A 270,088-nucleotide genomic window follows, 5' to 3' on the forward strand; every position below is an offset into this window, starting at 1 on the left:
GATATAGGCTATATGTGTATTTCCACATTTAGTCATGTTGTAAAAGAAGAATCAGAACAAAAGGGAAAAACCACAAGAAAGGGAAAAAAAAGAGAAAATGCTACTACAACTTTTGTTAACCTCATTTTACAAATGAGGAAACTGAGGCATAGAGAAGTTAAGTTGCTTGACCCCATGATCATATGGTCAGTAAGCACCAGAGTTAGGTTTCAAGTGCAGGTCTCCGAATTCTGAATCCAATACTCTGTTAGAGCCAGATGCCTGTCACAATAAAGTAAGATGTGGTTTTGCTTAGCAGATAGAGAAGACACAGATAACTGTAATACTAAAGATTTACTGTGGAGGATGAAGTCCTCCAGAAGCTCTGGTTTCCAGATGATGTTGCATAAAGCTACAAAACATTGAAATTTCCCAAAAAAGGTGTATAATCCATCATACTTCACCCTTTCCTCATTCCAGTGATTCTGAATCCCCCAGCTGTCGTCATTTAAACCCTGTTTCCCATCTACCTACTACCTGTTTCCTAGTCCCCTTCCCCTTTAACTCATTCTTCCTTAGCCTCCCAGTCTAAAGCTATCCACCCCTTCCACTGTGCTCTCTGTAATGCCTGCTACATAGATTTAAAAAAGAAAAAAAAAACTCGCTTTCATCTTAAACCTGTTTCTTTTTTCACTTCTTCCATTTCTTGTATCTGACTTTTTCCTAATGACTCAGTTTCTCTGCCCATTCTTTTCAACATTGGTGGCACTTTCATTCATGCCCCCAACTCATTGGTTGTGGTGAAGGAATTGCAATTCTCTATGCTTATTACTACTTCCAACCTCTCGTTCTACCTCCATTACTCAGTATTTCTCTTCCTCCTCCTTTGATGTTCATTAATCCCATATTTATCACTCAATCAAGATTCTGGTAGCTGTTCCCTACAGACCTCCAGGATATGCTCCTTCCTTCCTCTGTTAGGTCAGTGTCTGGCTCATAGCCACTCCCCAGCTAATGCCCTCTTACTAGGAGGCTTCATTATACATCTTGATACACCCTCAAACACTCTAACCTCCCAGTTCCTCAACTTATTCATTTCCCATGACTTGTACTTCTTTATCCCACCTCATCCACACATAGAGATAGTCATACTTTTCAACTTACTGTCATCCACAAATGCTCCATTTCCATGTTCATGAACTCTAAAATTCCTTTATCTGATCATAACCTGTGGTCCTTCCTCTTTTGTCTCTGCCTGGCAACTCCAAACCCTATTCTTTGTGTGTACTTCGGGACAAAGACACCTCATTTCTACACTTTCTATACTTAACACTCTTCTCCCTTTCCCATCTTGAACCAAGTCAACTCCATACTGTCCTTCTCTCAAGACCCTTGCCCCCTATTCTTTCACCCATCTTTCTTGCTATGCTTCAGTCTTGGATTACTCCTACAATGTACTCCCTTTGCTCCTACTTATGTGCTATAGAATAAAGATGGGAAAAAATCATGAAACTGGATCTACAACAGATTTATATTTTGTAATCTCCACTGGGCCCTAACCATGATGAGACAATCCTAATCAATTCACATTCTCACTTAACACAATAGTTTTTCCAAAACTTTTCATTCCCCCCTAAACTTCCCATGGCTTCCCCTCGCTTCATCCTCTCAGTTAAGAACTTTGATTCATATTTAATTGAAAAAATTGAGGCCATTCTCAGAGGGCCTCTTCTTCTCCTCTGTTCCTTATCGCACATTACTTAGATGTCTTCTACCACTGTCTCCTTTACTCTTGTCTCATATGAATAGGTGACGCTTCTCCTTTCCAAGACAAATCTACGTGCACATGATCCCATCCTACCTCTGTCTTCTCCAGCAGACTATATCCTTTGACATCTCCACTTTCTCAATAATCTTCATTCTCTACTGCTTACAAACATGCCCACTTCTACCCCATGCTCTCTTGATCCATACATCCCCATTAAGTATCATCCCAATATCTCTCGTCCCTTTTGTGGTTAAATTCCTTAGGAAGGCCACCTACAATAATTGCTTCCTCTTCCTTTCTTCTTACCTTAACTCCTTAACAGTTTGGCTCCTAACTCATCATTCAGTTGAAACTGCTCTGTCCAAAATTACCAATTATCTCCTATTTGTCAAATCTAATGAACTTTTTCTCAGTTCTTATATTTCTTGATCCCTCTGAAGATTTTGATGCTCTCTCTTCCTTGATGCTCTCTTCTCTCTATGTTTTCATGACCCTACTGTCTCCTGGTCCTCCTCCTCTCTACATGACCTCTCTTCTCAGTCTCCCGCCTCTTCATCCTGATTGCATCCTCTTACTCTCTTAGTCTCCCAAGACTCTGTCCTGGGTCTTCTTCTTTTCTGCCTCTGTATTATTCCTCTTGATGAGGTCATCAGCTCCCATGGATTCCATTTTTATCCATGATTATGGAGGTAGTTTTGCAGACCTATTTATCAGCACTAATCTTTTCCTGACCTCTAGTCTCATATTTCCAACTACTTACAGGACGTGAATTTAATGTCTTGTGGACACCTTGAACTCAGCATGTACAAAACTGAACTCAATATTGTTCCTCCCCACACACCTCCGCTCTTCCTAACTTCTCTGTTGCTGTCAAGGGCACTGTCAACCTCCCAGTCACCAAGGTTCACAACCTAGGTAGCATCCTCTCTCTCACCTCCCCAACCCCATCCCCACCCAATCAGTTGTAAAGTTATATCATTCCTATTTTCAAAGCATTTCTCATGTGTTCCTGATTTTCTTCTCTGACACTGCTACCCCTTTGGTGAGGTTCCTTATCCCCTCACACCTAGAATATTGCTATAGCCTTTTGATTGGTATTCCTACCTCAAGTTCCTCCCAACTCCAGTCCATCCTCTACTCAGTTAAATTTATTTTCCTAAAGCACAGGTCTGATCAGGCTATCCCCATATTCAATAAAACTCAATTGTTACCTAGAGTCATTGAATGGGTGTTTCCTCAGACAAACTGACACCTGGGAAAGGCCTTAATTTAGAAAAGGCCAAGGTCACCGACTGCATCCTGGGCCATTGCTGGTTGACTTTTGTCTTGCCTCGGGACTTCATTGACTCTGGAGGGGAGAGTGAAGCTGAGCACTTTTTGAAGCTCTGCCTCACTTAAATCCAATTCATACAGGAGTTAAGACTTTACCTCTTGGAGAGAGAAGGACCAGTGACAACACTAACAAACTCTAAGGGCTCCCAATATACTCCAGGATCAAATATAAAATACTCTCTCTGACTTTTAGAGCCTTTCGTGACCTGGCCCCTTGCCACCGAATTTCCAGTCTTCTTACACTTTTCTCCCTTCCACGTTATCTGTGATACAATGCCACTGCTTTCCTTGCTGTTCCTCGCATAGGATGCTTCATCTCCTGACTCTGGACATTCTCACTGGCTTTCTCCTATGCTTTGGAGTTCTCTCTTTCCTCATTTCCATCTCCGTGCTTCTCTGGCTTCCTTTCCCTGGTAGTTAAAATCCCGCCTTCTACTAGAAGTCTTCTGACCCTTCATCTTAGTGCTATTCTTCTGACAGTACCGACAATTTATCCAGTGTATATCTTCTTTCTACTATTGAAGAATTCTCTCAGCCTCTAGAGACAGGAGTAATCAGCAGTGCAGAAAGGTCTGATGACTGTGGGTCAAAGATAGGAGGCCAAACTGGAAACAAAAGGTTTCATTAGCATGCTAAGGAATCTGTTGCTACTGATAACAGATTCAGATTGGGGGGGGGGCAGAGATCTTGCTTTTTTTTTTTTAAAGCCTTTCAGGTCCTAATGAAGCAGCATTCTGCAGTATTTAGGATAGAAAAGTAAAGCATTTTACTGGAAAGAGTAGAGAATGAGAGGGAATAGGTCAAGGGAAAAGGGAATGAGTATTTGGAATGCAAGTAGCAGGCTTTGTTATTGGAATGTAGCATGGGGTATCCTATGTCCCCTGCTAAGAGGCAAAAGGATAGACATCTCTGGTGTCTCTTCCCCCTACCCTTCTCCAAAGTACACTTTCATTCAGGCTGGGGCCTGTGGCAGTCATGTTGGTCTCCTGGGAGAGAGAGATTACTGTGTTAGAATGATATCTGTCCACTCCCTTAAATATTGTTAGTCTAGGGGATATAACTTAGATTCAAGTTAAACTCCTGACTGCTATTTCTTAATGGAGAAAGGAGAGCCTTAAGCTTTATATTCAAGACTTGACTTCCTTTCTTGCCAAATACCGCAATGAACACACACAGCCAGCAGCAAAGAAACCCATTTATCCAAGTTGATGGCAAAATATGTATCTGCCAGACGTTATATACCAGACAATACAGAGTAAAGGAGTTCTTTCACTGGGGATGAGTTAACAGCTCAACTGAAAACCCCAGACTTCACTCACCCAAAGGGAAATTCCGCAAAGTCTCTAGTGTAGCAGGCTCGGGATAAGGATATGATAGATATTTCCAGCTCTTCTCGTATAATTTCTTTCCAGAGTCTTTTTTTCTCCTTTCATCTGCCTAAAGAAAAGTTGGCATTGTGTAGCTTCTCTTTTGAAGCTGGAATCCAAAAGGCATGAGGAGACTGAAAAGCCAGAAGAGATTAAAGAGACCCATCTCTCCTCTCTCCTGCCTTCACCAGTTCTACTCTGGCCTCTCACACAGGCAAGAGGGATTGACCTCCACCAATGAGGAGAGAGTCCTATGCCAATGAACTTTGGGGCTTCGTTTATAGCAATAAAAAAATACTCCCCATTCAAGGGCAAGGAGACAAGATGAAGAGAGCAAGTACTTTTACAACTGTGAAAGAAATTCCTTTAGACCAAACTGCGGAGTGTCACCTAAGGGCAGCAAGTGATGTTATAGCAGTGGATGAGGCGATGCCCTTCACTGCATCCGTATCTAGGAGTTGGGGACATTTTAAAATTAAGATGCCAGGTGGTTGAAGGATTTCTACAATTTCTACAAGATATCAAATAATTGTGGTTCCTAGTTTTGCCCCATATTGCGTAATCATTTACCTTGTCTCCCCTATTAGATTGTGTGTATGAGTGTTATGTGCATTATATGTAGGAGTATTATGAGATTATTCGTATTCTCAATGCTTAGCACACGTACTGCTGGCACATAGTGCCAGCATATAGAAGGCACAATAAATATTTGTCGATTCAGCTAGAATTGGCTGGAACAAATTTGAGAGAACAAGTTCAGTTTTCAGTGTAAGGATTTGTACCTTGGAAATCAGCAAACTCTACAAATCAGGGTTTAACTTATTATTTTGTTGGTTATTTAGACTTTAGTGAAGGAGAAAGTGTTAATATTGTAGGTTAAACTTTAAAGTGTGTTATGCATACTTTTTTTTTTTGAGAGGTTATTTACCAGCACACCCCTGCTTGACTCAAAGGAATTTGGTCCGTTCATACACACTGGAAAGACCCCTGGAAGTATATTAAAACCTTCCTTTAAATTCACCTGAAAATAGTAATAAATAAATAAATATTTCTAAAATCCTTGCCTGAAGGAAAAGAAATCTTACACTAGTTAATCAAACTTCTTAGGAAACAAAAAGCCTGCCATTAAAATCCTTTCTCTTAAGCTAGTATGTAATGAGTCAAGAATGAAAGATACCTAGAAAATGAATTAAGGCTGAGAACTAGACTTAAAGTAGAAATATCTCCAGTCTGATCACAATGGTTGCCTTTCTCTCTCCCTGAAGGAAGCAGAGTTATGGCTCACTCAAAGACAATGCACTCTTTCCCCATGTATCCAAAGAGATCCTTTTGATTGCTTCAGGTCACCTGAAACCAGCTAAGGGAGAGTTCCTGAGGGGAATGATCAAAATGAAATTGAGTGGTTGTAGGAGAATGCTACTCTAAGAGAGCTCTGGAAAGACTGGTTATTGTTCCTTCAGAAGAAATAAAAAGGAAACCATGAGCTGTGTTTTATCATACTGCAACTTTTTCATTTTCAAGGTTCCTTCTTCAGTTATTTTTCAGCCATGTCTGACTCTTTGTGACCCCATTTGGGGTTTTCTCAGCACAGATACTGGAGTGATTTTCAATTTCCTTCTCTAGCTCTTTTTACAGATGAGGAGACTGAGGCAAACAGGGTTCGGTGACTTGCCTAGGGTCACACAGCTAGGAAGTGTCTGAGGTCAGATTTGGACCAGGGAAGTTGAATATTCCTGACTCCCAGCCTGCCACTCTATCTGCTGAGCCACCTTGATGCCCCTTAAAGATTCCGATGTTTTTTCAAAATGGCTTTTGTTGGGGGCAGCTAGATGGTGCAGTGTATAGAGCAACGGCCCTGGATTCAGGAGGACCTGAGTTCAAATACGGGCTCAGATACATAACACTGGCTAGCTGTGTGACCCTGGGTAAGTCACTTAACCCCCATTGCCCAACCAAAAAAAAAAAAAAGAAAAGAAAAAGTAAAATGGCTTGTATTAGATAGACATATGTGAATCCATGAGAGGACTCTACCTGTTTGGATATTTCCTCTCTACGCTAGAAATACTTGGATTTAGAATAATGATAAGTTAATGAAAATTGTTTCTGGAAGACTTATGCCTAAATTCAAATACAGCGTTAATATTTGCTTTTTCTTTTGGCAGACCATTTAAATGAAGAATATCTATGGCCCAGATTTCAACATGTATCTCTATGGACACCCTCTAGAGCTTGTCCTGCAGTATGCGTATCTGGGACACGAGTACTGAAGGAAAAAGAGCTGAGCCCAGGCTTGACAAGGAGGAGAGTGGGCTGGGTTGTTTTGGGGAAATTGCAAAGCACTTTTCCTGGCCCCAAACTTCCCATAGCAACAAGGGGCCATCTTTACGAAACACGTGATTTACTGGAATTGCCATATGGCCGAAGAATAACAGGAATACGACTCTCTGAAGAACTAAAGGTGAATCACTCAGAAGCAACTGAAGGTTCGTGGTGGTTGAAAGGTAAGTGGGAGCAAGCAGCAACCTGTAACCAATGAGGAATTCTTAAGAACAGGAATAAAGGATGTCATGGAGGAACTATATGAGAGAGAATATAACAGGTGAATGGCCCCAGTACTCCTCTGATACCTCACAAGGTCCAGAAAAGGTCAGGAAGACCTCTAGTCTACACATTGCATGGCCACCAGAGATAAGCCTTTGGGAAGACATGGGTAGAAATCTCACAGAATGGATAGGTAGGAATGAGTTACAATCTGCTTTGTTGGGAGGAAATTCTGAAATGATGATGGCACATGAGAGTATCACATGATCAATGCATGTCAATAGAGAGCTGGCCTTGGTGTCAATCAAGGAGCCTGGGATCCTGTCTCTGACGCATCTAAGCTATATGACCTGGTACTTCTCAGTGCCCCAGGCATCACTCCAGTTGTTACTTTTCCATACCCAGAGTGCCCTCTACCAAACAAATCATAGACCCAGACCAAATACCAGAGTGCTTTAGAAAGGAGCAGAAAAGATGACTATGGACAAAATCAATAAATAGAGCAGTGTAGTGCAATGGAAAGCATACTGGGTTTAGACTCAGAGGGCTTGGGTTCAAATCCTAGCTCTGCTATTCATTACTTGTATAAACATAGGCTTATACTTGAACTTGTATAAACATTTAACCTCTTTGAGCTTCTGTTCATCTGTGAAATGAGGGGCTTGGACTTAAATCTATGCTCCTAGTTTTGTTGTTGCTTTAGTTGTGTTCAGCTCTCAGTGATCCCATTTGGGGTTTTCTTGGCAGAGATCCTGGAGTGATTTGCCATTTCCTTCTCCAGCTCATTTTACAAATGAGGAAACTGAGGCAAAACTTGCCCAGGGTCACACAGCTAGTAAGAGTCTGAGGCCAGATTTTAACTTAGGAGTCTTTCTGACTCCAGTCTGGCACTCTGTCCACCGAACCACCTAGCTGCCCTTCCAATGCTCATATACTTAACCCCAAATCCAAACTAGCAGTTTGACCTTGGGGAAATCACTTAACCACTCTGAGTCTCAGTTTTCTTATCTCCAAAATGGGTGTTAGTTGAGAGCTTGGAATCATTGGCTACAAGGGTTCTAAGAGCAATTAACCTCTTCTTGGTCATATGTAATCCAGTGGTCTCCCAATTTTTTGACCATACACTCCATTGGTAAACAAATTTTGATTGTGTAAAAAAAGGGCATATATTTATTTATAAATTATATGCTCATACTACCATACTAAAAATTATGCACATTATGAAACATGCAAAACAGGTATTCAGAACTATAAAGATGAAATAGTATTTGATCCTAGGATCAATAGGAAGGCATTGGAATTTACTGAGTAGGGGAGTTACATGGTCAAACTTACACTTCAGGAAAATCACTTTGGCAGGGAGCAGAAAATGAATCAGAGTGCAGAGACTTGAGGCAGGGAAACCAGCTAGTACCGGGGCAGGGAATCTTTGGCCTCGAGGCCACATGTGACCCTCTAGGTCCTCAAGTGCTGCCCTTTGACTGAATCCAAACTTTTGTTTTACAGAACAAATTCTTTTATTAAGGGTATTTGTTCTGTGAAGTTTGGACGATACTGCAATAGTCCAGAAAAGAGGTGATGGAGGGTCTGAACTAAAGCATTGGTGACAGGAATGGGGAGAAGGTCTTAGATGAAAGAAATGTAGACACAGAACCAAGATCTGGCAACTGATTAGGTATGTGGATACGGGGTGTGGGGCAGGGGTATGCTCAAACCAGCTTGTACTGGTGAGAACTGCTCATTTATTTTTTCAGTGGTAGCATTTATACCTCAGAAATGGGCAAAAACTACAAATCAGGGCTTGATTTATTGTTTTGTTAACTGTATAGACTTAAGTAAATGATGGAGGAAATGTCAACTATGCAGGTTAAACTGTGTTAAAAATTTGTACAGTTGTTGATTGTGTGTGTTGGGTTTTCCCCCCCCAGAGAGCCAGTTGTTAAACATTTACCATCCAGGTGAGAGAAGTGAATTGAAGATAAGGTTTCCAACTTGGGTGATTACAAGTGTGGTGGTGTCCTAAGCAGTAATAGGGAAGTTTGGAAGATGAATGGCTTTGTGGACAAAATAATGAACTGACTTCTGCCATGCAGATCACACCCACCCATGCTTGCTCACCATGTCTGACTCAATCTGTTCCACCCAAAATAAAAAGTGGGGAGGTGGGGTTCTTACCCAGCATTCCCTGGCCCCAAGCTCAGATCCCAACCTCTGAGAGGTGCCAAGGGAGGTAGGGAAGGGAGCAATTTTCCCAGTAGCTCCTGTTCAGCTGCTGTGGGTGGTGGTAGTTTAGGTTATAATCTCCCTAATGGGCCAACACTCAGCTCCCTGGGGTGGGGGAGGAAGGTTCAGTGAGTTCAAACAGTAAAAGGAGTGTCTGAATGCTGGGGACATAAAGGCAGTTGTGATTTTGTTGGAGACAACTGCATGATTGTCTGTCAGCAGAGAGGGAGGGAATGTGACCTGTTTTCCCAAGTTCTGACTGGTAGTTCAAATTATCTATGATATCAGGCCACAAATCACATGGGGTTAGCTGCAACCACAGTGAGGCCCCAGCTCCTACCTGGAGGCCATTGATCTAATCAATCAATTAATCAGTCAGTAAGGATTTTTTAAGCACCATGTGCCAGGCACACCTATGCACTAGGATACAAAGACAAAAATGAAACAATTCCTACCTTAAAAGGATCTTACCTTCTCTCAGGGAAGGCCACAGGGATGAATATGAAAATTTACAGAATATAGTTTGAGGAGTAGGGGCACTAACATCTGGAAGGATCAGGAAAGATTTAGTGTAGAAAGTAGGACTTGACCTGAGTCTCCAAAGAAACGAAGGATTCTAAGAGGTAGAAGTGAAGATGGAGTGCATTCCAGGTGTGGGGTAATGATCAAAGCACTCACATCTTCTAGTAGTAAATCTAGTGGTAAAAGTTGTTTACTCATACCTAATAGTAAAATCTAGTAAAACTTCCTAGGAAACAGCCCCAGGAAATGGAAATAATTTGCCCATGGTCACACGAGGAATAAATTGGAAAAGTCCATATATCTAAAGTTCCTTCCAGCTCTAAGCTTTTTAAATTCTGTGGTTCTACCTAACATTTTAGAAAATAGAGGTTCCTGGGATACCCAGTAGAATGACCAGTCACTAGAGTTCCTTGTCTTTGCATGACTGCCTAGAATTCAGGGGTGGAGACCTAGAGGGCCACATGTGGCCTTGAGGCCAAAGGTTCCCCACTCCTGGCCTAGCTGTTAGTGAATTAAGGTAAGTGCTCACATGGCAGTCACAAGAAGCGGTATAAAGACACTTTCACGGTATCTCTGGAGCACTGTGATGTTGACCATGAGACATGGGGAAACCCTGGCACTAGAACGCCCATTGTGGCTTGCCCACAGCAAAGAAGGCACGGTACTCCATGAGCAAAGCAGCATTGTAGAAGCACAAAGGAAGTGTGAGCCACTTCCACTCTAATTCTGACTTCTAACAGAGCTCACGTGCCTGATCTGCGGCAGCAGCCTCTGACCTTGAACTGGACTGATTGGCCACACACCACACCACACTCCAATATTGTGATGTCACACATCGGTCTTGGAAAATGAAGGACAACCAGCAACAAAAACAAAAACTGGGTATTTCAGTGCAATATCCTGTAGTGGAAATAAGGCTGGAATTGGAGTTAAGACCTGCTGTTCATCCCCTGACTCTGACAGTGGAGAGTTGTATGAGTCACCTTTTGAGCCTTCGTTTCTTTACCTTTAAAGTGGGGATAACGATACCTGCAGCGTTACAACCCTAGAGGTATTGTTGTAAGGTTCAAATGAGATAGTATTTATGTCATAGACTCTGTGTCTTTAATTCATTTTAAGACTGGTGGTGGTAATATCCAGAGAAAGAACTATGAAGTCTGAATGCAGATCGAAGCAAACTAGTTACTCTTTTTTTTCCTCTTTCTCATGGTTTTCCCCTTTTGTTCTGATTCTTCTTTTACAACATGACTAATGTGCAAATATGTTTAGCACGATTGTATATGTATAGCCTGTGTCAGATTGCTTGCTGTCTTAGAGAGGTTGGAGGGGAGAAAAATTTGGAACTCAAAATCTTATAAAAGTGAATGTTGAAAACTATTTTTATGTGTATTTGGAAAAAAAATAAAATACTATTAAGTGGAGGGAGAAAGACTGGTGGCATTGGAGGGAGTATAATAGCTTCTAAAATCTTTTTGGTTCCATCTTCTTTGGATTTAAATATTTTATTTTACATGAAAAGTTCTAAATTCAAACAAAATCACTCTGAGTCCCCAGTTAGAAAAATTCCAAACATTTAGGCAGATCTCTGCCTGATCTTACATTTATATTTATCTCTAGTTTGATGCCTAGCCTCTTTGTGATTGATGTTAAATTCAGTTTATTGGGAACATTTGGGTAATGAATCCCAGATTACATTATAGTGTCACTGGAGAAGCAGGCATTGGGAGGGGAAGTTGTGAAAAGAACTGACCTTTTCTTGGATTGTCCCGGTGCCTGTAGAACCAATGTTTCTCTATATCTTCCTTCTCTTTGACAGCTCAGTTCTCTCTTTGCTCTTGAAAGACATACAAGAATTGCCTTACTCCTTTTGTGAATCCAGATTTCTCACAAAAATGGCTTTAATTCACTGAGATATGTAGGCCCAGTTCTGATTTATTCATTTAAAAAGTGTTCTTAGTTAAAATATCAGCGTTCCAATGGAGTTGTTTCTAGTGCTATATCTGGTGTCAGAGAATCTGGGTTCAAATCCTGAGTCTCTGCCTGTGTGACCTAGGGTAAGTAATTTAACTTCTCTGGGTCTTGGTTTTTTCCACTGTAAAATGAAGGAGTTGTGATAGATGACCTGGAAGTTCCTTTCCAGCTATACATCTATGATTCTAAATATCAATTATTATTGACACTATTTAGATGTCTCAAATACAGGGTCTTGGAGAAACTTCTACCCGTGCAGGTTAGGTATAAAGGTATTGAAACCTCTTATATCCAGCAAACTAGAAATGATGAGAAAAGATGGGAAGATGGAAATACTCGAGGGTTGTAGAAAGAGAGGCACACTAATGCATTGCTGGTGGAGCTGTGAATCAGTACAGCCTTTCTGGAAAACAATTTGGAATAACACAGATAAAGTAACTATAGTATCTCATACCCTTTTGCCCAGAGATGGCACTGCTAAGCATATAGTTACCCCAAGAAGATTACTGATAAAGATAAAGGCCCAGGCACATCAAAATATTTGTATCTCTTTTTTTGCAGTACCAAAGAATTGGAAACAAAGTGGATGCCCATAGAATGGGGAATGGAAACAGATTGTGGTAGATGTATGTAACAGAATATTACTATGCTATAAGAAGTGACAAATGTGATGAATATAGGGAATCATAGCAAGACTTGTGTGAACTGATTGATGCATAGTTGGGAAGAATATACACAACAGATGCAATAATGTAAGTCAGAAGAACAATGGCAAGACAATCAAAAATGAGTGTTGCAAGATTACGAAGTACAAGCACAGCCCCGGAGAAATGACACAGATCCCTTCTCCCCACCCCCGGAACTTTGCAGAGCTGGGAAAGCAGCAGGGGGGTGTCCAGAGCTATGGAACATTGCATATGATGTCAGGTTTTTCCTATATATGTTGATTGATTTTGCCGATTTTCTTTCCTTCTTTCTTTTTAAATTATTTGTTATAAGTATAAGGAATACAATAGTTTTTAGACATATAAATGCTTATTCCCTTCCCATATCCCCCCCCCCCACTAAATGAAGAGGCCCCCAGGAAGTTCAAAACAACCGAGTCATCCCGTCGATTAAGACCAGAAGTAATGGCCCCAAATCCCTGTTCTGCCGGATGGGGAGTTTGCACATCAACCAGTCTTTCCAGTAGCCTTTCCTGGCGGCCACTAACACAAATCAAGTTCCCAAGTCTAGGCTCTTTGTTCTCAAGGGTGAGCCCCATCAAAGCCCCGTGGACTTGAGTGGTAGAGGACAAAATGCCCCATTCCATCCTCCACTCCCTAGACCCCAGTGAAATGCTCACTTATACACGGGATAAAAAGGAAGCAATTAACTGAGGGAAGGCCCTGGAATTGAGAGGGGTTGGGGAACCCTGTAGAAGATGGGATTTTAGCTGGGACTTAGAGGAAGGCAGGGAGGTCAGTAGGTGGAGGAGGGGAGAGAGAGAGTGTACAGTCAGAGGGAATGCCCAGAGCCTAGAGATGGAGTGTCTCATTCCTGGGGCAGCCAGTGTTATTGGATCTAAGAGTATGTATTCGGGAGTAGGGGGATGATGTGATCAGACCTGTGCTTTAGCAACATCACTTTAGTGGCTAGATGGAGGGTGGATTGGAGTGGGGAGAGGTCTGAGGCAGGGAGACCCACCAGCAGCTAGTGAAATAGTCCAGGTATGAGGTGATGAGCCTCCGCATGAGGGTGGGGGCAGCATCAGAGGAGAAAAGGGGCATATTGGAGAGATGAAATTGACAGGCCTTGGCAACAGATTGGCTATAAGGGGAGGGAGGGGGAGAGGTAGTGAGAATCCAGGCTGACTCCTAGGCTGCAGGCCTGAGGGACTCAGGTTCCAAAGAGCCAGACATGATTGAACAGCAGCAGTAACACATATACAGGGTGTCCTCTCCGTCCCTCGGGCTTGCATCCTAGGAGTCAGCCTGGTTATTTTGTACTTTGGAATTTAGCTCTAGCCGTGTGACTTTCAGACCTAACTTCCTCAAGTTTGGCACTTGAGATTTTCCCCACATTCCCATCATTCCATTAATCTTCCTTTGGCGATGAAGAGTAGCACAGTTTCCTGTTATGAAATTTTGCCGCTTCAGTCATACCTATAATTATTACAAATCAATGGAGAGCTGGACATTATGGCAATTGTCTGCAATCTCAGCTGCTGGGGAGGATGAGGCTGGCAGATCTGTGGAGCCTGGGAGTTCTGAGCTGTAATGGGCCAGAGAGACCCTTGGAATTGTGAGGTGTTGGGGAAGGCTTCCTGTAGAAGGTGAGATTTTAGTTGGGATTTCAAAGAAGGCAGGGAGGTCAGTAGTCATTGCAGAGGAGAGTGTTCCACACATGGGGGACAGTCAGAGAGAATGCCCAGAGCCAAGAGATGGAGCGAATTGTTCTTGGCACTAAGCCTGGCACCAATATAATGAGTCACAAAATCTCAGACCTGAAAGAGACCTCAGATGCCATCTAGTCTAACCAGTCATTGGATAAGGATCTTTTGTACCCCCAAGTAGTCACCAGACTTAATGAGGGGGACCCCACTACCTGCCAAGGCAGCCCATTCCTCTTTAGGATGACTCATTGTTAGGAAATTTTCCCCATACCAAACCTAGACTTGTCTCTTTGCAGCTTTGGGCCTTAGACCTGGAAGGGACATGAGAGGTCATTTAGTCCATTTGCCTACTGATAAGGAACTTGAAGATCACAGGAAGTGGCTGTTTTATCCAGTGCCACAGAGGTTATAAGTGGCAGAGCCAGGATTTGAACCCAAGTCCTCTGACTCCAAATCTAGCTCTCTTTCCTGTGCCACACACCTGTTGCTCCTAGGTTTGCTGTCTGTGGCCAAACAGGAAAAAGCTAATCCCTCTTCCACAGCCCTTTAGACAGCTATCATTTCCCCCTTCTCCCCTTTATATTTTCTCTTCTCTGCTAAACAGTCTCACTTTCTTCAGTTGATCCTCCTGAGGTATGATCACAAGGGCTTCCACTAGCCAGACTGTACTTGTCTAGATGCCCTACAAGTTGATCCATTTCCAATATGGGACCCAGAACTGAAATCCAAGGCTTCAGTCTGACCAGGGCAGAATAGTGTAGGCATCCTTTCCTTTCAACTTTCTTCCTTTGGTTCCTATGACATGACTCTTTTCTGTCTCTCCTGGTTCCTCTGTGTCTCTGGCCTCCTCCTTCCCTATTTCTTGTCACGCATTCTCTTTCTCCATCTACTTCCTGTGCAGACCTGTTTGCTCCTGAAAGTTTAGTCCTTGTCCCTTTGTTCAGGGGCCCAGCTCTTCACTTATTCCATGCCAATGACTTAAAAATCTGTAGTGATAATCATCAGATTTCAATTTGGGAAGGGCTTTAAAGAGTTAGTTCAAATCACTATTGTTTTACTGTAAAGGTGGATTAATGGATTTACTTATTCAGTCACCTCATCCCACTTAAAGTGAATGAGAAAAAAAATAAAGAAAATGAGAAAATGTCCTGGTCCCTTAAGCAGGTGAAAAAAAAAAAAAGAAAAGCTCACTCAATCTCAATCATAGGCTTTAGTAGAAATCAAGACCAGAGATTCTTAATCTGATATCTCTGAACTTTAAAAAAAAAGTGATAATTTTATTTCTATATCATTTATTTCTTTTGTAATTCTCTGTACTTTATTTTAGGCATTTAAAAACAGTCTTCTGAAGAAGGGTCCATAAGCTTCCCCAGACTTCCAAAGGAGTTTGTGACACAGAAAAGGTTTTGATCCCATGCTTTAGGCCACGTGTGACAAGCCCTTGGAACAGGAATGAAGTAGCTTGGGAATGTTGCTCTGATAGGAGAAGGAAACACGATCACTCTCCAGGGGTTCTCTATAAATTATCAAGTTTGTTTAGAACTGGAGTTACTCAAGAGATGCAAGGGTGACCTTCGGGTAAAGCCCCTGAGTCAGAATTCCCTGGGGTGGGGAGGAAGGGGAGGGAAGAGAGGCCTTGTTCCGGGTCTTGTTCCCCTACTTGACTGGATAGAGGAAGACCTGGTGAGCTCTGCACTGTCCAGAGCATGATGCACTTTCCGTCTTCCTGTCAGTCAGTCCCCTGAGGCGTTTCCAGATCAAATCGAAGTTGGTGTTTTCATTGGACACTAAGGACAAACCGGACCTGGATTTGTGGCCCCCAAAGGGGCCCAGCACATCGACTAGATCGTGCATAAGCAGAGCTCCTCCAGACTTGAACTCACTCTCCTTGGCACTCTGTATGTACTTGTTGGAGAGTGAGGCACCAACTTTTAGGTGCGGTGCTCTGTATTCTTAGAGTACCACCTTCATGATGATCCCTTTCCAAAAGCTCCTTAAGGCTGGATTCTAACCAAGGAATCATCCCTGAGTCCTTGGGGGAACCAGAGATGTGCCGGTTCAAGCTGACTGTTAAATTTTCAATGTGAACATTTACACCTTAGAAATTGGCGAATGCTAGAAATCTGGACTTGGTTTATTCTTTTGTTGATTGTCTGCTCTCAAGAAGTTAGTATATCTATTAAGCACCTACTGTGTTCTAAGCACTGTGCTAAGCACAAGGGATAGAAAGAGAGGCAAAAGACAGGCCCTGTCCTCAAGGAGCTTACAATCTAAATACTTTAGACTCTGGAAAGTGATAAAGAAAATGTTAATAATGTAGATTAAGCTTTTTTTTCTTTCTTTCTTTCAAGGCAATTACGGTTAAATGACTTGCCCAGGGTCACACAGCTACTAAGTGTCTGAGGCCAGATTTGAATTCAAGGCCCCCTAACTCTGGGACCGGTGCCCTATTCACTGTGCCACTAGCTGCCCCCAAACTAAACTTAAAAGTATGTCATGAGTACTTTTTTCCCCCCAGAGAGCTAGTTGCTAAACATATATTAGCTCAAACATATATTAGCTCACGGCTAGAGGTACCACTACGATCCTGAGGGGGAGATGTAGCCTTCTTCTAAGACCTTAGACTGATCTGTGAACACAGGAGTTAGGGTAAGGATCTTCAGAACTTACTGTTAGGTAGAATGTGGCCCAAGGCAAAGCCACAAAGATAGAAAGTTGAGGCAGCTAGGGTGGTGCAGTGGACAGAATGCCATCTCTGAAGTCAGGAGGATCTGAGTTGAAATCTGGCCTCAGACACTAGCTGTGTGATCCTGGGCAACTCACCTAACCCTGATTGCTTCAAACACACACACACACACACAATGAAAGTCTTAGAGCCTGGGGCTCTAAGGTCTCCTGGTCTCAAGTCCAACAAGTGGTCCACCATGTCACAATCCAGTACCTCCCACTGACTGCTAGACTTTTCCACTTGGATGTGCTACCATCAACTCAACAAAATACTCAAATGGATCTGTGATCACATCAATATGGGAGCTCCCTCCAAAAATGCAGATTGCAACCCGTGACTCTTGTCCATGGTCTCTTAAAAGTCTACCCAACATGCTGGAGTTACAAGGGAATATTATAATTGAGAGGTAGGGAGGTATATTGGAAAATGAGTATACAATAAAAAGAAAAGTTATCATTAAAACATGTATATATATGCATATGGCTTTTCTTATGTGATATTATCAAGATATTATTGAGGTCTTGTCTGGGCACAAAAAGAGCTGGGCTGGTAACAATGAGAAATGGAGGTTTTAACAACTGGACAGTCTGAGTGGTGATGTAAGAAAGAATTGTCCAGTAAATTAGTGCCATCCCACACCGGACACTGCTTAGGGAGGTAGTAGGTTCCACTCACTGGAGGTCTTCAAAGAAAGGTTGGATGACCACAAAGTCAGGAAGACCAGGGTTTAAGTCCTGCTTTTGACACATGTTAACTCTGTGACACTGGACAAATCACTTAACCCCTCTGTGACCCAGGAAACTCTACAAGACTAGAAGTTGCATCATCATCATCACAACTAGCATTTATATAGCTCTTTAAAGTTTGCAAAATGCTTTGTGAATATTATCTCATTTTATCCTCCTAACAACCCTAGGAGGTAGGTGTTATTATCATCCCCATTTTACAGATGAGGAAACTGAGGCAAGAGAGAGGTGAAGGGACTTACCCAGGATCACACAGCAAAGTAAATATCTGAGGCAGGATTAGAACTCGGCTTTTTCTGACTTCATACGTAGTGCTCTATCCACTGAGCCACCTAGCTACTTATATAATGCTTTAAAGTTTATATAGTGCTCTAGATACTCAAACACATTGTGACCTCCCAACAGCCATTAGGTTCTACAGGGATTGGTATCCCCATTTAATAGCTGAGGCAACTGAGACTCAGATAGGTTAAGGGGTTTGTCTGTGATGACATAACAAGGAAATGGTAAAGGTGGGAGATAAACTCAGGTCTTCCAGACACCAAGTCAAGCACTCTCTCCACTCTACCAAACTGCAGTGGTGTAAAAACCCAAACCATCCAGAACACCCCATCTTTAGTGACATTTACCGTGAAGTAGATGGTAGTGGTCTGAAGGAAATTTAAGAAAATCTGCTATTTCTCTCTGTTTAAAAAAGAAGACGAGAAATGAAGGATGGATGGATAATCCATTACATGGAGGAAATGAACAGAACATGATGGCTGCCCAACTGGATGTGAGGGATGAAGAAAAAGATTGAGTAAGAGATGACTCCGAGGTTTTAAAGCTGGTTAAATGGAAGACTGGAGGTACCTTTGACAGTGATATTGGGAAGGGAAGGGAAGGGGAATTTGTGAACAGATGGTAATTTGGTTTTCAATGTATTTCATTTGATATGGGGTGACACTTCACCTACCATCAAGGAATTAATTGTACATGAGGAAGAGAAGATGGGCTGGTCATGGGGTGAGAGTGAGGGATGATAATTGGACAGCCAGAGTGCTAGATTAGCGGATATCCTTGTGGATGTTAGAAGAAAGCTAACAAGTATGACTTGTTTGACTTTGGGGGAGTCCCTTATCTTCTCTGATCCCCAGTTTCCTCATGAAGGAGATTGCATTTGATGGCCAAGATCCTTTCTGTGACTAGATCCATGGCCTCTCTCTACTTTGCTAGCCAGCCTCACATTGCCCTCTTCCCTGCAGATGGATGGGTGGATGGATAGATGGATGGATGGATGGGTGGATGGATGACCACTTGCCACCTGGTATCCTTTGACTTCCTACAAAGAATGTGTACGCTCTCTTTTTTGCCTCTTCAAATCCTACTGGCCCTTCAAGGTCCACTTACTTCATTAAACCTTCCCAAAGTGCTCCAGCCTTCATTCAACACATATCTCCTTTGAACTTCTATTTAGCAACTTGTGGGCCATACCATATAATTGTGTGGTTAATTATAGCCTATTCTTGTATTAACTGATGCTGAGTGAAGGAAGCAGAAACGAGAGCACAATATTGATAATGACTACAGCAATGAAAATGAAAACAATGCTGAAAGGCAGCTGAACTTCGATCAAAGGCAGTACCCAGCCTTGGTCCCAGAGGACGCACACTTCCTTCCTTTCAGTAGAGGTGTGGGAGTGTGGACCAAGGGGATGGAATGGTGCATATATATACCGTCACATTTGGTAGCTCTATTGGTCAGTGTTGCTCGACTGTTTTTCCTTATTATAAGGGAATATTATAGTTAGGGGGAGGGAGGGGAAATGAGTGTACAATAAAAAACAGAAGTTATCATTAAAACATATATGTATGTATGTCTGTGTAATTATATACACGTTGATGTAGATAGTTTTATCTTGTGTAATATAAAGACATTATTGTGGTTTTGTCTGGCCACAGAAAGAGTCAAAGGAGTCAGGCTGGGCACAACAGGAAGTAGAGATTAGAACAACTGGATAGCCTGGGGGTGATGTGAGGAAGAGCTGTCCAGTAATTAGTGCCATCCCAGCGTGGAATGGGCCGCTCAGGGAGTTAGTGAGCTCCCTGTTGCTGGAGGTCTTTTGGGAAAGGCTGGATGTTCGTTTGTCAGAGAGGGAGCTTCTCGTTCAGATAGGAGTTTGACTAGATGGTTGCTGAGAACTCTTCAGTCCATGTGATTTTTGAAGTCTTCCATTGTTGAGGTCCTTTTGGTGTCTCCATTTTGGGGGGGCCCCCAGGCTGGCCCCTCCTGGCCCTGCTTCTGACTCTCTGTACTTCCACTCAAGACTTTTATACCTATTCCTCCTAGCTCCCTTTTATGTGATGGAGGGCTTGGTAAATATTTGTTGCTTTGCCTGCCTGCCTAATATATCCATATCCCTGAGATATTTTAAAAAATGACAGAATGGTGTTGCGTGGTTCTTTGGAAGATTTTTGAGAGGACTTAAACTTGAAAATTATTGTATAGGATGAGGAGGTATCAAAGAGTTGCCATCTGTACTGGTAGAGGGTGTTTCATCCCTGATCATTCTCATCATTATTGCCATGATCATGATCGCGATAATCATCACCATCATCCATTTCATCTTCATCATCATCATCATCATCATCGTCATCATCCTTATCAATATAAGTTCCTGGAAGGAAAGGATTGTTTCACTTTGGGGATTGTTACACTTTTGATTTTGTATCCCTAGGAACTAGCAAATAGTAGGAGTTTAATAAATACTTATTGACTGATTGACAATTGTGAATAAATGAATGAATGGTAAGGCATTTATTAAATGATTACCATATGCCATATGTTATACTAAGTTCTGGTGACACAAATGTTGGCTCTAAACTCAATGTTTATAATTTCTCCCTGCCAAGTATTTAATCAGTCTTTGCTTGAAGCTTTCTAGTGAGGGGGAGCCCACCCCTCCTGTGACAATCTGTTCCATTTTTGGATGGCTCTGATTCTTGGGAAATTTTTGTTTACATTATATTCAAATTTGTTAGTTTGTAATTTCTACCCACTGTTCCTAGTTTTGGATAGGCAGCAAAGTGGTGCCTTGTATAGATTCCTGGACCTGAACTCAGGAAGACCCGAGTTCAAATCCTGCCTCAGATACTTATTAGTTCTGTGATCTGGGCATACAGTTTGCTTCAGTTTCCTCGACTATAAAATGAGGATAATAATAGCATCTACCTCCCAGAGTTACTGTGAAAATTAAATAAGATAATGTTAGTGAAGTTATTTTTTAAGCTTTTATTTAGTATTTTATTTTCCCCCAGTTATGTGTAAAAACAATTTTTAACATATTTTTGAAACTTTGAATTCCAAATTCTCTCCCTTCCTCCTTTTCCCACCCCCCACCCCAGCAATGCCATATAGGTTATACATGTGTAGTCATGCAAAACATATTCATAATAGTCACATTGTGAAAGAAAACATAGACCAGAAAAAAAAAAACTCAAGAAAAATAAAGGAAAAAAAAATATATGCTTCAATCTGTATTCAGACACCAACAGTTCTTCCTCAGGGGATGGATAGCATTTATCATCATAAGTCCTTCAGAGTTGTCTTGGATCATTGTGTTGCTGAGAATAGCTAAGTCATTCACAGCTGATCACTTTACAATATTGCTATTGCTTTGTACCCAGTATGTTTCGCTTTGCATCAGCTCATGCAAGTCTTTCCAGATTTTTCTGAGAGCATACTGCTCATCATTTCTCATACTGCAATAGTATTCCATCATAATCACATACTATAACTTGTTCAGCCATTCCCCAATTGATGGGCATCCCCTCAATTTCTAATTCTTTACCCTTAGAAAAGAGCTGTTATAAATATTTTTGCACATATAGGTCCTTTTCCTTTTTGTTTTTGATCTCTTTTGGGATACAGACCTAGTAGTGGTGTTGCCAGGTCAAAAGGTATGCGTGGTTTTATAGCCCTTTGGGCATAGCTCCAAATTGCTTTACAGAATGGTTGAATCAAGTCACAATTCTACCAACAGTGCATTAATGTCTCATTTTCCCTACATCCCCCCCCAACATTTGTCATTTACCTTTTCTGTCCTATTAGCCAATCTAACAGGTAGTACTTCAGAATTATTTTAATTTACACTTCTTCAATCAGTAGTGAGTTAGAGTATTTTTTCATATGGCTATAGATAGCTTTGATTACTTCATCTGAAAACTGATTATATCTTTTAATCAATTATCAATTGGGGAATGGCTCTTATTTTTATAAATCTGACTCAGTTCTTTATTTGCTTGAGAAATGAGGCCTTTAGTAAAGTTCTTAACACATTGCCTGGCACCTATATGTTGGTTGTTGTCAAAATGACATCACTATGTTGGGATCAAGGTACAGTCTGTTCAGCTGTGGCTGATCAAACTGATACAAGCTCAGAAGGCTCTATCATAAGTTTGGCATAAATTGTCCATACTAACATTTGGGGTGGAGATGCCTCTAAATTTCGCGTTTCTTTTGAGCAACTGCAATTCTGCTTTGCTTATAGAGCACCTTGTCTTCTCTGATGTGGGCATGCCATGTTGAGTGGTTCTGTGCCAGTGTCTCCCACGTCTCATAATCAATTCCGAAGTTCTTCACAGAGACTTTGAGAGTGTCCTTGTATCGCTTCTTCTGTCCTCCATGTGAGAGCTTGCCTTGTGTGAATTGTCTGTAAAACAGTCTTTTCAGCGAAAGTATGTTTGGCATTTGAACAGTGTGGCCAGCTCATCAGAGTTGCATTCTCTCCAATAGAGTGTGAATGCTTGGCAGTTCAGCTTGAGAAAGGACCTCAGTGTCTAGTACCTTATCCCATCAGGTGATCTTCAGAATCTTCCTGAGACAATTCAAATGGCAGTGATTCAGTTTCCTGGATCATTTGCCAGCCTCGTTTCACTCAGGGTCAGGGCTGCTATTTGGATGTGATACCTATTGAGTTCTCTCACAACAAGAGCTGTTTGTCTTTCAGGTCTATGGGATTTTGTCTTATCCATAAACATGTGAGTGTTCCATGTACTGATGGTGAGTGGAATCATTTTCGTAAAAGTTTTCATACTTTTTTGGGGGGGGGGTTGACCGCTGAGTGGGATCCCCACCTGCTGCAGCAAGCAGGCTAAGGTTGAGTGAAGCAGACAATTTTTAGGGCACATTTTCTAGCCCCTTCCTCATGCCAGGAGGGAGTAGGGCGCTCCTTGGAAAAGGTTGCTTAGATGTCCAAGGGGTTGTTAATCCCACTGCTGCTTCAGTCCAGTGAGAAGATGACTGTATGGCCTTGGCCGCCTGTGTGCAGGCTTGTGACTGCAGCTCCCAGCGTATCCACATCTGCTGCTCTGTCACTTGCCTGTTGCCACAGGACTTTGAGGTAGGTAAAAATGGTAAAATGGCATGGGTGATGTCTTTTGACTTGCACATAAATTGGATTTAAGTGAGGCAGAGTTGTATGTAATTATTGGCTTCATTCTGTCTTTCAGAATCATTGAAGTCCGGTGTCAAGACAAAAGTCAAGAAGCCTGGCTATAGCTCAGGATACAGTGGATGACCTTGGCGTCTTCGATGTCTGATCAAGCTCTAAGTGCTCCACAGTGCTTGCTTCAGCTGCCTTCATGGCCATTGGAACAAATTGTTCTCATCTGCCCATTCTGCCAGGGGAAGTCTTCCCATGCCTGGAGCAGACATTCCCCTAATTCACCTACAGGTTTTAGACCTCTTGGTTACCCTCAGCCTCATTTAGCCCGTCTGCCAAAACAGTTTACCGGGGGTAGCCACTGCACATGCTAAAGCTTGTTGGAGCCACAGGTGAGAGGTGAGTGAAGCAGGTGGACACCAAAGGTGGATGAGTACTCCTGAAAAGGGCTCGGTAGCCCTCACACTGCAGTCTTTCCTGAACATCCTGCACCCCAGTACATAGCAGGTACTCAATAAATAGGCATCTAGGTGGTGCCGTGGATAGATCACTGGGCTCAGAATCAGAAAGACTCATCTTCTTGAGTTCAAATCTGGCCTCAGACACTTACTAGCTGTGTAACCCTGAGCAAGTCATTTAAGGCTGTTTGCTTCAGTTTCCACATCTATAAAATGGGCTGGAGAAGGAAATGGCAAACCACTATGGTGTTTTTGCCAAGAAAATCCCAGATGGGGTCGAGAAGAGTAGGACAAGATTGAAATGGCACAACGTGAACAATGCATGCTTGCTTCCTCCCTTCCCTCCGGAGCCAGTCAGAGCACATCTCATCTCTTTCCCCCATGAGAACCTATGAAATATTTGAAGACAAATCTCATCCCCCCCTCCCCCTACACACACTCAATCTCATCTTCTCCGGCAAAGCCCCCAGCTAATCCTTATATGACATGGACTCAAGGATATTTGTCATCCTAGCTGCCCTTTTAAGGACATTTGCCAGCTTATCAAGCCTTCCTAAAATGTGGCAGCTAGAAGAAGAAAACCATTCTATCTTTCTCCAAAATTTTTCTCCCATGAACAAGGTGCATCTAATCCCACAAACCAGCGAAAACATTCCTATACTTTTCTCTGATACCTTTCTCCACTTAACTATAAACTCAGATTTTATAATCACTTGATTACTTCTCTAGACCTTTAAAAAGGTAACTTTTTTTTTTTTGGCTAGGCAATGGGGTTAAGTGACTTGTCCAGGGTCACAGCTAGTAAGTCTCAAGTATTTGGTCTGAGGCCATATTTGAACTCAGGTCCTGAATCCAGGGCCAGTGCTCTATCCATTGTACCATCTAGCTGCCCCATAAAAAGGTAACTTCTTGGACCTTGGAAAGGTAATCTCTGAAAAATAACTGAAACGCTCCTTTGGAAGTTGGGTTTCAGGAACTCTTACTGCGTGGTTCCTCTCCCCCTGGCTACCACAAAACAGAATATATATACCCTGACGTGGTCTATCCAGGGCTAGGTCTGGATGCCACCAATAGTCACGAATGCCCAGACTGCTGCCGTAACATAGGCTTTCCAAAGGGCACTTATGGTGGCCACATGGTTGAAGACAAGCCATTCCCGTGCAATTGTTAGAGAAGGAGGAGTTTCAGCTCTAGGTCCCAGAATCTAGCTTTCCAGAAAGAAAAGGGTGAGTTTTTTTTTCTGGCTAAGGCCTGCCTCTGGAGTTGTTTCTCTAGAAACCTAAAGGTCAGGAGTCCTGGAATGTGGTCTTCCATTGAGAGAAGAGGAGTTCCTGGGAAGAGACTTCTTGGAGAGATAAAAGGATTATGTATTTTGCCCTGGGATTGGGGTGGACCAAGTCCAAGATAAGAAGAAAAAAAGGACCTGGACTTTATACACATATGTGTATGTGTGTGTGTGTATAAATTATATATAATTATGTATATGTGCGTTATATAAATTATATATACATTATATATGTGTGTGTTATATAAAATTATATATACATATATATATAATTATATATAATATATATTATTCAGTTAATGGGGGTCAGATAAGGAAGAGGGGGTCTGTCTAGTAGCCCCAAGATCACTTCCTATTGGGGGGGGAAGAAGAACCAAATACCTTAAGGTCAGATATCTCTAGACATCTCTGAATTAAAACTAGATTGGTTGCTGTGTTAACTACCTTACCTTTGTTTCCCTTCCAGAGGTGGTCTAATACACAAAATTATACTATGAGCATGGATGGCTTTAGGACCCTTGGAAAGTGAGATTTGTGAAGAGAAGCATGTCGATTATTAATGGGCTGCATGAGTCCTTCGTGTGTTTTGCTGTATTGTTTATGGACTTTTGTGAGCCCTTGTATGTGTTTTTGTATTTTATGTGGGGTGGAGTAAAGACTTGGTATCCTGTTTATCCATGAGTTCAAATCTGGCCTCAGACCAAATACTTGAGACTTACTAGCTGTGACCCTGGACAAGTCACTTAACCCCATTGCCTAGCCAAAAAAAAAAAAAAAAGAAATTACCTTTTTAAAGGTCTAGAGAAGTAATCAAGTGATTACTGGTTTTGCTGAATCTTGACCACCTTCATGAAGTTCTTATCTATGACCAGTAGAGGGAGATATGCTTCTTTTTAAATTAATTTTTAGTTTTCAACATTGCTTTTGTAAGATTTTGAGTTCTAAATTTTTCCCCCACTCCAAGACGGCATGCAATCTGATATAGGCTATACACCTATGCTCATATTAAACATATTTCCACATTAGTGATGTTGTAAAGAAGAATCAGAACGAAAGAGAAAAACCATGAGAAACAAAACACAAAAAACAACAGAAAAGAGCAAATAGTATGCTTTGATCTGCATTCAGACTCCATAGTTCTTTCTCTGGATGTGAATAACATTTTCCATCATGAGTCTTTTGGAATTGTCTTAGAGCATTGCATTGCTGAGAAGAATTAAGTCTAACAAAATTGGTCATTGCACAATGTGGCTGTTACCGTGTACAACGTTCTCTTGGTTCTGCTCACTTTACTCAGCTTCGGTTCATGTAAGGCTTTCCAGGTTTTTCTGAAGTCCTCCTGATCATGATTTCTTTTTTTTTTTTTAATTAATTTGTTTTTAGTTTTCAACATTCACTTCCATAAGCTTTTGAGTTTTAAATTTTCTCCCCCTTCCTCCCCACCTCTCTCCAAGACAGTGTGCAGTCTGATATAGGCTCTACATATACATTCCTATTAAACATATTTTCACTTTAGTCATGTTGTAAAGAAGAATTAGACCCAATAGGAGGAACCACAGGAAGGAATAATTAATAATAATAATAAACAGATAATAATGATGGTGATGATGATGATGATGATGTGGCCTTGCTTTATAAAACAAAACATAAGAAAAAGAAAATAGTCTGCTTTGATCTGCATTCAAACTCTATAGTTCTTTCTCTGGATGTGGAGAGCATTTCCTATCGTGAGACTTTTGGAGATGTCTTAGATCCTTACATTGCTCAGAAGAATTAAATCTAACAAAGTTGGTCATTGCACAATGTGGCTGTTACTGTGTACAATGTTCTCCTGGTTCTGCTCACTTCAGTCGGCATCAGACCATACAAGTCTTTCCAGGTTTTTCTGAAGTCTGCTTGCTCATCATTTCTTATAGCACAATAAATAGTATTCCATTACATTCATATACCACAGCTTGTTCAGCCATTCCCCAATTGATGGGCATCCCCTCAATTTCCAATTCTTTGCCACCACAAAAAGACCTTGCACAAATATTTTTGTACATGTAGGTCCTTTTCCCTTTTTTATGATCTCTCTGGGATACAGACCTAGTAGTGGTGTTGCTAGCTAAAAGGGTATGCACAATTTTATAGTCCTTTGGGTATAGTTCCAAATTGCTTTACAGAATGGTTGAATCAAGTCACAACTCCACCAACAACGCATTAGTGTTCCAATTTTCCTACGTCTGGGAGATGCGTTTCTTATAACGGGGTTAGATTTAGGCTGTAGAACTTTGAGCCCTCATGTCCAATGACTCTGTAATCTCATCAATGTGGGTATTCCTTCCAAATGTACAGATTGTAACGCGTCCATGCCTGCCTATCTCGTACCCCTCTTCTCTGTGATTTCTTGGAAATCCTAGAATCATACATTTGGAGCTAGAATGGACCTTGCTTAGAAGACATTTGGTCTAATCCCCTTATTTTGCAAATAAGAAAACTGAGGTTCACAGAGTTGAAGGGACTTGACCAAGGTCATTCAGCTAGTAAGCATCAGAGAAAGGATTTGACTCCAGGGATAATGTTCTTTTCACTGTATCATACTGTACCCACATTGCCTTCTTAATCCACCCAACGTGCTTGGATAAAACCCATAATTCTCTTGATTTTATATAGATAGACTATATGGACTATGCCTTTGTAGCTCTCAACAAATGATAAGGCCCCTTTTTTTGGTAGTCATCTCTGTTTCTGATGCTTTTCTTTACTCCCATTTTACTGAAGAATTTCTTATACTCACCCTGTGCCTTTTCATTGTCCTTTAGGTGACCCTCAACTTTAATTCTTTGGTAGCTTATATTCCATGGCTCATAGCCAAATAGCACCGCCAGAAGAACATTATTGCTCAATGTACCAATCTCTAGAACTTAGCTCTGTACCATATCAGATGGGTTTTGAGGGTTTCCGTGCCTGGAAATTTCATTTCCCTGCAGCCAAATTGGTGATTAATCAGTCAACCAACATGCAATCATTAAACACCTACTATGTACCAGGCATTTTGCTGTATGATGTCAATTCAAAGACAAGAATGAGTCTCTGCCTATAAAGAGTTACAGTGTCTGGGTCTAGGAGCTTATATTCTAGAACTAACAGTGTCACTGGCAGCTAGGTGGTGCAGTGGATACAATGCCAGGCCTGGAGTCAGGAGTTCTTGAGCTCAAATCCCTTCTCAGATGCTAGCTGTGTGACTCTGGGCAAGTCACTTAACTCTGTTGGCCTCAGTTTCCTCATGTATAAAATGAGGTGGAGAAAGAAATGGCAAACTCCTCCAGTATCTTTGCTTCCTTTAAAGACTATTGAATGTAAGAAATGGAAAACAGGACTTCAACAGAGGGGGGAAAACTTGTGGCTATGAGCATTTCTGGTAGATCCCAAACTTTTGGACAGTGCCAATGGTAAGGAAATTTTCCTTGACACCAAAACTTAAATCTATTTCTCCTTAAATCTGAAATCCCTTCTATTGTTTCATGGCTCCCAGTTTTGCCTTCTGGGGGTAAGTAGAACCAATGCAATCTCCCTTTCATGGGACAGCCGGTAGAATACTAGAAGACAGATGATGATGATGATGATGCCTTGCATTTATAGAGAGCTTTAAAGTTTGCAAAGTACTTTACATTTGTTAATATATTTGATCCTTCCCAACAACCCTAGGAAGTAAGTGCTATTACTAGCCCCATTTTACAGATGAGGAAACTGAGGAACAGAGTGACTTACTTAGGGTCACACAGCTAGTGTGTGTCAGAGACAGGATCTGAATTCAGATTTTTCTGATTCCAAGGCCAGGATAAAGATCCACTTCACTCTCGCTCTGCTCTACATAGTGTATCACCCTATCTTCTCTTAGCCAGGCTTAATATCCTCCGTCTCTGCAATGGGTTTTGTATGGCATAGCCCTCAAGCCCTCTCTGTCCTTAACTGCCTTTGTCTGAACACTCTCCAACTTAACCGTGTCCTCTCTAAACAGCGGCTCCTAGAGCTGAACGCAGTTCAGAGGAAGACAGTCCGGTGAAGATGACAGAATACTGGCTTTACAGGGATTCCAGTCTTGGCTCAGAAGTATCCATCCATCCATCCATCCATTCATTCAACAGTTATTAGATGACTACTTTATGAACGGCCTTGTGCTGGGGAAGATGCAGACTTCAGTTGGACGTGGTCTTTGTTTCAGAGGATCTACAGTCTTGGAGCTGATTTGGAGAAGATGCGAAGAGCTTTAATACACCAAGTCACATACTAAAGTCTAATAAGAGGCTTTGGAGGGAAGGCTTTAGATAGAAGCATGGTGCCATGGAAAGACTCCTGGATTTGGAGGCCTGTATTCAAATGCCAGCTCTATTATTTACTACTTGCATGACCTTGGACCAGTCACTTCTTGTGTCTGGTCCTTGGTTTCCTGCTCTGTAAAATGAAAGGACTGGACAAGGAGATTTCCAAAGTCCCTCCCAGTTTTAAATCTATGAACCTTTAAGGGGTGACATTTATGTTTTTTAAAATTTTCATTTAATTTTATAGTTATTCTGATCTTAATGAACACCAAATACAATAAGCATTTCTATATACAGAGTAGAACAGAGAGGATTATATATGAAACCTAATCTCTTAAATAGAACTTTCTTTTAAAAAGTATATGATATTATAATATTATGTTGTATATGTTATATAGGTATATAATAGATTAAATATAAAACTTTCAAAGTATTCTGAGAGGAGAGAGATTCAGTGTTTGATCCTGTAACAACCTTGTGAAGGGTTGTAAAGCCCATTTTATAGAGGAGGTAAACTGAGGTTGACAGAGGTCTAGTTCCTTGCCCAGGGTCACATAGCTAGTTAGTATTTGAAACAGGGTTTGAATATAATCAGTTAACCTATTAAGCATTTATTAAGCTCCTGCTACTTGTCAGGCACTATTCCAGGCACTAGGGATTCAAAGATGAAAAAGAAAGTTTCTGCCAAGGGGCTTACATTCTAAAGAAAGAAATAACACACATACACTTACACATATACATACATGTGTGAATATACAAATATACTTTTTTAGTGGAGAGCATTAGAAAGAGATGAGGAAAGGTTTCACACAGAAGGCTGCACAAGGGATTGTGAGAGGTGGAGGGAAAGGCCTTCCAGGCATGGGGGACAGCCAGGACAAAGGTACAAAGATGGGAAATGGAGGGTCTCGTGTGAGGGGTATTACTGAGCCAAGACTAGAGTCCCTATAAAACCAGCATTCTCTTCTCTTCACCAGACTGTGTTCCTTTGAATTGTGTTCAGCTCTTCTTGTGTGAAGGCCAGTCTGGCTAGGCTGTAAAGTGCAGGAAGGGGAGTAACGTATAATGATGCTGAACATGTAGGTTTGAGAAGGTTTGTGGAAGGCTTTAGATGTCAAAGATCCTTGAGGTAATAGGGAGCCATTGGAATTTATTAAGTAGAAGAAGAGGGACATGATAAGACCCAGGTTTTCCAGATTCTCAGGTCAGCATTCTTTCTACTATGCCATGCTAAGCTTGGAGTCAGTAGTTCTGAGTTCATGTCTTGGTTCAAGCACTTACTACCTTTGTGTTCTTTTGTAAGTCACTGGACTTTTCAATCTGTAAAATGGGACTAACAATACTTACACGACTTCCCTTATGAGATTGCTGTGAAGAAGGTGGTTAGCAGGCAGCTAGGTGGTATGGTGGATAGAACATTGGACTTGCAGTCAGGAGGACCTGAGTTCAAATGTGACCTCAGACACTTACTAGCTGTGTGACCCTGCATAAGTCAAGATGTCTGCCTCAGTTTGCTCTTCTGTAAAATGATGGGTTTGGACTCCCAATTATAAAGCCACCATCCTATGTTGTTTAATCATTCAATCAATAAGCATTTATTAAGTATCCCCATTGTACCTGGAACCCAGCTAAGTGCTGGGGACAAGCACAAAAAATGAAACAATTTCCACTCCTAAGGAGTTTACATCCTAATGTGGGGGGGGGAACGACAGGGGGGACCACAAGTACTCCTATAAGTAAATAGGTATAGACAGTGTAAATATAAGGTGAATAAATTAAAATAGATACAAAATAGTAACATGCAAAACCGTTTGGGAGGGAAGGCACCAGCAGTTGGGGAGGATCAGAAAAGGCTTTATTCAGAAGCTCAAACTGGGCCTTGAAAGGCAAATTGTTGGTAGGTAGCTTGGTGGTGAAATGGATAGAGCACAGAGCTTGCAGTCATGTTGAGGGCCGGCTCTAAAGAGTCCGATCTGGGTTCAAGATCCAGGACAGAGTTTGACTCTTGCCCAGGCTTAACCCACAGGGCTCAATCATTTAGGAAGCAGGGCTCTCCAAATCTCCCCCTGCAAGGGAGGTTTTCTGAGACATTCCTTCTCACCCTTTGAACCTTGGATTTACACATTCAGTCCTCCATGCAGGTGGCACCAAAGCGTCTGGGAAAACCTTGGCAAATACAACCCAATCTAGGAACCCTGATAACGAGGAAATGTATGTTGTCCCGTCCTCAGCAGATGTTTTGGGGAGTACCTCACGGGGAGGACTCTTTGAAGTTAAGCTCGATTTTCTCCATATATCCTGTACTCTCAGATGAATAAACTGAGTCAGTCTTTACTGCTCTGCCTGGCCCACATCTCACATTTATTTCGCACCTTCCCGTTTGGAGTGCTATCTGATTGCTGGCAATACAGTCACAAATACAGGACACTTATTAGCTGTGTGACCCTGGACAAATCACTTTACTGCTGCTTGCCTCAGTTTCCTCATCTGTAAAACAGGGATAACAATATCTCCCTAACAGGGTTGTTGTAAGGATCAAATGAGACAATAATTACAAAGCACCTGGTATATAGTAAGTGCTATACAAATGTTAGCTATTATTATTGTTAACTGAGGTAACAATTGTAAAGCTCTCAGCATGGTGCCTGGCACATAGGTGCTGTATAAATGTCAGCTATTATTAACTGAGATAGTAATTGTAAAATGCTTAGCATAGCACCTGGCTATTATGATTACTATTACTTATAATTGCTATCATTCTTAATGGAGAGGCAGGCACTGTTGTTTGTGTATGCTTTTATTATCATGGGTGAAGGTCAACGCGTCCGTCTATCAGGTAGGTCAGTGGGACACACCCACAGCTCAGCTCATTTCATAGGATCTTAAAAATAGAACAGCTGCACGGGGCCTTAAGGTCATCTCCTGAAGTCCAGCCCCTTTCTTTTGCAGCTGAGGAAACTGAACCCCAAACGAGTTAGGGATTCAGATTTCCCAGGCTGGCTCTCCTCTCCATTTCTCCAGGACAGTCTCTCTCCTTCCTAAATAAAGAACGATAACAAAGGCAAGGGACGACGGGAAGAAGGTCTGAGGCCCAGCTTCCCCTCCTCCTGACCTGCCCTTCCCTCCCTTTTCCCTTCTCCGCATGACGTCTCCCTCGGAGCTCCGCCTCCCCACGCGAGGCGGGCTCGCCTGGCCCTCGTGCCTTCGTACGTGCGTGCGTGCGCGCGCGCGCCGCGCCGTGCCCGCCCGGCCTTCCCCGGGCGGCTCTTGACGCATGCGCGGTTTCGCTGTCTTCCCCGGGCCGGAGCGGCGGCGGCGGTGGCGGCGGCGGCGGCGGCGGCGGCGGCGGCGCTGGCGTTAGCGGTGGCGGCATTGGCGACGTTGAGTGGAGAAGATGGCGGCTCCGGGGAGTTCGGGGACTCGGCAGCCGTGAAGAGGAGGCAGCGAGAGAGGCCCGGCCCGAGGTCCAGCGCAGCGCGGCGCCCTCCTCCCCCTTTCCCTCCTCCGGTCCGTCAGCCCGTCCGTCCGTCCGTCCGTCCGTCCGCGCGGCAGCAGCCGCGGAGCGAAGGCGAGAGCGGGCGGTGGCCAGGCCAGGTGAGGCGGCTCCCCGCGCCGGGGACCCGCCGGCTTCCTGGGGCCTGGCTGGCGAGAGCAGAGCGAACCTCGGGCCATGGACCCTCCCCCCCCCCCCAGTGGGGGAGACCCTCCCCAACCCCCAGGGATGCGGGGCCCCTGGGCCAGCCCGTCCCCAGACCCTACCGGCCGCCCCTGCTGGGATGCGGCCCGCCTCCCGGGGTGAGAGCCCCCCTGTTCCCCCTCCCCAGACTCTCTTCGGAGGGTGCAAACCCCCTCCCCAGCTCACCTCAGAGACCTCCTGCTGAAGGTGTAGCCCCCTCACTTCACCTCGTTTCCCTTTTGTGGGTGCAAAACCCCTTTTCCTTCCCCAGTCCCCCTTTTGAGGCTGTAGACCCCCTTCTGTCTTCTTTCTGAGGGTGCAGTCCCCCTTCCCTCTCCTCCCTAGTCTTTTTGAGGGTTCAAACCCACCTTCCCTGCCTTCGCTCTGAGGGTCTTAACCTTCCCCCCCAGCCCAGTCTCTCCAGCCTCCCCTCTGAAGGCGGTAGCCTCTTGGCATTCTCCTACTAGTGTCCTCCCCTCCGAAGGTGCTAAGGCTGTCTAAGCCCAGCCCCTCCCTTTCCTCTTTGAAGATGTGTCCGCCCCTACCTTGCGGGTAGCCCCCTCCTCGGGCTTCCCCCTCTAAAGGTGTAAGTGCCCCTCAATATTGGGAGTGACTTTCCGGTATCAGGAGTCATTCCTCCCCCCTTCCCAATCCCTGGAACAAAATGAAGAAAGGGGGAAATGCATCCACACACACACACACACACACAAAATGGCTAGCCAGCACCAGGACACGGCATCACCTGCTAAACTCGAGAGGATGAAGGCACCCCCTGATTTTAGTGCCCCTGATCCAACCCGCATTGGCTCTGGGACGGAAGGCTGGCACTCCAAGTTAGTAGCACCAAGAAAAGGGTTCGAAAGGTTTTGAAAGCCTCATGAAAGGTTTTTGACCTCTGAGGTCCCTCTGAGCTCTAAACCTGTGATCCCAGGAACCTTTTTTGGATAGCCCCTTCAGAGTGTTTTTCTTTGTCATTGGAAAGAGATGGGACCGTGAGCTCTCCTTGGTTAAAGAAAGACCGAGGGTTCGGGATGGTGGAAAGCTTGTTTCTGTGAGGTGGTGCTGAAGGGTGGAAACCAATTAGGAAAATGCAGAAATAACAGTTGAAGGGTCCTGTTTGTCTTGTCTCTAGGAATGTTGAGATCTTCTGTTTCAACTGAAGTTCACGTTTGTGAGTGTCCTTTGATGATGTTCAGGATTAACCCCTTTCTTTGTCTGCTGTCTTTAGATTTGCCTGACGTTAGGGAAATATCCTTCTATTTTCTTTAATTGGGGTGGTGTTTGGATTTAACTTTTCCCTGGTGAAATAGTGACTGCTTCAGATGGAGATAAACTTTCAGTGTGTCAGGATCTTTTCTCCCTTCTTTGTAGTAATATTGTATTATGTTTAATATTGCTTTTGAGGAACAGCCTTTTCTCCCTCCAGTGCCAGTGGGGTCTAGTTGTGTTTCTGTAGCTGTGTAGTGAAATTGACTCTAGATTCATACTTGTAATTTCTCTTAGAAGTGATGCTTTGAGCTGGAATTATCCTGTGGCAAAATATTAAAACATGATATCAGTACATATTGAGCCCACTCTAAATTATTTCCTTAAGTAGAGGTACTTGTAGTTCTCCAGGAATGAAAAAATCGTGTGTCCAAATGAGCAAAAGATTTTTTGAAAAATATAGATTATTTAGAATTAATGTTTAAAAAATCTAACAGTGCAGGTTTTATGGTTAGCAGTGGTGGCTGTTCTGTCTGTCAAATTCTTAACTTTGAGTGTAGTCATTTGTACAGACTGATTCAACTTCTGGATCTTCTTGTCATATGTTGTATCATTTTATATCCTGGCACTTTATTTTCTGTTTGAAGTATAAATTAATTATGAGACAGTTATGTAATTTACTTTATTCATATTAATGGGTGGGTATGTTGCTTACTTCAACATATTTTTGATTGTCAAAATGACAGTTGTTTGGGTTGAATGCCAGTTGACAACTTGATTATTTCTTTTCTTCTTTCAAAAACTGAAGTCTTTCCCATAGAGATTTGGGTCTTCTTAGGGGTTTATTGTTGCTTGCTGTAACTAAGAGAATACCTGAATGCAGCAAAACAGACCAATGTGGTTGTTTTAACATTATGCTGACTTGCTGAGAATATTGCATTGCTGTGCTGAAACATCAGGTTCTGGTGCAACTTTATGTCACCCATAGCTTCATTCTTTCTCTAGCATTCTGGCTTTTGGGAAGAAATGTTTTGTCTTCTGGGTCTTCCCCAGACTCCAGACCCCAAGTCAGGAAAGGAAAATAAGCAGGAAAATTTATTTTAAGGGAGTCATATCCATTTATTACTTCTAAAAGAAGGTAAAAAAAAGTGCCTCATTGTTTCTTTACAACTCAGAGTGTGATCCATAACCCTGGGTAAAAGCAAGGAGAATGCCAACAAAGCCTGTGGATTTTATGAGCTTTTTGAGGAAGAATGGTGTAGCGGAGAGTGACGTTAGGTGGTGCAGTGGATACAGCACTGGGCCTGGAGTCAAGAAGACTCATCTTTCTGAGTTCAAATCCAGCCTCAGACACTTACTAGCTGGGTGACCCTGGGCAAGCCACTTTACCCTGTTGGCCTCAGTTTTCTTTTCTGTAAAATGATCTGGAGAAGGAAATGGCAAACCACTCCGGTATCTTGGCCAAGAAAACTCCAAATGTGGTGATGAAGAGTTGGATGTGACTGAAACGACTGAACAAAAACAGTGGTATTGGAGACTGCTCTGACCTTGGGAGCTGGGAGCCTGGGGTTCAAGTCCTGCTTCTAATACATTCTAATTGTATGACCAAAGGTTGGACTTCTTACTTAGAAGCATCCAAGGCAACTTTCTGAGACTCTTAAATTACAAATGAGTAATTTTCATTCGTTCATCTCTTCATTCATTCTGTTCATTCATTAAGCACCTACTATATGCCCAGCACTGTACTAAGCTTTTGGGATATAAAAAGAGGCAAAAGACAGTTCCTACCCTCAATGAGCTTACAACCTAATGGGCGAGACAACATGTAAACAAATATATACAATGCAAGCTATATACAGGATAAATAGGAAATAATTAAAAGAAGGAAAGCATTGGAATTACAAGGGTTTGGGGAAAGCTTCCTGTAGAAGGTGGGATTTTAGTTGGGACTTAGAGGAAGCCAGGGAGGTCAGTAGTCACAGCAAAGCCAGGAGAGCATTCCAGACATGGGCAGTACTCTGAGAAAATACCTGGAGCTGAGAGATGGAGTGGAATGGCCCAGAAGCCCCATATACCGGCAGTTATTCACAGGGATAAGCACATAGAGCTGTATGAAAAATGTTTAAAGTTCCAAAGATATTACGCTCAGAGCTAGAAGAGACTGTAGAGACCATGTGACAATGGACAAGAACATTTATCTGTGTTCTGACAGCTGAAGTGATTTGACCCAGGTCATTACAGGCAGAACTGGGAGTAGAACTCATGTCTTCAGACTTTAAGCCCAGTGCTTGTACCACTAGACTGTGCTATGTTGATTTGTGTAATTTTGTGCTTATTTTAAATCAGTCAACAATAATGAAATGCTGTAGAAATGTGAGTTATTTTGTAATCTTGCCCTAAATGCACATAGAGAGGGGTCTGTTTACAGCCAGCAAATACGTACCCAAGTTCATCACAGAAATGTCTACTTTTCAGTGGGAAGTAACTTCTTTGAAAAATAGAAGGGTTTAAAAAAATTGTTGTACCTTTTGGACTTGTATCACATGATTTCTTTTCTCTTTTATTCATTCATTGTTGTGACCTTTCCCTCAAGACTTTTGAAGTCTCAAAATGCAAGGGAGCTGTAGACTGTTTCTTAGAGTGAGTCTTAGAGTGAGTCTTATACCAAGCCAGCAAACACAAGCATTACCATTGCCATAGTTAACATGGCATGGATGGGGTAGCTAGGTGGCATGGTGGATACAGCATTGGTCCTGCAGTCAGAAGGACCTGAGTTCAAATCCTGCCTCAGACACATAACGCTCATTAGTTGTGTGACTCTGGGCAAGTTACTTAACCCCAGTTGCCTCACCAAAACAAACAAAAAAACCCATGGCTTGGATGACTGGACTGAGGTAATCCAGTACAAGAAGCCCACTGTGTGTATTATTTGGCCATGTTTATTAAAGAGCAGGGGTGTAATTCTTCTTTAATTAGAAATATTAAGTATGTTTCTATCTAATGTCTCTTTTCTTTGTGTAATGGAGAGTAGAAATCCACTCCTATATTATTTTGTGTAGAAAATGAACTTTTAAAAAAAATGAACTTTTGAACTTATGAAGTGTAGCTCAGTGACTTCAGCTTAAGGGGCCTTTCTTTATGTGTGATATCAATTGCAGAACAAATATTTACTTGCAAAGATACTTTATGCATTTTAGGGTTAAGAATAGTAATATGTTCATTAAGCACTCAGAATTTATAGCACTATACCAAAAAATTTGAGATTCCAAAGATATTATGTTCAGAGCTGGAAGAGTCTATAGAGATCATCTGACTCAATCCTTCCTCTGACAGTGAATGATTTTTTAAGGTTTGGTGAGGTGCTGTTTGTGATAAAGGAAAATTTTCATTTTTTAAAATGATGTAACCGTTTACTACACATACAGGGAAGTGAGTTGCAGATGATTAAGTCATACTTTAAAAATTGTTCGGTATTAGCTCACATTTCAGCCTATTTTAAAAATAGTCTCTTGTGACATTCCTCCATGTCTTGTAAAATTCATAAGTTATTGGTGCCCTTGTAGCCTTGTTTTTGCATTTTCTGACTCATATAATTAATGGAAAGCTATTGAATTTGATTTGTATTAAAATTTTTCCTAAATTAAATTTGTCTAGAGCTTCACTTGTGAAATTTTTTTTCTCCTACATTTGTTTTGGAAATGGTGCCACTCTGTTCTGCACTAGAGGTGGGTGATTGTCTTTATCATCTAGTTTAAGAAGCTTTAGAGGTGGTTTTTTTTTTTACGAGACCTTAATCATTATTTCTGCAAAGCATAAACCATTTATAAGACTTTTTTTTTGTTATTCTGGAGTTTAAATGAGACAGTAATTCATCTGTCTTTTTCTAGTCACATATAAAATTGAGATAATTCCAGTTTCTATAATGATATGAAATTTCTTAGATTTAGATAATAATGTATTCTTAGGGTGTTTAATATTTTACATGTTTTTATTTCAGAATGTCTTAAGAAACTCAGCAGTATGGCATTATAGACTAGACTTTTGTATTTCTTTCTGAATCTTAATCAACTCTTATAAGCTTAGTCACCTTTTGAATATTTGATTTTTTTCATGCCATATGCAGAGCAATTTTTCCAGTGAAATAAATATCTGGAACACTGCCTGGAGAAAGATTAATGCTGAGATGTTCTTATCAATAACATTTATTTAATTTTGATTTTAAAAAATAATCTGCTAGGTTTGCAAGAAAATAATAATTTATCTGTTTGAATATTATTTTTTAAGTTTTGTAAGTAATCTTTCTGTTTCTTTCCAAGAAACAGAGTACTGTGATTATAGTGTTTTCTGCAGAGTTGCCTCTTTGATTTTCTCTTGAAGATAATGAATGGCATCTTTCTATATAGATCTTTTCTGTATCTGTGCTTAAGAGAACAAGTATTTGGCCTATTGTGATGTCTTCTACTTTTTGCTTTTTCTTTGGACTCTGCTTTACCAACTTGATCATCTTCCATACCATGCCCTCTAATTGTGGGGTATCTGTCTTGGGTCCTTTTCTCTTTTTTCTGTACAGTCACTCACTTGGTACTCTCATCAGTTTTCTGGGATTCCTTTTTATCTCTGTGCAGATGCCTTCCAGAACTATACATCTCTCCACAGCTCCAGGCCCAGATCGCCAACAAGCTATTGGACATTTCAAGCTGGCTGTCCTGTCCACATGTCTTAACTTGTATTCGAAACAGAACTCGTTCTTTTTCATGCCTATTCCTCTTCAGAGCTTCCCCATTTCTGAAGTGATGGGCATCCTGTCCTTTCAGGCACCTACATTCACAGCTTTGGTATTGTGAACCCTCACTCCTCCCTCTCACCTCACATAGCCAATCAATTACCAAATCTTGTCTCCACGGCCTTGCTTTCATTGCTCCCTTGTCTCCATTCACAGTGCTATAACTCCCACCTAAACTACTGCAGTGGCTTCCTAATTGGTTTCTCCCTTCATTCCAATTCATCTCCCATCCATCTGCCAAATGCATCTCCTAAAGTGTAGGTGTGACCATGTCATCTCCTTCCAGCTCAGTAGGACTCCAGTGGCTCCTTTTCACTTCTAAGATCAAATGTAAGCTCCTCTGGCATTTACACCTCTTGAAAACCTGGCCCCTCCCTAACTTTCCAGTCTTCTCCCATGTTCTCTACCATGTACTCGATGGTCTAGTGATACTGGCCTTTTTGCAGTTCTTCACGTAGCATCTTCTATCCCTGTGCCCTTGTACTGGCTGTTAGCCATGCCTGACACACTCTCCCTCCTCACCTCCACCTCTTGGAATCCCTGGTTTTCTGGTAGATTCAGCTGTACTCTGCATGAAGTGTTCCCCCCTTTTTTCCACACTTTCCTGCCCTCAGTGTTACATCGCATCTACTTTGTATTTTTGTTTGGTCTATATCAGACTGTGTGACTCGGCAGCAAGTAGGGGCCAAAATTAAAAGAGGCTGAACTTTGGGCCACAGATAGGTTTTTAGCAGCTCACTTTCCAAGTAAAAGTATAATTAATAACCAAATCATATTTAAAAAAGGGAAATTTCAGTTAATATAAATTAATTACACTTATTACTTAAGATTTTTATTTATCCTGAAATCCCTCTTCTCTGACTAGGGACAGACTGAGTGATGATGGTTGGTTGCTTCGGGTCACGAGACAAACAGGAGAGAGTAAGCCATGGCAGCCCACCTGCCGAGTTACACGAGGGGCACACTAATGACTAGTGGAAGGTGGGTGAAGCGGGGCATGACAAAGCACTCATTACATCTTTACTTTCTTTTACGTCCTCTACGTTTTCTGTAGGCCACCCAAAATCCTTTGGCCGATTATATGTTGTGCAGGCCTGGTCTATACCTGTAGATGTGTATCTTGTCTCCTCTGTTAGAATGTAATAAACTGCTTTTGGGCAGAAACTGTTATTGCCATTTTATTTTTTATTTTCTCATTGCCTCGTACTTAGTAAATGGTTGTTGATTGATTGGCTGGATGTCCCTGCTGAGTCTTCTGTTCTCTAGACCAGATGCCCCTGCGCCTTTGACTGTTTGTCACATGGTGTGATTTTGCAGTCCTGTGCTCTCCTGGTTGCCTTGCCTGGATGATTTTCAGATTCAGTATCTTTCCTAAAATGTAGTGCTCAGTTTCCTTATCTATAAAATGGAAGAGGTTAATAGTAGCATTACCTCATACTTGTTGTGAAGAAAGTGTTCTGTAAACTAAATAGCTTAATATAAATGAGTACTTTAGATGAGTGATATATAACTCAAATAGAAACACATCCCTGCTATCCACAAAATGACTTACAAAACCAAGAATTAACATTGTGTATGCATTATTTTTCTTTATTTTGTTAAACATGTCCCAGTTATATTTTGATCTGGTTCAGGCCAGAGGCCCCTTGAATTTGGTACCGCTGGGTTAGAGGGAGCTATGTGATGCAGTTAAGTGCTCAGCCTGGAGTCAGGAAGACTTGACCTCAAATCGGGTCTTAGACACTTAGTAGACCCTGGGTAAGTTTCTTAACCTTTTTGCTTCAGTTTGCTCAACTATAAAATAGGGATAATAATAGCACCTTCCAGGATTGTTATGATGATAAAATATTTGTGAAGTGCTTTACAAACCTTAAAGTGCTATGTATGTGTTAGTTATGATTAGAGCTGTAGTAATACAAGTTGTACATAATATATCATACAGTAGAGGAGTGACTTGCTTACGAGTTCCATTGCCAGAGACAAAGCTGGGAATACCAGGTCTTTTGATGAGAACCTGAACTAAGTGGTTGGTGTATGAATAGAAAGAGACACGTTTGAAGGAATTAGTGACTGGTCTTAATTAATTGGGATGTAAGGGTCTGTAAGACCTAGACCTTATGGTACCCTGTTTCATGGATGTGTGAGAGTAAAGTCGTATTGTATGTGTGCAAGGTGGATGGCAGGAAGATGATGGCCAGGGTAGGATGTGAAATATGGCTGGGACTAGCTGAATATAAAGGGCCATTCATCAGTCAGGGAAGCACAGGGTTTTTGGGGCAGGAGTTCTAAAGCTAAAAGGGTTAAATTCCCCCTAGGGTATGGTATGGTCTCTATAAGTCCTGTGGTCTTGAGGTTTGTAAAGAAGCTGGCCAGGGTGCAACGTGAGGAATGGCTGAAGCTGGGTAGATATCTCAGTTTATGTGAGTCACTCTTCAATGATATAAAACAATTAGCTTGATGTTTATCTTTTCAGATTAACTACTATGTGAGTTAGTGTCTAGAATAAGCATTATTTCATTTGCAAGTACAGAAACATAATAACAGAAAGTATCATCAATTCCTGGGTAATGAATTTTTTTCCCTTGACTCCTTAAGGACATACATTAGTGCACAAAAGGGTTGTGATGTGTGCCATGGGAGTGTCTTACCTATAACAATGACATTCCATAGATTTCAGTTCTTAAAGTAATTGTTACTAACTGATAATTCTGTATAAATGCAGAGATACCTTGTTTATTAAGGAATGTGAACTTTTAAGAGCCAGGGTTAAATATATTTTCTTTCTATGATAGCTATGTACCAAAAGCCTTTTGAGTTTTGGAAAATTCAGGTAGTGATGACATTAAACCCAGAGTTCTGAATTCTCCTTCCTCTGGAGACACTCATTTATTCAGAACTTCTCTATAAAAGATATCATGCCTATAGTGTCTAAACCATACAAAGTTTGATTCTTTAGTGCCGTGTCCCAAGACCACTAGATTCACAGCATTTTTCATTAAGAATATTGCTAATTCCTAGGAGATTCTTTTTTTTTTTTTAATTAGACCCTAAAACATTCTTGTCCTAAAGCTCTGTGTGTTTATTGGGAAAAAAGAAAGTGGAAATAAAAGGCTGGATTTAGTGAGATTTTTAGCAGTTAGTAAGCAAATTGCCTTGCCAGACTTAGGCCTTGACCTGGAATTTGCACTGTCTTAGAACAACAGTCTGTAAATTGTTTTGATTATGTACCTGTATCAGTAATAAAATTTTTAAGTACGCATTTACTATATATTTATAAATTATATGTGTACTATTATACTAATATGTATGCCATAAAACATACATACAGAATAGAAATTAAGAAAGGATGCGATAACGATGACAAACAATATTTTTAAATTTTTATTTACAAACAATACATAAATCCTATTTGTAGAGTAATATGATTGAATATACATCACTATTAAAAAGAAATTCTTGTGCCTGGCTTGGAGGGATAGAGTAAACTTAAATCACAACTGTTAGTAATTTAGTTGATTTGATCAAGCAGGAACATTTCTTTTTTTGAGTACTTTTAGACTGAAAGATACACAATATAACAATCACATAATAGTGATAGCTTTTTAGCAAGTAATGTATCTCTAGATATTCACCATATGCAATGTAAAAACAGGCAAAAAGTGAATTATTCGTGATTTCAACAGAGCAGAAGGCTTTTAATATAACTCCATTCTTTTTTCTTTATGTGCTGCCGTCTAACATCTGTGATGGATGAAATCTGAAATAACTGAGGAAACAAAGGTTCGAGCTTATGAGTATATCAGTTTATTAAGCAGTGCAATACCAATTGCATAACAGATTGGGATCAGGCCTCCTCAGCTTGGTATTGGACCCAAAATACAAAAGGGAGAGACAAATTTTTATGCATTAAAAGAAAAAAATTAACAGAACATAAACCAGGATACAAGACTGGTAATCAGATTTCTAATTGAAAGAAAAGTTAGGGACCTTCCAAGTTGGAGAGGAAGAGTGAAAAGGTGTAATTCCTAACAGAAAAAGAAGTGTCCCACTCCTATTTAAATATCTGTATTCAGTCAAAGGAACAAGGAAACAGTAATTTATTGACGTGTGTGGGGACAGTTTTCAGATAAGACATATGAGTTGCTTGAGGTGTATAATTATAAGAAAATTCCTCATATCAGCCTTTGGATCTGACTGGGTTTGTGGTCAGCATAACCTAGGTCCTTGATGAAGGGTCTCTAAGCAATAGCTTCCCAGCCATGAAGGGGCTGGGTTCAAACAGTGCAATAAAGTTTTCTTACAATTCCATCATTGAATAAAGTTTTCTCACAAGATAGAAACTAGACTAGACCCATGATTGAATAGAAAGGGAACTGAGCTAGAATCAGAATTGAGTGACCGGATGGAGTCTGTGGTTCACTCAGTCCGCACAGTTCCCACACATCTTACCTTAATGTCTTATTCATATTGGGATATTTTAGTTGTTTTTGTATGAGAAACAGCAATATGATCAATTTATCTGGACAGTAGAGTGCAAGAAAGGGAATAATGCCTAATGAGCCTGGAAAAGAAGGTTGGGGCCGGTCATGAAGAGCTTTAAGTGCTGAAGGAGTACTAGAGAGCCACTAGAAGGACGTGATCAGCCCTGGGCTTGCAGAAGATCACCTTGGCAGGATGTGTTGGAGTAGGGAGAGCTTCAAGGCAGGGAGATAAATTAGGAGACTGTGGCCATGGTCCAGGTGACAAGGGTGCTGGCTATGTGACTGGAGACAAGGGGGCATATGGAGAGAGGTTGAGATTTGGCAACTGCTGTCATATGTATTACTAAGTGAAAGTGAGCAGTCTGTCATGACCTTCCTGTTGTGAAGCTGGGTGACTGGAAGGATGATAATGTCGCCCACAGAAGTAGAGCAGTTCAGGAGATGGGTGGGTTTTTGTTGTTGTCGTTGTTGCCATTGTTTTTTTTTTTTTGCAGGAAGATAATGTAATGAGAGCTGTAATGTAGGTCACAACACATTCATGCCTGTACTTCTTGCATGTTCAGTCAGTCACATTTATTAAGTGCCTACTATGTGCCAGACGCTATGATAAGTGCATAGTGTTTACTGTCCTCCAAAATTACTAAGGAACTGTTAATCACTTGTCACTACCCCTGAGCACAGAGCCCAAGGAGCCTCTGCTGACAGGTGATCTGGGGAGTGTGGTGGGAAACAAGGTCTGTATGTTGTGTAGGGGCGGAATTTTCCTAATGTCATCTGGGCAAAAGTGGGATAGGAATGAGGTTATAAACTGCCTTGGATGGACAGATGGGCCAAGTGTCAATAGTACTGGCCCCAAGGAGCTTCCATTCTAATAGGGGAGACAACATGCACATTTTTGTGTGTGTGTGTGTGTGTGTGTATGTGTGTGTGTATGTACATACATACACACCAAACAAATACATAGTAGATAAAATGTGACATTGGAAGGGAAAAAGGTGGAGAGACAACCAGGAACAGGGAAGATTGGAAGTTTTCTGAAGAGGTGTGTGTGGAGTTGGGGGGGAGGCTATTATTAGGCTACACTTGTGTGAATTTATTATCTATTGAGAAGGTGGATTGCAGCCCTTCTTACCCTCCCATTGGTGATCATGTCCTGACCTTGGAGATCACTGAAGATAGACAATTTTAAGAAATTAAATCTTGTTAAAAATTTAAAAAAAAAGCTAAGAATTGCTGCTCATTTGCCACAAGAATATTATGACTGCAACAGCAGTGGTGAGAGTCATTTTATTAGTGTTGTTTTGGGTTATAGTGCAAACAGCAATGAACTGCTAGTTTTCCCCTTCCAAGGGTACCTTGTATTTTATTTGTATGTCTTCTGTGTTTCAATATGGTGTGTATTGCTTCCCTCATTATAATGCAAACTCTTTGAGGGCAGGACTGTTTTTCTTTTCTGTTTGCATTTTCAGTACTTAGCACAGTGCCTGGCATGTAGTAAATGATTAATAAATGCTTGTTGACTGATTGAGTTCGGCATCTAGAGACCTGAGTTCAAATGTTAGCTGTGAAGCTGTATGATCTTGGGCTAATTACTTAATACCTTCGAGGTTGGCTTTTCTCATCATTAAAATATGCACTGCCTGCCTCACAGAATTGTTCTAAGAATGCACTTTGCAGGCCTTAAAGAATTGTAGAAATGTGACAGATTCACTTGGAGAGTTGTGACTTGTGGAGATCAAAGAATCAGGAAGGGTTGGCCCATCTCCAAGAGTCCAGTAGGGAATAGTTGTCCTCTGGGCATCTGGAGAATGGTGAAGCATGGTACCATGGTCAGTGCCTGAAGGAAGTGTGCTTTTAGCTTTATGTTAGCATCTTGAGGCAAAAACCAGTTTTCTTCTTGCTAGCTATGTCTGTCTGGAATGACTTCCTTAATTTATCTTTGCGACTCCAGTATTTTGTACATATACAGTAGGTGTTTTATAAATATTTTTTGAATTGCCATCATATTATATACTGATTTGCTAAGATTTAACTTAGAATTTTGCTGTAGTCTTGAGTTGAAGACTTGTTGCTCAGAATTTTTGTTTGTGTTTTTGACTTAGAGTTAAAAAATTGCCCTTCCTCTGATTGTATTGGCATGTTTTTTATTTTTCATTTCGTGATTACTTCATTGCTTTTTAAACTTGGCTTCCTTATTGGGAATTGCCTTGACCCTTGTTTTCCTTCCTTTTAACTTCCCAAATAGATCTGTCTGTTTGCTTGATCCAGTTGTAATATTTGGCACTTCTCCTTCTTCCTTGATATGAGTAATAGCAATTTCAGTGTGGTGCATATTTTGCTGGACCATAAAGCTTAAAACAATTTTACTATTCTTCTCTATTTCTCAGCAAATATTTGAATGGTGGGCAACAAAGCTCATGCCTTTAAAAAATGTCTCCAATTCTATGTTTATTTTTTATTAAAAGGGAAGGCAGAACATACTATGAACTTGCAACATTTGTTTTTTAAACTTAAAATTATTGATACTTTTTTCTTTTAGGCAATTGGGGTTAAGTGACTTGCCCTGGGTCACACAGCTAGTAAGTGTCAGGTGTTTGTTCTGAGGATGGATTTGAATTCAGGTCTTCCTGACTTCAGGGCAAGGGCTCTATCTACTGCGCCACCTAGTTGCCCCTTCCATAGTTCTTTCTTTGGATGTGGATAGCATTTTCCATCACAAGGCCTTTGGAGATGTCTTAGATCCTTGTATTGCCGGGAAGGGTTACGGTTATCAATATAAGTCATTGCACAACGTGACTGTTATTGTTTTGTTTTGGCTAGGCAATGGGGTTAAGTGACTTGCCCAAGGTCACACAGCTAGTAAGTGTTGTGTGTCTGATGCCGGATTTGAACTCAGGTCGTCCTGAATCCAGGGCCGGTGCTCTATCCACTGCGCCACCTAGCTGCCCCATGTGACTGTTATTGTTTACAACATTCTCTTGGTTCTGCCTACTTCACTCAACATCAGACCATACAAGTCTTTCCGAAGTCAGCCTGTTCATCATTTCTTATAGCGCAATAGTATTCTATTACATTCATATACCACAGCTTGTTCAGCCATTCTCCAGTTCATGAGCATCTTCTCAATTTCCAATTCTTTGCCACCACAAAAAGAGCTGCTGTGTATATTTTTGTACATGTGGGTCCTTTTCCCATTTGTATGATCTCTTTGGGATACAGCCCTAGAAATACTATTGCTGGATCAAAGGGTGTGAACATTTTTGTAGCCCTTTGGGCATAGTTCCAAATTGCTCTCCAAAATGATTGGATCATTTCACAACTCCACCAACAAGGCATGAGTGTTCCAATTTTCCCACATCCTCTCCAACATCTATCGTTTTCTTGTTTTGTTGTCTTGGCCAATCTGATAGGTGTGATGTGGTACCTCAGAGTTGTTTTGATTTGCATTTTTCTAATCAATAGTGATTTAGAGCATTTTTTCATATGACTATAGATGGCTTTAATTTCTTCATCTGAGAACTGCCTGTTCATATCCTCTGACCATTTATCAATTGGGGAATGACTTGTATTGTTATAAATTTGACTTAATTCTCTATATATTTTAGAAATGAGGCCTTTATCAGAAAGACTGGTTGTAAAAATTCTTTCCCAGTTTTCTGCCTTCCTTCTAATCTTAGTTGCATTGGCTTTGTTCAGAAATTTTTAATTTAATGGCTAAATTGTTTTTAAAGGAAAATTGTTAGTACCCCAGGGACAAATGTTAAGTAAGTCTTTATAAAGAGATAGACAATTAAAGAATTCTGTGTCTGCCCAATTCTTGAAATTCAGCTACTAGAATCAAAAACAAAGGAGAGCTGGTCTTATCTTCCTGTGAGTTCCCTGTTTCTGGAGTTACTTGAAATAGAAACTTCTTTGATGGTCTTACTTCTAATTTTGATGTTTGTTTCTGTTGGAGACAAATCTGGAGACAGATTTTAAAACATTTTATTTTGGTTTTTACTATTTGTTGAATCTTATATTCTGTTTTTTTTTAAAGAAGGTATGAAGCTCATTGGTCAATGTTTTACATGTAAAAGTGTGCATATTTTAATATTATTCATCATTTTTGTAGCTAACTTAGCTCTCTAGTTAGTTTTGGAGTCATTATAACTGCAAAACCAGCAGAGGGGGCTCAGGAATTCCTCAGACTCAGTGATAGTACTGGCTGTAGTACTATTTTAAAAAATTGGTCCAAAGATTTGTAAGTTTAGTGATTGAATTTTCAGTGGTGTTTTCTCAGCATATGTGAGATTGTGCATATCAGAAGCCTGTTAGATTAATTCTCTATCTTAATATGTACAATACTAACTTTTGTTTTTTAAATCATTCTAGTTCACAGGGAACATCTGGAGGTATTTCATTCTGTGTTTTTAGTTTACTGAAAGCCTTATGTTTGGTAAGGAATAGTTTTCTTTATTTCCAGAAGTATTTAGGCATGTGTTAAGTAAGACCATATCCTTATTTCCAGAAGTATTTAGGCATGTGTTAAGTAAGACCATATGATTCTTTGAGGTAGGAAGTAGTAATTTGTTAAGCTAAGCAGCAAATATTTTGTGAGGATGGTTTCCATTTACTCCTAAAAAAAAAAAGGCCACTCAGAAATAGAACTCCAAGCATCCTGAATTACTACATAAGGTATTGCGGACATTGTGAAAGTCAGAGTATTGAGGAAAATTGACATGTTATCTTTATCCTTTTATTGTGAATATTGGGAAAAAATAAGAGGAAAAAGTTACTCTCCAGTGAAACAAGAGTGGATGAGAAATTAAGTGTTCAGTTTCAAAGCTTACTTTCACGTCCTTTATTTTGATGACTTTATGAGTACTTCTGTTTGATGTGGGCAATTCCTCCTCCACTGACATAGATTGCAACTTGTTTATACCTTCGTATGCTGTACGATTCTTGTATTTTTCTTATATCTTCCACTGAGCAACCGGTCAGTGTGCTTGAGGCCTTCTATTGGTCTTTTAATACTTTGTGGGTAGCAGTGTGTAGTATTGTCAGGCTGTTAACCCTTTTCCTCCTCGTGATCAGCCCACCTGCTTTTGGCATCGTGGAAAGAGCACTGGATCCTGAGTTGGAGAATCTGGGTTCAGATGTCACCTCTGATGTTTACTTACTACTTCTGTGACCCTGGGCCTCATTTCCTCATCTGGTAAACGAGGGAGTTGTATTAGATGGTGTCTGAGCTCTCTTCCAGCTCTAAATCTATGATCCTTGTTCTTGATATCCTTTATAAAACTTTGCACATTTAAGTCCATTATTGGTAAATAGCAGTTTACTTATTGCCAATGTGCGTGTTCCCTGGGATCTTCGGTCTCTTGCAATTTTGATTCTTCTGGGGTTGCAGTGTGCCATTTGTGTCTAGATAGCATTAGCATTCTGGAGATAGTATTATGTTAAAAACTTGAAATTTTGCAGCATAGAGATGGCTTAAGATCAGCAGAAGCACTGTACAGTTTCCCAAATGTGATCCAGCTGATGCGTTCCAATTCTGGGCACAGTTCGCTGTGTGTAGTGCTTTTCTGTGTGATATGCACTGATGGGCGTGTCACAATCTGAGGGTTATATGTTTGGTTTTTTCCTCTACATATTGCTAAGCTTATCTATTTTGTTTGGCTGTTTTTTCCATTAAGGCCCAGTAGTATTCTAGAATTTATGAAATCATCATTATGTCACCTGCAAATAGGAACATAAGGAGAATTTCTTTGTTCTTTGTTCTGCTTGAACTTTATGTAGGATGTTGATAGCTATATATCTCCTCATTTTATGCCTTGCTTGATAATCATATACAGAGGATTGTTGAGCAAAGTTATCTGTGTGATTGCATCGTGGACTAGATATGCAGCCTGATATGAGGTCACAACCCACAGTTTAAGAAGCACTGAAGGGGTCCCAAATTCCTCATCTATAAGGAGATGACGAGTTCATCCTACAAACAGAACACATTTCCACCAGAGGAATGAGAGAGTAGTGATGGGGGATTTAATTATTCAGACTTTTGCTGGAGTTCTTTTTCTCTGCAAAAGGCAAAGTAACCTGTAACTTCTTGACTTGCCTGAAAGAACATTTCATCCTTCAAAAGGTAGAGGAACCAATAAGGAGAAGTCCTGTTTTGGATCTGATTCTTCTTAACAGATATAAACTGGTTGTGGAATTTACATTAGATATGGACCCTTATTATCCTACTTGCATCAGTGTGGATGAAATGCCTACAGTGTGCAAAGCACTGCTAGCACATTGTTGTATCTTGCTGACTTGTTCAAAGTAACAGATTCTTCTCATTTAATTTAATTTAAATGATTCTTATTTAATTTTTCAGACTTTTATTATTTTTTAATAAATAAAAGGGTTTAATGAACCTGACTTCTTGCTGTGAAATTGATAGTCAAACACAAACACATTTTCATTTACTACTGGCTATATCAAAAGGGTTTTACCTTAACAATGATGGGAATAGAAGGGAAAGCAAAATCTGTTCTGTCTTTAGCATAACCTTTGATTTTTTCATAAAGGTAGCAACAGTTGAATACTTTCATAATGAAGTAATCTCAGAAAAATATAACTTGAAATCCTAATTTTTATGTTAATTAAATTATTTTTCATTTTTAAACAACTCTTTTATATAGTTTATTGGAAGAGGTGAAAATTAATTGTTTTTAGCCTTTGTAAACTGCAGCACCTTTTGATTTTCCCTCAGAACTACATTTCCCAGATTAAGTTCAATTTAGATTTTTGTTAAGGACCCTAGTCTAGGTGCTAGGGGAACAAGAATTAGAAACTGATATGTTGGCTACTCTTGGAGCTTCATAATGTTGAGAATTCTTTTTTTTTTTATTAATTTATTTTTAGTTTTCAACATTTACTTTCATAATATGCTTTTGGACTTTAAATTTTCTCTACCTCCCTTCTCACCTCCCTCCCCAAGATGGCATGCAATCTGATATAGACTCTACATATACACTCCTATTAAACATATTTTCACATTAGACATGTTGTAAAAAAGAATTAGAAGCAATAGGAGGAACCACAAGAAAGAAGAAACAAAACAAACAGAAGAGAAGAGGAAAAAAAAGAGCAAATAGCATGCTTCCATCTGCATTCAAACTCCATAGTTCTTTCTATGGTTGTGGATAACATTTCCCATCATGAGACTTGTGGAGATGTCTTAGATCCTTGCATTGCTAAGAAAAGTTAAGTCTATCAAAGTCAGTCATCGCACAACATGGCTATTACTGTGTACAGTGTTCTGGTTCTCCTCACTTCACTCAGTATCAGTCCGTGTAAGTCTTTCCAGGTTTTTCTGAAGTCTGCCTGCTCAACATTTCTTATAGCACAATAGTATTCCATTACATTCATATACCACAATTTGTTCAGCCATTCCCCAGTTGATGGGCATCCCGTCAGTTTCCAATTCTTTGCCACCACAGAAAGAGCTACTATAAATATTTTTTGTACATATAGGTCCTTTTCCCATTTTTATGATCTCCATGGGATACAGCCCTAGAAGAGCTGGGTCAAAGGGTATGCACATTTTTATAGCCCTTCATGTTGAGAATTCTTGCAGCAGCAGTTTTCTTTAGGTATTTATTAAAGTCTTGTCCTTGATAAATGTAATACAATGGGACAGACATTTTCTTTTGTCATTACAACATCTGTAGAAACAGGATTTAATTAATTTTTTGGGAGCAAGGTGCTTATGAATGTTTATTCAGAGGTGGAATGAGAGTGAACCGGAAAGGCAGACACACAGTTTGACTGACTCCAGCATCCCGCAGGACCTATTAGAGTATGTTTAAAATGTTTCTTTTTTTTCAGTGGCCGAAGGATCTGATTTGCCCCAGATGAACCCCGTATGACTGCTTTTGTCCAGAGAGGCATCATGTGCTTTCTTGGTCCTGTCTTCTGTATGTAGTATTCTTGAGTAGTACTTAATACACTTCTGTCTAGTGGATTTCTTATTTCTACTGTTTGAAGTCGTAGTTCACCCCTCCTCATTGCAGCTTGATATCAATTACAAGGGAAAAAAATAGCTGCTTAAAACCTAGGGATAGCCTTCATTATATATTTACCGTGTCCAGGTTGGTGAGGAATTTTGTGACTGTATCAGTTTAGGTTAATTTTAGAGTTCATTAAGTTGTAACCTAGAATAGCAATGTGGAACAGTGGTTTGGTGGGGGAGGGGAACTTATTTTTATCTGGTGCTGTTCTTATATATAATATAACCTTGTTATAAAGGTTATATCAAAATAGGTTGTTTAGAATAGACTATACTAATGGCCTTTCCCTCCAAATTACCAGCAATTCCTGGGAAGGATATTAGTCATAACTTTAGAATCATTTTAAAAGGGATGTTGGTTTTGTTCTCTTCCTGATTCCATCTTTCAACTTAGTAGCAGCAGCTAATTAGATCCACTCTCTTTTACTGCCTTTTTAGTCTTTCTCAGGCTTGAGGTTAGTTTTTACTAATTGATAAAGATGAACAAAATTACAGTTTGCTGAAATTGTGGTGTATTTTCGTACCACACGGTTGAGTTTATCATGTTTTCCACTGAAATCTGGTAATTTTGATGGAGATCAGAATTTGAGTTTATGATTCTTGACAGGCTTCTTTAAATACTAGTTTGTGTATTGGAGCTGAAGTATTGATAAGTATCAGAACTTCTGAACCACCTTGTGGGGCAATAGAGAGAATTCTGGATCAGGAATTCAGTCCATCTCTTGTCATTTACTCCTTGTTGTGACCTTGGGCAAATCAGTCCCCATGTGGTTGGGGTTAAACTGGATGACTTTTTCTACTCTCAACCTAGGCCTATATATGAATTGACCCCCCACCCCCACCCCCCAACCAGAGCATAACATAACACTTGCATAATGTGTTTCTTATGAATGAATTTATGTAGGTTATTCTCAAGTCTGTCAAGTTAATGTGCATAAAAATGTGTATATGTATTGTGTATAAAATACCATGTACAGAAATACACTTCAGCAGGGCGGACTGGAGTAGTGAGGCAAGATACAACAGCAAGCAACCAGTTATATACCCTTAGACAAACCACTCCAAGAAACCCCCTTCCCCACTTGATTACCTCAATCTATTTATCCTCATTGTTTGAGGCAAGAGACCTTACAATCTATATTTAGAACCCAAGAGATACATTTTACCGAAACCAAGCTTAGAAGCTGGAAGATTGCCTTATTTGGTAAGGATAAGGCTGGGGTGATGGTAACAAAACAAGGGAGGGGGTGGGCAGCTGGTGTATGACCCTGTTATATGATTTACAGGAAAACTAAACTTAGGCCCAGCCAATGCTGAAGCCTTAACTAAATTTTTGGGGCATAGCTTCCATTTCATATGAGAAACTTTCACTTGTCCCACACAGAGGTGACACCTGAGATATACTTAAGGTTTTTGTGATGTGGATTTAAGGAGAGAATATGGTCTGGATAGTGGGGACAACTTAAGCAAAGGGAGGGAACTGATATTCAATATCATATAGTGGTAATGACCAGTAGGCCAGATTGACTAGAGCAAGAAATTGTGGGAAATGGAATAATATGAATGAAACAAGACCAGAAAGATAGATGGGATCCAGATTGTGGAAGTCTTTAAATATTTGGTTGAGGATTTTGTATTTTGTCCTGGATGCAATAGTTATTAAAGATTTTTTAATAAATGAGTGGGGCGACATGATCAGATCTGTGTTTTAGGAATATCAATTTGGCTACTGTGTTGAGGATGTATTGGGGAGGAAATTCATTCAGAGGCTTTGTAATAGTCCAGGTGAAGAAGTAATGAGGGCCTGAACAAGAGTGGATAGAAAACTATTCATGGGGAGAAGTGACAGATGTGAAAGATGTTGCAGTGGTAGAATTAACAAGATTTGGAAATGGATTAAGATATGGGAGACAAGAGAAAGGGAATAGTTAAGGATGATGTCAGGATTGTGAAGCAAGGTGATTAAAAGGTTGGTACCATCAAAAGAAAAATTGGAGGTTTTGGACATGATTATGCATTGGAGATGCTAGCAGTGACATTTAGGTGGCAACTAGTAATGCTGTCTAGAGTTCAGGACAGAGACGGCATATTTGTTTGTCACCTGCATAGAAATAAATTAAATTCATGGCAGCTGTGAGAAATAACTCATTTAGACTCAGGAAGGATGAAGTTAAAAGCCCAGTTAATTATGCAGTTTCAAAAGCAGATATCCACACACACCCCCACACACCCACACCCACACCTACACCCTCGCCATACACCCCCAGCAAGAGTTTACTATTTGTAATCCCGGCCACAGCTTTCCAGCACACCTATTGCGCATCTGCTCCTTGACATGTCCTCCCTCCTCCTGTATACATCACATGTTCAGAAAATGGTGTCTTAATGCCGCCTGCAGGTGGAGAAGTTAGTATTTATGAACCTATTGAGGATGAGCACTCCAAGTAAAGCTTAACCTTTGCCCTCCTTACTGACTTCTACCAGCCAAATGGCTCTCAATTTCTCTCTCTTTTAATGTGGGTTTTGTTTCTGTAATTTCTTATTTTCCTTATTAACTCTTTTCTCAAAATTTTCAAGAAGTTTTAAACATTCTTTCTCCTCTTTTCCTTCTCTAGGACTGGGTTTTCTTTTTACTACCATAATTGAGACATCTTGCTCTGTCTTTTTAGGTAACATGACAACTTGCATCCCCCTCTACTACATGTGAAATAAGGCTTATCAGGCAAGGAATCAAGCAAAGTATGAATAATCCCCCTAATCCTAACAGAATTTCATTCCAAGTTGCTTTCTCCATGACCCTGTCAGCTAATTAAACCAGTTTGAGTCAAACCGTCCTTTCCACTTTTGAACTGGCACATGTACCACTTGACGAATTTTTGTAGCCAAATTTTTAACTATCTGTCTGTTATTGTCAGTTTTTAGACAGCCAGTTACTTGAGTTTTAAACTCTTTGTTAAGGTAGGGGTCTGCTTCCAGTGTAGAGAGTGTACTGTCCCAAGCTTCAGGGAGTTTGTGTAGCTGTTTTCAGAGCTACTTGTAGGGACCTGTAAATTTTCAGTTCTTCCAAGGTGGAACAATCAAGGGTGAGGTGTTTACTCCTTTTCTGGCCTGTGCTCCGGTCTGTGAGTTACCACAAGCACTCTTTTCTGCCTTGAACCTGTAAGGAGGAGTCCCTCTCCACAGTCAGCACAAGCTCGCCACCATGCCAGTGCTCCTCTTCTCCCCAGGACCGCCCCCCAGAACTGTGACCCAGATCCAAGCACGGGCAAAGCAAGAGATTCCTGCCTCAGCACCAGCAAAGAGATCCCTGCAGTCCCCCTCGGAGCAGCCACTCAATTTCCCCTCTGTCCAGGGGCCAAGAGCTCCGGAAGCAGTCACCCGGGGGCTGCGCCAGAACTGGGGCTGGAACCAAGCTTCTCTCTCACCGCAGTCACAGACCTTTCCTGCTGACCCTCTAAGTTATCTTTAGCATTTGTGGGTTGAGAAGTCTGGAAACTGCCACAGCTGCCCCTGATTCAGTCCCCTGAGGCCTGCTTCAGGTTCCCTGAGACCTTGTTTTTGCCTGTGTGCCCATGCTAAACTGCCCTTCTCTCCCAGCCTGATGCAGTAGACCTTTCCAATCAACCATCCAGGTTGTCTTGGGCTGGAAATCTGTTTCACTCTGTCTTTTTGTGGGTTCTGCTGCTCTAGAATTTGTTTAGAGCCATTTTTTATGGAGGGGTTTGGAAGAGAGCTCAAGCAAGTCACTGCTTTTACTCTGCCATCTTGGCTCCCCCAACTATGTTTTTCTGCTTGGTCCCAGAAACCAGTGCCGTTCCTTACCTCTGACTGGTTGCTGAGTATCCAGGCCAGACTCAAAGGTACTAGGTACCATGGCCACAATTCCACTGTTTCAGGGCCTCCATAGACCCAACAACCACTCAGGTTGAAAGTGTTAGCCACTATTTAGGCTAGCTGTAAAAAGGCATTAGGGAGCAATGGGAGGAGGCACAGGATGGGCTGTACCAGGGAGGATTAGGACTGCTATTACTAAATATGACAACGGAAGCATTTGCTGTGGTTCTATCATGTAGGTACCTTTTGATTAAGTCAAAGATACTTTCTCACTGTTTGTTTGGTTATTTTTTGGTAGGTCACCCAATAATTTTCTCAGGGAATATAGCTATTCTTATAATTCCTTATACTACATACAGGAGCCCCACACTTATCATCCCTAACTAGCTCCTTCAATAAAAGGGATCCCTTTCCTAATCTCTTCTCTAAGTTTCTTACCAGTAGCCAGCAAGAATATTACTACAAGTATATGAAACAATAATATAAGCACAAGGATGATCAGTCTAAAGTCTTTTGACATCCCTTCCCTTCCCAGCGCAAAGTAACCTTTAATGGATCAGGGCAACTTTTAACAGTCCATTCCCGGGGTTCGTCCACTGGTCCTTTGACTCTGGTATAATATGCCCACCCCTTCTTGGTTGTCCAGATTGCTGTTTCTATAGTTAGCAACCCTTGGTAGGGTCTTTCCTAGTCAGGGTGAAGTTTGATTTCCTTCCAGGATTTGAGCAGCACCCAATCCCCTGGTTTGTACTTATGCACTGAGAATTCCAGTGGTGGAGTCTGAGTCCTTTCTTCCTCAAATCTGAAAATATATACATAGTTCCTCAAAAATCTATCTTTTGTCTCAAAAGTAGGGATGTCTTCCTGCCCTCCTAGATAAGGTTACCCAAATGTCATTTCATAAGGCGATAAACTTCAACCCATTCAGTTAAATGGTCTGCTAAAACCAATGAATATTTAAGTCTCCCTACTTTTGCATTTTGGTAAAATCTGCTTGTATACTTTGAGACCATCTAAAGCCAAGCTCTCCCTCCTTGCTTAGTTTTGGGGAGAGGGAATGCCACAATTCCCTTAATTCTTTCAGCACCTGTTTTCCTCTTCCCTTCTGAAATTAGGTGTCCTAAGTACCTAACCTCCTTTTCTACACATTTTAATTTCTTTTTGGACACACTAATACCTTCTTTCCCAAGGAAATTTAGTAAAGCGTTTGTTGCTTCCATTACTTTATTTTTCTTTTCTCCTGAAATACTGTCAAACTTCCTCATACCCTGTCAACACAAACTGGCACAAAGGTACCCAGAGTAACTATCCAAGGATAGGAGGGGCTTGGATTTCCCCCATTTGTCCCCAGACCTTCTTATCTGCCTTCCATATTTTCAGACGAACCTTTGTCTTACTAAATCTTTTGAACTCATTACTCAGACTACTCAACTTTCTTTTATATTTCAACCATAAGGTAAGATAGCTCGTAAGTTATTACTCTTCACTAACATAATTGTACTGCTTTAAACAAATGAGGTTCCTAACTTTAACCTTACAACTGAATAGATATACAGCCTTGTTTCACAACCTTGTTTATCTTTCTCTAATTATATTCACTCTGGAAGAAAAAGATGCTTCAGAAATGGAATCTTTTACATATGATAAATTCAGACACTGATTTTACTCTTACTTAGGCCATGGGATGACTACGAATTCAGATCAGAACAGCAAGATCTCACATACTTACATTGTGCTCATGTCTTTTACTGACCATTGCTCTGATCAGAGAAATCTGCTCTAAAAGGAAAAGGCAGGGACATGTGACATACCAAATATGACAGGATAGGACATTGTTAGCTCCGTTTGAATTCAGATGAGAGTGACGGTTCTCCAGTCATGCAGTATCAATTCCACCTCATAGAATAGTTAAGTGGGAAACATTGCTTCCCAGAAGAACACAGTGGGGAAAATGAGCCAGGAGGATCCCATCCTACATGGAGACTAAGATTGTCTTCCCGGCACTTTCCCAGATGCAGACCTCCACTGGTTAATAGTACAGGACCACATTCCCTAAGTATCTTGGGACATTTCTCTTAGATACTGATTTAATGCAGACTACTATATCCAAATTCAAACTCAAAACAAAATTAGTTATAGTCCCAAGAGCCTTATACCACAGACAGTTAAGTTTCACTAATCACAGCTTAAAGCTTGATAAAGTTATTTGCTCTCATGTAGTTGCAATAAGCAATAAAAATTTACCAGGACTCATGTAAAGGATTCCATTTAACATCTTTTCTTCTCAGATTTAAACTTGTGCTGGTGTAAAAGCCAATCATTAGAAATCACTTACATACACTTGCAAATTCTCAGCAAGCTAAGTTTTCACAATTTGCCTTAGTGCCAAACAGTATAATAAATTCTGACTTATCTTAAGCATCAAATTAAGAGTGACACATTTCATTTAAAATACTACCAGAATGAATTAAATTACGTTTTGGTTGTGTTCCGATACACAAAAACTTTTCTCTTGTGTGAGATAGAAAAGATTAATTATGCTAGTCAGCCTGCCTCTTTTTTGATCTGAGGGGAAAAGGTTCCCCTTTTCTTTCTTGTCTTTCCCTCCACATTCAAAACTTGGCCAGAGTTAGAATGTAGAGAGAGAATTTTTTTTTACCAACAATTCTCCAAAAGTTTCCAAACCTTTTATTCTCAAACCCCCTGTTCACACTGTTCATACAAATCGATTATGCCTTTCTTTCTACCCACATTCCTCTAATTCCTGCATGGTTAAACTTTCTTGCCTTTACTTCTACCTATCATATAACCTAAATAAATGAGTATTTTTCTCTCTCTTTCTCTTGCTCATCCACCCACTCGTCTGTGGCTGCTTGCAATCAGGGAGGCAGAGAAAGAAAGCAGCATTCTGAAGTCCAGCTGCAGCTCTTAGATACTACTCTCGCTGGCTGGCTACCTAGACATGAAACATTTACAAACACACACAGAAACAGAAACATCTTGACAAGACAAAGTGTGTACAAATCTAATTTTCTTGTTGGCTTTTTAAAGTAACCCTTGAATGGTCAAAAGAACCCAATTGTAGCTGATGTAATTTGGGGCTATTCTTAGTTCACTGATACCGGCATTGATCCTTTTTCTTATACTTCTGTTTCCCATCTTCCCTAGGGACGATTTGGTGGGGTGTTCCCCTAAGAATCCCCCTTTCTCCTGTTCTGGTGCCTGACTTCCTATCCCCATCCTATGTCCTTCCCTAGGATTTCTTGTAACTATCTAACTTGGTACTTGTCTCTCTCTGACAAGACCCCCTGTGTGGATCTTCTCCATACTCCCATAATCCCAGACTACCCCGATATCTACTCAACCCTATACCTGTAGGATGTCCCCCCACTGGCAAGATAATACTTAATAGTTCAGTTTTCTTATCTTGCTCTGTATAGTGTAGTGGCTGTGGTTTCCGTGCCTTTTTTCCACTTTTCCATTCACCTCACCTTTTCAGTCAGTCTCGGGTCCCTGCAGTCGGATGGAAGGGAAGCTCACCCTCAATCCATGGGGCTGTTAAAAAAAATTTAACAGGGTGCCTTCCCTGCCTTTTGGTGATGATCACCTCTCTGCCTTGATGCTTGGATCCCAGAGGAGCCCCTAAGGAATTGGGAGAAATAACTCATTCAGACTCAGGAAGGATGAAGCCCAGTTTATTACACAGTTGCAAAAGCAGATGTTCTAACACACACACACACACACCCCACAACACCCAGAGTTCACTATTTGTAATCCTGGCCACAGAGTCCCTCCTCTGTTTCCTCATTGACTGAGTACTCCAGAGGGTACAACTTTCTGGCACACCTGTTACACATCTACTCCTTGACATGTTCTTCTTCCTTCTACATACATCACATGTTCGGAAAATGGCGTCTTCACCCCATCTGGAGGTGGAGAAGTTAGTATTTATGAGCCTACGATCATGAATACTCGTAGGTAGAGCTTAACCTTTGTCCTAGTTACTGACTTCTACCAGCAAAATAAGATAAGACTGCCTGTATCCAGTTTTACTTAGTTGCTTTTCTAGTGGTTGTTTCAATTTTATGGAAACAAACATTTTTGTTATATCTCTCAGTAGCTGATGAGCTCACCAGTGGAAAGAGAGTGTAAGAAAGAAGAGGGCCTGGGAGAGAATTTTCAGTGGAGGTGACATTCGCAGTTATTGGGCAAGAGGAGAATGATAATGTAGCAGAGCAGCCTGACTCAGGGCAGAGAGGTGGGAGGAGGGCATGGTAGAGAAAAAGGACTGGAAAAGATCAAGGGCTTTAGCAGTAAGATCATTGGTAACCTCGGGGAGAGCAGTTTAAGAAGACTGGTGGGTTTGTAAGATGGATCGAATAAGATGAAGAAATGAATGGGAGGTGAGAAAATGAGAGCAGTGAAGTGGAGACCACCCTTTCTGATAGTTTGGCTGTAAAAAGGAGAGGACATAACAGTATGATAGCTTCAGGGAATGATGGGGTAGGGAAGAGGGAAGACCTGGTCATATTTATAGACTCAGAGAAGAACATTTTAGTCCTCTTGAAAGAAATAGATTTCTTAGCACGCTTTGATTTAAGATTAAGATAGCTGGCATAATAGATCATCTTATTACTCTCTCCTTACCATCCGAAGTAAAGTAGTGCATCCAAGCCAGTGAGGCCCTGGGAGGTGGTGAGTTGCCTAAGATTCCACATCTGGGAAGAGACAGAATCAGGATTTGAATCCAAGCCTTCTGAGTCCAAATTCAGTCTTCTTTCCTCCTTGCCACAGCTAGCTCTCAGGAGAAAACAAAGAATGTAACTTCTGCTGATGTGAAGGAGGACCTTTTCAAAATTAACTTCAGTATCATTTAAGACCAAGCAAAACTGGACATGTGGCTTGCCTTACTGCAGTATGCCAAAAGGCTATTCTGTCACCTCACTCTCTTTTTTCTTTATTATTGCTCAGTTCAGTAATCCCAGAACAAATCAATTTTTGGGGTAATGTTTTTTGGAAATGAAGAAAAAAAGCCCAGTTTTAATGGATTTTTTTCAAAAGTGGAATGCTAAATCAACAGAGATCAAATTTTACATGTATCAAGAAGTCTCCAGTGATCAATATTCTATACTTTCTCCAAACCTTTTAAAATGATGGATGCATTTCTGTCCACTGCAGCCCTGTTGTAGCTAACTTCCCCCTAAGCCTCTTCTGTGTTTTATGGGACTGTTTTAGTTATTTTCATTAAGGGATGTTTTGGTATAAGGACTTAAGGAGTTCTTGATCAATATGTTGATTTGAGTTTTAGAAAATTGCTGCAGGAAATTCATAGTAAGCCATCTTAGCATTTGCTTGGTAATGTGCTCGTGAGTTGTGAGAACAAAGCAAGGGCTCCACGCTGGGGCTTAACTGAAGGCTTCCCTTCTTGGTTTTGATGTAGCCCTGTCACTCAGCTCCTTTACACGGTCTCTGTCTTGATATTTCAAGACCACTGAAGCTGTATAAATATTATAAGTATTTATAGTTGTACCCAACTAAGTGGAAGAACTATAAACAAGAGATTATAGCAACATATTTGCCAGTCTATACATGCAGAGCAAAAGAATACTCAGAAACTAATTTGAAGATTACATGAAAGTTCAGTCTTCAATAAACATTTATTAGGTGCTTACTGTGTGCCAGACAGAACCCATGTTAAGAGCTGGGGATACAGATGGGAGCGAAAGACAATCCCTGCCCTCAAAGAGCTCACGCTCTAATGGGAGAGACAACAAACAGATTCGTGCAAGCGGAGCCATATACAGGATAAGCAGGAAGTAATTAACAGAGAGAATATACCGAAATCCAGAGGGGTTGGGGAAGGCTTCTCATAGAAGGAGGGATTTGAGTTGGAACTTCAAGGAAGACAACAGGCAGAGATGAGAAGGAGGGAGAGCATTCTGGGCATAGGGACAGCCTGAGAAAAAGAGAAAATGCCTAGAACTGAGAGATGGAGGGTCACTGGATTGAAGGTATGTAGTGGAGGGGAGTAAGGTATAAGGAGACTGGAAAGGTAGGAATGCCTAACAGAGGATTTTGCATTTGATTGTTGAGGCAATAGGGAGCTACTGGAGTTTTTTGGGATTGGGGATGGAGGGTGACATGATCAGGTGTTCGATTTTAGGAGAACCACTTTGGTAGCTGAATAGGGAGAGACTTGAGGCAGGCAGACCCACCATTGCTCTGTCACAGTCACACCAGTGTGAAGTGATTTGGGCCTGCTCTAGAGAGGTGGCAGTTCAGCAGAGAGAAGAGGTTAAGATGGAGACAAGGTCTCCATTAAATGCCCTGATCAAATCTTTTGCAGGAGAAAGAAGAAATAAAACAACCAAAAAAAAGGAGAGCAAATAGTAAGTATGCTTCCATCTGCATTCAGACTCCATGGTTCTTTTTCTGGATGTGGATAGCATTTTCCATCATGAATCTTTTGGAGTTGTCTTAGATCCTTGCATTGCTGAGAAGAGCTAAGTCTGTCAAACTCAGTCATCCCACAGTGTGGCTGTTACTGTGTACAGTGTTCTCCTGGTTCTGCTCTCTTCACTCAGTATCAGTTCATATAAGTCTTTGCAGGTTTTTCTGAAGTTTGCCTGCTCATCATTTCTTATAGCACAATAGTATTTCATTACATTCATATACCACAACTTGTTCAGCCGTTCCCCAGTTGATGGGCATCCCCTCAATTTCCAATTCTTTGCCACACAGAAAGAGCTGCTATGAATATTTTTATTTAAAAACAAAAACAGCCAAATTCTTTAACTTATTCTCTTTCCTCATTCTGTCTGTCAAATAAAGGAAATGCATTGATCTTGTCACAAGGAATATACTACAATTACAATACTACAATATACTACAATTCTAAGAATCATGTAGAATTTTGGGGTTAGAAAGAAATTTAGAAATATCCCAGTTCAATATCTGTTTAAACAAGGAATGCTCTGACAAGTGACTATCAGGCCTCTGCTTTAGGTTCCACTGATGGTTCATGTAGCCATTTATAGCCATTGTGTATTTCCTTCCATCCTGTTGCCTTATACATTTTCCTCTCTCCCCTTTTCTCGCTGTCTATAAAGAAGAGAAGGAGGTTAAAGATGAGTGTGTTTAGCACCAGTGATCTGTATTTGAAACCATCTACTCCCACTCCACTTTCCCCCTAGTTTTTCCCTCTCTGAGATTCCAATCACAAGTTCTTACTCTTTCTTCTTTTCCTTTTAATTCCTCTTCAGAATCCATCCCAGCCATCCATCTTCATTCAGATATATTATCTTTATGATTATGCCTCACTGATCATCCTACCTTCCTTCTCAAATACCCTTGTCCCAGTTCTCTGTTGAGTTTAATAATTTCTAAACCAAGCATTGAAGTCATTGAGGAAGACAGTAGAATAGCCTAAGCTCAAGGGATGGGAAAGGCTAGGAGTGATTTAGTGGTATCTGGAGAGCCTGGAAGTGTATTCCAGTTCCCCCACTGTGCTTTGTGAATCTGGAAGTATCAGTGAAAATGTAAGCAGTCCTATAGAGAGTGTCAAGAGATACAGTGTCATGAGGAGGGAGCCAGTTCTCAGTGGGTGCCAGAAGATGGATAGAGTGAGAAATGAAAAGGTTTTGTTAATTTTGGAACAAGTACTCCAGCTAGCACACTGGAAGGGGCATGTAGATCTGGAGTTGGACATTGTGAAGGAAGGTAATGTGGAGGAGGATGAGAGGAAGAGAGTTGACAAATGGGGATGGAGACTGAGGAGAATATGAGGGGGCGAGAGTTTGTTAACCATTGGGGAATGAGGCTAGGCCTAGAGCATCAGTGATTGGAAGAGAGGTCAGGTGAGGTAGGCAAGATGATTAGATTGTTCAGGGTTTTTCTAAGAGAACCAATCTTGTGGCAAGTTTTCTGTGAGGCTCGAGTAGACTGTCTTACAGAAGAAGCAGGCAAAGCTATGGCCTCAGGTAGACTAGTTGGTAGGCATCAGTGGGAGGTAGATCTGGTCCATGTATGGCCTCTGGAGTCCTCAGTAAGGCAGGGTGAAGCTCATAGGGATTGCTCAGAAGGCCCTACAAAGAGAAAAGCCAGGAATGAGTAACTAGGATTAGTTTCTAAGATACACAGGTTAGCAGTCCTTTAGCATATTAGAGTAATAGTCAGTTTTGCTGTAACCATGTTTTAAAAATGTGAATTTGTTCTAATGTGATTGATGTATTAAGGAACATTTTGAGAAGAACACAAATTTTGAATTTGCTTCTGTGGAATTTCTTCCTTGAGAAATAGTGAAAGAACTCAGAAAACTGCTCCACTTCACAGTAACTTATAAGCTGCAACCCTTCAGACAGTCCATTTTTACAAGCAAACTTCAGGTCTTTGTCAAGGTAAGGGACCCTATTGAGTGGATGTTTTCTGGTGCAGCCAGAGGTGTGAGCAGAGAAGGGCAGCTCCTTCCACCATGTCCCAAGCCTGCCTGGCTTGTTCTTGTGTAGCCTGAGGCTGGGAAGACTGCCACTATTTATCGGAGGATTTATGTAGTTTTTAACCACTTTAAACTGTGCCTTTTAAAATTAGGTTCCTATCTTTTTTTTTTAGTGTGTCACTGATGAAACTTTAGCATTGTGTCTGTATCGCTATAAGTTCAGTGGTTTTTATTGCACGATTTTGCATAGTGTGATGCTTTTTAGGAGCACATTTCATTTTAACAGAATTGCTTGTAGTTACTTCTTGTGAATTTCTTTTTCATGTGAGAATGTTATCTTCTCTTCTTTTTGGGGTCGAGGAATGCTGGGTCAATTCAAGGTAAGAGTTAGAGATATTTGTGATTTTTTAAAATCTATTTGAAGACAAAGTTGCTGCTTCCATTAGTGTCATAAAGAGCCTATAAAGAAAGGGAGAAGTAGTTGGACAAAGGTGATTCTTGGTTGTAATCCTAGCACCTCTGCCTGCTGGAATATATTCTAAGCCCTCTACTCCTTTAATGGAAGCCACTAAATCTTCTGTAATCTTGACTGTGGCTTCATAATTTTTAAATTGTTTCTCTCTGGCTGCCTGACATATTTTCTCTTTGACCTGGTAGCTCTGGAATTTTGTTATAATATTCCTGGGGATTTTAGTTTTGGGATCTTTTTCAGGAGGTGATCTTTCAAGTGGATTCTTTCAGTTTCTATTTTACCCCCTGGATATAATATGTTGAGGTAGTTTTTTTCCTTGATAATTTCTTGAAATGTGATCTCTAGGCTCTTTCTTTGATCATGGCTTTCAGGTAGTCCAGTCATTCTTAAAATTATCTCTCCTTGATCTACTTTACAGGTCAATTGTTTTTCTGAAGAGATATTTCACATTTTATTCAATTTTTTTCATTCTTTTGACTTTATTTTATTGTTTCTTGATGTCTTTTTGGAGTCATTAGCTTTTACTTGCCCAATTCTAATTTTTAAGGAATTATTTTCTTCAGTGAATTTTTGTACTTCCTTTTCCATTTGACCTGCTCTTTAAGGAGTTTTTTTTTCACCCAGTGAATTTTTGTGGTTCTTTTACCATTTGGCCAATTCCAGTTTTTTTTTTTTTTGGTGAGGCAATTGGGGTTAAGTGACTTACCCACAGTCACATAGCTAGTAAGTGTCATGTGTCTGAGGCCAGATTTGAACTCGGGCTCCAAGACTCCAAGGCTGGAGCTTTATCTACTGAGCTGCCCCACCATTTCCAGTTTTTAAGGTGTTAGTTTCTTCAGTATTTTTTTGTGCTTCTTTTTACCAAGCTGTTAATTTTTTTTCTTTTCTTTTTTTTTGGGGGGGTTAGGCAGTGGAGTTAAGTGACTTGCCCAGGGTCACACAGCTAGTAAGTGTTATGTATCTGAGGCTGGATTTGAACTCAGGTCCTTCTGACTCCAGGGCTGGTGCTCTATACACTGCGCTACCTAGCTGCCCTGCTCTTTTCATTTCTTGCATGACTCTCATTTCTTTTCCCAATTTTTCCTCTACCACTCTTATCTCTTTCCTTAACTCTTTCAGGAATTCTTGTTGGGCTTGGGTCCAATTAACATTTTTCTTTTATGTTTTTTTAGATGGTTGTTTTGACATTGTTGTCTTCTGAGTGTATGTCTTCCTTGTCACTGTGGCAGCTTTTTAATGGTCAGATTCTTTTGTTGTTTTCTAATTTTTCCAGCCTATTTCTTGATTGAGGTAGACTCCAGAAGACCTCCACCCTGGTGTTACTAACTTGTTTTTACCTCTTAAGTTTTCTTTTTTTTGTGTGAGGCAGTTGGGGTTAAGTGACTTGCCCAGAGTCACACAGCTAGTGTTATGTGTCTGAGGTTAGTTTTGAACTCAGGTCCTCCTGACTCCAGGGCCGGTGCTGTATCCACTGCACCGCCTTGCTGCCCCTCCTCTTAAATTTCTTAGGCCAGAAAACCATTCCACCCTGATTTTTTTGGTTGGCTGTGCTGCTCCAAAATTTGATTTGAGGCACTATTTTAAAGTTGTTTGGAAGAAATGTTGAAGGAGTTCAGCTGCGTGGCTGACCCTAATCTGCCACCTTGGTTCCATCCTTGGAATGGAAGAATTTAAAAAATGGTATTCCAACATAATTCTTTTTCTTTGTAATTTTGTTTTATTTTATGCATTTAAAAACATAATTCTGAGAAAGAATTCCTAAGCTTCACTAGATTGCTAAAAGGATCCATGGCACAAAGGTTATAATTACCTTGTGTAGAAGAGAAGAGGCCTAAGACAGAACCCAAGGTTGTGATATAGATGATGAGGCAGCAAAAGAGATTGAAAAGGAGTGGTCATATAGGTAGGAGGTAAACCAGACAAGAATGAAAACCCGGAGAGGAGAAAGTATCTAGGAGGAGGGTGTACAGTAGTGTCAAAAGCAACAGATAGGTAAAGGATTAGGATTGAGAAGAAATGATCAGATCTGACCGCTAAAAGATGATTGCTAACTTCTGAGAGAGCTGTTTCATTTGAGGGATGAAGTAAAAAGCTGATTGCAGGAGATTGATTGGTTTTTTTGTTTTTTTGTTTTTTAGGCAATCAGGCTTAAGTGACTTGCCCAGGGTCACACAGCTAGTTAAGTGTCTAGTGTTTGGTCTGAGGCCAGATTTGAATTCAGGTTCTCCTGACTTCAGGGCTGGTGCTCTATCCACTGAGCCACCTAGCTGCCCCAAAATGATTTTTTTTTTTTTTGGTGAGGCAGTTGGGATTAAGTGACTTGCCCTGTCATACAGCTAGTGAGTGTTATGTATCTGAGGCTGGATTTGAACTCAGGTCCTCCTGACTCCAGGGCTGGTGCTCTATCCACTGTACCATATAGCTTCCCTGATTGCAAGGGATTGAGGAGAGAAAGTAGAGGATGAGTGGACACAACTTTTTTGAGTCTAGAGAGATATTAGATCTACATCGTGAGGGGTGGTAGGGTCTGATGAAAGTTTTAAAAGATGGAGTAGTCCCACAGTCAATAGAGCACTGACCCTGAAGTCAGGAGGACCTGAGTTCAAAGCCACCCTCAGACCAAACACTTGATGCTTAATAGCTGTGTGACCCCGGGCAAGTCACTTAACCTCAATTGCTGCCCCTCCCATAAAAAGGGGGAGAGTTGGTCATGTTTTAAAGAAGTAGAGAAGGAGGTAGTTGATGAGCGATTCAAGATTTGTGATGATTGAACTGCAGAAGGCCTTGGGAGGGGAGGGGAGGGGATCAAGTGTTGACTTTGGCAAAGAGAACAGTTACTTCCATCAAAGACCGGGGGAGGGGAAAAGAGGAGAGGGTGTCAAGGGGGTTTAATGTTCAAGGGAATGGGAGAAGAGGGAGCCCATGTCTAATAGTCTCATTTTTTTTCAGCAAAGTAAGAGGCAGAGTCCTCAGGTGAGGGTAGGTGGGGGTGGTGAAGATGAGGTGGAGGAGGCTTAGCTGTAGTGAGGGCTCAGTTGAGGTTGACGAGCATGGATTTGTAATGTGTCCAGTCAGTGAAATTGGGAAATTTCTTCTTGTTTCCTTCAATTTATGAGTAGAAGTGGAGGAGCTGGATAGTGGGAGTAATCAGGGCTGAGGTTTTTGAAGACGAGTGGTGATAGGACAAGGGGGCAAAGGATTCAAAAGCAGAGGGCAAAGTAGAGTTTGGATGGCTAGCTGTTAGGTTCAGGTTGGGTGCCATGTTGGCTGGGAGTACCAGTAACTTCTGTCCAAAAGTGCTCCTTACCTGGCACCAGCTGAGGCAAACACTCAGGATGGCAGTTCTGATCCGTAGCTGTGGGAAAACAATCACAACTCTGTGTAAAATGCTGTCTAGCTAGTAATAAACCAACAACTAGTATCGGGTAGTTTTTCATTTACAATTGGACTGCCTACCAGAGGCAGCAAATTGGAATTTTAGCCATTTATAAGTGCTCAGCTGCAGTTGATTTCTGTTATTAAAAACGAAAAGCTTATAGATACATCTCCGTGTCTACTAAGTAGCTAGCAGTTTGCTAATAATAACAGAAGTTATGCCAAATTGTTCTATTTCCAGACTTCCTTTGTCATAACATTGACTGCTAGGAGCTAAGCAGCTTCCAGATTTTGAGTGCTTCTGTTAAGTAGATGATGTATGAAGCAGTCTGTGCATTTGGTGAAACACCTGCTAAGTGAATGTGTCTCTTACCCTTTTATTCCATGAAGAACAGCTGTGCTGTAAGTGGCAGGGGTTTCATAGTGGTTTTCAATTTAAGATTCTTTGAAATGTCCCTCCTCAAAAAAAAAAAGTCTCTTCTTTTGGAGAATTTGCTTCTGTCTCCTCTTCTGTGAATGAAATCCTACCCCTTCTTCAAAATGCTGCTTAGATATCATCTTCATGGAGTATTTTCTTGATCCTTCCAACTGTAAGTGACCTCTCTTTCCTGTGAACCCCTCTAGCTTACAGAATTTCTTTGTTGAAATTCTTTTTTTCTTCCTTTAAGACACAGTTCAGATAACACCTCCTCTGTGAAGCTTCCCTGAGGCCCTTAGCTGAAAGTGATCTCTTCAGATTTTCTTAGACAATTTTTTCTGGATGTCACCTTTGTCTTCGTCACATGCTACTGTGAATCATACTCATTTGTGTACATGGTGCATCTGTCACCTCCCTCCCTTCAAAGGGGGCTTTTCTACAATTCTAATGTGTGTAGATATTCTAGAGGCAGCATTGTGTAGTGAAAAGAATTCTCTACTGGGAACCAAGAAATCCAGAATCTAAATTTAGGCTTGATATAAGGAAAAACTTTTTTTTAAAAAGCAATTTAAAACTATTCCAAAGTAGAATGGCCCTTCTTCAGAGGAAGTGAGGACTCTCTTCACTGGAGGTTTTAAGGAAAAGTCTGGGCAACTATTTGTTGAATGTGCCGTAAAAATAATTTTTTTGAATTATCTGTTGGACCAAATTGCTGTTCAGATTTTTTCCAAGTCTGTAATTCCATGATTCTGGAAGTCTAGAATCTGCTGCCATGAGGCCTTGGGCAAATAATTTTTTTACTGTTCTAGACAGAGTTGTAACTAGGGCAAGGTGAACTTGGGCTTTACTCGAGGGCACCAGAGTACAGAAGGTGCTGGTTATACATGCAAATCTTCTTCAGCAATGTATGAACAATTGAGCTGAGCACCTAATTAGCTGAAATAGTGACTTAAAATAGGAATCTATTCGATGGTGTGTATCTTCCCTCCACTGTGGTAGCTTCACCTGCTGTGAGCTCCTGCCTACTCAGCCATGTCCTTACGGTGTTGAAGGTAAATTTTGTGCAGCTTGCCTCAGGTGCCTGGTGGCATCAGCTAACTTTCTCTTCTACAAAATGTAAGGATTATACCAGATAATCTCTAAAACCCCTGTTGACTCTGACATCTGCTATGTAAGCAACAGCAGTCACCTACTTTGGAAGACACAGTTGTAAGCTTCATAGCAGTAGAAAGTTCAGAGACTTTTTTATGAGCTTTCTTCATGGCTTTCCTTGTTAGAACTCCAAATTTTATATCTTTTGAAGAGGTATCAAAGCAGATTTTTTTCCACTTAGTAGTATTTTATCTTTTTCCAATTACATGTAAAGATAATTTTCAACATTCACTTTTATAAGATTTTGAATTCCAGATTTTGTTTCTCCCTCCTTTCCCTCTCCCCTCCCCAAGACCACATGTAGTCTGATATAGGCTATACGTGTACAGTCCTAATAGACATATTTTCACATCAGTCATGTTGTGAAGGAAGAATCAGAATAAAAGGGGAAAACCATGAGAAAGAAAAAAAAAGAAAATAGTATGCTTCCATCCGCATTCAGACTCCATAGTTCTTTCTGTGAATGTAGATAGCATTTTCCATAATGAGTCTTTCGTAATTTTCTTAGATTTTATTGCTAAGAAGACCTAAGTCTGTCAGAGTGGGTCATTGCACAATGTTGCTGTTACTGTGTACAGTGTTCTGGTTCTACTAACTTCACTCAGCATCAGACCATGCAAATCTTTCCAGGTTTTTCTGAAATCTTCCTGCTCACCATTTCTTTCTTTCTTTTTTTAAAAAATTAATTAATTTATCTTTAGTTTTCAAGATTCACTTCCATAAGCTTTTAAGTTTTACATTTTCTTCCCCTCCCTCTCTGCCTCTCTCCAAGACGGTGTGCAGTCTGATATAGGCTCTACATATACATTCCTATTGAACATATTTTCACTTTAGTTATGTTGTAAAGAAGAATTAAACCAATGGGGGAACCACAAGAAAGAGGAAACAAAACAAAACAGAGGGAAAAAAAGAGCAAATAGTATGCTTTGATCTGCATTCAAACTCCATAGTTCTTTCTCTGGATGTGGATAGCATTTTTTCATCATGAGACTTTTGGAGATGTCTTAGATCTTTACATTGCTCAGAAGAATTAAGTCTAACAGAGTTGGTCATTGCACAATGTGGCTGTTAACTGTGTACAACATGCTCCTGGTTCTGCGCACTTCACTCAGCCTCAGTCCATACAAGTCTTTCCAGGTTTTTCTGAAGTCTTCTTGCTCATCATTTCTTATAGCACAATAAATAGTATTCCATTACATTCATATACCACAGCTTTGTTCAGCCATTCCCCAATTGATGGGCATCCCCTCAATTTCCAATTCTTTGCCACCAAAAAAAAGAGCTTAAAGCACATGTTTAGCAAGATGTGGGTAACAATAGAAGAAACTGACTTTTTTTGATATTTAAAAATTAGTATATTTTGTGTTTTCATCACTTACGCTTCCTTCCTATTCCCTTCCCCTAGGAGTCATTCCTTAAAACAAAGCATGAAAAAGCAGTTTAGCCAAGTTAGACAGTACGTGCTGTAGTCCACACCCACAAGCTCCCCCCTCTGCAAAGAAGAAAGAGAAGCCCATCCATTTTCTTAGTGCTTTTTCTGGGCTAAGCTTGGTCATTATAATTACAAGTGTTCATTTTTACGTGATTGTTATGGTTTATATTGATGTTTGGTTCTGCATATTTCAGGTAGTTTTTGTGCTTCTTTGTGGTCTTCATGTTCCTTACTTAGAATGATAGTTGCTCACATTTCTATATTTCTTTAAAGTTTGCAGTGTAGTACCTAGGTTATCTCATTTGATCCTCACAACAACCCTGAGAGAGTAGTGCTGTTATTGTCGCCATTTTACATATGGGGAAACTGAGGGTGAGAGAGATGATATGCCTAGGGTCACACAGGTAGGAAGGGTCTGAGACTGGATCTGAACCCAGGTCTTCCTCACTTCAAGCCCAACACTACTGTGACACCTTGCTACACAATAATGTACCATTACATGTATTTATCAGAATTTGTTTTGCCATTTCCCCAAATAGATAGGCAGCTATTTTGTTTCTAGTTCTTTGCTACTATAACAAATAGTGCCATAAATGTATTGTTGCATAAGAGACTTTTCTATCTTTGACTTCTCTGAGGTTTATGCTGTGTAGTAGGATCTCTAGGTCACAGAGTACAGACATTTTTGTCATTTTCTTGTCATAATTTTGAATTGCTTCCAGAATTATTGGATCAATTCTTAGAGGCCACCAGAAGCTTGTTACTTTTCACAATGAAGTGAACCCATTCCCATTCTGAATTTCTTTAAATCTAATAATTCCTTGAATTTGTCCATTCTCCTCCAAAGAATTCAAAACCTCTTCAATACGATAGGTATTTAATTTGTAGCCTAATCCTTATTAGATAGATAGGAAATTATTTTGCAGAGGGAAAGTGAAGTTGTGCAGCTGCCTGGTATGAGGTCATGGGGCAGGAGAGGCTGAACCCAGAATGTGGGGTTCTAGGCCAGGGCTTTGTCTGTTTCCCTTTGCCTCAGAAGGGAGAGGGCAAGAGGCCTAGACAAGGACACTGGTAAACTCGGCATGAAAATCACAAGATCACATGCATCAGGTTAATCAGTTAAAGATCCAAGATGCAATTATATTTTTTATTAGTTACTTTTTGTACAATTTGTAGGAAAACAAAAGAAATTCATAATTCAAAGCATCAAAATGTCTGTGTATCTTCTAGGAGTAAGAGAGGTAATTTCATGGTTGAATCAACGGAGTCAAAATGGAGCACTCTGTAAAACAGTGGTGAGCATATCATTTCAGAGTAATGCATTTGGGCCCATCTCAGTGTTCTTACTGTGTGTGTGGCTGTTACTTAAATACTTTTATGTAAATGGAGAAACAATTGCCCTTTTAGAACAGGGGTTTTATGGGACCCATGAACTTTTTAAAAAGAAAATTGGTTTCTGCTGTAATCCTTTTTATTTTATGTATTTAAAAACTTTATTCTGAAAAGGGGTCCACAGGCTTCAGCAGACTGCTAGAGTCCATGACACAAAAAAGGTTAAAAACCCCTGTTCTAGAGATGTGACTGGTGTCTTTGAGGTTTACTTAGAACTCCAGGTCTTACAGGATTGAGTTCTTTAAAGTTCACCAGTGATACATGGTAAAATTCCAAACAACTTTAAGGTCATGGAATCATGGATTTGGAGCTAGAAAGGACCTGAGACGTCATCTCTTTCAACTATCTCATTCAATAAATGAGAAAAGTGAGGCTTCATTTTTCAAATTTCAGATAATGAGTGGCAGCATCGGAAGTCAAACTCAAATTCTCTGACTTCAGATTCTGTGCCCTTTCTACCATCCTTTGGTATTCAGGGTAGCAATAAGGTGAACATCTCAGAGAACTTTTTTGTTACAAATCATTGACCTTATATGGATCATTCATGTAGCATAGTGACTTAGGACCTGTATTAAAACATGACAAGTGGTAAATCATGGGATCTAGACCTGAATGAGGCCTTCGCAATTACTTCTATTCCAAATCCCATCATTTTACAGATCAGGAAACTGAGAACCAGATTAAGGAACTGACTTGCTTAAGGTCACCCATGTAAATAGCAGAATCAAAGTTTCAAATATAGAGCCTTTGACTTTATATCCTGTGATTGGTGTAGCCTATCACATTGTTTCAGAAATTGCAAATGAAAAACCTCCATTCTCTTGTGTTGGAAGGGCATTTTATTTATTTTTAGTTTTCAACATTCATTTTTGCAAGATTTTGAGTTTTAAATTTTCTTCCCCTTCTTCCCCCCCAATGTCATACAATCCGATATAGGTCATACATGTGCAATCATATTAAACACATTAGAAGAGCATTTTAAAGGGTTTCCTTTGACTAGGAGCAGGTTTTCAGACAGGATGTACACATTGATTGGGGATTTCATTCCTGTATGTATCTACCTTGCGTACATCGTGATCCTTGTAGCTGTGTAATGCCTTTGAAATCTAGATACAGTAACAGGGTCCACAGTTAGTCAAATAGATGCTGCATTTAATTCAGCTACAGATGCATTCTTACACCCATGTTCTTAGAAAATAAAGTTGAATAGTATTAGTATCATATCTTCAAACTCAAGGAAGAAAGATTTCCTCGTTTGGTACAGTAGTTGGGAGTTATGAAACTGGGAAAAGTAGATAAGCAGCCAGCATTCTTAAAGGGACCATGTAGGTCTTGTCCGTGATCTTTCCTGTAGTTACATGCACTTTGTACATTACAAGAGCCTGTGAGCAATGTAGAAAAATTACCTGAAGTACTGTTGTCTTCAAGAGTCATGATCTGGTTTCAGTAAGTAAATATTGTTTAGGTTCAGTATGATGTAATGGAAAGAGAATTAGATTTGGAATTAAATCTCCCCTTGATAATTGAGATTGGGTTTGAATTTTAGCTCTGTAATTGATGTGATACCTGTTTAAATTTTTCTGGGCTTCCCAACAGGTACTAGATGGTCTCCAAGTTTTTTCTAGCTCTAGATCTTACGATCTTGTGATTGGAATATTTTGTAGTTGACATGTTCCACTTGTATTAGAGGCAGTAGCACATTCTGGCACATTTAGTGTGTTTGTGTAATGTGAGGAAGTGTGGCAGAAAGCAGAATGCTGGCTGTCATCTTCATCTCCTCTCCCCACAGAGGCTGAAGGTACTGTGTACGTGGGATACCTATTGATCTTTCTCAGTTTAAGACTCTGGATTGTTGCCTCTAGCCAAGGAAAGGTGGAGGATGATTCTTTTGCTGCCATCTTCTTAAGTCCTTTCCTTAGAAGTGTTACTGGAGAACTGTGTCAGGCCCAAATTTGACCCAAATTGGCTGATTTTTAGTAGAGAAAAATCCATTCAGGAGTCATCAGTGACTCTTTGATTCCTAGCATAGATTTCAAATTCCAGTTGCATATGGCAGACTGAAGCTGCCTATAAGCCAGGTGGGTAAAGACGTAAATAAAACTTTCTTTAAATAAAACTGGTTTCAAAGCTGTGGCTGTGCCCCACATCAGAGCCATGCCAGAATACATCTGTGTGTTCGAATGATTTTTCTCTCTCTCCTTCTGCAGCCGTCAAGGGGAATGCCATGGCCAGTTCCTCGGACAGTGAGGATGACAGCTTCATGGCCGTGGACCAAGAAGAAGCTGGAGTGGAGGGGACAATGGAGCAAGATGAGGAACCCCGCCCTGAACTGGAGATTGAGGAGACAAGACATAACAGGTCTATGTCTGAGCTGCCTGAAGAGGTTCTGGAATATATCCTGTCTTTTCTCTCACCGTATCAGGAGCACAAAACCTCAGCCCTTGTCTGCAAACAGTGGTACCGACTTATTAAAGGTAGGGCCTGTGCTACCAAAAACACGCTCATTAGACCTTTGGAAATCTGTCTTTTGCTTCAGAACTTTGCTTCAGGTGCTTGCTGTCCTTGACTCTTAATTTATTTGGCCTCTTGAGGTTCATCTTTGTTTATATTAGAAGATAAGCAAAGTCAGACACTTTCTTTCCGTCAATCAGCCAGACCTGTGAACAGTTCCTTCAGTGCATTTGTCTGGGTAGTGCTAGAGATCAGAAGCTCATAGATTTGGAGCAGGAAGAGAGGTCATTGAATACCAGTTGCTTTATTTTATAAATGAGAAAACAGACCCAGAAAGGGGAAGAGACTCGATCCGGTAAATTGCACAGTTCTTCAATAATAAAAGTTGGGGATAAATTTCACATTGTCCCATCAAACTTAGATTCTGTTCTCAACTGTCTTGTCACTGTAAAAGATAATTTCATCGACATGAAGAAAAGCCACTTAGTCTCTGTGTCATGATTGTTATAAATGATTGTTGTTCTTTTTATGCCCCCTTCCTGCCTCCCTCCCAGTTTTCCACTGGCTAACTTTTTTTGTATCATTGTTTAATAGTTAGCAATTACTGGGCTCCTTTTGTTCCATCTTGACCTGTCAAGTCAGGATACTGAGTATAGATCAGATGAATTAACATTGAAATCAAGTCAGCATCATCTATCAAAGCACTCCTTTCAGATGTGAACATGACAGCTAAAATTGTTACGGGGAATACTTTTAAAGGGGTATCAGACAGTCCTAAGGTGTATTCCTTAGGTCAGTGAGAAACGTAGAAAAATTACCTGCAGAACTGTGGTCTTTAAGAATCTTGATCTGGTTTCAGTAAGTAGATATTGTTTAGATGCATTATGATGTAATGGAAAGAAAATTAGATTTGGAGTTAAATCTCCACTTGATAACTGGGATTGAGTTTGAATTTTAGCTCTAATTGATACGACATCTATATGAATTTTTCTGGGCTTCATTTTCCTCATCTGTACTATAAGGAGCAGGTACTAGATGGTCTCCAAGTTTTCTTTTAGCTCTAAATCTTATGATCTTGTGATTGGAATATTTTGTAAGTCAGGGCTCACAAGAATTCTGTCACACTGGACAGCCAAGGTCTGTGTTGAAGCTTCCCAAGTGGGCCTAGAGTGAAACTGGCCTGGCCTACCTACTTCTGTCTGTGCTGCGAGGGTATGGGTTTGGCACACGGGAGAAAAACATGGGAAATAGTGAGAGAGATGAGATGGAAATGTGTGGACTCAACTGTGTGTCACGTTTGGCAGCCATGTCGTTTTGGTAGAGAGGGGCTGTAACTATACTTTAGGGCTGCAGCGCCTTCAGTTGTCACACTGTCGAACTCTCAGCCTCTCAGAATAATATGAAACTTTGAAATCCTGGCATTGATGGCAGCTGTTTTTCTACCCTCTTTGAAGTGGGAAAATTGTTTTGAGACTCTCATCATCTTAACAGTTATATGATCTAACTACTAAAGATCCAGCTCCTTTTGAGTCTAGGGGGGTGTCACAGTTTTTGACTTGGTCCCCTTCTTGTATACACAGAGTTATAGAATTTCAGAGTTGGAAAGGCCCTGAGAGGTCCCAGTCCCTAACCTGTGTCGTGAATGTCACGCTTTTGTTTTTGAAATCCTTCCCTCTTGAGCTGTCTTCGCTTCTAGATTCTCAGACTCAGGATCCTACTTTGCACTGAACATTTTGGAATCTGGTGTCTTAAAGTCTAGGGTTTACATTCTCACATCTAACAAATCTGATTTAAACACATTTTCTCCAGATTTGTCCTTAGTAGAGATGGAAAATGTAGACTGCCTAAAAAGGTAGAGTGTGAGTGTGTTCCCCTCACTAAGCTGCCACTCCTCAGCCTTAATGATAAAGAGGGTTAGGGCGTTGTGGACTTAGTCCCATCTCTCATTAATTAACTTTGAGATTGGGAAATCGTTCAAGCTTTCTGGGCCCAGATTCTTACCTGTAGAAAAGAGGAAGTTCAGCTAAATGATCGTTAGTCTTAGTCACTCTAAAATTCTGTTATTCATGATGATCTTTGATTTCTAAGTCATGTTATACATTCACTGACATGTTTCCCTTCATTTTTCTACAGGTGTGGCCCACCAGTGTTATCATGGCTTTATTAAGGCTGTCCAGGAAGGAAACATTCAGTGGGAGAGTCGAACTTATCCCTACCCTGGAACCCCGATCACTCAGCGGTTCTCACATAGTAAGTCTTTAACCAAAAAATGAGAGGTTAGTGCTTCCTTTCCTAGAATTTAGTGTAGCGTCGTCCCAGAGGGCTCCTTAGATTGTAGGTTGTGTTTATAGTCAGGAGCATATCAAAGGAGAATTTGTCATTTTTGTTGAGAGTGAAAAGAGAACACGTCTGAGTTTCTCTTCTTGTCCTTTGCTCCAGTGATATGCTCCATTTGCTCCTGGGGCTCCCCCAGTGCTTGTCTTCTGAAGAGTTTAAGGTTCTATTGTTTAAAATTTTAAACGTCTCCCATCATAAACATTGACCAAAGATAAAGAGCATATTTTTCATTTTCAACATTCACTTCCATAAGATTTTGAATTTTGAATTTTAATTTTTCTTCCCCTCTCTCTCTTCCTTCCTCCCCAAGACAGGGTGCAGTCTGATATAGGCTCTACTTATACATTCATATTAAACATATTTTCACATTAGTCATGATGTAAAGAAGAATTAGAACTAATGGGAAGAACCATGACAAAGAAGAAATAAAACAAAACAACCAAAAAAAAAGGAGAGCAAATAGTCTGCTTCCATCTGCATTCAGACTCCACAGTTCTTTCTCTGGATGTGGAAAGCATTTTCCATCGTGAGTCTTTTGGATTTGCTTAGATCCTTGCATTGCTGAGAAGAGCTAAGTCTATCAAAGTCAGTCATCTCATAGTGTGACTGTTACTGTGTTCAGTGTTCTCCTGTTTCTGCTCATTTCACTTTGCATCAGTTCATATAAATCTTTCCAGATTTTTCTGAAGTCTGCCTGCTCATCATTTTTTATAACATGATAGTATTCCATTACATTCATACAGCACAGCTTGTTCAGCCATTCCCCAATTGATGGTCATCCCCTCAATTTCTAATTCTTTGCACCACAAAAAGAGCTGCTATAAATATTTTTGGACATGTGGGTCCTTTTCCCATTTGTATGATCTCTTTGGGATACAGACCTGGAAGTGCTATTGCTGGGTCAGAGGGCATGCACATTTTTATACCCCTGTGGGCACAGTTCCAAATTGCTCTTCAGAATGGTTGGATCAGTGTATAACTCCACCAGCAATGCATTAGTGTTCCAGTTTTCCCACATCTTCTCCAATATTTATCATTTTCCTAGTTTGTCATGTTAGCCAATCTGATAGGTGTGATGTGGTATCTGGTATTTTTGTAAGAGTCATAGCTATGTTCTTCATTTTTAGAACTTCAGTGCTGCAGCATACCTTGCGGGAAAGACGTCATTGTGTGTGTTTAACAGATTTTGAATGAAATTATTATAGTTAAGGCTAATGAATCTTTGGATATCCACTTGGATGATTCTATATACAAATGATATTGTTTTTCTTCAGGGGAGATATATCTGTGTTACTCTTTTGGATAAATATTTAAATCTTTAATCTCTTGGTGAGGGAGGGAGCAAGCTTTGATTTTGAAATAAAGAATTGGTCGATTTTTTGTGGAATCACATAAGACAAAGTATCAAGAGATGTGTACCTGTTTTCCCTAGCACAGTGCTAGGTATGTTGTAAGTGCTTAATAAAAACTTTTGGATCACAGTTGATTGACTTTCTGATTGCTAGCAAGTAAGACTACTCTTGGTATCTCTTAAGCAAACCATGGGTTGTACAAAGAATATTGTTAGGAAGAGTGAGATTTAATTATTATTCTTATTATCCATACTTAGGAAATGAAATTGACAAACGAGGTGAAGCTGCTAGAAGAAGTGGAGTCAAGTGTTCCATGTTCTTTTCTCTGCCCTCTTCTGTTTTTGGCCCAGTCCGTTAGTGATTCTCCTGGGAACGATGTTTTGTCTTAAATATGTAAATAAACTGTTCGCGTGTGTTAGGATATGAGTCTTCTGGAATCCTAAGTGATTCATACACTTTAGTCATGATTTATTAAGTGAATATAGAATACATAAATGTTTGGCAGGGAAGGCTTGGGTGATGCTATATGACGTAAGTCTTTGAGTTCTAAATGGAAGTCTATATAAGCTTTACTCTATAGGTATAATTTTGCAGATGACCCATGAAGAAACACCATGTAGCTTTATAAGGGTAGGAATTTTTTATTCTTTCTTCTGAGGTCCCATTGTGAAACTTCTCATGCTCCCTTTTCCTTGAGGAGCCTTCTCTCCCTTCCCCCCAGCCCCTTTCTCCTGAAACCTTCCAAGGTGATGCGATAGAGTTTTGCTGGCCCTTGGGGAGAAGGCCTGCTAAATATTGAGTGAGGCAGAAGGGCTGGGTAGAGAGAGCGGCTAAATAAACAGCCCATGGTCCTTAATCTCAGAACTAGGAAGGACTTCAGAGGTCATTTAGTCCAATTTATATCTGAGCGGGAATAGCCTTTGCAACATTCCAGACTAGTGGTGAACATTCAGTGTATGCTAGAAAACATCCAGTAATGTGGTACTTACTACCTCCAGGAGCAGTCTGTTATGCTTTTGGACAGTTAGGATATTTTCCCTTATATCAGGCTGAAATTTGCCTCTCAGCAGATTCCCATTGTTCTGAATTCTTGCCCTCTGAGACAGATTCTCGCTTTGACATGACAGTCCTTCAGACGCATCAAGACGCCTGGCATGCTTCCTGTCACTTCTCTTCTTCAGCCTCAATAGCTGTAGTTCCTTCAGTTGTTCTCATGTGGCTTGGCTGCCAGTACCCTGAGTAACTTGGATGCACTCCTCTGTCAGTGCTTCAGACTGTGGTGTCTGTTGGTTAGAAAGGAAATAGAATGGCCTTAATTGAGAGGAGGGTCTTAGATTTACAGATGGAAAAAAGCCTAGAGGCCATTGAATCCAACCTTGCCCACTGTAAAATGGATCGTATTTGAAATGGGGATTTGACCCCAGATGTCCTGACTTCAAGGCCAGCATTTTCTTTACTAATAGAAGAAGTGGGTGCACCATGTCACCATGAACTAGCTTTCATAATGGGAGTTCAGTTTTATTGTGGGAGAGGGGAAAAGAACAACTACATAAGGCTGTTGCACAAATATTTTGAAAAGTAGTATTTTTTTGTAGTATGTAGGTATTAGTAATGAAACCTTGGAGGTGTACATTGCTATTTTCCATAATTCATAGCATACTTTTCAGTTTTTTCCTAAACAATGAGAAAACAAAGGTTAGGAAAAGATAGACATGAATATTTTGGAAAATTTTAGTTATAGGGGCAGCTAGGTGGCACAGTGGATACAGCACCGGCCCGGGATTCATTAGGACCTGAGTTCAAATCCGGCCTCAGACACATAACACTTGCTAGCTGTGTGACCCTGGGCAAGTCACTTAATCCCATTGCCTAGCCAAAAAAAAAAAAAAGAAAAAAGAAAATTTTATTTATAGTAAAAGAGACTGTTGGGAGAAGTACTGAGAGAGTGAGAGCAGGAAATAACAGACCCCACATTTCTGTGGTGTCCAGGGTTTACAAAGTGCTTTCCTTGCAATAATCCTATAAGGCAGGTAGTACAGATATTATTGATCCTAATTTACAGATGAGGAAGGCGAGGCTGGCAGGGATGAAATGTCCCAAATATGCTTATCCAGCAAGACTCTGGGTTTTCATTTGACCCCAAGAGACCTGTTCCCTTCTGGTGCCATTTCCCTTTTTAGCCTCCAGGGCAGCTGGTCGGGGCTGAGCCTGAAATGAGGTGGGCAAAAAGCAGATATGAAGAATGCTTTGCTAGGGTTCCTCTGAATCAGCACATAAGATATTCTTAGGGAAAGCAAAGGTGGAAATACAATTAGAGAACCAGAGGTGACTTATGCAAGATGTTTTGTAGGTGATGAAAAAGTCAGAGACAAAATCAGTGTCTTTTCCTCAGTCTTTAGTCACCTAGGTAGATTAATGGGTAGACGGTTGAACTTGAAATCAGGAAGGCAGGAGTTTAGATCCAGCCCCAGACACTCCCTAACTGTGTGACCCTGGGCAAATCACTTAAACCCTGTCTGCCTCATTTTCTTCATCTGTAAAATGGGGATAGTAACATTACCTATCTCCCAGGACTGTTAACAAGGATCAGGTAGGGTAATAGAAAGTGTTTATAAAGCTTAAAGAACTATATTTATATAGTTAAATAATAATAAATAAAAATTAAAAATTAAAATAATATAATAAAAAACTGATTTTAATTTTTGTTGTTACTGCTGCTGCTGTCGCTGAAGGGTCACATTTCCAAATTGTGCTTTGAGGTAAATCCATTAGAGTGGAGAAACAATAGTGAACAAACAGCATGTTTTAGACATGATAAATCAATTAGATGTAAATAAAACACCAGGATAGACTGGCTTCCATCTAAGAGTTTTGAAGGAACTCATACTTCAGGGAGTTATCATTTCATTGTTGTGGATACTTCTTCCACCAGTGTGCTTCAGAATCTCTCTCTGGCTTTGTAAACTCTTCCCAGATTGCTGTGGCTGAAGTAAGTGAGTAGCTACCTTCTGGTGATTAGCTAAGATGATCCCTAGGCTAGAGGTGGATGTCTCTTGTGGTACCCAGACTTCAGTCCCTCCAGCTTTGTAGGATCTGCCAGGACTTGCATTTCATTGGCATAATCTTTGAGAGCCCAGGGTCCCTCCCCTCCATACCACTGGGAGGCCTTAGAAAAGGACTTTAGTGGAAGTTGGGTTTTGTAAATTGTATAAATGACCACTGTGCCGGAGTAACTGATAGGAAGTGTGCCCCTCTTCTGAGAGAAGGCTTCAGGGGAGCCTAGGAACTTCACATTCATGGATCTCACTTTCATATTGGGCCAGCTACTAGAACCTGTAATTTTTTGTAATAGAAATCAGTGATTACTTAAGATAACCTGTTGAGGGAAAGGTAACAGTTTTTTGTAAGGTAAGTGCTGCATTACCCCTCTAGAATTCTAGGAGATGGTGAATAATTACATTACTAAAGAGGGAACCAGTGGAGTTTTAAAATCTTCAAAATGCCTTTGACAAGATTTCATATCAAAGGCTTCATTTAAAAAACAAAAAAAAAACTCTCCAGAGTTAAAGGCAAAGGCTTTTCCTATAGATAAAACAGGCAGTAAAACTCAGAGCACAGTCAACTGGGAAATAATCATAGAGACAGATAGGTACTTCTTTTTTTGTTCTTTTTTTTTGGCTTGGCAGTGGGGTTAAGTGACTTGCCCAGGGTCACACAGTTAGTAAGTGTTATGTGTCTGAGGCCAGATTTGAACTCAGGTCTTCCTGAATCCAGGGCCAGTGCTCTATCCACTGTGCCACCTAGCTGCCCCTTAGGTACTTCTTTAGATAAAGTAACTCTGAAATCATCTAGGTATTCCTGCTGGAACCAGTACCATTTAAAATCTTTGTATATGATTTGGAAGATGGAATGCACAGTGGAGTAGTCTGGCTTGTAAATGGCACCATTGAAATAAAATGCCAAGCCAGTGGAGAGAAATGGCAAGATGATGTCTAGAACCTATGTTGTGGCTGGCGTGTAAGCCCATGAGCTCAACTAGAAATGAGTATTGGAAAATGAAGCCATTTTAGAACAGAGAGAACCCTTAGAAATCCTAGGCCAACTCTCCCATTTTATAAATTTAAGAAACTGAGGCCTAGAGAGGGGAAGTGACTTAGCTGAGGTCAAATACATTTTTTAAAATGGTGGTTTGCTGGTACATTGTATTTGGATGTGACAAAACCACATCCCCACATCCAAGCCGCCCCCTCTCCCCCTTGCAAAAACAAAAACAAAACAAAACCCCAACATTTACAAAGTACATTCCCTGAGAAAAATTTGGTTCTTGATGACTAAAGAAAAGAAGAATATGTTCTTTCACTTTGGTAGTTTGTGTGCATAGCCTTTGTTCCAGCAATACCACTGCCAGGCCTGCATCCCCAAGAGATCATAAAAACAGGAAAAGGACCCAAATGTGCAAAAATATTTATAGCAGCTCCTTTTGTAGTGGCAAAGAAGTGGCCATTCCTATCAGTTGGGGAATGGCTGAACAAGCTGTGGTATATAAATGTAATGGAATACTGTTGTGTTATAAGAAATGATGAGCAGGTGGACTTCAGAGAAATCTGGAAAGACTTATATGAACTGATGCAGAGTGAAATGAGCAGAACCAGGAGAACATTGAACATAGTAATAGCCACATTGTGGGATGACTGACTTTGTTAGACTTAACTCTTCTCAGCAATACAGTGATCTAAGCAAATCCAGAAGACTCACGATGAAAAATCCTTTCCACATCCAGAGAAGGAACTGTGGAGTCAGATCAAAGCATACTGTTTTCTCTCTCTTTTTTCTTTCTCATAGTTTTCTCCCTTTTTGGAAAAAAAACCCAAGCTTTGGTAGTTTGATATTAGTGCTGGCACTTAATGTGCAACCAGAATTTTGTTGCTTCTTCATGTTGACTTTATTGACCTTACAGCAATCATTTTATAGCATATTCTTCTGGCCCTGCTTTGCCTGCTCATCATCACTTTATAAAATGTTTCTTTCTGAATTCTACATGCTTATCATTCCTTATGGCACAACAATATTCCATTATATTTGTATACTGTAATATGTTCAGCTATTCCCCACTTGTTTTTATTGTTACAAATAATGTGATATGAACATTTTTGTACATTAGCGGTATTTTCTTGTTGTCATTCACTTCCTTGTATTCTTCTTGTATAATGCCAGATTGTTTTTTAGAACAATTAGATCAATTCATAGCTTCTTGAGCAATCAGTTAAAAATGTCACATATATTTAGGGGGAAATAACTATGCTTTCAAAACTGTTCATTTTGGTCACTTAAAAACTAAGAAAGAAATTTAGGAGTTATATACTAGATGGAGACTGTGTGACCTTTATCACATCAGTTCCCATTCTCTGGGCCTCAGATTTGTCATCTGCAAAAGTGATTGGGTTGGACTAGATATTCTTTAAATCTTATACCTCTAAAGACAGCAATGTGCTGTGTTGCTTCAGTCAAACAGGCCGGTAGATTGCAGGGTCTCTTCAGCAAAGGGTTTAAAGTAACAAAATTTAACAAGTAGGTGGTGCAGTGGAAAAAGAGTTGGACCTGGAGTTAGGAAGACATGACTTTCAGTCCTGCCTCAGATACTTCTGAGCTGTGTGACCCTGGCCAAGTCACTTAATCTCTCTTAACCTCAGTTTCCTTATTTGTAAAATGGACTCAATAATAGCACCTGCTTCCTTATGTTTGTAAGGATAAGATGAGAAAATATTTGTAAAGCGCTTTGCAAACCTTAAAGTACTATATAAATGCTAGCTGCTATAATTGTACAGAGCCCTCTTGTATCTACTCTCCATTACTATGTGCAGGTCAAGTCCCTACAGATAGATGTGGAGCTGGAGAAAGTCTAGACTTTTGGGTAGGGATTCATAACCTTTTTTGTGTCACAGATGCCCTTTGGCAGTCTGATGAAGCCTAGTAACTCTTTCATGGAACTGTGTTTTTAAATTCATAAAATAAAATACGTAGGACTACAAAGGACACCTGTTGTGTTGATATACAGTTTGTGACATTTTTTAAAAGCCAAATTCATAGACCCCAGGTTAATAATCCCTGCCTTCAAGGAAGGCAGCTATAATGATCTAGGATTTGAGGGATTTTCCTTAGGAGAAAAGCCTACAACAAATAGCACTTTAACATTGGAAGGAGAAAAGTGGTGGAGCCGTGAAAAGCAGGTCAGACTCTGAAGGGCTTGGTTGTCATGGACAAGGACTTGTTTACAAACTTCTAGAATACTAGACCTGAAAGTCTGCCCTTGAAGCTTCAAAAAGACAGCTTTAGGACAAATAAGAGGAAGTTCTACTTACACATTGGGAAGTAAATATATGAAACTTAGAGAATTATGGAATACCATGGATGGAAGAACCCTTAGAAGTGCTCTAGTCCAACTTCCTAATTTAGCAGGAGGGGAAACTGAGTCCAGAGACTTCAGTAACTTGCCCAGCTGGGCGCTGGAGTCCTCTTCTTCTGGCTTCGAGTGCTGTGCTCTTTCCATGGTGCAGTCTCGCCCCCCAAAGTGGTACTGAAAACATATTTACAAGAAGGCTTTGATAAATTCAAGAATAAAAACGCTGTGCTAGGTTAAGAAAAACTAGCAGTGTTTAGGGGACACTGATAACTTCTTTATTGATATTGTCAATTGGAAATGTTTCCTGAGTGCTGTTGTCATAGACAGGATTCAGAGTTTTCTGGATTATTGGTTTCCTCTTGTGTGGCATTTGTTTTGTTCTTCTATGGCTCATGGCCCTGGAGATGCGATGAATTATCTTTTACTCAGCTTGTTTCACACTCCTAGTTGCAATGAGTGGTCATTGTAATGTGTGAAAGAGTGAATGATTAGTAGCTACATCCACCCAGCAATTTCAGGTCATTGTTCAGAAAAGAAGCTTCTTGCTCCTTTGACTCAGAGGGAAAAGGATCCTTTGACTTTGGAAAGACAGGCCCTTTTATTGCTTTTTTTTTGGGAGCAGCACAGGGCACAACTACTCATGATGCCCTTGAATAAAGCAATACCCACATAGGCTCAGAGACCTGTGAATCCTACAACTTCTCCTGTTTTGAAAGAAAACAGAGGGTTCAGCTTTTCCACGTTTGTTCATTCATTCATCAAGCATTGGACTCTTGCAGTAGCCGACAGGGCCACACTGGATGATTCACCTTGCTTCTTCCCTCTGTAAGTCCCAATTTGTAATCAGTGTGTCCTGACACATATGCCTGAGTGCAAGGCTCCTGAGGGCTTTGTATTCTTGGAGTGGGGAATGAATGCCAGAGGACATTTCTGTGCAGATACCAGGGAAAACAGAAGGGATCGAGCATCTTGCGTGGCAGAAGTCAGTGTGTGTAATTTGTTTATTCGTTCAGTGAACATTTATTAAGTACCATATAGAATACCAGAGTAGAAGATGGAGATTTTGTATTAGAGGAGAGTTAAATTTAGTTGATTATAAAGGCCCTAGACATGTATGAAATAACTCCAGAATACACTTTGCGGTGTGAGTAACCACATGAATCTTTGGATACATCCTTGAGGGGGGAATTGTTGACCATTGCCCTTTGTGGTTATCATGACACTTGAGGAAACCAGGGTCACTCTGAAAAGAATCTATTGGAAGCAAAATGTGGGCTTGCTTTAAAAAAAAGAAAGAAAGAAAGAAAAGGGTACGCTGAGTGGGTCTTTGCCCTTCTGGTTTATCCTTGGAAATTGTTCCCTAGTACAGTGTACAGCCTGTGTGGGTTATGTTGATTTTACACTAGATGGGACTTCAGAGAGTCATCTTGTCTAGCCCTTTTAGTTTGCGGATGAGGGAAGAGGTCTAAGGAAGTTAAATGACTTGCCCAAAATACCTCAAGCCCTCGGACGGCAAGGCCATCATTCTTTCTGTTGGCAGCATGCTGAATTATACACCTGTATTATATTATCGTGTGGCAATTCTTTATAACATGTGTCAGAGGTCTGGCCTTGGAATAGAATATGAAAGGAAAAATGTATTATTTAGGTGAGTGGCTTTGAACTTTCACAATTCATTTTTTATAAGTCAGTACATGGTGATTTTAGCACTGAGATTGTTAGGAAGACCCATTTAAATTTTACAGGCCTTTTTCCTCCTACAAGTAGGATGTTAGCTTTTTTTTTTAAAAGAAGTATAACGCTATTAATATTTATTTAATTCCTATAAATAGTTAAGCTTGTTATTGATGGCTATCAGATTCTCATTCTATTATATTTGAGGTCTAAACATAGTTGTTTTCAATGACTTTCTTCCTCTTTTAACTTTGTTGATGGGTGGCTGCTGGTCATTGAAAATGCGGTATGTGAAACTTGCTATTTCAATCCCATTAGTCCTCACATCCATTGGGCTGTGCCTTCCTTTTCCAGAAACCTTTGTTTGCTCAAAGAGAGTCAGGAAAATACTGGTTGCTTTATTTTTGTATAGGATTAAAAATACATGCTTCAAGGACGTCATGGGGCCTGGCTGGCTGGCTGAGTTTTCAATCCAAATAGAGAAGAATGTTTGCCACCCCTTGGAAAAATAAAGCTCTGGTTCTTTCTTGCTGTATGAAGGAAGAATCAAGCCAAGAGTTGATCTTTGAGGTGGGAAAGCAGGCAAAAGATGAACAGTTTTTTAATTTGAGAAATTGTGAGTTTGTGCAAAATGTTGTGATATTGGAGATAGTGATTAAAGTTTTACAGGCTGTGAAAAGACTGCCACGCCATTTGGGAGAGCTATATTCAAATTCCATAGGAAAAAGAGTGCCTTTCGTTCAAGGTACTAATTGGTCTGAGTTAAAATGATCTTATCTTGTTGTCAGGCTTAGTTACAGTTATGATGGTCTAGATTCAAGCCACTAGGATCCCAGTCCTGTTAGTAGAGATTGAAATGTATCTATCCAAGAAGCATCCTTTTAATTAGATGAATGCTTTCTGACTTGATTGCTACTAATAATTCTTAACAATTACATCATGAGTAGAGGAACTGCTAGGACTTTAATTCTTTACAGTCATTCTTGGCGGTTTCTATTCATTAAACATTTATTAAAGACCTACTGTAATCAGATTGTATTGGACCAGGTATTCAAGGACATAGAAAAGTAACCAGGGCCTAGCCCCATCTTTGTGGAGCTTACAGTCTACTTAGGTGGGGAGACTACAATATATGATGATGATGATGATGATGATGATAACTAACATTTATATAGCACCTACTCTGTGCCAGACATTATGCTAAACACTTTGACAGACATCTTATTTGATCCATACAATGGCCCTGGGATTATTATCCCCATTTTACAGATGAGGAAACTGAGGCTAATAGAGGCTAGTGACTTATCTAGAGTTGTATAGATAGCCAGAGGCTGGGTCTGAACTTGGGTCTTCCTGACTCCAGGCCCTGTACTATCCACTGTGCCCTTTGAGGTCAATATATAAAAAGTACATATAAATATTAGACATAATAAATGTAAATTATAGGTAAATACAGAATAAATAAGGTATGTATAAAAGTAATCCTATTTCATTTCATGTGTTTAACAGCATGATTCTGGCAAGGGGTTTATAGGCTTCACTAGACTGCCAAAGATGCCTCTCTGACACAGAAAAAGTTAAGATCTCCAGCTCTAGATAGGGGGAACAATGTGAACAGAGGCCCTGAGGACAGCACATAGTATATTCAGGGGACAGTTTGGTTGGTATTTGGGATAAGGCTAGAAATGTAGGGTAGCACCACCAGAAGGCAGAAGGCCCTGAATACTAGGCATAGGAGTATGAACTTTTCTTTTTTTATTTCTTTTTTTCATTAATTTCTTTTGATTTATCAACAATCACTTCCGCATGCTTTTGAGTTTAAAATTTTTCTCCTCCTTCCTCCCCACCACCCTCCCAAAGACAGCGCCCAATCTGATATATATATATTATACATTCTTATTAAACATATTTTCACATTAGTGATGTTGTAAGTAAAAATTAGAACCAATAGGAGGAACCACCAGAAAGAGGAAACAAAACTCAACAGAAGAGAAAAAAATATCAAATAGTATGCTTGATTGCATTCAAACTCCATAGTTCTTTCTTTGGATGTGGATAGCATTTTCCATCATGAGGCCTTTGGAGATGTCTTAGATCCTTATATTGCTGGGAAGTTTATCAGTATTAGTCATTGCACAACGTAACTATTATTGTGTACAATGTTCTCTTGGTTCTGCTCACTTCACTCAGCATCGGTCCATACAAGTCTTTCCAGTTTTTTTTGAAGTCCGCCTGTTCATCATTTCTTATAATAAGCACAATAGTATTCCATTACATTCATACACCACAGCTTGTTCAGCCATTCCCCAGTTGATGGGCATCCCTCAATTTCCAGTTCTTTGCCACCACAGAAAGAGCTGCTGTGAACATTTTTGTACGTGTGGGTAAGTATGAACTTTTCTCAGGAGGGAGCCACTGAAGAATTTTGAGCAGAAGAATGACATAAATATATCTATGCATAATCAAGATTTTTCTGTCAGCAGCTGTATGAGGTGAAGGGATTGGGCAGGGGGAGCAAGTGACCGCTTAACTGGAGATGAAAGAGCGGAGGTGGGAAAGACCTGGTCTTAGTAGTGTCTACACATGGTAATAAAGGTTGTATGTAGGTGGTGGCATTGGGAGTAGAGTAGAATGGAAGGATGCCCAACATGTTATGGAGCTCCCCACCTTTTTGTCTCCCCTTGTCTTGCTGCCTGGACCAGAATATGTATCTAGAGGATTTAACCTGAAAAGTCCTGGCATTCATGCACTGGGTTTCCCGAGGTCCTAGTTGATGAGTACCTTTTGTGTCTGTTGTATCAGGCTACTCCAGCCATTCTTCACTTCACTCTCTTACCACCCCCACTGCTACCACTCCCCCTTTCCACCTCTGGAACCATAATGAAATCAGTACTTTACTATATTGCCATTGCCTCTAGAAAAGGGTGTATCATTCTACTCCGTCCTGGGTGCATTAATCATCCTTGTAATGACCCCTAAGTTACTAAGTTGGAAAACTGAGCGAATGATGGTGCTACAGGGAGAAATAGGTCAGAAGGAGGAAGCAGGTCTGGGGAGGGGGACACAACTTGGGATTGTTGACCTGTTGAGCTTGGAGTATCTGTGAGACATCCAGATTGAAACGCCTTATAAGCAGTTGGGAGTCTAATGTTTGGAAGACAGATCAAGTCTGGAGCTGAAATAAAAGGAACCAAGAAACGGGACCTGTGGATGACCAGATAATGTTTCACACCTACAAATCCAAGGTTTCTTCTGCATGGTTTGTTGAAGAGCCTAATTAATCTACCTGACAAGCCACAGGCCAAACAATAGGGGCCTTCTCAAACGATAAAGGTTTTAACTACTTCCCCTACTGAGTGAGGTTATTGTGTATGTGACTAAACACACTGTTTTATTGCCTGTAATTTATCCTAGTGTGCTGGCTTGTCTTACTAGTTCAAGAATTACTGAAGGGATCTAGTGGATGGGTTGAGTTAGAAAGGGTCATTCATGTAAGTAAAGAATTATGGCACTGGCATTTGGTAAGCAAAAACCAATAGAATGCCTTTTCTTTTTTCTAAAGTTGAATAAATGGTGCTAGAGTTTCAAATAAGTCTTAGAAGCAGTGACTTGCTAAACACATTCTGTCCAAAAGAGTTTCTTTCTGGTCATTGAAGCCATAGTACTATCCCATTGAGTCTCCTGTTTTCTCCCCTTTCCCCCCTTCCTTTTATTTAACCCCTGACTGTTCTGACCTATTTACATCCCACAGTTTTTATTTCCCTGGTGCTGTGTGTGAGAGAACAAGGAAGGAAGAAAGAGGTTTCATGCCCTACGCTCTTCTTGAGAGCGAAGAGTTTGAATATAGCCCTGAAGTATACATTCCAAAGGATAATGAATAAATGATCCTTCTAGTGAGAAAACAGCTGTGAAGCTTTATTCCCATACTTATTAACTGAGAAGGGCCAAACTTCTTTCCTTCTGCTTAGTAGGAGTGTAATCTTTCCCTGACCTATTGCCTCTTTTTTGTTATGTGTAGTTTATAGTTATAGATGGGACCTTAACATCTGCCATAAAGACTTTTCTTTACTTTTCAGTAGTCATAAAAATAAGAGTTCTCATTTCTGTAGTACATTAATGTTTATGAAGTGCTTGTAGAAGGTAGTAGATTTTTTTAAAAATAGAAGTTTCTATTGATGTCATTTGCTTTTTATATCATCATAGCTATCCCTAATAATCCCTCTCCATCCTCTCTTCCAGAGAGCCATCTTGTATAACAAATAGTAATTTTTTAAAGACAAAAAATGGGAAAAAAATCTGCACAACCGATTAATACTTCGAAAAAGTATTAAATCATCTTTAATGTGTAACGCTTGTGGACCTTTCCCCTCCATGAAAGTATGGATTGGAAGCAGCTTCTCATAGCTTGTCTTTTAAGTCATGCTTACTTTTAATGATCTTGCATCATTCCCTTTTGATTTTTTTGGTATGTGTATGTGGTTGTTCTTTTCATTTACATTGTTGTGATCTTCCTGTGTGTTGTTTTCTGGACTCTGTTGACTTCATTTTTCATCAGTTCATGTAATCCTCTCGTGCTTCTCAATATCCATCACATTCAGCGTTTCATACTGCAGTCACAGTCCATTATATTCATGCACCATTTGCTATTTGATTATTATCTTTGTTTCCAATGTTTTGCTATCATAAAAAAAGTGCCCTTGAGTATGTTTTGACTAGAGATTTTCTTCTTATTGATGGCTTCCTTGGAGGGTGGGTTTTTGGTGCTTTTTTTGTTTTGTTTTTTTGAGGAGTTTGCAGGTGCGGGTCTGTGCATTTACTAGTTGAAGGTAGCTCCCATTGTGGAAAGTTATTCCAGTAATGCAGATTAGCAACTCTCTCTGTATGTTACAGTTTTAGAAAATGTCTGGGCCACTAAAAAATAAGTTAATTTGGCTGTGGTTACACAGACCATATATTTCAGAAACAGGACTCGAAGCCATGTATTCCTGACTTTGAAGGCTCATCCTCTCTCTCTGTTATACCATGCTGTCCTTATGCAGGTACTGTTAGCCTCATTTAATAGAGGAGGAAATAGGGTTAGAAAGTTTGTGATCATTCAGCTAGTTAGTGGGAAAGCTAAGACTCAGAGCCTGGTCTTTGGGGCTCCGTTGGTTTTCTAGTCAGTCCTAGTGGACAGGCCCAGGTGACTTAGAACTTTCCCAGGGCATTTGTGGCTTTCTGAACAACTCTTCCACCCTCTGCTCTTTATCCGTCAGTCACACTGCCCTGTGGTTTCCAGGCTCTTTCACCTGGCCCGAATGTGGGACAGCCTTGCAGGACTGATTTTAAAACAGTCTTATTCCTCTCCTTAATAGTTTGAGTAATCAGTGTATATATTTTTCAAAGGAAGATTTTCAAAAAGATGGTGCTGTCATCTTCATCTAGGATACTAGAGTTAGATTGGAAGGGATCTCAGAGGCTATCTAGTCTGTCTCTTTGATTTTGTAGAATAGTCACCTGCAGCACAGAGCCGTCGAGAAACTTGCACCAAAAGGTCACAAATGAAGGAGGTGGTAGAACCGGGATGGAAGTGAGGTCCGAGTTAAGTGCTCTTGCCACTTTCCCCTGGGCCTTACTTCCCAGATTTTATAGGTGATGACCATCCCCGGAAGGGGAAATGGCTTGTTGGAAGTCATAGAGTCAGGAGCCAGCCCAAGGGCTTTTGATATCAGATCCTACTTTTACCACCTTGTCTTGCCTTCCCTCTTGGCTCATGCCCCTCATTTTTGACATGAGGATATCGGACTGAATGATGTCCTTTCCAGTCTGACATTCGTGGACTCTCATCTTCTTGTGCTTTTTTCTTGGTAGCCAAAAGGTGCATCTAAGATGCTGTCTTTGGAAGTCATTACTCATGTGTAAGGTATTCTGAAAAATTAAATTGTTGCAGCCCTCAGCATTATTGGTTAATACTAATGCCTCTAAAGTTATGCTCTGATGCTTCCTCTGTGGTAGTGGTTATCTGTTTCAGGAATTACTATGCAGGTTTGCTTGCTGGTTAAACAAATCTGATGTGTTTGTGAAGCTCTTGAGTTTTCAGTAGTGGGGAGACATTAGAATTCATGTAGCCTGGATAACATGAGTCCCTGAACTGGAGGCCCTTTCTGATTTTTGATCCACTTCCCCCAAAAATTTGTGTGTAGATTTGTACCCTAGCTAAAGATAGAGTGGAGGGTGTCTGTTTTCTTTTTCTGGACGCAATTTCAAAATTAGATCTAGAATCCCAGTCCTGCCTTTGAACCACACGCTCCAGGGCTGACTACTTGGGGGCCTAAGAGAGAAGCTGCATTTTCTTATCTTTGTTCTCTCTTTCTAGGTGCGTGTTACTATGATGCTAATCAGTCCATGTATGTCTTTGGAGGCTGCACCCAAAGCAGCTGCAATGCTGCCTTCAATGACCTCTGGAGACTCGATCTCAATAGTAAAGAGTGGATCCGACCTCTGGCTTCAGGTGAGAGACGACACAGTGGCTTTGGTGTCACTCGTGGCCTCCTTCTGCACTGTGGTGTGTGCAAGTTTTTCCTCAGAAGCAGCTTTATCAAGGAAAGAATGCCTGCTGACTTCTTTGTATTGATAAATTCACAGTTTTATCCTTAACACTGGTGCTTTGCCAGTATTGCTAGACTGCTGTGTGAAGACAGTCTTGTTGTTTTCTCAAGGTCTCCTACAGGTATGTAATGCTGCTTTGTGCTAGGCTTAAAATAAAGACTGAGCCGTGAGAACCCTAGTTGGCTGACAGGTGTTATTGTCCTGGGGCTAAGATCTCTGAGTATCTTTCGTTGTTACTAGCCCAGATATTTGGGGAGTGTAGAGGGACTTGTCTCTGCTTGTCTCTCTATGAGAGCCTGAGTGTGGGAATATTTCGCAGCAGGTATATTCCTGCCTACAGAGCCCCTCTGTGCCAAGAGTTCTAGCAGAAAGACTTAGTCTTTTTTCCCTTCTTGGCTTGAAGATCAGTTAGTTTTAATGTTTTGTTCAGTTTGCTAACCATCTCTCCGATGACTCCTGTAAGTAAGGCACTGTGCTAGGCTCTGCGACAGCAAGGATGAAAAAGGCCCAGTCCCTTCCCTGAAGAAGTTAGAGGACTCACAGGAACACAGGGGCATCTGGTGCACCCTCCTCCTCTTTTAGATGAGGAAACTAAGGCACAGGGAGATTGGGTGACTTGCTCGAATCACTACACAAGTCGTCAGTGGCAGAGCTGGGGTTCAAATCCAGGTCCTCTATCCCTAAACCCAGCACTTTGTCCGTTATGTCCCACTCTGACTATTACAGAAAAAGAAACGTGAGAAAGTTTAGTATGAGGGAGCTTATGAAAGGTGAAAAGGGGAGTTCCAGGCAGAGTACTCTAGGAAATTTGAGGATACTATTAGGTAAGGAAGTCAGGGAAGAAGCTTGTAGACGATATGCATATACCTTTTGTTTGAAGTAACAGTATATTAGATGCCGTTTGCTTTTTGGCTGGGATGTGTCACGATCAGTTCTGGGCATTAGGAAAGTTATTATTTGGAAGACTATATGGCTCAAAGAAGAGAAACTGGAGGCAGGGATCCTAATATAGGACTGATGTGAGGTGACAGAAACTTGAACCAGAGTTATGGTAGTGTGAATGGAGATGGATTTGAACACTCTCGGGGAATGAGAATCAACAGAACTTGGTTGCTGAATGGATGGTTCTGTGGGAGGCGAATGAGAAGGAAAAATCAAAGAAAATCCTGGGGTTTTGAGTCTAGGAGACTGGGTGCCTGGATACTGTTGCCCTTAACAGAAATGTGAAGGATTCTTGAATTAGTGGGTTGAAGTGGGGGACGTGTGCTTCCTTGCCTATAGTTTAGACATTCAGGGAGTGATTAGATCAGGGTACAGAATCATCCCATTTACCCTCAACCCCTCCTCAGTTTGCAACCTTTAAAAGCACGCCATGGGGAGAGAGGTGTAGCAGTGACTTCTGCTTTCTTGACCATGGTCAGGTGATGCTTCAAAAGCAATCTGTTGGGACTCCCTTTCTAGACATTCATTGAGGAAGTAACTTAAAATCAGTATGGTGATTTTATCTATGTGGCCCTGGGCAAGTCATTTAATCCCCGGCTGTCTTAGTTTGCTCAACTATAAAGTGGGGATCATAATAGCACCTAACTCCCATGATTGTTGTGAGGTTCAAGTGAGGTGATACTTGCAAAGCCCCTTAGCTCAGTGCCTGGCTCATAGTAGGTGCTTATTTCCTTCCTCTTTTTCCTTTCTTCCTTCTTTCCCTTCCTTTTTCCCTCCTTCCTCCTCTTCCTTCTGTTCTTCCTCCCTGTAGCGCTTTGATTGCTGCCATCTCTTTATCTACTTTTAGACCCTCCATTCCCTAAATAAACCTTTGAAATTTCTTCTTCTTTATTAATCAGTAGCACTATTAGAAGATAGTCCTGTGAGAATATCATTTAGGCAGCAATCCCATGGGAAGATTCCCTGAGGGAAATGTTTCTGCATGCTGTCATGAGTGCTGACCAAAATCAGTTCTGACCTGAGACGTCAGTGACTCTGAACAAAACGTAGTTGTTGATCTGCTGGTGGGGAGGGTGACTCACTGGGTTTGGTGCTGAGGGTGGGGAGGGGACTCCCACAGGTCTTCTTGTGCGCCTTCTCCACGTTTGCCAGGAGACGTAGTAAGTACTTGGTCTTCAAAAGCAGAGTTTGTTTAGTGGAGTCGACACGCTAAACAAAGGGTGGGCTCCCTTTCGTGGGAACACGAAGTCTTAGTAGAGACATTAACATCACCAAGTTCTTACATGGCCTTGGTGGTATTTGCTTTATTAGCTCACAAATTCACAGAGTGTAAAAGCTGGAGAGGATCATAGTTTCATTATCTATCCAGTGAAAGAGTTGGACTAGGTAATCTTTGAAGCCCAGAGAAGGGGATTAACTTAGTATCAGGGTAGGTGAAAGAGCAAGAAGAATGATGAGATAATCACAATAATCTTAGCAGAATTCCATTGAAAAAGATGAGAATGAGGTAATAATAATGCACATTGTGCAATAAAATTCTGGAATTTATACAACATTTCATTGTAGGTTGCAAAAATTTAGCATTTATTGGATATCTAGAAAGACATGATCAAATAGCTAAAGTTATGTACCAGTAGCTCACTACCCTTGATAAATTCCCATATTACAAATAAAAGCCATGTTCTGTCTTTGAGAATTCATTAAGTAAACCTTATTGGCAATAGAAAATCAAAGTCTTGTCCAGGTACAAAAGGCAGTCATTTTTTCCAACTCTACAGTCATTCAGAGAACACTAAATATAAGGTTACTTGTCCTGAGATTCTTGTAATCTGAACTTCATCAAAAAACGTGTGAACGAGATCAGTGATGATAGTGCAGATTTAAAATGTAGTAACTTACAGTTGCATAACACTTTCACACAGGAAACATTTTCACATTATCACTTGATTCTCAGAGTTAGTCAGCAAGCGTTAAGAGCTTAATCTGGTTCAGGCACCGTGCTTAATTCTGGGGCAAAGAAAGGCAAAGACACAGTAGCGGCTATAGAGGATCTCACGTTCTGAATAGGGGGAGACAGCGTGCAAATAACTGTAACTTAAAATATGTAGACCATGTAAAATGGAAAGTAATCTTATAGGTAACAGACTAGTAATAAGGGGGTGCCAGGAATGGCCTCTTCCCAAGGCTTGAAGCTAGGAATTGGGAGTGAAGAGTTAGAGCATTTCAGCCATAGGATATATTGCCAGTTCAAATGTATGGAGTCCAGAGATGGAGTGTCACCTGTAAGGAACAACAGCGAGCAGACCTTCTTAGCTAGATCATAGTATGCATGGCAGGGTAAAGCATAAGAAGACTGGTAAGGTAGGAAGGTGCCAGGTTGTAAAGGGCTTTCAGTGACAGATAAAAGATTTTATATTTAATCTGGGAGCTCCTATTGGATAGGGATCTTTATTGAATAGGGAAAATTTGATAATAGTTTGGATATGTGGAGTGAGGATGAGTGGAGATGACCCCAAGGTTTTGAGCCTGGGTGACCAGAAGGATGGTAGTACCCTCAAGAATAATAGGGCAGTTGGGAAAAGGGCAAAGGTTGGGGGGAAGGGAAGAGAGATGAGTTCTGTTGTAGACATTGAATTTGAAATGTCCAAAGGGCAGTGGGTGATGGGTGATTGGAGCTCAGAAGAGAGATTAAGATTGTATAGATCTGGGAATCATCTGCATAGAGATGATGATTGAGTCCTTGGGAGTAGCTGAGATCACCAGTAGAGATAGTATAGAGGAAAAAGAGAAGAGGGAGCTCTTGGCAAATGGTTTCAATTTTTTAAGCATTTTTAAATGAAATCTGAGTGGAGGTCTTCAGCTAAGAAGAGGAGAGGAGGGAAGTATCACAGGAGGCTTGAGGTTTGCTGAAAAGGTTTGAAATCACCATTGAGATGAGTTTGCATTTCTACTCCTCCAGACAGATTGATTCAGTAGGTATAAAAGGATTGCCTCGTTGGAGGAAGGGCCCAATTCAAATTATATGGCATAAATTTGTAGTGGACCACATCAGCAGGATTTCGTGATTTTTCTCCATCTCTCTTCAGCGACGCATGAATGGGAGAGAAGGGAGTGATGGGAGTAATCCAAAGTATTTTAGGTGACAGGACAAAAGGCCAAAGGACTTGAGTGTAGGAGATGGTATAGGTTTGAAGTGATTTACCTAGAGATAGAGATAGGGAAGAGAGCAGAGTGTAGCCAGTGCAGGGCTGATGCCTGGGAAAGAACTGAGGGGTGGAGGGATTGGAGGTCATGGTGAGGTTGAAGAACAGGTTTAGGGGCTGTTGAGCAAAAGGCAAGATAGTATGTGATAGAAGGTTATGATCAGATAAAGGAATTTCATCGCTTACCACATAGAAGTTGTTGGTGATGGCAAGACTAAGGATATGACTGTCTTTGTGAATCTGAAGTGCAATATAATGGGATTTGAATAGATCAAGAAACTAGAGTGTTAGGGTAGTTGAGAGAGTATAAATATATAGGTGAAAATCTTCTATTAGGAGGGCAGGAATTGTGGTGGAGAGGACTGTGAGCCAGACATTTAACTTACTGAGTACTGAAGGGGAAGGTCCTGTGTGACAGTAGACGGTGGCCATGGCTGTGGCTGTGAGGATTTGGATTAGGTGGTAAACAAAAAAATTTAGATCGCTCATACCTCAAAGGATGATAATTTGCTGCTAGTGATGGTCATAGAGGGAGAACCTGGAAGTGGTCATGGAAAGCAAGGAGTGTTGTGATTTCCCACCATGCGTGACCTGTGAGTCAGGAGTGTGAGTGAAAGTATAGTCAGTACTACAAGCAGGCCAGGGACGCATTGTCATGAAGTGAGGGGCCCAAGTGTCACAGATGGCCAGAAAATAGAAGGAGTGAGAAAGGGAACGGGTTTAGATAAAAACAGATTTCTTAATTCAGATCTGCAATGCAGGGTTTGGTGACTTGCCCAGAGTCTTGTGGCTGATGTGTAAAATAGCTGAGACTTTCAGATGTTATTGGAAAAAAGTGCTGGGTTTGGAGTCTGAGCCATTTCGTACCCATGTGACTGTGGTCAAATCCCTGAACCTTTTTGAATCTTAGTTTTCCTTTTGTATGGTAATGGAGTTGAACTGAATTGGCCTCTGAGGTAATTTCTAGCACTAAACCTGTGATCTATCTGGTCATTCTTCAAATATAATGTTATGGTTCTTGCTAAGATCTAACTGTAATGGGTTTACCAGAAGAGTTTGTATTTTAGGTCTTGCTCTGGATCCAGTTTTTGCTTTTGTTTTATGTGGGGAATCACAGAATCATAGATCTCAGAGCAGGAATGTTCTAAGAAATCTTCTTATCTAGTTCTTGGGCTGCTTGATAGATTAGATAACTGAAATCTGTGGAGGTTCAGTAATTTGCTTGAGGTTAGACAGCTAGTAAGTGGTGCTGAAGGGGAAATGGGGCTGGAAGGCAGGTTTTCTGTACCAAGTATGGTGTGCTTCAAGACTGCATTGGACTCTAGTCCCCCATTTGACTGTGACTCGGGCAGGAATTGTGGGGATTGAGTGAATCATCCTGACTCCATCTTGTAATTCAGTTCTGGTTCTAGCTCAGTTACTTTTCTATTCAGTTATGAGTTTAGTCCAGTTTCTGTCTTGTGGGAAAATTTTATTGAATTATGGGAATTGTGAGAAAACTTTATTGCATTGTTTGAACCTAGCCCTGTGTGGCTGGGAATCTGGACCACCTCTGCCTGATGCCTAGAGACCAGATGCTGACCATGCACCCAGTCAAATCTGAGGCTCGATGCAGGGAGTTTTCTCACAATTATACATCTTAAGCAACTCATATATTTTATCTGCAAACCGGCCCCCTACTGGTCAATAAGTTACTGTTGTCTTGGTTTTCTTAATTCAATACAGACACTTGGTAGGAATAGGACATTTCTTTTTCTGATTTCAAGAATTGTATCTTTTCATTCCTTCCTTCCCAAATTGGAAAGTCCTTAATCTTTCTTCCAGTTAGAAAGCAGATTATTTAATCTTGTACTCTGGTTCATGTTCTGTTAATTGTTTTCTTTTTATGCATAAAAATTTGTTTGCCTCTATACTTGTGGTCCAGTGCCAAGTTGAGGAGGCCTGATCCCGATTTGTTATGCAGTCGACATGCTCTGCTTAATAAATTGATATGGTTGAAATCTGGAGCCTTTGTTTCTTCAGTTATTTGAGATTTCACCTGTCACAGGCCCATGGCCTTTGAGTCTGGAGGTTTCAAGGGATTGATCTGGCTTCCAAAGGGAGCACTGGAGTTTTCCATTCAGGGAGTACAATCAGCTCTCAGATCTCCTTGCTACAGTTGATATATTTAGAGTAGAGTGTGTTCCAGAAAACAGTAGTGACAGTCAAAATGATGCAAGTCAAATCTGATTTGTGAGTCCCTGAGCATTTATTAAGCACCTACTAATTAATCTGAATAGTCAGGCATTGTACTAATCACTGGGGATAAAAAGAAAGGCCAAAGACAGTCCCTGCACCAAAGAGCTCAGGGGGACATGGTGTACAAACATCCATATATGTATAGACAAGCTGTAAGGGACCAGAATTAAGAGGGATTGGGAAAGGCTTCCTGTAGAAGGTGGGATTTTAGCTGGGATTTGAAGGAAGTCAGGGAAGTCAGGAGTTGGAGATGAGAGAGAGAGAGAGAGAGAGAGAGAGAGAGAGAAGAGAGAGAGAGAGAGAGAGAGAGAGAGAGAGAATGAGAGAATGAATGAATATGAATGAATGAGAATTCCCAGCATGGGGAACAGCCAGACAAAATGCCCGGAGATGGAGGGTCTTGTTTTAGGAACAACCAAGAGGCCATTGTCTGAGAGGACTTGGGGGTGGGGGCTGGGGGAATGTAAGGTATAGGAAGACTGGAAAGATAGGGGGATAAGTTATGGAGTGCTTTGAAAGCCAAACAGAGGAATGTATATTTGATCCTAGAGATGATAGGAAGCCACTGGAGTTTATTTTTCCGTAGAAATTCTGACATAATTGGGATTAAGTTCATAATTTAGGGTCTGATACCCATCTTCCCAGATTATCAACCTCCATATCCATGATCTTCATCTTTACTTCATCCCAGCCACATACACAGGGACAAATGTTCTATCTCTGTGATCTGTAATGAAATTCCTCCATGTATGACCTCCTATCCTTCTTTGGTTTTCCATGTGCCTTTTATTTCTCCTAAAGTTATTCTCCATCCTCACTGTAACCTCTGGTCACTTTAGCCCCCTCCCTTTTCCTCAGGCCAGCAGCCTTCCTCTGGCCTTATTTTTTCCCCTAAAATTTTTAACCTTGTAGATAACCAGCTTTACACTGTCCTTGACTCTCGAGTCCTTTCTGCCCTTGGCCTATGGCTACTCATTGCATTTCCAAGCACCCAGCTTTGTGTAGGTGCATCCTGTGCAGTGTAGTTACTTAAATACTTGTTAAATGATCTGCTTGGTTATGAATGACAAGAGAAGGCAGGGGGCGCAGTAACTAGAACACTATGCTTAGAATCAGGGAGGCCTGATTTTAGATGCCTGTGAGAGTCTCAGTAGGTCTGTGGCCTTGGACAAGTTGCTTAAATTTAGCCTCAGTTTACTTACCTGTATGGCACCCACCTCACAGTTATGAGCATGAAATGAGATAATACAAAGCTTGCATTGAAGATTGGCAAACCTTAAAGTGTTATTTTAGTATCCGATGTTATCCTCAGTTGATTAGAGTTATGATTTGGTGTCTTATCCCTGAACTAGCCTGTAAGGTTCATGAGGGCAGGGTCTCTGTCACCTAAACATTAGGTCCCTCAGTTCCTCATATGGTGTTTGATGTATGCTAGGAATACAATACATCAGTAAATCAACAAGGATTTATTAAGTGCTTGTTATGAAGTATTAGGCATTGTGTTAATGCAAAAACATCTACCTTCAAAAAAAAGGGACTTGTATTTAAATATAAAGAGGTACAGATAAGATCTTTCTGTCTCTCTGTCTGCCTACAGAGAGAATATATGAAAGGCAACCTTAGAGGGGAAGGTCTAGCATCTGGAGACTTTGGGAACTGCCTGTTGCAAAAGATGATGCTTGATCTAAGTCTTAAAGGAAGCTAAGAATTCTAAGAGGCGAAGGTGAGGAGGCAGGGCATCCCTGGCATGGGGATAGACAGTGCAAAGGCCCAGAGGCAGGAGATAGAATGTTATGTGTGAGGAGTAGTCAGCAGTCCCTGCTGCATCATTAGAATATGTGGAGGGGAGTAAAATTTGAGAAGACTGGAAAGGTGGGAATGGCCTAGGTTGTGGAGAATCTTAAATGGTTTAAAAAAAAAATCTCTGTTTGAACCTGTTGGAAATAGGGAGCCTCTGGAGTTTGAGAGGAGACGAGGTAACATAGTCAGACCTACTCTTTAGTAAAAATCTTTGGCATCTGTGTGGAAGATGGCTGTTTATCGAATGAGGGAATTTATAAAGACTACTTACAAGAGTGTGGGCAGGAAACGCTTGTCCTTTTGGCTCTGGCACCTCAGCAACTTTTTCTGGATTTTTGCTTTCTTTCTGGATCTTATCCCTTAGAGGAGAAATAGAATCAAAGCCTCAGACTTGGCTACACTAGTTATAACTTAGAAAAGGTGCAATTTGAGCTAGATCCTTTATGAGGTCTGTTCCAGCTCAGAGATGTTGTGAGTCTTCTGTTATATAAAAGTTGATAAAGTTATAACTTTCAATTTTATAATCCAGGAAAATCGAGGAAGTTAAACAGATTATTAAAGCCTATCTGCAGATATTTGCATACTTTCATTTATGTGGTAGTTGTTTTTATTTTTATCTTTAAAAATAAATCTTAACATTTATTTTGCACTTTGAGTCCACAGTTATTCAGTCATTGCCATTGCCTGGCAGGACACATAACAGTTTATTTGAGGATATAAGTGAAGCCTTGGTTATTTGATTTGTCCAAAAGCAATTATTTTTGGGCCCAGACAAATCTCAGAGAAATTGATTCAGAATTACAGAAGTTCAAACCTCAGATCTGAGTCCTCAAATTTATGCTCATGTTTTGTATATCTTCCAGATGTTCATGCATTCAAAACCTAGGTATGTGGTATAATTCTTTCTACCTGGATGTGTAATACAAAAAAAAAACCCAATAGAATAATCACATGCAGTTTTTGAAGGGAAAACATTTCATGAACTAGGCAGTCATGATTGTCAAGTACTCGGGTATATTTTGAGAAGGGTAGATAATTTTATTAGCATTAATAACACTTGTAGCTATGCAAAGATAATCTAATTTCATGCTGCAAAATATTATTGCCTGTGAAGGTTTGGAATTTTTTCCATGCCCAACCTTGTGCGTTTCTCTGTCTGCTATTTGGTAAGCAGTTGTATCCCCTTTGTCATATCTTCTCTCTGCTTTTCTCTCTGATATAAATAAAGATTTTGTTTAGATTCAGCCTATTTAAAGGATTACAGAGAACAGAATGTGTGAAAGCCGTGTTGATGAAAGAGTAGCTATCAGCTGCTGCCAAGACCATTCATTCTTCTTTCTCCATACTGAGGCTAGATCTGTGTATTTGACAGATAGCCAGTAATTTTCTTTTATGCTAAACATTTCTTGTTATTGGAAATGATTAAGTTGCTATGTAAACATTTGACACCTACATTAGAAATGGAGCACTCAGGGTTTTCCAATCAAAAACATTTGGCCCTTAGTTTTTTTCTCAACTAATTTAGTTTTTAAAACTTTCCACAGAATGATCTGTAAATAATAAAATTTTCTATAATGTTAAGCAAAGACTCAAAGCTTAAGCCATCATCTGAGTTAACTAGTTCATCCTGGGAGAAGAGCCAGATCTCCTCCTATATTTTAACTTGTGAGCCTTCATTCTCAAGATTTGGTTCTTTTTTTCCTTTCTCTCTTTCCCTTCCCTTCCCAGTCCATGCAGTGTTTTTTTCTGGTTCAGCACCTTTCTTCTACAGCAGTTCACTCAAGAGAGGGAAAACTAATCCAGGTGAGATGCTGTGTGTCAACTTCTACTCCAAGCTCATTGTGTGACCTTGGGCTTTCCAATTTTCCTAATAAAAGAGTTAGATTAAGTATCTTTTAAGATGCCTTCAAACTCTAAAATTCTGTGATCTCAGAGTTAGCTATTTGATTTTAATTAACTGGTAGATTAAAAAAAATTGTGGCCCTGGAGAGTCTGGAGATACATAGACAAAAACAACAAAGTGTCTCTGCCCTAAGGGAGCTTGTATTTTATAACATATTTAACATATAATATTAAAATGTTAACATGTTTAATAATATAAAATATTAATAATAGTTTATTTGTAGTGCTCATTGGTTTTCTTATTACTTGTAGAGAGTAGTAGAAGTAGTAGTATTTTACAAATAGAGGAAACTGAGACTCAGGTGAGATAACTTAAAGGTCATATAAGGGGCAGGGTTGAAATGTACACTCCCTGTCTTTAAATTTCAGGGCTAGTATTCTTTCCACTACTCCCTCTTATCTTATTATCCCCATTCCTAAAAGCAATGAAATCTAACATCCTTTTAATACTTTTTCGTGAGTCTGATTTTCACATCTTTTTTGTTGCATTCCTGTAAAATGTTCCCATCTCTCAGATGAAAGTCTGGACCTGCACTGAGAATTAAGGAATGGCTTTCACTTAGACCCCTTTACTTTGGGACCCTAAAGTTGTGATAATTTTTTCCTACCACCTTATCAAGAAGACTCTGGTTCAGTGTTCCTCCTGGCTGCTGTAAAACCATCAAGCCATCTAACTCTGTTTGTTCCAGTTTGTCATAACTTCCCCTAAACAGCAGCCTCAAGCTTTATGACCACAGTAAACTTCATTTTATATGGTGTCTTATTCCAGTATATTTCCAAATGTTGCTCAGGCTTAATAGTTTAATTTTATGCCCTAAAATGTGCCCTATCCAACTGGGAAAGGAAGAAAAAATCTTTAAAGGTTGCTAGCTTTAGGGCTGACATGATCAATGTCTTCTGTTCATCACTTCCGACCCCTGTATTCCCCCACCAATGACCACAACAAGAATTCCAATGAGCAGTTCGGTAGCTTTGTGAATCACTCATGACCACTCTGTAGGGCGGTGGTATCTGGCTGTGATCCAGTCATACCTATATTTACATTCTCCAAACATTCGTGAGAAACTAGCTTCTCGGGATTGTCCTAGGTCTTATTCCTGATAGCCGTGAAGCCTAGTGGCTGTCTCTGTTTGATCAGGACTTTGTCAGCGATGAGGATTAATCACTTTATTGGTTATCAGATACCCGCTTTCCTTTGGGGGCAGATGATTTCATCTTTTCAAAACTTCTGATTTCTTGTTCTGGAGCAAAGTTCTGGGACCTTGTGCTTTTTGCCTGGTTCTCCTTTTATGCAAGCAATATTCCTGATACTTTGCACATTCAGATTGCTGCTTTGTTCTGTCTTCCTAAACTAGATGTGGGCATTGGCTTTTGTATGCAGGAGAAGCTAGTTTCCTTTACAGTGTGCTTTGCTTTTTCCTTTTGCTTTCTTTCCCTTTGTAGTAAGAGATGTCAGTCTCACCTCCCCAGCCTTTAAAACATGTCCTCTTATAGTCAGAGCCTGTTGGAGATGCTAACCTAGGCATCTGGGATGCTAACCTTAGGAATTTTAAAATTCCACCTCTACCATCTGTCAGTTCTGCCCTTTTCACTTGGGATAAATCCTTATAAGATAAGTTCATAAGTTCCCAACTTTTACAGATGAGGAAATGGCTGCACAGAGCAGCCATGTGTCACTTTCAGCAGGTAAGCAGTCAAGCTGGCTCTGGAGCCTGGGTCTTCTAACCTAGAACCAGGACTCTTTGCGATGCTATCATGAGGCTTCGGCCTGGAAGGACCTTAGGAAGCATCTAGTCCTGCTTCCTTGCTTTCCAGCTGATGTACCTCTCCTGGCCCATGCCCAAGCTCACACGCAGCCACACGAGGAGCTGAGACTCTTGTCCCGTGACTGAGAACAGAACCTTTGAAACTTTTTCATCTTTTTTCAGCTAGCACTTTATCATAGATTGTTTTGGGGATTATGTTACCAGTGGGCATCAGGGAGGAGGAAGTGACAAGTAAGTGTTACTTCAACTTTGTCATATTTAGAATCTGAGAGAATGCTCTTTTGCATGGATTTCTCCAGGGATTACCCAGGAATTTCTCCCACTGTTCACTAGTCTTTGGCACTTGAAAGAGAGTGGTAGAGGATTCATCCCATGTTTGTGGTGAAGAAGGCAAGTGTAGACAAGGGGAAGGTTTGAGGGTTAAATAATCACTGTCCAGAGCCATTCCTGTCATGCTGCTATTTCAAGACAGCCCTTGATTGCCCTGAGGCTCCAGAAAAAATGGTAATGTCCTGAACTTCGAAGCAGAAGCTTGGGCTGGCGGTCCTGTTTTTATTGTTTATTTCTTTAGATTCTTTTTCAGGGTATTTGTAACAGGTATCTTTCAAGAATGGAGTTTTAAAAGTACTTGGGACAGTTGTATGGACTGTATGCATACAGAAAACACAGTGCTGTGAAGTGAATACGCATCTGGTGCTAGCTTGGCCAGTGACCCTGATGTGCATCTAAGATTTGTCTTACTTACCCTCTTTTTGAATAGTGAATGCTAGCTCCTAATTTGATCTAGTGGACTCAAGGTAACCTCTTGGTCTTTGGGTATTGGAAGGTATTTAGAACTGTTACTGAGAACTGGACTAGCCAGGTGTCAAAGGTGTAAGGCCTGAACCCAGGCCTTCCTGATTCCAAAGCTGATCCCCCCCTTTTTTAATGAATTTCAAATGAGGTAAATGTGAACAGGACTCTCTCTCCAACTCTAACCCTGCAAAACAAATTACTACGGAATTTTTTTTTTAAAGCAAACACACCTTGGATCTCTTTCCTGGGGGAGGCTGACTCGTGGATCCCTTGAGTGGGAGCGTTCTGAACAGCAGTAAGGGTGAAGTCAGTCTGTTGTCTAAGCTGAGTCTGGTGCTAGTGCATTTAAGCTCTGGGAATAGAAGGCTGCTGGTTGCCTAAAGAGGGGCAAACGTGCCCAGATTGGAAAAAGAGAGCAGGTTAAAATTTCTGTGCCCGTTAGTATTGGGTTCAGTCCCATAAGTAGCTGCTGCACTTCTACCTTGAGAGAGACAGGAAGACTCAGTGTCAAAAAAAAAAGAATAATATTGCTGAGGCAGTCATGACCATTGAGTATTCTTTTAGTAATGACCGGTACATGTGGCAATACTCCATTGTTGGTGCAACATGATTCAGGACTTAAATGCTTTATTTTAGAATAATGTGCAAAATTTAGTCATAGTAAGAACGAATCCCTGAAGATTGGTAACAGCCTTCCCTCTCAGCAGTTCATACTTTCAGCAGATATGATTTTGCCTTTATGAGTGCTTTTTGTACTAATAAAAATAAAAACCCCTCTGTGTCTTTCAGTAAACTTTATGAATCTCTTTGACAGATAAATTCATTGCCCTTTGGTAAACATTTTGGTAGTGATCCTCTCTTAGCTTAGTTAGTGTGGAGGAAAAGGGACATAGTTCATTCCTGAGTCAGTTTTTGAAGTCTGTTCCACTGTATAGATGGGGCCTGGCAGCACTGGTACTCGTACTCCCTTGGCATAGCCCTGGAGAATCCAGGATAGTCAGCCCCATAACACCTATGGACTAAGCAGAGGATAGACTTCTCTTTCAGGTCATAGCTTCGATGTGAAAGGGGTCTTGAAGGTCATTTAGTTCAGTCTCTTCATTTTACAGATGAGAAAACAGACCCAGAGAGGTTAAGTGACTTACTCAAGGTCACACAGGAAGTGTCAGATATAAGGTTTGAACCCAGGTCCTTTGACTCCAGTGCCAGTATTTCTTGTATTGTACCAAGCTTCAGGCAGCCGTCAGCTGAGTGATTCACCCCCTTAACCGTTCACCTTGGGTCCCAGTGAGCCTGAGAATAGAAGGTGATCCCTCAGTTAAGTTACTCGGCTCGGGAATCTGTGGCATCCCTTTTGTCCATCTGGACTATGCTTAGAAGATCTATGAGGAGGAAAGAATGATGGACAAGAGAGTGCTTCCTACCCCTGAGAATCTGAAGGGTTTGGGAAAGAATGTAATACTTTGCTTGTTTAAGAGTTCTCAGCGGCTGTGTTCTAGTACAACTACAGTGTTAGAAAAAAATCCCCTTCCCTTTATATCATATTCATGGTGCCCCTTGGTGAATGTTCCCATGAACTGCTGCCCTCCGTGCTGGTAGGAGTGGAAGCTTACAGTACAGTGATTTGCAGACGCTCGACTTTTCAGCTCCTCTCCATAGCATTATCACTTCAGAGCTGTAATGGACTTCAGAGGCCGAGTCAGTGAATTGGCCCAGGACGTGCAGATAGCGGTTCTCCAGGGTGAGGATTGGTCAGTGTTCTTTCCAGTGTCAGTGATCTAGTGTGTAGTACCTCCTGGGTGCTGGGCTCTGTGCTTGTGTGCAGGTGCTACAGAGAAAGACAGAAGAGGCCCTGCCCTCCAGGAGCTCACAGCCTTCCAAACAGCTGTGTGCTGGCATTAAGGGGCATCAGGAAAGGCTTCCTGTAGAAGGTGGGATCTTAGCAATGGAGGCCAGGAGGCCAAGAGGTCCAAACATGGGGAACAGCCAGTGAAAATATCTGGAATCAGGAGGTGGAATGTCTTGTTCAAGGAACAGCGAGAAAGCCACCGTCACTGGATCAAAGAGGATAGGAAGGGGAATAAGGTATAAAAAGATTGGAAAGATAGCAAGAGGCCAGCTTATGAAGGGCTTTAGAGTCAGACGGAGGGTTTTCTATATGATCCTGGAGGCCAGTTTATTGATTGGGCCTGGGAGTGGCAGTATCAGAGCTGTGAGAGTGGGGAGAGACTTAAGGTTTACCAAGCTGTGTGAGCTAGGACACCATCATATATTTGACATCTGCAGGAAAGAAATTTCTCTCTTTCTTTCTTTCTTCCTTCCTTCCTTCCTTCCTTCCTTCCTTCCTTCCTTCCTTCCTTCCTTCCTTCCTTCCTTCCTTCCTTCCTTCCTTCCTTCCTTCCTTCCTTCCTTCCTTCCTTCCTTCCTTCCTTCCTTCCTTCCTTCCTTCCTTCCTTCCTTCCTTCCTTCCTTCCTTCCTTCCTTCCTTCCTTCCTTCCTTCCTTCCTTCCTTCCTTCCTTCCTGGCAATGGGATTAAGTGACTTGCCCAGGGTCACATAGCTAGTAAGTGCTAAGTATCTGAGGCTGGATTTGAACTCAGGTCCTCCTGACTCCAGGGCCAGTGTTCTATCCAATGTGCCACCTAGCTGCCCCTCGAAAGAAATTTCTTTTCAGTGTCCCTAGGACCTTAGGTCTCTAGGAGGAGCTTAGCTTATTGGTAGTAACAGCTTACATTTCTATAGCACTTAAAGTGTTTTTTTCACAATGCTCCCAGGAGGTAGTGAAGTAACAGCAGCAGTGTTTTCATTTTACTGTTGAGGTGATAGACTCAAAAGTGTTCATGGTCCCACAGCTACTGGCAATCAGAGGTGGGATTGGAACCCAGGCTGCAGGTCTAGGATTCTTAGGGGAGAGTCACCTGGGAACCTCATTGAAATGGAGGCCCCAGGGCCTGGGCATGAATCTGGAGAGAACAACTGGGAAGCCAGCAAGGTGTTGAGAGCAGTTGGAGGCCAGGGGCCTGAGTCTCAGGGCTACTGTACTATGACTGTGTGCATGTCCCTGTCTCTCTTGAGATCTTGTTTCTTCATCTGCAAATAGCAATAACAGATACTAGGAATTTTGTGAGGCTTCAAAGAGAATGTGAGTAAATGACAGTGTCATTGGAAGCAGAGCTCCCATTTCCTTAGCCTTCAGCCAGCACACCTTCCGGGCCCTGTTATGCTTGACACCATACTTTGCACAGAGTAAGAGCTTTATAAATATATATTGAATTGAATTGCAAGGCAGTTCTGCACAGGGACACAATAGAGGGAGGGGATTTGGTCTGTGTTATGTCATCATGGGCTCTAGACTGTGAGGTCTGGCGTCTCCACCTCCTCACCATGGGTGTGTATGGTGTCCTTGCTACTTCCTAGGACTACAGGAGAGGGCGTGTCTTGAGTGTGAAAATGTTTTTACTTGTACTTTGCTTGTTCTATAAGTGGAAGGACTACAAAATGCTTCTGCTGACAAAGGCTTGGGAACCCCCTCTGCAGACATTACCCCCCCCCCAGCCCCCTTGTAATTGTGTTCATAAATCAGAGCTGAGTGGCCCCTGGACTTTTAAAGGTAGTTTTAGTTCCTTGAGATCTCTGTAATTGGGATTTACTGTAAACATGCTTTATGGTTGTTACAGTTGCCCTGGGAACCATAACTTTAAATTTCCTGTATATTCTATAGCCAAACCTTTCCCTAGAATGTGGCTTAACACTTTTTTGGCATTTAATTTTTCTTTCTCCTGTGAGAAAATACACCTCTCAATACTATTGAATAAAACAGAGCAGTAAGTCCAATATTTCATCAGGCTGCTTGTGGGAGTATGTGTTGAATTGATTGATTCATGAGCATACAAAGTCCTTTGCCCACAAATCAGTTTTTATATTTGAATTTACTGTAGCCCAGCAGTTATTTCTATTTTCTGGGCTTGCACATCTTTAGGATAATGAGTAGCTGGAATGGATAAATCTGATAACTCCCTTCCCTTAATTCCAAAAACTCCTTAATTATCTGCAGCAGCATAGTTGTATGCAACATTTCCCTCTTATTCGCATCATTTAAATTCTTTAGGGAGCAGTTAGAGCAGGAAATAACCATGGTAATTAGTTAATATTGCAATTTGAGATGTTGGGACTCTTGGAAGGGGGTAGAAGGGAAAAAAAACCCAACCACACATTCCTGGTGGTAAGCAATTTAATTTCACTTTTGCTGCCAGAAAGGAAGAGGTATACAGATTCAGATAATCTTTTGCTTCCATGGAAGTTAGTATAAGTATTAGAAATGACATCTTCTGTCTTTAGAAAGCCTTAAGGGAACAGTAAGTTTATGAAGCTACACAACTGGAAATATCTGATCTATTTATTTTATACTGATCAATGGATCAGGATTTGAATAATGAAATTCTCTCTGATCCCTAAGAAGAAAGTTTTCAAATGTGTAGTGGTTCTGCTTTTAATTTTAAAGACAAATTATTTGTTTTCCTTAAGGTGATATGCCTTGAAATCCTATATTTCTTGATATTCAGTGAGGACCTTGGGCTTGTTAGCAAGCGCTTTTGTGTACTGACATTTGTAGCAAAGACAGTTTAAGCTAAAAAAAAAAGTTTAAGCTAAAAAAATAATGTTTGTGTTCTTTATTATATTAGCTCCCTTCTAGAACATGTATGTGTAGTACATTGCCTTGCGTTAGCTGTTGCTTCTCTTGGCTGATTTTCCCACATTTCCCCATTTACTGGGACTGGGAACAGTATGAATCTGTGAACCAAGGAGGTAGGTTGGGTCCTTTGTCCTGAGTGGAAACAGAGCCAAAAGAATTTCTGAATGATGGTGATGGTGATGGTGATGACTGATAGTATTTCTATAGCTCTTTAAGGTTTACAAAGCACTTGGCAAATATTTTCTCATTTGATCCTCATAAGGACTGTGGGAGTTGAGTGCTATTATTATCACCAGTTTAAAGATGAAAAAACTGAGACAGGCAGAGATTCAGTAGCTTGCCCAGCATCACATAGCTGGTTAAGTGTCTGAGGCTGGGTTTGAACGCAGGTTTCCCTGATGTTGGGCCCAGCCCTTTGTCAAGCATTGCAGACATTCTGCTCTGTAAATGGATGCTGGGACCTTTCCAGAATGTATAGATTTCTGTTGTTTAAAAAATAAGTTTTATTGATGTCTCCTGTTTTTCATACCACAGTTATTATCCAATATGTCTTCTGACCTCATATGACTCTCTTGTTACAAAAACAAAAACAAAAAACAATTAAGGAAAATCAAGTACCCTCATCGTGCCTGGTAGTTTACAGTATATGCTGTTCTGTGCCCTACCTTTTTCCTGAGAGCAAGCATGATTTTTCAGTGTGATGAGGGTTTGACAGCATGCTTTTACGTGGTAAGTCTCCGCTGAATAGTTTGGATAAACTGAGGAGAGCCAAATAGGCATGGTAAGGAGATTGAACTCCATAGTGGCTATCCCGGCTCTTTCTCCACTGAAGAGGACTGACTGACTTTTATTCAGCAAACATTTATTAAGTGCTTGTTGTGTGTAAGGCCCAGTGTTAGGGACTCGGGAAGGGAGATGGAAAAAACAACATAGCCCTGCCCCTGAGGAATTTACCACTCGGGGTGGGGGAAAGGTGGCATTTTTGCAAATAACTTTTATAAAGAGAGAGAAATGCACAAGTGATCATGGCAAAGGGCTGTGAGAAATGTGGGGAGAGAGGTCGCAGACAGGGCAGGATTTACAGAGGAGGTAGCAACTGAGATGAGCCTTTTAAGAAAGGAGGGAATTTTCTTTGAACTCTTGCTAGAAACCCAAGATCAGCACCATTGTTTTTACTTCCAAACAGTTCTCATTCAATTCTGCAAAATTTTTTAGCTCCTTCTTTGTGTATATATAAAAGCTCCCACAGCTACAGTTAATAAATTATCAGATTATACTGAGATAAATGAATGAATGAGAAAAACCATCTTATACAGAGCACTGTGCTAACCACTGGGAATACAAAGAGAAAAGCAGGCCCTCTGCTCTCTAGTAGGAGTCACATTCTAATAGGAGAAACAACATATGGAGGAGGTTTCACCTGCAAGTCACATAGAAGGGAGCCTGTCCTATGGTTTTTAGGGTACAGCAGTGAACCACATGTTCATTCATCTTCTTTGATGGTATTTCTACTGATAAAGCTGTATCCATTTCTAATGCTGCACCATATGACAGTGCCAAGGACTTTGGCGGCAGTAACTGTGTTCAGAAATTTTGGACAGTTCTCTTATTTATTAATTTTTTTTGTATTATAATGTTTAGGTTTTTTAACTTATCTTCTGGGAGACCTATGATCCTTAGGTTTTCCTTACACATCCTGTCTTTGAGATTAGTATATTTTACTAGGATAGAGAGCTTTTTTTTTTTTTGCTTTTTAGTGAGGCAGTTGGGGTTAAGTGACTTGCCTAGGGTCACACAGCTAGTAAGTGTCAAGTGTCTGAGGTCAGATTTGAACTCAGGTCTTCCTGACTCCAGATCTGGAGCTCTCTATCCACTGTGTTTTTGTTTTTCTTTTGGATCAACCTTCTTTTCTGTATATTCAAGTTTTTCAATTCTGCCCATTACTTTTGTTATTCAGGCCACAAATTCTGCTCCTGTTATTCTCATTTCTCTTTTAAACCACTTCTAGGTTGTGGTTTCATGTTCTCAGATTCCACAGGTCCTCTGTCTCATCAGATGTTGGGTTGTTTTCCTTTGTTTTGTAATATTTATTCATAGATGCCTGAACTCATTTTCTAGATCTGGAGCCCACATTTCCTCCTGCTATTAATGGCTTCCCTATTCATTTGTCTGCTTATGTTCAAGATCTTTGAGTTTTCTTCCTTGGTAATTTCATTCTTTTTGCTCCCCTTATTTTCCCCTTTTGCTTACTTTCTGACTTCCTCTCTTCTGCTCTTAGTTTCCCTGAGTGCTGGATCTCAAAATGATTCTGTCTCCTCTCATCCTGGGCAATTCATTGTTCACTAGACTAGGTCTGTGCCCCAGGTGACTTTTGGGCAGACAGAACTGACCCCAGCTGGGGGGTTGGGCTCTTTTCTTCAGGCTTAGTGTGGTGCTGCCCAGCCTCCCCACATAGTGTCCTGTCCTGTTCCCTCAGTTCTTTCACCCAATACTGGCAGGTCAGAGACCTGCCAGATTGATGTCTGTAGTTTGAATTTCCAATGCTCTGGGTAGGTGGGTGGGAGTGGGATATGGCATTGAGCTCAAGAGTGTGGGGTCGAGTTTTTTGTTTCAAGCTGGTGGTCGGGCCCTTCCTTGGGTCTGCTAGTGCAGTTTTGCTGCCAGTAACGTGGTATGTGGTGGGGGAAGGGGTGCTGAATGAGCTCAAGGTATGCATCCATTCATGGGGTTTTGTTGCTTTTACCTTCTTAGAGGTTCTCAGAGGTAGAGATGAGGAAGAAAAACATCCCAGGCATGTTGGACATTCGGTGCAAAGACACAACAGTGGAGTGTCATGTGTGAGGAACAGCACATGGGCCAGGAGGGCTGGACCATAGAGTAAGGGAAGGGAAGGAATGTATTGAAAGACTGAAAAGAAAGGAAGGGGCCAGGTTATGATGAGCTAGGAATGCCAAATGGAGGACTTTCTATCTGATTCTCTTAGTATTAGGGGGCCATGGGAGTTTAGGTATGGGGATTTGTGACATGACCAGATCTGCACTGCATCAGACACCACACAAAGAAAGTCACTTTTGGTAGCTAGGGTGAATTGGAATGAGAAGAGATTTGAGGTAGTGAGTCCTTTTAGTAATTATTGTGATGGTCCAGGTGAGGGTTGCTGAGGGCCTGGACTAAAGCATTGGTTGTGTGAATCAGAAGGAGAAGATATGTATGACAAATGGGGAGGCAAAGAATAACAAGATTTGGCCACTGATTCGGTGTGTGGAATGAGGAAGAGAGAAGAATCAGGGATGACATGAAAGTTGCCAAACCCAGGTGACAAAGGACGGTAACGCCCTTACCCGTAATAGGGGGGTTCAGAAGAGGGATGGGTTTTGAGGAGAAGGTAACGTGTTCATTTTTGGACATGTTAAGTTTGAGGTCCCTTTAGGGCTTCCATAGAGTTGGAACCTCTGACAAGCAGTTGGTGATGCAGGCCTGGAACTCAGGAGGGAGACTGTGGCTAGAAAAATAGATCTGAGAATCACATGCCTAGAGGTGGGGATTGAACCCATTGGTTGCTAATTGGTTGGTTGTTCTTCATTCTCTGAGAGGACCCAAATGAATGACATCACTGTTGGAGTCACGTGTGTCCGAAGGTGGGTGATCTGACCACTAGGAGGCTCTGCCACAGGTTGGGAGACAGTGAAGAGAGAAGAGGGCCCAGGACAGAGCCTTGGGGGCCACCCACACTTTTGACATGGCCCGGATGAAGAGTCAGAAGAGTATATGGAGAAAGAGGAGTGAAATAGGAAGAAGAACCCAAGAGGGCAAATTCACAAAATCCCAAAAGGAAAAAGTGGCCAGGGGTATCAGATGCTCCGAGTGGTTGAGAAGGACGAAGATTGAGAAAAAGCCACTATATTTGACAGTTGGGAGGTCATTGGTAGCTTTGGAGAGGAGGGCAGTGACAGTTGAATGATGAACTTGGGATTCACATTGAGGGGGGTTTAGAAGAGAATGCTAAGAGAAGAAGTGGGGGCAGCAACTAGAGATGTTTGTGTGTGTGTGTGTGTTTTTTAAGGAATTTAATTGAGAAGGAGAGGAGAGGGAGACAGGAAAATAGTGTTAATGGTCAGAATCTATTTGTTCTGAGCCAAATTTTATGCCTGTTGGATCATATGTATGTACATACACATGTGTATGTTTATGCCTGTATGTACACACTGTCAAAAGATTTTTCACATTTCCTAGTCCAAAGTTACTAAATTTTGAGGTACTATAGATAGCCTAGGAATTAAAAAAAAAAACAAAAAACATATGGCTGTGTTTATACAGTGTGTATGTGCATTTCAAAGTCTCTAATAGACCACTCATTGTGAATGAACTGTTGTAAATCCATAATTGTTGAGGTTTATTACTGCATTGTTTTAGATATTGAATTCCTTAAATCAGTTAAGAAAAACATGAAAGAGGAAAAAAACCTCCAGGTATTTCCCTGTGATAGACTTGGCATTTGAAGAACAGAATTCAAGTTAGGGTTGAACAGGATTTCTTTCCTTATTGACTGTGGACCAATCACATGACCTCTCAGAACCTATTTCTTCATCTGTAAAATGTGGGTAATACTTATATTTCCCAGGTATATTATGAGGAAAATGCTTTGTAAATTATAAAATATATAATTGTGAATTTTTGTTACTGCAACTATCAATTTAGTGTTGGTAGGAATACTGTGCCATGTATGATCATGGCCCTGGAAAATTGGTGCTTCTGAGCCAGTCGTAGCTCCTAAGTGATATAGTCACTAGAGAATGCTTATTTTTTTAAAAAAGAAATCCTTTTTTCTGTTCGAATTCTTAGTGGTCAGTTAAAGCCACATTTTAGACCAAATTAAATGAAGTTCTTCCTTAAACTAGGACTTGGAATTAAAAAAAAAATTAGAATTCTCCTTTGATTTGCTTTGGATTTCCTTTCTGCAAAATGAGACTAATAATGTTGTTAATAGTTCATATCTGTAGAACTTTGGAAGATCTTGTTGAGTTCTTAGAATTTCTCTATGTTTTCATCTTCAGCAACCAACGTTGGTGCATAAACTGAAGTTATTTCATGGTGGACTTTTTGCAAATACTTGTCATTACTATAATATGAGATGACTAATGATCCCATGACATAAGTGTTTCATGTTGCTTTTAGATGTATGGTAAAATCAACTCCACAGCTCCTTTGCCTCTCTAAGGAATGATGATGATCTGTCTAGAGGTTGTGCTGGTGAATGTTTAAGGCCAACTCTTGGGGGCAGGGGTGGGAGGGCATATGCACAACACACTTTAAGTTCAATATGCATTATTAATATTTTCCACTTTCTTAAGTCTAGACTCTAGACAATCAACAAAACAATAAACCAAGCCCTGATTTTGGAGATGTAAATGCTCACACTGAAAATTTAACATTTGGCTTTTGAGAGCAGACTCAAGCTGGCTCCAGCACAATCCTGGATGCATTCTACAACTTAACTGTTAACTGCCCTCTTTTTTCAAGGCCTCCACACATTTTGATACCTCATGATGTCAGTGCAAAAGTGGAAAAAGATGAAGATGAAGAAAAGCATATGGGAAAGCATGATTCAATAAAAAAAAAGAGTACTAGTAGCCAAACAATTGTAGACAACACAGAAAACTCATACTTTTATGTTATGAGTACTTGCTTTGAGAAAAGAATCAGGCAGGCACCAAATAACTTCAAAAAAAGTAAAACATTCTATTTTAAGACAAGAAAAGATTAGTTACTGATTTGGAAGTTATTCCTGATTCAGTTGTCTTTATATAGCAAGACCATAATTTGTCAGGGTAAAAATCAGAATTAGCAAAAAAGAAAGAATAATAATGAGAAAAATATATGGCATAGAATCGATTCTGAACTATTTTTAAAAAGTGACCAGAAATGAAAAAATTGGAAATGTATGCTGGAAATTAAATACACTGATTACAGTATTTTTATACAGAAATTGAATGCTGTAGATCTATGGCTATAAGACCAGAAGAGCTCAGAAAGTGTGTTAGTTTGGTAACCATTGGACTGACTAGCCAAGTAGAGAGAGATGATGGCCAAAGGCAAGGCCACTTTAGAAATGAATTCATTTGTACAGTCTTAAAATGAATGTTGGATTACTATGAGCGGTATTGTTTAATAAAGCAAAAAGAAATGATGGAGTATAAAAATCAGTTTAAAGAAAGCTTGAAAAGAGGTCCAGACACTGCCATCACCCTGGTGCAGGCCTTCATATCTTCATGCTTGAATACTACAGTAGCCTGCTGATTGTTCTGCCTGTCATAAGTCTCTCCTTACTATCCATCCTCTGCTCCATCATCAAAGTGACTTTCCTAAACTCCCCAATAAAAGCCCTTAATAATCTGCCCTCCCTTCCAGTGTTACATTCTCTGCTCGACCCCCTGGGCCCCATGATCCTTCCCCCGCCATTTGCCTCTTGTCTAGTGGCCCTGGCCTCCTTGCTGTTCCTTGAACATAACTCTCCATCTCCCAACTCCAGGCATTTTCACTGGCTTTTCCTCATGCCTGGGATGCTCTCCCTCTTCATTTCTGCCTTTTGCTGTCTCTGGCTTCCTTCAAGTCCCAGGTAAAAATCCTGCCTTCTACATGAAATCCTTTTCAGTTCCTTTTAATTCTGGGACATTCCCTCCGTTGACTATTTCCTCTTGTCATGTACACAGTTTGTTTGTACATACTTGTTTGCATGTTGTCTGTCCTCGAAGACACGTGCTTGCTTTTGCCTTTCTTTGTATCCCCAGTGCTTAGCACAGTACCTGGCACGTAGTAGGCACTTTTATTGATTGACTGACTAAATGTTCTTTCCAATATAGTCTTTTGACCTCAGTTTCCTCATCTGTAAAAGGAGCAGATTGAAATAGATGATTTTTTTATTCCCTTCCAGGAGATGATTCCATGTCTGACTAATAAGTGATTTCTGACTCTTGGGAAAGAATTATATGCACCCACATGTTAAATAGCTAAATCGTAAGTGTATTAGAATTTTCCCTGAAGAGCTCTGTTGTCTTCTGAGTTGTATCTTAACTAACACTTAATTCCCTAGGAACTAGAAGCCTTTTTCTTTTTTTCCCTCTGCTGTTGCCCTTTCTGCCACATTTTCAAATTCTGATACAAATGTATTCTGGGAAATACTTTCTCAGAATTATTTGACTTTCTTACTTCGAACTGTTGCTATCCCAGGTTAGCTAATTCAGACTATCTATCATTATTACATTTCACAGAACCTAATGCTTGGGGAAAAAAACTTCCTGAAACGCAGCCTATCATCGTTTCACCTCTGTCACTCAGCCTTATCTCTGTCATATTCCCAGTGAATTAGGAACCACACAAAAGAGACAGTGGATTATTTTAATTTTAAACTGATTTTTACCCTACAAAAGCTTTTAAATCTTGGTCGGTGTTCATTTCTCCTAAAATACAGACATTGACAAAGCCATGAAGAAAGTGGACTTTTTTTTTTAATGACTCATAGCTCTAGCCTCAAGAAGCTTTTAAATAAATGCTCATTGACACTATTCAAATCATTGATAGGAAATGAGTTAGCATAGAAAAAAGCAAGGACATTTTTGAAGCCTCTTAAGAATTTCATAGCTTTCAGGCTCAAAATCAACCTAGGCCTAGACTTTAATGCTTCCTCTAACTCCATCATATTGGTACCACCTCTCTATGTGTGTTTCCAGAATTATATCCCAATAATTTACCTCCTCAGCTTAAGTAAATGTGGCTTCACTACTTTAGGACATCTCTGACTTTGTTTGTTATAAGAAATGGTCACTCAGGCCATTAGAGAGTGGCCTGAAGAGAAAGTGACCAGACCAGTCTTGCTTATTGATTACCTGAAAAGTTGCAAATGGCAAGACTGTTTAATGTTTTTTATTCCTTTTTGCCATAAAAGCCCTATCTTCTTGGCACCTGTATTCATCTAGCTATTTCATAAGGTTACAAATTGTAAGCACCATGATCTCAGAAGAACCACAAATGCAGTTCAAATAAGACGATATATGATGTGTGTGTGTGTGAGTTAGCCACTGCACTCTGGCATTGAGTTATTCCTCGTCTAGGATGACACTAGACACATTTGTCCAGAAAAGGGGCTGGGCTCCTTATAGAGCAAGAGCCTATAGATGGGTGCCCTGAATGTTGCTTTTGTATACATAGAACACAAAAAGACTAAGAAGAAGGCTTCCAGAGAGCACTAAGAAGCAGTGGACAGGAATCATTCAGAAGTAGAAGATACAGATGATCTGCAGAATGAAGGGAGTGCTTATATCAGTGAGAGCCCAGTGACATCTATGGGCCATCTTTACTTGGCTTTAGAAATGAAAGGTGCTGCCTAGAAAAATCCAGAGAGCAGTCGTGCGTGAGTGACCCATAGGGTCTGAGAATTGGACAGTCACCGAGTCTATCTAGTCTAGCCTTAGTACACGAAGGAGGGATTCTAAAAGGTATGACTCATCCCTGGGTGTTCCACGAGGAAGCACTGAGCTGATATTTGCTGAATCCATACAGTTAAGACAGAAGCTGCTAGCCACTAAAGGCAGAGGATAGAAGGAGGCAAGCTTTGCTACGTGATCCTTTGGCTGTTGGCAGGAGAGAAAAGGACAGTGTTCCTTCTGACGATTTACCACTCTCAGTAATATCTATTAAAGGACTTTTTCAAACAATTTAAAGCTTGAAGGAAACTTAGAAATGCTCTAATTCAACTTCATCATTTTACAAATGGGGATAAAAGGCCTAGAGGGCTTAAATGATTTAGCCTAAGGTTGTACCTACTAGCAGAGCTAGAATTCAAACCTAAGTCTTTTCACCCCAAATCCAGTATTTTTTACACTAGATAGAGGTGTGGGCCTGTAACATTCTCACTGGACCAGATTAAAATGTAATTGGGAAATATTTAACAAAATAAATAAAAATGCAATAAAACATAGATAAGGTTAATTTGTAGTTTTCTAAGTCAGTATGAGAATGTTGGTTTGGAAAATGGAGCACATGTAGGTAATCTATTGGGAATATTCTCATGTGGCTTTTTTTTTTTTTACTATAAAACAGGTTATTTTTTTTAATTTTTGCATCCATGGCCTTGATAAAGATCGGCATGTTTATATTTGTATGTGTGTGTATATACTGTTCTTAAAAATTTTTTTTTGTTTTGTTTTGAATTGTGTATTACTTAGATTGCCCTCAGAAATCCAGGGGCTTTATCGTTTTGAAGATTAGCCAGTTCTATTTCCCTAATTAGTGCAAGACCTTTTTATAGGATTTCTTGGGCATGGGAGTTGAATTTTGTCATATTATTATCATGGTTATGCTGTGCTTTTTATTTGACTATACAGGGTCTGCTGTTGCCAGAGTATTTAATCTCCATCCAAAAGCTCTCATTAAATAACTCATTATGTGTAGGGCTGAGCTCATAAGGGAGTAAGTAATTAGAATTCTCCGGGTGGAAGTTGAATGACTGCTAGCCTGTAGGATAGCAGTGGGAATTCTTGCTCAGGAATGAGTTGATTTAGATGTCCTCTCAGGTTCTCAGGACCAGAAAGGAAAAAAAAAGTTACTTATCCAAGATCATATAGTACATAATATGGACAGCACTAGATTCCACATCATCTGTCTCCCTTATTTGTGATTTCATTCCTAACTTTGCTCCTCCTCCAAGGACCTTCTGGTCTATAATATGTCTATTTAAGTGTAGTCCTAAGACATTTCAGTTATTTCTTGTTTAGGTTCAGTTTAAATTAGAGGACCTAAAGCACAGGCCTGATCCTGTCACCTCTCTACTCAGTAAACTCCCAGTGCTCCCTGTTGCCCCCATGATCAAATACAAAATGCTCTGTTTGGCATTCAAAGCTCTTCCTGATCTAGCCCCCTCTTACCTTTCTAGTCTTCTTACACCTTACTCTCCAACATATACTCTTTGATCCAGTGATACTGGCCTCATAACTGTTCCGACATTCCATATCTTTTTTTTTTTTAGGCATTTGGGGTTAAGTGACTTGCCCAGGGTCACACAGCTAGTAAGTGTAAAATCCCATCTTTAACTGGAAGCCTTCCCTCAAGCCCTCTTAATTCCAGTGACTTCTAGTTAATTATTTCCTATTTATTCTGTGATATAGCTTGCTTTGTATATATTTATCTGCACTTTGTCTCCCCCATTAGATTGTAAGCTCTGTGAAGGGAGGGACTGTCTTTTGCCTCCTTTTGTATTGCCTGTGCTTGGCACGGTACCCAAGCACCGAATAAGTATTGATTGATTGATTGATGGCCATTGAGGTTCTTCCAGCTGTGATTCAGAGGTCGTTAAAAGAGTGCTAGATAAGGAGACCTGGGTTAAAATCTGACCTCAGATACTTATTTGCTGTGTGACCTTGGACAAATTATTTCATTTTTTCAGAGCTTGTTTCCTTGTCTGTAAAGTAGGGTTAATACTTGTGTTCTCTGTCTCACAGGATTGTTGTGAGGAAAACACTCTTAAAATCTTGAAGTGGTATATAAATTTGAATTGTTTCCTTGGTACAATAATAGGTGATCTCATAATTTTTAGGATATTTAAATATTTTAAATGGTCCCCCCTACACCAAAAAAAAAGATGGTTGCCCCTGCTGCCTCCCCACCACCTAGTTAATAACAGGAGCACTTTATCACCAGTCATTTCTTCAAAAGTTCCAACATTGGATTCCTACCACCATCTATTACTTTCACTACATTTCACATGCTGCTGAACAAAGGTGGAGCAAATCATGAAACTGTCCACTGATTCTACTACAAATTTATGTTACATAATCTTAATTGGGCCCTCATTGGACCAAGACAATCTTTTTTCCTTCTCCTTAATCCATTCACTATCCCATTCACCATAGCGATTATTCCAAACCCTTTCATCCCTCCTCAAGCTTTCTAATAGCATCCCTTTCTCCCCACACTTGTAGCTAAAGATGTTGCCTCATATTACAGAAAAAAAAAATGGGGCTGGGGGCAGCTAGGTGGCACAGTGAATAGAGCTCTGGCCTTGGAGTCAGGAGGACCTGAGTTCAAATCCAGCCTCAGACGCTTCACACTTACTAGCTGTGTGACCCTGGGCAAGTCACTTAACCCCATCGCCTCACCCCCCCCCCCAAAATGGCTGTTTACTGAGATCTGTTTTCTCCCCTCCTCATCTTACGGTCCTCTTCCCCCACTATCTTCACTTCTGTCTCACCTGAAGAGTTAGTTAGCCCTTCTCCCCAATGCAAACCCCTCTACAAGCACATGTGATAGAGTTCCATCTCATCTTCTCCAGCAGATTGTGCTCTCTTGTCATCACTATTCAATGCAGCCTCTGAAGCTGAGATGGAACAAGGTATGGATTGTTTCTCTGCTGCTTGTCCTCATTTTGGCCTAACAGGTAACACCAAGAAAACACAGGTGCTCCCATCAGCCAGCGCCGCCCCACCCACATGTGGAGCCATTTGTTGTGGCAAATGGAGAAGTTTGGATAAATTCACTTACCTTGGCAGTGCGCTTTCCAGGGGTGTATACATTGATCATGAGGTTAATGAACCCATTTCCAGAGCTAGCTCAGGGTTTGGGAGGCTCTGAAAGAAACTGGGAGAGAAGAGGGATTAGACTGACTACCAGACTGAAGGTCTACAGAGCCCTTGTGCTGACCTCATTGTTGTATGCCTGTGAAACCTGGGCAGTACACCAGTGCCATGCCAGGAACTGAATGCTTCCATTTGAATTGTCTTAGGAAGATTCTGAAGATCACCTGGCAGGATAAGCTACCAGACACTGAGGTCCTTTCTTGACCTAAACTGCCAGGCGTTCAAACTCTGCTGCAGAGAGCACAACTCCAGTGGTCTAGCCATGTTGTTCAGATGCCAAATGTATGCTTGCCTAAAAAACTGTTTTATGGAGAACTCACACAGGACAAGCACTGACGTGCTGGTCAGAAGTGATACAAGGATGCTTTCATGGTCTCTCTTAAGAACTTTGGAGTTGATTTTGTGACACGGGAGACACTGGCACAGAACCACCCAGCATGGTGTGCCCTCTTCAGAGAAGGGGCTGTGCTTTTAGCTCAAAAGAAACGCGAGATGCCACATGTAGAGAAACCATCCCAAACCTTCACATGGAGTATTTGTGCTCAATCTGTGTCAGAGCATTCTGAGCTCATATCGGTCTGATCAGCCACAGTCAGACGCATTGTCACTTGACTCTAATTTAATGATGTCATTCTGTCCTCTTCGAGAATGAAGGACAACAGCCATTCTCTCACTAACATTTAGTGTTGCCCTCCCACTGACTGCTTCCCTTTGGTCTACAAGCACTGTTTGTCTTCCCTCATCCTTAAAAAAAAGAAAGCCCTCACTCCAACCCTTCCTGCTAACTCTTGTTCTATACCTTTGCTCCCTTTTGTGGATGAACTCTTTTACAAAGATGTCTACTGTTGGTGCCTCCTCTTCCTCTCTTCTACATCCTTTGAGGTCTGGCTTCTGATCTCATCATTAAACTGAAAATGTTCTCTCCAGAGTTATGAATAATCTCTTAATTGCCAAATTAAGCCTCAGTCCTTATCTTTCTTGACCTGTCAAGAGAGGTCTGTCTCCTGGATACCGTTTCCTCTCTAGCTCGATCTGTGTGGCTCTGCTCTCTTCTGATTGTCTTCCTGCCTGTGTGATGACTCCTTCTTAGTCTCCTTTGCTATTTCTTCATTATAAAATCACCCATCCCTGATGGCCTCAGTTTCCTCATCTGCAGAATAAGCTGGAGACAGAAATGGCAAACCACTCCAGTATCTCTGCCAAGAAAACCTCAGTGGGGCTGTGAAGAGTTAGACGCAGCTGGAAATGACTGAACAGCAGACATCAGCCCGGTCACATTCACTGCCCATGGGTGTCCCCCCAGGGCTCTGCGAGGCTCTTGTTCCTTCTCCTTCTGTAGGGTCTCACTTGATGATCTTCTTAGTTGTCACGGACTCAGTTATCATCTCAAGAGGTAGGCAGTTAGATAGTCCTGGTGACAAGAAGACCCGCGTTCCAGTCTAGCCTCATACACTTAGTGGCGGTGTGACCCTCGGCAAGTCACTAGACCTCTGTGTGGCTGTTTCTTCTGTAAAATAGAGATTATTATAGCACCTACCTCACAGGATGACTGTGAAGATCAAAGGAATTAGTGTGTAAAACAGAGCCATATAAATACTAACTAGCATCAGATGAGTCTCAGGTCTGTTAATCCAGCCCCTAATCTCTCTCCTGACTTCCAAGCTTGAATCACCAGCTGGTTTTGACCATCTCAGACTGGATGTCCTGTAGACATTTCAAACTCAGCACCTTTGAAACAGAACTAAGTATCTTTTTCCTCAAACCCTCTTCTTCCAATTTTCCAGTTACTCTTGTCCCAGCCATCTAGGTTCACAACCTGAGCGCTGCCCTTGTCTCTCCTCGCACTCCCCATGTGTCCAGTCTGTTGCCTAGTCTTGTCATTTCTCCCTCCACAGCGTCTCACATCGTTGTCCCCTTTTCTCCACTCCCGCTATTGCCACCCCGGGCTAAGTCCTAGTCACCTGACATCTGAGACTTGCAGAAGCCTCCTCCATGGTTTCCAGCTTCAAGTCTCTTCCCACTCTAAGCTGTCTTCCATTCAGTTGCCAAAACAATCTGCCTAAACTGCCATTCTAACCACAGTCCCCTCACTTCCCCCAAATCAGTCAATTCCAGTGGCTCCCTGCAGTCTTCTGTCTGACTTTCAAGGCTCTTTAGGAGCCTTCTTAGACTTTGCCTACTCCCCTCCCCACTCTTTGTGGCCAGCGCTGTTGGCTTTCTTGCTGTTCTTGGCACGTGATGCTCCATCTCCCAACCCTGGGCTTCCCTAACTTCCTTCAAGACCAAAAATCCTACCTTTTACAATGGGGTTTTTCCCGGCCATCTGTTCCCCTTTCCCATCCCTCCCTACCAGTGCCTTTGCCCAGAAATCAGCTCACATTTATGTTATAAATGACTTGTATGCATATAGTTGTTTGTATGTTGTCTCCACCACTAGAATATGAACCTCTTGAAGGCAGAGGCCATGTCCCCCCTTTCTTTGCATCCCCAGTGCTTACCATAGTGCCTGGCATACAGTAAGTACTTAATAAATGCTTTGTTATGGTTGTTGTTGTTATGTAGTTGTAGATATTATTCTTTGCATTTCTCAAAACCCTAATTGAGAAGATTTTTGTTTCCTGACACAATTAGTGGGTCTCTTGATTTTAGGTACAATTTACTTGAATCCATGTGAATCCATCACATCATTGATAGTAGCACTACTCTGCTAGTGGAGATCCTAACTCAGTTACGCTGTGGGTTGTTGTCCCTCTGAAGACATTATTAAATTGTAGACATTGTAACAATGTGTAGAGCAACTAGGACATGGTCATCTTTGAGCTTCTACCTTGAAATCTATTACTCATGTCTGCTTTGCTTTAAACAAACACTGAGAAAAGTCACATTTTTACAAGTAATCCTTTAGGGGGCTAGTGATTCATAATTCATAATAAGATTCCTTTAACAAGCATTTAAAATGACAATTTAAAAAAACCCAACCCTCACTGTCATTTTTTATCTATTGTATGAAATAAGATGCATCTTCTATATTCTTATTGTCCTGTGGTTGCCAGATCAGTTGTGGGAAATGCTCCATATTATACATTTCCTTGGTCCTGAGTTCAGGGTGAGAGGCAGCTTTAGAATTGAGAAGAGCTGATTTGACATTGGTAGAGGGAATTTCTGCACTGAAAGTTACGTATGCCAACTGCTCTGATCTAAAAAATGTTGGGCCAGGCATTCTCTGCTAATGCAGATCACAGGCCCTTTATGATGTTCAGGCAGAAAACCTTTTTTAACAGTTGAGGTTGCCAATAGACTCATTCTGTGATCAACAAGGTGATAAGCCTCTCAAACCTAGGCTGGTGTTGAGATAACAGAAAATACGAGGACATTTTCTGGTTTTACACAGTCTGCCAGAGCTGGTGCTTGACCAGCATAGACTTAGACGATTTAAGAGAACTTTGATGCCCTGATGGCAGATCAGAGAAGGGCTCGGGATAAGGTGAAATAAGACTGTAAAGTCAGAGTTGCTGTGATTCTGCTCTTGCAGTACTAGAAGATGGAGATGCAACGTGTTTGAGATTATTGCTGTTTTGGGGTTGAGGTGACTAGGTAGAACAATCACCTACCTTACCTTCTTCAGAAAAAGGTTTTGTTTTGAGGAAAGCCTCATCCCAAAAGTGGATTATTGAGATTGCCACATGTTGGTTATTATATGACCAGCTTCAGTTTGCAAGTCACTTTAGCAGTCTTTGTACAGAGAGTCCAGAATGTAACTGGACAGTCCTAGTTTGAGGGAAAAAGTGTATTTAATCTCCAAATGTTACTAAGAAAAACAGATTGGAGCAAGGTCACCGAAAGCTGGGGAATGTCAGAACTACCCAGATTCTATCTAATTAAATTTAGTTCACATTGCTTTTGTACGTATTTCCTTTAATGTTTTAGAAATGAATCATCCCACGTCCTGTCACATTCACAGTTCCTGAGAAAGGTTGCTTCTCTTGGAATGTGTAGTGAGAAGGATGTCCCCTTCCTACCTCCCTTCTTCCCCATTTTCCACGGTCATCTGATTCTTTGGAGACAATTTAATTGAAGTATTGATTTAGAGGATTCTTGACAGTTATGGCAAATTAGGCACTTATATCATGAACAAACTAAGAAATGGTTTAGATCAGTGGTGTCAGACTCAAATAGGACTTGCAGGCTCCATAGTGACTTCAGAAACCACAAATTAGCATTATCTGTGTTGTGTTTTATGTTTATTTATTTTGTTAAATGTTTCCCAGTTATATTTTAATCTGTTTCTGACTTCTGGAGTTTGACACCTCTGGCTTAGAGAGTATTGCTTTCCTTGTTACTTCTTGCAAAGATCAAACCTAGGGGCAGCTAGGTGGCACAGTGGATAGAGCACCGGCCCTGAAGTCAGGAGGACCTGAGTTCAAATCGGCCTCAGACCAAACACTTGACACTTACTAGCTGTGTGACCCTGGGCAAGTCACTTAACCCCAATTGCCTAAACAAACAAACAAGCAAACAAACAAAAAAACAAAGATCAAACCTAGATAATTATTGCAAGGAGAAAAACCCAGCAAGATTTTGTTTTTAAGGAATAGTCATTATACCAAGAGTTTGGGGAAACTGTGTAGATTTCTAATCATTTTGGCACTTGTTGGGAATACCACAGTAAGAAATAGGTCAATTACAAATGAAGAGAACCTACTTCATCTCCGAGTCCTGAGACCAGGGAGTCATTAGGAATCCTTGAAGATTTGTCCTGAGCCCACAGCAGGTACCTCTGTTTACAGGTTATAACTAAAGGTTCATAGCTTGGTATTAACATTGATTTTTGAAGCAATTTGCACAAATTTCTCCCTTATTTTAGGTTGGGCAGTGGCCTTGAACCATGCAAGATATAAGTATCCCTGGTCTGCGTTCCATGCTCGATACCTATCACATTCCCTCTTATCATCATTATTCCATAACAGAACATGACAATATACTTAAATATTTTCTATTTCTTGAAAATAAAGTATGCAATATGTTTACTTTCTATGTTTCCAACTCATTTTGATGTGAACAAGGCTAGTCGTATTAGCATTTTAACTCTGACCTCGGTAGACAAAAAGTTACTAGATGTTTTGAGGTAATTACTGTTTTTTACTTAGTACCAAAGCAGTAATTTTGAGGGCTGTGTTAGAAAGCTGGTAATTTCCTATCACCGACTGACAGATGTTTTGCCCACAAATGAGATCTGCTTTCAAGCTTTGGGTAATTATGAAGATATGCAGTTTGATTATCTCTTGGCACTTCAAAACTCAGTTTCATCTTCCTGTTTTCTGGGCTTTTTGGTATAAGTTCTATTTTTCTCTCTCATGGGCAAGATGATCGGTGAAAAGCTTGCGCACTGATTATGAGAAGAGAGCATTCTCTAACCATGCTGTTTTTGACTCCTTCTAGGTTCTTATCCCTCCCCTAAAGCTGGAGCTACTCTAGTGGTATACAAGGACTTGCTTGTGTTGTTTGGGGGCTGGACACGGCCGAGCCCTTATCCTCTGCACCAACCTGAGAGGTTCTTTGATGAAATACACACTTACTCACCCTCTAAAAATTGGTAAGGATTACAGAGGGGAGAGCCTTTGATTGCAGGTCAGGAACCTGTTCCTCTGAAAGCTTTAGCAATGAGGAAGGGCTAAACAAATTTTGGCTCTTGAATTAATGGAATATTACTTTATCATAAGAAATTATGAATATGAAGAAATCAGAGGGGCTTGGGAATACTTACATGAACTGATGCAGTAAAACAGCCAGCATCAGGAAAACAGTAGACATAATGAGTGCAGCTGTGTGCATGTCCAGACTAAAAGCACAACTGATGCTTCCCCAAAGAAAGGATGAGATTCACCCCCTTCTTGGTACAGGTCGAAGGCTGTGGGTGGGGAACATTGCATTGAATTGTCAGCTGATAGGTTACTTAGTTTTGTGAACTTACCCCACCCCCTCTTTTTAAAATTCTGTGTTATAAAGATTAGCTTGCTGGGGAGGGAAAGAGGTATATTCATAAATGAAGATGATATAAAAACAAAACAGTAAAACTAAAAAAAAAAACGGCCCACATACTTGCCACATACTTGAGATTAATAGAAATTTCTCATAATGAAAAAGTAGGAGTGATTGCTACCTCTAGTACTGAAATAAGTGATGAGAGAACCCTGTTGGTGTCCTGAGACCTTGGCTGCTGTTATTCTTAGAATGCGCTTGTGCCTTGAGAATCCAGCAGTTTGCAAAACAAATGAGTCCTTATCCCCGCCTGTATTTTTCCAGACTCCTAACAGCTTGAAAATTTTTTACTTACCAGATGAAAGCAATCTCCTTTTTCCGTAATGAAACAAACACTGAGCACAGGAGTGCTTGTTAAGTGTGTGATTGCTCATCGAGGAGAAGTTGCTCTTTGTCCATTGTAAGACTCATTCAGCAAACTGTTTGGAAGGCATTGGTCGCTGTATGGACTACCTACAATAAGAATTTAGATTTAGTTTTAAGGAATGTGGCAGCGCAGAGTTGGGAAGCGGGTCGTCTGCTAGCAGGATGAAGGGCTTCTGGCATTTAAACTTAGACCTCCTGATTCCTTTCTGTCATCTTTCCATAGGTGGAATTGCATAGTAACAACGCATGGACCACCACCTATGGCAGGCCACTCCTCCTGTGTGATAGAGGACAAAATGATCGTCTTTGGTGGTTCCTTAGGATCCCGGCAAATGTGAGTGTGGACGGCTTGTTTTGTCAGTCAGAGTGATCCGTCCTGGGAGTCTTCTCTTGGCACTGTTCTGAAAGCACGTGGCCATCAGAAGCACATCTGATCTCAGCTTTGGGTGTTGAGGCAGTGAGGTGGTCCAGCGCACAGAGCGCTGCTCTTGGGATCAGGAAGAATGGACCCCAGTTCATTTAGTAGCTGTGCAGCTCTTGCCAGGGCATGTCCTTCTCTGAGGCCCAATATCCTCTGCTGTAAAAAGAGGAGGTTGACCTCAGTCATCTCCAAGGTCCCTCTGAGTTTGTGCCATAGGGCAGAGATTATGGACAGTTCAGTTCATTTACTAAGGGCATGTGGTGTTAGAGAGAGCACTGTGCTTAGCGCTGGGGGAGGAGCACAGTCTTGATAGGATAGGGTCTCCTGGGGGGCATAGGGGTACTAGGATAAGACACAGCCCTAGGTGTCATCTCCTCCTCTTATGTATTGTAATTAAATCCATGACTTTCTTTGTAAGGTTCAGTTTTGTCACCTAAGTGGAGCTGGGGAGGCTTCATGGAGATGGGTAGAGCTTGAATAGGACTTATAAGAATAGGTGGGCACATGGCTGATGATCCACATTGAAGAGGCTGATTGGAAAGGAGAAGATGGAAAAAGGGAGCAAGAGCAGTGTCAGTCATCTTTATCAAAGCTTCCTGTGTTTCCTCTTCCCTATTACTGTGTGTAGGACATAGTCTAGGACAGGGGTGGGGAACCTGCGGCCTGGAGGCCACTTTGGCTGCAGCCTCTTGACTGAGTACAGGTTTTACAGAATTTTTAAGGGGATTTGTTCTGTGAAGTTTGGATTCAGTCAGAGGGCTCACTTGACTACCTAGAGGGCCATATGTGGCCTTGAGGCTGCAGGTTCCTCAGCCCTGGTCTAGGACCAAGGGACAGTGAAATCCAGTTGCGTCATTATTTATGCCAGTGACTGTCAACTCCAGGAGCGCTTCAACAACTCTACTTGGTGTTCTGTTGTGACATTTCCAGGAGTGAAACCATTCTAGAAAGGGCTCTCCCTCCTCTTACTGTGACCCGGTGCCAGCTAGAAATGTCACCCAAGGCAGGCGCATTCCCATCTTTACATGTTGAGCCAACCTAGGGAGAAGTCATTCAGTTCATCCTTATATATGAAAGGAAGTCATTTTAATTTATTGCAAGTTATTTTACATTAAAATGAGGAAGATAGTATGATGCAATGGAGAGTTTGGAGTCAGAGGACTTGAGTTCAAATTTTAGCCCTGCTACTGGCTACTGGTGTGACCTTGGGCAAGTCACTTAAAGCATCTCTGGACCACAGTTTCCTCATCAGTAAAACAAGAGGGTTAGGATAGATGTCCCCTAAAATTCCTTCTAGCTCTAATTCTCTCATCCTCTGAATTCAAGAAGCAGGATACTCTAGAGGTGATTATTCATAGTAAAGTGGAAATTGCTGCTTGTAGTAAGCCAGTCTTTACTCCCTTGTTCGTGTGAAGGTTTGATGCCAGAGCATTCTGTTGAGGTATTCATCTGCCATGTACCCGTCTGGCCTTCCTTAGTCTTTGTGAAATTGTCCTTTTTTCCCCCTTAAGGAAGAAGTCATTGAGTCCTAAGAGCTCCTAGAAGGAGATGGGGCCTGGTGTTTGGCTGTTTTCATTTTCTTTCTTCTGGCCTTTACCTTGAAAAGAAATGGTTTGGGCTCTTTCAAAAGCTTCTTATGGAGAATCATCGTTTACCCTGCTCTTGGATAAGTTTCTTTGTGTATTAGTTAGTGAATAGATCTTGTCCCAGAAAGAGGCGGTTTCATGTCATGGAGAGAGTGCTGAATTGGAGGCCGACAGGCCAAGGGCCTGGTCTTGCCTCTGCTACTTACTGGCTGAGTGACTCCAGAAAGAATGCCATTCCTTGTAGCCTCCTTTTCCACCTCTGAAACACATGGGCATTGCACGTGTGTTCTCTAACCACTTTTTTAGCTCTAGCATTCTGTGCTCGGCAGAGATGCTCACTTGTGTAACAGGCTTGCTCAGGGATGTTGGTCCTGCTCATTCTTCTAGCTAGTGACGAAGGACTCTGCATGGCCTTGTATAATCAGCTTTGTGATTGTGTTCTTATCTTTTAGGAGCAATGATGTTTGGGTCCTCGACCTCGAGCAGTGGGCCTGGTCCAAGCCTAATGTCTCTGGCCCCAGCCCTCACCCTCGAGGTGGCCAGTCTCAGGTACCTAGTAGTTACAATTATTCTTCAGATTCCACAGCATATTTTAGTTGGGAGCAAGGGTGGAGGACGTCACAGGGAGGGGAAAGGGATCTCAAAGCAGCTACCACACAATTATAATATGCCCTCAGCTGAGGAGAGTTTACTGTTCCCTTTTGCTTGCATTAAATTTCTAGCTCCTAAAGGATATTGCTTATTTATAGTTGGTGTTGATTTTGCTTCTTCTAAAGCCTTGTGTTGGTTCACTTATTACTTTTGGCAAGAGATGGTTCTTTTTGTGTGACCTGCACTTCTATTTTAATATATGACCAACCAAAAAAAAAAAGGTTGTAAGGAGGCATATTTCACTTAAATTTCACTAATTTCCTAATTTCCCTTCCGTGGACTTTTTGAACAACGGTTGAGTGACCTTGTCAGGGACACGGTAGAGCAGATTCCTTTCTTTTAATTAACCTGGTAATTAAGAGGGCCTCTGAGGCCCTTCCAGTTTTGAGGTTCTGGAATTCTGTTATCAAGTGAATCACCAGTAATTTGTTTACATTAAGTAACTAGAGTTTTCATAATTATGGGGAACTTTAGGGGATATTAGCAACCAGAGTGGTACAATTTTCTGTTTTGGGAGTGGTTTGGGTGTTAAGTACATACCACCAAGGCATAAGGCAGATAATTGTGTGTTTATAAGATTATTTTAAATTTCTTCTCTTCCCACCTTCCAGATTGTCATAGATGATGAAACTATCCTGATCCTTGGAGGATGTGGTGGCCCGAATGCAGTAAGTACAAAGAATGCTGCCTAAGAATGGTTTGGAACCATGCTTCTTAGTACCCAAGCCCCTGGGAGAACTTTGTCCTTACTTTCCTTTGGTCTGCGATGTTCCTTTGTTTCACTTCCTTAGGGAAAGCTGCTAGTGATCGTTCCTTTGGGGCTTCACTGACTGCTGATAGAGCACGGAATGTAGGAGATGCTGGGATCGTCATCCTGGCCCTGACAGGAGACGTGGGGCCTTGGGCGAAGCTCCTCTCCTGGCTCACAGGACAGCTTTTTTATTTAAAGATTCATTAATTTATTTATTTGTGGTTTTCAGCATTCACTTCCACAAGATTTTGAGTTTCAGATTTTCTCCCCATCTTGTCCCTTCCCCTAATCTGCCCTCCCTTCTAGACCCCCCCCCCACCAGCTTCTCTTATCCTTTTCCTCTTCTATTTTCCTGTAGGGCAAGATAGATTTTCTATATCTCATTGCCCCACAGAACAGCTCTTAACTGCATCTCTCAGGGACGCCTGTAATTACAGAATGTACTAAGAAATAAGAGTAGATGTTAATGGGAACTTTAGTCAAAACTCGAGTGGCTGACTCTTTTTTCCTGTACTTGAGACTTTTTTCCCCTTTGTTTCACAAATACCTTGTATTGGCAGCATTTTGTACGCAGTAGGGATTTTGTAAATGTTTGTTAAATTGGCAAGACTTGAAATTTTGATCATCTTTGGTTCATAAGTGATAAACTAGGTAGGTTTGACCTAGAATTTGTCGATTCTTTGTAAGACCAGTCCCATAGCCCTATGTCCCTGACAACCTCTGGGCAGTGTGCCTCTTCATGAAATATCGCACATCGAGCCTGAGCTTCAGTCATGTCTGGGTTTTTCCTTACAGCTGTTTAAAGATGCTTGGTTACTGCACATGCACTCCAGCCCCTGGACCTGGCAGCCTCTCAGGGTGGAGAATGAAGACCATGGAGCCCCAGAGTTGTGGTGTCACCCAGCCTGCCGGGTAAGTCTGGGAAGGGACCAGCATGTTCAGGGGGAGAGTTGGCATAGATGTCCACGTTAGCTGAAAAGCTAAGGTGTTAGAGGAGGTCTGTGTGAGGAGCGAGTTTTCTCAGCATGCCAAGGTGGTCTGGTGGCCTTTCTCTGTTTCTGGGTAAGTAGAAGGGCACTCACCCTAGCCCTGCAGCAGCTCTCCCATCAGCGCTGCTTTGATTTCATCCTAACGGTATTTTAGAGAGCGCACGCTGACTCTGACTCGTGGAAGAGCGTGTATTTCCTAAGTGCAGTACCATAGAAGCTCAGAGTCATCCTGGCCTAACCCACAGCCGGCAAGACTCTTTTCTGCAGTATCCCTGCAAGTGGTAATGGGGGCCATCTGCAGTCGTCCCGTTCTATATCTGGCCACTGGACCCAGCCAGCTCCGGAGGAGAGAGTGAGGCTGGTGCCTTGCACAGCCCCGCGTCACTCCGGTCCAGTTCACTCGCGAGTCGTGGCGTCGCCTCCCTGGCGTCGTGGTTCCCTTCAGGAGCCAAGGACGGACACCAGTGCCGACTCAGCTTCTGCGTGAATGCCTCCGGTGAAGAGGAGCCCACTGCCTGCTTTGAAATTGTTGTTCATTGATGCTTTTTGTTTTTTATATCACCATGATTTCTCCAGGTATTCCTTCTCCTTCCCCCCCCGCAGAGCTATGCCAATTACAAAGAATGTTTGTAATGGAGCAAAAAAAGGAAAATGAAAAAAGTCAGCAAAACTAATCAACACACTGAAAAAGTGGGAAAATACATGGAGTGTTCCACCCTTAACGGCCCTTCCGCTCTACAGAGGAGTAGACTGGAGGTGTCCTCTCATCTCCGATCTTTGGCTTCTCTCTTTTTTGTTGTTTATAGTTTTGCAACATTCACTTTTGGTGGGTGGGTGGGGTTTTTTTTGTGATGGTCCTTTCCCTTTACGTTGTTGTGATCATATGTAGTGTTTTCTTGGCTCTGCTGACGTTACTCAACATCACTCCATGTAACACTTTTCATACTTGTCTGTGTTTGTCGTTTCTCAAGCACAGGATTTTCCAGGTCATTCATTACCACCGTTTTTAGCCATTCTCTGATCTGAGGGCATCTACTTTATTACCCAGTTCTTTGCCACCACAAAAAGTGCCACCGTAAATATTCCTGGCGTGCGTGGGAACTTCTTCTCAGTGACTTCCTTGGAGTCCATGCCTAGTAGCAGAATCTGAGTCGAGGGGCGCGGGCGTTCAGTCACTGCATTTGCGCCACTGCACATTCTTTCCACTGGAGCTAGTAGTGCTTATTCGCACCCCCACCAGCAGTGCACCGGCGTGCCTGTCTTCCCACAGCCCTTCAGTTTGACTGTTCCCGCCTTTTCTCATCTTTGCCGGCTCACTGGGTCTGAGGTGAAGCCTCAAGGTTGTTTCAGTTTTCGTTTCCCTTATTAGTGGTGATTCTGTTTTCACCTGGTTGTTAAAGAGTTTGAAATTCTTTTTAGAACTGTTTGTATCCTTTGACTATTGGGGAATGACTTTAAGTCTTTCATAGGTATGTTAGTTGTTTCTTTATCTAGGATACCGAACTGTATCTAATAAATTTGATACAAGATTTTTCTCCCGCATTTGACTTCTTTCCTTCTCATCCTAGATACATTATTTGTTTGTGTAGAAGCTTCTCAGCTTCATGTAATTGAAGTCATCTATTTTGTCTTTTGTAATCGCCTCTGTCCTTTGTTTGGGTAAGAATATATCTCCTATCCATAGCTGCCAAAGGTACAAGACCTGCTTCTCTTTTAATTTTTTGATTGGTATGATTTTTTTAATTAAAGTTGGGTATGTTTTTTGTTTATCATAGATTGTGGTCTAAGCCTTATTTGTGCCACACTGCTTTTCAGTTTTTCCAACAGTTTTTATCAAATAGGGAGTTCTTTCCTAAGTATGTTATGTTTCCCAGTTTATTGGACACCAGTTTATTGAATTTAGTTGTTTCTGGTTCTCCTGTGTCTACTCTCTTCCATTGCGATACTTGTCTATTTTTAACCAATGCCGGATGAATCCACTGCATTCTGAGGCAGCCTGTTTAACTTGTGGAAAGCTCTAGGGAATGTTTCCATCTGTCAAGGCTAAATCTTTCTCTGAAACCTCCCCTTCCTGCTCTTCATTCTGACGTGTAAGCCAAGCAGAACTTGTCTAATAATCCACCTTCCATTAATTTCCAAGTAGTTAAAGACAGTGATCGTGTCTCTCTTCTCTAAGCTACATATCCCCAGTTCTTTCAACGAGTCCTCCTATGACATAGTCTGGGGCCCATGGTCATCTAGTCCAGTTCTCCCTTGTGGTGCCCAGAACTCTGCACGATATTGATGATGCAGTCTAATCAGGACAGAAGACACTGGAAGGCCCCTTGCCCTGTTCTGGACACTGTCTGGGGCAGCCTCTTGACTTGGGCTTGTAGTTATCAAAATTTCCACGTAGGTTTCACCTGAGCTGTGGTTGTAGCCTCTGATGAGGTTCCCTGTTTCCCGGCCTTTAGGCAGGAGAGGTGCAGAAAGCACTAACTCCCCATCCTCTCCTTCTGCCGCTTGTTGGTTGGTTGTTTTTTTAAAGTCCTGTAGAACCTCACATTTATTCGTGTTAAATTTCCTCTAAGGAGATTCAGTCCATTATTCTGTTGGGTGCAGTAGCAGAGTTGAGCGGTATTTCTTTGTCTTTCAGGTGGGCCAGTGTGTGGTGGTTTTCAGCCAGGCTCCCAGTGGAAGAGCGCCCCTCAGCCCAAGTCTGAACTCCCGCCCGTCTCCCATCAGCGCCACTCCTCCGGCTCTGGTGCCTGAAACCCGAGAGTACCGCTCCCAGTCTCCAGTAAGGAATATGGATGAAGCGCCTTGTGTCAATGGTCGCTGGGGAACCTTACGCCCCAGGGCACCGAGGCAGACCCCATCGGGATCCCGAGAAGGGAGCCTTTCCCCCGCCAGGGGTGATGGCTCACCTGTCCTCAATGGTGGAAATTTATCCCCAGGAGCAGTAGCAGTTGGTGGGGCCTCCCTGGACAGCCCTGTTCAGGCAGTCTCTCCAAGTACCCCCTCATCAGCTGAAGGCTATGACCTAAAAATGGGGCTTTCTCTGGCTCCCCGGCGAGGGTCTCTGCCAGACCAGAAAGACCTGAGATTGGGATCGATGGATTTGAATTGGGATCTCAAACCTGCTTCCAGCAGTGGTCAGGTGGATGGCATGGATGCCAGGACAGTTGGGGGGAGCGTGAGGAATCCTCCAGAGCAGACAAATGGGGTTCACACACCTCCCCACATGGCCAGCACTCTCACGGGAGCTGTGTCCCCAGGCGCTCTCCGACGGAGCCTGGAAGCTGTCAGAGCCCTTTCCTCTAAGGGCCCACCTGCCCCTGCAGCACTGAGTCCCCCACTGGTGTCTTCCCCTGGGTCCCCAGGGAGCCAGAGCGTGAGCGGCGTTGAGGCGGTGCCCATCCCGCGCCCTGGGCCCGCCCAGGGTGACGGGCACTCCTTACCTGCCATCGCCCGGCGCTTGGGCCATCATCCGCCACAGTCTCTGAACGTTGGCAAGCCCTTGTACCAGAGTGTGAACTGCAAGCCCATGCAGATGTACGTGTTAGACATTAAAGACACCAAGGAGAAAGGGCGGGTCAAGTGGAAACTATTTAACAGCAGTTCTGTGGTTGGCCCGCCCGAGACCAGTCTGCACACAGTGGTGCAAGGCAGAGGGGAACTCATCATTTTTGGTGGCCTCATGGACAAGAAACAGAATGTGAAGTACTATCCCAAAACAAATGCCTTGTACTTTGTGCGAGCAAAAAGATAATATGGCAAAAACTTGCTTCCAACCTTTTTCCTTTCTGTGGCTTTTAATTTTGAATTTTACACTGTCATGCAGGCATTCAAACTGTGAATTGGGCAAACAAAGAATTAAGTAGCCCCACAAACCAAAACCCCAATTCCCAATCTAATGCTCGCTCTGGGCTAGGGTCAGATCCCCATTTAAAAACAAATTATATCAAATATCTATATCTATATCTATATCTATATCTATATTCTATAGCCAACTCTGTTTACAAAAGGGGAGCAATCTCCGTGCTGGTTCAGATAAAACTGTTGCTGTGTTTTAGCAGAGGCTCTTCTGCCTTTTTCTATTCTGCTGGTAATTAGACCAAGAATTTAGGGAACAGATCACCTAATCTCAGTTCCCTGCCAAGAGAACTGAAGAGTGGCAGGTAAGAAGAGGTGCAGGAGGGGGTGCCCATGAGCTCAGGTCCCCTGAGAGATCAGTGCATGCAGGGCCAGACCCAGGGTCTGCAGAGAAGCTAGTAGAGGAGGAATGATGGTGAGAAAGGGAGAAGAGAGTGAGGAGGGGAAGCTGTTCCATGTCTGTGCCAGGATCATCACGAACTGGTGTGCTTGTGCCCAGGCCACAGGGCCTGCCCTGGTTGGAAGGAGTAGGGCTAAAACATCTGTTTCTGATTCTGAAATCTCTGACTATCCCATTTGGTTGGGAGCTGCCAAAACCCACGTCCCCTTCACTTGCTCCCCCTTAAATGTCATCTTGTGGAATCTGCTTTTCCTTCTTGTAGGATTTCAGTGCAAATGTGGATGTTTGGGGTTGTTTAAAGCCCTACCCTTCAACACTTTGCAGATGAAAGTAAAATGAGGCTTGGAATCCTGAAACGATCACGTCCTTGTCAGAAATATTTGGGGAGCTTGACTTTTCCCAGCATCCTTAGCAAACCAGTGGAGAATTCAAAGATGCTTTTGAATCATCCGAGGCTTTACACATAAGATATTTTTAGCACCTTAAAATTGCTTTCTCTTCTACACATTTTTTTTTCTGCCAGTGAGCATCAGAAATATGCAACCACATTTGTAAAGGATATAAGAAGTTGGAGGGCAGATATTTCTCATCCTCAGAAAGGGTTTGTCTTATTAGATGGATAGGAAAGGGTCCTTTTCCCAGAGATCATTTTGGTCCTTTCTGCATCTGTGTTCGCTGGTTTGCCATCAGTCAAGAGATTCAGTTCAAGTTGTGGAGTCTGGTGAAGCCATCTCTGACCTGGCTAGGAGGCTCTGTCCACCACAGTCGTGCAGACAACGCCAGCATCCGTCCCATGCAGCTTGGGTATTTGTCTCATTCTTTTCTGAGATAAGTTGTTCCGAATAGATGAGATATTCGGGCAGTCTCCAAAACCATGGCCAGGACACAGGAAATACTGGCAAAAACCGAACTCTAATGGCATTAGCAGGTATCAGGCTGATCACTTAATTGTGATTATTGGTGATTTTTAACATTCAAGTATGATTTTTTTTTAAATGAAAAGTTGCCCCTCCTCCCCTCAGTCTTATTGAAGTTTCCCAAATGCAAGTGATAAAAGAGACTTGATTTCTGCTAGTTCTGGAGGCTTGGTTTTTAGCCAACCCTTGGAATTTATTTGATGAAAAAGGGTTCTTTCTTTTCTCCTGGTACAGTGTGCAGAATCTTCCATTCTCACTGCTCCCCCAACCTGTAATGTCTGGTGTTGGTAGAAAAGCTCTGCTGTTGCCAAGTCCCATTAGGAGCCGGTTCCCATCAGCGGGACGTGTCTGAGAAGCTGTTCCATCCTGACTGAGTAATCCTCACTCACGTGCCTACTTACTGTATTACCTGACTCATTAAAGCTCAGCATGCATCTCCCCCACATAACCTGGGGAGGGGCTTTTTCCAGTTCCCATTTGGCAAGGACTGTTAGGTTGTATGGGCTCTCCAGTCAACCTGAAAATATATACTAGAAGAATAGTAATTTAGCCATGGTTACTTAATAGAGAGCAGCTTTATCCATGACATTGTGTTTGTGAGCAGTTGTCTCCACACCCAGTTCCTATTTAAACGTAATTAAGCATCTAGAAGATAAGGAGTGGGGTGGGGTGGGGTGGGGGTTGGGCAGGAATCTCCATGAAGGGTTGAAATCACACCTTGAAAAGAAACCCCATAATTCTGCTCTATTGACTTTCTAACTGGTCATCATTGCTCCTATATCCTCAGAGAGGAGGCAAAGGAGGGGTAGGGGTATGCGCGCATGCGCACGTGTGTGTGTGTGTGTGTGTGTGTGTGTGTGTCCTCAGAGAAGAGGCAGAGGAAGGGTAGGGGTGTGTGTGTGTGTGTGTGTGTGTGTGTGTCTCCTCAGAGAGGAGGCAAAGGAGGGGTAGGTGTGTGTGTGTGTGTGTGTTTCTGCTGCCCCAGACAGTTCTCTCAGATACCTTTGGAATCTGAGGGCATACAGTGTTGCACACATAATCCAAAACAAAACCCAGCATTTGTTTACAGCTCTTCAAGTCATCTTCCTGGTCCCCACACATCAGTCGTGGTATTGGCTAGGTGACACCTGCTTAATGTTCCTTTGATCTGGTTGCCACCAAACTCCAACGGCACCATTGCCAAGTATCATCAGGGGCTGGTCAAGAAACTTGAGCCTGGTCAAGCTGGACAGTGTGGACAGAAAGCCGACCTAACCAAGATGGTTGTCTCCTCAGGACCACCTGAAAGCCACATGCTCGGATGAGCCGAGGCGAGTGTTTCCGTGGTGCATTGGACAGAGTCTCAGCTAGATGAGACATCACCGTCACTCTGTCTCAATACTCTCTGCGCCAATTTTGTCTTAAGATCAACCGAGAAAAATGAGACAAAACTTATTTTTAAACACACCTCAGGAGCGCCTAAAATGAGTATTTATCAGTATTTAAATATTTAAGATAAATTTGAAGCTATACTTGAAGCTTTAACCCCTTCCATTCCTGCAAGAGTGCCTTCAAGATTCCCGGCATTGCATTGACTTTGAAATTCACCTCATTGACTCTGTAGCAAGATTTTGAGTATGTTCCCACCCTCCCATGGACAGGACTGAAAATTCTGTCATCCCACTTGATATACACTACACGGCGTGGGTTTCGGGAAGAGGGGTGAGGGCGGGAAGGCTTGGCTGCACATCTCCAATGCTCTTCCAAATAGGTGGGGTGGGAGTTTTGCCTCTTTGGGGAGAGCATAGAATATGTCTACACAGAAACAGGATTCCCCTTTCCCCTCCCCCCCTTTTTTTCTTTTAAGGCAAAGCTGGACTTACCATTATCCCAGGCTTCTGTTTGCATAACTTCATTTTTGGATTCTTAAGCTTTACAACAGAAGATGAACCTATCAAAAGTAATCTAAGAATGACATCGAGACCTTTACATTTTGTTTTATTAACTTGAAGGGTCAGTGACCTTTGACTACAAAAGGCTTATAGTAAGTGGAGAATGAATACCTTCCCCTTACCTGTCTCTCTCAGTCTCTTTCTGCTTTGCTTCTTCCCTTCCCCTTCCAAGTGATGTTCCATCTGTCCTCGTCCCTGTGGTGATCCAGGCATGGTGATGTACGCTGCTTTGCATCCTGTGTGGTCTCTTAACCAGCTCGTAAGTCAGCTGAAAGAGTCACAACAACCCCCAGCCCAAATTGGCAGAAGCCAGGACTTCCTTCTTCCTGTCTCCTGCTCTGCTCCTTCCCGACTTCTTCCCACCATGTGTTGCAGAAGGCATGTTCTGCAGGGTTACCAGTAAATGACTCCCACAGTGGTTCATTGTGAAAGGGAAGAGGAGTGTTGGTGGTGACTCCTCTGCCCCTTGCACTCCGCTCTTGCCAGCCAGGGTTCTGGCAGTGCATACAGCCTGAGCTCTGGTAGAGCTTACCCTGGAATAGTCATTTTAGGCACACAAGTGTAGGAATGATTTCATTGGTATTTAAATCTGTGTCAATTTCATTTTATGTTAATGTTTCCCCCTGATGAATTTTTAGCAATTTAACAAATAAAAAGGAACTATGGAGAGAATAGTTTTCATTTATTATTATTGTTATTATTATTATTATTATTATTATTATTATATTGAAAGCCCTCCTCGGTTCATGGCATGGCGTTGACCTTGGTTCTTCCGGACTGTGCCATTGGGGCAGAAGATCTGGCAGATCCTTCCAGCCAGCATAGGCTTCCGACTCCCTGATTGTGCTTGTGGCTAAGAGTGGACAGGCTTGTCCCCACTAGACTGGCTTGTAGGGGCTGGATTCCTTCCTGGGTGCCCAAAAGCAAAAGGCCATTTTGTCTTAATTGTAAACAAAAAATTTTGGAGCTTTGGATAACTGTGAGAGCAATTGAAGTTAAGGCATTTCCACCTATTTCACCATTATGTTTGTTGGAGGAACATTGAGTCCTGTTGGGGTGAGGAGAAGAGATGTGAGCCTGCCATCTCTCCATAACAATCACTCTCAAAGGACTTGGGGCTTCGAAGCTTCAGGGCAGCCCCCTTAGAGTGTACCTGAGAGAAGATGATTCAGGTACTAGAATGAGGGCCCTGAATATCAGGGTATTCTGTGCTTCTCTCCCGGTGTGACCTAGAACAAGGTTGAGTGATCAACTAGCAAACATTTAATAAGCATCTGTGGTGTGCCAGGCCCCATTTCAGGTGCCAAAAACAAAATGGAAATGAAACAATCCCCTCCGTAACAGTAAGGAGCTTACATCTTGACATGTATATGGATAGGTGTTAGCAAAACAGATGCAGGGTGATTTGGCAAGGGAGAGCATAGCAGCCAGGGGAATCAGGAGAGGCTTCATGTAAAAAGAACTCAAGTCTTGAAGGAAAGTAGGTCTTTTGAGAGGGGGAGAGGGGAGGAGAGTAGGGAAGTATAACCTTAAGGCATGGGGTCAGAGCATGGAGTGCCATGGGTGAGAAACAGAAAAAGGCCACTTTCACTGGATTAGAGAAGATTTCTGTGCAGTAAGTCTGGAATGGTAGATTGTGAAGAGGCCGATGTGCCAAATGGAGGAATTTGTGACTGATCCTCAAGGTAATAGCGAGCTACTGCAGTTTACTAAGAAAGGAAATGATAGGGGCAGCTGGGTGGCACAGTAGATAGAGCACTGGCCCTGGAGTCAGGAGGACTTGAGTTCAAATCTGGCCTCAGACACATAACACTCACTACCTGTGTGACTCTGGGCAGGTCACTTAACCCCAACTGCTTCGCTAAAAAAAAAAAAATTAAGGAAATGATATGTGCAGACCTGTGCTTTAGGAAAATCACTTCGATACCTTTATGAAAGATGAATCTGAATAGTGACTCAAGGCAGGGATGCCAGTTAAGAAATGTGCAGTGGTCCAAACTAGAGGGTCGATGGCCTGAACTAAGATGGTAGCCGTGTAAGGGGAGAGTCAGCCAACAAACATTATTATGAACCTACTACGTGCCAGACGTTGTGCTGAGCACTAGGGATGCAAATAGGAATAAAAATAAAATTCCTGCCCTCAAGGAGTTTATAATCTAATGGAGACAGTCAACGCCCAAAAGGAAGGGGAAGAAGATATCAGGGGAAGGGATGTGATGGAGAAAGTCGTAGGAAGTCCAGAAGCAGTGTGTCTGCTAGGAAATGGCATGTCCAAGAACTGAGCCTAGAGACCCTTTTAAAAAACAGTGACAACGTCTTGAAACTTTAGTGGAAAGTATTGGTTACAGTGTTCCAAAACCGACGTGCAATGTTTTACCTACTTCCCACCTAGACACACACACACGTTAATTTTTTCCCATTTGTATCCAGGCCAGCATTTAGTTGTCATTTTGAGTACATCATATAAAGATAGCACTGAGCTGGGACCTGGGGGATCTCCAAAGACTAGAGCTCACAGATGAGGGGAAGCACTAGGCATCCATGCAAATAACTGTAGACATGGTTCAATAACTGCATCAGAGAGGGGTACCCAGAGTACTTTGTCAGGGCCAACAGGGAAGGAAGGCTGGGGCTCTGAGTTGGAATTCAGAAGGGGAACAGGAGAAAGAGAAAGGCTCATCCCAGGCATGGGTCACCGGGGGGGGGGGAGGGAGGGAAGCTGATAACCTTGAACCTGTGGCAAGAGGTCACTACAAAAAGCCCTAGATCTCTTGGGTGTGGCCTTTTGACTAAATCTCAAGTTTTACAAAAAAATCTTTTATTAAGGGGATTTGTGCTGTGAAGTTTTGTTGAACAAATCCTTTTATTAAGGAGATTTGTTCTGTGAGGTTTGAATTCAGTCAAAGGACTGCACCCAAGGACCTAGAAGGCCACAAGTGGCCTCGAGGCCGCAGGTTCCCCACTCCTGGTCCTAGATCATCTTGACTTCTAGCCCAGTACTCTCTTCCCTGTCCCATGGTGTCTCCCCATCAGGTGCTCTATCAGCTCCCATTCTGGAAATAGCAGCTGGACACAGATGAAGGGAACCTGTTAAGAGTTTCCTCGTTTAAAATGAGGTTGGCTTTGATCCCCAAACTTCATCCCAACCATAAAACTGGAGAAATAGCTGTATTTGTAACAAAAACAGTTCAGCTAGAGGATGGGGCTGGGGAAAAATTGGGGGGGGAGGGAGACAGTTTAGGGGCAGCTGGGTGGTACAATAGATAGAGTGCTGGGCCTGGAGTCAGGAAGATCTGAGTTCATATCCAGCCTCAGACACTAGCTGGATCATCCTGGGCAAGTCACTTTGCCCCTGTTTGCCTCAGTTTCCTCATCTGTAGAATGGGGGTCATAATAGCACCCCCCCCAGGGTTGTTGTGAGGACAAAATGAGATAATAATTGCAAAGCACTTAGTATACTGCCTGACACATATTTGGCACTATATAAATATTATTATTACTCCCAGGATTCAACTCTTGAGAGATGGGTCTATTCTCCTGCTGTGGGAAGATTCCTTTGTGGTACCATTCCCTACACCACCCCACCCCCAATTGAATTTGCCCAGGGCCTAAGCATTCCTAGTTATGGCTCTGCTTCCCACCAAGGTTTAAGCATTGAGAAGCCCCAGAGTCAAGACTAGAAGGCATCCCTATTGAGAATAAACAGAGGCTACGGAATTGGCATTATTTAACAAATAAGCTCTCTCTGTCCCGGTAGACTCCTCGGAACAGAGTTCAGTCTGATAGTACCAGGAATTCAGTTCGAGGAGACTTATACATCTTCTATATGCCAAGCACTGGTTTGGTGCTAGAGATACAAAGATGAAAATAAAAACTGTCCCTACCCTCGAGAAGTTTCTGTTCTACTCATGAAAAAACATACACAGAGGTAAATAATGCACAAAGCTTAAAAAACAAAAGAAAACAACAAACCACAACCCAAAGCTGAGGTGGGCGGTGCTTGTGTGCCGTCTCCAGTGTATGGATGATGAAACAGGCTTTAGAGGTTGATTTACGCAAAGACCTCTTAGCCTCCTAATTAGAACCCGATATCTCTCAACTCCTCTAGGAGTGCTCTTCAAATAATCCAGCCCAAGCTCTTCCTTCTCTAATGTTTAGGTTTGGACTGTGGTCAAATCTTAGAGATAACACGTTGAAGTGAACAGTATGTGGGAGTCAAGAGATCTGGGTTAGAGTCCCAGCTTTAACACTTCATAGCTTTGTGCCCCAGGGGTAAGTCCTCTCTGACACTTTAACCTGGTACTATGATCCTAGGTGGGTTGTTGGGAAAGCCCTTTTTCAAATCTTGTTGTTCAGTCATTTTTCAGTAGTATCTGACTCTTCATGACTCCATTCAGGTTTTCATGGCAAAAATACCGGAGTGATTTGCCTTTTCCTTCTCCAGCTCATTTTACAGATGAAGAAACTGAGGCCAACACAATTCAATGACTTGCCTAGGGTCACCCAGCTAGTGAGTGTCTCAGACCTGATTTGAACTCAGATTTGAACTTGTTATAAAGACTGACGATGAGCACAATGGCTTCTGCTTCCTTTGTAGCTTACATCATGCATTCCTCAAGTGACGCCCAAGGTCACACAAATGGAATGATGAGATCCCCGCTTTAGAACTAGAAGAGACCTTAGATACCATCTCATCCAACCCCTTTATTTTACAGATGAAGAAACTGAGGGCTAGAGAAGTAATATGACTTGCTCCAGGATACATATAGTGGTATCTGAAAAGCCCTTTGACTCTCTATCTAGTCTTTCCACTGCATGAAGTGTCCGAGCAGGGATTCAAACCCAGTCCTTTGGACTCCAAACTGAAGGCTCTTTCACCATATCATATGGCCTTCTTGGTGAAAGCTGTGACCTCCCAGCCCAGGATTAGCTTATCCTCGGGTCTGGCAAAATTAAATCAGAGTTGTCTGCCTTTACGGCAGTATGACCGTATGGCCTGTGATTGCATATTAATTCCAAGACTTTAAAATAAAATTCAGGCCATTCTCTGTTGAAAAAAGAAAAAAAAAATGGCAGATGAAACACTGTAAAACTAGCCACTTTGGAAAGTAGCCAGTTTTTTTATTAAGGGTATATCCTCTCCAAGACGTGCAATGGTGAGGCCGAGGCTTTAGAAGATGCCAGGACTCTCAAGACTTTGTAAACTGGGGGCATATCAAGATGTAGTAGATTTCCTGTAGGAGCAATGGCTTCCTGAGCTCTGTAGGCACAGAAGGAAAACAGTTGTGGAAAGAAGGCTGCCGCTCTCTGAAGAATGGAAAAAACAAGCAATGAGAGTTGGGGGAAAGTGAGTCTTGTTTGTTTAATCAAATCCTAGGGCTTCCTGTTCCATGCAGTCATGAGCCTTTTGTGGGCTTCAGGAGCAGACTGCGTTGAGCCAACATCAGCAAACCCTTATTAAACATTTAATTCATGCAGCACCAGAAGGGAAAAAAAAAGACACTTAACAATCCTTGCCCTCTCGACTTTGCATTCAAAGACAAATTGCCCGGAACTGAACCTGGAGCCAGAAACAGAACAGTAAAAAGAGAAACCTGTCAGTTACTGATTAACTATGAATATGATTTTAGGAAGCTTTCTGTGCCTGTTTGTATAAAAAAAATGGGAGTTGGACTAGATTAAGGTTTTTTCCAGTTTTATATCCTATGACCTATGTAAACCTATGAATAAAAACATTGAGTAAAAAAACTAATTACAGCAGGGAAGGACAATTAGTAAATTTCTTAATTTTGTTTGTTTATGCCTCTAGTCCCAAAGGTAATTAGTAAGGATTCTGCCCTGATCACAGATATGGGATAATGCAAGCATTTTTGCATTTTATAATCTCATTGAATTTCATACCAGTCCCCCAAGCTCAGTCAAGGCTCTTCTTCGCTAATATGTACAAGACAGACTTATTTTGATAATTACCCTCGAGAATGGCATTGAAAAAAAAATATCAAGCATAAATGCCCCAGAAGGAGACAAACATTATTATTAAACATTTGCTATGTACCCAGCATTTTTGGAATAAGGAAAAAGAAAGAAAATCCCTGCCCTCGAGGAGCTTACATTCTATTGAGGGAAAACAATACACAAAAGGGAGCAGAAAAAGTGGAAAGGAGTGAATGTGTCCATGGGATGTGGTACCGAAGTCCAGAAACTGGAAAGGGAATGAAGGCTGGCCAGTCTGGACTCCCCAACAAAACGGAAGCCCTGAGAGGAGCTCAGAAATAGCAGGAGTGGGCAGCTAGGTGGCGCAGTGAATAGAGAACCAGGCCTAATCTGGCCTTAGACACTTACTAGCTGTGTGACCCTGGGCAAGTCACTTAACCCTATTTGCCTCGATTTCTTCATCTGTAAAATGAACTGGGGAAGGAAATGGCAACCACTCCAGTATCTTTGCCAAGAAAACCCCAAATTGGGTCATGGAGAATAAGACATGATTGAAAAATAGCAAACAACAGCAAAAAAGGCCATAGGGATAGTTGGGTATTTCAATGCAAGGAGACCCAAGATGTTGGGGTAAATTCTAGGATGAGACAGTTACCAAGGCATGGTTTATAGAAGTTCAGAGATAGAGGCAGGAGGGAATGAAGACTTACCAGCCTGGGTCCCTCCACAAAATGGAAGCTCTAGGAAGAAACTCATCAAGTGGGAGAAGGGGGAAGATTGGGAGTTAGGATGGCCTGGTTCAAATCCTGGATCTGACCTTCCCTAATGATGGTTTAGTGAGAAGAATACCAGATTTGAGGTCAAAGAAACTGGTTTTTGATCCTAATTCTTTCTACTTGCTGTGAAACTAGATTATAAGGGATGACCTTACTCTCACTCACTTTAGTCCTCAGTTCCCTCACCTATAGAGTGAGAATGTGGCAGGAGTTCTTCACTTGGGGTTGAACTTTAAACATTTTTTTTAATAACTTTATTTTCATATAGTTGGTTTCCTTTGTAATCCTGTATATTTTGTTTTGTGCATTTAAGAACAAGATTCTTAGAAGGGGTCCACAGGCTTCACCACACTACCAAAGGGGAACTCCATGACACAAAGGTTAAGAACCTCTGCCCTATAGTGTTAGGTAAATCACTTCATTACCTCTTAGCCAGTCTACAAAATGAAGGATGATAGGGCCTGCTCAGACTTTTTCATTGAGTTGTTGTGAGGGATCAAAAAAAGAAAAGATTTAAGGGGCACTAGGTGGCACAGTGGATAGAGCACCTGCCCTGCAGTCAGGAGGACCTGAGTTCAAATCCGGCCTCAGACCAAACACTTGACACTTACTAGCTGTGTGACCCTGGACAAGTCACTTAACACCAATTGCCTTAAAAAAAGACACTTAGGTAAAGCACTTTGTAAAACTGCCAATTGGTGTACAAATGTCAAGTTGTGTTATTGACTGCTAGCCCAATTCATTATTGATGTTCCCAGTAACAGCAGATCCCCCGAACACCAGATCGGTCCATCCTCCTCCAGGCTGTCATTCTTACTACAGAAATTGTCTCACATTCTTTTAATCAATTCATAAACATTTATTAAGTGCCTGCTATGTGCCAAGCATTGTACTAAACACTAGAAATACAAAAAGAGCTGAAAGACAGTTCCTGCCTTCAAGAAGCTTAGAATCTAATGGGGGAGGCAACATGCAGGCAAATCTATAAGCAAAGCAAACTGTATTCAGAATAAGCAGGACATAATTAACAGAGGGAAGTCACTTAATATTTATGGACAGACAGCTTAAGGTATCTTTAGCACTGAGTTTGCTATATCTCTGCCCTCCCCCCCATCTTATATCTGTGAAACTGAATCCCAATGCAAAACTTTTTATCGTCTACCAAATTTGCTATTATTTATCTTGGCCCAGCGTTGCTTAAGGCTGCTGGATTCTTGGGATCCTAAGGCATCCATTGTGATGGCCAGCTTTCTTAATTTTGTGGCATCTGCGCATTTAAGCTCGACAGTTACACCTTTAAATTGTTAACAAAAACGTGCATCTGTCTGCACCTCATACCTTCTGGGAGGGGTTTAGGTATAGGCAGGTAGAGATCCTTTACACCCAGGATCAAAGCTGGGAGGGACCTTAGAAATCTAGTCCAATCCCCTAATTTTGTGGAGTGTGAAATTGCGACCCAGAAACATTTTGTTCAAAGTGATTTGCTCAAGGTCACATAGTACCATCTGGTAGTTAGCCTTGTGTTGGTGATGGCTCTAGTAGTCTGTTCTCTCCTCCCTGCCCTCCCGCCACCCCCACACACACATACACCACACACACACACACACACACACACATACACACACACACACACACAGCCCCGAACCAGCCTCATTTGTCTTCAGGGACTTGATGACTTGGGCCCTTAAGGAAAGAGAAGGGAGGGGGAAGTATTTGGGCCGCTCATCCTGGGTTTCTCACTTTACATCGCATGGGTAAGTGACTGGGATGAGGACACCAGTCAGACTTAGATTTCTTCAGATATGAGAGAGCAGGGACTGACCCACTACTTGGTGCCAGGAAAGACAAGGAGAGGAGGACAGAGCCAAAGTCAAACTTCCCATCTGCTGAGCATTTTATGCTTGATTTTTTGATATGGAAAAGGAACAAAAAAAAAAAGTTCAAACGATGCAAGCCCTGATGGGAAAAATCGATAGCTAGAAAAAGCATCAGGGACCAGGCAGGTGGAGTGCCCAAAGCAGCCACAGGGGGGCACCCCAGGAATTGTTTTAAACTTTAGTCCTAGCTGAAATTCCATTAAAAAATGATCCCTGGGCCTTTGGCTTTTCCTCATAGTAACCATGTGTACCAGTATGATTATTCCCATTCAAAAGAGGGGGTAACTGAGGCTTGGAGAGCTTGTGATTTAACCTAGGGTCACAGCCGGTAAGTGTCTGAGACTGGACTAGAGCTGATATGTCTGAGTTCTAAGCCCAGGACTCTGTCTATACCACCACACTCCATCATGGTTGAAGGTTGTGGCATACAGTGTCAGAGAAAGGGATCTTCTGGAGGATCCAGTCCAAATCGCTCATTTTACAGATTTAGTCAATTAACAAGTGATTATTAAGTGCATATTATGACCACCGAGCTAGGTGCTGGAGATAAAAGATAAAAATGAATAAGCCTTCTGTCCTCAAAGTACTTACATTTTATCAGAAGGGGAAACTGAGGACCAAGGAAGAGAAGGGACCTGCCCATTGCATCGTTCATTAGCAGAGCCAGGACTAGAACCCAGATCTCTTTTAGCCCAGTGGTCATTATACTATGGCATCTCCTAGTAAAGAAATCCCCTTGCATCCATGGGATGCTTTATGGTTTGCAAGGGCTCTGTCATGCACTGTCTCTTTGAACTCTCTTGGGAAATAGGCAGGGAATCTTATTTCTGTTTTCCTGATGAGGAAGTTAAGGCTCCCACAGGTAGAGATTGACCCAAGATTAGCACCAGGACTCAAACCTGATACTTCTGAATCCCTCCCTTTTTTCCTCCTCTGAAAAATAATACATCAGAGGGTCAAGAGAGCAGGCTTGACTTTGCTTTCTGTCCTAGCTGATGGCAGCCTCAGGATTGGGGAAACTCCATTGTGCTGGGGCAGTTTCTGGCCCAGAGTACCTGCTCCGTGGTGCCTGTCTAGCCTTTAGTGAATGCCTAAGTGCCTTGGCCAAGTCTGCTTGGCTCTTCCAGGCCCTAGGCTGAGAACCCGTCTATTCCCTGCCATTCCCATGCTTTGAGAAAAGAGATGTTTTGGCTTAAGTCAGGGATGTCCCAGATTCCAGGGACATGGCCTAGACCGTCGCCAGATCATCGATCTAGATCTTGAAGGCACCATGGAGTCATCTAGTTCAACTCCGTATTTTCATGGAAGAGGAACATGAGGTCCAGGGTCATGGAGAGACTTGTCTAGGGTCACAGAGGTAGTAAGTGGCATAGGTAGGATATGAACTCAGGTTCTCTGGTTCCAAATTGGACAGTAATAAATGACACAGAGGTCAGGGAAGGAGCAGAAGGGCCAGGGAAGGCTCTATAGAGAAGTAGCCTTTAATGTTAGCTGCCACCACCGCTCCATCTCCATGCCTCCAAAACCTCAGGAAAGACTTGGTACCATTCCAGGGAATCCTGGTGGAAATGGGAGTTCTTGGTGCCTCTGGCCACGCTGAGAGCCTTCCCAACTTGGCAGAGGAATTCTTGTCTCCCAAGCTTGCATCTCTGTCCCTTTCCTAACTGAGTTTTCCAGAGGCCATGTTGAGGGGAAGAGACGTCAATTCTCCCCTGGCCCCCTCTGGCCGTTGAGTCACAACATCTCAGGTGGAGGGAATCTTAGGTTTTTATGCTTTTACAATTGAGTGGATCCATGATCTCACAGATGTGAGAATCCTCCCTACTACCCCATGGACACTGTTCCCAAGCCCTCTATGACCCAGGACAATGGATGCTCCCTAAAGGGGCTCACCCTTTGTGTCATAGAAGTCATCCCATGCCAAGCCCTGAGACAAGAGGGAACAAAAATGCAGAATGGGGAAGTAGAAAGAAGGCTGGAGTTGGACTAAAGACACCTGAGGTCGAGCTTTTAGACACTTACTAGCATTTATATAGCATTACAAGGTTAGTAAAACATTTTATGTAGGCAGCTAAAGGACACCATTGTGCACAGAGTGCTGGGCCTGGTCTCAGGAAGACTCATCTTCATGAGTTCAAATCCAGCCTCAGGCATTCACTAGCTAGGGGACCCTGAGCAAGTCACTTGACCCTGTTTGCCTCAGTTTCCTCATCCATGAAATGAGATGGAGAAGGAAATGGTGAAGTACCTTTGCCAAGAAAACCCCAAATGGGGTCATGAAGAATAGGACACAACTGAAAAACGACTGAAGAACATAAGATTGGTTAAAGCACTTTACAAATATCTTATTTAATCCTCCCAGTAACCCCAGGAGATAGGGCCTATTATCACGCCCATTTGACAAATGGGGAAACTGAAGCCACAGGGCTAATAAGTGTCTGAGGCAGGATCTGAACTCGTCTTCTGACTGCAAGTCCAAAGCTCTATCCCACTATGTCACCTGGCTGCCTTAATGAATCAATTTATTCCCAAGTCACTTAATCTTTCTAGGTGCAGCTCAGGGATGTCCCTAATGAGTCAGACTTCACTGGAGCCAGGTGTCAGTGGGATGGGGGTGGGGGGGAGCACTCTGGTATCACCTGAGCTAATCACTTCAATCAGTGTGTATTAGGTAGGTACTATGTGCCTAGCCACGGGCTATGAAAAGGTAGATTTGAAATGGGTCCCAACTGAGTTTCTAATCTGCCCAGCACAGTCCCTGTCATAGATCGGGCACTTAATAAAGGATTGATTGATTGCTTGGGGAGAAATAACTCTGGCCCAAGGAGAGACTGAGTTAAGTGCCCAGGAGAGGCTCAGGTAGACCAAGCATTACGGAAAATTGGAGTGGGTGAGAGACTAAATAAATAGGTTTCCATTCTTCATTTTTTAATTAGAGAGAGAGGAAGGGGATTCAATAGATGTGAAATGGGACATGAACTTTCAGGTGAGGTTACTATATTATTTTTTTCACTAAAGGCTTTTACTGTGTACAAGAGACCTCTCACAAAATGGAAATAATCTGCAAATGTTTGTAAAATAAAGATAAGACATGTAAAAAATCTGAAAAAACTCTGAACCCTAAAGTTAGAGGGATGCAAGCATGCAGGGGCAGGAATCCAAGTTCTTTTTTTTTTTGGTGAAGTGTTCGAAATTAAGTGACTTGCCCAAGGTCACACAGCTAGTAAGTGTTAAGTGTCGGAGGCTGGATTTGAACTCAGGTCCTCCTGACTCCAAGGCTAGAGCTCTATTGACTGTGCCACATAGCTGCCACTGGGATCCAAGTTCTTTTTTTTTTTAAACTTTTGAGGCATTTGGGGTTAAGTGACTTGCCCAGGGTCACACAGATAATAATTATCAAGTGGCTGGTCTGAGGCCACATTTGAACTCAGGTCCTCCTGACTTCAGGGCCGGTGCTTTATCCACTGCGCCATCTAGCTGCCTCTGGCAGCTTAACCAGGGGCCTGCAAACTTGTTCTAAAAATATTTTAGTAACTGTATTTCAGTAGAATTAGTTTCCTTTGTAACATTTTATAACAAACATTCTTCTGAGAAGGGGTCCATAGACCCCAAAAAATTAAGACTACTTGCTATAGACTATTCTCAGCTATGAGTTTTTTTTTTTTGGAAGAGGCAATCAGGGTTAAGTGACTTGTCCAGGGTCATATGACTACTAAGATCTGAGGCTGGATTTGAACTCAGGTACTCCTTGACTCTAAGGTTGGTGCTTTATCCACTGTGTCACCATAAGTTTTCAGTGATGATAAATTTGTTTTGAGGTGTTGTTTAGTGGTTTTCAGTTGTGTCCAACTCTCTGAGACCCTGTTTGGGGTTTTCTTGGCAAAGTTACTGGAGTGATTTGCCATTTCCTTCTCCAGCTCATTTTACAGATGAGGAAGCTGAGGCAACCAGGGTGAAGTGACTTGCCCAGGGTCACACAGCTAGTAAGTGTCTGGGGCCACATTTGAACTCAGAAAGATGAATCTTCCTAATTCTAGGCCCAGTGCTCTAACTACTGCACCACCTACCTATTTTGAGATACAAGTCAAATCTCAAGTTTAAAGAACCCTTTTTTTTTTGCTGACTAGGAATTTCACTGAATTGAATGTTGGCTAAGACTGGAAAATCCTTTTTAAAAAAACATATTTTCATTGTCATCATAAAAAAAATAAAAAGTTTGAGGAGGGAGTGGTTGCTTGCACAGGGGGAAAGGCATCTGAGTTGAGCCTTGAAGGGAGAGATAGATGGATGGTTAGGGGTGAGGCTTTTCCAAGAATGGGGGATGGCATGAATTAAAAAGTGGAGCTGGGCAGGATGAGAAGAATCCAGTTTGCCAAGTCTGTAGAATACCTTAAGGGAGAGTGGTATGTATCTCATGTATCTCATACAGTCGAACAGAGAGTTCAAAAGGGAGTTCTCAGAGACAGATTGGGAAGAGCCTTGATTGCCGGGAAGAGGAGCTGGTATCTGTCATTTAACCATCTCTTGTTCTGTGTTAGGAGCTGAGGATACAAAGATGAAACATCCTTTCCCATCCTCCACCCTGAGATGTGACCTTCCATTTACACAATGCAGATCTTGTCTGAAACACAGCTATTTGCATGTTGTCTTTCTCCATTAGAATGTAAGCCTCTTGAGGTCAGAAATCATGCTTTTACCTTTCTACCAATCCCCAACACTTAGCACAGTGCCTGGCACAGAGTGAATACTTTAAGAAATGTTTATTGACTGACCACCTGGAAAGAGCTTATATTAAGTACCAGTATCCCAGCACTATGCCAGGAAACAGAATCTCTTCCATTTGAACTGTCTTAGGAAGGTTCTGAAGATCACCTGGCAGGATAAGGTACCAGACACTGAGGTCTTTTCTCGAGCTAAACTGCCATGCATTCAAACTCTGCTGCAGAGAGCACAGTTCTGATGTTCAAATGTCAAATGTACCATTGCCTAAAAGACCGTTTTAAGGAGAACTGACACAGGGCAAGTGCTTACGGGGTAGTCAGAAGAAGCAATACAAAGACACTGTCAAAGTCTCTCTTAAGGACTTTGGAATTCATTTTGTGACATGGAAAACACTGGCACAGGACTGCCCAGCATGGTGTGCCCACATCAGAGAAGGTTCTGTGCTCTATGAGCAAAGCAGAATTGAAGTAGTTCAAAAGAAACGTGAGATGTGCAAATTTAGAGAATCCGCCCCAAACGTTCACATGGACTATTTGTGCCCAACATGTGGTAGAGCATTCTGAGCTTGTATTGGTCTGATCAGCCCCAGTCAGAGGCGCTGTAACTTGACTCTAATGTGATGGCATTTTGGGCCTCTTTGAGAGTGAAGGACAACCAACCATATCAAGATTGATGCCGCAGGCAACAGGGAGCTGCAGAAAGCTTCTGAGATGAGGAGGGACCTGATCAGAGCCCTACTCTCATTACCTTAGGAAGATAACTTGAACAACAGTTTGGAGGGTGGATTTCAGAAGGCCTAGACTGGAAGCAGAAAGACCAGTTAGGAGGCAGATGCAATACTCTAGGTGAAAAGAGGTGAGGACGGAAAACAAGGGCAGTGACAGTAGGAGTGGAGGGGTGGAAACATCATTGTGGTGGTAGGAACAATAGGACTTGGCAGCTGTTTGGTTGGGGGCGGAGGGAGAAGGTAGAGGTGACTCTGAGGTCATCTACCTGGGTGGGGTCATTAATCCAAGTGAAGGAGTTGGGGGAGGAGAGAGGCAGGATGAGGAAGGAAATTATGTAGTTGTGAACATCTTGGGTGTGAGGGTCTGAGAGGATTTCCAGCAGGGAGGTGATAAATTGGGGACTGGAGGTCTGGGGAGAAGCAGATGTGGGAGTCCTCTACAGAGACTGGGTGACCAGGGCCGTGTGAGTGCATCAGATCATCAAGGGGAGGGGGCGAGGGCAGACGAGGAGGAGGAGGAGGAGACTCCACGGTCAGAGCTTTGTGGGATAACAAGCAATCGATAGACAACAGTTGAAGCATCTCCTATAAGCTGGGCACTGAGCTAAGCTCTGGGGGTTCAGAGACTAAAGGGAAAACTGTTCCTGCCCTCAAAAAGATTACATTCTAATGGGGAGATGACATGAATATCAAAAAGCATACCCAGAATGTACAGAAGATGAATCCTAGGGAATTTTGAGAGGGAGGGTGCAAGCAGCTGGGAGATGGGAATCAGTAACCTCAAGTCAGCAAGCATTTATTAAATGACTATTAAAAAGCTGGGGCAGCTAGGTGGAGCAGTGGATGGAGTACTGGCTTGAAGTCAGAAGACTCATCTTCAGGAGTTCAAATCCAACCTAGGCACTTACTAGCTGTGTGACCCTGGGCAAGTCACTTAACCCTGCTTGCCTCAGTTTCCTCATCTATAAAATGAGCTAGAGAAGGAAATGGCAAACCACTCCAGTATCTCTGGCAAGAAAACCCCCAAATGGGGTCACAAAGAGTCAGAGGACTGAAAAATGACTGAACAGCAACAAAAATTAAAAAGCTGTCCCCAGCATTTAGCAAGATATGCCCTGTACCTTAAAAGAAAGGGAAAAAACAGTCCTGCCCTCAGAGAGCTCACAGTCTAATGGGGGAGATAATATGCAAACAAGCATGTACAAAGCTAGGTACAAGTGGTATACAGGATGAGGAGGAAATAATCAGACAAGGCGCTAGAATGAAGGGGGAGCAACATGACCAATGTGGAAATATGTTTAATCTGATCGTACATATATATCAGAATGTATGCCATCTTGGGGAGGGGGAAAGACTTGGAACTCAAAATCTTATAAAAGTGAATGTTGAAAACTAAAAATAAATATATAAACTAAACTTAAAAAAAAAAAAAGAATCAAGGTGGATTAGGAAAGGCTCCTTGAAGGAGGCAGAATTTTAGCCGAAACTTGAAGGAAGTCAGAGAAGCCAGGAGGTGGAGATCAGGAGGGAGAGTGCTCCTTGCAAGGACAGCCAGAAAAAATGCCAAGGGTTTGGATATGAAGAATCTTGTTCTGGGATAAGCCAGGATGCCAGGGTCCTGGATCAGAGAGTACTCGGAGGGGAGTGAGGTGTGAGAAGACTGGGAAGGGAGGAAGGGGCCATGTTATAAAGGGCTTTGAATGCCAAACAGAGCATTTCATATTTGCTCTTGGAGGCTGTGGAGAGTTTATAGAGTAGCGGGTGACGTGGTTGGACCTGAGCTTTAGGAAAATTATTTTAGTGGCTAAATTTGGAGGATGGACTGGAGCAGGGAGAGGCTTGAGGCGGGCTGATGTTTGTTGTTTGTCCTTCACTCTGCTAGAGGACCAACGGCATCAGGAAAGTGATGTCTTGACTTGTGAGTGAATTGGGTGTCAGTGAGGCAGGGCTGTGCAGAATCACCAGCAGGCTTGAGTTATCTTAAATCCAGGGATTCCAAGAAGCAGAAGTGAGGGGAGCAGGGCATTCTTGATGTAGGGGATCGCCAGTACAGGAGATGGAAGATCTAGTATGGTGAAAGCATAGGCCAGTTTAAGTAGGATCATAGAGTTCACAGAGGGAAGTAGAATATCAGAAAACTGGAAAGGTGGGAAGGACACAGAGCTTTAAGTGCTAAACAGAGGATTTTATATTTGATCCTAGGGGTAATAGGGAGTCAGTCTTGTTGGGAGCTGTAGTGATGAGATCAGTCTAATGCTTTAGAAAAAATCACCCTGGCAGCTGAGCAGGAAAGCCAGTTAGAGGCTATTATAACAGTCCAGGTGAGAGATGATTGAGGGTCTGAACTAGAGAGATACTGTGAAAATAATAAGGACATCTAACAACAAATCTGACAGTGAGTGAAGAGCTCAGGATGATGCTGAGGGTATGAGCCTGGTGGTGCCCTTGACAATAATAGGGAAGGTTTGGGGGAGAAAGATGATAAGAATTCTGTTTTGGATACATTTAGTTTGAGGATGTCTACATAACCCAAGCTTGAGCAGGGTATGAAGGAAGAAGAGGCAGTCCGCTGCGTCACATTGTGAAGATGACTTTAAAAAAATGCCATTGGATTTGGCAATGAAATCATGAGTGACCTCACTCTGTAGAGTGACCTTGAAGAAGGCTGTTTCTGTAGAATGGTGGAGATAGAGGTCAGATCGCAAGGTGTTGTGGGGAATGGGTAGTAAAGAAGAGATGGTGAGCATAGAGGACTCTGTAAGATTATGGCAGTGAAAAGAGAAGAAGCAGAATTGTAGGCTGAGAGGGTATTAGGGAAAGCATTCATTCATTCATTCATTCATTCATTCATTCATTCATTCTATCCATTTATTTATCTATTTAGCCATCTGTCTATTTATCTATCTATCTATCCATCCATCCATATGCCTATCTATCTATCCATCCATCTATCTATCCATCTATCTATCTATCTATCCATCCATCTATCTCACTAAATAACCATCTATCCATCCATCCATCCATCCGTCCGTCCGTCCGTCCATCCATCCATCCATCCATCCATCCATCCATCCATCTATCTATCTATCTATCTATCTATCTATCTATCTATCTATCTATCTATCTATCTATCTCTATCTATCTATCTATCTATCTATCTATCTATCTATCTATCTCTATCTATCTGTCTGTCTGTCTGTCTGTCTATCTATCTATCAGCTAGTGAAGACCTGGACATGTTTGCATGTTTAAGGTAAGTATTCCCAGGGGAGAAGACACTGGAGATACATGTGAGATGGGATAATTTATGAAGCAGGGTCATAGAGATGGGAGGGGAAGAACCAAGGGTCCACACAAATAAAAGGGAAGGATGTAGCTGGGCCAAGAAGGGCCACCTCTTCCCCTGAGAATGGAGGAAAGGAGAAGATGGGTGAGGACAGCAAGAGGATTAGAAGCTTTAGAAATGGGGAGGTTAAGAAAGCTCAGGTTGCATAGCTTCAAAAAAGTTCAAGACTGGGTTATCTGATGACAGAGAAGGGGCCCGAGGGTAGCTGTGGGGGCTTGAGAACTGCTGAAGTAAGAGATTGCATAAGACATGATAAATAGCATAGAAAGGTAGTTAATCCGGTCAGCCCAATTTCTTTATTTTCTCCAGGAGTACTTAGGGAATCTACTGAGGGGAGTTACCCAGATTTGAGAGAAACTTAGAAAGGGCAGAAGTTTCAGGGTGAGTCAAATGGGGCTTTTCACCAGGGGAACAACATTTTTGGGGTACTGACAGCGTTGCCCCAAGTAAACTTTTTCTATCTCAAGGCTCCTCCCCACCTGGCCCCATCCTTGATGATCACAACTTTGTCCTGGGGTCTACTTCCTTTAAGTGACTGCATCCATTCACATATCCTGTGTCCCAGCCACAAAATTTCTTACTTACAGCTCTGAGTTTAATGGGGAAAGACAGGACTCTGGGCTTTTTTCTTATCTCACATTGGCATCAGGTTGTCCATGATCACTGGGTGACCAGCTCCATCCAGTTCTCCAGAAGGCAAGGGATGGAGAAGAGCCTCTGGAGGCTGAGATGAGTCCAAGATATTGGGGAGTGGGTAGAAGGAACTATGGATAGACAGGGAGTTCTTTCCTAGCAGTTGGGGGAAATGGCTAGAATTCTGGGATTGGGTTGAAAATGGAGTGGGGTTGCCTTAGGAGGAGATGAATTTCTTGTCATTTCAGGTCTTCAATAGAGGCTAAAGCAATCACTTGTCAGAGATATCACAGAATTTTCTTGTCTAGTTAAGGGTTGGACACAAGGAGCTTAGAGATCCTGGCTAGCCCTTAGATTCTGCTACCCTGACCTGATGCTTTCTTTAGCCCGTCCTCTGGAAGGCAGTTGCCATAGAGGGCCCAGAGATGAAAAAGAGGTCTAAAACCTAGAGAAAGGGTTATTAATCATGAGCTTCTTATTGCAAAATTCAGGCTTAAATTGATGAAAGTGGGAAAAATCATCAGACCGTATAGATATGACTTAATATCCCTTATGAATATGAAATGGAAGTGATGGATAGATTTAAGAGATTAGATCTGATAGATAGAGTGCCTGAAAACCTATGGACAGAGGTTCAAAATACTGTACGGGAGGCAGCAACAAAAAACATTCTAAAGAAAAAGAAGAGCAAAAAAGCAAAATGGCTCTCTGATGAGGCTTTACAAATAGCAGAGGAAAGAAGGAAAGGGAAAGGGGAAGAAGAAAGGGAAAGATAGACCCAACTGAATGCGGAATTGAAGAGAATAACAAGGAGAGATAAGAAGGTTCCCTTAAATGAGCAATGCAAAGAGATACAAGAAAACAGCAGAATGGGAAAGACAAGCGATCTCTTAAAAAAATAGAGACATCAAGAAAAAGTCTCATGCAAAAATGGGCATGATAAAAGAGAAAAAATTGGGGGCAGCTAGGTGGCACAGTGGATAGAGCACTAGCCCTGTGGTCAGGAGGAACTGAGTTCAAATCTAGCCTCAGACCAATCACTTGACATTTACTAGCTGTGTGACCCTGGGCAAGTCACTTAACCCCAATTACCTAAACAGAAAAAAGAGAGAGAGAGAGAAAAAATGTTAGGCACTTAATAGAAGCTGAAGAGGCTAAGAAAAGATGGCAAGAGTATATAGAAGAATTTTAAAGAAAGTTCTTAACATTGCTGATAATTGTGATAGTGTGGTTACTGATCTCTAGCCAGACATCCAGGAGAATGAAGTCAAGTGGGCCTTAGGAAGCGTTGCCAACAATAAGGCTAGTGGAGAGGATGGAGTTCCAGATGAGCTATTTAGAACCCTAAAAGATGATACTGTTAAAGTGCTGCACTCAATATGCCAGCCAATTTGGAAAGCGAAACAATGGCCGCTGGATTGGAAAAGATTAGTTTGCATCCCAATTGTAAAGAAGAGTAATACCAAGGAATGTTCAAAGTACCAAACAATTGGACTCATTTCACATGCCAGCAAGGTTATGCTTAAGATTCTGTAAGCTAGTGTTTTTGCAATAGGTGAGCTGAGAATCGCCAGAAGAGCAGGCTGGCTTTTGAAGAGGCGGAGGAGCTAGAGACCAAATTGGGAGCTCAGAAAAACCTCTGCTTCTGCTTCATTGACCACATGAAAGCCTTTGACTGTGTGGATCACAACAAAATGTGGCAAGCCCTCAAAGAGGCGGGAGGACCAGATCATCTCACTTGTCTCCTGAGGAACCTGCACGTGGGCCAAGAACTGAACGTGAAATAACGAATTGGTTTAAGATTGGGAAAGGGCTATGACAAAGCTCTATATTGTCACCTTATTTGTTTCACTTACATGCAGAGGACATCATGAGAAATGCCAGAGTGGATGAATCAAACGTTGGAATCAAGGTTGACACAAGACATATCAGCAATCTCAGATACTAAGATGATACCCCTCTGATGGCAGAAAGGGAAGAGGAATTAAGAAGCCTCTTGATGAGGGTGAAAGAGAAGAATGCAAAAGTGGCTTTGAAACTTCACATAAAAAAATAAAAACTAAGATCTTGGCAACTGCTCCCGCCACCTCCTGGCACATGTAGGGAGAAGAAATGGAAGCAGTGTCCAATTATACATTCTTGGGCTCAAAGATCACTGCAGACAGTGACTACAGTCACTCTTTGGAAGGAAAGCTCCGGCAAATCTGGACAGCGGACTACCAAGCAGAGATGTTAGCTTTCAGACAAGAGTCAAAGCTATGGTTTTTCCAGTAGCAATGTATGGCTATGCGATTTGGACCATGAGGAAAGCCAGAGGCTGCAGAATCCCGATTTTGAATTGTGGCGCTGGAGAAGGCTTTTGAGAGTCCCTTTGACAGCAAGAAGATCGAATCAATCCATTAAAGAATTGGATTCAGGCTATTCACTGGAAGGCCAAAATACTGAAGCTGAAGCTTGGATACTGTGGCCACATAATGAGAGGATGGGAAGAGAGGATGGGCTCGTTGGAAAAGACCCAGATGTTGGGAAAGATTGAAGACAAAAGGAAAAGGGATTGGGGGAGGATGAGATGGATAGATAGTATCATTGAAACAATGAACGTGAACTTGGACAGACTTTGAGAGAGAGATAGTGGAGAATAGAGGGGCCTAGGGTGCTGTGGCCCATGGGGTCATGAAGAGTCGGACATGAGGCAGTGAGGTGGCATAGTGGATAGAGCACCGGCCCTGGAGTCAGGAGGACCTGAGTTCAAATCCAGCCTCAAGCACTAGCTGTGTGACCCTGGGCAAATCACTTAATCCCAATTGCCTTGCCCAAAAAAAAAAAGTTGGACACAACTGAACAAGAAGTTATTTAAAAAGTTAAAAGACAAGTGCACGACTCTTAGCTTAAGAACCTTCGACCCGATGGTCCCTTAGGGACCAATTTCAGTGCAGGGTGGAAAGGATTAATCCGAGAAGTCTCCCTGGAGGAGGGTGTGTGTGTGTGTGTGTGTGTGTGTGTGTGTGTGTGTGTGTGTAAAACAGAGTGTACTGGGGGGTGGAATTTGTAGCAGAAAAAATCTCAGGTGTGTGTTGATTGGCTAGAATGGCGCAGCCGCAGCTGCTAGAACTGAGGGTTCTCATTCACTCGGTGATGGTGAGGATGACTATTGTGTCCGCTCTTGCCTCTTTAAGAACCCCAGCTCCTCCACAACTACCACCCACACCGCCAGGGGTTCTACTTCCGCCCGGTCTGCGTCTGACTTCACTACGCACAGAAGCCCCGCCGCAGACCTGGTCCCATGGCCTGGGAAGAAGAGCATCTATGCGCAAGCGCACCACTGTACTTGTTGCCATGGAGAGAACGCCAGTGGTTCTGAGAAGTGGGAGGGGTGGAGAATGTGCGTACTCCCGCCCTCCTTTCTTCTTGTCAGGTCTCCATGGCAACATTAAAGCTTCGGATAGCGCGAGCTCACCAAGTTCTACTGAGACTTAGGAAGCCGGATCCCGGGGCGGGGCTACGCGTGCGCAGTGAGGTCGTACTTATCCCGCGTGCAAGCGTAGGGCTCCTGGTTGTCTAGCCGATGGGAGGAGGTGAGCAAGAACTCTTAAGGGGGCCGGCGCAGAGCAGGTGGAGAAGGGGACGCGGATAATTGCCCTTTTGGGGCCACAAAGAGAATAGGGGCAGTGAGAGGAGGAAGGGATCCTGTCAGTGTCCAGGGGCCGGAGGAAGGAGTGAGCTTGTCAATATCCCTTTGGGGCAAAGGAGGGAGGGGTCTTGTCAATATCCCCCTAGGGCGAGGGAGGGTGGGGTCTTGTCAATGTCCCCCTGGAACCGAGGAGAAGGGGATCCTGTCATTGTCCCTCTGGGGCAATAGCGGTAAGAGAAGGAAGGGGGGGCTGTGTCAGTGTCCCCCTGGGGCAGTGAGAAGAGTAATGGTTGTGGCACCCCCCCATGCTTCCCTGGGGCGGTGAGAGAATGGGGGTCCCTTGAGCTCATTCAGGTAGCTTTGCCCCTTTTTGTGAGACAAGGAAGCCATACTTAGAGAGCTGGCTCTCATTAGGTCTTCCCACCAATATCACAGGCCTGTTGTACTTCAGCCTCTCCATTCCCTGGGAGGAGTAGACTGTCTGGGTCGGGCCATGGCCCTGCTCCCGGCCCCAGGCTCTGTGATTGTCCCCGATTGGCACGAGAGCACGGAGGGCAAAGAGCACCTGTCGTCCATCCTCCGGAAGAACCGTCGGAGGGTGTTTGGTGAGTGGAAGCTCAAGCTCCTGTCCTCTGCCAACAGAGGCTGGGGAGGCTCCCATCAGCTTTCATTGGGAGCCAAATCCCAGCCCTACCACGAAGTGTGGGGCTTGGGCAAGAACTTTTCTGGGCTTCAGGTTCTTCCTCAGAAAAGGAAGGGGTTGGATTAGATGCACTACAAGGTCTGCTGTAGCTCTGGCTTTCAATGACTCCTCTCTGGGCTGTTGGCCTCCCCAAAGAAAGGGATGTGGTATTTTAGCTCATATTAGCTTTCGCCTTCCCCTCCCATTTGTCATCCCTGCCAGTTATAAATAAAGTGTTAGAGGATGGCCTGAGCAACAGGATACTCAGCAGATCTGAGAAATGAAAGATGCTTTGGGATATTGGAGCCAGAAGGAACCTTGGAACACAGCAGAGTAACCCTAATTCTGAGCTGAGAGGATCGTTAGTTTGCAGAATGTTGAAAGTGTGAGGGTTCTTAGAATATAGCATGTCAGAGCTGGAAGGGACCTTAGAGTATAGAATGTCAGAGCTGGAAGAGATCTTAGAATATAGAGTGTCAGAGTTAGAAAGGACCTTAAGGTATAGAATGTCAGGGCTGGAAGGGCCTTGCGAACAGAAAATGTCAGAGCTGAGAGAGCCATTAGAACACAGAATGTCAGTGCTGGAAAGAGTCTTAGAACACAGAATATCAGAGCTGGGAGGGCCCTTAGAACACAGAATGTCAGTGCTGGAAAGGGTCTTAGAACAAAGAATGTCAGAGCTGAAAGGGGTCTTAGAAATTGTCTGGTCTAACCCTCATATTTTACAGAAGGGGAAACGATTTCAGAGAAGAAAGGTGACCTGTCAAAGTCACACCACAAATCAGTAGCAGTGCCTGAAAAGATGATGTCTGTCCCCTGAGATTTTTCTTAAGTTTTAGTTTTGGAAGAGGCTTCAGAGACCATCTGGTCTAAACACTCTCATATTTGCAAGGATTATCTCTTTTTAAAAATTTTTTTATTTTAGGCAATTGGGGTTAAGTGACTTGCCCAGGGTCACACAGCTAGTAAGTGTCAAGTGTTTGGTCTGAGGCGGGTTTGAACTCAGGTCCTCCTGACTTACAGGGCCGGTGCTCTATTCACTGTGCCACCTAGCTGCCCCTGGCAAGGATTATATCTTACTAATCTGGTACAGGGCTCTTCTTCTAGTATAATTAAAATATATGTTGAATTCATTCATACATTCCACATACATGGTATAGTTGATAGCTCTCAACTAGATGTTAGCAGCACTGGGTCTTGTTTCCTGCAATGTCGCTAACTTGTTCTGTTAACTTCCCCAAATTACATTCCTCTCTGTGCCTGCGAAATGGAGAGGTCAGACTGGATGGTCACTAAGCTGGGAAAAGGGTTTACTTTGAGGGGGTGACTATCTGAAGCAAAGATTACCTATTACTCTAGGGCTGCTTGAGAGGCTGGTTCTGCCTCCCCAGGTGGCTGCTGACACTGCAAGCTACAAGATCTTTGTGTCTGGGAAGAGTGGGGTGGGGAAGACCGCCCTGGTGGCCAAGTTGGCGGGCCTGGAGGTTCCTGTGATCCACCATGAAACAGTAGGTAGGTGGTAATGGGGGGGAGGCCTTGGGTCTGGCAAATGGGGACTAACTGTCTGTGCTGTCTTGTAAAAACTCACCTCTGCTAGAAAATCTCCTCTGATTACATTGGGGTCCATTGGTCTATTTCCTTAGGCTCATATTTTTTTAAGACTCATATATTTTTGGTCCTCTCTGTTCCTTTATATTCATTGATGTTTTATTTTGTAGTTGTTGCTAAGTCTGTTTTAAGTTTATGCCCTGTGACTGATGTTCAAACTAGATGCTTCCTGAGGGCTGGGCTCTGTCCCTCCCTCTAAGACTAGGGGTTCCCGGAGAGCAGGTACTTTTGTGTCTTCTTCTGTAAACTGCCCCTTCTCTAGGCCATCTTTCTAGCTTGTTTGGAGAGTTGGGGCCAGGTAAGGGTAGAGGAATGGAGGTGATGAGCAACCCCTTTCCCTAGGCATCCAGACAACAATAGTGTATTGGCCAGCCAAACTTCAGGCCAGCGATCGAGTGGTCATCTTCCGATTTGAGTTCTGGGACTGTGGAGAGGCAGCGCTCAAGAAATTTGATCACATTCTGCCTGTGAGTGGAGGTGCAAGAGGGGGGTTAAGAATGCTTGTGTTTTGTTCTCTCTCCTCTACCCCCACCCCATTATACTGTAAGCCTCTTAAGGACCAAGACTACCGTACTGTATCTGAACTTTACATCTCTCCCAGTGTAAAAAAGCACAGTGCTTTTTGCCCCATAGTAGGTGCTTAACATTTAGAATGCATGAAGGAGCATTCCTCAGGGTGGGGCTGGGCCAGTCCCCCAGAGGTGTCTTAGAAAGATGGGAGTTGGATGGGATGCAGTTGAAAACTCTTGGTTCTTGTTCCTGATTTCCAAGGGTCATTGTCCTGTCTCTTGGGGAAAGGACACTGGGCTGGGCAGGGTGTCTTGACTGTTCCATGAAGTCCTGAGTCATAGCTGGAGAAGTCCTAGTAGGTACAGTGACTGATGGGTGAGATATGTTGAGGTTCTCCTCAGAGATAAGAGTCTGAAAGTTTCCTCTTTTGAGAGACAAGTGTGGTCTAATGGATGGAATGCTCAACTCGGAGTCAGAAAGACCTGGGTTCGCATCCCACCTCTGACACTCAGTAGTTTTGTGACCCCTGAGCTAATCACTTAACCTCTTTGACCCTCAGTTTCCTCATTTGTAAAATGAAAGGATTGAACTCAGTGACCTCTAAGGTCTTTTCCAACTCTGACTCTGTGCTCCTATGATCTAGGCCTGCAAGGAGAAAACAGATGCCTTCCTTTTCCTCTTCTCTTTCACTGATCGCTCCTCCTTTGAAGACCTCCCGGCTCAGCTTTCCCGGGTTGCTGGAGATGTCCCCAACACTGTCAAGATGGTCATCGGCTCTAAGTATCCTTATGCCATCTTCCCATTTATAGTCCTGGGACCCACCAAAAGGGTGCTTATCTCTGGGTGTGCCCCATTGCACAGGTGGCTGGGTTGTTTTGTTCGTAGGTATTTGTTTCCTTGTGTACTCTTGAGTCAGGAGAGAAGAAGACCTGGTGCTTTGAGTAGCTTGTAAGACAGTGGGAGGCAGTGTGGCTCAGTGGATGGAGTTGACCTCAGAGTTAGAAAGATCTAGTTTTAAGTCCTGCTCAGGTAATGGTTAGACTCAGTGAACCCTGAGGTTGCTTCTATTTCTGAGACTCTAGTTATTGGAGGGGATGTCAGCCAGGATCCCAGAGAGAAACCTGTACCCTGGAGCTATACCTTTTCTGGGTTCAAAAGTAGGTGAACATGGGTCCGACTGGACAGGGGACTTGTGGGATGAGGTATAGGGCTCCTGGATCTGGGAGCTGGCCATCCTGGAGGAGGTAGGGACAGAAATGGGCTGGGGAGCAGTAGGGGATGTTATGATTTCCTTGACCTCCTTTTTCAACAGGTTTGATCAATACATGCACACTGATGTTCCCGAGCGTGACCTCACGGCCTTCCGCCAGGCCTGGGACCTGCCCCTGCTGCGTGTGAAGAGCGTACCTGGGCGCCGATTGGCCGATGGGCGCACTCTGGATGGGCGGGCTGGGCTGGCAGATGTGGCACACATCCTCAATGGTCTGGGGGAGCACTTGTGGCACCAGGACCAGGTGGCAGCTGGGCTGGTCCCTGGCCCCCAGGAGAGCTCTCCAGATGGAGGGCAGGGCTAAGGAGAGGGAGTCTGACCTGAGGGCGCTCCTGGAAGTAGGACTTACCTTGGAGTTGGCATCCCTGCCAGGGAAGGAGCTGGTGTGCTTGTAATCTAGTGGAATGGAAAGAATACAGCAGGCAGAAAATCTGGGTTTGTGTCCCAGCTGTGACTTTTCTAGTGTTACCTTAAGCGCATCACTTCACTTTAATTCCTATCCTTAGTTTTCTAATCTGTAAAATGGAAATATACTTACACTGCCTCCCTCACAAGGATGTTGTAGGGAATGCATTTAGCAGGCTTTAAATCATGATAGAAATATGAAGGGATGATAATACCTGCTCTGACTAGACTGTCCAGGACTGTCTGTCTGTGGGGTGATGGAAAGAGGTATGAATTTGGAACCTGAACACCCGGTTTTGAATTCTAGTTCTACCACTTCCCACCTCTGGGACTCATTTTCCTCTTCTGTAAGACGAACAAGGTGGTCTCCAAGCTCATTTCTGGCTCTGTAGCCCCTGGGAGGTGAGGAGGTGCTGTGGGGCTGCAGTGTTCCCAGAAGGTCTTCCCTCCCCCACCTCCACTGTCAGATCTTCTCCCCTCCCCAGCTCTGAGCCAATATAGAGGAGAAAGGGGCAGAGCCAGAGAGGACCAGGGCAGCCGGATCCTCGGACAACAAGCCAACCTCTGGCATCTTGGCTGGTGGCTCCTTGGGGATGTCAAATGGTGGAGCTATTATAGTCTCAGACTGTCCCTTAGAGAATTAGGGTCCTGGTTCAGAAGAAAGAACACTGGACTTGAGTCAGAAGACCTGGGTTCAAATCCGTACTGTGCCATTGAGTTCTTACAACCTACAAACTAGCACATCAGACTCTTCATTTATACATTCTCCAGGTCCCACCCACTGTGGTACCCTCTCTTCCTTCCTCTCTGGCTCTTGTCCCTTCCCTGCTGGATGGAGGATTTTAGTTCACTGGTACGGAGAGGAGAGCTGAGGGGAGTGGGGAGGGGAAACCATCTAGGAGGGGGTTGGACGACATTGCCTTCAAATTTCTTTCTTAAGCTAAAATCCTGTTTCCCCCCAAGTCTCCAGGCTACCAGTAGGTGCTTTTTCCTTTCAGGACTCAGAGGAGACCCGGGTTCTGAAGCCACTGAGATCAGTAATTCCAGAAGCAGCATTTCTGGCTGAGCATCCATCAGTCTACAAGTATTTAGGACAGAGGTTCCTGACCTGGGCTGGAGAACTTGTTTTATATGTAAATATATATTATATGTGTATAAAATATACATATTTGATAACTAAATAGAATCAGTTTCTTTTGTAATTCTTTGTAATTTATTTTATACATTTAAAAACATCCCCCCAAAAGGGTCTATGACAAAAGTAGCTTTAAGAACCCCAGATTTAGAGGCCAGCGTGGGAGGAGGGTGTCAGGGAGGAGCCCCAGTGCCGCCACCCTCTCTGGTCCTTGGAAAGTAACTGATCCAGCAGGACTGGACCACAACCTCCCCGGAAGGTCTGAGCCTGGCCCCGCCAGGTGGGTGCTGGAGGCATCCCAAGCTTGAGGAGTTGAGAGCCTGACCCTTCCTCCCAGCACTGCGGAGATGTCTCCTCTCTGCCTCTCCCCCAGTCCTCATTCTGCTTTCAGTGTTTAATAGGCGTGCCCCCAAGGGGCAGTCAAGCTACTGCTGCAAACTTGGGAGGGAGGGGCCACCCCGGCACGGCCCACACTTCTGTCCCGTAATTTTCCTAATAACTGAGCAAATGCAAATGGCAGAACCACTGCTCTTGAAGGGGAGGCAGGCGCCATGGAGGAAGCCGCTCTGAAACTGTAGTTGGGAAAGCCTGGGTTTGAAAGTTCTTATGCCAGTGACAGCGTCTCGCCCTCTCTGAGCCTCAGTTGCTTTTTCTGTAAAAAGGGATGCTAATGCTTGGACTAGAGACTTCCTAGGGTGACCCATGCTGTGGGCTTTGTAAACCTTAAATCAGAATCGGGGTGTGAGTGCAGGTGGGGAGAGAGCAGTTGGTTTGGAGTCCAAGGTCTGTGTGACCCTGCGGTAGCGCGACCTCACTGGGTCCCAGTTTTCTTACCTGTAAAGTGAGGAGATTGGACTCATCTCTCCAAGTTCTCTTCCACCTCTAAATCGATGCCCCTGAAATAGGGAAACTAGTAGAGACAAAGCCTTTGACCCCCTGCCTTGGGAAGAGTGGGGAGGACCAGTCATTACCGACGTCACTGGGTCCTTTGCTTTTTCTCTCCCTGGGCGTGATGGGAAACCAGAGTCAGGATGGAGAATCCTTATCTTGGGCCCTTGGGACTTCCTCTGCAGTTCCAAACCAAGTGCCCCCTGTAACAGTGTAAGCCAACGTCTGTGACCTTCTGACTCTGGTGCTCTCAGGGGGCCCAGGCTCCTGCAGCTGCTCAACTCTGACTAGGAAGGGGTCTGGTCTTTTTTTTAAAGGCAATTGGGGTTAAATGACTTGTCCAGGGTCCCACAGCTAGTAAGTGTCAAGTGTTTGGTCTGTGGCTGGATTTGAACTCAGGTCCTCTTGACTTCAGGGCCAGTGGTCTATCCACTGTGCCATTTAGCTGTCCCAGGGAGTCTGGTCTTACCAGGGATGCCCTGCTAGTGCAGGACACCACCCTTTTTCTCAAATGTTCTGTATGGTGAGGGGATGCATCCCTCCTTCCAGATGGGACATTGGAGCAGGAGTGATATGGTGCATACCCTTAGGGAATACCTAACCCCCAGCCAACCTGGAGACCCAGGTATGAATGGTATCTTCCTCTCAGGCTTTGCCTTCTCTGCTAACTCTACCATCCCTGGCAGATCCACAGACGCCCTAGTCTCTTCACAGGTGTATGTGTGGTAGCAGAAGTCAGAGCAGGAAGAGCCTCTAGAATATAGAATGTGAGAGCTGGAAGAGGTTGGAGTCCCTCTAGAACTCAACTAATCACAGAATTTAGAGTTGGGAAGGACTTTTTTGTTGTGGTTTCAATAGTGTCTGACTCTTTGTGACCTCATTTTGGGATTTTCTTGGCAGAGATACCAAAGTGGTTTGCCATTTCCTTCTCCAGCTCATTTTATAGGTGAGGAAACTGAGGCAAACAGGGTGAAGTGACTTGCCCAGGGTCACACAGCTAGTAAGTGTCTGAGTCCAGATTTGAATTCAGAGAAATGAGTCTTCCTGACTCCAGGCTGGGCACTCTATCCACTGTGTCACCTAGCAACCCAGGGAAGGACTTTGGTGACCAGCTAGCCTGACCTAAACTGAAAGGAATCTCTGTTCTGACATGATGGATGGCCTCTGGTGAAAGACCTCCAACAAAGGGGAACCCATCACCTTCTTGGGTGGTGCATTCCACTTTTCGATAGCTCTAATTACTGGGGGGGTCAGGTAGTGCCATAGTGCATAAAGTACCTGGTTTGGAGTCAGGAAGACCTGAGTTCAAATGTGACCTCAAATATTTACTGTATGACCTTGGGCAAGTCACTTCACCCTGTTTGTCTCAGTTTCCTCATCTGCAAAATGAGCTGGCAAATGAAATGGCAAACCACTCTAGTATCTTTGCCAAGAAAACCCCAAATGAGGTCAGGAAGAGTCAAACATAACTGAACAAGGGAACAATTATTAGGAAGAAGTTTCTCCTGACGTCAAACCTAAATTTGCTTCTTTGTAGCCACCTCATTTTACAGGGAGGGAAACTGAGACAAAAGAAATGATTTGTTCAGAGTCACACAATATATGGTACAGTTGACTTAGGACTCTGGCGCCTTCCTCTGCACCAGGGCAGATTCTGCTGCGCCCTCCTCTCCCTAATCTTCCTGGGCCTCACCCCTCTAACATCACTTATCTGGGCCAGAAGGCAGATTCTACTCCTAGTGCTGCTAGTTGCCAGCTGGGTGACCTCGGCCCAGACCTTTCTTCCACTCCCCCATGGCAGAGGTGTTGTGAAGAAAGAGCTTCGTGCCATGTTATGTAATAAACACGAGCTGTTATTATTGATGCCTCCTAGGTACCCCATCTGCAGTGGCACCCTCCCCTTAGGAGCTCGGTGGTTGCTAGGATGTGAGGAAATACGGTGGAGCATCCTCCCTCCTCCCTCCGTCCTGTTCCCAGGGATGCTGCTGAAATGAGCCCCAGTCCCTGGGTCCCCTTTTCTCTGCGCGGTCTGGGGACACCCAGAGCCTGCTGGTCCTTCTGTCAGCAGGATGAAGAAGAAAGCGTCCAGGAAGCAGGGTGTCCATTTGCCACTTGATCTGGAGCAAGGATCAGCCCACCTCCCTAGGGGATCCCTGCAGAATGGGGTGCACTGTGCTACTGCCCAAGTGAGTGCCGGGCCCAGAGTGGGGGGAGGGCACTGAACTGTTAGCGATGGGCAAAAACAGTCCCAAAGGGCTGCCTGCACTACTCCAGATGCCCTTCTTGACTCACTGACACCCCGTGGGATGGCCGTCTCACCCAGGCTCTGCCTGGAGAAGGGAGGGAGGGCTCTGCCAAGATGCCATGGAAACGAACAACATTGCCCGAGAGTTAGGAGACCTGGCTTCAAGTTCTGGATTCAACTGTGTGATCTTGACCAAGTCATTTGCTCTTGATGGACCTCAGTTTCCCTTTCTGTAAAATTAGGGCATTGATCCAGGGGATCAATAAGATACTAGTCTCCAGCCATGGTGTGTTAAGGGGTGTGTATGTTGCTGGGCAGGGGTGGGGATGGCTCTGTATCTGGAGCAGTGAAAGGACAGCCCATGTGCTGAGTAGAGACCTCTCGGATCCCACATCTTCCAAAGGGTAGTGTGATGCAATTCGTCTCCCCAGCAAACAAGAGGGGAGTTCTTTAGATATCTTCCTAAAACTTATCAGATCTCTCAGCCTCCCTTCAGAACCGCATAGCTATATAGACACATAGACATATTCACCTCCCCACCCTCCCCCACCTTCAGCCAAACCCTGTCCAAGAGAGAACCCCAGAGGAAGGGGCTGTGATTTGCACATAATTTGATTGTTCTATGATTGACCCAGCCCCCATACTTTCTTTTTATACCCAGGACCCTGAACCCAAGCCTAGCTGGGCTCTGCCTTTGAAAATTTGGCACCATGCCCTCCCTCTCTCCTAAACCCTGGAGGTACTCTGCCAAGGTCTGGAGTAGGGGGTTGAGATCTCCATGGCCAGGGAGGGGTCTGAGAGATCCTTTTTTCACATGAACCCAACAGGTGAAGAATGGCCAGGGAATGGGGAGGGCTGAGGGGAGATGGGAGGACAGTTAAAGTCTTGGAGTTGGGGTGCTGGTAAGAGAGAGTGAGAGATATTGTGAGGGATGTGGGAGAAGCTGTTGCCTAGGGATGGGGAGGGGACAGAGTGGAGGGATCAGCAGATGAGTCAGGTACTGAAGGAGTAAAGGGGGTCGATGTTGAGCCATGATCAGGGATCAAATGAGATAATTGTAAGGTGCTTAGTAAGCACTACAGAATTTTAGCTATCATCATCATCATCATCATCATCATCATATCATCATCATCATCATCATCATCGGAAGATGGAAGAGGTGGGGAAGGACTGGAGGAAGGCAAATGTCCTGATTTTCAAAAGAGGGAGAGAATGGAACCTATGAATTGTAGCCTGATGAGTTTGAATTCAATTCCTGGCAAAATACTAGAATGTGTCTAGACAACAGGGTTAAGTGACTTGCCCAGGGTCACACAGCTAGTAAGTGCTATGTGTCTAAGGCTGGATTTGAACTCAGGTACTTCTGAATCCAGGGCTGGTACTCTATCCATTACACCACCTAGCTGCCCCTAGAATGTGTTCTTAAAAGGATCATAGGAGACTGTCAGGGAAAGGAAGCAATGATTACTAAAGGCCAATCTGGCTTCATCTACTCAGCCTCCTGGAGACTCTCTAGGCAAAAAGGCCTCTGGTGGTCGTCTCTATGCACTATCTCCACCATTGGAATGGAATCTCCTTGAAGGCAGGAATTGTCTCACCTTTCTTTAAGTCCCCAACACCTAGCACAGTGACGGGTACATAATAAAGATCTTTTTTTTTTTAATCATCCATTAAAAGCAGGTCATACCAAAATCTGATTTCCATTTTTGGCAGGGTTACTAGTCTGATAAATCAGAAATACTGTAGCTATAACTTACCTAGATTTCAGCAAAATATTTGAAAGTCTTTCATGAAATCCTGATGAACAAAATGGGAGATATTGGCAGGATCATAGTACAGTTAGGGGAATTTGGAAATGAATGAATGGTCAGTCCCAAAGAACAGTTGACTTCCAACTCAGAGAGCGTTCTCCAATGGAGTGCCCCAGGAATCTGCGCTTGACCTTGGGTCTGCTTCCTGTCTTTATCAGTGACTTGGATAAAGATACAAATGGCGGCTTCATCAGATTTGCTAAAGATGCAACGCTGGGATGAAGAGTTGGCAAATGGGATAGAGATGTCAAAAGATCTCTCCAGGATAGAGGCAAACTAAAATGAAAAATAATTTTTTTTGGGGGTGGGGAGAGTGTAGAATTTGCCTTATTATAAGAAAATTTAGTAAGACTAAATGTAAAGCCCTACACTTAGGGTCAACAAATCCACTTCATTAGTAGAATATTGAGTAGCCATGGCTGGAGAAGAGTTGATCTAAAGATCTGAGGGTTCTGTTGAACTTCAAACCCAATTGGAACAGTTTGCCAGGGGTTTTGCCAGGCAGATTTAGGCTGTAAGTAAGGAGAAATCTAACAATTGCAGCCATCCCCAAATGGCATGAGCTGCCTTGTGAGGTAATGAGTTTCCCATCACTTGAGGTCTTCTAGCAAAGGATGGGCATAACCACTTACTTGTTGGAGGTTCTTGGCATTTAGTGCAACCGAATGGCCTTTGGATTTCGGTTCTGATTCTGGGAGATCTGGGGAAGATGAGTGGGGACTCAAGAGCTGGGGGAGTCGAGGGCTGGGAGAGGGATGAGAGTTGAGGATTTGGGAGAGAAATGAAATGACTGGGAGGAGGTTATTAATTCCCTAATAACCCTCAGGGAGTAAAGGGCTGGAAGAGATGATTTTGGACCAGGGAGTTAAAGGCCAGGGGAGAGGGCTAAGGGGTGAGGAAAATTAGAGGGGAGGAATGGGGTTTTGAGGGGCACCTTCTCTCAGATCCCTGACAGCAGCTCCATTGTTCGAGGCTCTATAGTTAGCAGGCAGTAGGAGGGTGGGTGGGAGGGAGGGGCTGGCACAGCTGGGGCTGGAGGTGGAGCTGGGCACAGTATAGTACAGGCTGCATCTCTAGCTCAAATCGTGCCCCCCAGGAGTGGCAGCAAGAGGAGAAGGACAACCCCATCTGCATCCCCTGCTCCCATACCTCCTCTCTGGACTCCAGGGGCAACTATTTCCGAGATCGGAAAACCAAGATTGGCGAGAAGTTGGTGAGAGGGAGATGGGTCAAGCCTTTAGGGATGCTGGAGGTCATGTCACCTATGCCCCTGCCTCCAGGGAGGACTTCTAATTCATCCTACTTCTCTCCCCCCTCCCTGTATACACACCTGGCAGTGGGAAGTGTTTTCTTAAATCCAACCCCAATTCCTCAGCTTCATGCTTTTTCTTCATATTTCAGCAACTATACTCGGACTCTATTTCCTAACATGTTTTTAGACTGAAAGACAATGATTTTTAATTCCTTGGTTTTCTTCCCTCCCACTGAATGAATGCCCAAGGATCTCCCCCATGTCAGGTGCAGAATAAGAGCTGGGGAGAGGGGAATGGAGAGGAGGTGTCCACTTAGGACCCTCTTCCCAACAGACTTTGTGCTTGTGTGGGAAGAGAAGCTGTGGCTCCCTGAGAGGGGGGCCCTGGCGGGGCTCACCAGGACTGAGTGGCAGAGGCTCCAGCATCACAGATGGTGGCAGAAATTCCAAAGGAACCTTCAGGCAGCTGGGCTGCTCCTGGAGGAGGTGAGGCCAGGTCTGCTGAGAAGGGATATGAGAGCAATGCATGGCCTCATGTCCTTTGCTTCCTGGTCTTCTCCCTGGGGATGTACCCAGCCAAGGTGCCCAGTGAGTCACTGGGTGCCTTCTTCATTCCTTTCTCTGAGGTGCAGTTCCTTCCCCTGAAGGATGAGTTGGTTGGACTGAAGCTCTGACTGGGCTAGAGCCTCACTGTCAGGGTGCCAACATGGTGGGGCACACTTCTTCCCTACACTAATCCTCTGCACTGCTCCATTCTGTTAGGGCACCACCCCTCTCCACCCTATCACCAGGATCCCGTCTGTTGTCCCCCAGGGGCTACCCAGCTTGATAGCACCACACTTTGGGGTATTTTCCCAACTCCAACTGAATTTGTGCCCAGTACCATAATTCCTATCCTGGCCCTAGTTCTAAGGACCCTTCCTCCTGTCTTCCATCCAGGGTTCCCAGATTCTGGGATCCTTCCCTCTTTCCACATCCCCATGGCCTCCAGCTGTTAGGTCAGAGTATGTATGTGTGCGTGGATAGAGGCAGGTGTTTGTCCTGACCCATGGTCTAGGGTTTGGGGTGTCTGGGCCTCTCTGACCCTCATCGTATACCCAGGAGGAGACCCCTGGGGAGCAGAGGGCAGTGCATTACCTGAAGTTGAATGCCCCTTGGGAGGTGCTGATTTACTTCGCGGAGGACCTGTGCATGAGGGCACCCTTGCAGGTGGGCTATGGGCATGGGCATGGGCAGGCCCGGGGCCTCAGAAGCAATTGAGCTGCTGAATGCCAGCTCCTGGCAACGGATGTGAGGGTGGCTACAGGAAAGTAGGACCGGGGAGCCCTGCCTCCATTGCGTCCTAGGGGGGCTGGTAAGAGGGACCAGGAAAGGCTCTCCACAGGTCCAGCCCAACCCGGACACCGATGGCTCAGCTGAGATCCTGCGTCAGCTCCGCCTCCCCAACCCCTTGCAACAACACGTACCCAACAAGCCCCTGGACTTCTATACCTGTGCCTTCCGCAGGTCCAAGCTCAGCAAGTGAGTAGTAACCCCTGGCCCTAAGGCCAATTTCTCCCATTCTAAGCAACTGTCTCCCAGCCCCAAACCACCCCATCCCCACGAGAACTGCCAGCAGAAGAGGCTCAGCTGTATCCTCTCAGGCCCGGAAGGGACCCCACCCTTTCAACCAGCACCAGCCTGAGGCCAGACACCCCTTGGAAGCAGGGAGCGCTGCATGCAGTCAGTGCCAGGTAAATGTCTATTCAATTAAACGGAATCCAGCTTCCACTGGTACCCTGTCATTGACGGTGAGCTCATTCAGTACCGTGCCATTTCGGAACAGCTCTCAGGGTTGGGAAATTCTTCCTTGTGTTGAGCTGCGGACCCTCCCCCTCCCGACTCAGTGGGATTCAGTTTAGCAAACCTTTAGTAAATACCTTCTCTGGGCCAGGCAATGAGCCCAGTGCTGAGGGCGCAGACAAAATGAGATACAATCCCTGCCCTCATTTCCCCAGTTGCTAGTGCTCCCACCTAGTCCTCCCCAATCTATCTCGCGTTCATTTGGTGTAATCCTATTATATGTGAGTTGTACATTGAATATAGTCTAATTCCACTGCCATGTTTGTGTCTTTGGATCCTCAGTGCCTGGCACATAGTAGGTGCTTAATAAATGCTTATTATTTGTATAATTGTCTATTGAGGAAAGGGGTGGTAAATGTAACACGTACAAAGATCCATAAAAACAAAGGATAATACAAAATAATTCTGAAAGGGATAGAACTCTAACAAGTAGGGGGATCAGGAAAGGAATGTGTGAAAAAGGTCACAGAAGCTGTGCTTTGAAGAAAGCTAAGGGTTCTGTGATGGGGGCAGCTAGATGATGCAGTGGATAGAGTGCTGCACCTGAAGTCAGGAAGACTCATCTTCCTGAGTTCAAATCTGGCTTCAGACACTTCCTAGCTGTGTGACCCTGGGCGAGTCACTTCACCCTGTTTGCATCAGTTTCCTCATTTGCAAAATGAGCTGGAGAAGGAAATGGCAAACCACTCTGATATCTTTGCCAAGAAAACCCCACATCGGGCCATGAAGAGTGGGATGTGAGTGAGAATAACTGAAGCATAGCAAGGATGCTGTGAACAGAGGTGGGGAAGGGAATGCATTCCAGACATGAGAGATTACCTGTGCAAAGATGTAGAGATGGTCAGTGGAGTGTTACATGTGGGAAACTGGGCTAGTCACCTAATTTAACTGAAATGGAGAGAGTGAAAGGAGTCTGTGCCTCTGTTTGCCAAGCTGGGCAGCCTGGCCTCCACCTCTAGCTTGGATCAGCTTTGGTTGGTGTGGGCATGTCTGCTGGCTTCGAGCCCTGGCCACCGTGGAGTTCGGACCTGGAATGTGAGGGTTGTGACCTGCCTTGGGCTCTGCCTCCACTGCAGGTTTCTAGGCAGCGATTCTCCAGATTCCTACTTCTCCAACACCCAGAGACATCGTGTGGTGAGTGACTGCCCACTGGGGAAAGAGGAACAGAGTGGGTGCTGAGATGGCCTGGGATGGCTCAGACCCCTCCCCACTGTACAGTTGGACACGAGGGGTCCCTCCCTCTGCAGGTGGCAGAGATCCTAGCACGCACAATGTACGGGAAGCGGAAACATACGGAGATGGGTATTGCCCGCCTGCTGGCCGAGGGGGTCTACACTGCTGCCTTCCCATTGCATGAGGTAGAAGCTCCCAGATGTGTTAGGCATCTCCCTGGGAAATGGATCCAACAGGCTTTGGTTCCTGGCTTTGGTTCCAGACCGCTGCTTCTGGCATCAAATGCACATAAAGCACGGAAATCTGCCCAACCTTGAAAGTGCTATCCAGATGTGAAATGATGTTACTGATGATTCTGGCCACCCCCTGTCACACCCTTCTGACTCTCTTCCTTCCCAGGGCCCCTTTGAGCTGCCTGGGTATCACGTGCCTGGCGCAGACTTGAACCCTCGGCAGTTTCTGTATGCCTACTGGGCACGCTGGTGCTGTTGGCACAAGTACCAGCCTCTAGACCACATACGCGAGCATTTTGGGGAGAAGGTGGCTATCTACTTTGCCTGGCTAGGTGAGGTGGTCGTAGGGTCAGGGGCTATGTTCCTGGATAAGTGCTGGTCAGGCTCTTATCACCCTGTTCCCTGCCTTTCCAGGCTTCTACACCGCCTGGCTACTGCCTGCTGCCATTGTGGGCACCAACACCCCTGTGTGAGTGTGTGCAGGGCATGCCTGGAGTGGCCTGTCCGCGTGTCTAGTCAGGCACCTGGGCACTAGAGGAGGGAGGGCAGGTACAGGGGGCATTCCAGTTAGCCTCAGCCTCTGCCTTCAGGGAGGAGATTTGTACCAGCGGGGGCACCCTCATCATGTGCCCACTCTGTGCTACATCTCGGAGATCTGTCCCATGGCCAAGGTGAGCCAGAGAGGTATGGAAAGTTGGGTGGGGGAATCTGATCCAGCGGGGCTTAGAAGCCCGCCTTACAGTGCCTAGAAATTGGCCTTTCTCCTTCCCAAGCCATTCTCCATGCAGCTGCTAAGTTGATATTACTAAAGTCCAGGCCTGATTGTGTAACCCACCCTGGCTGCTGTTTGCCTCAGCTTCCTCATTTGCACCCTGTTTGCCCCTGCATTCTTAGGACTGCCATGGTCTTGCATCTGTCCTGCCCCTGAATGTATTATCTCCTCCACTGGAGTGTGGGCTTGTTTAACATCCAGGACTGCATTACCTTTTCTGTTCCATATTCACTTCTTATCACAGTGCTTGGTACAGAGTAAACACTTAAGTGCTTTTTTTTAAATTACAATTTTTAAAAATTAAAAATTTCCCCCCCATTTGCTCCTCTGCTCAAGAAGCTTGCATGGCTCCCTATTGCCATGATAAAATAGAAGCCTCTCTTTTTGGCATCCCAAGTCCTTTACAGTCTGGCTCCAGACTGATTTCCCATTTCCCCACCACATGCACTGTGCATTCCAACCCAACAGTCTGCTGTTCCCCAGAGGACGTGGCATTTCTGCCTGTTCTCTTGTGCGCTCGGTCCTCCATATCTGGAATGCCTTCCCTCCTTACCATCCCCTCTTGGTATCCCTGTCTCTATTTAAGGATCGGCTCAAGGGGCCATTCATGACTCCTCCCCACCTCCCCAAATCACTTGGTAATTTACTTTGCACATATTTTGTATTTCCTTGTCTGTATGCAAATTGTCTTTCCTCAGTAAACTCTAAGCACCTTGAGGGCAGGGGCCATTTTCATTTTTGTCCTTGTGTCACCAGTGCCAAGCATGACCGGCACAGAGTGGGTGCTTAATAAAAGTTTGTTGAATTGAATTGAGTTGGTAGCCTGGTCCCCCAGTCGCCAACACGTTATATTTGGAGTCAGGAGACACAGGTTTCAATAGGCTTTGCAGGCAGCATGGGATAGAGTGTCAAACTTGGAGCTGGGAAGACATGAGTTCAAATTTTACCTAAGACACTTATTAGCTCAGTGCCTCTGGCTTTTAGGCTCAGTTCCTATACCTGTGAAATGGGGATAATAATAGAGCTTCCCAGGGTGTCTGTGAGGATCAAATGATATAACATATATGAAATATTTGGCAAACCTGAAAGTGCTAGCTATTATTATTGTTATCATTGCTTACTAGCTATGTGACCTTTGGCAAAGTCTTTCCCCTGTCTGGGCTTTACCTGAAAGATGAGGAGATTGGAGCAGATGACCACTGAGGTCTCTCCTGGCTCTAGAACTAAGATTCTGTTATCAATGAGCCTAGAGGACTAGGGTCCCAGGCCCACCCCAGGTCCCTTGTTCTTCTCCCTGTAGCTGGGCTACCTCTTTGACAATCCAGGGACCGTCTTCTTCAGCATCTTCATGTCCTTCTGGGCCATGGCCTTCCTGGAGCACTGGAGGCGGAAGAATGCCACTCTGGCCCACCACTGGGACTGTGCAGACTTCCAGGAGGAGGAGGTAACTTCCCCCTCCTCAACTCCCACACTAGGTTCCTTCCCAAGCCCTTGCTGGCATTTAGCGAGACCCAACCTCAGGGCCGTCCTGGCACAGGATGGCCAGGTTCCCATTTTTTTTAACTTCTCAGGGGCCCTGTGTTCCAGATATCCCATTTCTGTTTTTAAATTAATTTATTTTGAATTATCAACAATCACTTCCATAAGCTTTTGAGTTTAAAATTTTCAGATATCCCATTTCTCCAAATTCTTAGTAGTTTACAAGGATCAGTTTACAAAGATTGACCAAGGCCTACTATGCTAAGACTCTGGGCTAGGGACTGTGGGGGATTCACAGAGGGGGACAGGGTGGCATAGTGGCTGAGTGGAGAATCTCCTTACTGCTACTTAATAGCTGTGTCCCTTACCTTCTCCAGTGCTCAGTAAATAAAGGGATTGGAGTAGCTGGTCTCTAGATCCCTTTCACTTCTAATTTCTGTGTTCCTAAGAATTAGACATAATCTTTGACCTCAAGAAACCCACATCAGGGGAGACCAGTTGAAGACATAAGAAGAGTTAAATGAAACATCTTATGATAAACAAACAGATAAATAATATGGCTAAGATCCAGGCATAGACTCAAAAGGCCTTCTGTGGCAAACATCCAAGTGAAACTGACCAGCAGTCTGTAGCATTAAAAAATATATCTGAGTCATGTGGACTTACTTCTAGACATGGAGAGGTTTATGATGGCAATTCAGGACCAGGTCATTGCTACCAGAAATTAAGGAAAAGTTCTCCCTAAAGAGACTGGTCTTTGTGTTCAGTGTTAATTATGCAAGATGATAGAAATTGAGAGACATCATCACCACTGGCTATAAAAATTTAGCACTAATGAATATCTAAGAAAACTTGGTCAGGCAGCTGGAATTATGCCTCAAAAGCTCTCTCTCTTTCATGGACAGACAGACGACAAATACAGATCTAGATATATACTGGAGAACTCAGCCAATGAACCATACTGAAACCAGAGAGTTCCAACACAAACAGAATCACTGATCCCAACCACCCTGACATGACATTGCCCCACAAAAAATTCAAGAACAGCGTTTTTAGTAGATGTCGCTAATCCAAATACTGATCATCTCCAAGCTGCCTAGATAAGAAAAGCTTTCAAAATATATAGACCCAAATGACCACACTCCTTTGGAATGGACTCCATCATGCCCCCAAACTGGGTACTTTCCTTCCCCCTCTTCTTCCTTTTGTGTGTTATCACCGCCCTTCATTAGACTGTAAGCTCCTTCAGGGCAAGGATTTTCTTTTTCACATTTATATATCCAGTTCTTAGCACAGTGGCTGGCACATAGTAGGAGCTTAATAAATGTTGATTGGCTAACTGACTGAATGTGGTAATGGGATAAGGTACATACCACGTTCATTGTTCTGGCTGCCATTGGAGTTGTTCTAAGGATGCTTGCAGGGAGCCTGGGATTATTTTCCATCCTAATACTTTTATTCATCCACAAAACTGTCCTTTTTATCCACTTGTACAATATTAAAGAATATTAACAGGAGGGCTACTTGTCTCAGGACTTCTCTCTCTGAATCTCATTAAAAATAAAAGGAATAAGATAATAACAATAACAATAATAAAAATAATACCCCTCCAAAAAAGCCAACCCAGCATCCATGTCCTGAGGCAGGGACAACAGCACTCTGGGCCAAGTCAAGTTAACAAGCTTTTACTAAGCACCTGCTATGTGCCATCACTGTTCTTTGTGATGGGAATACAAAGTACAGTAAAAGACAGTCCCTGCTCTCAGAGAGCTTCTAGTCCAATGGGGGAAACAACTTGCAAACACTTATGTACAAACAGTATAAATTGTACCATGGTAGCTGGGAAGGCTTGGCAGAAATCTGAATGTTGGCCAATTGAGATCTGGTGATACCACGGACTGGGTTCACACCCTGGCCAGTGTGATGTAACTGTTCCTATGAAACTAAAAAATGGACAGAATGCTTAGGGCTACAGATTGGCCTCACTCAAAACACTCATGGTGATTAGCTTGATGTAGAGAACAGCCGAGTAAATGGTGCCCATTCAAGATGACAAGACACGTGGTCAAATCTGAAATTTACCAAATACTCCACCTGTTGGAGCTTCAGGGTGGCTGGCACTGACCAGGAAAGTGGGCAAAAAAACACAAGTACACGTGAAATAGACTGTAGATATAAATCCTCTTATTATGGTCCAGTATTATATCATTGATGAAACTGGTAGCAAGGCTTACCAGTCATTAGTAAGGGATTCCTTCTGCTTTTTGTCAGCAATGCTCTCAGCTCCCAGCTATGGAACAGCACATTGCAGATGAACACAGGGAACTCTTGAGAAGCCACTTCCTGCCTTAATTCAGATTAGATGAGACAAAAGCAGAAACAAAATCAGAAGAGGGAGAAACAGAAGAATCTGAAGGCATCAAAATCTCCACCTAACACAGACTCCAGGGTGCAAGCTGATAACAAAACTGATGGCAAAAATAATGGTGATGTCTTGAGTGATTTTGAAAAGCAGATGGGCTGGAATTTCAAAAAGCCCTTTTTGAGTTTGGTAGCATGAAGTCAACTAATTGAGCAATTATACCAAAATAGAGTGATTCAGAAACATTGGATCTGCTCTGACTGTCATGAATGAACACATGTTCCCATTATATTTGACAGAGTGTAAGAGGATTCCTATCTATGTACGGGACCTATGTACAACAATGATATGTGCTTTGACCGTTGCCAGTAAGGAGCAGAGGAAGAAGAGTGCAGTGATCCAGGAATACTCCTAAAGATGTGGGTCAAATACCACTGTGGCAGAATTGGCTTAAGAAAACTATTGGATATCTGCAGAAAGACACTGAAAGATCACATCAGTACCTAATTGGTATGTGGCTGTAGGAAATGTGAACACCGTCTCCCCCAGTTAAAGACATCCCAAAAGAGGCATGTAGAATGGAAACCAGGAAGCAAGAATATATCATAAATTATCAACATCCTTAATCAATACTTAAAAGCAAAAGTCCCAAAAGACTTGATCACAGAGACTTAGGGAAATCAGAGGAGAGAGAATTCTTCAATAAAATTCCTGGCTACCTATATGGCACACAACAAAAACATGTGATATCAAATAAGAAGTAGAAAATATTCCCATCATTAATATGATAAATGACAGAAGAGTCATGGCAAGGGATGATATAACCAAATCTTCTAGCTTCTCTGCAAAATGGGAAAAGAGCAAAATATTGAAACAGGAGCATCATTACAGACAGAAGCTGTTACTCATGACTGCCCAGGTATGCACTGACACATGGAAATCTGAAAACAATGTGTTAACAGATGTTGCCATACCAAACATTCATAATCTCCAAACCTCATAGAATGTAAAACTTTCAAAACATAGAGATCTAGTGAGAAGAAATCAAAACCATATGGGAACAGGAAGGGGTGTAGATCAACCCCATCATCCTGCCTGCTGCTGGAGTTGTTCTAGGAGTCTGCCAAAGATGATTTACATCCCAATACTCTTATTTAATTATGAAATACAAGATTTTATTCATCTGAGCCTTAGTTTGAAGAACCTAAACTATAAAAGAGTAATAGCAAAGCAGCAACTTGTTTCTATCTGAACTATCTGGCTCTTTCTATCTGAACCCCATCAGAAAGGATGAAAAGAAGATAATGGTAGTAATAAGAAGAATCATGGGACCATAGATTTAGAGCTAGAGAGGTCCAGCAATTTGCCCAATGTCACACATGTAGTATGTGACAGATCCAGGATTTGAATCTAGACTTCCTTAGAGGAAGCTAGTGACAGAGTGGACAGAGCACTGAGCCTGGAGTCCGGATGATCTGAGTTCAAATCTGCCTCAGAAACTTACTAGCTGTGTGACCCTGGGCAAGTCACTTAACCTCTGTCTGCCTCAGTTCCCTCAACTATAAAATGGGAATAACAACAGCACCTCTTTTGCGGGGTTGTTCTTCCAGGGTTGTTGTGAGGAGCAAATGAGATAATATTTGTAAAAAGCACTTAGCACAGTGCCTGGCAGGTAGCAGGTGCTGTATAAACACTTATTGCCTTCTTTCCTTTCTCTTTGGACTCCAAATCCTGTGCTGTTTGCATTTTGGTCTATTCCTGAAATGGGTGGCTTTTTAATACTAAATAGGGTTATTATAGGAGATCCGAGAAGGGAGAGCACTGTGAGCAGAACAGATCAGAGAAGGCTTCCTGGAGGAGGTGAGGGCTGAAGGATGGGAGGATTTGGACATGGATGGGTGTTCCAATTGGAGATGGAGGGAGTAGTAAGAGCTTCTGTTCCCAGCATCCTCAGGGCTCTTGGGCTCTTAGCCTCAAACTGCCCCAGTTTCCCCTCACCTTGTCCTTTCTTCTATGTTGGCCATTCAGGATGTCAAGCCAGCCAAGCTAATCCCTGCCCCATCCTCTATCTTTGTCAGGAACGTCCCCGCCCAGAGTTTGCAGCTATGGCACCTCAGATGGCTCAGAACCCTGTAACTGGACTAAAAGAACCTTACTTCCCCTCTAGGGCCCGCCTCTCCCGCATGGTCACTGGATCCATGGCCATCCTCATCATGGTGAGGAGCTGGGAGGTAGGAGGAAGGCATGGGATGGCCTCAGCCCGGGAGAGGCCAGAGCGGGCAGGCTGGTGGGAGAAGGATCGGAGGCCTAACCAACAAATAGAGAGGGTGATAGGCAGCCTTTCCTGGGGCAGAGCCTCGGGCCCAATCTGAGCAGGCATTTCCCAGGCACTGACTCTCCCATGCTTCTGGCCCCACAGCTGTGTGTGGTGATGATCTTCCTGGTATCCGTCATCATGTACCGCGGCATTGTCAGTATTGTGATGTTCCATACAGGCAACCCTGTGCTCATGACCCAGGCAAGGACTGTTGCAGGGCAGGGAAGAGGAAGGCGTGGGGGAGGGGGTGGTGATGTCCGTCTTTGCCCTTCCTCATATTCCCACAACTGGCCTCCAGGCAGATAATGTAATGAAAAACAGATGATCTGAATCCTGGCTGTGCCACTTAATTGCTGGGTAGCCTTGGGCGAGTAATTTCTCCTCTCTGGCCCTCAGGTTACTCCTTTGCTGGACACCATGATCTTACAAGTTCCCATCCATGCCTGATTATTCTAAGGGCCCTCCCAGCTCTGACATTATGTTTTAAGGTCCCTGCCAGGTGTAAACCCTGTCACCTATTCCATGGTGACTCTGGGGAGGCGCCTCCCTGATTCCTGGTCCCCGGTGGTTGGTGGACTCTGCACACGAGCAGGGAGGAGCCCCTGGAGGGAGAGAAGCAGGCATCAGGGTGTGGGCTTCATGGGTGGGCCTGGGCAGGGAGGGGCAGGCGGTCCCAGGTAACCAGCAATGGCTGCTTTGCAGGCTGGCAACATTGCCAACATCAGCAGTACCTTCCTCAACCTGGTGCTGATTCTCCTGATGGGAAAGGTGTACACCTCGCTAGCGGAGCAGCTCACCAAATGGGGTCAGTAAGGCTGGGACAGGGCCGGGGGGGGTTCAGGGGAGTCTGGTGGCCTCTGTCCAACATTATCACAAAGCACTTCAACCAGCTGTGCATAGTCTGAGAATTGGAAGACCTTCTAGACTCCACCTGAGTAGGAATATACCTGACAAAAGAGCAGCAGGTTTTGCTTGAAGTCTTCCAGTGAAATCAAGAGGCCTGAGTTCAAATCTTGGCTCTGTGTGACTTTGGGCAAGTTACTTCACCCGTCTAGGTTTCAGTTTTCTCATCTGTAAATTGAGCAGGTTGGAGCAGATAATTTTCAAGATCTCTTCTAACTCTGAATCTGTGATCGTATGAACTTTAATTTTGCCCTATTTGGGATCTCCTAGAGTGGGAACTTCCTTCACCAAAGCAGATCGCACCCTTCTGTAACTTAGTAGCTAAGCCCTAGAGAGCTGTCTATGGTTCCCTGAAGTTAAGAGTCACAGGCAGGATGTGAACCTTGGTCGTACTTGACTCCCCTTGGCCATATGGTCTCACTAGTAACAAATGGCAATCCTACAGTGATCTCCCAAGGCAGCTTATTCATAACACCTTAGGTTAGCTCTAATTGTTACAGAGAGCTAACACTCTAAATTTCACCTTACATAAAGCTAAATCTACCTTTCTGTAGTTTCCACCCATCCCTCCTAGTTCTGCTCCTTGGAGTCAAGCAGAACAAAGCTAGTTTCTCCTCCACAGGACCTGCCTTTCAGATACTTGGAAACAGAATTCTTCATTTCCCCTTCAAGTCTTCTCTAGGCTAAACAACTCAAGTTCCTTCAACCAGGCCACAATTGGTATAGTCTTTAATTTCTTTTTTTTAAACTTTTATTAATTTATTTTGATTTATCAACAATCACTTCCATATTCTTTTGAGTTGAAAATTTTTCTCCCTCTTCCTCCCCCCACCCTCCCCGAGATATAATCTTTAATTTCTTAAAATTTATTTTTATTTTATTATTTTCAGTTCTGAGTTTTCTCCCCCTCCTTCTCCTAATTTCTAGCCCATTGAGAAAGTAAGAAAAACAAAACCTCTTATAAATATGGATAGTTGTGCAAAACAAATTCCCACATTAGCCGTGTTGAAGAAGAAAAAGAAAAAAGAAAATATGTTTCAGTTTGTACTCTGAGTCCATCCATTCTCCATCTGGAGACTGATAGTATGTTTCGCCATGAGTCCTCTGGAATTGTGGTGGGTCCTTGAGTTGATCACAGTTCCTAAGTCTTCCAGAGTTGATTATCTTTACAATATGGCTATTATTATATACATTGTTTCTTTAGTTCTGCTCACTTCACTTTGTATCAGTTCATATAAGTCTTCCCAGGACTTTCTGAAACCATCCCCATCATCATTCTTAGAGCAAAATAATATTTCAGGTGGTGCAACCTACCTACAGTCCCTTTCCCATCATGGTCACCCGTTTCTGGACATGCTTCTTCTTGTTAATATCCTTGACAAAATAGGATGCCTAGAAGTGAACCTGGGACTGCAGATGGGTCCTGACCAGGCTGTAGGATTAGCAGACCTCATTCCAAATACTATGCTCCAATTAATATACCCCCAAATCATACAATCAATCAACAGACATTTATTGAGTGCCTATTTTGTGCCAGGCACTGGAGAGGCAGCACAACATGGTGGGCAGAGGGCTAGCCTTGGAATCAGGAAGACCAGAGTTCAAGTCTGACACGTATTGGAAGAGGAATAGGCCATAGTCTGCATGGTACCAGAGGAAAGAACTAGAATCTGTGGAAGGAAGTCACAGAAAGACAAATATAGGGAAACTTGCTCAAATTTAGAGCTGTTCACCAATGGAATGGGCTGCCTTGGGAGCTCCTAGGAGCACTGATGTAGAGCTGGAAGGGGTCCTAGAGGTTGTGAAATCCACTCCCCTCATTTGGCAGCTAAGGGAATTTAGGCACAGATGGACTTTTCCAGAGTCACCCAGCTAGGCAGCAGCAAATGAGATTTCTGCCTAACTCTCAGTCCAGGGCCTCATCTACTCCACCTCCCTAACAGCTCCCTCATGGAGGTCTTCAAGCAGAGGATGGTGATCACTTGTCCTGTATGTCATAGACAGGGGAAGGGAGGGTTCTAATTCAAGCACAGCTGGGATGGTCTCTAAGGTCCCTTTCACCTCTGAGATTCTGAGTTTCTGAGACCCAAGAGCAAACTTTGCCTCTCCTGCCATTGTGTTTGGCACCCAAGGGTCCCCAGAGCCCGCAGAGTTGTGAAATACTCCTGAGAGTTCCTAGAGTGGGGAAGGGAAAGCAAGCCAGAAACTTCTGTGGTCAATATTGGGCGAATCAAGAAAAGCAAGAAAGGTGGACCATGTTAGGGGTGGTCTTGGTCTCTCCCCAGCTGGACCTCTGATTACCTTTAGTTTACTTCCATTCAACAAAATCCCTTCCCCACAAATCCCCAGAGATGCACCGGACACAGACCCTTCATGAAGATGCCTTCACTTTTAAAGTCTTCGTCTTCCAGTTCATCAATTTCTACTCCTCCCCCTTTTATGTGGCCTTTTTCAAAGGCAGGTGAGTGGGTGTGGCAGCTGGACCTGAATTTCAAATGTGGCCTCAGATACTTAATGGCGGTGTGACCCTGGGCACATCATTTCATTTCTGTTTGCCTCTGTTTATCTACAATCTTCATTTGTAAAATGAGTATAAGAGCACCTATTTCCTAGGGTTGTTTTGAGGATCAAATGAAATAGTATCTGTAAAGCATTTTGGAAACCTTAAAGTGCTGTATAAACGCTAGTTATTATAACAAGTCCTGGAGAATTTCCTAAGACATAGAAGCTAACTTGCCCAGCTCTGACATTCCGTGCTCTAAGGGCCCTCCCAGCTCCGACATTCTATGTTCTAAGGGCCCTCCCAGCTCCGACATTCTGTGTTCTAAGGGCCCTCCCAGCTCCGACATTCTGTGTTCTAAGGGCCCTCCCAGCTCTGACATTCTATGTTCTAAGGGCCCTCCCAGCTCTGACATTCTATGTTCTAAGGGCCCTCCCAGCTCTGACATTCTGTGTTCTAAGGGCCCTCCCAGCTCTGACATTCTGTGTTCTAAGGGCCCTTCCAACTTAAGGTTTATGAATTCCTGGCCTGTTTGTGAGTAGATTTGGGGATGGTGTTGGCTGGTAAGTCCAACTGGTGGTTTGGGCCCTGCAGGCTTGTGGGCTACCCTGGACAATATGGCATACTGCTGGGCATGAGGAATGAGGATGTGAGTACCTCTTGAGCAGGCAGGCCCAGGAGGACCCCTAGCCCTGACCCTGCATGCTTCCCCCCGATCTCTGCAGCCCCTGTGGATCAGGGCATGTCAGGGCCAGTACCCACAAAAGAAGGACAGGAGACAGAAGGTAACAAGGGGTGTTTCCTCCTAACCCAATGTAAATTCTTTGAGGGCTGGGATATTTTATTTTGGTCTTTGTGGCCCCAGAACCTCCACATTTTGTGGTGGTGTTTCAGACCTGTGCTTTTATCATATGTGGGGAACTCCTTGGTGAGGAAAGTCACTCCATCAATGCAGATGAGCACCTGCCTGGGACCCTGGGAGGTTCAGTGACTTGTCCAGAGTCACACAGCCAATTGGTGTCAGAGGCAGGACTGAAGCCCAGGTGTTCCACTGGGCTACAGTCTCTCGCTTAGGAGGAACTTCTAAATGCTTTTTGAATGAATGAATGTGTCTTATGCCAAGAGGTACGAGAAGGTGACAATGGTTATCTCCACCTGTGAAGTGTAGATGGGTGGCACTGGCCCTGTCCTATGCCCTGAGGGCCCAGGGTGATGGGGCTTCTCTCTGGTGCCCGCAGTGTAGACCTGGTGGCTGCCTCATTGAATTAGCTCAACAGTTGTTCATCATCATGGTGGGCAAACAGCTGGCCAACAATGTGGAGGAATTTGTCTTGCCGTGAGTTCCCAGTGGGTGCCGAGCGGGTTGGGGGCACCAGCCAGGTGGGGCCTGCAGAGGGGGGAATCTACCTGGGGGCCATCAGGGCTCCCTAGTCCTTCTTTCTTCCGTCTTCCATCCTCCGTGTGCTGGGCCATCTCCAGTTGTTCTAATCTATGTCTAGTCACTGGACGCAGATGGCTCCACAGGAGAGAGTGAGGCTGGTGACTTTGCACAGCCCTGCCTCACCTAAATCCAATTCACTTGCAAGTCATGGCATCGTCTTCCTGATGTCATGGTTCTCTTTGAGAATGAAGGATGAACCACACACAATCTTTCATGTTCATAGGAAGATAAAAGCTTGGTGGCAGAAGCGGCAACTGGCAAGCCTGTGGGGAGCCCAAATGGGGCATGACCCGCGACGCTGGGAGGATGACTATGAACTCATCGAGTGTGAAGGACTGTTTGAGGAGTACCTGGAGATGGGTGAGCTGGGCATACCCCAGATATCCCCCTCCATTGGGGGAGGTGGGATTTGATGGGAGTGACTGATAGACCAGGCAGCTCTCCACAGGGAGTAGGACCATACTATGGCCCTTGGGACCTGAGCTCTCACAAACCCAGCATCTTCAAGACCAAGGAGTCAGTCAACAAACATTTACTACTTTGTGCCAAGCACCATGCTAGGTACTAGGGAAACTAAGGCAAAAAGTGAAAAAGACTTTGCTCACAAAGAGCTTACATTCTATTGAGAATGCAAGGTTAAGGGGAGATCTGACCCTTAGCTTCCCCCATGCCCTGTAGTGCTACAGTTTGGCTTCATCACCATCTTCGTGGCTGCCTTCCCCCTGGCACCTCTCTTTGCACTATTGAACAACTGGGTGGAGATCCGCCTGGACGCCCACAAGTTTGTGTGTGAGTATCGGCGGCCTGTGGCCGAGCGGGCCCAGGGCATCGGCGTCTGGTTGCTCATCCTGGAGACCATGGCCCATCTGTCGGTCATTATCAACGTGAGCCAGGGTTGTGGGCAGGGGAGGCAGGGAGCAGGGATTATGAATCAGAAATCAGAAAAGTGGGAATCAGGAATCAGAGCTGAGATTTGGGGCTCAGAAATTGAATATTAGGATCAGAGTCTAGAAACTGGGGCTTGGGCATTGTGGCCTCAGGGCAAGTACTGGAGAAGGTTTTAATGATCTAAGTGATTGAAGATCACTAGGAATCAGGATCAGAGATGGGGGATTGGAGATCAGGGATCAGAAGTAGGAGCTCGAGCTCTAGGGAGCAGAGATGAGAATGAGCAATTGAGAGCTCAGAGATCAGAGGAGGGCTTGGGAATCAGATCAAAGCCCAGGGACCAAAGGCTAGGAACCCAGAAGTCGGGGATCAGAGAATAGATTGAGGCTCGGAGATGGAAATGGGGTCTTGGGATCAGAAAGGGGAGATCCAAGATCAGGAACCAGGCCACAGAGGCCTGGGACTCTCGTTGGAGAGTCAGAGAAGGAAGAAGCAAGAACACCCTGGGTTACTGGGAGTTGGGGACCCCAAACAGATCTCTCTCCTGTGACCTTCTTTTTTGTCCCCCAGGCCTTCCTCATTGCCTTCACCTCGGACTTCCTGCCCCGTCTCCTATACCAGTATGAGCACCACACTCATCTGCAGGGTTATGTGAACTTCACCCTGGCTCAGGCACCCCGTGCCTACCTGGCCCAGGGCAACCACACCCCCTGCAGGTGTGGGCGAGGAGCAGAATGGGGGGCAGGAGGCAGGGGGAAGGGGCATGTGTGTATTAGGATGCCTATAGTGTGCCCCCTTCCCTCTCCTTGCTGACCCCAGGTACAAGGCCTTCCGGGATGAAACTGGGGATTTTACCCTCTTCTATTGGAAATTGCTGGCTGTGAGATTGGGTTTCATCCTGGCATTTGAGGTAAGGAGCCCCCTGAGCTGAGGGGCTGACCCTTCTCATCTGCTTCCTCCTCACCCTATCCCTAACCACCATCTCCAGGCTGCCACTGGACTGACCAGTCCTGGATGATGATGTGATCAGTAGGATCAAGATAAAATGCCATATCTCATGATCTCAGAGATCTAGAGATGGAAGAGCCACCCTCCTCATTTTCAGGAGGGGAAACTGAGGCCCAGAGAAGGGAAGTGACCGCCCAAGGCCACAGAGATAGTGTCAGAGCTGGGATTGGAATCTCCCTGGTCCTCAGATTCCTTATCTATAAAAGGAGAGGGTTGGACCAGGGGACTTTTGAGGTCCCTTCTTAGATCTATGTTTGTGGCTGTGAATAATAACAACAATAATTCCCATTTCTTAATACTTTAAAGTTTACAGAGTGCTTTTCTCACCACTATCCAATGAACTCTGTAATGTGATTATTACGATTCCCATTTTACATATGAAGAAACTGAGGCTGTGGGAGTGGGCAAAGTGAGTTGCCCAGGGTTGTATAGCAATTGCCAGAATCCAGATTTGAACCCAAGTTTCTCCTGACTCAGAAGTCCGGCCTCTCTCTACTCCTCCCCTCTCTCTCTCTGCCTTTCCTTACCAATCACCTGAGCCCCGAAGCATCCCTGGGCAGAGAACTGCTGGCCCTGCTGGCAGAACCCAGGTCCCATGGTCCTTCTCTCTTCCTGTGCCATACCCTGATCCTCCTTCCTGTCTCCCTCACCTCTCTGTCTCTGTGTCTCCTCCAGCACGTCGTGTTTTTCTTCCTTCGGCTTATAGCCTGGCTGGTGCCTGATGTGCCTGCAGACCTGGCATTGCAGGTGAAGCGAGAGCGCTACCTGGCCAAGCAGGCTCTGGCTGACAACCAAGATGTCCTGTTTTCGGTGAGGGCCCCCCGGCTCCAGACAGGTCTTTGCCCGACAATGTCCTTGATATCCAGGGTCCCTCTGCCTTTGGACATAGATCATAAAAGTTACAGCTGAAAGGAACCATAGAGATCATCTCTGCTAGCCCCCTCATTTTAATTTTTTTTTTTTGGGCTAGGCAGTGGGGTTAAGTGACTTGCCCAGAGTCACACAGCTGGTAAGTGTCAAGTGTCTGAGGCTGGATTTGAACTCAGGTCCTCTTGACTCCAAGGATGGTGTTCTATCCACTGTGCCACCTAACTGTTCTCATAGCCCCCTCATTTTAGAGAAAGAAACTGAGGCTCAGACAGGGGAAGGCACTTGTCTAAGGTCTCACAGGTCAAAAGTAGCCCAGTTTGGGATCTAAACCCAGGGCCTGTGTCTCCAAATCCAGTGCTCTTTCCACTAGACCACTTTGTGTCCCTGGCAATGGGATCATAGCCTTAGGGGTGGATGGGACCCATGACTGTCCTTTAGCTCATCTCCCCCCATTTCACAGATGGTGGAAGCAGAGTAGGGGATTGACACCATGTGGCTCCCAATATAGCCCTCTTTGGGCAGCCCCAGCTCTGCCTGGGAAGCTGTTCCAAGTGAGCTTCCTTCTTTTCCCGCTACAGCAGGGTACCTGTTCCCTAGGCCCCCAGAAGAGAGTCCACTGAGATCGAAGGAGCCAAAGCCCCAGGAGGGCATCTGACACCATTGACCTCAGGCAGAGATGTCAGAGCATGTGCAAAGTGCTAAAAGAAGTCTCTGGAACCATCTTCTGGGTTCTCCGATCTTTCCTCATCCCCTAACCCTTCTGATGATCTTTATATCTAAATTTTTTATCTTCTCCCCAATTATTAGGCAATTAATAAAAGTTAGTTGTATGAATGAATGAGTGAATGAGTGAATGAATGAGTTAATGAATGAATGAGTGAATGAGAGTGAATGAGTGAGTGAGTGAGTGAGTGAATGAATGACCAAGTAAAAGAATGAATGGATGGCCTGTGTCCCAGTGGCTTTTGAGAATGGGGGTTCCCAGATTTTAGAGCTTTTCTGAATTCCTAGAGTTGGAAGTTATCTTGGCCCCCCATCTCACCATGTCCCCCCACCTCCTTCCCCTTTCTAGGTCCTGCCAAGGAGCTCAAGGGAGCCCTTGTGCCCTCTCCCCTCAGCCCAGCATGCCTTTTCTTCTCTCCTGGCATGTGCCGCTCTCTGGACAGAGCTACCAATAAATAGCAACTGTGAGCTGGATCGTGGGACTTCTGTGATGGGGAGAAGTGAAGAAGAGGAGGAGGAGGAGGCAGTGTGGGCATTTGGGTCCCTTCCTTAATTTGGAGTGGGATGTTGTTCAGTCATTTCACTCGTATCTGACTCTTTGTGACCCATTTGGGGTTTTCTTGGCAGAGATACTGGAGTGGTTTGCCATTTCCTTCTCCAGCTCATTTTATAGATGAGGAAACTGAGGGTTAAGTCACTTCTCCAGGGTCACACAGCCAGTGAGTGTCGGAGGCTGGATTTGAACTCATGAAGATGAGTCTTCCTGACTCCAGGTCCAGGGCTGTCTATCCACTGAGGCAAAGGAAGAGGGCCCTGGAATAGGGGAGCAAGGTTTTTGCTTCTTTCCTGCCTCTAGGGCTGTGCCATCTGTCTCAGGGAGATCCTACCCTGTGGAACTCGTTCCCACCAGGAGAAAGTAACTGACAGGACTCTAAAGTCCCCCCACTCCCCATCTTGTGACAGGCCCCCCTCTCCCCAAGGTTGAGGGTGGAGGAAGTGGCAATCTTTGTATCCCATGTCCTGTGGGACCCATCCCCCATGGAACAGGGAAGTCAGCAGGGCTGTGAGGTCTGAAATCCTCTGCCTCAAGGCGCCATCTCCTGACCCCTGAAGGGATAAGGTGACAAGCATCTCATGATCTAAAGCTGGAAAGGATGTTGGAGGTCATCTTGTCCCCAGTTTAGAGGAGGGTCCGGAGGGCTCAGAGGAAGGAAGCAGCTTGCCCCCAGGTCACACAGGTAAGAAATAGTAGAATGAAAATGTGCCCACCCAGGCTCTGTGACCCCAACTGCAGCCCGGAGGGGGCTGCCTCGGGGCTTGGACCTTTAGCCCTGGCCCTCCTGCAGGCCCCCATGGGGAGGCGGCAGCAGGGGTGTGATCCCAGCATCCTCCACCCTGGGTCCAGCTTTTGGGGTTCCCATCCTGCTGCTTCTGTGGAAGTGCCTCTTCCTCTGTTGAGGTACCTTGGAACAGCACATCCAGGGCCCCTAAGGTGTTTGCTGGTCACTAGTCACAGATTCATAGGATCCAGAGCTGGAAAAGGCCTCAGGACAGAGTAGAATGTAAGCTCGTGGAGGGCAGGACTGTCTTTTATTTTGTCTTTGCTATATCCAGTACCCAGTACATAGTAACTGCTTAATGAAAGCTTATTGCTTAAATAAATAGAGAATGTCAGGGCTGGGAGAGGCCTTAGAACACAGAACGTCAGATCTGGGAGGACCCTTAGAACACAGAATGTCAGATCTGGGAGGACCCTTAGAACACAGAATGTCAGAGCTGGGAAGGCCCTTAGAACAGAGAGAGTCAGAGATGGAAGGGCCCTTAGAACACAGGATGTCAGAGCTGGAAAGAACCTTAGAACACAGGATGTCAGGGCTGGGAGGGACCTGATACTTCATCTAGCCTTATGGATCATCCCCTTTTACAGAGGAGTAAACTGAGGCCCTGAGGAAGGAAGCACCTTGCTCGAGGTAGTGCTTGGTGTCTTTTGAGGTGTCCTAGAAGAGAGGGTGGTCTGTCTCCTGAAAATGTTGGGTAGGAGTCTGGGCTGAGTTAGGGAAGCCTGGGGCCCCTGGCGTAAGGCCCCATTCTGGGATCCCCCAGCCCTCTGCCAGGACAAAGGGCTTCCATTGTACTGGGCTCCCCCTCCTTTCTCCACCTCTGCCTGCTCCCCACTCACGCCCTACACTGGCCAAACCTGTTCTGGAGATGGGGGATGGGGGGTGGCAGGCAGGTTGAAACAGCACAGCTTCCCCCTCCCCCTCTGCCTGCCTTCCCCACACACAATACCCCAGGCCCTGAGCGCAGGCACCCACACCATCGGCTCAGAACCGTGGCAGGCCTGGGTCAACTCCCACCACCACTCCCATCCCCTTAGCCCAGTCCTGGGAGAGCCATCTCCGTCTTCCCCGTCGGGAGCCTGGGATGGGTTGAGATACCCAAGGGACGGTCCCCACAGCTTCCGCAGAGGACCGGAGTCCAGACAAGGTATGGTCCCTTCCCTAGGCCCAGTTCTGGCCTTCAAGCTCCCCAGCTGGTTACAAGCCTCGCTCCTACCCCCGTCTCCCTGGCAGCCTCTGCTTCTTCTGAGATGGATGGTCAGGCTCCCCGCCCCCAACCTGCTCTCCCTGGATTCTCACCCTCTGGCTTCCATCTTTCCACCTCTTATGCTGGCCCAAGTCCTCCTTTTGTTCTGGGTGGGGCAGGTGAATTCCAGCAGGGATCCCCTTAGTTTGGGGCAGGTGGGTCAACAGGGGCCCCAAGGGCAGGGGAGACTGTGCCAGGGAGGTGGAGTCAGGGGTAGAGCTGCAGAAGGAAAGGCAGCCAGGTGGCCTGAGACAGTAGCTAAGCCAAGCCTGTCCTGGGTTTGGGAGGCCTGAGAGACAAGACGGGAATTCTGAGCTAGGATGCAAGGGACCTGTCTTCTGGTCCTGCTCCTCTAACATTCTTTGTTCAAGGCTCCTCCCAACTGACATCCTGTGTTCTCAGGGCCCTCCCAGCTCTGACATCCTGTGTTCTAAGGCAGCAGTTCTCAGACTTTTTAAGTATTTGTGATCCAGGGGCCTTTGGCCTACCAGTTGAGAATCATTGTTACCTTACACCTCTGACATCATGTGGTTCTGAGAATAATCATAACATATGTGGACATGTCAGTTTAAAGTTTGCAGATAGCTTTCACTGCACGATCACACGTGAGCCTCACCCTTTTCAGATTATGGCGGTTTTTACAGATGGCTATGACTCATTTTACGGATAAGGAAACTGAGGCTCATAGACATTACATGACATGCCCACATTCACACAGACAGCAAGTGCTGGCCAAAGGATTTCTAGGAACAAACCAGAGATACTCCTCTGCCAGTCCTGCCCGTGGCGCATCCTGGGCTCCAGTCTGGGCATCACTGTTCTGTTGCACCATCTACATGAACAGACAGTCTGGGCATCTGCTTGCTAGTGCCAGCTGGGCATTTTGCCTTGCGCCCCCTGGACTCTCTCTCTTGTTCTCAAGCTGTGAGAGGAAAGTCTAATGATGGTGATGTGCTCTCCAGACACGTGTTTTAGGGCTGGAAGGAACATTGGACACCAGCGGTGCACTCTCCCTTCCTCGCTTCCAGAGGAGACCCAGAAAAGAGACTTGACTCAGCTCACTCAGGGATTTCAGGAATGCCTCAGTATCTCCAGGAGTCAGAATACCTGAGGTCCAATACCCTCGTGGGACCTTGGAAAGTTTGATAGTTCCCCCTTTCCAAGTCTCAGTTTCCCTCTCTTTAAATGGAAGGGGGTTGTTTAACTAGGCTTTTTGTTGTTCAGTCATTTTCAGTCTTGTCCGACTCTTCATGACCCCATTTAGGGTTTTCTTGGCAAAGTTACTGAAGTGGTTTGCAACTTCCAGCTCATTTTACAGATGAGGAAACTGAGGCAAACAGGATGAAGTGACTTGCCCAGGGTCACATAGCTAGTAAGTGTCTGAGGCCAGATTTGAACTCAAGATGTTGAGTTTCCCTGACTCCAGGCCTAGTATTCTATGCACTATGGCACCTCACTACCCCCTAAGCTCTAAGATCCTTTGCACCTCTAAACTATATATTCTGCTGCTGGTACAGACATGACTGGAACTCAGATCTCTCTACTACCAGTCCAGAGCTCTGAAGTTTGGGGACAGAAGGGTCAGAAAGACCTGGGTTTGAATTACACAGCCAACACTTAGTAGCTGTATGACTAGAAAGAAGTTATTTACCTTGAGGGTTGCATTACTCTGAGCCTCAGTTTCCTCATCAGTTAATTGGGGGTAACTGTCTTATCTACTTCCTGGGGTGAATGGTCTGCCAACTTTAAAGTGCTCTATCAATGTTGGCTGCTGCTATTATGATTTCTGTGCTGCAAGGTATGGAAGGGGTCTCAGGAATTTGAAGGGAACCCTCTCTCAGCTACCTCCGCCACCTTGAAGGGGCCATGGTGGCATTGAACATTGAATTTCACCCAGCTAGGCTGGGTGGGAAACACACTCACTCTGTCTAAGGGGATTTCAGAATTCTTGAACGTGGAGGGAGTGTATTTGTGGGTGGTGGATGACCATCTTTGTGTATGACGGAGGTGGGGTAGCTTGTGGGAAGGGAGTAAATTGAGAAAATGAATGTTAGCGGTGTCAGTATGTATGTTGAAGTCTCCCAGTATCAGGGCAGGTACTTGGGTGTGACCTTAGACAAGTCACTTAACTTTTATGTAAAAACGTTTGGTTAGGCTAGATGGTCCTTGAGGTTGCTTTCAGCTCTACATCTTTGATCTTAAGTCACTTGGCCTCTGTGGGTCCCAGTTTCCTCATCTGCAAAATGGCCTCTGAGCTCCCTTCACTTTACTCTTCAGTCCAGCGACACTGACCTTTTCACTCTTCCCCAAACAAGACACTATCTCCCGACTCCTGGCGTCTTCCCTGACTGTCTCATGCCTGGAATGCTCTCTCTCCTCCATCTCAGCACCGTCGTTCCTGCAGCTGCCACCTTCTATCCGAAGCCTTTCTCAGCCGTGCAATCCTGGTGCCTCCCCTCTATTGAAATGATTTCCACTGTGGCCTATCTCTAGCTTGTTTGTACATTCTTGTCTCCTCCTTGAGAAAAGAGATTGTTTTTGACTTTTCTTTGTGGCCAGTGCAGTGCTGGGCATGTAGTAGGTGATTAATGAATGTTAATTGAGTGACTGTTTGGGGCAGGTCAGTTTCCCAGTGATCTGGGCTCTGTTCCTGCCTTTCTCCCCAGCGGCTGGGCTTTCCCCCTGCTGCCCTGCTCTGCTCCTTGCCAGGTCCTATTCTGCTGATGGGGATTCTGGCGGGAGTGGACTTGGCACTGTGTGGACGCAGCTCAGGCCTCCACTTGCCCCTTGAAATTGATATCCAGCTGAGGGCAGGGGAGGCGGGGGAGGGGGACTGTCTGCCCCTCTGCCTGCTCCTGCCCCTCAACCTGATGTGCTTCTGAGACCCTGGGAAGGCCCCCTGTCATCCTTACCCCCTCATCTGCTCTGTCCTACTCAAGAGCTGGTTCAGTGTCCCTGCAGGCCTTCTTCCTTCAGGACTGGGGGTTGGGGACTGCTGGCACCTCAGCTTTCCTCAGTGACAGCCTCTGGTCTTGAGGCTCAGGGTCCCTTAGCTGGCATCAGGGAGAAGTAAAAATGGCTCCACATTCATCCTATCCCATATGCCTTTCCCTCACATGCCCTGTATTCACCCAGAGACAGACATATTGTCCAATGCTCAGCCCCCACTCACAGCCTCAGTGATACACCCCTGCCCCCCTCACTTACCCTTAGGCACTGTCACACAGAAGGGATGATGGAAGCTTCTGGAGGTCTGTGACTGGTTCCATTTTGTCGATGGATTAAGATTGATTAGTCTCACACAAACTTATTCCTACATAAGCACCTTCCTTTCCATTCCCTTCCCACTACTCAGCTTGGGTAGAGAGTGAGATAAGAAGACAGACATCAACAGGGTCCCTGTTTGGGGCCCCAGGCACCCTAAGAGCAGACTCTGGGACAGAGTCCCAAAGGCCTGCTGAGAGAATAAGTGCCCAGACTTTTAGAAACATAGAGGTTCATAAAACAGAACATCAGAGCTGGGAGGGCCCTTAGGACACAGAATGTCAGAGCTGGGAGGGCCCTTAGGACACAGGATGTCAGAGCTGGGAGAGCCCTTATAGCACAGGATGTTAGAACTGGGAGGGCCCTTAGAACAGAGAATGTCAGAGCTGGGAAGGCCCTTAGAACTCAGAATGTCAGAGCTGGAAGGGGCCTTGGAACACAGGATGTTAGAGCTGGGAGGGCCCTTAGAACACAGAATGTCAGAGCTGGGAGGGGCCTTAGAACACAGGATGTTAGAGCTGGGAGGGCCCTTAGAACAGAGAATGCCAGAGCTGAGAAGAGCCTTAAAGATCACCTCCTTCAACCACTCCTCCTTTTAAGAGAGAAAACATTTTCTAGTTTGCAAGTGTTTTACATAATTTCATTTGAACCTCAAAAGGCCATGTTTTGGGCTAGGAGTAATGGATGATTGTGGAGCTGGAGGTGATTCGTCAATCAATCAACAAACATTTATAAAGCACCTACTCTGTGCTAGGTACTTCAATAGATGCTAGAAATGCAAAGCCATAAGTAAGAGTACCTGCTTTCAAGAAGCTTACATTCTACTGTGGCCTCCTTGCCAGCCTGGGATGGGAAGAGGGGCTGGATGGTCAGGGGGTCATAAGATCATAGATGCAGAAGTAGAAGGCACCTTGGGAGTCCAGCCTCCTCATTTTACACCCAAGGAAACTGAGGACCAGAGAACAATTTGCCCCAAATCGTGCAGGTCCAGTAGGTATCAGAGCTGGGATTTGGACCCAAGTTTCTGACTCCAGGGTGATCATTGTTTTTCCTCTGAGTCAGGTAGGTGAGGGGAGACAATACTCTGAGGCAGGAAGGGACCAATCTCCGGGTAGGTTTGGGGGTTTGTCCCTGGCACCTGTGGCCATCGACTGCTCTGTCCCTCCCTCGAGTCTGGGGTGGGATCACTGGGAAGAGGAAAGTTATACAAGCTGGGCGGGGCAACAGAGAAATGGAGGTGCTTGTCCAGATGGAGAGGGGCGGCTGAACTCTTTCCCCACTTACCTCCCGTCTCTGGGGCTCTGTCTGCCTCTTATTCCATGACTCTGACAATCTTTCTGTCTCTTTGTCTCTGTCTCTGTTGCTGTCTCATTCTCTGTCTCTTTCTGTCTCTGTCACTCTGTCTCTGTTGTTGTCTCGTTCTCTGTTGCTCTCTCACTGTCTCAGTCTCTGTCTCTCTGTCTCTGTTGCTATCTCAGACTCTGGTACCTCTGTATTCTCTGTGTTTGAGTATCTCTTTATGAGTTCTGAGTCTCTGAGTGTCTCTGGCCTTGAATAGCTTTCTGTATCTATGCCTGTGGGTATCTTTCTCTCTGTCTCTGAATAACCAGCCCTCTGTGTCCATCCCTGAGAAGCCCTGTCCGTGTCTATGACTGTGTCTATGCCTGAGTTTCACCCTGTCTCTGAGGGTTTCCTTGTCTCTCTCTGTCCCTGCCTCTGTTTCTGATCTGTTCTCCAGGAAGCTTGCCCAGTGGGCGGGCCTGGTTTTGGGGGGGCCATTTGTGGTGGGGGCTGGTATTTCTGCCTCAAGGGAAAGGGAGATCTGGGTGGTGCCCATCCCTCCCTGCCACAGAGCAAAGGTGGGGCAGGCCAAGCTCTCCTCCCCCACCCCCTCCCTCTCCCTTTCCCTTTCCCTGGCTCACCGCAGGGTTTGATGAATCAAACTCTTTGTCTGGGTGGGAGCTCCCCAAGCCAGCTGTGCAGAGCAGGGCTTCCCCAGAGAGCTTCATCTTGGGCTAACCTGAGCCAGGCAGCAGGGTCCCAGGTAGGAGAGCTGAGGCCCTGGAGGGAGTGTGTGACTGGAGGGGGGAGGAGGAGGGAGGGGAGGAAGAGCAAAAGGCTCCCAGGTTGGTGGCGCTGAACTAGGAACCCCAAGAGGGACAGATTTTGCCCCAGGACTTCCTGTTCCTGCTTGTCGGAGCTGCCAGGCCTGGGAGGGGGAGAGATTCCTGCTTCTCTCTCCATCCTCCCCTCCAGCCACTATATTTCCTTGGAACTCTGTTTCCTTACCTGTAAATGGAGAAAGCAATCTTTAAAGGTCATCTCGGCTCTAACATTTCTGTGTTTCTAAAGTCTCTTCTATCTCTGACATTTGGTGTTCTAAGATTCCCTTCTAGCACTGATGTTCTGGATTCAAAGGTCCCTCCCAGCTCTGACATTCTGGTTTCTAAGGCCCCTCCCAGCTCTGACACCCTGTGTTCTAAGGCCCCTCCCAGCTCTGATTTTCTGTGTCCTGTGGGCTCTTCTAACTCCAAAGGATGTTATCCCTCCTAGGAACTCTGTCCTAATCTGTGTCCTGGGTGGGGTCGAGCTTCTGACCAGTCTCTCCCTCTCTCCTCCGCAGGCGCAGGTGGCCTAGGCAACCCCCAGGCATGGACTACCGACCCTCTCCTCACTTCCAGCCTCACCTGGTCAGCTTTTGCTGTGGGGGTTCTCAGTCAGGGTCCCTGGGGGGAATCTCAGGGAAAACCCCTCAGGGCCTGGAGGAATTGCCTCCCCATGCCCGCCACCCTGTTGCAGTGTGCCAGCAGGACAGCCTGTCCTTTGCTGAGCTCCCAGGGCACTTTGAGCTGGGCCACTGGCCTCTCGAGTCCCCAGCTGCTTCTCCTGGGCTGCTCTGGCCTCTGCCGGTGGTGGCTCAGGACACCAGGGGCCCCGCCAGGAAGCCATCGGCCTTTGGAGATGATGCCCTCAGTGAGTTCCTAGGAGGACCCCGGAGTCCCCAGCATCCAGAACCCCAACGCCGCACCAGCCACAGTTCAGAGGAGAAATCTGCCTGTGAGTCCATTCCTGCCGCCAGCCTGGGGATGATGTCCGGGGAGTGAAGCAGGCCCGTTAGAAACCAGACAGCAAATCCATTCAAATAACCTTTAACTTTTTCCAAAGTGCTTTTATGTGCATTATTTCATGGGATCCTCACAGCAACCCTGTGAAGTAAGCAGGGCAGGTATTATTATCTCATTTTACATATGAGGAAACTGAGTCCCAGAGAAAGGAAGGGCTTTGCCCAAGGTCTCAAGCATTGTGACCGCTGGGTCCTCCGGGCCTGGCCTCCTCCTCTGAGTTTCATTCTTAACTAAATGCCCTATGGCCACTGAGTCTGGCAAGGGCAGGGGTTCTGGCTCTGGGTATCAAGCCCCATGCCTCCCTTTGTACCTGGGGGATTGCAGACAGTTCTGGGGAAGGGAGCGAGGGGGCCTCCCAAGGGAGTGGAGGTTTCCCATTTCAGTTGAATTCCACCAGCATTTATCAGGCCTGCTCAGTGTAGGTCCTGTCATGGCAGCTGAGGGTGGCATGCGGGGCTGAGGTTCTAGAGGGTCTTGATTTTTACCCTCTCACTCTACGGTGAGAAAACCAAGGTCGAAGGAGGTTAAGTATTTGCCCAAGGTCAGACGGGACAGAAATGATAGAAGAGGTATGGGAACCCAGGTAGGCCTTCTGCTTCTGAAGCCACTGGGCCACCCTGCCTCTGTGGCTCCAGTGACCTGCTAGATCAAAAGTTCCTTGAGAACAGGGAAGCTTTAATAAAGGGAAAATTGAATTTGAGGGAAAAAAATAAGAAAAGCAATTTTGTATGATACAGAGAGACTAGCACAGAGCCCTGCGCCAGCAGGGCCTTCATGTCATAATAACAATTTTTTATTTAGCATTTACTAGGTGCCTAGCACTGTGCTAAGTGCTTTGCGGTTATTATCTCCTTTGATGCAACCACCCTGGGAGGTAGGTGCTATTATTATCCCCATTTTTCAGATGAGGAAACTGAGGCAAACAGGGTTAAATGGCTTGCCCAGAGTCACACAGCTAGTAATGTGTGAGGCTAGATTTGAACTCAGGTCTTCCTGACCGTAGGCTGGGCGATCTAGCTACTGTGTCACCTAACTACCTCATTGTATTCTAGTGGAAAGAATCCTGGTTTTGAACCCCAGCATTGACATTTAACCTGTGCGGCAAATCGTCGAGCGTCTTTGGGACCTCAGCTCTTAATCTTTTAGTGGTTAGAGCACTTGCTGGGCCTGGAGTCAGGAAGATCTGAGTTCAAATCCAGCCTCAGACACTTACTAGCTGTGTGACCCTGGGAAAGTCATTTAACCCTATTTGCCTCAGTTTCCTCATCTGCAAAATGAGCTAGAGAAGGAAATGGCAAACTGTTCCAGTATCTCTGCCAAGAAAACCCCAAATGGAGTCATGGAGAGTCGGACATGATCGAACAGCAACTTTATCCACAGGCTACATACATATGCCTCTCCAACAACCACAGATTTTCTACTTGGACTCCATCAAAAAAGATGAGAAGAATGTGATAAATAGTAGTCATAATAATAAAGAAACAATAATAATAACAGCATGTCCATATAATAATAATAACAGGATGAAGCCTTAATGATGATAATGATCATAACAGCTTGCATTTATATAGCACTTCCCATTGTGCTAAGCACTTTATAAAGATCTCATTGATTCATACAACAACCCTTTAAGATAGAGGCTATTATTATCTCCATTTTACAGTTGGGGAAACTGTGGCAAGCCGAGGTGAAGTGACTTGCCGAGGGTCACACGGCTAGTTAGCATCTGAGGCTGGATTTGAACTCAGGTCTTCCTGACTCCAGACTCAGTGCTCTATCTACTGTACTGCCGCTTGTCCCGTGTTTCTAGCTGAACTCCACTGAACCAAATGAGAAGTGTGAGATAATAGTGATGATGAAGAAGTTTATGAAGTTTGCCAAATGCTTTACCTGCCTCTGTCATTTGGACTGTGTGAATGATCAACTTGGATCCAAAGCCTTGTGGTGGGGGCTTCCTACCACACCCCAGGGCTCTTTCCAGGACCTCCCCATGCCTGCCCTCATCGAGCTTACAGTCTTTGTAAGGACAAGATAATTAACACACGGTCCACTCTAAGAGCTGCCCGGCCCACTGGGTAGAATGTTGGACCTGAAGTCAGGAAGACTGAGTTAAAATCCTGCCTCACACACTTACTAGCTATATGACCCTGGGCAAGTCACTTAATCTCTACCTACCTCAGTTTCTTCAACAGTAAAATGGGGATAAGATTAGCATCTATTTCATTGTGTGGATCAAATGAAATAATATTTATAAAGTGCTTAGCACAGCGCCTGGCACACAGTAGGTGCTATATAAATGTTTGTTCCCTTCTCTTTTCCCCTTCCCCTGCCCCCAACAGACAAGCGCATTGAGAGATGCAAAGTGTTTGCTTGGGACTAGGGTGCCCACTAGGGCACAATACCCAGTGGGTGTAGCAGGGAATTCATTTTAACATGATTTTCTGTAAGGGTCCGTGTTTTTGATGACAGAACCTGCTACCATTCACGGCTTTCTTGGTCTTTTCTTTGCAATAATTTAGATCACACATTACAATAAGGGCTTGAAGCCTTGAAAAGACAGTTACTCATGAGCTAGGGTAGAGTGAGGGGGTGTGGTGTGTGTGTGTGTGTGTGTGTGTGTGTGTGTGTGTGTGTGGTTTCTATCTTGCCACCCTGTCCTGGGTTCATTGCAGAGACTTCAGGGCTCTCTTGCCCAGGTGCCCCTCTGTGCCCGGTGTCTCTGGGAACCTAAGCTCTGCCCTTCCCCTAGGGCGGAAGATGCGGGTGTATCAGAGCCAAGAGGCCACAGAGAGCCCCAGCGCCGAAGACGAAGATGATGCTGTCTTCCCTGAGGTCGGGGCTGAGGTCCCTGAGCCGCATCCTGCTTTGGAAGTGCCACGGACCTTGGCGATGGCAGTGCCTCCCCGGGCCAGAACCAAAGAGCCAGAGAGGAGGCGCTTCTCAGCTTCAGAATTGATGAGCCGGCTCCAGTCTGCCCAAAGAAAGGCCACTCTCTCCCTGTGCCTGGGCAAGAGCCTGACCAAGGACCGTGGGCTCTGGGCTGCCAGGGAAGGTACCAGCTTGGGATAACAGAATCAGCCACTCATAGGACCTTGAGTCAGAGTGCACCTTAAAGATAGTTCTATCCGGGGCAGCTAGATGGCGTAGTGGATAGAGCACCAGCCCTGGATTCAGGAGGCCCTGAGTTCAAATTTGACCTCAGATGCATAGCACTCACTAGCTGTGTGAGTCTGGGCAAGTCACTTAACCCCAGTTGCCTCACCCCCCCCCAAAATAGTTCTGTCCAACTCTGTCATTGTACAAACTGGGCACCCAAGGCCCAAAGAAATTAAATTACTTGTTCAAGGTCTCATAGATCATAGAATCACAGATTTGGAAATGGAAGGGATCTTAGAGGTCATTAAATCCAACTTCCTTCATTTTACATATAAGGCAAAGATTAAGTGACTTGGCCAAAGTCACACGGTGTCTCAGGCAGGATTTGAACCCAGAAGACACTGGATGCAGAGGGACCCAAACGAGAGAATCCTTATGCCCTGCTGAGTGGGGACCAAGTGTGTGGACAAGTCCCCCTGCCTCCCAGCCCAGTGCCCCGCCTTGCTGAGATTAGCAGCTGGTACTGTGGAAAAGAGGAAAGAGCACCGGATCTAGACCAAGAAGCCCTGAGTTCAAATCCTACTTTGGACACTTCCTTTGGACCTCAGCTTCTTTGTCTGTAAAATGGGGGGGCTGGATGGACTGAGGCCCCTTCTGGCTTTGGCTACATGGTCCCAAGTCACTTTGCTTTTCCTGGACTTAGTTTCCTTGCTTTTAAGATGAGGGGGTTCCCTAGATGGTTTCTGGGAACCCTACTGGCTTTGGATTGTACTCTAAGTCATGCTCTGGCTGTTGTCAGCATCTCCCATGGCTTGCATTGTCCCTGCACTGGGCCACAGGGCCTATGCCCCTTGGGAAGGGTCAGTCCCTACTGCCTGGCACTGTCCCCCCCTCCCAGTTTCCCTGGATATCAAACACCCTGAGCTGGCGGTATCTATACTAGGATCCCCTCACTCTATGAGGCAGGACTGAGGTCAACCTCCCCATTCCTACTACTCGGCCCTGCTTATTTTGGTATGGGGTGGATGGAAGGTAAGCATCCTTGAGCCCAAGAAGAAGGCAGGGTGGGCGCTGGTGCCATTCTGAGCCCTGGATCTCACCCAACACAGGGAGAGCCCCCGAGAAGGAGCCGAACTGCTCAGAGACCAGGGTTGATGGCCTCATGCCCCCAGCCATAAGTGGTGCTAGCGAGAGGGATGACAGCTGGCTTGATACCAGGTAACTCCTCCCCGCTGCATGTCTGGACCTCCCAAGCAACACTAAAGGCTGGGCCGGTAGAAGGGAGATAACCTGATGTCCATATTCCCCCAGGCCCGACCCACTAGAGGAACCGGCCCCCAGCGCTTTGGTACCTCATGAGCGGCGCCAGTCACGTTTCCTTCTTAATTGTAAGTAGAGGAGCTACTGTCTCTGAGCTGGCCTGGGCAAGAGAGAGGAAGACATAGAGCCAGAGGCAAAGAGGAGGAGATATAGGGGACCAGACAGTGAGGGTGTGGGGAAGAGCTTGGGCAAGGGAGACCCAAGCATAGGAAGCAATGGAATCTGGACTGAGACCTTAGAGCAGAGAATATTGGAGCTGGGAGGGCCCTTAGGACATGGAATGTCAGAGCTGGGAGGGCCCTTAGAACACAGGATATCAGAGCTGGGAGGGCCCTTAGGACATGGAATGTCAGAGCTGGGAGGGCCCTTAGAACACAGGATGTCAGAGCTGGGAGGGCCCTTAGGACATGGAATGTCAGAGCTGGAGGGCCCTTAGAACCCAGGATGTCAGAGCTGGGAGGGCCCTTAGAACATAGAATGTCAGAGCTGGGAGGGATCTTAGAACCCAGAATGTCAGAGGTAGGAGGCCCCTTAGAACACAGAATGTTAGAACATGCAGCTTTAGAGCTGGGGGAGGAGCCTTGGAGATGATCTGGATGGGGAAGGAGGCTTTGGGGCCTGCAGTTACAGGGTGCTAAGGGTGGGCAAGCTGGGCTTTCGGACTACCTCATGCCCTCCCCCCCCACCCCAGCTGTGCTGTATCAGGAGTACAGTGATGTGGCCAGTGACCGAGAGCTGCTGCGGCAGAAACATGAGGAGGACATGTTGGGGGAGGAGACCGAGGAGGAAGAGGGACCAGGTCCACCCCGGGCCAACCTGTCCCCAAGCAGCTCATTCCGAGCCCAACGCTCAGGCCATGGCTCTACCTTCTCCCTGTGGCAGGACATCCCAGATGTTCGGAGCAGTGGCTTCCTGGCCATCATTGGCCTTCAGGAACGCAAGCTGCAAGAGGTGCTGGGGCCCTAGGAACATTGAGGAGCACCTAGGGGGCCTCAGACCCTTGTGGAGACAGAGGGGGAGATGGGATCAGATTTTAGGGGAGGCCTCAGGGATACCAGCTTTGGGTGGAGTCCTCCAGGGAGCCCTGGGAAGGAGGTTGTGTGTATGTGTGGGGGAGTCCCCTCCATGGCTAGCAGGGCCCCAGTGGGTGCTGTGCTGATCTTACTCACCTGGTCCTGGGCTCAGGAGGAGGCTGAGGGAGAGATGAAGCTGATCATCCCTGTTCTCCTCTCTCTCCCCCTCTCAAGGCCAAGTTTGAGCTGATCACGTCAGAAGCCTCCTATATCCATAGTCTCTCGGTGGCTGTGGGCCACTTCATGGGCTCCTTGGAGCTGGTTGAGTGTCTGGGGGCCCAGGAAAAGCAGTGGCTGTTCTCCAGGCTGCCTGAGGTCAAGGCCATCAGTGAGAGGTGAGCAGGGCTCTGAGCTGCTCTGGGCCACATAGGGTGTGGTGGAAGGGCCAAAATACGGGTTTGGATCCGGGCTCAGCTAGTGACTAGTGACATTGGACATGTCACTTTCCTTCTCTGGCCTCTGGGGCTCCTTCTCTGTCAGATGTGGGGGATGGACTAGAAGGTCTCTGTGGTTTCTGCCACCTCTGACATCCTGTGTCCTAAGGGCCCTCCCAGCTCTGACATTCTGAGTTCTAAGGGCCCTCCCAGCTCTGACATCCTGAGTTCTAAGGGCCCCCCCAGCTCTGACATTCTGAGTTCTAAGGGCCCTCCCAGCTCTGACATTCCATGTCCTAAGGGCCCTCCCAGCTCTGACATTCCATGTCCTAAGGGCCCTCCCAGCTCTGACATCCTGTGTCCTAAGGGCCCTCCCAGCTCTGACATCCTGTGTCCTAAGGGCCCTCCCAGCTCTGACATTCTGAGTTCTAAGGGCCCTCCCAGCTCTGACATCCTGAGTTCTAAGGGCCCTCCCAGCTCTGACATTCTGTGTTCTAAGGGCCCTCCCACTTCTAAAATGGGATCCCATGACCCCATGATTGGGCTGTCTGCCTTCTAGTAACTGACCAAAGTACTCATTGGGCTCATTTATGGGTCCAGAGGCTGGCACCTCTGCTTTCTACCCCAGACATGTCCCTGTCTCTTTTGCCTTCAGGGCTAACCACAGGGCAGAGCTTTGGGTCTTGGCAGATAAGATCTTTGTGGCAGGGAATAGAGGAGCTGGTAGAAACAGAGGTGAGGCAACCATTCTCCCCTGGGATGGGATGGGACAGGATGCCCAGGGCACAGTCTGCTCCCACTGTCCAGGCCAGGCTCCCCGCTGTGCCCACTTCCTTCTCTCTCCAGCACCTCTTCCCCACCCCCATGGCACTCCTGGCCCCTACAGGTTTCTGCAGGAGCTGGAGCAGCGCCTGGAGGAGGACATCCTTCGCTTTTGTGTGTGTGACATTGTCCTGCGTCACTGCCCTGCCTTCCGGCGTGTCTACCTGCCTTACGTCACCAATCAGGCCTACCAAGAGCGTACCTACCAGCGACTGCTGTATGGGGCAGGGGCACCTATGAGGGCCAGGGAAGGGGCATGGAGTCTGACAGAGGCTGGCGAGGGCGAGGGCCTCTGCAGGGGAGGGAATGAGTGGTTTGGGTGAAGCCATGGTCATGAACTTTGTGGTAGGTGGGTGTAGAGATTGGGGTAGAGATTGGCCCAGAGCCCAAGTGCAGAGGGCTATCTTTTTGTCTCCCTTGCTCTGGGCCCACTCAGTGAAGTGAGAGCATCCAGCCTGAGAGCCCTGGAGAGGGAGGAGAACATAGTTGTCACCAGCAGGTGATTAGTAATAATAATGTAGTGAGGATGGGCCAGTCTTTGAAGCATGTGCAGGTGAGGGGCAGCACAGTGTTATGGGTAGAATTCTGTACTTGGAGTCAGGAAAGCCTGGCTTCAAATCTCACCTTAGACACTCACTAGCTTTGTGATCCCCAGCAAGTCACTTAGCCCTGTCGTGCCTCAGTTTCCTCATTTGTACATGATGACCTCTAAGGTCCAGCTCCAAATCTAGGATCCGAGGGTCAGCTATTCTCCACCTGGTTTCAGTCCAAGCGACCACGTGCAAGCCTTGGGGGAATCTGTTTCTGGCCAGGTGTGACTGATGGGGCTCTTCCTATGGATGGTGATGATGAAAAAGTCACCTGGTTGTGAAGCCCGGTTTGCTAAGAGCTCCCACGGATGGTCATAACTCAACAGTGACTGACCATTGTGGTAGTGGCCGTCAGAATAATAATAGCTGTTATTTATATAGTGATGACAAGTTGCCAAGCACTGTGTGTGAAGCATTTTCTAATTAATTATCTCACTGCATCCTCACAACAACCCTTCAAGGGAGGTGCTATTATTATCCCCATTTTACAGATGAGGAAACTGAGGCAAACAGAGGCTAAGTGACTTGCCCCGGGTCACGTAGCTAGTAAGTGTTGAACTCAGGTCTTCCTGACTCCAAGCGCAGGATCTGATGGTCCCACCTAGCTTGTGCCTCCTGTCAAAAACAGACAGTTAAGTAGAAGCAACATGAGACTCATCCCGGCTCTGCCTCTCTCTGCTGTATGACCATAGTATCTCATTTCATCTCTCTGATTCTCAGTCTCCTCCTCTGTAAAATGGGGTGGCATAACCCACCTTACCTGCCTCCCAGGACTGCTCTAAACAGTGCTCTGTAAATGGCAAATCCCTAAATGAATGTGAGCTTATGTTCTCAACCCTGTGCTCTCTGAGGTATAAGACAGTCCCTACCCTCAAAGGGCTTAGAGTCTAGCTGATCAAAGAGGATGTAAACACAAATAAATGTGCATTTGTTATGTGTCTATTGTGTGCCAAGCACTGTATTAGGCACTGGGGATGCCAACAAAGAGGTGAGATCATCTCTGCCCTCAGGGAGCTTATATTCTAATAGTAGGAGACATGGTTCTGCTGTATGACCATATCTAGGGGAGAGTGGCCAGGAAAAGGGAATTTCTGCGTGGGGAAGCCCAGGGATGGAGAGCAGAGCCACAGAGCAGTCTGTTTTCATGCCTTTGCCAGGGCTGGCAAGGATTGGGAAGGGGGAAGCTCTCTGCAGCATGGCAGATGGCCCAAGATGTTTGTGCTGGTTGGATATGAAACATGGCCTTCAGTCAAGCTAGATATAGTCCTTTGGGCAAATTCTCACTCATTCACTTGCCAAACAAGCTTAGCCCCAGGGCAAAGTTCCAAGAGTAACTCATCTAGAGAGGGAGGCCAGGCCTTGGTCCAGATGGGGTTATTCCAAATTGTGAAGCGGGAGCAGCAGCAGGGTGGATGGCAAGATGTTCCAGGATGTCCAGAGTGGGTGGAGGTGAATATGGGAAAAGGTCAAAACAAATACTGGATGTGCTAAAGGCAACTAAGTTGGGTAGATGTTGGATTTCAGAGGAGGAGGAGGCCACTATGCTTGGGAGTGGTCAAGGAAGACTTCCACCACCTGGTGGACCTTGAGCTGTGGTTTAAAAGAGGGGCAGGATTTGTTGAAACTATTTCCTATAGACAGAATATGGGAAGGCAATTCAGGACTGAACAAAGACACCCCCACCACCAAAGAGCCAAAGAAGGCAAGGGCAGAGACCTTGGGCTTGGAGGAAACTAGGGAGGTGGTGTCCCACTGGACAAGAGGAGACTGGGGCGGGGCAGGAGGTGGGGAGATACAACCTTGTGGTCATCTTTGGGTGTCTGAAAGACTGTCATGGAAGAGATAAGACTAGTTTTGTTCTATCTGGCCCCAAAGGGCAGAACTGTGAGTGACAAGGAGATAGTGCCTACTGTAAGAAACAGCAACCAGGGCTGTCTCAAATTAGAATGGGGCCACCTCTGAACAGGCCCTGGAATGCAAGGTAGTGAGTTCCCTGTCTTTGAAATTCTTCAACTGGACAATGGATGACCCATTCACAGAGGATGTTGTAGTGGGGAATCCTTGGCCATGTATGGGCGGGATGAGGTGGTTTGTATTCTGTGATTCTATGAGAGGAGGGGTGGGGGGTTAGGGATGACTCTACTTCCCTCCTCTCTCTGCCCTCCAGACTAGAGAATCCCAAGTTTTCTAGCATTCTGGCCCGTCTGGAAGAGGCCCCTGTTTGCCAGCGCCTGCCTCTTACGTCCTTCCTCATCCTGCCTTTCCAGAGAATCACCCGCCTGAAGATGCTAGTAGAGGTATCTGGCCTGGGAAGTCTTTGCCGATCCTCTGAGTTGTGAATGTTCTGCTCCTCCTTGGAGTATCCCTCTCTGTCTCCATCGGGCAGCCCCCAGTGGGAAGACAGCTCCTCTAGGGCAGGGGCTGGTTGCTTCTATATTCCAGCACCTGGCATGGGGCCTTGCCACAGAGCAGGCACTTAGTACATGCCTGTTGGACGCGATTGGATTGCAAAGCCGTGAGCCAAGCTTAATGAGGATGGGGAGAATGCCATGGGACAGCCTGGGAGACTGCAGCGGCCAACACTGGTCACAGCATCTGGCCTCTAGTCTGGGAGGGCCCTGGCCCATCGTTAAGAGCCCTTGTGGATTTCTCTGGGCACTGGGAGGAAGGTGGGAGAAGGTCAGGGTGTCAGTGGTGTTTGTCCAAACAGCACCTTTCCCACCACTTACAGAATATCCTGAAGCGGACCGGGCAAGGCTCGCGAGGCGAGGGCATGGCCACCAAGGCCTTCAATGAACTCAAGAAGGTGAGCTGGACCCAATGCCCAACTGGAGTGCTAAGTCTAGGGACTGCCATCTCTCTGACTCCTCTAGTCCTTCTCACTGGCATCTCCCCTGATTTGACCTGGCCCTCCCCAAAGGGGTTACTTTCTATCCTTGAATTTCTTATAGAGAGGGTGAGGTACCCATGCAGAGTCACACAGCAAGTCAAAGCTTAGCCAAAAAACAAAACACTCAGCGGGCCTGACTTCACGGGGAACTCCTCTAGGAGACAGTCTAGACTCTGGTCAACCTCACCCTGCTTAGGGATTGCAGTCCTGACTGAGGCCACATAGTGACCACAGTGACCACAGAATGTGAACTGAAAGAAACTTTAGAACAGAGAATGTCAGAGCTAGAAAGGGCTCTTGGGATACAAAGTTAGGGCTGGGAGGGCCCTTAGAACACAGGATGTCAGGGCTGGGCGGACTCTTAGAACACAGGATGTCAAAGCTGGGAGGGCCCTTAGAACACAGGATGTCAGGGCTGGGCGGACTCTTAGAACACAGGATGTCAGAGCTGGGAGGGCCACTAGGATACAGAATGTCAGAGCTGGGAGGGGCCTTAGCACCCAGAATGCCATAGCTGGGAGGGCCCTTAGAACAGAGACCATCAAGGCTGGAAGGGGCCTTAGAACCCAGAATGCCATAGCTGGGAGGGCCCTCAGAACACAGGATGTCAGGGCTGAGAGGGCTGTTATAACACAGGATGTCAGAGCTGGGAGGGCCTTTAGAACAGGGAATGTCAGAGCTGGGAGGGCCCTTAAGGACACAGGATGTCAGGGCTGGGAGGGCCCTTAGAACAGGGAATGTCAGAGCTGGTAAGACCTTATAGACTATCTAGGCCAACTCTCTCACTAATTTGTAGTTGAGAAAACTAATACCTATTTAGGGGTCATTTCTAACATAGAATTACACAGGTAGTGAGGCAGAAAAAGGACTAGGCCCCCGGTCTCCTAATTCTCCCAAGCCAGCCACAGAACTCTTGTCAAGGGCCAGGGCTTCTGAGTCCTGCTCCCTCTGAAGAAGGGCCGATGGCCAGTGTCCTGCCCTTTCTGAACCTTGGACATTCCCCTCTCCAAATAACTCCAAGCTTAGCCCTAAACTGGAGCCCTCACCCCCTGGGTGCTGGGTGTGTGTTGAGGGCTGGGGCCAGGATTCCAGAATGCAGAGACTCCTGGGAGGTGACCTCTTCTGTGGTTCCCCACCTTCCCCAGCTGGTACAGGAGTGCAATGCCAGTGTGCAGTCGATGAAGAGGACGGAGGAACTCATCCATCTGAACAAGAAGATTCATTTTGAGAGTAAGGTGAGATCCTGAGGGGGAGGGGGCAGGGGGCCCAGAGTGATGGGGGCCAGAGCTGGAGCAACAGCTCCTGGGAACTTTCTTTCTGAAGGGGGTCCCAAAGCCCTTCAGACACCCTCCCACTTGTGTGTTATGGAAAACTTTGGCTTCAGTCTTGGTTGGATGACTTCTTAGCTGTGTGACCTTGGGTAAGTTACTTCCTTCCTCTGAGCCTCAGTTTCTTCATCTGAAAAACGGGGATCACAGTACTAGCACTAGCTCCATCCCGTGGTTGCAAGGACAGCCCATTTAAAAAATGGTTTTCTTTTTTTTTTTTTTTTGGCAAAGCAGTTGGGATTAAGTGACGTGCCTAGGGTCACACAGCTAGTGAGAGTCAAATATCTGGTCAGAGACTGAATTTGAACTCAGGTCCTTCTGACTTCAGGGCTGGTGCTCTATCCACTCCACCACTTAGCTGCTCCTGAAAAATGGTTTTCAAGTGCTTTAGACGCATGAATTGTTCTTCACACACCACAACTTGCTCAGCCATTCCCCAATTGATGAGCATCCTCTCAGTTTCCAAATCTTGGCCACCACAAAAAGAGCTGCTATTAATATTTTTGTATATGTGGGTCCTTTTCCCATTTTTATGATCTCTTTGGGATGCAGACCTAGGAGTGGTATTGCTGGGTCAAAGGGTATGCACAGTTTTATAGCCCTTTGGGAATAGTTCCAAATTGCTCTCCAGAATGGTTGGATCAGTTCACAACTCGACCAACAATGCATTAGTGTTCCAATTTTCCCACAACTTCTCCGACATTTATCATTTTCCTGTTTTGTCATGTTAGCCAATCTGATAGGTGTGATGTGTGATACCTCAGAGTTGTTTTGATTTGCATTTCTCTAACCAATAGTGATTTAGAGCATTTTTTTCTTACGACTATAGATATGGCCTCTGTTCTTCTTCTCCCCAGATCTTCCCACTGATCTCCCAGTCCCGCTGGCTGGTGAGGCACGGGGAGCTGGTGGAGCTGGCACCCCCCACCATGCCTGCTGTTGCCGCTGCCAAACCCAAGCTCTCCACCAAAGCCATCTACCTGCATGTCTTCAATGACTGCCTACTGCTCTCTCGAAAGAAGGAGTGAGTAGAGGGGCTTTGAGGTTGGAAGGGTCGTCTGCAGAGGTGGGGACAGTGCACTTGCCCTACCTGGCACTCAATTAGCTAACTGGCCAATCTTCACTGGGCTCAGGCCAGGCTTTGCAGCCACCAGGTGGACAGCAGCATGCTGTTAGTGTCAAAGTCAGGACTGGACTCCTAACTTTTTATTCTTTCTTATGTGGAAAAGTTGGCAGAGGCCCCACCTGGGGGAGATGAGACAAGGAGTTACCCCCATGGGCTGGGAGAGGGGAAAGGGGACACTTTCTGGGTACTGTGCTTAGACACATAACAGTCTTGGCCCTGGAGTAGGTGCATGGTCCTCAGATTCAAGCCTCTCCCATCTCTGCAGGGGCTCAGAGTTGGGGGGCACGGGTTGATCCGGCTCTCCTCTGGCCCCTACAGGATGGGGAAGTTTGCCGTCTTCCTTTACGCCAGGATGCCTGAGATCCTGGTGAAGGACCTGAGTTCAAAGCTCCAGGGAATCCCAGGCCAGGTCTTTCTCCTGCAGCTCCTTCATAGCCACCAGCCCAAGAACCAGCTGCTCCTGAGGGCTCAGACAGAGTGAGTGCCCACTCCCGAGGTCTGTTCTCAGGCTGCCCCTTTCTTCTCTGTTTGAAGCTGGGGCTGGTGAGCACGTAGCTCCGGACTGAGATCTCCAAACGGGGTAGTTTGTCCCACCCAGAGGAGCTCTGGCCTCAGCTGCATTGGACCTTCTTTCTGGGCACATTTGCCCCCTAAAGCCAGGAATAAGGTTGCCCCAGGAGTTTTCTAGGTCTGTATCCCAAAGAGATCATAAGAGAGTTCCTGTGGCATGTGGTCCCACTCTATAAATCTGTGTCCCAAGATCCTCAGGGGCACTGGATCGGGGACAGAGGGTAACCTGGGCTCAGACTATGGGAGGGCATGGTTCTGGGAGCCAGAAAATGTGGGCCTTTACTCTGGGCACCTCAACTGAGCCTCTGAGCCCCAGGACAGTCAGGGAGCCCAGGCTTTGGGGAGAGGGACCTCTGGGCAGCTGTTGGGCCTCCAATGTCCCTCCAGAAGTGAGAAGCAGCGGTGGATCTCAGCCATGTGCCCTTCCAGCACCCAGAAGGACAAGGAGGACGTCAGCGAGAATGAAGGTACTGCCCCTGAGGCCCTCTGAGCACCTCATACTAGTGCAAGGGCCTGAGGACTTGGAAACTTGTAGACCTAGTTCCTGCCCACCATATGCTTGAACTTTAGGAAGGAGGTCAAAATGGATGCCTGTATAATTATGGGACAGAAATGAAAGACCAGGTAGTCTAACACTGCCTTGGTTCCATAAGAGCTCAAAGGGGAATGGAATCACTGAGGAAGAGGCTAGTCTCCTCAGGAACAGGGAAGGCCTTGAGCTGGGCCTTGAAGAATGTGTCCAGTCTAGATGAAGAGGGGAAGAAGGACAGAGAGGGAGTGGAATGGCAGGGGAATATCAGAGGATTCAGAGCCAGCAGGGACCTTAGACATCATCCCATCCAATTCCCTTAGTTCGGAAAATCACAAGCTCATAGAATTTGAGCTTCAAGGGACCTCAGTCATTTATTAAGCACCTACTATGTGCCGGGCACCTACGATGTGCCAAACACCTACTATGTGTCATCATTAAACCTCTTTATTTTACTGATGAGGAAACTGAGGCTCTAGAACAGATTACCTTTCTACTACTCCATAAAATGGGAATGATCATGGTATGCCTGGAGAGTAATGATGAGTTTGACCTGACTGGAGCAGAGGTGAATAACATAAGGAATAATCTAAGACAAAGCTGGGAAACTAGCTTAGAACCATATTAAGGCAGACCTTAAATGCCAGGCTGAGGGATTTCTATTTTACCTCAGAGCTAATAGGGAGCCAGTGAATGTTGTCTGAGTAGGAGAGTGACCTGGTCAGACTAAGAAAATCACTTTGGCACCTGTGTGGAGGGAGGGATTGGAGAGGGGAGAGATTGGGTGCAGGGAGGCCAGCTAGGAGGCTATTACCGTAGTCTATGTGACAGGCGATAAAGGTTTGAACTAGGGTTATGCTGTGGGAGTGGGGAGAAGGGGTTGGGATGCAAGAGGTGCAGAAGAGATCTTAATAACCAGTTGGATAGGGCAGCTAGGTAACATAGTGGATAGAGTACCCTGGAGGTGGATCTGAGGAGTCAGAAGGATCTGAGTTCAAGGCCAACCTCGGACATTTACCAGCCAGCTGTGTGACCCTGGCTAAGTCACTTGAGCCCAATTGCCTCTAAAAATTAAAAAAAAAAGCATTTCGATACACTTGGTCCAGGACAAAGAGGAGTCCAAAATTTGGGGCCCAGGGAACTAAAGGTATTATGATGTGTTCAATAGAAAGAAGAAACTTGGAAGAAGGGCCATGCTTAGGGGGAAAGATGCTGAGTTCCTTTTTTCCTTTTGGGGTATGTTGCATTTGAGATGTCAGTGGGCCATCCAGATGGGAATGTCCAATGGGCAGTCGTAGATAATGGGCTAGGGATTGGATCCAGAGATTTGGGAGTCATCTGCACAGAGTACATCATTGAACCAGAGAGAGTGGAGGAAATCCCCAAAAGAGAGAGAGAGGAAGCAGGGGAAGAGGGCCCAGGATAAAGCCTAGAGGGAGCACCAGCCTGGGAGGGCAGGAAGAAAGAGTGAGGCTGGGGTAAGATACAGAGCAGTGGTAAGAGACAGCCAGCCCAGCCTCTTTCTTCCCTAGCCCTGCCTCTGCCCTTTGCTTTGAACCCAGCTCTCTCTAACGCTGTGGACTGTCAGACCTCCCCCAGGTGCAGTGCATCAGAGCCTATAAGGCTCTGGAACCGGACGAGCTGACCCTTGAGAAGGCCGACATCCTGGCTGTGAGGACCAGGACCAGTGATGGTGAGGGCAACATGGCCTTGGAGCCCTGGCCTTTACCCCTTCCTCCCGCCCCTCCCCTCCACAGACTATGGAGCTGGGGTGGAGGGTGTTTCTGAGTAGTTTTATTTGAGCCTCTCAGGGTCCTCCCCATCACTACCCTCCCCATCAAGCCCCTGCCACATATCCTTTCCTTAACCCTTTGAAGACAGATAGTACAGATAAAGGAATCCGCATAATGCCAGAGCTGGGAGGGCCTTAGAAGACAGGATGTCAGAGCTGGGAGGGCCCTTAGAACACAGAATGTCAGAACTGGGAGAGCCCTTAGAAGACAGGATGTCAGAGCTGGGAGGGGCCTAAGACCATATAGTTCACCCCACTCATTTTATAGATGAGGGAACCCAGGGAATGGAGGTGATTTGCTCAAGGTCCCATAGCAGTAAGTGGCAAGATTTGAACTCAAATCTTGTGACTCCAGTTCTAGCACCCTTTCCACCATTAGCAGACTTGCTCCTAGTGTTAGGGGCTGGATGCCAGCTGATGCAGGGTCCCTGGCTCCTGTGCCTGCAGGGTGGCTGGAGGGAATCCGCTTAGCAGATGGAGAGCGGGGGTGGGTGCCCCAGGCCTACGTGGATGAGATCACCAGCCGCAGTGCCCGTCTTCGAAACATCCGAGAGACCAGAAGGATCGAGAGTGCCACCAATAAACTACAGGAGATGGCTGCATGATAGATTAGGGAGCGGCCTCAGACTCTGGCCTGAGATGCCCCACAACCCTCCATCCCACTCCCACTGGCCTCTGCCCTCAACAGTGCCCTCCCCCAGCCTCTACTGGAGTCTCCAAGACAGGGCACCCACACTGGCACCGAGGAGCCCTCCCTGCTGGGCCATGCAGCAGGGCAGATGACTTGTGGGGCAATGTCCCCTAGCTTTGTAGGCCTTAACTTCCTCCAGGATGCCTGGGGGGAGGGAGCAATGGTAACTCTGTCAGCCTCTCCTGGGGTTGGGGAGGGGAGACTGGAGGCTGGTTGGTGGATCCCTGGGGTCCCCTGGTTCTTATTTTGCTCCCTTGGGGCAACCTGCCCTAGTGACCAACGTGGGGAAGAATGTGACTAGAACCTGCTGGACTCCTCTTCCTGAACAACCCAGTAAGAGCTGGGCATTCTGTATCATTAATGACCTGCCTTTGTTTACTTGGGGTTCAAAGGTGTGGCTGCCTGCCCTGATGGAGGAAAGAGGGTGCTTGCTGATAACTTGGAAACTGTAGTAAAAGCAACTCAGACTAGTAGCCTGGGGGGCCTTTCCTGAGAAAAGCCCTCTTTCTGGAACTCTCTATTGACTGGGTGGAATGAGGTCAGGGCTTATGACAAAGCATTATAGCATCATAGCGCATCAGACATGGAAGGGACCTTATAACACGAGTTATTAGAACCTAGGCCATTACAGCAGAATGTTAGAGCATAAGAGACAGTAGAGCACTGAATGTCAGATCAGAACAAGACATTAGAGCATTGAATGTCAGATCAGAAAAAGGCATTAGTGTTGAATGTTATATTAGAACAACATATTAGAGCATTGAAATATCAGAGCTGGAAAAGACAGAATTGTAGATTTCAAGCTAGAAGGGACCTTAGAGGTCCTAGAGTCCTACCTACTCATTTTACAGATGAGGAAACTGAGGCACAGAGAGATTAAAACATTTGCCCAAAGTCACAGAGCTAGAAAGTATCTGAGTAGCTTTTGAACCCAGTTTCACCAGTCTCCAGGACCAATGTCCACTGCTTCTGAAGACCTGGGTGTAGAGCTAGGAGAAATCTTAGAGTATTAAATGTCAGAACCAGGAAGGACCTTAGCATGTTGAATGTCAGAGCTGGAAGGGGTTTTAGAGAGTGTCTCATTAATTTCCTCCTTTTATGGATGTGGATACTGAGGCTCAGAACAGGAAAGTGAGTTGGTATAATGGAAAGATCACCACTTAGAGCTAAAAGATGTGAGTTCTCTGGTCTCAGCTCTTTAATTTCTGCACTATGTGTCCTTAGACAAATCACTTCCCTCTATACTCTGGGCCTCAAGTTTCCTCAACTATAAAATGGGAATATTGCCTCACGAGGTAGTTGTTGAGACAACCAAACAAAATAATACGTATCAATAATGCATCTTGGACCGGACAGACGCTGACCAGCTGGAGAGTGTCCAGAGGGGGCCAGCCAGGGTGGTGATGGGCCCTGAGCTCATGACAAGTGAGAGTCAGTTGAAGCAATTGGTTGGGGGGTAAGCCTGGAGAAGGAAAGCATGGGGTGGTGGGTATGGGGAGGTGTCTGAGTTGTCTGGGGGTCGGGTCTGTTAGCTGGAATGGAGCTTTCTTGTTTCTGCCTCAGTGGGCAGAACTCACTCACTGGAACAGGTGGAAGCTCCAAAGTCAGGCCACCTGAAGCAGGAGGGTCAGCCTTGGGAGGTCCCCAGGTGGTGCCTGGATGGCCACTTGTGGCATGTGCAGAAGAAGGGCCCCCATGCAGGGATTGGATCACTGCTGACGGTCTTGTTCCTTCCAGCTGTCGAGAGCCTGTGATTAATCGGGTGCGTTACACAAGGCCACACATCAAGTTAGGGGACAAGGGAGGACTGGAACCCAGACCTCTCCTGGGGCCTCTCCTTGTTTCTTGATGCCCTAGGGGACTTTGGGGGGACCCGGAGCTGGGGTGTGGAGACAAGGACTCTTGTGCTGGCTTCCTCAAAATGGTCAATGTTCAATAATTTTGTTAATGATAGGCAATCTTATGTAAAAAAGTCCCAGGTAGAAAGGAATAGCGGGGAGTGGGGCCTCCCACAAGGGCGGCCAAAGCTTTTCATTTCATTCTCTCCTCCCCACTGGATAATAACAACTCAGAACAGCCCTGGGAGGCTAAGTAGAGGGGCTTTTTTTGGGGGAGGGGTGAGACCTGGGATCTTATTAGGGTAGAGATCTTCCAGTAAGGAAACTCCCTCCATCAATTCAGGTTAGTGACTACTCTGCAGCAGTGTGGTAGAAGTGAAAGAGGCCCTAGATTGGGAGAGGACCTGGGTTCGAATGCTGGCCCTGTCACTCATATTACCTTGGGCATCACTTGATTGCTATCTGTCTCAGTTTGCTTACTGATGAAGGCAAGATGAAAAACAAGCATTTATTAAGCACCTACTATGTGCCTGGCACTATGCTGAGTGCTTTACAAATATTATTGGATTGTTGGATCCTCACAACAACCACGGGAGGTTGGTGCTGTTATTATCCCCATTTTACATTTGAGGAAATGGAGGCAGTGGCTGAGTTAGTAAGTGTCTGAGGTAATTGCCGTGTCCACTGTATCACCTTAGATGCCTTGGAACAGATGGTCTCTGTGGTCCTTTCCAGCTCTAAATCCATGATTCTTTGGTCCTGTGAGAGTTATCTGTATCCCTGAGAGATGTGGTGACTTGTCCAGGTCACACAGCCAACGTGTGTCGGAAGCCCCGGTTTTTGTGACCCTCAGGTTAGCTCTCTATTCACAACACCACACCTCCTCAAGTGTGATTAGCCCCATTTTACAGATGAGGAAAATGAGGCTTAAATAGTCTAAGTGACTTGCTCAAAGTTACATGGTATCCAAGCACAGATCTGAACCCTGGTCTTCTTGGCTTCAAGTCCACAGATATTTCCCCCTCTGCAAAGCTGCCTTTCTAAACTTTGAGAATCCTCTCTTTTGGGTAAGTGGGTTGTCTAAGGCATTGCCAGTGCCTGTCCTGATACCTAAGGCTTGGTTGGCTATCAAAGGCTTCGCTGGAAGGAAGAAAGGAAGGAAGGAAGGAAGGAAGGGAGAGAGGGAGGGAGGAAGGAAGGAAGGGAGAGAGAGAGGAAGGAAGAAAGGGAAGAAGAAAGAAAGGAAGAGAGGGAGGGAGGGAGGAAGTAAGGAAGGGAGGGAGGGAGGAAGGAAGAATCAATAACAGGAGAAAGGTCATTTCTTTCTATCTGCTGCTCAGAGTTTCTGGCCACTTCCCAGCAGGGAGGGATGGGGACCTTTCTCCAGGATCCCTAAAGAACTAGAGGCCTTAGTTCAGGCAAAGTACTATGATAAATCTGAGGATGGAGAGGCAATGGCACAGGGGGATGTTTTCTGGGTCTGAAAGGCTTCCTGGAGGAGGTGCTTATTGGGCTTGGAGTGTGAAAGAATTCAAAGGCTTCAATGAACATTTGAGGATGTTTAGAGAAACAGAAGAGGGCAAGATCCATAGGGAACATGGGCGAAGCTGGGAGAAGGCAGGGTGTGTACAGAGGATGGCAATTAGCCTCAGTTTACCAAACACTTTGGCGTGGAAGGGAGGGGGCCAGCTTTGAAGCATAGAAGGTCTGAGTTCCAGTGTTCTTTCTGACTGATACTGGCTGAGTAAGCCAGAGCTCACACTTAACCCCTTGGTGCTCCCAGGCAATCCTCTAAGACCAAAAGTGCAGAGAAGGTACTGACTTACATTTGTAGAGAGAGTTTCCTTATGGTAGGTGGAGAAATGGACAGAGCATTGGATTTGGAGTCAGGAAGATCTGAATTCATATCTTACCTCAGACGCTTACTGTCTATGTGACCCTTACTGGCCCCCTCGGCTGAAGGGAGAATAATAGCACCTACCTCCTGCGGTGCAAGTACAACGAGACTGTGTGTAAAGTGCTTTTTAAATCTAAAAGCAGTATATAAATATTAGCTGTTAAAAACAATATATATTATTTATAATAGCTATCTCCCTATCTATCTATAATGTGTATATATCTGGGATTTCCCTGTGCCAATGAAGTCACAGGCCTAGTCCCTATCCTTCATCTGGCCCATAGAGCATGGTGCAGAAAGTGCGAGACAAGAAAACTCCAAATGGGGTCACAATCCAAACAACAACAAAATTAACAATAATAATTGGCATTCCTATAAACCTTAAGGTTTACAAATGACTTTACAAACCTTATGAGAATTTACTTGTCATCACAGCCCCGTGGGGTTGGTGCTATTATCATGGCCATCGTAAGACCACGGACTCTGGGCTGGAAGGGCCCTCGAGGGCGTCAAAGCAAGCCCGGCAGCATTTCTTAAGTGCTTACTGTGTTCCAGGAACTGCACTAATAAGCAGGAGGTACAAATACTGGCGAAAAAGAATGGCAGTGGGTGTCCTCAAGAAGCTTACATTCTAATTGGGGAAGACAACTCATAAAAGTCAAATGAGGGGTGGGGAATGGTGGCGAAATCTCAAGAGTCAGCAGAAAAGCCTCACTTTACAGGATGAAAAAACTGAGTCACAGAGACGTGAGGTGTCTTGCTCAAGGGTTTGAGGGAGAATTCCTGACTCCCAGTCCAGCCTGCTATCCTTTGTGCGAGGCTGTCTTCATGAGAAAATGGCGGCCCAGTGTCTGAGGTAGTTGTGGGAAGAGGACTTTTAGCTCGAAATGAGGATGAGCTCCCTGGCCCCCCAAGCTGCCTATCAGTGGGCAGGGGACAGACCAGATCAGTGGCTGTACTTACTTTGTTCTCCCCTTCTGAGTTCCTTCTGCCATCCCAATAACCCCCTTTTCCTCCTGCCTTAAAACCAGGGCTCTCAACAAATGTCAGATGCCCACCAGCACCGGGTGCGTGGTTGAATAGGGAGCTGGCAATTCTGGGAAAGAGGCTTCCCTGGCAGATGGTGGAAATAGGAACCGGCCAGGATGGTGAGCTCCCTGCCCCTGGAAGTGCAAGGCTGCCTATTAGGTATATGGTAGAGGAGATTCCCACAGGGAGAGAGTGGGAGTTGGATAAAAATGACCTCCAATATCCCTTCCATCTCTGAATTCCAGGATCATAGGAACATGAGTCCATATTGGCATCATGGGAAAAAAAACAGCTCTCTCTTAATTAAACCTGCTCTAGCATATCCAAATCCTGGCAAGAAACCTGGAGGCTTGGGCCAGCCAGCCGGGTTGGAGAGCACATAAGGGTATTGCTGATGCCAACCTAAGAGAACCTGGCAAGACCCAGGCACCCCGAGGGGCACTAGAAGCCCCTGCCCAGCCTAATGTACTTATTCTTCACCCACCCCTATCCTGGCCTCCTGCCAGAGGAAAACAGTCTAGGCCCCTTGCCCAATGCTGCCCACCTCCTACCCAGTGTTTGCTTTCACGCCTGTGGACATCCAGCTTTGGCCAAGGATCCACAGGTTGGCTTCTCCCTGCCAAAGGGATGTGCAAATGAAGAGGTCAGGCTAGATGGCTCTAAGTTCCCATTGGACTCTGGCATTCTAAGTTCTAAGGTTCCTCCTAGAAAGATAGACAGAGAGAGTGCTTACTATATGCCAGGCTCTATTCTAAGCGCTGAGAATACAAAGACAAGCAGAAAACAAGCCAGTTCCTGTCCTCAAGGAGTTTGCATTCTAATGGGGGAAGAAAAAGGGATCTGAAAGATGGGGGTGAAGGGTCGGATCTATGGCAAAGAGGACAGAGGGTTGGGGACATCATGGGCTGGTCCTGCCTTGACTAGAGCATGTTGGCTGACAAGGGTGATTCCTGAAATGGAGCTTGGAAGAGGAATCCACTAATTGGAGGAAGAAACCATAGGGGTGGTTTCTCTGCCAATGTGAAAAGAATATCACTGGAGTAGGACAGGGTGAGGGTGGAGGGAAGCGTTCCAGCTCTGACATCCTATGTTCTAAGACCCCTCCCAACTCTGATATTCTGTGTTCTAAGTGCCTTCCCAGCTCTGGTATTCTATGTTCTAAGCCCCCTCCCAGTTCTGTCATTCTGTGTTCTTAAGGTATTTTCTACCTCTGATATTCTATGTTCTAACCTCTTCAGTTCTAAGATCCCTTCCAGCTCATGAAATTTGTGTTGACTATGGGAAATGTAGGATGAGCGCATCTTTGGGTGGACCTCAGGAATGAGAGACTGAGGCAGGGATATCCACTACTGGGATTTAGGAGCTCATTCCCTGAGTGTCTACCCTTGCCAATATTTAGGCAGCCTCAGGGCAAATGAGGTGATACACCTTGGGCCCCAAGGAGATAAAAAAGATCTGGGGGCTTTAGTGAACCACAACCAGAAAGCTGATGCCATTTTAGATTTAGATTAAACTGACATATTTACGGACTACTCTATGATCCGAACCTCACAGATACATCATCTCACCATAATTCTGTAGATTTTATTTATTTATGAGTATTCTTATCTCCATTTGGCAGAAGAAGAAACTGAGTCTCAAAGAGGCTAAGTGCCCATGGTCGAATAGCTAGTAAGTGTCAGAGACAGAATTCGAACTCCAGTCTTCCCACCTCTAATTTGTGAGCTCCTTGGAAGCAGGGACTGTTTTTGCCTTTCATCACGTCAGGGTGCTGAGGTCAGACTAGGCTAGGATATACAAGGATTAGTTAAAGGAACTCTCTTTAGCCTAGGGATGTGAAGACTGGGGGTGAGGCACGTGATAGCTGTCTTCCAGTATTTGAAAAGGAATTGGATTTATTCTGCTTGGTCCCAGAGAGTAGGCCAATGAGTCAGTCAGCAAGCATTTTATTAAGGGTCTGTTTTCTGCAAGGAGCTATGTGCTAAGTGCTGAAGATACAAAGAAGACACAGCTCTCTCCCTGCCAGGGAAGCTGTAGAGGGGCAGTTTTTTGCCCCATAGAAGGGAACATTTCTGAACAATCAGAGTTATCTTAAATAACATGGGGTGCCTCATAAAGTGGGGAGTTCCTCAGCACTGGAGGTAGTCAAGCAGAAATCAGATAACCATTTGTTAGGGATTCTGTGGAGGGGGTTCCTGTCTACCCTACCTAGTCATGTACATGTTGTCTCACCTATTAGACTGTGAGCTTCCTGAGGGCAGCTTTTCATTGTATCTATCCCCAGGGCTTAACACTGTGCCAAGCACATAGCAAATGCCTATTAAATGCTTGCTGACTGACTCTCCAGAAATGGGCAGAACTGGATGGCCTCGGATATCTCTTTGAGCTCTAGGATTTTGTGGGGCTATGTCCTTTTATCTCTCTCTACACTTCAGTTTCCTCACCAGTAAAATGGAGATGAGAACAGTATCTGCAATTCCTGTTTCACAGAGTTAGTCTGAGGCTCAAATTAAATAATAGATGCAATGCATTCACTACATGTCAGGTATTGTTATTAGCCTTGAAGTTCTGTGGAAATGGGAGCTGGTTTTATCTAGGTAACTAGGTAACCCTGGGGTCAGAGAATTCTTCCTGCCCCAAAAGCCTACGTAGAATATGGGGGCTAACTCTCACAAAATTCCTCTGATTTATCTCCCCACTCAGGAAAATCCTCAAATCTTTAGCATCTTTCTCATTTTGCTCTCCTTAAAAGGGCCCTTAATTCCCTTGCAAGCATCCAGGCTAATCAAGGCATTAAACACAGATGAGGTTTTATTTACACAGGAAAGGACTGATTCCTTGGAGGGGCGGAACCAAGATGGCTCTGTGAAAGCAGTAACTTGCTTGAGCTCTCCCCCAAACCCCTCCAAATACCCATCAAAAATGGCTCTAAACAAATTCTAAAGCAGCAGAACCCACAAAAAGACAGAGTAAAACAAATTCCCAGCCCAAGACAGCCTGGATGGTTGATCGGAAGGGCATATCACACAGGGTAGGGAGAGGAGCACAGTTCGGCGTGGGTGCATGCAGGCCACAGGAAACCTAGAGCAGTCCTCAGAGGACTGAATCACGAGCAGCTGTGGGGGCTTCCAGACTCCTCAATTCACGAACGCCAAAGACAACTTAGAAGGTCAGTGGGAAAAGTCTGTTTTTGCAGTGAAAGAAGAGCTAGGTCAGAGCCAGTTCCAGAGGGCAGAGCTCGAGCACCTGAGTGGTGGCTGTGTCCTAAGCTTCTGGCCCACAGACTGAGGGGGAATCCAGTGGCTGATCAGAGAGGGATTGCAGGGATCTCTTTGCCAGTGCTGAGGCAGGAATCTCTTGCTTTGCCCGTGCTTGGATCTGGGTCACAGTTCTGGGTGGTGGTCCTGGGGTGAGGAGGAGTGCTGGTGGTGGAGCTTGTAGTGGCGTGGAAGGAAACCTCCTCACAGTTCCAAGAGAGAAAAGACTGCTTGTGGCCGTCACTCAAAGACCAGAGCAAGGCCAGGAAAAGAGTAAACACCTCGACCCTTATCATACCACCTTGGAAGAACTGAAAATTTACAGGTCCCTACAAGTATCTCTGAAAACAGCTATACAAACCCCCAAAGCTTGGGACAGTACATTCTCCACATTGGAAGCAGACTTTTACCTTAACAAAGAGTTTAAAACTCAAGTAGTTGGCTGGGATCATGAGCAAACCTCACAAAAAGAGTCAGACTATATTATCTTACTTTGGTGACAAAGAAGATCAAAACATACAACCAGAAGAAGACAACAAAGTCAAAGCTCCATCCAAAGCCTCCAAGAAAAATATGAATCAGTCCCAGGCCTTGGAAGAGCTCAAAAGGGATTTTGAGAAGCAAGTAAGAGAAGTAGAGGAAAAACTGGGAAGAGAAATGAGAGTGATGCAAGAAAATCATGAAAAACAAGTCAACAGCTTGCTAAAGGAGACCCAAAAAAATACTGAAGAAAATAACACCTTAAAAAAAGCCTAACCCAAATGGCAAAAGAGGTCCAAAAAGCCAATGAGGAGAAGAATGCCCTAAAAAGAAAATTGGCCAAATGGAAAAGGAAGTCCAAAAGCTTACTGAAGAAAATACTTCCTTAAAAATTAGAATAGAGCAATTGGAAGATAGTGACTTTATGAGAAATCAAACACAGTAGAACAAATCCAAAAGAATGAAAAATTAGAAAACAATGTGAAATATCTCATTGGAAAAACAACTGACCTGGAAAATAGATCCAGGACAGAGAATTTAAAAATTATTGGACTATCTGAAAGCCATGATCAAAAAAAATGCCTAGACATCAACTTCAAGAAATTATCAAGGAAAACTGCCCTGATATATTAGAACCAGAGGGCAAAATAGAAATTGAAAGAATCCACAGATCTCCCCTGAAAGAGATCCCCAAAGGAAAACTCCTAGGAATATTGTAGCCAAATTCCAGAGTTCCCAGGTCAAGGAGAAAATATTACAAGCAGCCAGAAAGAAACAATTCAAGTATGTGGAAACACAATCAGGATAACACAAGATTTAGCAGCTTCTACATTAAGGACCGCAGGGCATGGAATATAATATTCCAGAGGGCAAAGGAGATAGGATTACAACCAAGAATCACATACCCAGCAAAACTAAGGATAATCCTTCAGGGGAAAAAATGGTCATTCAGTGAAATAGAGGACTTTCAAGCATTCTTGATGAAAAGACCAGAGCTGAATAGAAAATTTGACTTTCAAATACAAGACTCAAGTGGAACATGAAGAGGTAAACAGGAAAGAGAAATCATAAGAGACTTATTAAGGCTGAACTGTTTACATTCCTGCATGGAAAGATGATATTTATAACTCATGAGACCTTTGTCAGTATTAGGGTAGTGGAGGGGAAAAAATTATGTATGTATGTATGTATAGATAGATAGATAGATAGATAGAAGATAGATAGATAGATATAGATAGATAGATAGATATAGATAGAGGGCACAGGGTGAGTTGAAGATGAAGGGGTGATATCTGGAGAATAAAATTAAGGGGTGAGAGAGGATTATACTAGGAGAAGGAGAAAGGGAGAGGTAGAATGGGGTACATTATCTTGCACAAAACTTACAGTGGAGGGGAAACAGGGGAAGGTGAGAGGAAATGAGGGAATCTTATTCTCATAGGATTTGGCTTAAGGAGGGAATAACATACACACTCAATTGGGTATGGAAATCTGTCTTACCCTACAGGAAAATAGGGGGAGGACAAGGAGAGCAGGGGATGATAGAGAGAAGGGCAGATTGGGAAAGGGGTAATCAGAAGGAAGTACTTCTGAGGAGGGACAGGGGCAAAAGAAAGAATAGAATAAAGGGGGGGGGCAGGATAGGATTAAGGGAAATAGAGTTAGTTTTTCACAATACTTCTACTATGAAAGTGTTTTGCATAACTGCACGTGTATGGCCTGTATTGACTTGCTTGCCTTTTCAATGAGGGTGGGTAGGGTGGGAGGAAGGGAGAAAATTTGGAACCCAAAGTTTTTAAAACACATATTTTAAAAAAAAATGTTTCCGCATGCAACTGAGAAATAAGAAATACAGGAAATGAGGTACAGAAATCTATCCTGCCCTACAGGAAAATAGAAGGGAAGGAGATAAGAGAAGGGGGGAAGAGAGATAGAAGGGAGGGCAGACTAGGGGAAGGGGTATTCAGAATGCATGCCATCTTGGGGTGGGGAGACAGGCAAGATGGGGTGAAAATATGGAATTCAAAATCTTGTGGAAGTAAATGTTGAAAACTAAAAATAAATAAATTTATGTTTAAAAAAGTAAAAAAAAAAACCCACAGGAATGCATATTTGAACCCAAGAAACCAGTTGTGTTCAATCCCTCATAAGCAAGCCTTCAGAAAATCAAGAGAACCACTCCTAAAGGGCCATCTTCTTTCCCACAGGGACCAATACAGTCTTCTAACTAAGAGGTTGAGTCAGTTGGCTTTTCCAGATACATATCTCAGAGTGATTAGATGCATCTTTGGTATCTTGGAGGCAAAGAACCTTCCCCTCTGGTAGGTCCTGCCATCAAAGCCTCAGACCCACACAGTCCACATGACTCACAGTGTCAGTGAAGGGCAAAGCATGGCTCTCCTCTCCAGGTTATAGTTCTGTGTTCCTTGGTTATGGCCTTTCCTCCAGTTTTTAATTCCGTGGCACCTTCTACACTTGCACATAGTCAGTGCTACTGTAATCTCTTGTTCCTACTGAGGTCCAGACCAGTTTCAGATTCTGTTTTCTAGGCAGCTCCTTCCCCCCAGGATTCATGAGGATTCAGGGTCCTGTGCAAGCTTCTCTCCCAGTCTATTTGTAGTTCAGTGTCTCCATCTCCATCTGGCTTCTTGAATCCCTCAAGGTCCTCTTTATTTGGAAGCAGTTCCACATATACATACATACATACATACATACATACATACATACATACATACACACATACACACACACATATATATATACCATATATTATATATGTGTATATATTTACATGTGTGTATATATATGTGTGTGTGTATATATACACACACACACACACACACACATGCATTTATATGGAATTCCTCAAGGTCTCCTTTATTTGGAAGCAGTTCCACATTATATGTATATGTATGTGTATGTATATGTGTATATGTGTTTATATATGTGTGCGTATATATGTATAAATATCTGCTACTTCCAGAAGAAAGAATTTGTTTAATGGTGGAATTTTAGTCAGAATCACAAACAGAGGCAGAAATATGGAGGTGGGAGAAGGGAAAGGGGAGGAAAGCTTCAGGTGAAATAGATAGAGGTGCCAGTGGTTTTCCTGACACCTACGTCAACCTTCTAGGAGCTGGGGTGGGTGTTGAGCAATTAGAGTAGAAATGAGCTGACTCAGAGTGACAGCACGCAATGTGTCATCTCTTACACCATGGCCTGGATTTGAACCACAGTAAGGTTCCTGTCCCCTAGGGACACCTTCCAGAACCTGTTGACCTAGGTCCAAGTTAAGATCTCTCTACAGAAGGAAAAAGGAAGAGGAAATTAGTTGGAACAGTAGCAGGATGGACTTAGGTTGAACATAAGCAAGGTTTGTTGCAAGAAACCAGGCAGGTATTGGAGGGAAGGGGTGGAGTTTCCTTCCCTGGGGATCTGGAAGAACAGGCTGAATTGTCTCATCTGTTTCAAGCATGATTGGCTGTTAGAGGGAGAAGGGGACAGACTAGGCTACCTGTGAACGTCCCTTCTAAGCCTTAAGTGCCATCAGGTTTGGATCTTGCACCTCACAAGGGAGAGTGGACCGAAGATAACTTGGGATTTTAGTTGGACCAGGAGAGTGAATAGTGTGTTTGTGTGGTAGGGAAAACTGGATTTGGGACATTAGGGCTCAGGTATCCAATTTTACTCCAAGACGGAGAAGGAAGGGCTAGCCATCAGTTCATCTGAAAACCTGGCGGGAGAGAAAGGATAGTAGTTTGCAATCTGCAAGTTGACAGTATGACATGTCTGCTAAAAAAAAATCTATGGGAATCCTAGGCTTCATTAAGAGAAGCAGTTGCGTTAAGAAGGACACTGATGTGGGCAGCTAGGTGGCACAGTGGATAGAGCACTGGCCCTGTAGTTAGGAGGACCTGAGTTCAAATCTGGTCTCAGACTAGACATTTGACATTTACTAGCTGTGTGACCCTGGGCAAGTCACTTAACCCTGTTTGCCTCCCCCCAAAAAAGAGCACCAACAGAAGAGTGTCCTCATGATGGCAACCAAGATGGAGAAGGTCCTCTAGCTTATGCAATAAAATAAGAGTGCTGGCTGAGCTGAAGGAACATGGGCTCTTCAGCCTGAAGGGAAGACTTGGTTACTGATGTCAAGCATTTGAAGGACTGTCATGCAAAATAGGAAGTAGATTTTCGTTCCTTGGTCTCAGAGAGCAAAAGTAGGAGCAACAGGTGTAAGCTTCAAGAAGCCAGATTTAGGCTTGATACAAGGAAAAACTTTTATGAAATATACTAATCTGCCCCAGGAAATAACGGATTTTCCCTCATTGTCTTCATCTGATACCCTGGCCTTCAACAAGAGGTTGGATGAACACTTGTTAGAGATAGATCAAGCATTTATTAGGCACCTACTATATACCAGGCACTTTGACTGGTATTTGGGGATACAATGACAAAAGTGAAACAGTATTTGCCCTTGAGAAGCTTACATCCTAGCCAAAGGAAACAATGTGTATAACCACATGCAAAGTAGATACAAGATAGTTGGGGGAAGGGTTTTGCACCTGGAGGGATCAAGAAAGACTTCATGTAGAAGGTGGCACTTGAGACTAGCCTTGAAGGAAACTAGAGGTTATATGAGGTGAAGAAGGAGGGTGCTCTAGGCTTGAGGAACAACCTATGAAAACACATGGAGATGGGAGGTGTAGAGAGGCACGTACAAGGTAAGAAAGCCAGATCTTAATATCACTGATAACCATGATGGTGTGGTTATTGATCTAGAGACAGACAGTTTGGAGAATGAAGTCAAGTGGGCCTTAGCAAGCACCGCTAACAATAGTGGAGATGATGGAATTCCAGCTGAGCTATTTGAAACCCTAAAACATAATGCTATTAGAAGACTGCACTCAACAAGCCAGCAAATTCGAAAACATAACAGTGGCCACTGGATTGGAAAAGATCAGTTTATGTCCTGATCCTAAAGAAGGACAGTGCCAAAAAATAAAGTTACCAAACAATTGCACTTATGTCATGGGCCAGCAAGGTTATGCTTAAGATTCTGCAAGCTAGGCTTCAGCAATATGTGAACTGAGAATTACCAGAAGAGCAGGCTGGTTTTAGAGGAGGCAGAAGAACTAGAGACCAAATTGTCAACATTCATTTGTTAGATTATGGAGAAAGCGAGAGTTCCAGAAAAACATCTACTTCTGCTTCATTGACTACACTAAAGCCTTTGACTGTGTGGATCGCAATGAAATGTGGCAAGTCCCCAAAGAGATGGGGAGTACCAGATCATCTTACTTGTCTCCTAAGAAACCTGTATGCAGGTCAAGAGGCAACAGTTAGAACCGAACATGGAACAACTAACTGGTTTAAGATTGGGGAAGGGGTATGACAAGGTTGTATATTGTCACCTTATTTAACATATGCAGAGTACATCATGGGAAATGCCAGAATGGATGGATTAAAAGCCAGAATTAAGGTTGCTGGGAGAAATACCAACAATCTCAGATAAATGCATGTGAAACCACTCTGATGGCAGAAAGTGAAGAGGAATTAAGAGGCCTTTTGGTGAGAGTGAAAGAAGAGAGTATAAAAGTTGGCTTGAAGCTTAGCATTAAAAAAAACTAAGATCATGGCAACTGGTCCCATCACTTCCCAGCAAACAGAGGGAGAAGAAATGGAAGCAGTGTCAGAGTTTATATTCTTGGACTCAAAGATCACTGTGGACAGCAAGTACAGCCATGAAATTAAAGGACACTTGCTCCTTGTGAGGAAAGCTATGGCAAATCTGGACAGCATACTAAACAGCAGAGGCATGACCTTGCTGACAAAGGTCCATATAGTCAAAGCGGTAGTTTTTCCAGTAGCAACATATGGCTGTGAGAGTTGAAGCCACGCTTTTGAATTGTGGTCCTGGAGAAGACTTCTGAGAATCTCTTGGACAGCGAGGAGGCCAAATCAGTTAATACTTAAAGAAATGAATTCAGACTATTCACTGAAAGGACAAATACTGAAACTGAAGCTTAAATACTTTGGTCACATAATGAGAAGACTGGGCTCATTGGAAAAGATCCTGATATTGGGAAAGATTGAAGACAAAAGGAGAAGGGGATGGCAGACAATGAGAGGGAGAGATAGTGTCATGGAACCAACCACTATGAATTTGGACAGACTTTGGGAGATAGTAAAGGATAGAAGGGCCTGGCATGCTATGATCCATGGGGTCATAAAGGATCATGCATAACTGAACAACAATAAAAGCAAAGCCAGTAATGTGTATGTAAAGGTGAGTAATGTTGAATGAGCCCGGAAAAATAAGATGGGACCAGGTTGTGAAGAGTTTTATATGACAGAGGAGTCTATATTTGATAAATGGGGAATCACATGAAATTATTGAATAGGGGAGTGACTTTGTCACTTCTGTACCTCAGGAAAATCAACAGAGCAGCTGTATGGAGAATAGATTAGAGTGGAATATGATCTGAGGCTTGAGTTAGGAGGCAGCTGTAGTTAGTCCAGGAAAGAAGTGATAAGGATCCAGTCTAGGGGTGATTGAAACCTGTGGGAGTAGAAAGAAAGGGACATATGTGGAGGTGAGGAATAATAACATTTTGCTTCTGATTGAGTATGAGAGTGAGGGAGAGGGAAAGACGTCTTGGGCAGTTATAGGCTGGGCCAGTTGCCTTGAATTCCCTGCCAACTCTCAGATCCTACAGTTTTTACCTTTTAGCCAAATTGCGTTTGATGCAGTGAAAACATGCCCCGGGAAGTGATTTCTGTATCTTTGTCCGTTAAGCTCTATCATCAAGAACATACATTTCAGCAACAACATTTGCCGGTAGAGGTTTAAAGACATGATATTTTATCATACTTTTCATTAAAGATGTAGGGAAAGTCCACTTTTAGGTGCCAAATTATGGTTTCTGGGACTGCCCTAGGCCTCTTAGTTATTGAAAATTGAAAGTGAAAATCTAGGTTTTTTCCCCCCTTAGAAAATACAGTGATTTACCTAAATTTTTCTGTCCCGTCTCCTGAAGAGTTTTAAATTGTGTGTCTTCTGTCTTATAAATTTGCTGAGGGAAGGCAATGACTTTTACACATAACATCTCTTGCTCTGAAGAACAAGAATAAATTGTTTTTCAATTTGGTACTAGTTAAGCTTAATTATGAGGCCCGGACCACTTACTGCCTGAGGGACCTCAGCCCCATGACTTCCCTTTCTCAAGCCCCAGAGGGTAAAACTAAATGATCTCTGAAATTCCTTCCAGTTCTGACATTCTCCATTCTAAAGAAATAAGCAGAAGGAGATTGTATATGTAGTATTGGAGAGGTGTAGTTTAGTGAAGAAGGACAGAGACTGAGTTTAAGAGGGGAAATTTAGGGAAAATTTGAAGAAGATTCTCCAGGTCTGGATGGTCCATAGTCTACTTCCTGGTCCTATGAAAGGAAGTTGAAAGGAAGGAGAAGGGTGAATTAGAAATTCCTTGAGGGCAGGGACCATCTTTTGCCTCTTTTTTTTTTTAAACCCCAGAGCTTAGAACAGTGGGCAGAATGGGGCAGCTAGGCGGTGCAGTGATTAGAACACCCAGCCTTGAGTCTGAAAGACCTGAGTTCAAATCTGGCCTCAGACACTAGCTGTGTGACCCTGGGCAAGTCACTTAACCTTGTCTGCCTTGGTTTCCTCTTCTGTAAAATGAGTTGGAGAAGGAAATAGCCCCAAATGGGGTGATGGACATGACTGAAACAACTAAACAACGATTTAGAACAGTCCCTGGCCCATAGTAGGCTTGGAAGTGAAAGGATTAAAGGATGAATTAGGGAGGAAGGATTGAAGAGGAAGATTATGGAAGGAAAAGGTATTTTGGCTGGACAAGTCAAGACAAGGAAGAAAAGAACAATTAGAAGGTTAAACAAACTCATAGAATGGACTGATGAGTGGAGCAAATTGGTGAAATAGGTAAGAAGTTGGTGCAAGAGGAAGAGGAGGGTGGGGTGGTATAGCTGTGGAGTTGAGATTAAGGAAAGGAGGTTAAGTGAGATCTTCAAATTATTAAGAAGTGTAATTGGATAGAAAAAGTTTAGCCAGATTAAAGGGGCAGCTAGTTGGCTCAGTAGATAGAGCACTGGGTTTGGAATCAGGGAGACTCATCTTCCTGAGTTCAAAGCTGGTCTTGGATACTTACTAGCTGGAAGACTCTGGGCAAATCACTTATACCCTATTTGCCTCAGTTTCCTCATCTGTAAAATGATCTAGAGAAGGAAATGGCAAACTGCTCCAGTATCTCTGCCAAGAAAACTCCTAAAAGGGTCACCAAGTTTAGTCGACTAAACAACAATAACTTAAGGTCGAGAGAACCAAGCAGTTAAAAAACAAACAGCCAGTAGGGAGAGGAGGAGGAAGAATTGTGCAATGCCTGACATCAAACTTGCCATGTTTGTGTTTCTGCCATGGCCTAGTGGGTGTTATCTATGGGCCAAGTGTAGGCTGATCTCACTCTGGCAGGGGAAGGTGAAGGGTCCGGAAGGACACCTTTACATACACCAGGTTCTTAGGGACAATGAAGTATTCATAAGGAAAATGGAATCAAAGTTTCAGTGGGAGTTGGGGCAGGGGAGGGAACTGAGGTGGAGGAGAGGAACATTTGTCAGGGGGTTGGATTGTGGAAATGTTTACATAGAGAAGAAAGGGCGGAGAAAGAACCTGCTGATTGGAGGTTGTGCGTGAACAGGAAGGAGCTGGATGCTCTGAGGAGGAGAAGGAGGAAGCTACTTATTCTCCCAAGAATATCATGGAACCATGGAAGCTATTGAGAAAGAGCATCCAGGGAGGGTCAGGAGAAGAAGAGATGAGTGGAGTAGTTGGTGATGCCTGCTTGGGGGGGACTGAGGAAACACTTTGTCAACTTATTAACAACAGCAGAGAAGTCTCTTGTCTTCCCTGGGCATGTACCCAATACATAACAGAGAACCTCTCAAGACTTATCAAAATATATGACAACCACCCATTTATGGTGATTCATGTGGGTAGAGATGATACTGCTAGAAGGAACCTACATACCAACGATTGTGAAGTCTTAGGCAAGAAACTGAAGACCACATGGGCACAGGTTTTCCTTACTGTTAGCCATTGAAGGCAAAGGATGCCAAAGAGAAAGACTGAACAAGATGGTGGTGTCTAAAAGTAGACTTCTGGATCATGGCTTACAATACAGGGTTTGTAGGTCCCCCCCCCCAAAGCTGAAGATTACCTAAAAATGGCTTGTAATATTTAGATTCAGCTAAATAGAATGGTGGACAGAATGTTGGACTTGGAGTCAGGAAGACCTGAGTTAAAATCATGCATCAGGCACTTACTAGCTATGTGACCTTGGGCAAGTCATGTAATCTCTCAGGATCAGTTTCCTTATCTGTAAAGTGGGACTAATTATAACATCTACTTCATAAGGTTGTGGTGAGGATAACACATGTAAAGCACTTTGCAAACCTGAAAGTGATATGTAAAAGTCAGCCATTATTGTTATTAAATGAGATAATAGATGTAATCTACTATCAGGGTCACACAGCAAGTAAGTAAATGGGATAATACATGTAAGAGCAGCTGAGTGGTACATTGGATAGAGCACTGGGCCTGGAGTCAAGAAGAGCTAGAATAGATTTCAAAAGGTTCAGAGGAAGGAAAGATAGGATGTCATGGACATCAGATGAAGTTATTCCAGGAGGGATGGGAGATGCTCAAGAAGGAAATTCTTAAACACACCAAGAGAAACAATTTCAATGAGGAGGAACATATGATTTGTCTCAAGAACCCAATGTGTATGCCTAAGGGAACTCACCAAACTACTTAGATTTTACAAAAAAAAAAATGTACAGGAGCAGCTAGGTGGTACACCAGCCCTGGAGTGAGGAGGACCTGAGTTCAAATGTGACCTCAAAAAAAAAATCTGACCTCAGGCAATTACTTCATGACCTTGGGCAAGTCACTTAACCCCATATGCCAAAAGAAAGAAAGAAATGTACAGAAGATGAAAGGAAGGACAGGTAAAAGCAGATGAATACAAGGATGTAATCCAGTCTAGCAAAAAGCTTCAGAAATGCTCAAGTTTGTAAAAAGCTGAGGCTTGAAAAAGCACCTGAGGATAACAAAGAGGAGTTTTCAAAAGCCTTATTGGGAGAAAAAAGAGGATTGAAGAGGGGAGAGGACCTTTGGGCTAGATGAGAAGATGGTTAACTGATAACAAATAGAAAGCAAAGATGTTGGAGATTTATATTACTTCTCTTTTTTCTTCTGCCAATGAGAATGAGCTTTATACTAGAAACAAAAGAATAAATGCTTAACCCAAGATAAAGAGACATGATGAATTCTGTGGCCTGTTGTGGCCTGTTGTAGCCTAGATGAACTAACTCCATCCCTGAGTACTTGATAGAACTGGCAGGTGTGATTGCTGAAACACTCTTACGGATATTTGAAAGATATCATGGAAAATGGGAGCACGAGATCAGAGAAAAGCCCATGTTGTCCCTATTAAAAAAAAAAAGGGAAGAGATCAAATTCTGCAAACTGTGGGCTGGTGAGCTTGATTTTGATTCCTGGGAAAGTTCTAGAAGGGGTTGGTGGATGAACATCTGGAAAGGGAATCAGTGAAGCTTGGTTCTGTCAAGAATAGGTCATGTCAGACTCACCTGATCTCCTGTTTTTGACAGGGAGGGTTATTTAACTTTTAAGTGAGTGGGAATATTATAGGTATTTAAGCTAGATTTTAGCAAGGCTTTGAATAAAGGACCTCACACTATTCTTGTGGAGAAGATGGAGCCTAAATGAAAACCCATTTAGATGGATTCAGAGCTTGCTGAACGACTGGTCTCAAAGAACAGTCATCAATGGCTCAGTGTCAACTTGGCTGAGGACTTCCCTGGAGTGCCCCAGGGCTCAGGCCTTTGTCCCAGGCTATTTGGTGTTTTTATCAATGACTTTGATAAAGGCAGAGAAGGCAGGATCACCAATTTCACAGATGATTGAAAGCTGGGAGGGATTGCTAAAATGGTGGTTGATTGAATCGGAGTCCCAAAGATCTTGTCCAGCCAGAATGCTGGGTTGAACCAAATAAGATGAAATTCAACTTCACAAAGACCAGTTAGGAAAGTATGGTTAGATAAAAAAATTTTCTGAAAAAGATCTATGGGTTTTAGTGGACCAAGCTCAATATGAGTCAGCAGTGGGCTGGGGGGACCAGGAACTCTAAGACAATTTACTGGGTGACATTAAGGGAGGCCTAGCTTCCAAGAATACTCTGCCCTAGTCTGATCAATCTGGAGTATTGTGTTCAGTTCTATACAAGAAGGACAGCACTGGGGACAACCAAAGAAAATGCTCATAGCTGAGAGATGGAATGTTTTGTTCACAGAATAGCCAAGAGGCCAGTGTCACTGGATCAAAGAATATATGTCACAACAAGGTGTAGGAAAAGGGGCAGCTAGGTAGTGCAGTGGGTAAAGCACCGGCCCTGGAGTCAAGAGGACTTGAGTTCAAATCTGGCTTCAGACGCTTGACATTTGCTAGCTGTGTGACCCTAGGCAAGTCACTTAACCCTGATTGCCTCACCCCCCAAAAAAATTATAATAAGGTATAGGAAGACTAGAAAGGTAGAAGGGGGCTAAGTTATGAGGGGCTTTGAACACCAAACACAACATTTCATATTTGCTCCTGGAGACGACCAGAAATAGGGGCTGATCAGACCTGAGCTTTAGGAACATTGCTTTAGCTGCTAATTGGAGGATGGTGGGGAGAGACCTGAGGTGGTAGACCCACCAGTAGGCTATCAGGTTTGGCTTGCATTGGGCAGCCGCGGGAGTCCCTTCCAGTTCTCACAGGTTATGTGTCTACAATTCCGCCCTTCCCAGCTCTAATGAGACTGTAGTTATTTAGTTGTTTTTCCATCATGTCCAACTCTTCAAGACCCCTTTTAGGGTTTGCTTGGCAGAGATACTGGAGTGGTTGTCCATTTCCTTCTGCAGCTCATTTTACAGATGAGGAAACTGAGGCAAATAGAGTTAAGTGAGTTGCCCTAAGTCACACAACTAGTCAGTGTCTGAGGCTGGATTGGAACTCAGATCTTCCTCACTCCAGGCCCAGTAGTCTATCCATTGTGCCACCTGGCTGCTCCAATGAAATTAGGGATTTTGACTCCAACGCAGGTGCTCTATGCACTGTGTGACCCAGTGAGATTAGGGATTAGAGAGCAGGGCCGAGAGACCTCACTACATTGTCCTTGGTTTCGAAACCTGCTTTTGGGTTTATGTACCTATGCCAACCACGAGGGGGCAGCAGAGTCCTAGGTCGAAATACTCTACAAAGAGTTAGTGGCAGCCATATTTGGAGATTAAGCTTATCCCTTCTAGACCCCTCTCCTACCCAGGGCCACTCCTTTTGCAGGCTCCTCGGGGCCCATAGGGCCTGTGCTCTCTGCCCTTTGGATCTTTCCTCGATATTCTTTGACCAGTGTTGTTACCAGTGGTGTAGACCAAGACCTATGGTGAGGACCTGGATTTGACCCTCCAGCTCCCTGAGGTTGTGCTTTGAGTGGGTCCTTGCTTTCTTTGGTCTTAGCTTCTTCCTCTATGTAAAGAGAGGGTTGACTTGGATGAACCCAAAGATGACCCCGTCCAGCTCAAATCCCTGGACACAGTGGAGCCACAGGGATGATGGCAGAGTGAAAAGGAAGAGCACTGACTGGTTGGGAGCTGGAGGCTATTGATTTGTAGTCTGGCGCTGCTATTTCCTGCCCATGGGACCTTGGGCAGACTGCTTAACCCCTCTGGGCTTCAGCATTCACCTCTGCAAAATGAGGCTTTGGACCGGATGACCTTGGAGGTCCCTCCCTGTTCTAGATCTATAATTGTCTTATAATCAGGTTACTCCTGTGCAACATGAGGTCCCCCTTCCCAGATAACAGTCCTACCGTATTTACTAAGTCTTCTAGGAGCAGCATGGGAAAGGTTCTAGGAGTGGGAATCTTGGTCTCCGGAAGGGCAATTGGAGAAGGTCTTTGAGGGCCCCGGGGCAGTGCAGGAATCCCCTTTGGATTCTATGAACAGGTGACTGAGTCCTGTGGAGGACCACCCTTGGATAGGGCTGAGTGAAGAAGGATGGGAGCACCATGGCTGGCACACAACAGGTGCTTAATAAATGATTGATTGATGGATGGGAAGGTATAGGAGGCCATGATCTTCTAGGAGGCCACAGTCACCGCTGTCTCCTGTTTGCTACCGCACCCAACTAAGCTTCATAAATGTGTGGGATTCTGGCCTGGCTCTGAACCCTTCCAGCTCTGATGGCTGAAGGAAGAGATGGGTTCAGTTCTTGCTAGGGGGCCATGGGAGCTGGGAGCTGGGGGGACGGAGATCTTACCATTCCCCCCTTTAGTCCCTAGTCTGAGGCTGAGTTGGGAGGAGGTCACGGGCTAAGCTTCTTGGGGCAGCATGGAGTTCTCTCCTGTCCTATCAGCTCTCCCTCTATGGACATTTTCCTTGTTCCTCTCTGTCTCTCTGACCCCTTATCCTAAGCTTCTCAATGTTCCCTGGACCAGGTCGTAGTTACACAGGATCTTTGAGCTGGAAAGAATATTAGAACAGAGGATGCCAGAGCTGGGAGGGCCCTTAGAACACAGAATGTCAGAGCTGGGAGGGCCCTTAGAACACAGAATGTCAGAGCTGGGAGGGGTCTTAGAACACAGAATGTCAGAGCTGGGAGGGGCCTTAGAACACAGGATATCAGAGCTGGGAGGGCCCTTAGAACACAGAGTGTCAGAGCTGGGAGGGACCTTAGAACACAGAATATCGAGCTAGGAAGTTAGAACACAGAATGACAGAACTGGGAGGGCCTTTAGAACACAGAATGTCAGAGCTGGGAGGGCCCTTAGAACACAGGATGTCAGAGCTGGGAGGGCCCTTAGGACACAGAGTGTCAGAACTGGGAGGGCCTTTAGAACACAGAATGTCAGAGCTGGGAGGGCCCTTAGAACACAGGATGTCAGAGCTGGGAGGGCCCTTAGGACACAGAGTGTCAGAGCTGGGAGGGGTCTTAGAACACAGAATGTCAGAGCTGGGAGGGGCCTTAGAACACAGGGTGTCAGAGCTGGGAGGGAACTTAGAACACAGAGTGTCAGAGCTGGGAGGGAACTTGGAACACAGGGTGTCAGAGCTGGGAGGGGCCTTAGAATACAGAATATCAGAGCTGGGGGGACCTTTAGAACATAGAATGTCAGAGCTGAAAGGGTCTTTCATCCCTTCTAATCCAACCCCCTCACTTTAAGCAGAGGAACCTGAAGCCCAGAGAAGGAAGCTACTTGCCACGAGATTCGAGCCATTTGCTGGCAAAGCAGGGCCCCAAAGGCTGGTTTTAGCTTCCCCCTCCAACTTTCTTTCCACTTCTCCTCTTGGCTTCCTCATGCCCCTACCTCCCTTGCCAACAAGCAGGGTGTGGGGAGCCAGTCAAGCTGACAGCCCTACCCCTGATCCTATTATCAGCCTCCAGGGGTGTGACAGTGGTAACAGAACGCCCTGTAACTCTCCTGTCTCTGCCACCCTCACCCCTCACTTCCCCTTCAAAAGCCTTTCCTGACCGTTCCCAGACTCTCAGCTGCACCCAGCATGTTGGCCTGGTCTTGGGTGGGAGGGATTTGGCCATGAGTCCCCTCCCTGACCTGGGAGTCCCAGCTCCGGTGAGAAGCCTCTGTAAGATGCACCTCAAATAGCTCCTCCAGCCAAGTTTCTCTCAGGCCCCCAGTGATCTCAAAGCACCATCTGAAGCAGCCCCCTCCTCCTTTAGGTGTGGCTCCTGGCTATGCTTCAAAGAAGGAAAGGGAGCTTAGGTGAAAGGAAAGGGAAGACAAAGCTGGGGGACACTGGGGTCCAAAGAGGGTGCAGCAAATGTGGGCTTAGCCATGGGCTGGGGACCCCTGAGTGACTTAAGGACTTCTAGGTGGATGCTGGGCATGGGGGGTAGGAAGGGGCAGGAGAGGTTGACTAAGGTCTCTGAGGACCCAAACAGTCTACCTCAGTTTCCTCACTCAGGCCTTCCTACCAAGACCAGCCCCTAAACTGCACTTGGAGCTGACAGTTAACCAGGGCCTAAATAAACTGGAGTCCCAGTTTACAGAATAGACAGAAAACATTTAGTCAGGACATTGGGGTGGATTCCAGGATGAATTGGAACTTAATGGAGGATTTGAGTAGGAGAGAGGGCATACTAGGCATAGGGCACCCCCTAGCAAAGGCATGGCCAACCTCTCCCATCTGCCTCCCAAATCCAAAGGCCCTGCCTAATTTATCTTTGTTTCAGTGAACTGGTTCTTGGAGGCTGGCCCTCAGCCAGGTTGGGGGATTGGGTCATAGGCCCAGGGCTTCCCAGCCCCGAGGCGAGTGGGGCAGGGGCAGCCCCCTCAACTCAGCAGTAGATCAATAAAATGAAAAGTAGATGAAGGCAGAGAGTAAGAGATGGGAGGGGGGTGGTACCGTTCCACCAGGCTTTCAACAAAGCACTGGGTTTGAATCTCGGCTCTGCTATTCACTAGTTGGGGGACCTTTAGACCCTCCCAGGGCCTCACTTTCCTTCTCTAAAGGTAGTATGAGGGAATGGGACAACGTGGGTTCTGAGGCCTGTGGAAACTCTAAAACATATGCTCCCACAGGCCAGGTGCCTCCCCAAAGCTTCTCAGGTTTACAGGCAAGGGTCAGTATGATTGTTGACTCGGCTAATGGGCTACTGTCTGCAGGCTGACATTGAAGTGGCATCGTTACAGGATAAACTTGCCGCTTCGCTTCCGGGGCCTCAGCTGAGGCCTGGCTGGGAAGCCCCGGAGCTGGCTTTGCTCCCATTCCCTGCCTTGTCGATTGTCTCCCTGGCACTGCCCTCTGTGGATGTGTGTGAATCAATCTCTCTGTCTCTCCCTCTCTCTCTGTCTCTCTCTGTCTCTCCTTCCCTCTCTGTCTCTCCTCTCTGTCTGTCTCTCTCCTCTCTCTCCCTCTCTCTCTCTCTTTCTCTGTCTCTCTCTCCATCTCTCTCTCTTTCTTTCCCTTTCTCTTTCTCTCTCTTTTTCTCTCTCTCCTCTCTGCCTCTCCCCCCCCCATTTTCTCCAGCCTGCTGGTGTTGCTGGCATCGCCTCATACCCAAACACATCCTCTCACCAGCTCCTTGAGAATGCCAGCCTGCGTGCTCTGGGAATGTTGGTTTGGCGAAAGCAGGCAGATTCCCTGAAGGTGGGGGATGGGGTTGTTTGGGAGGTGTAGAGAGGCTGAGATTGGGTGGGGATGGGAAGATCTCCATGGGACCTTCCTCTGAGGATGCTCACCCCCATGTGAGCAGACCCTGCCTGGTTATTTTTGTCCTCCTAGGGCATGCAGGCAAGGAGGGAGAGGAGAATTTACTCTTCTCATTAATGCTCCTCTGGAACATTAATCAGCTCATTGTAATTATGTTTAACACTCAGCCCTAATTGTTTACTTGTGAAATAATCCAGTCTACCAGGTCTCTTACTTAACCTTAGTGCCAGAGCCCTGGAGGCTAAGCCGCCTGGCACCTCTACCCCAGGGCATTACTGCACCAGGAATTCCCCCTGCCCAGTTGCAGGAAAGGGATGATTGTAAACCAAAGGCAGAGGTGGGAATCTGGGAGCAGAGGAGGGGGAGTCACATTAATGGGGGAATTGACTGATTCCTTGGAACATGTTAACAGGGAACTTTGCTGACCTGGATGGGAGAACCAAGTCTCTGCTATGCCACTTGTTAGTCTGGTAACCTTGGATAAGTCGCTTCCCATCTGGACCTGTTTCCCCATTTATACAATGACGAGTTTGGGCTGCATGATCCCTGTGGTCTCTTCTGGTTCTAAAGCTTTTTTCCTGGCACAGGCATCCCAGGCACAGTCAGCAGGCGAGCTGGCTCCTTTGAGGCCGTGGCCCCAGGGCTGGCCAGAGGCCAGTGGCTGCTCAAGTGTTGGCACTGTCAGTGCCTGCCCCCATCCTTCCTTCCTTCTTCATTTGTGTGTGAAAATGGATGGATGTGAGGACAGAGGCTGGCCTGCCCGTTGAGAGTGGGGGTGGGAGCTGAGACTGGAGAAGGTAAGACCTGGGAGGTAACGTTCCATATATGGTCCCTCCCTCTTCCTGCCCAAGATCACTTTCCAACCCTGGAAAGTCTTGTTTGCTCTCTTTGAATCCTAAGGGCTGGAGGCCAGGATAGTGAAGTAGGCTTCCGGGGTCCACTCCAGTCTGGAGCTTATAAGATTGTGGGATTTAGAACAGGGGAATTGGTGTTAGAAAAAAGAATTTAAGAGCTAGGAAGGCCCTTAGAACAGAGAATGTCAGAGCTGGGAGGGCCCTTAGAACAGAGAATGTCAGAGCTGGGAGGGCCCTTAGAACAGAGAATGTCAGAGCTGGGAGGGCCCTTAGAACACAGATGTCAGAGCTGGGAGGGCCCTTAGAACACAAATGTCAGAGCTGGGAGGGCCCTTAGAACACAGAATGGTAGAACTGGGAGGGCTCTTAGAACACAATATCAGAGCTGGGAGGGCCCTTGGAACACAGAATGTGAGAGCTTAGCATATAAAGAGCTTAGGATATAAGATGTCAGAGCTAGAAGGGGCCTTGGAGATCATCTAGTCCCAACCCCTCATTTTACTGATGAAGAAACTGAGGACCAGAGTTGTCCAAAGTTCCAATGCAGACAATGGCCCATGGAAATAATTTACCCCAGAGTCTGAGAGCCCCTTACCTGCTGGGAAGGGAAAGGGAGAGTGGGGAAGGGTCAGCCATGGCTCTCCATACTCTAGGCCTCACTTTTCTCTTCAGCAGAATGGAAACTCCCCAGAAATCAGTCCCATGCCCTGAGATCTGTGGGTCAGCAGAGTTTGGGATTCACCCTCTGTCCCAGGAGGCAGGGGACCCTGTCTGGGCCCAGACCATTGACAGCAGCCTCTGCCTTCCCTGGCTGAGAGGTTGTTTTCACATTCCTGAGGCCTGTGTCACCCTCACCACTACTGCTGGCCAATGGCCTTCACTTCCTTCCTCTGCTCTATTTGCTGGAGGGGCTGGGAAGCCTGACTATGCTCATTTCTCCCTTCTCCTCCCCCACTCTAGGGCTTGAGCTCTGTATGACCCAGAGGGAAGTGGGGGAACAATGAAGATTCCCTGGTCTTTTTCCCCCGGGATGGCTTAGAATTCTAAAGGATTTGCTCCTGGCTATAGGTGGTCCCGATAACCTCTTCCTATGTTGGTCCACATTTTATTATCTCCAAGGCAGGCTTGGAAAAAATGATGCCCCTCTGAGGCTGAGCACCCTCCTTAAAGTGGGCTGGTCCAGTCCTAGGAGCAGCCAACCCATATCCCTTCAAGAATAGGACCCACAGTCTCCAACAGTCTGTGCATCTTTCTCAGTGTCTTACCCAGGCTTGGGCACATAAGGAGTTTTCCACAGACCGTTGATGGATTGAAATGAAGAGCAGACCATGGGGCAGGATTGTCTGAGGCTCCGACCATCCCGCCAATACATCTCCTGGGAGGTCAATGAGAAAGACAGAAGCTCCATATAAACCAAAATATTTGTAGTGAGACTTTTCTTGGAAGCAAACAAAGCAGATGCCCATGGATTGGGGAATGGCTAAATAAGATGTGACATGGGAATGTAAAGGAATATTACTGGGGTATAGCGGCAGCTGAGCCTGGAGTCAGAAGGACCTGGGTTCTTCCAGTCCAATCTCAGATACTTACTAGCTGCGCGATACTAGCCAAGTCACTAAACCTCTGTTTGCCTCAGTTTCTTCAACTGTAAAATAGAAATAACAATAGCACCTCTCTTAGAGTTGTTGTGAGGCTCAAATGACATGATAATTGTAAAATGCTTAGCATAGTGTCTGGCACACAGCAGGTGCTTAATAAATACTTGCTTTGGGGCAGCTAGGTGGCGAAGTGGATAGAGCTCTGGTCTTGGAATCAGGAGGATCTGAGTTCAAATGTGGCCTCAGACACTTGACACCTATTAGCTGTGTGACTGTGGACAAGTCACTTAACCCTGATTGCCTCAACAAACAAACAAACAAATAAATAAATGCTTCCTTCCTTCCTACATGTTATTGTGGATTAGTTTCAGTAACGTCTGACTCTTCATGACTCCAGTAGGGGTTTCCTTGGCAGAGATACTGGAATGGTTTGCCATTCCTTCTTCAGCTCATTTTATAGATGAGGAAACTGAGGCAAACAGGATTAAGCAATTTGCCCAGGGTCACACAGCTAGTAAGTATCTGAGTCCAGATTTGAACCCAGGTCTTCCTGACTCTAAGCCTGGCACTCTATCCACTGAGCCAGGTGCTAAATAAATGCTTATTCTCTCCTTCCCTTACTGTTATAAGCAATGAGAAATATGGGTTCTTCCCTGGCATCTTTGGAGTAAGAAAGAAGAAACACTGTTGGTCCCGGGGTAGGAGGAGGTGCAGCAAGAGCTAGGTTATTGGATCTACCTTGCCTCCCACCCAGACACTGTGTGGCTTTGAATGTGTGCTGTTTCTATCCCTATCTTCTGATCTTGGGTGAAGGAATGCTGGAGACGTAGAACTGTTAGAGGTTCCCCTCAGCAACCAGAACCAGTGGCAGCAGGAGAAGCCAGCCACAAGGGGCAAATTACTTGACCTAGCCCAGGAATGAATGTATTGATTCCAGCAGCTGAGAGACCAGGTCTTGCCATCAAGGGCTGTGCCACATGCACAAGTAAACTTGGGTGGGAAGGCAGGGGATGGGGGGAGGTTTTGTAGCAGCCTCTTTAAGTCTGAGTCAGTGGGCAGCTAGGTGGCGCAGTGGATAGAGCACCAGCCCTGAAGTCAGGAGGATCTGAGTTCAAATCTGGTCTCAGACCAAACACTTGACACTTACTAGCTGTGTGACCCTGGGCAAGTCACTAAACCCCAATTGCCTAAAAATAAAAATTAAAAAAAAATTAAGTCTGAGTCATCCACAAGAAGCAAGACATTTATAGCAGCACCATTTGTAGTAGCAAAGCTGGACACAAAGTAGATACTATTGACTGGTGAATGTCTAAACAAATTATCATGCACAAACATGATGGAATATTGTTAAGCTGTAAGAAATAACGAATATGAGGAATGAAGAAAAGCATGGAAAGACTTACAGGGACTGAAACAGATTGAAGTAAGCAGAACTGAGAAAATTACACACACACACACACACACACACACACACACACACACACACACACACACACTGACTTCCACAATGTAAATAAAAAGAACAACCCCAAAACAACTGAAAGTGAATGTTGAAGAATTACAAAGAACCAGCATGGCCCTAAAAAAGAGATATGAGAAGACACTATCCTTCAACTCCTTTGTAGAGGTGGAAGCAGATGTGGAACATCACACATATTTTCAGATTTTTCTCAATGAATTGATCAGTTTTGTTGATTTTTTTCTCTTTTTCTTCTTTTTTCCCCCTAAAAAATGTCTTTGTTATATAGAATGGCTCTCTAAAAGGGAGGAGAGGCGAAGAAGGGGAAGGATAGTGGCAGAAATTTAAGAGCTATAAAAACAAAATATATCAATAAAAGTTATTTTTTAAAAAGTTTGATTCCATTCTCTCCAGGAACTAAGTGGATGAATAAAAGGGAGTGCATATTCAGTCCTTGCTATGGCTTGCCAGTAAATTTTCCTTTGTAAAAAGCAAAAAAAAAAAAAGACATTTATGAATCATACAGAGAAGCATGGGGAGACAGATGCAGAGTGAAATCAGCAGAATCGGGAAAACAATACACACAATAACTACTATAATGTATATAGAGAGAATAACAAAACGCAGGCACCTGGATACTTCTCATGGAGAAATGGCCTACAGAGCAGCTACCTGAAGGGAGAGGAGAGTGGGCCTCACTAGACTGCAGGGTGGGAGACTGGGTGTCCAGTACATAGAGTCTCCATTTGATCCTTGTACTGAGAGAGAGGACTAGAGTAGATTGGAAGAGTCCTGGATTCAAAGACAGGTCTAGTTTTGAGTTTTAATCCTTTTTTTTTTTTTGGCTAGGCAATAGGCTTAAGTGACTTGCTCAGGGTCACACAGCTAGTAAGTGTTATGTGTCTGAGGCTGGATTTGAACTCAGGTCCTCCTGACTCCAGGGCCAGTGCTCTATCCACTACACCACCTAGCTGCCCCTTGAGTTTTAATTTTGTCACTAATTTAGTGTATGACTCTGACAAGTCACATCTCTATAGGCCTCAATTTCTCTACCTGTTAAATGAGAGGGTTGGGTTAGATGACCTCTAGGGTCCCTTTGAGATCTGCCATAGTGGATCCCTTGAGTCAGGAAGACTTGAGTTCAGATTTGACCTCAGACATTTACTAGTTGTGGAAAAGTCACTTAACTGATGTCTGCCTCGGTTTCCTCAACTGTAAAAGGAGGATGATAATAACAGTACTTACCTCCCAGGGTTGTTGTGAGGATCAAATGAGATAATGTCTGTAAGCTCTATGTCATGGTGACTGGCACATAGTAGGTGTTTAATAAATACTTGTTTCCTTCTTTCCTTCCTCCCTCCTTTCCTCTCTCCTTTCCTTCCTTCCTTCCTTTCTCCCTCCCTCCCTTCCTTCTTTTCTTCCTCCCTTCCTTCTCTTATTTCCTCCCTCCCTTTCTGCCTCCCTTCTACCCTTTGTCCTTCCTTCCACCTAAAGGCCCTCTTATGCCTTATGTTCTGTATTCCAAGGTCCCTCCCAGCTGTCACATTCTGGAACCTGAGGCTCAGAGGCTCACTCATAGTTAAGTGACTTCCATGATGGTGAGGAGCAGAGCCAGGGTTTGAGCCTAGGCCCTCCAACTCCAGTGTTCTTGTCACCAGCTGGGGGGTCTCAACAGTCTGTGATCCCTTCCAACTTGGATATTCTGTGGCTCTGCCATTGCAACTGGCCCTTGGAGCAGGAGGAGCCCGCCGCCTTAGTGGAGTGTAGCAGCCAGGGATAATACAAAGCATTTTGGATGACTATGGGACTGTTGAGCAGGGGATTATGGACCCTGCACCTCTCCTTCCACAGAATCATGGAATCTGGAGCTCAAAGAGATTTTCAAGATCATTTAGTCCAGACCCTTCACTTTACAAATGAGGAAACTGAGGCCCAGAGAAAAGAAGTGATTTGCCCAAAGTTTCACAGATACAAAGTAGCAGAGACAGTATTCGAACCCAGGCCTTTTGACTCTCAATCCAATGTTCTTTCTACTACATTGCTCCAGCCCTGCCTTCCTCACACTGGGGTGACCCAGGACGCTGAGTGCTTCTTCACCCACACAGACCAAGTTTACCTGTGACCCCCCCCACCCCCAGAGCAGAAGGACACCCCAGCCCAGGAACAGGGATAGTATGGGGCTTTGTGAAAGCTGTCTCTCAGGAAGTCTCTACTTCCAGCCCCCTGCCTTTGGGCAGGTCATTACTTAAACCACATAAAAACTTGACTTGTCAGAGCTGGAGGGGGGGCACTTAGGGCACCAGGGAGGGAGACTGGGGAGTCCTACTAGAAAGAGACGGAGCAGGAATGAAACCAGGAAACCACAGTAAAAACTGAGCAGAGCAGGTCCTGGCAAGTCGCCTGTCTTTCCTCCTCCCTGACCTGAGTTTCCCTGAGACACTTGTCCCTTCTTTGCTCCAGCCCAGAGGCTCCTGGGTTACCCCAGTGGTCAATCACAGCATCAGCAGATTGAGCACCGGACTTGGGGACCTGGGCTGAAATCCCAGCTGTGCTGTTTGTCAGCTGAGTGACTGCAGGCCCTTTCAGGACCCCAGGACCTCCTCTAGGGAATGAGGGGCCCTAAGGTCTCTTCCTGCCCTGAAATCTTACAATGCCACGTGCTCGGTGATTCCTGAGGCTTGGAAGCTCCCTGCTAGCAGAAGGCTCTTTCTCCTTGGACCTCCTCAGAGAATCCAGGCTTCTCCTGTGCCCTGGGCAATGCGACAAGGAGAAATTCGAGGATGAGAATGGGAGCTTGTCCCAACCTGGATAGACAGGCTTAGCTGCCTCAGTCACTGTAATCTCTCTCCTCCGAGGCAGCTTAGCTCTTGGCATTGCCTGAGTGGGAGGAATTCCCCAGAACCACCTAGACATCCCGGTCCCCAACCCCTGATTCCCCAAATCACTGGGCCTCCTCTCCCTGCCAAGGCACTGTGGGTGGGGTAAGGGACCTGCTTTGGTGCCTTGGGGAGGGGGTGTGTTCTGGGTGGCAGCTGGGGGACAAGTTCTATTCCATGTTTGACGTCAGGAGAAACTTCTAAACAGTTAGAGGGTTCCCAAAGTAGCTGCCCCAGGAGGTGGTAAGTCCCGTGTTAATGGAGGGGGTCTCTTTGAATAAAGGCGGGCAGCTAAGTGGTACAACAGCAGCAGCAGCTAACATTTATGGAGCACCTACTGTGCTCTGAATACTGTGCAAAGCGCTTCACAATTATCTCATTTGATTCTCACAACAACCTAGGTGCTGTTATTATCCCCATTTTACAGATGAAGACACTGAGGCAGGCGGTGGTTAAGTGACTTGCCCAGGGTCACAGAGTACAGGTTTTAGAGCCGAGAGACCCTAACTCTAAACCCTGCCTCATATACTTCTTGGCTATTTGACCCTAAGCATGTCACTCAGCTTCGATGGGCCTCAGTTTCCTCATCTGTAAAATGGGGCGATAATAATAACATCTACACCCCAGGGTAGGTGCTTCATGAACCTTAAAGTGCTGTAGAAATGTGAGTTATGATTATTATTATTATTATTGTTAGAAGTGCTACAGAGGTGATGCCTGCCCCAGGACATGTTGGACATATTAAATGCTCTCTGAGGTCTCCTACAGCCCTGAAATTCTGAGATTTTACAGTGTGGGTCTGTTCTATTTTTGTCTCAGGGCCTGGTATACACTTGTACCAACAAGCGTCAGAAATGCTTATTGATTGGTCTACTGATTGGTCCTGAAAACCATGACATCTCTCCCCGCCTCCCCAGTCTCTCAGGGTAGCATAGTACCTGGTCAGGTGATGCCTTTCCTTGGAGTTTGTAGTTCTATGACCACAGAACCCGCTGGATGGTCCCTAATTCAATTCATTGGCTTCTCTCTCTAAGCACAAAGCTCTGTAAGCTTTTAGCTAATACTGTGGCTATTACTATACTTTTTTGACAAGAAAGGGGGTTGTTTCTGAAGAGAGACCAAAGGGAGTGGGATGGTGACCAAAAGAGGGCTTCTCTCTCCTCTCTTCCCTTCTCCATCCCCTCCCTTCTATCTCTCTCTCTCCTCCTCCTCGTCCTCCTCCTCCACCTCCACCTCCTCCTCTCTCTGTCTCTCTGTGTGTGTCTGTCTGTCTCTGTCTCTGTCTCTCTATCTCTGTCTCTCTTTTCTCTCTCTTCTCCTCTCTTTCTCTCCCCCTCCCATCACCTCTCCCTCCCCTCTCCTCTTCCTCCTATCCCCTTCCCCTCCTCTCTCTCTCTCTCTCTCTCTCTCTCTCTCTCTCTCTCTCCTTCCTCTCTCTCCTTCCTCTCTGTCTGTGTCTGTCTCTGTCTGTCTGTCTGTCTGTCTCTTGGTGTCTTTCTGTCTGTTTCTTCTTTCAGTCTGGACCTGGGGTTCTTTCTGTGTAGGAAACTACCCCTAGCTAGGCGGAGCCAAGATGGCTGAGTGAAAGCAGTGACTTGCTTGAGCTCTCCCCCAAACCCCTCCAAATACTATTAAAAAATGACTCTAAACAAATTCTGAAGCAGCAGAACCCACAAAAAGACAGAGCAAAACAAATTCCCAGCCCAAGACAGCCTGGATGGTTGATCAGAAAGGTATATCTCGCTGGGCTGGGAGTGGATACAGTGCAGTGTGGGCACACAGGCCACAGTGAACCTGCAGCAGGCCTCAGAGGACTGAATCTTGGGCAGCTGTAGCAGTTTCCAGACTCCTCAATCCATGAATGCCAAGGACAACTTAGAAGGTCAGTGGGAAAAGTCTGTTTCTGCAGGTGCTCAGAGAGGAAGGCAGGGTTTCAGCTCCATTCCCCAAGAGCGTGGCCCTGTGGGGGGGGGCAGCTGCTTCCCGAGCTTCCAGCCCACAGACTGAGGGGGAATCCAGTGGCTGATCAGAGAGGGATTGCAGGGATCTCTTTGCCAGTGCTGAGGCAGGAATCTCTTGCTTTGCCCGTGCTTGGATCTGGGTCACAGTTCTGGGTGGTGGTCCTGGGGTGAGGAGGAGTGCTGATGCGGTGGAACTTGTAGTGGCGGTGGAGAGGAAACCTTCCTCACAGTTCCAAGAGAGAAAAGACTGCTTATGGCCGGTCACTCAAAGACCAAAGCATAGGCCTGGAAAAGAGTAAACACCTCGACCCTTATCATACCACCTTGGAAGAACTGAAAATTTACAGATCCCTACAAGTATCTCTGAAAACAGCTATACAAACCCCCAAAGCTTGGGACAGTACATTCTCCACATTGGAAGCAGACTTTTACCTTAACAAAGAGCTTAAAACTCAAGTAGTTGGCTGGGATCATGAGCAAACCTCACAAAAAGAGTCAGACTATATTATCTTACTTTGGTGACAAAGAAGATCAAAACATACAATCAGAAGAAGACAATGAAGTCAAAGCTCCCATATCCAAAGCCTCCAAGAAAAATATGAATCAGTCCCAGGCCTTGGAAGAGCTCAAAAGGGATTTTGAGAAGCAAGTAAGAGAAGTAGAGGAAAAACTGGAAAGAGAAATGAGAGTGATGCAAGAAAATCATGAAAAACAAGTCAACAGCTTGCTAAAGGAGACCTAAAAAAATACTGAAGAAAATAACACCTTAAAAAACAGCCTAACCCAAATGGCCAAAGAGGTCCAAAAAGCCAACGAGGAGAAGAATGCCCTAAAAAGCAAAATTGGCCAAATGGAAAAGGAAGTCCAAAAGCTTACTGAAGAAAATACTTCCTTAAAAATTAGGATAGAGCAATTGGAAGATAGTGACTTTTTGAGAAATCAAGACACTGTAAAACAAATCCAAAAGAATGAAAAATTAGAAAACAATATGAAATATCTCATTGGAAAAACAACTGACTTGGAAAATAGATCCAGGAAAGAGAATTTAAAAATGATTGGACTATCTGAAAGCCATGATCAAAAAAAGGAGCCTAGACATCATCTTTCAAGAAATTATCAAGGAAAACTGCCCTGATATATTAGAACCAGAGGGCAAAATAGAAATTGAAAGAATCCACATACCACATCACACCTATCAGATTGGCCAACATGACAAAACAGGAAAATGATAAATGTTGGAGAAGATGTGGGAAAATTGGAACAGTAATACATTGCTGGTGGAGTTGTCAAATGATCCAACCATTTTGGAGAACAATTTGGAACTATGCCCAAAGGGCTACAAAAATGTGCATACCCTTTGATCCAGCAATAGCACTTCTAGGGCTATATCCCAAAGAGATCAAACAAATGGGAAAAGGACCCACATGTACAAAAATATTCATAGCAGCTCTTTTTGTGGTGGCAAAGAATTGGAAATTGAGAGTATGCCCATCAATTGGGGAATGGCTGAGCAAGTTGTGGTATGTGAATGTAATGGAATACTATTGTGCTATAAGAAATGATGAACAGGCTGAATTCAGAAAAACCTGGAAAGACTTATATGGTCTGATGCTGAGTGAAGTGAGCATAGCCAAGAGGACTTTGTACACAATAGCAGCCACGTTATGCAATGACTAATATTGTTAAACTGAACCCTTCTCAGCATTACAAGGATTTAAGACATCTCCAGAGGCCTCGGGATGGAAAATGCTGTCCACATCCAAAGAAAGAACTATGGAAATCGAATCGCTATCACTTATTTTTACCTTCTGTTGAGTTTTGTTTCATCTTTCTGATGGTTCCTCGTATTGATTTTAATTTTTACTTACAACTTCACTAACGTGAAAATATGTTTAATGGGTATGTAAATGTAAAGCCTAGGTCAGATTGTGCGCCGTCTTGGGGAGGGTGGGGGGGAGGAAAAGGGAGAAAAATTTTCAACTCAAAAGCATATGGAAGTGATTGTTGATAAATCAAAATAAATTAATTAAATTAAAAAACGTAAAATAAAATAAAAATAAAATAAAAAAAGAAAGAAAGAATCCACAGATCTCCTCCCTGAAAGAGATCCCCAAAGGAAAACTCCTAGGAATATTATAGCCAAATTCCAGAGTTCCCAGGTCAAGGAGAAAATATTACAAGCTACCAGAAGGAAACAATTCAAGTACTGTGGAAACACAATCAGGATAACACAAGATTTAGCAGCTTCTACATTAAAGGACCACAGGGAATGGAATACAATATTCTGGAAGTCAAAGGAGATAGGATTACAACCAAGAAACACCTACCCAGCAAAACTGAGTATAATCCTTCAGGGGAAAAAAAGGGTCATTCAGTGAAATAGAGGACTTTCAAGCATTCCTGATGAAAAGACCAGAGCTGAATAGAAAATTTGACTTTCAAATACAGGACTCAAGTGGAACACGAAGAGGTAAACAGGAAAGAGAAATCATAAGAGACTTATTAAGATTGAACTGTTTACATTCCTGCATGGAAAGATGATATTTATAACTCATGAGACCTTTGTCAGTATTAGGGTAGTTGAAGGAAAAAAATTATATGCATGTATAGATAGATAGATAGATAGAGGACACAGAGTGAGTTGAAGATTAAGAGGTCATATCTGCAGAATAAAATTAAGGGATGAGAGAGGATTATACTAGGAGAAGAAGAAAGGGAGAGGTAGAATGGGGTAAATTATCTCACAAAAAAATAACAGAAAAGAAAAGGCGCTCTTACAGTGGAGGGGAAGCAGGGGAAGGTGAGAGGGAATGAGTGAATCTTATTCTCATAGGATTTGGCTTAAGGAGGGAATAACATACACATTCAATTGGGTATGGAAATCTGTCTTACCCTACAGGAAAATAGGGGGAGAAGGGGACAAGAGAGCAGGGGGATGATAGAGAGGAGGGCAGATTGGGAAAGGGGTAATCAGAAGGAAATACTTCTGAGGACGGACAGGGTCAAAAGAAAGAATAGAATAAATGGGAGGGCAGGATAGGATTAAGGGAAATAGAGTTAGTTTTTCACAACATGTCTACTATGGAAGTGTTTTGCATAACTGCACATGTATTGAGTTGTTTGCCTTTTCAATGAGGGTGGATGGGGAGGGAGGAAGAGAGAAAATTTGAAACCTAAAGTTTTAAAAACATATGTTTAAAAAAAATGTTTTCACATGCTACTGGGAAATAAGAAATATAGGATGGGGTATAGAAGTCTATCCTGCCCTACAGGAAAATAGAAGGGGAAGGGGATAAGAGAAGGGGAGAGATAGAAGAGAGGACAGAGTAGGGGAAGGGATATTCAGAATGCATGCCATCTTGGGGTGGAGGGAGGGGTGAGATGGGGCAAAAAATTTGGAACTCAAAAACTTGTGGAAGGAAACTACCCCTACCTGATGCAGATTGAGGCTCAGCCATTTCTGGTCTTTCAGAGTTGCTGGAAGGCACCAGGAAGTTAAGAGACTTGCCTTGACCCCACTGTTCCATGCCCAGCCTCTCTGTGAAGATGAGTCCCCTGGAGTGAGCTTAGGGGCCACAGTGGGCCATAGTGCCTGGTCTCCAATCCCTTTGCTGAGCTGTTCCCTGGACCACCAAACTCTCAGGTTGGAATGGCTTCTTTCAGATACAACTGTTTAGAACACCATGCAGACCATGCCCAATCACAGCTAGTTAGAAGGGAATAAACACTAGAACAGGGAATGTTAGAGCTGGGAGGACCCTTAGAGCATTGAATGTAGAGCCGAGAGGGCCCTTAGAACACAAGATGTCAGAGCTGGGAGGGACTTTAGAACACAAAATGTCAGAGCTGGGAGAGGCCTTAGAATATAGGATGTCAGAGCTGGGAGGGACCTTAGAACACAAAATGTCTATGTTTTGGGAGTAGGGACTTAGAACACAAGATGTCAGCAATTGTAAGGACCTTAGAACATAAGATGTTACAACTGGAAGGAACCTAACACCCATCTAGCCTAATCATCTCATTTTTCTGATTTGGAAATAAATAGGTCCAGAGAAGGGGAATTCTTCACAGAGTAAGTACCCTCTGGCCAAAGAACTCACTGAGATCTTTGCCACTCTCTCTCATTGGGGTCCTGGCGTCCCAAAACATAGGATCACACAATTTAGAGCTGAAAGATACCTTTGAAGTCAAATTCAACCTCTTCATTTTATAATGAGGAAACTCGGGGCCAGAGGTAATTTGGCCCAAATTACATGGCTGGTAATTGTCTGAAGGAGGATTCAAACCCAGGTCCATTGCTCTGTCCAGTATACTGTGTCTGAGATGAGGCTGTCTTTGGAGGTTGGGTTGGGTAGGGTTTGTGAGTACTTGAGGATCTGGGGAAGGTCTAAGAGGCCAAAAGAGGGCTCTGTAAAGTCATGAGGAGACATCTCCCCCACTTCCCAAGCTTAGGATTTTAGACAAGAGATAGATCTCCCTCCACCCCCCCATCCCTCATCCTCATGAAACCACTCCTGCCCTTAAATCTATGACTCTAATATGGGTTACATGCTGGGTGATTTCTGCTGTAGGCCCCTCATAGACCTTACAAGGCTCTGCAAAGTGCTTGGGAAATGTCTCTCTGGCTGCGTGCTCACAAACCCTGGTGGGCTGGGTGCCGCTTTCCAGTACTGGTCCTTAGGCCTGGCTCCTCAGTCATGGATGGAAGTCTGGATTCCCCAGAGAACAGTAGGGCCTCTGCTCAGGATAATGCATGGTGAGGGGTGGAAAGAGGGATGTAGCTCCAGAAAGCCCTGGGCACTGCCCCAGAACTAGCCTTCTGGGATAGGGACAGACCCAGTCAGCTTCAGGTTGAGAATATATCCTCAGAGTGAATATGAAAGCTCTACTGGGGATCAAGACATTTCTAAAGACACCAGGCACTGGGATTGCATATAGGGGTGTGTGTTGTGTGTGGGATTGCATATAGGGTGTGTGTGTGTGTGTGTGTGTGTGTGAAATGTTTTGTACTCTACTGAGTTGGCCTATGCTGAAAGTGACTGGGCCTCAGTGGAGAAAGGGAGGGGACTGGGGGCTCTATGGGGGCCATGCCTCCCCCTCCAACCCCTTCCGGAGCCCAGCTCAGCCCACGCTGGGAGCAGCTGATCTCCTGGGTTTTGTTCATGGCACAAAGGAAGCCAGATCCCCGGGCTTAGCAATGAATGGTAGGGGGCCATGGGGCAGCCCTGGCTGGCTCAGCCTTCTTCTCTCATTGTCCCCAAAGCCCCATGAGCTCAAAGCTTCCCATTCAGAGCCTTGGCCAGCCTGGAAAAATGGGAGATCAAAGGGCAGAGAAGCCAGGACCAGGACTGGAGAGGAGGGGGAGGGAAGGAGGAGGGGAGCACCACCAAATGGAACTTAGGGAGAGACGAGGGGGGTACTTCATGTGATCTCAGTCCCCACTTCCTGCTGTACTGCCCTCTCCTACCTACACAGACTCACATACACATTTAATATTAGAGTAAGAATATCAATTATATATTAGAGTAAAACATATCAGAGCTAGGAGGGATCTCAAAGTAAGAACTAGAAAGGACCTTAGAATCTAAGATATTGGAGCTGGTGTGGGGGTGGGGAGGTGAGGGGAGAAGAGTAGGGGGGAAAGAACCTGAGAATACAGAATGACAAAGATGGAAAGGACCCTAGAACACAGGATGTCAGAGCTGGGAAGGACTTTAGAACTCAGAATGTCAGAGCTGGGAGGGCCCTGAGAACACAGGATGTCAGGGCTGGGAGGGCCCTGAGAACACAGGATGTCAGAGCTAGGAGGGCACCTAGAACAGAGGATGTCAGAGCTGAGAGAGGTCTTAGAACACAGGATGTCAGAGCTGAGAGGGGTCTTAGAACACAGGATGTCAGAGCTGGGAGGGCCCTGAGAACACAGGATGTCAGAGCTGAGAGGGGTCTTAGAACACAGAATGTCAGAGCTGGGAGGGCCCTTAGAACACAGAATGTCAGAGCTGGGAGGGCCCTGAGAACACAGGATGTCAGAGCTGGGAGGGGCCTAGGGAGCATCCAAGCTGATTTCCTCATGTGATAGAGCAAACTGAAGCCCACTGAGCTGAAGTGAGCTGCACAAGGTCCCAGAGACAGTTGATGGCCTAGCTGGACTTTGCAACCAGGCCTCCTGTTTCCTGGTCCAGCCTGCTGTTCACTGTGCCTTCCTGCCTGCTTCCTGGGCCAAGTTCTGCACTGCCCAGCCTTCCCTGGAGATAATATGAGGCAGTCCTGGGAGGGTGAGAGTAGGGGAAGAGCAAGAGTTACCTACTTATGGTGACAGCATGGCGGTGCAGAGAACATCAGATGGGCGGGGAGGGCCTGCGCTCTGGCTCTGAATCTGCCAGTGGCTAGTTATGTGACCCCAGCCCTCTGCAGGCTGATCCAGGTAAAAAAGGGTCCAGTCTGGAAGGCTAGAGGCCCCGGGCCAGGGCGTGCCCCCTTTCCCAAGATGCTGGTGCCAGAAAGTGTCAGCAGCAGCCAGGCGCTCTGCGGGCCACTGCTGAGGGCTTCCACTGCAGGTACTGATGTGCTGGCTGCTGCTACCTGTCCCTGCTCTTCCTCCCTCCCCTCCCCACTCCTCTGGCCTAGCGGACACCACAACCCCTAGGAATGCAGCCCACATTCCTGCGGCAGGGGTGTGGCTGCCCCTCGGCTCTGTTTGCCCCAGGCCTCAGCCCGTTGCTAAGTAAGAGAAGCCTGGGGCCCCCAGGCGCTGAGTCAGCAGGTGAAGTTTGGATTTTGGCTCTTGGGTGGAGACCCATTACCTGCAAGGTGACCAAAGCCAGGAGGAAGCTCAGCTTTTTCCCTCAGACTCCCCTTAGCCAAAGGGCCCTCCCAGCTCTGACATTCTGTGTTCTAAGGCGCCCCCCCTTCTCTCTGTCAGCTCCTCCATTTTATGTTTTAAGCACCGCCCCCCCTCCAGTTTATCACATTGTCTGGTCTAAGGCCTCTCTGTGTCTGACAAGTTCTAAAATCCCTCCCGGCTCTGCCACCCCATACTCTAAGGCCCCCATCCATCTCTGACACTTTGCTCAAAGGCTCCTCCCAGGTCTGAAGGTCTAGGATTTGATGAAATATTTGTTGAATGACTGTTGAGTGAAATTCTGGCACCGCCCCATTTCCTCCTTCAACTGTATTTGCTTTAGATTAGTATTTGACTCCCTTACTTCCCCAGACTTTGATCTTCTCTCAGATCCGAGATGAGGCCCCAGTCCTGGCCCCTCACAGTCCCTCCGCCACATTATTCCCTGCCTCGAGGGCCCTGCCCTTTCCTCTCCCTGGGCTAGGAGAGATCTCCACCTGACCTGGCTCGAGCCAGCAGGTATCTGCAGAAAGGGAAATCAGAGGAGCACTGGGGAACTCGGTGTCCACAGGTGCCAGGGCCCTCGGTTACAGGGTCAACCCCCATCCAGTTCCCCTATGGTCAATTGAAACTGTCATTGAAACTGTCGAAACAGCTGGTTTCCCCTTGCCCACTAGGCATGAGGGCTCTGGCGCCAGGGAGCCCCGTTTCAATTGCTGGTTTCCTTGATAAGGGAGGAGCAGATCATAGTCTAAGAGCCCAGAGCATCTGGGATCCTCATAGACTGGGAGCTGGGAGAAGTCTCAAAGACTATCCCATTCCTTTTATTTGACAAAGGAGTTGAGACTGAGGCACATTGAGGGGAAGGAACTTGCTCTAGGCCACACAAGTATAAATGACAAAACAGAGATCCGAAGCCCAGTTTTCTAGTTCCAAAGACCCAGCTCTTTCTGCACCATCCGTTGCTGGAGGATGTCAGCAGGTGCTTTTCTCAGACTGCCTTCCTCTTCCTCTCCATCCACCTCCTGCCTTCTCCCTCTTCCCGAATTCAAGCTAAGGTCTCCTCCCGGTGTGTGAGTGGAGAACCAGCTGCTCCACTTGGCAGGGCTTGGTTTTCATAATGGCAAGAACATTGGGTTTCGAGTCCAAGGACCTGGGTTCCAAACTGGCTCTGCTACCTTCTGCCCAAGTGACCGTGGAAAATCCCTTGCCTTCTCTGAGGCTCAGATCCTGTTCTGTCAAACGACTAGAACCCCAATTCGTATCTTGATGGAGTTTCTAGTCTGGATGGATACACACTAGGAAAGACTTCTGACACAGAGAGAAATCTTTCAGACAGGCTGTAACAACCAATAGCACCTGGAAAGTGTATGCCACATGAGAAAACAGGTTCTACTTGGAGTGTGTCTAGGCCTAGTCTGGGGCATCAAGGTGGCACGATGTATGGAGCATTGGGTCTAGAGTCAGGAAGACCTGAGCTCAAATCTGACCTCAGACACTTACTAGCTGTGTGACCCTGGGCAAGTCACTTCACCCTGTTGGTCTCAGTTTCCTCATCTGTAAAATGACCTGGAAAAGGCAAAGGCAAACCACTCTAGTATCTTTGCCAAGAAAACCGCAAATGGGGTCATGAAGAGTCTGATACGACTGAACAACAACAAAGGATTAGTCTGGGAAGGCTTTCCTGGAAGAGGGCTGAGTCAAGGCTTGGTGGACTGAAACTGCCCTAGCTGGAGAGTGGCACCAGCTCAAGCCGCCTCTCATTGCCTAGTGCCTCTGAAAGTGATGCCAGCTAGGTGCCATCCTAGGGCACTGCCCTCGCTCTGGTTTCACTTTCCTCCCCCTTCTGATAGTTAATCGACTCAACCACACATTATCCACGGCTCTCAAATCCTTCCTTCCCCTTGTCCTAATCACTTCTCATTCTTTCTCAGACTAGTCCTGGATCACCCCCACCACCAACCTTTGCCACCCTTGCCCCTGGTGCAGCTTAATTGTGTGTAACTGAATTGACCGGATCTACTAAAATTTTGCATGATTTAATCTCAATTGGGCCCTCACCACTGCAAGACCATCTTTCCCATCCTCCCCTAGATGACCATTGCACTCCTCATGGATACTTCTTAATCTTTTCTTCTCTCCTTAAGGCTTCAATACTACCTGTTCTCAGCAGAGGACCTGTCCTCGTGCTTGACTGAGAAATAGAGGCCATCGCCACCACTTCCTTTCTCCCTTCCCTTTCCTCTTCATTCCACATCTCAAAACTTGACACTCCTCACTTTCTGTTTCTCAGCTCTTGACTCTAACAGAGAGGTATGCAGCCCTTCTCCTCATCAAGGTTAATCATTTTGCTGGAATCCTTGACCCCTTTAGTCTCCTTGGGCAGTTTGCCCAGGTAGTCATCTCTCCTATCTCTCTCTCTAATCATAAATCTCTCCCTATCTACTGGCTCCTTCCTTGCTGACTACACACATGTCTGAGCTTCAGCCATTCCTAGGAAACCCTCACATGTTCCTAATCGGCCCTTCAGGCATTCATATTATACAATGTCCAAAACGTGTTGATGCTTTATTAACCTCAAAAGTATAAATGCTACAAACTTGCAAAAGAACTCATTTGAAAGTTTAATTATTCACATTTCTTGTGCTCGTATTTAAACTTGTGAATTTTGAATAATACATTTAAAAATTTTTATTTTTAACATGGGGCATTGTGTCCCGTTATGTGGGATAGTTTCTGGATGACTAGTGGAGAGATAGAGGAACTACTTTTCTGTGGCCTCCTGGGTCATCTGATCTTTCTGCATTAGACCTGTGGGCTCACATCCATCCTGTTATGTAGGCATCAAAACCTCATTCTGTGGATGAACTTAAGGCTAGGCTCACAACTGCCCTTCTTTCAGTCACTGAGCAGCAGCTGATGAGAGTTTTTACCCAGTTTGAAAATTGACAAGAGCAATACATAGCACAAGACAGTGGTTATGTTGAATTTTAATAAGAAATATATCAATATTTAAATTTTTTTAATGTCCAACCTTTCAAATCTCGCTTTTGGTAAGTTTGTGGCATTTATGCTTCTAAAGTGATAAAAGCTTAAAACTGCAAAGCTAGTAAGCAGCAAGAGTCTGAGGCCAGGTTTGAACTCAGGTCCATCCTGACTCCAGGGCTGGTGCTCTCTCCACTGCACCCCCTAGCTTCTCCCTCCACTTCTTATTCTTTCTGGCACTTCTCAGCCCCTTACAGTCTGGCTTCCAACCCATCCCATAACTACAGTGGCTTTTCATAAGGTTGCTGTTCGAGTATTATTGAGGTGTTCTTCTTGACCTCTCTGCTACATGGAGTACTGTTGCCCACCCACTCCTTCCTGCCTGTCCAGCAGATCCCATTCAGTCTCCTTTGCCGGAGGAGACTTTCACTATCCATATCCTGTCCGTCCTGTGCAGCCATGACCCCTCCTGAGAATCTGGTCTGGATTCCTCTCATTTCTCCCTCTACTAGCCCAAGATTTACAGAACAAATCCTTTCATGAAGGGGATTTGTTCTGTGAAGCTTGGATTCAATCAAAGGGCCGCACTTGAGGACCTAGAAGGCCACAGGTGGCCTCGAGGCTTCAGGTTCCCCACTCCTGCTTCTATCTCCCTGGGTGATCTCATCTGTTCCCCTGCATGCAGTTACCATCTATGGAGTTGACTCCCAGATCTATACATCAAGAGCTAATCTCACCTTATCCATTGCCTATTGGACATTTCTCACTGGACATCTAGTGTACATTTCAAGTCCAAACAGAACATGCAGACCCTTGCCTCTTCTGAGAAAGAGGATCTTTCCTTCAGATCAACCACATTCACATTCACAGTTGTCCTCGAATTTTCCCTCTCCCCCATCCATCCAATCAGGTGCCAAAGCTTGCAGATTCCATCTTTACATCTCTTGGAGCCATCTCTACTTACCACCCAAGGTCAAGCCCTCTTCTCCTTTCATCTGATTTTTTTTTTTGTAGACTGAGCCTCCTTATCTCATCCAGGCTGAAAGTGAAGGGGCCACTCGGTCAGTCAATACACATTTATTAAGCACCTACTAAGTGCTGGGGATATAACAAAAAGCAAAAAACAGTCCCTGCCCTCAAGGAGCTTACAATCGAATGGAGAAGACAACAAATAAACAAATATGTATAATTAAAAGAGGGAAGACATTAGGATTAGAAGGTACTCATGGGCTGATCCCATCTTGGATGAGTATGGAGGCTTTTACCTACTCTATTTTACTCACTGGGGCTAGTTTGCCTTTCCTTGGGCAGCCTGGTGGCCCTTCACCCCCAGGGGCTCATCCTATTGGTACCAGCCTTAGCTTAGACAGTCTATGGGCTTTTTCTAGCCCCACTGCATTTCGGAACTCCTGAATGCAAGTAATCCTCTAATCTTAACCTCCCCAGCATCACAGAACTATCTATCCAGGCCTATGTCACCATGCCCAGCTCATCCTGATCATTAAAGTCACTTAATTCATGTTCCTGCTTCCAGGTTGTCATTTCTCTGGTCCATCCTCCACACAGCTGCTGCTAAAGCGATGTTCTTTTTCCCCCCCACTTAACAATTAAAGTAATATTCTTACAGCAGTTCTGCGTTGTAAAGATAGTGCTGGACTCAGGGACCTGAGTTTGAATCCTGCCTCCGATACTTATTAGCTGTGTGACCCTGGCCATAGCCTCTCTCAGCCTCAATTTCCCCATCTAGAAAGTGGGGATAATAATAGCACCTACTTCCCAGGGTTGTTGTGAGGATCTAGTGAAATAATACATGTAAAGTGGTTTTTTTTTTTCATTCTAGAGCTCTAAATTCTAGAATTCTAAAATTTTTTATACACACACACACACACACACACACACACACATATATATACATATATATATACATATATATATATATACATATGTATATATATATATACACATACATACATATAATATTAGTTATTATTAAAGCACAGGTCACTCTTCCACTCCAAAAGCTCAAGGAGCTCCCTATTGCTACAGGAATAAACTACAAATTCCTCTGCTTGACATTTTCTAACCTGACTCCAGCCTGCCTAGCCTATCACGCATTGCTCTGCTTTATAAACTCAACGTGCTTGCCAAACTGACCCACCACTGTTATTTCCCATGGTATTTCATTTCTACTCTCCACACCTTTGCAAGGCTGTGATCCCCAGTGCCTGGCCTGCCCTCTGTCCTCAACTCTTCCTTGTGTAATCTCTAGCTTGCCTCAAAGCTTGACTCCTGTTCCACCTCCTCTGTGAAACCTTCCCTGGTTTCCCCCAGTTGCCAGTACCTCACACCCAGGACTTTGAATTCCTTTCATATAGTTTTCATTTAATTTTCTCTGTACAAGTCACTTGTCTTTGTCTCTCCAGTGTCTAAGACAATGCCTGGCACATAGCAAGCATATGATAAATGCTTATTGAATGAATGAAGGAATGAAGGAACAACGAGGAAACCAGGATCTCAGAGACTCCCATTCAGGCTCATTGAGATCACGCATGCTTCCTCCAGGCATCTGGCTCTGTTTTTTTCCCGGTACTAGGGTTGGTGAGGGAGGAGAAAGACTGCTGAGAGAGAGGGGGCGGTCAGCTTTAGGGCATCTCAGTCACATTTTCTAGCTGCGACGTGAGGCTGGACCCGCTGTGGAAAACATTCATTAAGCATCTGCTCAGCCAGCACTGGCGAGACAAGGGAAGGTCTATTATAGGGTTTGGACTGACGGAGAGTCCCATCCTCTACAAACAAACATGCATGCACACGTGTATGCTCACATGCATGATCACACTCCCTAATGCCTAGACATACACTCACAGATACAATCACACACTCTCCCATGTCCATATACAGGCATACACATATATTCAAGCACATATTCCCAAACATGATAATAATGGCTAGCTTTTATATGGCTCTTTGAGGTTTGCAAGGCACTCTACAAATATTTCGTTTTATCTTTACGATAACCCTGGGAGATGAGTTCTATTATTCTCCATTTTACAGATGAGGAAACTGAAGCAGACCAAAGTTAAGCAATTTGCCCAGGGTCACATGGCTACTAAGTGTCCAAGGCTAGATAGGGACATAAGTCTTCCTGACTTCAGGTCTAGTGTTCTACATGAAACATCTAGCTGCCCTTACACAAACAGGAAGAAACAAAGTCGCTGAGATCCCTGGATAGGTGGGCTCAAGGTCTTTGCATGCAGAAGGGAAGGGGTGGACTAAGTCTATCAATGATGTGGTCTCTAGTTTTTGTAATGGTGGGATCGCCTTCTCCTGGATCTCAGGGCCCATCCTTAGAAGGCCATAGTGTTCTGTCAGGTCCTAGGGATAAAACTTTGAGAAGTTCTCCCCAGGTCACTGATTCTATTCTCTGCTTAGATTCCATATCCCTCAGGCTGCCGTCAGCCCAGCACAGCACATCCTGCCCCTCTAGTGGTCTTTACTGACCTTTGAGATTATTATAGGGCTGAAGGAGTGTCCTAGAAGACAGCCCCATCTCAACCAATCAACAGGCAGCGTTCTATTCTAACAATTTGTCTATACTTTCGATCCCTTCATCCCCTTGGAGAACAGTTTGTCATGCGCCTGGGGGCTTTAAATGGAGAAGAAAGTTCTGTGGTAGGTCAGTCTATTGGTGGAAGACTCCAGGCTAAGTTACACCTTGAAGAGGGGACCCTTAAGCCTGTACCAGGGGAAAACAGGTGGTAAGAGGGTGCTCTGAGGGAGTGTTATACTCTCCCTGACACTCATTAATCATGCTACCAGAGGCCCTTGGCTCAGCCAGCCAGGAGAAGAGAGAGACATACTGAGGATAAATGTGGACAGAGACAAACAGAAAGATGGCCACCGGAGGAAAGACACATCTAAGGCTATGAGCCTTACAAAAAGACAGACTCTTGGAACTTAGCAGAGAGTTATACCCAAGGGCAACCTCAGTGGGGCTAAGCTGGAGTCACATTGAACCAGCTCTCAAGCCAAATATTACATTTTCGGTGTGAGCATTTATTCCTCAGAAACTAGCTAAGGTTACGAATTAAACTAAAAGTGTTTCCTGAATGCATTTGTTGGAAAGCTAGTTGTTAAACATATACCTGTTCAGTTGTATGCACAAAGGAAGAAAAGGATTTCCAGCAAGCAGGAGCTGGGAGATATTTCTTTGCCACATGTGTTCTCTACATGTATGTCTCACTAGTTGTTTTTTTTTTTTAAACTATAAGTTTGAGCTCACTCTCCCCGGGGACCTTGTATGTGCAAGGGGAATTTTTTTTTTGGTGGGGGGAGGATACCACTGATTTATTTTTTCTCTATAATATATATTTTTCCCCAATTACGTGTTAAAACAAGTTTTTAAAGTTTTGAATTCCAAATTATATTCTTCCCTTCCTCCTCTCTCCCTTCCCTAAGACAACAAACAGTCAAATATAGGTTATACATTGGCTATCATAGAAAACATTTCCATATTAGTCATTTTGGACAAGAAGACTAGAATAGAAGAAAAAGAAAGAAAGAAAGTGAAAATAGCATGCATTCAAACAATAGTAGTTCTTTCTCTGGCGGCAGATAGCATGCTTTATCACTAGTTCTTTGGGATTGTCTTGGATCATTGTATTGCTAAGAATAGCTGAGTCATTCACAATTCTTCATCTTACAATGTTGCTGTTACTGTGTGCAATGTTCTCCTGGTTCTGTTCACTTCACTTTGCATCAGTTTATGTAAGACTTTTCAGAAGGGGAATGTTTTTTACCAACTATTCTTAAAACATCTGCTTAGTAAATGTTTTTTGATAATTAAGGCTGCTCACTTATGGAAGCTAAGGAATGAGTAATAGTACTAGAGACCTCCACCACTTAGGATTACCCTTAGAATCCTGCCGGGTGTAATAGCTGTCCTCAGGGACCCCAACCTGCAAGTGCGAGTTCAGTTTGGGCAATGAGCTGAATCCCTATCTTAAGTCCCAGATAGACTGTAAATTCCTTAAAGGAAATAATAGGGTCATAATCTTTATTGCAGCATTTACTGTAGGTGAATAAACAACCAAACGAATAAATAATAGGCTACTGGCCTTGGAGCCTGCAGAAGGGAACCTGGCTGGGACCTCAGCCTCTGTTCCTGGCAGATACTCTGAACAATTCTATGCCTCCCTTCCCCCCTTGCCCCTCAGAGGTTTTGTACTTCAGCTCTCTTCATTCATTTCCACAAACATTTATTAACCACTACTCTGTGCATGCAGACCACTATACTCTGTGCTGGGGACACAAAAATAACAACGAACAAAAAACCAGACTCTACCTTCATGGGGCTCATGTTCCAGGGGACAGGGTTGATATAGCGTAAAGTAAATACAAATAATTTGAAGAGGGAGAAAACAGTAAAACCTGGTGGTGGAGAAGGCTTGGGGAAGGAGAGGTACCTTGACTGAGTCTCAAAGGAAGACCAGAATTCTAAGAGGTACTGTGGAGGAGAAAGGGCCCTGTCGCTGTTAATATGGGGTCGCTGGACTGGAAGCGCAATGATGTTAGAAAGATCTCCTATCTTGAAGTTAAAAGTCCTGGGCTCAGTTTACAACTTGATCGCTTCCTAGCTGTCTAATCTGGAGGAGATCAAAATAATCTCTGAGCTAGGTACCTCAAAAGGCGGTTGTAAGGAAATCAGCAAAGATATTCAATTAAATTCAACACCTATTTATTAAATGCCACATGTTTGCAAAACCCTGGGGAGACAGAGATAGATGAAAAACAGCACAGAATCTGCCCTCAAGGAGTTTATGGTCTAATAGGAAGGGCAGGACACCTACATAGATCCTAGAAAGAAATGAGCTCTAAAGGCTTTGGAAGAGGAAGGATCATCTCATCACCTCTTGCCTAGATTATCACAATAGACTTCTTAAACTCCCAGCTCCCCTTCTCAGCCCATCCCTCACACAGTGGCCAAAATCACTTCCTATAGCCCAACTCTGACGGTGTGGATCTGCTCAGTAAACTTCCCTATTGCTTCTGGTATAAAAGAGAAATTACTCAGGTTGGTATTTGAAGGCCTTTGCAATCTTGCCAGGCTATTTTCCATTTCTCTTCTTCATGTACTCTGTAATCCTGCCAAATTGTCCTGTCCATGTACTATCTACCAAGTTCAGTATACCATCTTCTACTCCTGAGCTTTTCTTTACAAGGCTGTTCCCCATTCCTGAAATATATTCCCTCTTCATCCCTCTCTCTTAGAATCTCTAGCTTCCTTCAATGATTAATTCAGGTCCTGCTTCCTCCTGGAAGAATTTCTAGTTTTTCTTAGTTATTGGTGGTCTCTCCCTCATAAAATTCTCTTATGGTTACTTATCTTAATATAGAACCTCCTATGGACTACTTTCCTGAATCCTCCACTCATAGTGGCAGGTCGAGTCCCCAGAAGATGGTTGACAGCTTCACCCCTCAGAGTCCCATCATTGAATAATCCAAAGGGGTTGTGACTTTTAATATTATTCCTGAAGGGCAGTTAGGTGGCACAGTAGATAGAGCACCGGCCCTGAAGTCAGGAGGACCTGAGTTCAAATTCGGCCTCAGACCAAACACTTGACACTAACTGTGTGACCCTGGGCAAGTCACTTAACCCCAATTGCCCAAAAAAAAATTATTTCTGAGGAGCCCCCATCTGGTGTGTTCCTCTTAATATCAATCAATATTGAGTAATTATATCTTGTCATTATTATATATAATAATTACCTAATATATGATATGATGATATATTATTTATATATTATATACCATAATAAATATTATCTTATCAATTATATCTCAATATCAATGAACCATACATATATATATATATATATGGACACAAATATGCAAAGCACACAAGGCCATAATCTGGTCAGTTTTGCCCCTGATACTCATTCATCTAAGGCCAGGAAAGAATCAGCAAAAGAAATAATGGCTCCCATGCATTCATGGAGACGTGGTGGCCAACTAGAAGAGTATAGCTTGTTGCTGCCTCTCTTCCACCAAGTGGCTCATATCAGACTTTCTTTCTCTTTTTTAAAACTTTTTATTTTTTCAGACTTTCTTTCTCTTTTTTTTAATTGTAATTTTTAAATTTTCTTTCAGACTTTCTTTCTCAAAAGTTACTAGGAAAGAGAGATTGAGATAAAAATTTTTGTATGCTCACTTCATTATAGCTCTGCTTCTGGTTGTTGTCCCTCATTCTCGTTTTTCTTTTTTTTTTTTTTTGGCTAGGCAATGGGGTTAAGTGACTTGTCCAGGATCACACAGCTAGTCTCAAGTGTTTGAGGCAGTATTTGAACTCAGGTGCTCCTGACTCCAGGGCTGGTGCTCTATCCAAAGAGATGCCTAGCTGCCCCTGTCCTTCATTCTTGAAGAGGACTGAATGACAGTCAAGTTACCATGCCTCTGATTGTGGTTGTTGAGACCAATACGAGCTTGGAATATTCGACCACAGGTCAGGCACAAATAGTACATGTGAACACTGGGGTGGATTCTCTAAATTTGCACATCTCACATTTTTCTTGAGCTCCTTCAGTTCTGCTTTGCTCATAGAGCACAGCACCTTTGCTGATGTGGGCACGCCATGTCGGGCAGTCCTGTTCCAGTGTCTCCCATGTCACACTATCAATTCCAAAGTTCTTAAGAGAGGCCTTGAGAGTATCCTTGTATCTCTTTTTCTGGCCACCAGGTGAATGCTTGCCCTGTGTGAGTTCTCCATGAAACAGTCTTTTGAGCAAGCATACATTTAGCATTTGAACAACGTGGCTAGAACATTGGAGTTGCTCTCTACAACAGAATTTGAATGCTTGTCAGTTTAGCCAAGAACGGACCTCGGAGTCTGGTACCTTATCCTGCCAAGTGATCTTCAGAATCTCCCTAAGACAATTCAAATGGAAGCGATTGAGTTTCCTGGCTTCTAATGAGCTATCGTAAAGGCAGCTGATGACTCAGTAGATCGAGTGGGCCTGGAGGAAGATCTGACTTCAAATCTGGCCTCAGAGACTTAGCTGTGTGACTCTGGGCAAGTCACTTAATCTCTGCCTCAGTTTGCTCAACTAGAAAATGGGGATAATGAGAAACTTACTTTTGAGGGTTGTTGTATCAGATGTGATAGTATTTGTTAAAAAAAAATGCTTAGCACAGTGCCTGGCACATAGTGGGAGCTATATACATGCTTATTCCCTCTCCTCCCGTAACTCCCATCAGTCTTTCCAGGTCCTAAGCCAATTAGAAGACTAATCAACATCGTATAGAACATTTCCCCGAGTCCTTTAGTAGGCTCACCAGAGTCTTATGTGTTGAATTGGAAGTAGGTGATGAACACCTGAGAGCGCTCTGTAACACCTGCCAGGAAGTGCAGATCCAAGTGTACGCTAAGAAATAGCCCCTCTCGTTATGTTGATGCATGTTGTATTCTCCTCCCACCCCAACCCCCAAGGAAAATGTGAGTCCCTTGAGCGAAGGAACTGTTTGGGAATTTTTCGTTGTTCCCTAATCACTTGCACATCATTGGCCTTTAATAAATTTTCATTGTATTGAATTTGATTGGGGTTTAAGGGACATTTGATTCAACTCTGGAGCAGCTAAGTGTAGCAATGGATAGAGCTCCAGGCTTGGAGTCAGGAAGATTCATCTCCCTGAATTCAAATCTGGCCTCAGACACATACCAGCCATGTGACCCTGGGCAAGTCACTTAACCCTGTTGGCCTCAATTTCCTCATCTGTAAAATGAGCTAGAGAAGGCATGGCAAATCACTCTAGTATCTCTGCCAAGGAAAGTCAGACATGACTGAAAGTGACTGAACAACAACAATGGTTCAACTGTCTCATTTGACAGATGAATAAACTGAGACCCAGAGAAAGAAGGTGAATTGCCCAAGGTTAGATGGCTAGTAAGTGGAAGAGCTGGGATTTGAACCTAGGTCATTTAACTATAAATGCAGTGTTCTTTCCATCATACCAGGATGCCTGACTTAGTAAGGATTGACCAATTACAGGTGTAGCGTAGATTGGTGTAGGGTGAAGAGAACTAGCTCTTAGGATTTAGGAGGCTCAGACTGAAATCCTGGCTGTGACATTTATTAGACACGAGATTTTGGGCAAGTCTCTGTTCCTTCTCTGGGCCTTAAATGTACTTACCTGTAAAATGGAAGTGATGTCTGCACTACCTGCCCCGTAAAGCCCATTCAAGAAAAGAACTTTTTATGCCTCAAGGTGTATTAGATGGGGGGCTATTGTTATCACAAATGGGGCAGGCCTCAACTGATGTTTAATGAATAAGTCAATGGATGAATCAATGAATGAATTAATGAATAAATAAAGGTCTTCTAGGGTATAGTCCAGCAGCTTCCCCACCCCTGGTCCAGCCAGTGGTCAAGATTCCATCAACAAGCATTATCCAGCACCTATGTCCTAGGTACTAGAGATACAAAAGATAAAAATGAAACAATCCCTGCCCTCAGGAAGCTCATAGTCTAGTCTTGGTCACTATAAGGGTGACTCTCTCTAGCCTCTTCCACATTCCCAAGTAGCATCTAGGTAGCATGGCACAGTCATTCAGTCAACAAACATTTATTAAGCACCTACTATGTGCCTGACTTCAGGGTCGGCGCTCTATCTGCTGCACCGCCTTGCTGCCCCAGAAGGTGGGATTTTAGCTGGGACCTAAGGAAGCCAAGAGGTGGAGATGAGGAGGGAGAGAGTTCCGGGCCCAGGGGACAGTTGGGGAAATGCCTGGAGGTTGAGATGGAGTGTCTAGTTTGAGGAAGATCAAGGAAGGCTGTGTCTCTGGATCTCAAAGGACGGGGGAATGTGAGGTAGACTTGGAAAGGCAGGAAGGAGAGGGGTTATGGAAGGCTTTGAATGCCGAGTAGATGATTTCATATTTGCTTCTGGAGGCAATAGGGAGCCAATGCAGTTGATTGAGGAGGAGTGGGTGGCTGACATGGTCAGAATTGTGCTTTGGGAAGGAGCTTTGGAGCCACAAGTTCTGGGTTTGAGCCCCAGCTTTGCTTGTTACTCACTGTGTGATGTTGGGCAAGTCACTTCACCACTAAGGGTTTGAGTTTTGCTGATTAAAATGAGAGGCTTCAGAGGGCCCTTCCAGCTATCAATCCTATGAATCAG

General features: G+C 44.2%; 4 protein-coding genes across 9 annotated transcripts; all 4 read left to right on the plus strand.

Annotated features, from left to right (window-relative positions):
- Positions 1-32,527: 32,527 nt before the first annotated feature.
- On the plus strand, positions 32,528-136,057 carry FBXO42 (F-box protein 42). 2 transcript variants are annotated; one of them, XM_020972943.2, is made up of 10 exons: positions 32,528-32,614; positions 73,921-74,187; positions 76,298-76,414; positions 92,283-92,417; positions 126,921-127,074; positions 128,110-128,220; positions 130,346-130,442; positions 131,156-131,212; positions 132,091-132,207; positions 134,920-136,057. In XM_020972943.2, the coding sequence occupies exons 2-10, from the start codon at positions 73,938-73,940 to the stop codon at positions 136,033-136,035; spliced, it is 2,154 nt and encodes a 717-aa protein (XP_020828602.1). In that variant the 5' UTR covers positions 32,528-32,614; positions 73,921-73,937; the 3' UTR covers positions 136,036-136,057. The 2 variants fall into 2 exon arrangements, with proteins under 2 accessions (XP_020828602.1, XP_020828594.1); XM_020972935.2 differs by lacking the exon at positions 32,528-32,614 and adding an exon at positions 32,675-32,815.
- A 24,816-nt stretch (positions 136,058-160,873) lies between these two features.
- On the plus strand, positions 160,874-166,694 carry CPLANE2 (ciliogenesis and planar polarity effector complex subunit 2). 4 transcript variants are annotated; one of them, XR_013482538.1, is made up of 7 exons: positions 160,874-160,977; positions 161,469-161,638; positions 163,075-163,227; positions 163,666-163,790; positions 164,477-164,613; positions 165,146-166,361; positions 166,507-166,694. XR_013482538.1 is itself a non-coding variant. In XM_020972959.2 (6 exons), the coding sequence occupies exons 2-6, from the start codon at positions 161,527-161,529 to the stop codon at positions 165,405-165,407; spliced, it is 789 nt and encodes a 262-aa protein (XP_020828618.1). In that variant the 5' UTR covers positions 160,874-160,977; positions 161,469-161,526; the 3' UTR covers positions 165,408-166,694. The 4 variants fall into 4 exon arrangements, 3 of the variants coding, with proteins under 3 accessions (XP_020828618.1, XP_020828630.1, XP_020828641.1); XM_020972959.2 differs by having other exon boundaries at positions 165,146-166,694; XM_020972971.2 differs by lacking the exon at positions 160,874-160,977 and adding an exon at positions 160,997-161,118 and having other exon boundaries at positions 165,146-166,694.
- A 1,410-nt stretch (positions 166,695-168,104) lies between these two features.
- On the plus strand, positions 168,105-191,824 carry LOC110198611 (anoctamin 7 like 1). Its single transcript, XM_020973006.2, is given in 25 exon segments — positions 168,105-168,156; positions 169,527-169,717; positions 172,684-172,789; positions 173,174-173,325; positions 173,941-174,048; positions 174,224-174,360; positions 175,758-175,815; positions 175,929-176,039; positions 176,254-176,419; positions 176,502-176,556; positions 176,678-176,730; positions 176,733-176,758; positions 178,160-178,303; positions 182,779-182,916; positions 183,120-183,218; positions 183,720-183,822; positions 186,270-186,381; positions 187,015-187,069; positions 187,659-187,756; positions 188,085-188,221; positions 188,540-188,745; positions 189,320-189,465; positions 189,569-189,659; positions 190,433-190,567; positions 191,206-191,824. Coding segments are annotated over 25 exon segments (2,721 nt in total). The 3' UTR covers positions 191,248-191,824.
- Positions 191,825-193,574: 1,750 nt separating this feature from the next.
- ARHGEF19 (Rho guanine nucleotide exchange factor 19) lies at positions 193,575-216,995 on the plus strand. 2 transcript variants are annotated; one of them, XM_020972991.2, is made up of 16 exons: positions 193,575-193,837; positions 199,824-200,257; positions 203,075-203,377; positions 204,531-204,639; positions 204,733-204,809; positions 205,433-205,692; positions 205,989-206,149; positions 207,075-207,227; positions 209,768-209,897; positions 210,332-210,406; positions 211,636-211,725; positions 212,676-212,842; positions 213,263-213,421; positions 213,902-213,981; positions 215,632-215,736; positions 216,283-216,995. In XM_020972991.2, exons 2-16 carry the CDS (start codon positions 199,852-199,854, stop codon positions 216,438-216,440), a joined length of 2,433 nt encoding a protein of 810 aa, XP_020828650.1. In that variant the 5' UTR covers positions 193,575-193,837; positions 199,824-199,851; the 3' UTR covers positions 216,441-216,995. The 2 variants fall into 2 exon arrangements, with proteins under 2 accessions (XP_020828650.1, XP_020828652.1); XM_020972993.2 differs by lacking the exon at positions 193,575-193,837 and adding an exon at positions 199,067-199,244.
- Positions 216,996-270,088: the final 53,093 nt, after the last annotated feature.

The sequence above is a fragment of the Phascolarctos cinereus genome, unplaced genomic scaffold (assembly GCF_003287225.1).
Source record: "Phascolarctos cinereus isolate Bilbo 61053 unplaced genomic scaffold, phaCin_HiC Scaffold_726;HRSCAF=1367, whole genome shotgun sequence".
Taxonomy (NCBI): Eukaryota; Metazoa; Chordata; class Mammalia; order Diprotodontia; family Phascolarctidae; genus Phascolarctos; species Phascolarctos cinereus.

Bases quoted from the DNA above. Each gene is read 5' to 3' on its own strand.
- FBXO42 (XM_020972935.2), top strand. The intron at 128,221-130,345 runs GTGAGTGTGGAC...CTTATCTTTTAG, and splicing joins TCCTTAGGATCCCGGCAAAT to GAGCAATGATGTTTGGGTCC. The intron at 132,208-134,919 runs GTAAGTCTGGGA...TTTGTCTTTCAG, and splicing joins GGTGTCACCCAGCCTGCCGG to GTGGGCCAGTGTGTGGTGGT.
- CPLANE2 (XM_020972959.2), top strand. From the start codon at position 161,527: ATGGCCCTGCTCCCGGCCCCAGGCTCTGTGATTGTCCCCGATTGGCAC. The intron at 161,639-163,074 runs GTGAGTGGAAGC...CTATTACTCTAG, and splicing joins GAACCGTCGGAGGGTGTTTG to GGCTGCTTGAGAGGCTGGTT. The intron at 164,614-165,145 runs GTATCCTTATGC...CTTTTTCAACAG, and splicing joins AAGATGGTCATCGGCTCTAA to GTTTGATCAATACATGCACA.
- ARHGEF19 (XM_020972991.2), top strand. From the start codon at position 199,852: ATGGACTACCGACCCTCTCCTCACTTCCAGCCTCACCTGGTCAGCTTT. The intron at 200,258-203,074 runs GTGAGTCCATTC...CCCTTCCCCTAG, and splicing joins TTCAGAGGAGAAATCTGCCT to GGCGGAAGATGCGGGTGTAT. The intron at 207,228-209,767 runs GTATGGGGCAGG...TCTGCCCTCCAG, and splicing joins CGTACCTACCAGCGACTGCT to ACTAGAGAATCCCAAGTTTT.